Source organism: Tetrao urogallus (genome assembly GCF_951394365.1).
Source record: "Tetrao urogallus genome assembly, chromosome: 3".
Classification (NCBI taxonomy): Eukaryota; Metazoa; Chordata; class Aves; order Galliformes; family Phasianidae; genus Tetrao; species Tetrao urogallus.
The window spans coordinates 47,070,976-47,359,333 of NC_136815.1; the positions used below are offsets into that span (position 1 = coordinate 47,070,976).

Sequence of the window (288,358 nt, forward strand, 5' to 3'; positions counted from 1 at the left end):
AAATAATAAAATGGAGAGGAACATTTTTATTTTCAGAGCATAAAAGAAGGAGTTTCATTCAGGAAAGCTCTCCCAGATAACCTACCCCTATGGTTAATTTTATATTGTCTTCTGAAAACCTTGGCACTTAGTACAGGTAGGAAGGAGCCACTGGATTAAAGACTACTCACTCAGATCAGGCTGCTGGTTCCTATATTGCTGATATCTGTCTTTTTGTCTTTCTTGACAATTCATTCATCATCGTTGATGGTATTTCCATCCTTCTTTGTGGCTTTCAGCTTGTGGTAGCTGGACTCCTAGGGTTCACATACTGCTTCTGAAGGACCTCAGGAATTACACCCAGGAATAGGCTTATAGTTGTTATGTCTCCCAAGGAAAGTGCACAGAAGGCTGCAAATAATCAGAAAGATAAAAATTACTAAGTGAAATTAAGAGACGGCTATAATATGGTTTAAGAGCCCGTAGATCAGTTATAGGAATAGCATCTCCATTTTATAATCCATGAAGTAATAATGTTTTCACAGTTGTTAGGACATTAAATGTCCTTATTGTAATGAAATCTATTTCAGTGGAGTTAATTTTTTTAGATTTTATTCCCTATGCCTGCAGCATTCTTACAGATTTCTAGTAACACAGGTATTAACTGCACTTCAGCCAATTTAAGTTATGTACTTTTAAAAATATCTAGGAGAAATGTTGAAGGATGTTCTATGAGCAAGAAAAAAAGAACTGATGTCTCCTTGTTCTTTTTTCTTCCTTGTTGCCTTTTGATTTATTTATATTACTGCTGGAAGTATACACATTTGACTGCTTGACATATAGCAACCAATTCCAGAGCTGAGGAAGCCAGAAGGCTAAAAGCACTGTATTATTTCAGGAAATAATATAGTAACAAGAAGCTTGGCTGCCTTGGAATATTGTAACTTAGAGAAGAAGGCTCTGGACAGATTAAACTGGCCTAGGCAAGTACATTTAGTCTGGGGGGTGTTGGGGGAAGTCTTGTGCATTTGACTCTTGCCATTTACTGTGCCTATGAAATTCTGCCAGATTCTACAGTCCTTGGATGAAAGAACATAATTCATGTGAGGAAAACAAACAACTACTGTCAGTGAAGAATGGGCATAAATGGACTAGAAAGACACTGTGTCTGAATAATGACAGAATTGTAACTTCTATCCCATTCACATCAAAGACAGAGTGAATATTTATGTTGGCTGTATGAGGGGATACCCTCAGATAGCGGCTTTATCCCAGATTCAGAGCCTGTATTTTCTCCAGCACAGCCATCTTAATTTAAGCACCAATGGCAGTATAAAACTCAGAAAGAGGCACTCAACCAGAAAAGAAATGATACAGAAGATCAGACAAGCTGGACCACAGCTAAACTGCTAAAGGATTAAAAACAAACAAACAAGCAAACAAACAAGAAAACACCTTTTGCTTTTTTCAGTATTCTGAATTCACTGGATTTTCACCTTTTCTGTAATCTTCCTCTGGTTTCCCTAAGGATAAAAGTTTGTCAGTTTGTGAGCAATGCAGTTGTTAAAAAGTATAAATGTTTTTGCTGCTGCTTGAACTGGAGCAGGGCTATCACTTTGTCCCGTAAGCACATCAAGCTGACTTGCAACCCCTTTCCACATTACTCCCAGCATAACTAGTTGATATTTCAGATTTCTATCAGCAGGTGTGAAAATACAGTCACAGCCTACACGGTTCTGATATCCTAAGTTATTTCAGTGGATTTAATTTTCTTGTGAAAGATAATTACCATTCCAATTTAGGAAGTCAGAGCTTTACTTGGTGTAACTCAGCAAGGCTCAGATGAAGTCTAAGGTGAGGAACCTAAGCTGTGCCAGGGGAGTTTCAGGTTGGGTATTAGGAAACAATTATTCTTAGAAAGAGCAGTGATGCAGTGGCACAAGCTGCCCATGGAGGTGGTGCAGTCATCGTTCCTGGAGGTGTTCAAGAACTGTGTGGATGTGGCACTGAGTCAGAGGGCATGGTGGAGACGGGATGATGGTTGGACTATGTGATCCTAGTGGTCTTTTCCAACCTTAATGATTCTGTGATTCTATATGATACTAAGATACTGCAGCCACTGGATTTGGCAGCAAGAGTATAGTCATTATGTGCTAATGCAGTTTTCAGAGCTTTTCTTCTAATATGATCTTTATTCTGAACTGAATAAAGGAAAAAAAAATATATCTATACACAGATAAAATAACACTATGCACTGCACTCCTGCCACTCAAATGATTCTTTCTACTACCCTCAGCTGTGGACAGCCAGCTCCTCCAAAGTCAAGGAGTCAGCCTGGTGAAACTGTAAGCTTCAGGGTCTTTCTCCTTTACCAGCAGTAATGAGATACAGCACTGAAAATGAATGGCAATTAAATATATCCATCTCTCCAGACACTGAGGATGTTAGGAAGAGGAAAATGAGATTTTGCACAGCACTGTGAAGATAAGAGATTTATACATTTTGAAAGGAAACTGTATAGCAGAGTTGCCCTGGAAGACTGGATTTAACAAAGTAGCAAGAGAACCTTTGCTTTTCCAGAACACTCTCCTTTCCTAGGCAAAGAGTATCTACATAGGTTTTTGGCAGAGGTATGCATTAACTTGAAAAATGCTTGAGAGATACACTGGCCTCTACTTTCTTCATTTTGATGAACCTTCCATGGCTATAAAAAGAAGGAACTTCTTGTGATTTAACCTGGAAGGTAGGTAAACACCACAAAGTTGTTCACTCCCACTCAGCTTCCAGTGGGGTGGGAGAATCAGAAAAAAAAGAAAAGATAAAACTCACGAGTTGAAATTCAAACTATTTACTAAGACAAGAAAGGAAGAGAAAAGAAAGAAAGGTACTAGTAATGACAATTTTATGTATATGTATAATATACATATACATATGTATATACAAAATAAGTGGTGCACAAAGCAACTGCTCACCACCTGCCAGCTGATCCCCAGACAGTCTCTGAGCAGTGGCTGCTCCCCCAGCCAACTCCCCACCATTTTTTTTGCATGACATCATACAATACATAACATCCTTTGGTCAGTTGAGATCAGATGTCCTGTTGCTATCCCCTCCCAGCTTCTTGTTCCCCAAGACCAGGGCCCCTCAGTGGCAGGACAGTATGAGAAGCTGAGAAACTGAAATGTCCTTTGCTCTGTAGAGCACTGCTCAGCAACAACTAAGCACTGATGTGTTATCAATATTGTTTTTCTTCTCAAGCCAAAACACAGCATCATACCAGATGCTATGAAGGAAAAATCAGCTCTGTCCCAGCTGAAATCCGGATAGAATTGATGAATATATATGTATATAAACATAGGTTGAAAAAGTTAATTATATTACAGTCTCAGAAAAACTCATTATTCACTCTGCTGTCAAAAAGGGAATGGTAGCACAAGTATAAATATTTTATTCTTCTCCTTCATCTGTAATTAAAATACATAAAATGCAAAAATCTAGCATGCTTTAAATTACCATCATTATGAAAACATGAGCTGGGTTTTCTTTTCTTCCCCTCCCTCCCCCCCCCCCCCCCCCCCCCCCCCACCTTCTTTTTCTTTTTTCTTTTTTCTTTTTTCTTTTTTTCATGAATGCATTGGATTTGTTAGACTAGAAAGTAAGATATTAGATTGTTAAGCAAATGAGATACTTTCCAACCAGAATGTGATTCCAAGAGCAAGAGGAAAGGATCATGAAATCCCAGAAGCTTCTCATACAAGAAACAATCACTGGCAGGAAGGGGGAAAAAAAAAAAAAAAAAAAAAAAAAGGAAAAAGGAAAAAAGAGAGAATAAATACATAAGCTTAGAGATCTTGCTATGAGGTCATTCACTCACACTAAGCTGACAATGAGAGCCTCAGATTCAAGTGGCTGGTCTGAGTCAGGTCTAGTGATGCACTACATGCTTTACTTGAGAAGTCTTTTTTCACACAAAAGGATATGTCCAGATAATTTAGTGAACTTTACACTGGAATATACTGGTGGGCTTCAACCCACTGATGGTGAGGTCTTCTCAGCTAACATGAACACCTGCAGAGGGTCATGGAAACTACAGAAGTGTCTGGGCAGGGTGCCAGGAGCCATTACATGGGGATCTGCAGCAGAGATCCACAGGATTCATGCCTCATATTATGAGGACATACCATATTGTACACAAAACAGAAAATAACTGTGCCTACACTGTGCATTGTGGAGGACATGACATCTTTTTCCTCAAGATCTGTAGCTCCCTTTCCAGCCAGTTGTTCCTGGATACTCAAAAATATTATGTGAAATAAATGCCCCTGAGGTTTTATTCCTAAACTGCTCCAGTGGAAGATTTCTGAGGCACCCTGAGGAAATGGAGCTTAGGGCATGCATGTGCTAAAAGAGAACGTCAGCTGCCAAGCAGACAAATCCTCCACACAATGTGTTGGGAGGAGCAGCCTCAGCACCATCATCTCAATAGTGCTGGTGACCCTGCTTTGCTCATAGCTGCACAAGCGTGTCTCTTCCTGTCCTATAAAGCAAGAAATACTTTCATGGTATTCATGCTACAAGCCAAGTGAGAGCTCTGCAAGTCAGAGAAGAGCCAGAACACTTTGTATGTGTGAGCAGGAGCTGGATGACTTGATTTCTCCTTCCCTAACACCTAGCACAAGCAATCAGTGAGGCAAGTCATAGAACACAGAATCATAGCACTGTGGAAGTTGGAAAGGTCAATAACAGTACCCAGTCCAACCATCATTCCACCATGCCCACTATACCATGTCCCTTGGTGCCACATACACACACTTCTTGAAAACCTCCAGGGATGGTGGCTCAACCACCTCCTCAACCACCTCCTGGATAGCCTGTGCCAGTGCCTCACAGCTCTTTCTGAGAAGAAATTTTTCCTAATACATAAGCTGAACCTCCCCTGGAGCAACTTGGAGCCATTCTCTCTCATCCTATCACTGCTACCTGGGAGAAGAGGCCAACATCCTATTTGCAACAACCTCCTTTCAGGTAGTTGTAGAAAGCAATAAAGTCACCCCTGAGCCTCCTTTTCTCCAGACTGAACAATCCCTGTTCTTTCAGCCGCTTCCCATCAGACTTGTGCTCCAGACCCTTCATCAGCCTCATTGCCCTTCTCTGAACACATTTCAGGGCCTCAAATTCTTTCACGTAGTGAGGGGCTCAAAACGAAATTCTGTACTTGAAGTCCATCATAACTGTTCCAAGGAGAAAACAGGTGATAAGCATTCCAGAGAGTTGCCCTGGGCAGGGTTTGGTACACTTTCTCTGCTGGAAAGAACATTCAACATAAATCTTGGTCATGTGCATCTTCTGCTTATGTATCCTTGGGAGTTGCACAGTTTCTTCTTCCCACCTGAATCTAGAAAGTTCTATGTCTTAAACATCTAAAAGGAGGTAGTGAAAAAAATTTAAAAGCAAAAGGAAAATATATATCTTGAGTAGCATTTATATCACAAATATGACATGCTCATTCTTCCTTTCTCTATAAGAAGAAAGACATTGAGTTTCTTGTCTTACAGCAGAATAGGTATATAGAAAATGTTCAGAAATGCCACTTAGGCAGAGACCACTGAAGTCACAGCCTGATACAAGCCTAGGACTCAGTGTGAGTTCTCAGTGCTCACACATTTATCATCTTCTTGTCTTACGCAAGTGCCCAGACTGGCCTCTCCAGATGCACCAAGAATGACCCTTCAAAAATTCTGCATTTAGCCTTTCTGAAGTCGTTGTCTGCCTATAAAATGTTATAGCCTGATTCATTAATGCCTATGAGATGCATTTTGATGAAAGAGAAAATGGAAATACACAAGGGTTCTTTTCCTTTATTAGGAAATAATGCTCACACTCTCAGTATCCAGCAGCCCAGTGCTCCCCATAGCAAGCATTGTCAGAAGCTGGCCAATACATAATTTGCAGTGAGGACTTTTTCCCATCTGCCATCTCAGATGATATTAGAGTGGTCAGATAGTATTCTTTCTCACACTCTCAGTCTGCCTGCTTATTGGGTTCATAAGAAAAATTACTGTTACTATAGTTCATGGGAAAAATACAGGTCTGCAACGACAAGAAAACCTGTCACACATGTAAGATCGACCATATACTTGAAAGGACTGAGCAGCCCTACCAGCTTTGTCAGCTTGACTGAAGGACAGTCTGTCATTCATGCAGAATAGACATGCATTTCAGGTCCATCCAAGACCAGACAGTTTTTATCAGCTTGTGCTGATTAATAATATTTTATGGTGACTGCTATCCTGTCTGGAGGCCCACCGGCGGCACTTCCTTGTGGACATGCTGGAGACAATGCTGTAGCAGACATTAACTCTTGCCCAGCCCCGGCCTCTAGTTTAAATTAGCTGTGCTGAAGTAGTGGCTGTTGAGCTCATGAGTTAAATTGAGATTTTCCACCACATCACTCGTCTCAACAAAGAGGATGACCCCTGTCCTCACACAGTAATTATAAAAATTCACTGCATCTTCATAGGGCACTTGAACTCAGAGCTAAATTAGCAGGGCAAAAGCATGAACAAGAAGTGAGATCACAGTCATAATTCCTCCAAAATATAAGCCACCAGACTGTAGAGATTACTGGTCCCACTGAAGCAGCATCAAACATGGTGATGTTTCCAGGCATTCAGAAGTCCTGTGTCACGCAGAGAAATCTCCTGTGCATTATGACTTCCCTTTGAAGCATCCCAACAGAGTAGATCCTGAATAGGTGTCTCCATCCAGCTCTTTATTTCTTAGACGTCTCTGCCACCATAAGCATGCAGCCTAAGATGAAAAGAGGCTTGGTACTTTTCATGGAACTGGAGCTAATGCAAAGGAGGTGATGCACTGGAATAGGCTTCCCGGGGAGGTGGTCAAGTGACCATCAGTGGAAGTTTTTAAGAAAAGGGTGGATGTGGCACTGAGGGACATGGTTTAGTGGATATGTTGAAGGGTTGATGGTTGGACTTAGCGATCTTAGTGATCTTTTCCAGTCTTAATGATTCTCTGATTCTAAGTCATACTGTATCACACAAGTTATATTCCTTCACTTCCATGATTTCTACAGTATTTCAAGAAGGGGTAATAATCCTAGACCAGATCTTACTGAGAAGTCCCAGAAAGGAGTTCAAATGTGGCCTACCACAGAACCTCTCCAGTGGCTACCTGCACTGTTCATATCTAGTGAAACAATGCTGAACGCGACCTCCCACTGCAAGCACTGAATGCTTGTCATCTGAAACCTTGGCAAAGATCATTAAATTAATTCCAGCTGAATCACCAATCTCCTCTTCAGCCCTGTCAAAACTCAGCTCCTGCTTTGCCATGGATTGCAGGGGACACTGGAACAGGGCCAAAGGTTGGACTCTTCTGAATTAATAACTCAGCAGTAAAGCAAATCTCCAGAACAGCTTCCTTTTTTTTTTCTTTTTTTTTTTTTCTTTTTTTTTTTCCTTTTTTTTTAATGTCAGGTACCAAGAAATGCATTTTTCTCTGTTTTATATCTTGGTATTAAAGTCTTAGACTGATAACATCAAGAAAAAACTGTTAAGAAGCAGAAGAAAGTAATTTGAATGAGAGCAGCATAAAGAGGAAACAGTATCCAGAGAATAACACAAGACTGCTTTAATCCATTTCCTTGAGAGTTTTTATGAATCTATAATTTTATTATTTACCTAATATACCAGAGTGACATTTCATGCTGGTATATTGTGTCCTTTTAATGGCCTCAGTATGACTTGCTGTGACTTCTGCACTAAGATGTTGCTGTAAGGACTTTGTTATTCACACCTCAGCAATGGTGCCTTTAGTTATTTGCTATAACATTTTCTGATTCACAGCTAAGTGCTTATAAAAAGAAGACTACAACAGATGTACCTATACTGTAGTGGCACTTGAAACAGAGAGGTCAAAGAACTGCAGCAGCCCAAGCATGATGCTCCAGGCAGCAAAATCTGCTTGGAGAACATACATCATCAGCAGGCAAATGCCATACCATTCAGGTGCAGACCAGCATTTCTATGGGCTTCCACACCATTGTGGGGCACTACAAAGAGTAGGACTGGCCAAGACATAAGCATTATTATATGACCAAACTATTTCTGCTTCTACCTGTTGTACAAGCAGCTCCTAAACAGCATTTATTAACCAGTCACTTTTACCAGTGAGTGCACATCTGGTGGGACTGCTATGCTTTTTTAAGTTTTCTAAGTCTCCTAATACACTGACATTGGCTTGGACACTATCAAGATATGCTTGTTTCTTATTCCACCAAAAAAATTGAGCCACTCATAGAAACAGCATATACAGCTGTGCAGAAAAGAGTCTCCCAGCCTCTTCATAACACAAATCCAAGTTTCCCAGCAGCTGGTTCCTTGACTAGCATCACCTTTTTCTAGTGTATATTAGGAGCTGAGTCATTTAAGGATTAACTCTCCCAGGCTTGCCAGGAGTATCAGAGGAAATACTATTTTAATACTATTTTATACCACAGAATGATATGGATATGATGGGCGGACTGTTCAATGGACAAAAAACTGGTTGTGAAATTGTACTCAGAGAGTGATGGTCAATAGCTGAAGTCTGGATGGAGATCAGTGATGACTAGTATCCCCCAGAGGTCAGTACTGGGACTGATCCCGTTTAATATCTTCATCAGCGACACTGACAGTGGGATCAAATGCACCGTCAGCAAATTTGCAGTTGACATCAAGCTGTGTGGTATGGTCGACACATCCAGGGACCGGATGCCATTCAGAGAGACCTAGACTGGTTCAAACAGTGGACCCAGGTGAACCTCATGAGGTTCAATAAATCCAAGTGCTGGGTCGTGGCAATACCCACTATAGGTAAAAAAAAGGATGAAGCACAGCTCTGCTGAAAAGGACTTGGGGGTACTGATGGATGGGAAGCTGGACACAAGCCAGCAATGTGCCCTTACAGCCCAGAAAGCCAAATGTGTCCTGGATTGCCTCAAAAGAAGCATGGCCAACAGGTGGAGGGAGGTGGTCCTGCCCTTTTACTCCATGCTGATGTGACCTCACCTGGAGTACTGCCTCCAGATGTGGAGTATTCACTAAAGGAGAGACATGGACCTGTCGGAGCGCATCCAGAGGAGGGCCACAAAAATTATGCAAAGGATGCAACACCTCCCCTGTGAGGATAGGCTGAGAGAGCTGCGGCTGTTCAGCCTGCGTAAGAGAAGGCTTTGAGTTGATCTGCTAGTGGCCTTTCTGTATCTAAAGGGGAGCTATAGGAAAGAAGGGACCAAAGACTCCTCAGCGGGTTCTGTTGTGAAAGAACAAGGGACAATGATTTCAAACTAAGAGAGATTTAAATAGGATATAAGACATAAGTTGTTTTTTTTTTTTTTTATGATAAGGGTGGTGAGGCACTGGAACAGGTTGCCCAGAGATGTGGTGGATGCCCCATCCCTGGAGACATTCAGGCTCCAGATCGGATAGCACTCTGAGCAACCTGATTTAGCTGTAGATGTCCTTGTTCGTTGCAGAGGAGTTGCACTAGGGAGGTGGCCTGTAAGGCTTCCTTCAACCTCAAACGATTTTATGATTCTATGATTCTATGAATAGCCCTAGAAAGTTGAAACATGATATCCTTTTCTCCAGTCTTTCGTGTATACTTGGATGGATTAGATAAGAGTAAAATCTTCCTATCTCACCTTTCTTGCCTGTGGCTGACTGAATTCGGTACTATTTCATTGATGCAAAGTATATATTTTATGTGGGCAGATGATGGAAAGCATGGGATTTACAATATTTGTAGTCTGATTGCACACAGGCATCCAAACATGCATCATAAAGCACAGTTGCTCAAGGCAAGATCTTGTAACACTTGAACTCTTTCAGTTTCCATTTTTCTTTTTTTAATAGGACTAGCACACTTCTTTCCCAGGAAACTAGCTATGTCTCTGTCATTCTTTCAAAGTGGGATCCATGAAGATGCTTGAAAAAGTCCTGTGTTCAAAAAAGAATATTTTTTTTCCAGTCTGATTCTTTGTTCCACTCTACACACAGCAAATATGGAAGAGACAGTAAGTGAATTTCATTTGTCTCCAGTCTACTCAACCATATTTTTTGAGTCCATGGCACCATGTCATATTCCCCAGCATACACAGTATTAATGCAGGACAAATACCAGTCTTAAAACCTGTACATCAAAGGGATTTTGCACCATGCTTGATTCAAAGAACACAGATGTATGAAATATTCAGGTGCAAGCCCAGCCTTACGGGCAGGGGTAAAACTGAGCCAGAGCCAAGTTCAAACAATGCCAATGTTTGAATCACGCACTCCATACAAACCTGCTCTTAATCAGAGGCTTCCTGCCCTTATGTTTGTCCCCTTGTACTTAATAACAGAGCAGCAGGAATATTTTAAACAGCTGCAGCTCTCTCTTTATTTGCATTTTGGGGATCATTAAGTGCTACGGAACACAGAAACATGGTTGTCTCCCTAATTAACTCCTCAGGTGAGCAGTGCAAATAGAAAAGGCTTTTATAGAAACTTGGTCCAAGGCATGGAGCCAACCTACCTGCCCCTGGGCCGACTCATTAATGGCTCACCTTCGATTAGAGGCTGCCAGCAAGGCAAAACCACCTCCAAAGGTTTTCCTTCTTTTTTCCACATTTTCCTGCCCAGTAGAGACTTCAGCTTTCTGAGGTGGCACAAGGAGCTGTGACTCACATCTGCACACCAAAGGGAACACGTGTCCCCCCCTCAGGTGCTGCCACAAATGCCATGGCCATTGTCATGGCCACCACAGTCCCACTGATCCTGGGACTTGGTGCAGGGCTCACACACCGCTTATAACCTGTGCACATTTTCCACTGAAATTGCTTCCACAGAAGCTTTTCTTTTTCTGCAATATTGCACTTCCGTATTGAAGATGACCTGATAAAACTAACATGAAAAATTCTAAAACACAGAAGAAAAAAAATAAAATGGACCTCCTTACTTTGTCAGAGTTTTATTTGAATTTGTACAATAGGATCTATGAGGGTGCTTCCTCACAGCAATGAGAAACCCAAACAGTCAGACTAGTAAAAGATTGATTCATTAATTACAGGTTATTCCACCAATGAAGTCTTTTTTGTTTTTAACAAAATTGTTTCTTATCCAAAAAATTGTTATCCTTTATATTAGGATATGAAAAATATCTTATTACTATTTACTTGTACTTCCATCTGTAACTTTAGCATCAGCTATTACAAGGCAAAAATTTTGCTTTTGCAATTGTTTGGGGTTGTTTTGTTTGTGGCTGTGTGTGACTTTTTGGCTTTTTGCTGTTTGGATGTTTTTTTAACACCCTAAGAGCCTAAGAGTTTAGAAGAGCGAGATTATAAAAACACAAGAATGGCTGTGTAGCCCATGTTACAAGTAATATTTATATATTTTCCCTCAGAGAACTATAATTTTATAATTTGTCCAAAACTGAGCAATATTGGACGAACTCCTACTGAGATAAGTACTACTTTCTGGAGTCAGAGCATAGGCCTCTAGGATGCTACAGGAAACAAAGGATGATAAAAATCAAAGCAGAGAGAGGTGTTGGGTTTTTTGACTCATCTCTTTCTATCAGCAAAAAAAAAAAAAAAAAAAAAAAATCATAGCTGAAATTACCCAAAACAATATTGCTCCACATACAAAACCAGCAAAAAGAAGCTCAGACAGCTAAAGCTTAGCTAAGATGAAAAGAGCTGTATATATTGCCTGGTAATTGAAAGCACAGTAAATGCAAGTACAGGACCTGTGGTAACATGGTTGTGAAACAATTATACGAGAGGAAGGAAGAAAGCTCATTTTGCTGGTACCATTTGCTTCTCTTTAGATTAATGTTTGTGGTATAACTATTGTTTTAGGCTTTCCATACAAACTTAAATTTCAGCAACTCAATAGAAGTGCTTAATCCTGCAGGAAAACTGTACATCTCACTTTATGAGTAGCTAGTGACTTTAATAACCTCTTACAAAAGCCCTTGTCTGAGGATTTTTGAAAGGGAAATTCTTTATTCCTCCTTATTTTGTTGAGTAGACCAAGGTATTAAGGGGTTAAGCAATCATACATTTCTACCACAACAATCTTACTGACATCCCGAAGATATTTTGTTTTGTAGTTGTTTAATTCTCAATGATCACTTCTTATTTACTAAGTACTAACATAAGTTTCACCAACATATTATTCCTAGGATGTTTTGAAAGGAAATGTGACATTTGATTCCCTTGCCCTTTCTGCGAGTATTAGCTCATCTAATGACCATTTCCCTGGCCACTAAGACAGCTGCACAGTCTGACACAGGGCAACCTTCACAAAATAAATATTCCTTTGCATTTAAGTCAGAGTTTCAACTGTTGTTTGTTTTAGATTTAATTATTCCTTCAATTCCAGAAGCTAGGGAGATATTGTTCTATGTTTATTATATTTCATTAAAACTAATTACAGAAGCCTGTTTTCCCCTATCACCAAACTAACTCTTAGTCTGGACTTCCCTCTGTGCACTTTCAAAGCCATTTTCTTTTAGAGCCTCCCAGCTTAGGCACTGCAAAACCTACTGTCATCATTTTCATTACTGGAGTTTATTCCCCTCATATCTGGGGCCAATGTTTACAGCCTGATGTGGTTCCCACATCTTACGGTTCTCCAAACTGGAGCACAGGAAGTTCCATGTGAACGCCAGGAGCGCTTCTGTGCTGTGCAGATTGACGGAGCACTGGCACAGGTTACCCAAAGGCTGTGGGATCTCCTCCTTGTGGATCTCCAGAAACCACTTGAATGTGGGCCGCTGCACCCTGCTCTGGATGGTGCTGCTGAAGTGGAGGGTGGGCCGGAGGACCCTTCCAGCCTTAGCAATTCTGTAATTCAGTGATGAATAATGAACACTATTATGGTAGGCACTGATCCATCATAAATAGGCTTGTCCATCAAAAGGCTTGATGGACAGAGAACAAGCAAAAAGAAAAATACCGCCAGAGTGAGCTCCAGCTGAAATGGGTGATGAGTATTGCCTGCTGCCAGCACAGGGCACTCTTGAATGCAACTTGCTCTCATGGATCTCCCACCTCCTGCTGCTGGTTACAGCAGCTTCTGGAAGCTGTTCATCCATGGCTAACGCCTGAGTACTCACAGCTCAGTTCAGCTTAGGAAAGTTTAAACTGCTACTATCCTAATGCTAATGCTAATATCCTTCTCAATACTCACATCACAGCAGTACATCTGCTGTTCGGTCCTCTTAAAGGTTTTGTTTTTTAAATCTTGTTTACTGCATGTTGAACTGAGATGTTAGGAGCTCTGTTTTCATAGCTACATTACATTCTCCTTGTTGGTGCTCTTCAGATGTGCACCTTGAGCATACTTTTTTCTTTTTTCACAGAGATGCCTACAAATTAAAAATCAGACTGTTTCTTTCTCTTTCAAAAATGTACATATTCAGGGCAGTAAACTTGTTAGCTCCCTGCTTTTAGTGCAATATCTTCTAGCTCTGCTGAGAATATTGCTATGTTCTGTAAAGATGTTGAAAACTGTAAACAAACCATTTCCCTTAGATTTTCATTTCGCAATGAATGTTACCTAGATCATAATCGCTTTACTTCCTATGATCAGTCAGTTGAACAAACTGCTAAAAAATACTTCTATTAGTGTCTCAAAGGATAATAAAATCTATCACTATCAATTTACACTTCTAATGTGCATAGTTTTCTCCCTGATTTTATGCCACATTTCCACAGCCGCTTGATGAGGTGAAAAATGTGGTGATCACTGCTGAAGAGCAGCAACAACAGCCATCATTCATTTATCGGCAAAGCGAAACACACATTGTGTTGTTAAATGGAACAGAGCAGCACAAAAGGGTTGGGCCAGGCATCCAAGCCCAGGCAGATTATCCTGCTCTGTGTCTGCCAAAGGCTGCAATGGGAGCTTGATGGGGCACAAAACAGCCCTGAGAAGATCATCATGTACTGAGAGCCCCGTAGAGTCTCTGCTGGTTACGAAAACACTGGAGGATGAAAGCGACAACACTTCTACCTTTCCACACCTCTGTTTTGGCACAGAAGTTGCAGGCTCCAGGCAGCGTCAAAATTCTGATGGGTCCACATTTACAGAGATCTCCTAGTAAAATATATGGAATTAACGCCTACTTCTTTAGATAACTTTCAACATCAGAGACACTCACTTCCCTATCTGTAAAACACAAATGATCTTCGAGACAGGAGGAATCTTCTACTCAATGCAACACGGAGCAGTTTCATCAGCTGCAGCTATGTTCATAGACAATTTTAGGCAACTTGGGACAGAGTGGAGCTAATATCACTTTTCTGGACTTGGATGTGACGATCTATCAGCCTATCCGAGCAGCAATTTACCCCCAGGCTGCCCAGCTGTATGTGGCTTCACAAGGCAGGACAGAACAGAATCCTCTTGCTGTACCCACTGCCCATATTACAAGCAAACCTCTCCAGATGGATGGAAGTCAATACTGTCAAAGAAACAAGAGCCAGCAAAGTTTTTGGCTTGCCTTTCACTGCACTGTTGATTCAGAAGCACAACTGTGTTATAAAGTGGTAGGAACTGTGATGCTGTGAGTGACATAAATCACAAAGAGCACAGATAGCTGGGCTTCATTTGAAGCAATCTCATTTCTAGACATTTGGGTTATTGATTATAGCTGTGTCTGAAGCTGCTTGTTCTCTTTTCCCCAGATGCTTGGACATCCAAAACAATCATTTACTCTCGACTACATTTCAGTTACCAAATAAACACCACTCTGTTGTTGACTTTATGAGCAAAAATGTTGCAGGAGGTAAAGATACATTAAATAGAAATATAAAAATCAACAAGGTGTAATTTTCCAGATAACTAGTAGAGTTGCAGGAAAAAACTTGGATTGATAAGGCTTAAAATTCAGCTGCATTGGCTTGTCTGTCAGCACCCCTTCATAATGCTACACTACAAAAATTAACAGGATAGCTGATGTCTCTCATTTCATAACTAAAAAATATTTTTCCATTCTCTGTGTTCCGTATTTTCCAGTCTTTCAACAAGTTTCATAAAAAAACTCTGCAAGTCCTTGATAAGAATGAATAAATTAGATTATCTAAAAAGTTACAAAATTGTAGCTCTTTTCCTATAAAACACCCCACACATCCTCTAGCCAAGCCCTTAGCAAAACAGGCAATAATTATGAACAGACAAAAGTCAAAAGCTTCAGAAACATAGCAAAAGGAAAATTCCTCATGAATTCATGTGTTTGAAAGGGATACTTCAAGACAACAAAATTCAAAGGGTACATTGGGATTCCATCCTAACATTTGCATCTATGTCTTGAAAGTGGAAGTACTGGAAAACAGAGGAAGCTAAAATCTGTTACAGGCCTCAGGGTGTATGCTGTTCCATTTGCAGCTTGGCTCTGGGAGCTCCACTAGACAATAACCTTTCTCCAGCAAAATAAAAGGTTAAGATGAAAGCAGATCTTGTCATTTCTCAAATGACAATTCCTGATTTTAAACAAACCACGCTTCACAGAATCACAGAATCGCAGGGGTAGGAAAGGACCTCAAGAGATCATCGAGTGAGAGAAGAGAAAGCTCATTAGGCTCTTTTCCTCCCTGAGCAACTTTCTGATGCTAGATGTAGTGCGTCTACTTTCTCAGCACTACATGGAGCTGTAAATATCTGGCTTGACAAAAAGACGGCGAAAAAATGAAGACTAAAGTTTTAGAACAGAAATAGCATTTCAGACACTTTCTTCCAAAAGTTTCCCAAATCAGGACCAGACCAGGCCACCGTGAGGCTGAAAAGAACTTTGGGGGTTTTTTTCTTTCTTTTTTTTTTTTTTGTTCTATGTCTTAAGAACAAAAAGGAAGTGTTAGTAAATTACTTCATGATGTGGCCTGTGTGTCTGCTCTGACCTGCTCATCTTTCTCCCATTCAACACGCATTTTCCTTGTCTGACACCACTGTTACTTAAAACCATACACTCCTTTTGCTTTATTACTTTTGCTACAACCTAGCCTAAGCAGATCTTTCAAAACCTTTTTCTCTGGCGTTTACCCTTCCTTCTTTTACTTTCCTTTAGTATATTATCTTATTACTTTCAATCTTGTATTTTAAGAAAATTTCAACAGATTATTCAAATAGATTTGCCTCTCAAACCAAATAAGAAAATTCATTCTTAGGCAATACAGTGTCATTTTATCTGATGTGTAAACTTGCTCAGATTGATTTCCTGAGCTAAAATAATAGGCTTTCAGAAATGAATGATAGCAAGAACCTAGAGTTACCAAGGCCCAAGTGCAGCAGCACAGGTAGGCTAGCCAGGGGCCTCTTGGTGAGTGGAGTATCGGGGGATGCCCTCCAGAGAGAACAGAACTCCAGGCAGTGTCCTGTCCAAGTGTCTGGGCTGCCTGAAGAGAGAGCTCACTTCCCTCCTTTTATTGCCTTCAGCACCTAGAGACCGAAACACCCAGCCACCAAACTCAGGCATCAGGGCAAGAAGCTCAGGGTTAGTAGAGGCTTAGGTCCCCCAAACAACCACACCTCTATGGGTATATGAGGAGGTTCTGATGACCATTTTTTGTGGGCAATTCAGAAACGCCCATCTCTGAGGAGTCCCTGTCTTCTGCTTTCAGATTAATATTTACTGCATGGTTTCTTTGTCAGAAAGCTTTTACAATGTAGCATTCTCAATCTCATTTTAAACCATGCAAAATAAATGCAAAATAATGTACAAACACTGTTCTCCAGTGGCAGCTAAGTATGTAGATGGCTGCAACAGCTCTAGTAGCTCAATAGCTAATGGCAATAAGGTCACATGCATAATGGTAACAGAGTAAAACTAATTTAATTGAAAAATAAATAAATAAATAAATAAATAAATAAATAAATAAATAAATGAATCTGTCTATCTATTTATCTATCTATTTATCTATCTATCTATCTATCTATCTATCTATCTATCTCAGTTTTAAGCGATTTAGCCCTGCAGAAATGTGAGCAAAAAGCTGTAGAGGACATGGTGTTTGTTTTGTGGATTGATTTCTGTGTCCTTAAACACTCCCATCACAGAAGAAAAAATAAATATTTTATCTCTTTCATCTTTCTAAAAAAAACTTTCCTTCAGCAACCCTTTTGTTGTGCATGCGATTTTCTTTAAAACTTAAGGGCAGATAGTTCAGCTTTTTCTTGGTTCAATGCATGTTGAAGCTGCAACTTTTCTTCCAAAATAATATATTCTATTTTGAGTCAAATTTTATGATGAAGGATATTTTTTTCTGAAACCTTGTCAATAAAAAATGGCTTGTTTTAAAAGTCCATTTCAAATTATTCTTTCACTGAATACTTCAGAAGTATCTTCCTAATTTGGAGGGATTTTTTTGTAAACAAAAGTGTTTTCACTTCAGTCAAAGACAAGGGAAGTTCGGCATCTTTTTTCCCCCATTTTCTCTTGTAGTTTATAGGCTTTGCAAGGGAAGAAAATGAGAAGCAATCCTACTTTTACTCTGGCTTTCAGCAATATCTCCTTTTGTCTCAAAAATAGGAAATACATCTTGTTGGAAAATAAGCATGCACGAGACTGAAAGAAAAAAATAGCATGAGATTGTTCCCCTTAGCAGGAAAAAACAGAGATAAGAGAAAACAAGGAAAAAGTAAATTCTGCTTTCTTATTTTGTTATCTTCTTACCTGAACAGCTGCAGTAAATATGCCTCTTCATTCCCTTCTCATCCTCGGTGTTACATTTATTTGAGCTTGTACTGTTATTAATTCCCCTTCTGGAGAAAGCATTGCACAAGGAATTTCTAGACAATTTCACTTTGTCAACTTTGTCATAATGCTGCACTTCTGATTGACAAAGCTCACTGAGAAAAATGATGCTGCTTTAGATAAGTCAACAGGCTTTTCATCAGGCCCAAAATGTTTTTCTCTGAAAAATGACTGGAAGTAACCCCAAGAGACCCTATGTTTATTGCCTCTCAGTGACTTCCAAATTAAATATGTTCAACTTACAAGCCAAAAAAATATGACTCTTCCTTCCTTTCTGACTTGAAATCTCTGCCTGGAGTCTGAAATCACCTTATGTATTTTCTGTAGCTATTCTGAAATTTGTTTAAATTGGGTAATGACAGTAAAAACACAAAGCTTTGAAGGACAAAAGCATTCACTGCAGTCGCCTCTGTAGTCTGTTGCCATGAAGTTCCCACATAAATGACAGAACACAAAATTCTGCATGTCTTGCGCGCCAGGAAGAAATCAGAAGGGTGTGTATTCAGCAGAGCTGAGCAACTCTACAGTGGGTGCAGGGAAGAGTGCAAAAAACCCACACCCTGTATCCTGTTCTAGGAGCAATGTCATATGATATAAGATGGCACACTCCATCATCAAGTTTATGCTTGCAAAAAGACGACTCCACAAAATACATCAGGAGTCTGTGAGGCAAAGCGATCATACCCTTCAGCAGAGTTTTATTGGAATGCCACAAATCAAGTGAAGAAAAAATTAGGAGAGATGATGGTAATAGAAAATCAAAGTAAAGAAAGGAGATGGAAAGAAATATGATAAAAAAGAGGTGCAGTTGAAAGAAGAAACTAGTTTGTGTGAAATAAGTACGGCTGGCGTTAGTTATCTGGACATACTGCAAGCAAATCTCTCCTTAGCAAAGAATTATGAGCACGTTTAACTGGAGTAATGCTATCTTTGACAGACTGACAGCCTTGGTTCAGTGCTCCCCTAGGCAACAGCATATATTTTGAATATAGAAGAATTTGTCTTCGATGAATATTAAAGAATTTGTCTAAGAGAACCCTGAGTGATTTTTTTCCTCCATTTTATTCAGATACCACCAAAACCTTTTGCAGCATTGTAAGTTTTATCCTAGGAAAGCTATACACAGAGTTTACACCAGCCACTGCCACACATGACCAGCATTTGCTATCCAGAGGTTACACAGAAAACACCAGTGAAAGATCTTCATAAAGACAGTGGCAGTCACATTACCATTAGCAATTTTCACTTGTGCTTGATCCCATGTGTAAGTACTAACACTTTTTCACACTGATTTCTGTGGAAGAAAAGCCAAGTACTACTACTTTTGCCCCTGTGTGATTATTGCTATCCTAAATTGGATTTTGTAGGTAGTGTTACTAAAATTTCCCATTTGTCCAAACAGGGAACTGGTGTGCACCTCTCCCAGGGCTGAGTAGCAAGTTTCTAGCCTGCTGCTGATGAAGAATATATTGAATCAAAGTCAGTAAAGCAGATAACTCACCGGAAGAAACAAGAAATGATGTGTAACTAAGCACTGAACAGACAGCATTTTTGACACATCTCGTAAACCTTGATCTTTGATAAATGCAGATATTTTTAATCCTGGAGCTCAAAACAAGACCTAGACCTCCCATAGATTAAAGCATTCAATTGAAATGAATGTGCAGTATATAATATATTTCTCTTTGCCTCAGATGAAAGATCTCAGTCTATCCTTCATACAATGCTGCAGGTACACCAGGGTCTTTGAAAGCTCTCCATCAATCTTCTTTGACAGGTCCCATGGCTGCTGGTGAATCATCCCTGTTAGATAAGACCAGAATCTTTATACGAATTTTAATTACTGCTTTTGGCATTTAGGCACTGCACAAACACTTAAAGCAGGCATACAGACATGCTACCTACATATTGGAATACCAAACTCATTCTGTTAGGTCACAGACATTTTCATCTAACTTTCTTTTTTTTTTTTCATCTAAATTACATTTCCTTACCCTCTCTCCATATACTTCCTGAACCTTCACCCATCCCTTCCCTCTGGTATTTGCCTTGCTGCAGTTCTCCCAGGCAGTAACAGAATGGCAACTGCTATAGTGGTAGGAGAGGTAGTACAACAGTCCTTTACCCAGGGATCACTTACAGTGCTATAGTATAATCTGTGATAACTACAAGGCAATACATCTTCAGTGCAAACTAATGTACTGCTTTAGTTCAATATGTCTGTTTCTTTCTTTTATTATTTTTCTCTCTGCAGAAAAAGAGATTTTCAGTTTTTCATTTTGACGAATGTCCTTAGTGAAATTAAAAAAATTAAAAGTCTCACTTCGTACTATTTTAAGAGTAGTTTCCTACAAAAGGGAGGATTAAGCAGTCACACTTACTGACCATCTGCCCACTCATCTGTTGAGCAGTTTGTCAGTCCCTCCTCGTCAATAGCTTTTTGAGCTTACTAGCCACTTTCAGTCAAATTTGACAAATGGCATCACACAATTCACAGAGGGTAAGGCAGCAGCCAGCTTGCCAGTCAGCATGTGGACATGGCCAGGTCTCTCAGTGGCTTCAAACCAGCCAGGGAGCAGGACACCCATTGCATAGGCCAACCGGCAGGAGACATGCTGAGGACATGGCACTCATCCATGGCAGGGGATGAGTGAGGCATCTGTTTTACATCAGCATGGAGCTTGTGTGGCTGAAGTGACAGAGAGTTTGCAGGTTTGCTTCCTTGAGCATCACATTTTTGCTGCTGGACATCACATCGCATTTTGCTGGATGGACAGTGCCTGCTCTATGTTCTACACTCAGTTAAGTTTGGGAGAGTATTCACCCTGCATCTATTCTGCAAAAGCCCTGTGTGCAGCAGGGAAAGCTTCCTTTGCTTTGCCAAAGAGGGGAAATCCCTCTTTTCCTTGAAGCAACCAAGCTCTGTTCGTAGAGAACCTCCCAACTCTGAAGTAAGGATGAGGCAGTTCTCCTAATTCTATCCTGATTCAGTCTGAACTTTCTCTGGTTTAAAACACTCACTGTTCTGGCATGTGCTCCATTAAAAGCCTTCTCCTGATGTTGAAAGGTCAACTCATGCTACTTGCTGTAACTGGACTGTTTGAGTAGAATTGCCTTAAGGCTCTGGTAGGTGCTGGAGTTTATGACACTGGCCAACTTTTCCTGAAATTAGTTTCTACCTTCCACATGCATCACATGACATGCTGCTCAGGTTTTGAAATATCACATAAGGTCCTTGTTGGATATTGTATATAGTGGGAGATACTGAGAGAGCTATGAGCAGCAGGAAAAGCACTCAAGGATTGCTGATATTGATTTATCTTCAATTTTGGCATCATCTCCCTCTTTGCATCCCTCTCGAGTTGCCAACTGCCTTCTGAGTACAAAAACACAACTCAAAATGCTGGTCTGTACTATGATTTCAGCTGTTTCAACTTGATCATGAATGCTCCCAGGAATGTCTTGAAACATTTACATTTTTTCAGCAGAGAATCCTGTACCACACAGAATTTGGAAGATGGGGGAAAAAAAATGGAATTAAAATTTTAGGCAGAAATAACCTGATTACAAAACCACATATGAGTTTGTAGTTGTGGGGTTTTACTAATAGGCCAGCATAGTTCTACTTGGAGAAATGTTTCCTTGGTTTTGTTGCTGCTGTTTTTTTTCATGCGGTACATATTAATAAACTGACAAACAGCAGGCAGGATAGGAGGGGCTTGTTCTGTATCACAAGGCTAAATATGGGAAGTCAAAATAGGAAACTAAAGAAATGGGCTTCGAAATAAGCAGACTTTAATAGATGAATAAATACAAAAAGATACTAAAATAAAGTGAGAGATAAAACAGTTCGGGATAACAAATAACCAAAAAAATAAAGGCTTTGATACAAGTATAAATTATTCCAATGTTGAGAAAAGACAGAAATCATCATAGGAGACCAAACAGGCTACATTAGAAGCCTTCTAAACACCTTCAGTCCATAATGGACCCACACAAAGGAGGAAAGAAGAGTAAATAACTTGCTGGAAAGTTTGAAGAAACATAGATCATACCTTCTTTGCTTCTGTATTCACAATAAAGATAAATAGTGAACACTTTTGAGTTTCACAATTTTGATAAGCAATCAGCATTTGAGTTAAATAAGTTTTAAAATGCTTTTCAAAGTATTCAGAAAAAGAACAGATGTATTCAACTTGGTACAGGCTGTTCGAATTCACTCCAGTGCTATCCAGCTTGATGTTAGCAACTATCATTAGAAGCTTGATTAGAATAGGGACTAATCAAAGAACTGGTGACAGGCAAGTATAATATGCACATAAAAAGGGGAAAAGAAGTTAATATGCTCATCAGCTTACTAGATACATAATACTAGAAGCCACGAAGTCTGTAAGCCTTCACATGAAAATAAGGTTACTGAAATCTGCCAACTGTCAAAAATCAGTTGGGTTATGCTGACTTAGTTTCCTCCTTTTATTGGATATCTCGAATATTGATTGATGGAGAGAAATGTAATTTATCTTTATATGCAAGGGGCTTTTCACACTATCCTAAATGATAGTAGAATCATAGAATTGCAAGGTTGGAAACGATCTGCAAGATCATCTAGTCCAACCATCCTCCCACTACCATTGCTACCACAAGCCTCTAAACCATATCTCGTAGCTCCTCACCCAGACAAAGATAGATCACATGGAATGATACAGGTTTGATGAAATTATTTAAATAAGGGAGCCAACTGTTAAAAAAACACAGCACAGAGTAATACCAATAATTTATCATCAAAGTGAAAAGGCATTTTGCTAAGGAGTTTGACCTCTGCAAGAAACCAACCAGCCTGCTGATGTTCAAAAAATTTTAAGAACTTGGATCAGACAACTTTGATGGCTAGACTAGATGATCTTAGTGATATTTTCCAACCTTAAGGATTTAATGATTCTATAATCAACATTTTTTTTAAGAAACAATATTAACATAAGTTCAAAGTGTATGATTGCTTCCAAGCCAGAAGGATTTCAGAATTCAAAATAATGTTAATTGCACTGAGAAGCAGACACCAGCTGCCCAAGTACAGAGCATAGTATGGCATAGATCCACAGAATTGTGAGATCTGCAGTGAAGAATGGTTTTGTCTCTTCTTTCACCACATGACTGCTCTGTCAAAGTGAGAAATGCCCAGATATATTTAAAAGGGCTAGCATACAGACATAGCAGGAACAATTGTTTTACTGTAGTTGGAACTGACTGGGACCCATCTCTAGGGCGGGTTCTCTATGATAATGAATAGGATAATAACAAACTTGAAAAATACAGCCTAAGAGACAAGGCTCAGGGAGCTGAGTTGAATTTAAAGCAATGGAGATTTAAGTTTGCTGTTACAAAAGAGATTTAATGACAAATACAGTCATACACTGAAATGAATACATACATGCAAGAGGACTGAAGAATTTTCTCCTTCAGAGAAATTAAGAACAATTTGGTTGACATTTTTCAAGAATATTCTCAGTATTTTTTATAATCTTTTTATGGGGGCATGGTCTAGATGACTCCTTGAAGCCTTCCAGCCTCATGGGTTTTTTATTTTTCATTTCATGTACCAATTAGCACAAATTTTTTCCTGGTAAACAGTGACATTTTCATAGAGTGTTTAAGTGGGAATTGGTTTATATACTATAACAGACACACTTCAAAGACTGAAATGAAATTAAGCAGATTATTAAGTCTGCTTTTAGATGCTTTAGATTAGTAAAGTATCAACGTGAATTACTGAGATTTTGGTTTTTTAACAGAGATAAAGTCTCCATGGTCTTGAAATCTGCTGATACTCAATGGAAAAAAACAAACACTTTGAAAGAGAGTGGCTTTAAGGTGAAGTTCAATAACTGAGAAGTACTTTGTGCCTTGACTTAGTCATATGTCCCCTTGGAAATGAAACTTCAGACTCAATTCACAAGCTGCTGCAAATTTTATAAGAGTAGACTTACAGAGTTGTTATAGCATTACTATGACTGCTACTTCTCTCAGGAAGTTCATCTATTCATTATTCTTGAGTTGGCTATGCTAGCCAGGTGAGGATGATTGCCCCTCAGATCAAAAACAAACAAACAAAAAAAAAAAAAAAAAAAAACCAACAATGTATAAGGACAGTTATCCATAATGCTTCCTCTACTCAGTAAAATGGGTAACTCTTCTGTCAGACACAGGTCTCCTAACTCCCCAGGCTGCAGCACACCACATCTAATTGTATTAGTCATGAGACAGGAGATTCCCCATTAGAACATAAATTGATATGACTGCTGTTAGCAATTTTGATGTGCATACGCATTTCTTAAATGTGTCTCACTATTAAACACGTCAACCATTTCAGACCAAAGCTTCCTTCCATCCTACGCAGTCCTGGTATGATCTTCTGTTCAACACTATAAATTGAATTAGCAACTAACTGCTCAAGGCTCAGGTTCTCAGGTTACAATAATGCTTATACTCACAGAAAGAACAAGCCTCTCACTATACCAGAATTTCTCTTCTGCCACTTTCAGCCACATCTGGTGGATGACAGGTTGGCCATGAGCAATGTGGCACAGTGGCCAAGAAAGCCAATGGCCTAGGCTGCATTAAAAGAAGCATGGCCAGCAGGTCAAAGGAGGTGATCCTCCCCCTCTACTCTGCCCTGGTGAGCCCTCAACTGGAGAACTGTGTCTAGTTCTGGGCTCCCTAGTACAAAAAAGACAGGGATCTCCTGGAGAGAGCACAGCAGAAGACACAAAAATGATAAAGCACCCCTGTTATAAGGAGAGGCTGAGCGAACTGGATCTGTTCAAGTTTGAGTAAAGAAGACTCAGAGGGGATCTGATCAATATCTATAAATATCTAAGGTGCAGAAGGCAAAGGGATGAGTCAGACTCTTTTCAGCCGTGCATAGGGATAAGGCAAGGGGAAACAGCCACAAACTGAAGCATAGGAAGTTCTGCATAAACGTGTGTAAGAACTTTTCACAGTGTGATGGAGCACTGGAACAGGCGGCCCAGAGGCATTGCGGAGTCTTTGGAGGTATTCAAGACCTGTCTGGATGTCTGCCTTTTCAGAGGGGTTGGACTCAATGATCTCTAGAGGTCCCTTCCAGCCCCGACAACTCTGTGATTCTGTGATTCCTCTACAAAGTTTTTAAGTTTGTCATAGGTTGACAGTCACACAATACAGGCCATACCAGTGTCAGAAATAAACCTGCAGTGCAATGCCTAACTTTATTCCTCAGACAAGGAAAATGGGGAAATTTATTAAAAAACAAAAAAAATACAGGTGAACAGTACAGTAGGGATCTGAGCTTCCTGAAAGACTGGAGTGATTCTTAGATGTTCTAGGCCAAATTCCAAATGTCACAAAACACTGAAGAGCTCAGAGACAGATTAAATTAAAGAGATTACATTCTCAGAAACATACAGCTTATTCATTTCAATGTACCAGAAGAACCGTACTTTCTTGTGCATTTATTCACTGTCTTAAATTGCTTAATTTGTCATCTCCTCATATCTTGCTTTCATAGTACACTATGAATTAGAGTGGAAACATGCATTTTCTTCAACTTTACTTTTGGTACAACCAGTGCAACTCTTTCAATGTTTTCTAATCGTCATAGTTAAGTACAGTAAACCACGCACGGTAGTTCACAAACTATTGGGCTGCATTCTCAACAATGGTCTCTAAAATGATAGAAGCACTTCAAGCAAGAGCAAAGCAGTCCCTTTCAAAGCACAAATTGCATGCTGCAGTTGTGCAGAGAAAACTATGCAACATGCTTCTGTCATCAGTGTGGCTGGATTTTCAGTCAGCTTTGTCATTTGCGTTCAGTGCTCACTGTTCACTGAATATTTAAAAGTTATGCTAAAACATTTAATAAATAATGCACTAAACATCTGATGATCTGCCAACTCCAACTACACTGGAAAATGTTAAAAAAGAGGCAAGTGCTTTTATTGCACATTGTGCTCTCCACCAGTTTGTTATTTGCACTGCATGAATAATTTGTGATTCTAAAAGTAATATTAAAATCCATTTCCCAGTGGCATCTACATATATTGTGCTGTACTTCTAGGTCCTACAACATGAAATATTTAAATAATTTGAATTTTTTTTTTTTGTGCCACTAGAAGAAGCATTAACAGTGGAGAAGAGGAAATAGAGGATTTGTAAAATATTTCATAGAACAAGCTTTCTCAGATGGTAAGAAGTACAGTAAATAAACCCATGTAATATTAATAAGAGAGAGAAAGGAAACTTACTGAAAAGCCATTTCCTTGTGCTCTCAGTGGATTTTTTTTGTTTGTTTGTTTTTGTTTCTTTTTCAAGTTTTGTGATTTTTTTCCTCTGTATTCTTTCTACAGGTCAGGCCCTTTCAGATGATAGGCTGCACTTCTCAGGATGAAAATGCATACAGTTTACAGATGTTACCCTGTTTTCAGTGCAGGCACCATGTTCCACCTACTCTTACAACAATTTATTAGGCTAATTATCTTCCAGCAGCACTGATTTGCTCTAAACGGACAGCAGTAAGGAAGGGCACTGCTGCATGAAACAGGCTATGCTTAACTGCTTTGACTTTAAAGGCCCTGGTCTGTCAGAAGTTAGCAATGTCACAACATCAATTTAGCAATTTTGACCACTTCACACAGAAAACTCCATGCAAAGTGATGAGACTTTTAGGGGAACCAAACTCTGCACATTGAATTTGAACTGAGCATCAGTGGAAAAGATGCACGCTAGTTTGCATGAGCATCAGTACATCCATTCTCTACAACATTCAGTGAAAAGGAGCAATCACATTTTTTTGGCCACATAATATGTTTAGGTGAGGTTCACTGAGAACAGTGTTCATCCCAAGGACTTTCAGATGTTTGTGTTACATCCATTAGCCTCCTGATATTTTATGACAAAACTTATCAAATTATAAAATTTTACCACACACCATCTAGTTACATTTTTTCCAGGTGTTCCTAATACATCAAAATCAGGCTTAGTGCAGTGGAAGGCCTTGCATTCTAGTAACCAGAAGCAATGGTACTGATGTGTCTTTCCAAGCATTGCATGTCAGAAGTTCATCACATTGATGAAACACAATATCAGCTTACATTCGCAGAAGGACAATCTTCTTGAATTCTTCTGTAATACGAAAAAAACTGAGAAATTCATTTGAAACTCAGAAAAAAAGACTCTGCCTCAGTCTTTATTTTCCGCTTTTCTTTTTGAGCACTGCATTTCCCTTCTCCAAGCCTTTGTTTGGCTGCGTAGGCTATAAAGTCTTCATGGCAGAGCAGACATTGCCTTTTATGATACATATTTACAACACTTCACACAATGGGACCTCAATCTCCTAATAAATGACATTCCAAAGGTAAACCTGTCACCCTTCTAAAAGCATTTTTTTCATTAAAAATTATAGAAAAAGAAAATAATAACACATTGACAGCTGAATTGAGCTCCTGTCTGGGCTCTTTCCTAATATTTGCATGAGGTGATGATTCTTTTTCTCCCTTCTCTTCTTTCCCTCGTGAAAACAGACATACATCTGATTAAGGGCATTGTTTCCCGCCTAGGCCTACACTCAGTGCCTGATCACATGCTCCCTGGTGATTTTATGAATAGGCTGCTGAGGGATACTTACAGGTCCTGAATGTGTGCATGCATGCATAGGCGCAGCTCCCCATTAAAAGGGAAGCTCTGCCAAGTGATTTGTTCTGACAGCTGCACTGCCAGGCTGCTGCAGGAATAAGAAAGAAGGATGTAAGGTGCACTGAATGAATGAGATCTTGCTGTAAAACATCTCTTGCTGCTTTTATAGAACAATGCTGGCAGAACACATCAGAAGTTCTAATGAGTCAAAAGAGAAAGAGTGAAGCTATAGGAAGAAGCAGCAGTGTGCATGGATGAAGGCCTTCCTGAGGCACTTTTCACAGAGTTTGGACAGGAAACACTCAGTAATGCTGCTTTGTCTATGGTGCCATTTTTTAGAGCCAGATCTTCCAATCTTGCCATTCAAATTGCATCAACCTGGTAATCGCTTCTTACTCCATGCAAGATCATATATGGCGTTTGGGTTCCTCTTGTGTTTTTCTCCGTGCATAACTTTGCCAGTGACAGTGGTGATGAGGCAAAAGATACTTAAACTTAGAAAAAGCAGAGAATTGAAGTGCTGGTGCATCTCTCCTATGAAGAAAAGTTGAGGCAATTGGGCTTATTTAGCTTGGAGAGGAGAAGGCTCTGCGGAGACCTCACTGCAGCTTCCAGTACTTGAATGGAACTTATAAGCAGGAAGGTGAGTGACTTTGTACGTGGTCTGATAGCAGTAAGACAAGGGGGAATGGCTTTAAACTGAAAGAAGAGAAACTTAGATTAGGTGTTAGGAAAAAATTCTTCACTCAGAGAGCGATGAGGCACTGGCACAGCTGCCCAGAGAAGCCATGGTGCCCCATCCCTGGAGGCACTGAAGTCCAGGTTGGATGGGGCCCTGGGCAGCCTGATCTAGGGGGAAGGCAGCTCTTGCCCACAGCACAGGGATTGGAGCTCAATGACCTTCAAAGTCCCTTCCAACCTAAGCCACTCTATGATTTTATGAACTGTTCCTACATAGTTTAAGGTTTCAGACGAGCGTACAGCTACCTGCTTGTGACTGTCCCTCATTCTCACATAGGAAACAGAAGGGTTAAGTGGCTGGCAGCTGACAGCATAGAAGAATCCCATCAGCATCCTAAAGCTAACAGGACCCCAGGAGCTGCCTCTGCCCCATGAGAGAGGGAAGCGATAGGAGAGGCAGCTGAAGCACGGCGCTCATCACTGTCATTGACAGATGACCCCCCAGGGCCACTGTGACTGATGCCTGGCAGTTCATTTCCAATGCATATAACCTCTGCTCTGATCTCCAGCCCAGCCAATCTCTTTTCTGGAAGAGAGGCAGGAGCAGGAGCTTCACAGCTGAGATTGTAACAAATGGTCTCTGTGGAAGCAGCAACCCCAGTGCAACACTGACAGCAAAGGCATTTTGGGGGGAGTGACATTTCAGAGCAGCCAAGACATGGCGGCAGCAACAGCCAGCATAGGTAGACTATTAAAGGAACACTGTCAGATTAAATATCATACTTTCTAAGAAATTGGTTTGTCTGTGTTATAAACAGATTATTAAAATCGAAAGAGTTCAAAGAATCTAATTTACTCTCTCCTGTCTAAGGTGTTTACTTCCTGCATTGTTCCCAGCTTGCACTATTAAACTAGACTACTCCATTTCACTTTTATGGATAGTTTCTAGTTGATTTTATTTCTGGACTCTAATTCTATCTTATTACAAATTGCAAGAATGCCTTGAGGATTCCAACAGGTTGTGGCACTCTTGTGCACAGTCCTATACAAATGTGATAAATAACTTTTTATGGATGAAATAAAGGGATAAGAAAGATTAGGACTTCAATGGTGACAACATATATAGACAACATAATAAGACAATGGTGACAACATATATATATGACTATATACAATCTAATATGTTGCATTTAACACATTTTATCATATTTTTTAGAAATATTTGTTTAAAATACGTATATATCACAACCTACTACTAATTATGATATAGTCCACTATTTTCTTTATTCACCTATCACTAATGGTTTCAAACTAAAAGAAGGGAGATTTAGAATGAAAGAAAGCAGTTTTTTTTTACAGTAAGGGTGGAGAGGCACAGGAACACACTCCCCAGAGAGGTGGTGGATGCCCTGTCTTTGGAGACTCTCAAGGTCAGGATGGATGGTGCTGTGAGCAACCTGATGTAGCTGTAGGTGTCCCTGTTCACAGCAGGGGAGTTGGAATAGATGGTCTTTAAGGGTCTCTTCCAATTCAAATTATCTTATGATTTTGTCATAAAACTCTTCTATTCATTCAAACAAAAAGACAGGTTAGCTGTCCACTTAACTGAAAAGTATTATTGTATTTATGAATGTAAAATTCTGTTGTATTTGGAGCCATTTTCTGTACCTAACTTTTCAGTAATGATAGCTGTGCTTCAGTGAAATGTAAAACTCTCCTGTCAGTTTTGATGACTTCATGGCATTATTCATTATAGGAATAATCTTGACTGGAGTGTACATCAACCTACAGGTCAGAAATACATAACAGCAATACAAACCTAAACTAAAAATTTATATGTGGTTTATTACTAGCCCTTGCATAACCACGCATAACAGTAGTAACATCTTGGGTCTGTTGACCCCCAACTTCTACCTGCAAAGCATATTCTAAAATCATGTTTTCATAATATCAAAAACATGAATTAATTTAGAAAAATTAAGGCATGGAGAGTAATGTAAGGAGAAATGAATACTAGAGATGAATACTTAAGAAAATGGAAATAAGCCATACATGAATCATATTATGTATTTTGAATGATATAACTCAAGTTTCCAGTAATGCATGTAAAGCAGCACAAGAACTAGTTGAGCAATTACGTAGGAAGGTTTAAGGTTTTATGAAAAACTGCACAAGTTTCCATACACCAAGGGTTAAAGGCAAATGTTACAGAAAATATACATTAGCTGGATGCCTATACTGTAAAAACTGTCATAGTAATAAAGCAATAGCTAAAGTAACAAACAGGGTTGAATGCTCTAATCTTATAAAGAGAAGTGAGAAGTCCTTTGGCAGAACTCTGTTGAAGAACAAAGGTAGAAGAAAACAGAGAAAACAGACTTGGAAGAATTCACAGCTGTATAATTAATATAATTTCCAGCTTGCCATCAGCATAATAGAAGAATCAGCAATGTTGCTATGAGGAAGATAGCTCAGTATACATTGGCATATGCAGTAACAGGACAGGAAAAACTTCAGTGTACCACATCTCTAGGTGCAGTGGGTTTATCTAAATCTAAAATGAGAAGAAATGAGAAGAAAGAGTCAACGCATGACTCTTTCCAGTGCTGGGAAACACTGGAAAAGATTAGGTACTAATAGGACATTAGTAATTAGAAGCAAACGTTGCTGGCAACAGAAAAGTGAGTTATTCTCATAGTGACACATAGATCAGAGCAGGTTTGCTGGCTAGCAAGATCCACAAAGACTGGCATAATGTAAAAGCAATTATGTTACAGTTGTTCTCACAAGTAGATGCCATGTCGATGGTTTAAAATCAACACAAATAAGAAAGATTCCAATAAAAAGAAGTTATTGTCAGCCACCAGATTTTCAACAGATTAACATTCACTGCATTTATTCTGATTGCCAGTGTAAAAACCACCTATTACAATCTGTTAAACTATTTAGCTGCAGGTAAAATATCCTGGAATAAGGAATAGACCTGAAATGGCTGAAGCCACTTTGTAGTGAAGAAGTACACCCTCTCTCTCTTTCTCTCATTCCACCTCCTCAGCGTGAGGGGAGGAGGCAATAGAATGAGAAAGCTCATGGGTTGAGCTAGGGAGATTGCTTACAATTATTATCAGAGAAAAAACAGTCAACTCTAGAAAAAGATGAATTAAATTTATCACCGTGTACAATCAATGAATAGACAGATGTTATAATTACAAAATATACGGGAAAGTTAGGCTAAGTGAGATTATTGCAACTGGAAGATAATAAATGGAAAATGCTTAGTGATGTAGTAGGCTTGCAAGATTGTCCATGAGGAGTGATCTCTAGAAAGAGATCCTCAGTGGCAGTCAGCTCTTAAATGGGTCTAGGAGAAGTGGAGCCAGGCTTCCCCACTTCCAATCACACAGGTGAATTACCTTCACCTATGCTCCCGTGGCTGACTCATTGCTTGCCTCAGATGGTCAGTAACGGGTTCAGACCATGGTTCAGCAGTTCCCATACGCACCTATTTCTGCACCTATTTAAGCAGATTTGGTAGTGGGAAGGCAAACATTAAAACAGCATGTTACCTTTCTCTTTCCTAGGCTCAGTTTTGCACCTCTTCTTCTGAATTCCTGTTCCTTGCCAAGCAGTGCAGAGAGACAAAGAATGGAGTTGTGATCTATCCATAATACATCCTCTCCACTTCTTCTCTTGCTAATGCCATGCTCCACTGTGAGGCCTTCCACAGATGGCAACTTCCCACAGGGCATCTCCTTCTGCTCTGGAATGAAGGCTTCCATGTGCTGCAGTATGGATATCTGCTCTGGCATAGGCCTCTGTGGCATGCAGAGGGACAACCTGCATCACCATGGTCCTCACCAAAGACTGCAGGGGGATCTCTGAACCCTGAGGTGGATCAAGTGGAGCAGCTGGAACTTGTGTGTGCACAAGGGCAGATGCTGGCCCTTCCCAACAGAAGCAACCTCTACAGTCCCCCACTACTGAAACCTTGGGACATGTACTTGATATGCACTGGTACCACAATTTCTATAGAAAACACGTTTACAATCTCCAGTATTTAACCATCAGTAAAATCAAAGCTATAGCTAGTAACTTGATATTTTAAAAAAAAAAAAATCTTAATCATCTTGTATATATTCATTATTTTCTTTCAAATAAGTGTTACTTATTTAAAATGCATACAAAGTTCACAAAGCAGAATATCTCAGACCCACTGGTTGTTCCCAGCTCTTTGTCATTATAACACACGTCATTCCACAGCTCACACTTCTGCACCCCTGTTTAGTTCTCTTTCTGAATGCTGTGAGGAAGAGAAACAAAAAAAGGCAGTCAGAAGGAACAGTTTTGTTTTCCCAGCCATGCTTCTCCAAATGTGCAAAGGATAAGACAGTAATTACCTGAAAGTGATGGGAATAAAACCCATTTTCAAAAAATCACAAACCACTTGAAAGTGTCATTTAAGATGGATAACATATGTTGGCCTATAATATAATACAAGGCTATCTCCTGCTGCTCTTCAGCATTTTCTCTCTTTTTTTCTCTACCAGGGTTCACCTCTTCACATACTGATCATAGGATGTGGCAGCTATCATGAAGGCACTAGATGAGCTCTATTTTCGACATTGTTCCCACACATATACAACCAAGTCAGTGAAGGGCATGACTTCATTAATATTGATATATTGTCCTCGTTACTAATATGAAATGTATTGAGTAAAATCTGTCAACAATTGACAGGTTATATCCTGTAACTGCTAACATTTAAGATGAACAACTTTTATCTGTAGCAAGTATGCCTCTAGTGTATGAAACATATATACATACCAGTCATTATCATTTTGAAAACCTTATTGCACCAGGAAGACAACAGATTATATAACACAAACACTTCTTTCAATATAAAGATGATGACTTATTTTGGTAATGAAGCAGACATTAAAAAACAACAACAACAACAAACAAGCCAAGGAAACAGCAGGAAAACATGTCTTCTCTCTCCCATTGCACTGCTGCTTGCCCTTGATACCTGTAATATCTTTTCCAACTTCTGTGCATATCTAATAGCAGGAAGATGATTTGCTGTCTTTGCAACTGTTATGTTAAACATATCTGGCAGTAGGATGGACTAGATTCAGTGGCCAAAGTTTTTCCTCTTAACGTCATAAAATCATCTCATACTCCCATCCAGCAACTTAGGCAAATTCAACAGCTGCCCCAAGGAATCAATCCTTAATAGCCCAGACTCACTCTCAGGCACTGACTTTGCCTAGTACATGAGGCAAGCATTCAATATTAACAAGAGAGATGAATTCTGAAATCCATAGCAATGTTTTCTGTCCTCCATATTTAGCCACATACATACCCACATCATCATTCAAAGTAACTCTTCACCTTGCATTCATAGCTGAAAAATATTTTAAGTTGTGACTACTAACAGGCAGCAGATCATTGGATTATTGAGTGTTTGTGGGTAGGTAGATTAATGTCCAAAGCTGAAATTCTGCACCTTCAAACAGAAGTTTGATCATTGCTACTGAAACTGAGATGGGCTAATTTTACATTTTGGCAGCACCTGAACTAAAGAAATGTTTCACTCAAATCTTCTGGGCTTTTCCTCTCACTCTGTCTTCCAAATAGGACTCTGAGTTAAATCTCTTTATGTCTGCAGTCAATACTGAGATTGTAGGGTGGAAACAAAACCCCATGTTACCTGTTTCCCAGTACCACTTTATCCCAACACTCTGCCATCTGCCTTGGCTCCTCCTGATTTCCACTCTTCCCAGATCACCTTCAGCCCTATCTTTAAGCTCTGCGACTTCAGCAAAGATGGGAAACCCTCTGGGATGGTTTCAAGAGTATTAGAAGCCCTCAAGCATTAACACTGCCTACTCAACAAAAGAACCAACCCTTATTCACATATCCCTTTAACTTGCACAATGGTATCCAGTAATTACTTCAATCAGCTTTAGATCACACATCCACAGGATTTAGGAGACACAGGTGCTTGCACTCACTCTTCATCTTGTTTTCATCAGCACAAAGAGCATTTGCATTGCTTTTTCCACACCCAACCCATTAAATATCACAGATCATACAGAGAGCATAGAGAAGATGTTAAATTGCCTTAAGAGAAAAATAAAAAGAAAGAAAGAAGAAGAAAACAGATATGCTGATATCATCTTTGTAAGTATATATAAACATGCAAGCCTGACTGAAGCTAACCATAACCCTAGAATCCAGACTGTATAGATACAAACTAAAATATCCTGGCTGAACTGTTGGTAATTACAAGGCTAGAGAAAGCAAATGTATCCGGGGATTTCATTCTGGCCTGCTGCTGTTGTAGTGATGCATGTGGGGAAAGGAAGAAAGAAGATTAGCTCATTGGTGACCTCAGTGCCATTCAGCTACAAAGCGGGTTGAAAACTTACTCAACAAATGCTTTTTCTTTCAAGAAATATATATCTGTCAAGCCAAAATTGTTGGGGGGACCCATATCTTGAGATTCAAAAATGTTTTAAAATCATAGAATCGTAGAATGGCTTGGGCTGGAAGGGACCACAAGGATCATCAAGGTCCAACCCCCGTGCCGCATGCAGGGCTGCCAACCTCCATATCTAATACTAGACCAGGCTGCGCAGGGCCCCATCCAACCTGGCCTTGAACACCTCTAGGGATGGGGCATCCACAACCTCTCTGGGCAGCCTGTTCCAGCACCTCACCACTCTCATAGTAAAGAACTTTCCCTGACATCCAACCTAAATCTAAAATAACAAGACCTTTTGATTATTTGTTCTTTGAAAGGTGTAATTTGCATACTTAAAATGTCTGGGTTTTAAGTACAAGTTGAAATAGTTACTGATAATCAAATAAATTCTTTCTTATTAACTAACATAAACTTAGTTTTCTTTCTCTTTAGAAACAAGAAAATTGTTTTCTAGCTATTTTACTAAGCCGAAATATTCTTTATTCAAGATAAAGAAAGGGGAATTAGATTTTAAGGATTTGTCACGATTGTCATCCTGTGTTTCTCTTTTAATTTTCTAATTCGTAATGCTCTCACTAGCATAAAATGTAGACAGATTTTCAGTGCTTTTGCTTTCTTCTCCGTGGCTTGTTTGAAGAGCCTGTGTTCTTATTTCGAAGCTGGTATTCTAGTCTTCTGGTGGAGGAAGGGAGAGCAAAATAGAATTTATAACAGCATTCTCTTTGGGATGCTGTTCTCATAATGAACACAAATTGCTCTCATTTGTCATCTTGTGATGTAATCATATAAAATCCTTTCCCATCCTCATCCCTATAAGGTACTGTGTTCTTGTATTGGATTATAATGACAAATGACAAAATCTTTTGCATGGCTTTAACCATTACAATATTTTGAAGGGATTGTTACTCTATAATGCCCACCAACACTTTCTGTTGGAGCTATCCCATGCTGAAAGCTGCAGTTAGAAGCGCTCTACCAGTAACTTAACAAAAAAAATTTGGCTTTTAGAACAAAAAAAAAGATATGTTTTTTTCCTTTAAAGAAAAAAAAAAAAATCTGTCTTTAAGGCAACCCAAAACACCTGAGGGAATAAACTGTGATCATGTTACTGAGATCCAAGTGAGTAATAAATCCAAGGGTTCCACTTTTGGTATGTTTTATTCAATAAGCAGAACCCAGTTGGACTTTTCAATATATCAATGCTTGCTGGTTACAGGAAACAGGGAGTTTTCTGCAGGCTTCATTTGCTGTGTCTTTTGAAAGCTGATAAATCCATTCTGCCCACTTACGGCCACTGAAACATGCAGAGCTCCACTAAGATCTGATCAAAATAAAAGGTGCTTAGCAATGCAGAGAAGTGTTTACCACTTCTCAGGAACAGATTCTGTTGCTATTTTGAGTAGAAAAATACAGAAATGCTCCCCAGGATTCCAGGAGCAGACTTTAACATTTCATGTTTCCCTTGGAGTATCCTTGCAATTTAAAATTTGTCACGGACTATTTGCAAATAGGGAAGTATGTAAATAAGGCTCACATTGAACGCAAAACCCTGAGCACAGGGTTTGCCACATCAGTGAACTGCCCTTTGGGGAAAATTGTGTATCACCTTTTGCATAAGCTGGCAACTACCCACTTGAGTCCTTAAACGTCAGTAATCACCCCCATAGATGTTGAGGTCTGATTTTCATCTTCCACAAATCTTCCACTGGATATTTCCATCAAATTCCACTGCCCTGCATCCTTATACATCAGTGTAAAGGGAGTGAGTCAGCGTTCTGATGTCATTTTCTTCATTTATGCCCTCCTTTCTGTAAATGATGAGTTGTTCAAATGACTAAGACTTTGTATTGTTTTCCTTATTGAAATTAATTGTGATGCATTCAAAGCGTACCTAATCGACATCACACTGGAGCACATAGATCCTACTGAAATATACTGCAAAAAATATGCATTTCTACTCTGCATTTAAGAATTTTGCAGACTTGATCGGCTTTTAATATACAATTTTAATATACAATTATTTGAGCTCACAAGACTGAAATAAAATACTACATAATGCTGATTGTTGTCCCAGATCAGCCATTCACTCTATAAAGAGTTCAGTGGGAGTATTGTGAAATTGTTGATACTATTACATAAGAAGAAAAATACTTGATAGGTAAAAAGCTGATCCCTTATCACCCAAGCATGAAAACCTACGTTCCATAAATTCTTCCACCAAGTAAACACAGCAGCAAAAGTTGTCTATAAAATACATGGTTTTCTTTCTACCAAAATGGTGAAACAGTTTTTTTTCTCTCCCATATCTTAATGACCAGTGAAAGAAAGTTGCTGGTCTTCCATGAACTGTTTATTGTTTCTTCTGGCATTTTTCTTTACTGCCTTTAATACCATTGTAAACAGTATGTTGATGATGCTGACAACTGAAGAGATTAAGAAATAGAAACATGAGTACCATGATTCTTAAACATCTCCTGCTACTAGTGAGAGAGTTCTATCTTCACATTCTCTGAGTCCTTCAGGTCATTATGTGATATTGATAACACATAGCCATGCACTAAAGATCACACAGGAAAAGAGCTTAAATGTAGGGCCATGAGACCAAGGTGGCAACCTGTAACAAACCAAGAAATATTTTTCACATTCCTCCCCAAACGGGACAGACACAAACATCTGTATAGATGAGTATATGAATATCACCAACATTCATTTTTAACTTCTTGCAAATTAATAGCAAATATTTAGTTATCCACTCTTGTGAAAGAAATAGAAATGCATTTTGGCTCTTACTCAACGTTCTATTATTTGGAATTAAAGGCATTTTTATTTCATATTTACATTCATTATTTTGATTTTGCTACTTGAGTTATGAAGGTACACTTATCTATAGATAAATTACCCCTTTTCTTTAGTTGAAATCACTGTAAAGTGAATTATGTCAAAACTAATATGTTTTCTAAAAAAAAAAAATTAATTTTCAACATTTGGTTTTATGGCTGTCACACTTTTTCTATTAAGGGATTTTCTGACCTTTTTGTAGAGTTTTTCTTTTCTTGTAAGTAGTTTTTATGGTCAGTTTTATGATTACAAAGTATTCCCATCATGACACTCAAACAAATCATTGTCATTTTCTAGCACTAGTGCCCAGTATTGAAACTATCTGGAGGCTGACAAAATATGGTTATTTTAACACATCTGTCTATGACCTGTGCAAAGTATCCCCTCATCCTCAGGTGCTGGCCATCTTCCTTCTTGCTGCTGAAGGTGGACATACTGCTGCCAGACCGCAGTCTCTTTAACTTGAATGCTGGGGTTTGCAGCGATCATCACGAGATCTGACACTTAGCTCAGCCCTCATCACAGAATCACAGAATCACAGAACTGTAGGGGTTGGAAGGGACCTCCTGAGATCATCGAGTCCAACCCCCCTGCCAAAGCAGGTTCCCTATACCTCATCTATTCTTACAGTGCCAATTGCCATGTGGCCACCAGTCAAACCTGATTCAAAAGCAAGCACCAGTATTTTACAGAGAAAAAAAATCAGGAAGCCACATAACTGCTAGCTCATGTTTGTTCCCCTAGGAGATACTATAGTTAAAATCCTTACGTCTGCTGAGGTCAGATGCTCTGATTCCTTACAGCTTTAATCCCTTCTTGTCTGCTTAACTCTCTAAAGGTCAAAACAACCTGCATTGATATGATGCATGCAGAACTCATATCACCAAAGAGATGCTTGTAAAACTGATGTGGTAGGGTAATCTCAGCTTCTGTAGCACAAATCACATCTCAGTAGAGCAGTTTTTTAATTTTCCAGTGTGCTAGGACTACCGCAATAACATCTTCCATTTCAGGAAAACATTTAATTTGATGTTTGATTTATGTTGGTACTTCAAATAATTTTATTGTCATGATTCTTCATCAGTGCCTCATTTTCATCTACTTCTCTTAGCACCTTTCAATGTCAGTTTCTGTTTCTTCTGCTAAAACACACCTGAGTGCCTAGACTCATTTCTACAGCATCAGTTATGGGAGATCTATTCATGAAAGTCAGCACCCCTGCACTAAGAAATGGGAACAAAGGCTGTATGGCAACACGAGCCTTCACCAAGAAATAAAATTACAAAGTAAGTAACCACATGGCATGGCAATGGAAGTGAATAATATAAACTTACTGTCCAGAGCTTGTGATGGCCACTCTCTTGAAATTAGCTTCTTTGACCTTGCCTGTATAATAACTTGAAGATCTCATCTAAATTCTTTGTCTTACACCATGTACTGTGCATCTCTACCCACCAATATTTTTTATAAGATGAAAATGAACACTAGTGTTTGTGCTCCAGTATCATATTCAAGTGAACAACTGTTTTTCATTAGTATTTTGAAGTAGTCATCAGCAATTTGTTAAGCATAAGCATGGCCAGAAAAATAGATATAGATGGGGCTTAAATTGCTGTGCAGGATAACTCACCTATTTATGGAAGCCAAAGCAGGTAACCATATGTAAATGAAACTTCATTAAAATAGGGAGTGACGTTTCTTGAGGGACTTGTTTATTGTTGAGCTTTTATTTGATTTTTGTGGGAAAAGCCTAAATTAGAACATAGAACATGGCAGTGCAAAGTAGAAGATGTTGGTCTACCACTAGGGAGGATTTAGCATGCTCAGTGACCATACAGGTAGATGTGATGGTAGCTGGCGCAAAAGAGAAATAAGTGGAAGTCAGAATAATAATTTTCTGAACCACAGAGATCATATTATAAGAGCAGATTTGACTACATCTTAACTAAAGGTGGTGGCTAGAAGGAAACATAATCCACTAATCCAAGAAGGCACCTGCAGGTCAGGATATAGAGATTCTCCCTTTGTTACAAACTCATTTTGTGGTTTCATTCAGATAAAAAATCCACATCTAGTTTTGGCTTATCTACTGTCATCACAAAAGCAGATACTTCATCCTATAAAAGCTCTGAAAAGATATTGAAGCTACATGTGCCAAATGTATGGACAGTCGCAAAATGATGTGTTTGCACATGGCAATAAATGGCTGAATATATATCTGTGCATCTAAATATTACTTCTCTTGCTCAGTTTGAAATCATGTCTGCAATCTGCCATTTTGATACCTTTTGAGGTGGCATTCCATATAAGTGGCAGAAGTTTCAAGTTACTCTCCATTCTTCTCTTGGCATATTACGGAGGTTTAAAGTCATATGAAGACATCTCCCACCTTCAAAAGTTAAAGGCAGCATTAAGAAAACAAAATCTGAATTTAATTAAAAGCAATATTAAAAAAAAATAGTATTGCACATATTTTCCTAGAAAGTAATTCTGTGTAGAGGGGGATTATCAAATCATTTGGTCTTCATGCTCTAACTGGTTGACTGTTGTTGCTTAGAAAAATTATACTACAAGCACGTAAAAACTAAAATATATACTGAATGCCTTGTCCTCTGGTATGCTCCTACACTGCAGCCATCAGATCTTTAGGGAATTCCTGCAAAGCAGTTTACATCAGCGCCATTTTGATTAATAGGCATTTGCAGAAAATTATTCATCACAACTCTAAAGCTTTTCTTCCACTACCACTAAAAGGTGGTAGCATATCCATCTCTATGATAGCTCAGATTAATTCTCCTAGATGCATTACTTCTTGACTATCAGTTACAGTGTAGTCTTACAGCTTGTTGTTTGGTACTGTATTATCTTCATGGATTTAAAGGTGAAAATTGTTCTTTGCTTCTCCCTCTACACATACTACTGATCGGGAACCTACAAGTACAAAGAACTTTAAAACTGAAAAAAAAATTGAAAGGAGTTTTCTATAAAATATGTTAGCTGTGTAGATGAAACAGAATGGTCAGTTGCAGTTCCTAGGCAGCAGTACACAAATCTTGAATTTTTCATAATTTGCCTTAAGTGTAAGTTGATTGATAAATTATATGGTCTTAGAAACTATTGTGGTTTGTTTGTTTTTTATTATTTATTTTGAGATTTTTAATTGAGTGTATGTGAGAAATAAACAGTTGGCTGACTAATCTGGTACTACTTTGAAAAACTTGCCTTAGGTAAGAGAAAAATATTAAGAAGCAAAATTAGCATCACAACTTTTAGGATGATTACAATCTTTTGGAAGTATAATATTATAGAATCCTGTTTTTCAGACTTTTGAGAAATTTTGTTCAAGTTTTCTTTATTTTACTAACAAATGAAGGTTTTGAGATCTAATTCTAAATGCTGCTACTTAAGATTTCAAGAAAAAATAAATGTAAAAACAGGATGTTATTGACTATTAAGCTCCAGAGAATAATGAGCAAATCCCTTCTGATCCCTTTCTATCTATAACTTGACATAAGAAGAAATTTTTGCATGCATTCTTTTTATCGGTTAGTAGTTTTATCTGGATTTCCTGTTCACTGTGGAAGAATAGATCTCTATCACAACAAATTTTCATGGTAGGCAACAAATGTTGCCTGGAATTGATATCACTAGTAGTGTTTAAAAGAAAAAAAAAAAGAAAAAAAAAGCATTAACCTGATTCCTGCCTCCAAAATGTGGATGCCACCTCACTGCTCTTGCAATATGCTTCATTTCACAAATATTCTCATTGACTCTGAAGACCGTGATAGTGAAGTACAGTGTTCCTCTGAGAAAAAGATAGCACCTGGCCCTCCACATGCTGGAAACCCCCATTTTTATTCCCTGTTCAAAGCATTGAAGAGCTACTTCACAAAACAGTGCCACTAAAATGAATGGTACAGAAGAGATTAGCTAGTCACCAAAGAGAGGAAGTGAAGGGTTCACTAAATGATACGGAGGACTGGCCTGATACTGTAGATAAAATTGAAATAAGGGTTTTCCACTCATCAAAAGGACTTTTCACAGCACATCTTTAGCACCCTAGAGAAATCCTTATTGCAATTTATTGTATTTTAGTGATGTGATGGGAGCCCATTTTTACATTTGCCCAGTTGTTAAGAAAGGTCAAGTCTTGATTTTAGCCAACAACTGCTCACTTAGAGTTCCAAAGGGATGTAGGTAGCTGGGATGCTCTAAAGCTAATATGGCTGTGTACCATAACAGTTTATTCTAGTTGTATTACCTCACTGCATCTTTATTTGCACATCTGTGTGATTCTGTGTGATTTGTTTGATTCTACGGGTTTTTTATATCTTGTTAAATTCACTTATCATTCATATTCTTATTAAGTTTATCTTTCATTCAAGCCACAGTTCTTCAGCAGAGGCTGTGACAGTGCACTACAGGATGGAGTTACTTCATATATCTTAAGGGTAATGTGTTAGCTTATATATACCATTCTTTGCTTTACAACAACACCGTGACTCAGGTTCACTTGTGAGCTGTTGTAAACAGTAGCTTTTTCTGCGGTATTTCTACATAGCCATTGTTCTCCATTCTGCATTTGTAAATGGCTGTCCATACCTATGTTTGCATCTTTCCTTGTGACTGCATCCAGTTTTTCTCAAAATCATTCCTCCAATTTGTAAAACAAAAAATAAAAAAAATTAATCTTATCATTAGGAGCTGCAGATTTAATACAGACCTAAGTTCACGGAACAGTCCTGCAAAGATGAGCTTTTGCAGTTCTTTCAGACTTTAGAATCACCTTCAGTACAATCCTTTTCCTTAAAAAAAAAGCTCTAGGAACCATGCCAAACTGACAGTGCTGCATGTCTGCATAACGTGACGTTCATATGCCTACAAAATTACATATTCAGACATTCAGTTTGGAGAACTAACATAACACCAGAGCTATCTGGCTAAAGACTTAATTTGACCCCACAAATAATACAAAGAAAAGACTTTCCTGGTATTTTCCCATTAGATAGTTCCTTGAACCCAATGAGAATATAGTTATTTTCCAGCAATATATACGCTGATATAGTGGTTGTCTGACACTACAAGAGAAGAAAAATCTTCTATAATAAATATACATTGCAGATATTTTTTTCATTCATATGATGATTGGTCCCAGATTGTAAAAGTAGAATTTTCAGACACCATTCATGCATTTTAAGAGTAATGCAGAATTTAAGAGTGTAACAAATGAAGGTGGCCTCGCTTTTTAATTGGAAAAAAAAAGATAATTATCTGTGCAGAACAAAACATGATCCGCTTATTATCAAACACAATAAAATGCCTACTTTTCATTGAAAGGTACTGAAGAGATAGATAGGCAAGGCTTTCTGACATTTGAAAAGATCTCTCAGGTGCTTAGAAGCAATGATACATGGACGCTTGTCAGTAAATGGCCTAAGGCATAACTCAGCAAGACGGTAAGGGTGCTTGACAGCTATAGAAGACTAAATATTATTTCAAATCCCATCAGGAATAGCAAAACATTTTCTTAGACAAAAGACAGAAAGCAAATCATACACCACATTTTTTTCATAATTTAAGTATGTGGCTTCCATAACAGTGAGAAATGAATAAATTTGTCCTGGATTCCATTTCTGTTTTTTTCTACACAGTTCTACAGATGAGTCATGTTCGTGTTACTCCTCCACAATCCATTTTTCTGGTATTAATATCAGTGGAAAGGAGGAGTACTGAATTGAAACATTTGTTCCTCAGGCTGCAAGGACAGCAGTCCTGCATTCATTGCAGCCAAAACACGTAAACGCCTTCATTGTGAATGGAGTGTGCATAGAACAGACAACAACACCTCAAAAATAAACTCCAGAAGTATCCTAAGTGTGGTTAGTTTCTTTGAAGCTTCTACTCATGATTTCTCTTTAGCACAGTCTAGCTCACCCAAAGCAATTGATTTGCCTCCAAAAATAGCTGTTCAGTAATGGTGGGATAAGCCTGTTCAAACGAATGACTTATATCTGTTGAAGGCAACTGGACCTAAAAGAAGTGTATAGACAGAAATGTCTGCATATTTTACTTAACATGTTGGTAGTGACAGATATTAATCACATGTAAATATAATTCCTGCTCTCCTTCCATGACAAGTGATAAAAACTCTTCTTCTCTTGGAAAAAAAAGTCTGTCTGTGCACTCTTGCAGTGTCATTGGGACTTCTGGTGACAGCAGTCACATGAGCAGAGCAGCTGCACGTGTATATATCCCAGCAGGCTGGAGTGAGAAATGCACATTAGATCAGCTTTTCCCAGTAAGGATACCTAGGAGAGTCAGAAGGATCACTGAAGCGCGTTCCCTCCTGGACCTCTCAGAAGCATCCCAAAAAAGCAGCCACCTCAAGTTTAACTTAAATTTACTGTAGCAGCAATATCGTATGTGGGAATTCCAAATGTCCTTCCAGCACTTCAGCTTCAATTAATATTGCCAGTCAGAAGCAAAACTGATTAAAAAATAGAAAAGATAATCACAGAGGGGATGGAATAGGGAAAGTTGTTACTGGCTTAAATTATGCCCCATTCTAAAGCCTCTTTCTTAATTTTTTTAAAATATTCAAGAAAAACATACAGATGGTTCTGCACTTGTAAATACGTTGATATTTTCAAGGTATGTCTGCATGACAAAACACAGCAGCTGTAACTTTAAATCCTGACAATTTAATAGATGTTGCTCTGTCATTATTAAAACTCATAAAAAATGTATTGTTGCCATAACAACTATTTCATTACATGTGCAGCTGCCTGAAAAACTCAAGCTTTCTTTAATCAGTCAGATACACAGGGCTAAACATGGAAATAAACCACCAATATGGTCATGACACCTTTTCTTTTCCTGGTAAAATAAACTTACAGGCACATAATTCCTTTTAACAATCTTTAAAATAATAATTATTATAATCTATAATCAAAAGAGTGTAATGGATTCTCTTCTTTCTCTCAGGCAGTAGAAAATTTGTGTCTGGGAATGACTACATTTCATCAGATGGAATAGGGTCGATGAATGCATTTAATGTACATTCTCTTCACTGTCATTATTTTCCAGAGGCTTCACTGTGTATCATTTGAATAACAGCCAAGATAAATCCCAGAAGGTGACAGGATTTGCCAGTGATCTCATGGGTCATCCCCTGTATGCATGTAAGGGTTTGTTGAGGAGAACTGCATTTAACAGCAGTAGAAGGTGTGCCACATGGCACATGGTTACATTCAATTTGCAACTTCAGAAACATTGTTTGAAATTTACAAGTTGAAGTGTTTACCTCAAATCCCACAGTTATGTGGCTTTTTGTGCTTCTTTTGCTCTGTTTCCTGAATGACCTTGTATTCATACGCTTGCTGGTAGTAAGTGCCCAAACTAGCTTTGTAAGTGGAAGGAGTATTGTGTGCTATCCATTTTACAGCTTAGGCTTCAGCAGATATCCTATTTCATGCATTTATTTATGAGGTTGGAATGGCCCAGATATATGTTTCTCCTTCAATTGAAATGCTATTGTAATTCTGCTTCTGTATCTTTGTTTCCACACTTCTACAGGCTATGCAAAATCTACCTCTAAAAACAAGAAGAAAACAGGAAAACAGTATAGAAAACTTACTCTGTTCAGAGAATATACAGATGAGATCAGAGAATGTTGAATTAAAGTATCACAGCTCTGGTTCATTCTGGCAATTGCTGTATTTTCTCTATTCTCCAGCAGAAATGCAGAAGCAATTGGTAAAACATCAGCCGTTGGCACACAGATGCTAGAGCTGACAGCTTCCACCCACAGGGGAAGTGGGGATTAAAAAAGACTTTAGGAAATCTTTATGGAGAAGAAGAAGAGAAAAGAGGAAGATAGGACAAAACCATGAGTGAATTCAATGCAAAGGTTCAAGGAACAGAAGAACAAGCAGATTAGATAAAGAAGAAGGATTCTAGTTTATGTTGCAAATAGATCATTTCTCTCACAAGTCAATGCTAGAAAAATATACTGCTGATTCACAGGCACTACAATCAGCAATTTTAAGAAGGTGCAATTTTTTTTCTGTTTGAGGTGCTGTGGCTAACACTTTGTGAGAGATACCTCAAGACATTAATTTGCTTTCTGTTCAGGTCATCCAATAAATATAGAAGTCCTACGTAAAACTCACCTCTCACCATTTGTTTCTGTATCACAAAGAATTACCTGTTTATTTTCCCTATAATATTGTTTTAAGGATAGACATGAAACCATATACTAACGAGAGGAAAAATAATGGTGCCCAACCCCCAAACCCAAACAAATCCCTTCTTGAAACTTTGGGCATTACAAGTCTAGATCACTGTATAAATGTATTTCAAATTCACACACAAGCATACTGCGCTTATGTATTTAACAGTGTTTTCCTATACAAAACCTGCTTTCTGCCTTACAATCTGAATCACTAGCTGAAATGTACATTCTGGCCACATTTAAATTTTTTATTTTAATCATTGATGAAACAGGGAAGCAAACAATCTTTGTATTTAATCAGAATAAATTAAACTAATGAGCTTTCCTGGCAGGTTTATTACTTTTCTTAGGGATAAAATTCCACTGGCTGATCATAAGCTAGCCAAAACAAAATAAAATAAGATCTTATATAAGGGGTGGGTGCTGTAATTTTTTAATTGAAAATAATACATCTCAGATACATGCTAAAGAAAAACTGGGCAAGTACTTTTTTTCATGCTGGTATGAAGACCAGAAAGAAGAGTTCAAGGCAAAGTTCAGAGCTGACACTCAATAATGACGTAGAGAGCTGCAGAATAGTGCTGGGGCAGATGCAGCTAATAGCAGTGCTACCCAACAACAGGATATCTCCCATTTTAGTTCTTTGCCACTGTATTCACACAGTGCCAGAGATTGATTCTTTTGTCATCATCATAAAATATATTCCCCCAGAAGTTTTTTGCACACACATGTTTAGAGGTATACATACAAAAAGTATAATGGTTTCTATTTATTTAATATTTGGTATAACAACAGCAGGAGGATCCTAGAGGCTGAGACAACTCTTCTTTGTAGCACACTTAGCACACTACCTGAGCCCCTTTTCTATCTCTGTCCATGACCTTGTTTCCTAAGCCAAGATATAAAGAACAAAAACCGTGGTTTTCTGTGCCAGTTCTAAAAACAACAAAAAAAAACTACTTCTGGAATAAGCACAGGTGCTGAAGAATGATGTTCAATAGCAGCTCAGAGCTACCTGATAGCAGAACAGAAGAAGGCATTTCCCAGTGTGAGGGGCAGACAGTCCAGGAGTGTTTTGATCATGCATTAACTTTGATGGGCAGTAGTTAGCAATGGATGTGCCAGAGATAGAACTGCAGATGTTATAGCATTTAACTAAGTTCAAGTCATGAGAGGACATATAAACATACATATATCCATACATCTGAGAAATACTCATTCTGGATTACAATTTTTTCTGCTTTCCTCTTTCTCCTGCCAGTGAGGTAAAGAGTGGGAGGCCAGTTGTCTATAGGGGGAAAGCTCTGCAGTCCTCAAAAGGTCACAGTGTACAGAGAATCACAGGTCTGAGCGATTGCTGAAGGATTTATACACACTACACAGTTGGTTCTGTGTTCTGCCTGGGTTGGAAAGCATTTTGCAATGAGATTCTACAACTTTGCTTTCAGACTTCATTATCTTTTGGCTGTGCTTTTAACGAAACAGAAAAATGTTGCTGATGAATACTTCTGATATTTCAGTCACTGATACTCAGTCCAGCTTTACTGTCACGTTAGACCAAATAATGCAGGTGCAAGGACATGGATAAACTGCTGACATGCCTTTTACACGTACTTAGGGTTGAGGGCACCTCAACTTAAAAGATGTAACTTAAAAGAAAACTAATGTTTTCTGCTATTGCAGGTAGCATTTACTCCAGATGCTGTCCTCCAGAAGTGAACCTGGGCATCAAAGGATTTCTGACCCAGGGGAGGCCTTGTAAGCCTGACCAGTAAACCAACTGTGCACTGCCTGGTAGGGCACTATCTCTGTAATTATTTTCTTCTGACTTTCTTCTCACTTCATGAAGTACTCCTCTGATGACTACTCCTGGGTTCTCCTTAAGAAATACAAATGAAGGGGCTTTGAACACACTGTGCAAAGGCAAACCTAGTAGAAAAAGGAAGAGTAATGGTAATTCCACATCTTTCCTACTTTCCTTATACCCAGGTGTGCTCTTTCTGGGTAACTATGGTTTCAGTGTAACAAAAGCAGGAAATTTAGTTTTAAGAGGACCAAAGAGGACCAATTGTCCCCTGCCCAGGACATGTATTCTGATTTCAGTTTTAGAAGCTCATTTGTCTACTGCATGAAGCAGTTACACAGAAAAACAAAACTTGATTGTTCTTCATTCTCAGACCCTGTTTGATTACATCTGGTAAATATTGTGCCCTTAAGTCATTTAATCATTCATCTTTTCCATTTTGAACTAATATTACTGGTGTATGAAATGTTACCTGGAGGCCCTATTCTAATTACTGAATACATTCAGTATAAATGTTTGCCCACCAAAGCTTCCATAATGTTATTTTACAAGGGCAGTTTAACTGAGGTGCATCCATCTAGCTTCATTTATTTTTCTGGTTTGAATGCTAGGCAACTGTAGTGGTGGATTTCTGGATTTCCCCAAAACAGGTGGCTGTTAAACTATGTTCTGGTTGAGAGGATAGTATTAATCAATATATTGAAATTTGCAAGACACTTAAGGCTTGAATCTCCTATTAAATCCAAGTCTATCCTCACAAGACACTTATTATGGAAATGCATTCATATATTTCAGCATTACATCCAAATCTGCCTCAGACAGACAAATGATAAATTACATCTCAAAGTTAAACATACGAAGGTCGATGCCACAGTGCAGCCTGCCAGCTATGGCAACAGAATTGCATGTACATACTATGAAGACAGTGCACAGTTCAGCAAAGTCATCCGAGAGAGGCTCTTGTGAGTTTTGGGAATGACTGATCAGACTGTGACAAAAGCACTTCAGTCAAATATAAACAGAGCTCACATTCATTCTAATTTGGTACAGCATTGATGGTTTTAAAGATAGAGGTTTCTGTCTTATAAAACAACAACAACAACAAAAAGTATCTGCATTGAAAGTCTTAAAAACCCTTACTTTTAGACAGATCAAAATAGATTTTCACCACACTATTTGGTCAGACACCAGTAACCCTGTGCCTGGGCTCCTGACAAATTAATGTTTCTATTCCACATTACAGAAGCACTTCCCTGCTCGACTTGCTAGGGCTTCACTTTTAGCATTGCAATAATATAGGTGGATTGAACAGGAGATCATTTTCTTCACAGAAAAGATCTGCTGCTGCTCAAATCTCCTCTCAAAAAGTGACTTGACTGAAAACAAGCAGGGTTACAGCAGACTTAAATAGATCTTTCTGAATGAACATCATGTGCAGCCTTAATGTTGGCAGGAGTCTGCTGCAATAAATATATTTGCCCATTTCTTCAGTCTTCACAAGTGGGGCTGGCCCAGGGTACAGGAGCTGGTCTTAAGCTGAGCTGTCTGCCATCTAGAGGTGAGATCTGACTCATAGCTGAGTGTGAGCACTCTAAGACCCAAGATAACAAAGATAAAGTGGCCTCTAACAGAAATGTGCACAGAATGTGAAACTAACCTTACTTTTGCTGTGATTTTTAACAAAAGGCATTGTATGTGAGGACTGTGTGGTGTGTTCTGCCTGACCTCAACAGTACCACTGCAACAGAAGATCCTGTTCCTCTTTGTGAATATACTGTTAAACTGCACACACCTGGTTCAGTCTACTTGCTGACCTTAAAATGTGCTAGAGAAAATACTTGGTTTCCCACAGTTCACTGATGATCTCATCAGCTGAAGAAAATTTAAGCTCACATTTATAAGAAAGAGTAAGAAATAAGAGAGAGGGGAAAAAAATCTACACTTTTTGACTCTGAAATTAAATTTTCTAATGTGATTTAAGGTTGTTGAGCTTCCTGGTTAAAGGACAGACTTTCCCAGAGGTTTTTCTAGTGCCTATTCTGAGAATACTCAGAATACCCTCATACATGAGGTACTATGGGAAAGGCATTCTCTAAATACATTTCCGCAGAAGACCAAAATGACCAGCATGCAATCTGGAACGGCCACATACACTTCTTCTGAAACACAACTTCTCATATTGACCCTCCCCTAAGTAAGGGATAGTGAAGGAGAATCTTCTGCCATCAGGAACTTCATGTTGGAACAACCTTCTAGCTTTGCAGACATGAGAGAAGACAAACCCTGGGCCTTCTGAGGCCAATCATTTGAAAACTGCATTTTGAAGACATTTGAAATGTCTTCACTGCTTTAAGGCTTCACCTAGGGAAATCAAAAGTAGACAGGGGATGAGAGTGAATAGTGCACTTTAGTGCCTGGGCAGTTTTGGAAGAGATTCCAAACACTCCTTTGTATACCTGAGGTTTGCTGCTGGCACCAAAATCTTGTTTCACTATGATGATGGTTTGCACCTACGCAGGTGAACATTCAGCTTCAGGACATCTAACTGTCTGACTGGTGAAGTTCTTTTTCTTCCAAACAAAGCCTTAGCTTGTGCTTTGATTTTGGTTTCGCTTTTTTTTCCTGAAGAATTTCAGCATGATGAATGTTGGCAGTGGAGGGCACATTAAATAATGCATGAAGAGAGGGATGGACACAAGAAGAGTCGGTTTTCCTTTTTATGCCCTATTCTCCTCTAGCCTCTGGAGCATATTTTATGCAGTTGCTTTATAAGCCATACATATATATAAAGGCTAACCCTGCACATTAGGCTCTGATGAATATACTACATACATTCATATGCAAAGCAGATGTAGCCTTCCAGCTATTGGCATATGCCCAGCTGCAAAAGAGGTACATGCAACATTTTGTCGTTTCTGGCAATCCCCCTGAACTCAAGTCATGAATTAAACTAAATGGAACAAACAAAGGCAATATATTTTACACTCTATACGAAAAGCACAAGCACAGATCAGTATTTCCTCTCGCTGGATTTTTAGCTGTCTCCAAAGTAAATAAAGCTTCTGTTGCTATTGTTTCTTCTCTTCTAAAATATCCAAAGTTGTGTCGATTATTTGGAAGTAGCTATACAATAACACATTGTCTTAATAAGCCTCATTCCATACGGATAACAAATGACATTTATTACATATAACTTATATTACATATAATTAATACATATAATTACATATATCTTATATTACATTAACTTATATTACATATAACTTATGTACATTCGTATTTCTTGCTCAGAGCTGAACTACAAGAAAGTCTTCTTTCTATTAATATTCTTAGCATATACAAAGAAAATACATAAACATACTTAGAATCTGCTGTAATGCTAGTGTCAATTTGGAAGTTAAAAGAAGTGTTTTGAAAACATTTGTTATAGCATGATCCAAAGCAACTGCAATTGGAGACCTCCACAGTCTTTCCTGAACATAGTTCGCTAGTCCACTTAAGCAATTGCAGTCCATCCATCATTTGTTGGTACTCCCACCTAAATGAAGAAGCACTATTTGCACATCAGAAAACAATTAGTCTGAGAAAAGCAACAACAAAATAATTTTTTCAAAGAACAGTTTCTCCTAAAAATGTAATATTAATATTTTACCAGTAGGCTAAAACACCAGAGGAAACAGTATATTATAACCCTGAATGCTGACATAAGAAATCCATTACAATCCTAATTAAAGTGGATTCTGCATAACGGCAATATAAGTCATCTATGAAACACTATGAAATGCATTTGAGATTTTGAAGGAACATGTGCAATGCTTTGTTTTTAGGAAAGATATAATTTAATTCAAGAGATGAGGAAGATTCATAGCATTTGACTTGCCCAACATTTAAACTTTCTGGAAGATACCATTCATCATACAATCTGATCCTTATAAACATTATTGTTTATTCTACTACTATCAGGCTTGGGATCTCTATAGACTGATACTGTACAGACAAACCACAGCTATTTCCAGAAGAGTTTAACACTTGCAGCTCTAATCCCACAAATGCCTTCCACCATAATCTCTTTGGCATTAATAATTTATTATACTTAATGAGACTTCTAACATGCAGAAAATTAGACAAGTCATTATGTTATTCAAAAGACCATTTCCTGTCAGGATAAAGAAGGAAGCAGCAGACACAATGTGGAGAAATGACCATTCTGGCTCAGAAAAACAGATCATGAATTCTTTTTACGTCCCTATAGAATCACAGAATATCCCAAGTTAGCAGGGAACCCAAAGGATCATTGAGTCCAACCCCTCGGTTCCACATAGGACCGCCCAAAATGCAAACCCTAAGTCTGAGAGCATTATCCAAATGCCTGAACTCCAGCACTGTGCCCACAGCCCTGTGCAGCCCGTCCCTTGCCCACCGCCCTGTGGTGCAGCACCTGTCTCTCACCCCCAGCTGCCCTCCCCTGACGCAGCTCCATGCCCTCCTCCTCGGGTCCTATCGCTGTCACACACAGCAGAGCTCAGCGCTGCCCTCCGCTCCCTGCCATCAGGCCTCCCCTCAGCTCCTCTGCTCTGAGCAAACCCAGGGAATCGTGGAATGGTTTAGATTGGAAGGGACCTTTAAGATCACCTATTTCCAACCCCCCTGCTATAGGCAGGGACACCTCCCTCTAGACCAGGTTGCTCACAGCCACATCCAGCCTGGCCTTCAATGCTTCCAAGGATGGGGCATCCACAACCTCTCTGGGCAACCTGTTCCAGTGTCTCACCACTCTCATAGTAAAGAATTTCTTCATAATATCTACTCTAAATTTACCTTTTCCAGTTTAAAGCCATTTCCTGTTGCTACCTGCCATTATAAAAAGCCCCTCCCCAGCTTTCCTGTACTGGAACACTGCTATAAGGTCTCCCCAGAGCCTTCTCTTCTCCGAGCTGAAAAGCCCCAACTCTTCACCATCTTTGTTGCTCTCCTATAGACGCTCTATAATCGTTTTAATCTTCTATGAATATGCATTAATCACCTCCAGTTACCTCTTACAATAACACTGTGATTTGATTTTTAAATACAGTTTTACCTCTCAAATACTTCATCAAGTGTGGAACGCCTGTCAATTAGCATTAATGTAACACAATAGTGTTAAATGTTTGCTCAATAAATAGGCATTTCAAAAGCTGAAAGTAGTTAATTTAAATAGTTTAAATTAAAATAGTTGCTGCTTAGTACCAACCTAAACTCCTCTCTCTCTTAAAGCGTCTTTCATTCATCTCTTTGTCAGCAGTAATTCTATTCCTTTACACAAAACCTTCGTATTTCTTACCACCATGACAGCCAACTCCCACAACAGTAAAATTATGGCCCTTGTTCTCTTCCACTGCTTCTTCCCTATTTACTGATTACACAAGAAACAGACTGGAGGTAGACTTCAAGAATTTTCACCAGAAAAGTTTTCCCCAAATACATTTCCGGGATGAAGTTGACTGGTTTAGATTAAAACCTCATATTGAGGCATGCTCAGAAAACTTCTTTTACATGACCCAGCACGTCTTCGTCATGCATAATCAGAAAATGACATTGTTCTTTCCAAGCAATAAGGGCTATTTCACCATTGTGTAAGAACAAGGAAGTTGAAATGCATGACCAAAGTCAACACCTCTGTATATAACCATGAATATAAATTTTCTTCAGGCTCCAAAAGGAGATGTTCCTAAAGGCTGGCAGAGAAGCAAGGACATGAGCTGCAAAGCCCACTCTTGACTTCAGATCATTCTTCCTCTGAAAAACAGAGAACTGAAGACATTCACACTATGGATAAAGCTGAGCCACAAGAGCTTCCACAACATCTCTGTAATCAGTAGATTATCCTTGCAGGAGAGATCTGAAAGATATGCCATCAAAGGATTCTGGGGGTGCTAACTTTAATGGTTTTGTAAATATATTCCTAAACCCATCTCTGCAAAAAGTAAATCAGCCTATGCATTCATCATGTTGTCTGGTTTTGGTTTTAGTCTTAAGCTAGAGTGCAGCATACATGATAAAAATGGAAAGGTGCCAGAACTGAGGTCAGGAAAGTGCAGAGACAGATGTGTGGATGCCCCGTCCCTGCAGGTGTTCAAGGCCAGATTGGATGGGGCCCTGGGCAGCCTGGTCTAGTATAAAATGGGGATGTTGGTGGCCCTGCATGTGGCAGGGGGATTGGAGATTCATGATCCTTGAGGTCCCTTCCAACCCTGGCCATTCTGTGATTCTGTGATTCCGTAAGAGGGTAGACTAGTTCTGGAAATAACAGGATATGGATTAACACTAGGAAAATAGAGTACTGTGAGTTTAAATAAGGCAGACTGGTACAAGACTAAAGTGGATCTTAGATTTCTAGCCCTTTCTTACTCCCAAAAGTGTCTAATTTTCTGTTTTTTCATTCAAGTAGCACAGAACCCATATCCCACAGAATAGCATCTGACGTGTGCATGAAGCAAAGGTGTGTCAATGAATTCCTCCATGCAGAAAAAGTTGCACCCACTGACATTCACTGACTTCGGCTGGATGTTTCTAGAGACCAAACAGTGAATGTGAGCACAGTGAGGTGGTGGGTAGTGCGTTTCAGCAATAGCAACAGCGGGTCACTTCTGCTGGTGTAGATTGTTACACACACAGCATGCAGGCTCTTGTTTATTGCTGACAAAAATACATGGCTAATGGTGGTGACTATGCTGAAAAACAGTGTTTTGTAGCTGAGAATTTGCTCTATCAAATAGAGTTTTTGTATTCATTGTATCTGTTGTACTTTCTACAGAAAAAAAATAGGAAGCATTACTTTCAGAGCAACACACTTGTGCATGTGGGTGTATATACATATTTGGGAGTAGGTGTGTATTTAATATCTGTGAAGTTTCAATTGTGTTTTGGTTTTTTAACTGCCACATTTTCAATGTACCAAATAGAATGCAAATATCAGTGCTTCTTGGGATTTCTTCCACATTTACCTTTTCTCATTAGAATTTATCTTAATAATTATACATTGCTTTAAAGCAGCAAAAACGTGTCTTTGCTTCTGTTAGAAACATTGCTTTTAGTATGCAAAGTTGTTTTTAATCTTCAGATTGGTCTGCATACATATAGATAATGCCTTACAGCATTGTTTTGGCAGTCTTAATGGGGGAAATGTACGCACTGGGGCAAAGTAATTGGATTTCAGCTGGGAAGCAGCATTTGAATGAAATCAATAAAGATTCTGTCATCTAATATTTTAAGTTTTGTACAATATGTATACTGCAGGTCAGTGTAAATTCATTAAAAAGATCAATGCGGTGGAATTTGTCTTGGGTGCCTCAAAATATCCTAGGGTGACTCGAGAGGAGTTGCCTAGGAAACAAGAGATGCAACTCAGAGAAACAATTAGGTGTTTTAAGTTGATGGCTGAATTCTACCAAGTTTATAAGATATTACGGTATAGAAAGTTGTCATGGAAACAAAATCCAACAAATGGTTAATGAACAGCCAATCTGAGCAATTACTGCAGGTGCCAGTGTCGAAACAGTTTGGTCTAGAACACTTAAAGTTAACTCTTCACAGGCTCTTGGGTTTTGTTTCTGGTTTGTTTTTATTATTTTCCTCAAATAAAAAGAGTAAATAATTCTTTGGTACCAAAATGGCAGCTGCATTAGTGAAACTATTAGAAGAAAGACATCTTTAAATCTAGGTTCATTATGGATGTTATAAATCATCACTCCTTGAGTAGCGGCTATAAGCACTACTATAGATGATTAAACACCTCTGAATTTCAAATATGTTTCTTTGCATTATCGTTCACATTAAATGAAACATTTTAACTGGAAATACTTCTAAAACTCCATTTTTGCTTTGATTTGTATTTTTGCTATCTGTATTTTTTGCTTTGATTTTTATCTGTGGTGATGCATTGTTTTTTTTGTTTGTTTGTTTGTTTTTAATGGGTTTTATTCCCACATCTACTTTTCTTTAGTAATAAATCCTCAGTGAAGTTATTTTAATTTCTGTAACAGAACATAACAGTCATTTTCCAGGATCGTGCAGGCATCAATGTTTTTCTTCCCTCATCATTCTGTTTCAGCTTCTCAATTTCCTCTCTTTATTAGGAATGATGCATTTCTTTTTGTACAGTGCTTTAGGTTCTTAGCAATGATGTGAAAACTTTATAACTTTCAATCAAGCTGAAGAAAAAAAAAACAACCAACCTATGAATGTATATACTAATATGCAATACATTTTATTTTTTTAAGCATTGAAGTGATCCATTATAAGTGATCCATTGAAGTGATCCATTATTGGCACTCTGAGGGACATTACCTGACACAGACATTGTAACTGAAGATGCAAACATTGTGCTTTAATTCACTTATATATATAGAAAAACCACATCTAACAGAGAATAGAAACATAAGGTAACAAGAAAAGTGTAGATGTGGCAATGAGGGACATGGGTTAGTGGGTTGATGGACTAGATGATCCTAGTGGTCTTTTCCAACCTTAATGATTTTATGACTTCTACGTGGAAATTCCCTTCCCACAGCTACTCATATTTTACAACAAATTTACTTCCTCAATTAAATACTTTTTCTAACCTCAAATATGTGTTCATGGGAAATTTTCCTTTCCAGCAGCCCCCTGAAGAACATCATGCTGTTTAAGTTGCTTATAAGCTCCTGGCTATTACGATATAGGATCAGCCTGCTGCTTGTTAAAATAACAGTTTGCAGAATAAACATTTTTATCTGCCTTAAATAGCAAGGAATTGGGAAAGTAAATGCTGTTATACAGTAGTTATAACTTAAATCTATTGCCAAATACAATTACAAATTTCACACTGTCTTTTCCTCCAGCTTCCCCACATGCACAAATTGTGCACTTTTCAGTATCTATGCTTGCACAGAAATGGGGGTTAAAACATGTTCGTGCTGTTTGCTGGGCCAGTCAAGATGTTGTACATTGTTAATGAGATTTAGCAGTGTTTGCTTTTCAATGAACATGCAGAAACTTTCCTATTCATCCATCTACCCCTTCCTCACCATTGTACCCCCAAGAGTGTTGCCTACAGCACTACAGCAGCAGACAGGCTTTGCTCTGCACTAGAAGGTAGGGACTGGATACAGCACTTGTCTTCATTCCTAGCTCTCAGTACAAATTGGTGGAGCATCCACACACTGCAGTTCCTGTCTGACCTCTGTCTGCTTCCCTAGGATGCCCCTTATTCAGCACTGATAGCTGGAAAAAAACCAAAAAAAAAAACCAAAAAAAACAAAACAGGAAATTCAGTCCAAAAATATTAAACTTTCTAGCCAGTGAAGACCTCTCTGGTTTTGTGTATTTTCACAAGATAGAGTGCTACTTTCACATTTGTCACATTTTTCTTCATTTGTCAGCCTTGCACAGGATAGGTGGATGCTTGGGTAGAAGCTCTCAACATTTCATTAAAATTTCAGCATTTCCCCAAAACTTTGAGTAACATTTTCCAGAAGAATCTCAGCTTTTACATAAACACTAAGTTTTTAGACATCATCATCACAGGGAAAAGGTGTTTAAAAGGCTTAGCAAGAAAGAACAACAAAAAATCCCCGTAAAAGGGTTTCTGTGATATTAAAAACATCACCGCATTTTTGAGAGGCTTAAAGCATAAAATGTGAATGTTGGGACTGGTCAAGAAGCAGGGCTGTAAAATGCAGTCCATTTTTGCATGAACATGTGCCCTTGGAAAATACAATGTCCTTTCCTTCACTCCTCCTAGCAGATAAACTAAATACAATAAGGATTTTACTGAGCACCAGATGTTGTCCCTGAGATACAAAAGGTTCAGCAAGATAGAACCAAGCAAAAAAATTCATTGTCATTTGCAATGCTGTAGTTAAACCTACCTTGCCCTTAAATGTATTTTGCAACCAGTATGATTTAGTAATTGTACAGCTTTGTACTAAAGAGAATGCAATAGCCTTGAATTGTGCTTCATAGCAACAAAATTAACTGCTTACATGTGGACAAATACTTGAATATATTGTATTGCACCTGGATGCCGTGTCACACTTTGCTTGTATGCAGCATTCAATTAACTCAAGGCTGCTGCTAGTTCCTGAGCATTCTGTAGAAAAAAGCCCTTTAGAGAAAGGGCATTTATCTCTTGTACGTCAACATATTCAAACATTCAACTTGAATGAATCCTCTAAAAGTTTAATTTGAACATTAGAGCTAGAAATTATCTCTTTAAGGCTTGTTTGCAGTCTAAGGCAGCTGAGGAGACAGATCAGACCCTGTCTCTGTGCTCACTGCCCAGGGATGGTGTAGTCAGCTGGATAAAGGCAAAAATATGGGGTTTTTTCCATATTTGCTATGATGTTCTATGCCAGATGTTCTCTGCTTTTTTTCTTATAAATTCCAAAACCTATTAAGAATTCAATAAACGAACTAAAGAGGCATACGTTTTTTTTTCCTTCAGTTTCATACTGTTTTCTCAACTGTTTGTATAAAATAAGAAGCAACAAAAATACTAAAAGCTCAGCTGCCAAAGCCATGTTGGCTCAGCAGCTGATTTTACTAGATGTTATACAAACAGAAGTGGAAGAGATATTGATTCCCTGAGAATCGTGGGATACACAAAGTTACATGGCTGTAAGTTGTCTTTAAATACGCACACAGGTTATCACTGACTTACGCAAGAATTACTGGCATCAGTGGAGCTATTTGCATACATTGTGATCACCAGGGTGACTAGATTCACTCCAGGATTATAAATAGGGATCAGTATTTCAGATTTTGACAAGTCACAGAAGGCTATTTCATAGATTCATAGAATCCTTGGAGTTGGAAGGGACCTCTAAAGGCCATCTAGTCCACTCCCCTGCAATGAACAGGGACACCAAAGCTAGATCAGGTAGCCAGGGCCTGATTGCAGCCTCACCTTGAAAGTCTCCAGGGATGGAGCATCCACCACATCTCTGGATAACCTGTTCCAGTGCCTCACCACCCTCACAGTAGAAGACTTCTTCCTTATATCCACCCTAAATTTACCCTCTTTGAGCTTGAAACCATTTCCCCTTCTCCTATCACAACAGATCCTGCTGAAGAGTCTGTTCCCTTCTTTCCTCTAGCTCCCCTTTAGATACTGAAGGGCTCCTATGAGGTCACCCCAGGGTCTTCTCCAGGCAGAACAGCCCCAGCTCTCTCAGCCTGTCCTCATAGGAGAGGTTTTCCATCCCTTGCATCAATTTTGTGGCCCTCCTCTAGACACACTCCAACAGGTCCATGTCTCTCTTGTATTGAGGACTCCACGTCTATATGCAGTACTCCAGGTGAGCCTTCACCAGCATGAAGTAGAGGGACAGGATCACCTCCCTCAACCTGCTGACCATGCTTCTTTTGGTGCAGCCCAGGATACAGTTGGCTTTCTGAGCTGTGAGAGCACATTGCTGGCTCAGGGCCAGCTTCCCATCCACTGTACTGCCAGGTTTTTTTTGGCAGGGCTGCACTCAATCCTTTCATTCCCCCCAGCTTACATTTCTAACAAGGGTTGCCTCGACTTAGGTGCAAGATCTTGCATTTGGATTTGTTGAGATCATAAGATTCATCTGGGCTCACTGCTCGAGGATGTTGTGGGGTACTGTGTCAAAGACCTTACTGAAGTCCAGACAGACAACATTGGTGGCTTTTCCCTTGTCCAATGATGCAGGGAACCATCACAGAAGGCCACTACATTGGTCAAGCAGGATTTTCCCTTGGTGAAGCCATGCTGGTTCTCCTGTATCACTTCCCTGCCTTCCATGTGCTTCAGCACAGCTTCCAGGAGGATCTGCTCATGATCTTTCCTGGCACATAGATGACACTGACAGGTTGGTAATTCCCAGTGTCATCCTTTTTACCCTTCTTAAGAATGGGAGTGATGCTGCCTTTTTTCCAGTCACCAGAGATTTCACCTCATTGCCACGACTTTTCAAATGTCATAGAGAGTGGCTTGGTGACTACATCAGTCACTTCCCTCAGGATTCTGGGATGCATCTCATCAGGACTCACAGACTTGTGGATGTTCAGGTTCCTCAGGTGGTCACAAACCTGATCTTCACTAACAGTGGGAGGGACACTGCTTCCCCAGTCCTTTCCTACAAAACTATGCATTTGAGGGATGCGTGACAAGCAGTTAGCAGAGAAGACTGAGGCAAAAAAAGTTAAGTACTCTTTTCTGTTTGGCATCCCTCAAAACATATTCTTGTAGAAAAACTCGCAGAAGTTTTCATGAATGTATTGAGAAATTTCTAGCAGGTCTGTATAGGAAAAGGCAAAACTCCTGAAACAATCCCTTACAAATGATCTTTCAAACATTGAACATGGAATCTGAACCTTTAAAAAAAAAATCAGCAGACATATTTCCATTAATGTAACTTTAAAAATGAACAGGTTTGTAAGCTTTTTGTTCTTCAAAAACACAGCCAAACCAACTACAGGCCAGATCTCTCTTCCCTGGAGACATCCAATAAATAATAAATATAAAAACCAATATCATTCAGGCACTTCAAACCAGGCACAAAATACAGAAAACTCACAGTTGTTAGTCAGTCTATCAGAACCAGGGCTACAGGCCATTTTTTATTCACTTGTGCAACAGAGCAGTTTGTTTCTCACTGAAGTGCTGTTCAAACAAAGCATCCACCACAGAGATATACTTTCAATATCTTATGTAAGTAACTTCCCCTTAGGAAAAAGCAGTTTGCAATACAACAATTAAATAAAAAAGAAATTAAATCTGTAAATGACCCTCTCAAAGGAAGAGCAAAGTAAGTTTTGATCACTACTGTAGTCTTTCCAAAGCTTTGGGGAAATTTCTCCCATTGCGTACAGATCCTTTAGGCATTTTCTACACTTTTTTAACCTGTATGCCTTCTGGCATCCCCCTACTATGTACTAAAGTGCAAATTTAAGCCTATGGGCAAAAGCCCAAGGGCCCTTCAGTAGGGCATGGTTTGGGACAGAAAAACCCACTGTCCCTTGAATATCACCAAGGTCTTCTATTGCAGGAAGTAAGCATGTACAACCACCAGCTACATCCATGGTAACATTATCCTGCCTTGGCAACAAGCAGCCGTGGGGAGGGAGCATGGTGGTGCCCATCTAAGAAATGGCCTACCAGGAAATGGTCCACCTCCTTCTCTGCTTGGAAAACCAGAGCGCCTTGTCTGATGACTATTGACACTGCTAGTGCCATCCTTCACCTTGGCAGGAGAAATGGCAAGACACTGCAATTTGCAGTCACTCCCTAGCCCTGTGGTGAGTGGCACATCTGCATCACCTGACTGGATACTCAGAGACCGCCTTTCAGCAGCACCAAGGCTTTAACCTGTGGTTAGCAAATGCCTTTTCAAAGCTCAGATAAGCCTGGGTGAAAGGTTTAAGTGCGCTGCTGACACAGAGATTTGTACTAAAATGTTGGGCAGAATCTGCATTAAGCTTGCGGTGAAGACATGCTCTTAGTAGAGATGATCCATCACAGGAGTGGCAGATCAAACATGCATCAATGTGTATTTACTGTCCTAAATCATACTGTTCTGGGCATCAGGAAAGAAAAACATAAACAGCATAGAGAAGATACCAGGTAAGAGCAGAACATGATGACTGAAAATGCATACGTACATCCATAAGCAGACATGCACATGTATAGTGAAGCATTATTGCATTTCCTCTGATTACACTTCAGGGAGATGGTTCTATTTCAGGCATAAAACAAAGCTTAGCTTCCTGGCCACGTCATGGACTTCAAGACTAGTTTCTAACTAACAGTTGATAGTTTGGGGTTGAAAGAATCACCTTCATTCATTTCACTGAGTAATGGTGGTATGCGAAGCCACTAATTAAAGTGATATCCTAAAACAAGGCCAAAAGGGAGAAATAACCTCTCCACCCTCTCCTGTCTCTACTCACTTCCCACTCAAGAGTGCTAGATTCCTTAATCTTTGCCACAACTTGCTGTTAAATAGTCTGGGCTAAAATTAGGTATACGGCAAAAGGTAGGTGTTACCATCTGCTGTATGTTGTTAATTCTTGATGGCCTGATAACATCTATTTTTTATGTTCTTTATTAGCTTTCTGGGGAGGAGGATAGAGGGATAGGCCTCTAGTGCCACCATCAGTAGTTTTTAGTATTTGCTGCCTTTTTTTTTTTTTCTCCATTTGATTTGACAGCCAGCTTTGGCACAACAGAGGATTTTATAAGAGCATGCTGTGTAAGACAGGAGACTTATGTACATGTGTCTCAAGAACACAATAAGAGAACTAGATCTGGATCTGCATTGAATCAATAACCAGCATGTCTTGTTTCAATATAAACGTAGACTGTTCTCTCTGTTGTGATCTTCTTGTTGTACTTAATAGTCAAATTAAAACTGATCAACAGACTGACCATCCATCTTGGTTGTCTGGCAATACAGAACTTCCCCCAAGCACTGAGTACATTTGATACCACAAATATCTGCTTAGACCAGCAACAGGTCAAGCAAAGAAAATACCTCTGTTCTGTTAATTAGCTGAGGAAGTACCAACCATACCCACTGAGCATTTTTGTTGTTTAGAGCTAAATAAACACAACTCTTTTCCCTCTATGTGGACTTTCCAGAGTCAGATGACCATGTTAAGTGACATTGAAAATCATGTGAAAGCATAAATAAATCTCAAACAAATGTAGGGATAGCATGACATAAGATCTATAGCTGTGACCAGTGCTGTGTTCCTTTAAACGTTCTTTTAAATCATGTTATATCAGGCCAGCTTTCATTGCAGCACTTTGAAGTCATCTCCTCCTTCTCTCATCCTGTGTTTAAGCTTCTATTTTCTTTTTTTCTCCTACAAACATCCTAAACATAGATTAAGTAAAACAGAAAAGTGACTCTGAGCCACTTACTTGACAATGCACGTGTAAAAGATGGTTCTTCAGATACAAAACCTGAAGACCTGAGCTGTCTTCCTGATTTTTCTGTTAGAGAGGGCAGAGCATTTTACATCACACATGGCTAACCACACTGCCAACATAAACTAGGAGAAGAAAAAATTCAGAAATGAACTCAGATCTCACAGGTTAAATGCAACCTTCACCAGAGGCAAAGTCCTCAAGAAACAAGAGAGATTCACCAAATCATTACAAGATTAGTAGTAAAGACTTCCTTTCTTAACACATGCCTGGCACATCCTTACCACTTTCCACCACAAATCTTCATCTCTGACCTGCTGTTTTGGAATTTAGGCTCTGGATAGGCTTCATACTTCTCTCTTGGAGGTCCTGTTATGGTTTAACCTGGCGGTAGCTCAAAACCACACAGCATTCACTCACTCACTCCCAAGTGAGATGAGAGCAAGAACTGGAAACAAAGTAGAACTAAAATAGAACTTTTGAATTAAGATAAAAACTATTTACTAAGACAAAAAAAGGAAAATAAAAAACACAATAATAACCATAATATATATTGCAATCACTCACCACCTGATGTCCTACCAGCAATGCAAGGTCTCAGTACCTGCTGACCATTGCGCAACCAATCCTCAAGCAGAAGCTAACCTGTGGCCAACTCCCCCACAGCTTTATGGCATTTTGTATGGTGACGTGGAGTAACTCCTGGCCTAATTCAGGTCACCTATCTTGGCTCTGCCCTGCCCCTGCTGCTGCACCATACAGGCAGTGGCTCTTCCCTGGTGAGGAGCCTTCAGCACTGGGTGTACTCCTATCACTTAGCAACAATCAAAACTTCAGTGTGCTATTAACACTGACCATCTCAGCTGAAACCAGGACAGTCCTCATAAAAGCTCCTTCACTTCATGCGACCACTTGTCTCTACTTAGACTCCCCGTTTATTGTACTCAGCAATTCTTTTACTTCTGCTAGGTGCTGTATACTGTCTGACACCATCCGTGACCATTAGTTGGTTCCTCCTCTAATGAATCAGATGATGAAGCAGCCCAGCTCCTGCTCCCATTGAGCTGCCACCCTGACCTCTCTAAACCGCTTCCAAAAAGTCTTAATTTCACCCTTCCAGTGGCCTGAAATGGCTGAGCAACCAAGCACTGCAACAGGACTGCCAAATCCTGTTTGTTTTCAGCTTCTCTGTGGTGACTCAGTGAGACAGATGTACTCTTCAGGGCTGGCAAAGCTGCACTGCCTTTTTATGAATAGCTGAGGTATTTGAAACTGCAAAACAACTTCCCAGAGGAGACAAGCAAGCCTCAGCCTGAGACTGTTCAGACCCTCCTGGAAGACTCTGCCTGGAAACGTTAGAGGGTACGAAATGGCAACAGCAGCTGTAAATGTCAAAGAAGAAAACTTTTGAGCACCAGTGATACATTAAAGATATCCATCCAGAGGGAGAACTCCATATGATATTAAGCTCTCCCCAGGCACAGAGCTGTATTAGATAGAGCTGGAGTATTTTTAACCAAAGTAGATAAATGCTTTAGCTGCTTTTAGAAAGCCTCCTGAAATATTTGCTCTTTTTCAATCTAAATAGATTTATATCACAACATGAGCAAGTTATGTGAGGACAGGTAGATAAAAGGGAATGTCTGCTGGTGAAAGCATTACTGTAAAAGAGCATAGCTTCAACATGCTATGGGACTTAAGACATGAGAATTGTTAGCTACTTAGCTCAGCATTTCTAAATCTGTGGTTTGTAGTGTTGGTAAGGGTCAATAAAATATATAAAAGATGTTAAATGTTAGATAACAACAGCAGCTGTAGATCATTTCTACAGGCGATGGGATAGGACGACTCATTATAATGCCAGGCTGCAGCATTCACAAGACAGGGACCTGAAAATGTCTTTAGCTGCCAGCAGCATCTCAGCTCCTTCGAGGCAAAGGATTAGGCATAAACACATGCAGCCTCTAATTATGGTTTGGTGCCCCTGTGATCCATGGAAGGAGCTACTTCTGACGCAGAAAGCAAAAAGGCTGGGGTCACATGAAGAAAGACAAGTCAAAAAACAGTCACAGATGGTTTAGCAAATGCTATGCCTGCCTTATTGAAATCTGTTTGTTGTTTTTTGCAGCTTGAATAAGCTGAGAAATTCATAGGAGGGTTCAACAGTGGTGGTGAAAATGGGCACCAGTAATTGTCAGACAAAGGGCTATGGCTTTCCTCATGTAAAACAGCACAATTTCATCAATTTCAGCGAAACCTCCCATGTTCATACCAGCTGCAAACTGTCATTTGTATCTCCGGAACCTGCTATGCATAAAGGTGAGAAAGAAAGAAGGTATGGCAAAAATGAAGTCACGCAGTACGCACTTCAGTACGCACTGGGAGGAAGAAAACTAAGTACTTGTATCAGTATGTCTTACTCTCATAACCCCTTCTGTTTTTAGAACTCACAAATACAGACAGCGTGCAAAAGGATAAGCACTGGTTGCTAATCCCTGGATATTATAAAGTAACATAAGTAATCCTCTGTAATCAGATCTGTATGAGACTTCCATTTTTTCATAATAAAACATTAATGTTACAGATGCCCTGACAGATTTTACCATCTTGCCATTTTATTGATTCTTAAATAGGAAAGCTATCATACTTCTGACTGCTTCTCATGAGGAGACTAATTAGATTATTTCATCATCTGGTTCATCCAAGCAGGAAATACTTAAGTGTCACAGCTGGTCTCAGACTAAATATCTAGTACCAAGACTTAAAATGAAAACTATTGCATCTTCACAGGGTACGCATTCCATAAATGGCTAAACAGTAAGAAATGATGAAGAGAACATATTATTTCACATTTTGGGGCTGCGAAGGGAGTCTTAAGTCTATCAGTACATCTGGATTTATTTTCACTTGCTACCACTGCCATGCAAAGAGGCTTTGCATAATCATCAAATCTGCAAAACTCAAAGAGCTATTTAGATTTCCAGTGAAGATTTATAACAAAGAATTAAAAACTCAGAAGCAAGTTCATTTTAGATAAATTCCTTGTTCTCGATGCAATCATTCTGAGCAGAGTGCTCACCATTACAGAGGGAAGCGCCCTCCCCAGAGACGGTTGATCCCATCATCTGATCACTGTTCACCACCTGTCTTTCCTCTGCACATCTGTGGGATATCACAGAATCACAGAATCACCCGGGTTGGAAGGGACCTCAAGGATCATGTAGTTCCAACCCCCCTGCCTAGCAGGGCCACCAAACATACACATTTAGATCAGGTTGCCCAGGACCCCGTCCAACCTGGCCTTGAACACGTCCAAGGACGGGGCATCCACAACCTCCCTGGGCAGCCCGTTCCAGGGCCTAACCACTCTCCTTGTAAAGAACTTCCCCCTAACATCCAACCTAAATCTTCCCTCCTTCAACTTGGATCCATTTCCCCTAGTCCTGCTATTGTCAGCCCTTTTGAAGAGTTTACTCCCCTCCTGGGTGTAGGTTCCCTTCAGGTATTGATGGGCTGCAATGAGGTCGCCCCGCAGCCTTCTCTTCTCCAGGCTGAACAAGCCCAACTCCCTCAGCCTGTCCTCATAGGGGAGGTGCTCCAGCCCCCTGATCATCTTAGTCGCCCTCCTCTGGACCCTTTCCAAAATCTCCATGTCTTTCTTGTACTGAGGGCTCCACACCTGGACACAGTACTCCAGATGGGGCCTCACAAGAGCCGAGTAGAGAGGGACAATCACCTCCCTATCCCTGCTGACCACCCCTCTCCTGATGGAGCCCAGGATCCCATTTGCCTTTCAAGCTGCCAGAGCGCACTGCTGGCTCATGTTAAGATCGTTTGTTTGCACACATACCTGTGCACGAAAAGCAAATCCTCCAGAAAAACAAATATATGTGCCAAAGCCTCAAAGCCAGACATACACTCTTACTGTGCTTCACCTTCTCTTGTATGTGTGCAGGGACAAGAACAGACAAGCTATTCCTCTGGGAGGAGAGTTCACCATAGCAATTTGAAATGAAAATGACAACAATCACCAGAAGACAGTTATCAAAAGGCCTAAGCTTCTGAGGTCTACTTAAGATCACAAAACCAGCAGTGTGATAACAGATAAATCATTTCCTTTAAATAGCATTTTCATGAAAATTATATGTAAAAGCAGAGTCTTAGTATAAGTACAATGCCAATAGCTCGGTAACTTTGTTATGGAATAATATAATCCTGTTTCTCTTACAGACCTATAATGCTATTATGTAAATGGCTATACAAAACCATGATTATATCAACAAAATGAAATTGTTGGGTAAGACAGTCCCCAGCTTCCTTAAATGCAGCTCTTCAGCACTATAAAAATAGAAAATTTTGTTCTGCAACGTTATGTCTTGATAACGTTGATTCCTTCTGCGTTTTTTACTTTGAGGGTTGTGTAATAACACAACAAACCTTGGAGATCACTAGAAATATATATAATGTGTGTGTGCTCATGTGTAAGTTGCATCCTGTAGCAAGAATTCTATAAAGATTTACATTCCTTTTATGTTCTGCACTTCCTTGGACTTATTAGAAATTCTGAAATCCTTGCTAATCTGACTGCCCATTAGTTGGTAAAAATTGCTTTTCGTAATCTAAACCCTCTTGTTTTTGTTAATGAGTTAGGTTGTAGGCCTCATCAAATTTTTCGATGAAAACTTTGATGTGGGGAAATGTAATTTTTATGTCAGAACAGTCTCTTTGAAGTCCTATGAACCAATAGACAAACTGTGAACCTTGGAAAAGGACACCTGCTTTCTTTCAGAACCCAGCCTAACTTCTGAAGTGCACAAAGGCCACATAGATAAAATGACACATTGAACAGTTTGAGAAGAGAAATGGGGTCATAAAAATATTTCCAATGAGCTGCTTCCTGAATTAACATGTAACTGTTACACGACTATACTGTTAAGTAAAACACTAAAATTTAGCTACAGACTTCAGTTAATGGTACTGTAAAAATCAAGACCTATATTGCTTATTTTTAGCATATCACATTATTAGCAAGTCTTCCAATTTCTAGCATACGTATAATACTGTGCCTCTCCTGTGGGTATATGAGAAAACTATGCCACCTTTCTCTTTGCAAATCTTATCTTGCAATTTGCATGAAAAACACAAATGTTTATGTGGATCCCTCTTTGAGCAAAATCATCTTTTTTGATTAAGGAAAAAAGTATTACAGGAAAAAATATTGGGAATCAAGTTCAGATTTTGTACATTCTGCAACTGGCCTTTAACCAGCAGTATGTAACATCTATTGTGCAAATGATGCTAGCCATAGGAACTACGCTCAGACTTTTGTGTTGAAAATGCTACCATCTCTGAAAGCGCTGAAAGTTGGATCTGCACATCTTACAAAGACTCAGATTTCTTTATGATATGGTCAACAGCAGCGCCTTACAGAGACACAAGCAGTGCAGCGACACTAGCTGTAGAACCGAATCTAAAATTGTGCAATTAGCTCTCCATTATTTCACTGTGTTTTGGGTATCAGTTTCCACTTAACCAGCTGTTTTCTCCTTACATTCCCTCATTTTCTTACACACTAATTAGTGTCAATGCTCTTTCAAGAGGGAAAGAGAATGGGAAAAGGAGCAGTTCTATAACAGGCCAGGGTGGAGAACATCACACCAGGCCTGGGTGTGTACGGGACTGTCAGCTCCACAATGGTCAATATAAGATGGATAGAGGGGCACCGTTAAAGTCATAATCGGAATACTTGACCTCCCTATTCCCCCAGGAGATGTTCAGTTTTTATAAACAAAAAGGAAAACTGAATAAGGGTGCCCAAGATTCCAGCTGGAGATAAGCAATGATTGCGATAAGTATTTTATTTTAACAAAAAGTTACTGACTGGCTGTAGGAAAAAAGAAGACATAGGACTACATGCTATGTCCCATCCTGGAGGTGTTCAAGGCCAGGTTGTATAAGGCCCCGGGCAGCCTGCTCTGGTGCCAGATTTAGTGGTTAGCTACCATGCCTGAGGCATGGGGTTGAAACTAGATGATCCTCAAAGTCCCTTCCAACCCAAGTTATAATTCTATGACACTTAACATCAGAACAAAAATTCTCACTAAAATATTTGATTTCACAGCGTTGTGTTAATGTCTTAAACTAGGCTCTTGTCTCCCTAAGCTGAGCTGAAATAAGTCACCTACAGTCAGAGGTAGGCCTATCATTTTCTTTAGCATCATCAAATAAGGCCTCGTTCTGTTCTTCCACTATCAAGTACGTAGTGGAAAACAATCTGCTATGTTACTATTGTTCAATTTATCTTACTTGCTACTGATCCTTTTCTGTCCTCATCTCTACAAGTTAGGCAACATAAAGATTAACAGGGAATTAACAACCCTCTCTCACCTGTCTTGCACATTTTCATGTCCTTATGACAGCAGCCAGTTCTGCTATTGCCAAAATTGCATTTCCAACTGCAAATACCAATGTGTAGCCACATGGTACTTCAGATGCTCTAGGTATTCCAAGATGCCTTGGTACCCAATGCTGGCTGCCATTCAACATGCTGTGACACTGTTGCTCACATTTACTAAGCAGCCCCTCATTTTTCCCTTCATCTCAAACTTCTTTCACTCACATACTGCCCTCTGGTACATAGGACTGTTTGTGAGGACAGGTATAAAATCAACTCAAAAAAACTGATGTAGCTGAAAAATTACCTGCTGGAAAGAAAAGGCTTCTTTATTTGCGAGATCTGGATATAAAAGCAGCTTCAGCTCACACTGCTGTTGGAAAAATAAATAAATAGATAGACAGATAGATAGATAGATAGATAGATAGATAGATAGATAGATAGATAGAGGAAGGGAGGAAGGAAGGGAGGAAGGGAGGAAGGAAGGGAGGAAGAAAAGGAAGTGTGTAGATTGCAGCTTAAGAGTCTGCAATCAAAGGAATTCACACTGTAAGGCACTGACCCTGCAAAAGCACACGCACTTTTAACTACGGTGCCACAAACTGTCCCACGTGCAGGGTCAAATCTGTTACAACACCAGGAATTCTGGAGGTAAGCTTTTGAGGGCCACAGACAATCCACCTTTTGAAATTCTGTATTTCAGTAAATAAACTAGAAAACTTCCTTGGGTCTGTGCATGCAGAGAAATATATTGATAAAAAAGATGTATGGGTTTTCCCAAAGTGCACCACTTTATGGCCAAGCCTTCTAAACGGCTGCACAAGGACAGCTGAATAATGCCAGTGAGGTAACAAAACTAAGTTACTACTGTTTAAATCCAACAAGCTCCAGCACATGGTCAGACCATTCAGAAATTACCCACCAACAGGTACATCACAAGAATCCTTTCAGCAACTCAGACAAACCTGATCCCTTGGCTGTTCACTTAGCAACCCTTCCTTCACCTAATGTTATATTCAACCCAAAAGAAGCAGTAGGCAAATCTTGAATAGTATACAGAGATTAACGAACACAATTCTCAAGGCCTAGTAGCATTTCCCTCCTGTTATTTCATAATTGTCCATGGTTTAGAAATCACTTTTCAAAGACTACTCTTTACTGCTACTGACACCTACCTGAGCTGAACATGACAAAGAACAATTCACTTTCCTTTTTAATAATGCTTGCTTTTGCAAAAGCAACTCCTGTTTCTAGAGGAATTCACACGTAGCAATCGCTATTCCAAAAACATATCTTACTGGTATAATTCTTTTTACTTCAGAAAAGTTTAAAAATACAAGTAAAGGTCATATGCTAATTTGATATTTCAAAATTGTACTCCAAACCTGAAGCTTCATAAAAGAAAGTTTGATTATGACAACTGATGTATTCAACATCAACATTACTTACTATCCTTTTATGAACTGAGCTTTTTGCAATAAGACATAAGTGTAAAAGGCCTTGAGTAGAACACCTTGCCAAAGAACCTTTTCTATTATTGCCCTGCTAAAATAACAACAGATATACCAAATAAAGTACTTCCATGTATACTCTTGAGCAGTTACAGTTCTCATTTCACCGAACTGTCATAACAGAGAGAACTTAGACAGAAAGATACATTTTTTTCTGTTCTATGTCATAAGTCAAACACATAACACTTCACCTATTTTTCCTTGGAATGTGTGAAATTTAATGTACCAGGGTAGAATAGGCTTTATATATATTTTATTCTATTTTTAGAAGGTAGGAAACCTGTGATTTCATAGAAGTATTGAAGATGTGCATAATACCCGGGCCGCAACTTAGCAAATTCACTTCAGCACCTCATCACTACCTTGTATTCCTTTGTCCTTCTCTCTTGCTCTTTCATCATTTTTAACAAGTCTGTATCCCCTTTACAGAAGCAGGTTTCCTTTTTTATACAACGCTTGACACAAGAGAGGACAGATTTCAACTATGAAAGTAATATAAAGCCATTAATATGGATAACATCATTCTTTTATAAAAGAAATTGGATTTGGTCTTAAATTGTCCTTTTATATTAGCAGACTTCACTCTTCACTGATTCATCAGTGTGCTTTGTATTGTGCCTCAGAGGAACCATACCACCGACACTGAAAGATCTGATGTTTGACTGAGGACAGCTACGTTTTTTTTAAAACATCTAGAAACAAAGACTATTTCAGTTATGAATTAAGCACAACAGATCGATAATTATGTTTAAAAGATGACCTCAAAATTAATAGCTAATACTGTCATGAGATTTCTGAGCTGGCAACAAACCAACAAGATGTACTAAACTCTTAGAAGATTGCAAAGAAGATAGCAAAAGGGCCAGAAGTCTGCAACTTGTAAAGGGATACCACAAGAAAGACATTAAATAGGTCATCCATTCTTAACAGGCTTGAAGAAGGTCATTCCTTTAGAAGAGTTCTGCTGCTTGGCTCACAGGGGAAGAAAGGTAGCTTACTCATCTCCAAGACTGTTCAGCCAGTGTCTTTTATTTGCAATTAAAAGGTAGTCTGGAGCCATTCATAGTAGTGGTTGTAGAACAGACACTACTGCAATTTCTTGTGTAGCTTTACAGAGTACAATGGAAAAACAAAACATACAAACAAGATTTGTTCTGTATTTAAGGGTCATGCACTCATTTGATTCTTGATGAGACAAACCTTATGGTATGGGAGGGGAATTCTTTCCCGCCTGGAGTTTCTGAGCTCCCAGGTAATGTCTTATAAAATGGAAATCAAGTAAGGAACCTTCCTACCCCCTATAGTTTTAAAGTAAGGTGCTTATATACTGACAGCTTAAAATCAAAAAAGAAAATCATGCAGCAAGGAGTGCTCTTCCAGGCATCTAGCTTCACTGACACACTGTTTACTTAAACATAAGTAAACACAGAATCATAGAATCATAGAATCACAAGGTTGAAAACGACCTATAAGATCATCTAGTCCAACCGTCTCCTCATCACCATTGCCGCCACAAGCACTAAACCACATCACGCAGCACGTCGTCCAGATGCCTTTTGAACACTGCCAGGGACGGCGACTCCACCACCTCCCTGGGCAGCCATTCCAGTGCCTGACCACTTTCTGAGAGAAAAAGTTCTTCCTTATGTCTAATCTAAACCTCCTCTGATACAACTTGCAGCCATTTCCCCATGTCCTGCTCCTTGCCTGGGAGAAGAGGCGAATATATGTTTAAGTTAGTTACACACACACACACACACACACACACATATATATACACAAACAAATATATGTGTGTGTGTGTGTTTCTTGTTTTGTCAATTCTATTGATACAATAGTTTAAAAAGAAAACAAAAAAAGCAGTGGTAATACAGCAATTGGGCCTGCTAATAAGACACTGACAAGTTTTTATTTTAACTTTTATTATAAAATTAAAAAAAAAAAAAAAATCAACTGACATTTGAAGTTTAAATTTAAAACCGTAACAGCAAAGATTACAAAAAGTGTAATAAACGTAAAAATACAAAAAGAAGGGTGTAGTGCATTTTGCTCCCCATTATAAACAGAACACAGGAGTTTGCTGTCAGGAAAAGCAGATTGTCCAGCTGCTCTGCCTGTACAGCCACAAATGAGGAAAGAGACTTAATGAAGCTCTACTTTTTAATTTTTCCTTTTCAAAGCAAGTTGATGTGCAGCAAAGGACACAAGAATATACTATTACTAAGGAAATAAGATCTTTAGTTAAGCTTAAAAATGTAATGCATTTTTTACTCTTTCAAGAACGTAAGAAAAGAAAATTTATAACATACTTAAATTTTGTTAAAATTTCAGTTAAGTCATTTAAGTTAGTTTAGTTAAATCTAACAGCTTAGTATCTGAAAACTGTGAGATGGTTGAGACTTTATCATTTACAGCGTATTCAGAGAATTAACACTATCCACAGAAAGATGTAATTGTTGAATATTTTAGAAGAATGTGCCCATTTACAACTCATAGACTTACAAGGTAGACAGGCAGATGCAAATATGCAGGAGAAAACACTGTCTTCATAATTATTTCAGTTTCAAATCCACTGTTTTGCAAAGACCAATCGTCTTTCAGGAAATATTTGTAACGCGAACCTATTAGTTTGCTTCCATCTCTTTAAAAATAATATATGATCACGGTAAAAATAACTCATTACAAGTGTTATGATTGGAGTACTTATGATGCTTACATTCTTTTCCTGAAGTTTGTTTTTTTGTTTTGTTTTTTTTTTAAAGGAAAAAAAAAGAAACAGGGATGTACTTGCCCGCTAACATGAGTCTTTAACTATTCCAAGATCTTCAAAGAAGAGGAGCAGCTTGTATAGATACAGGTGCTATCAAACAGATATTCTGTCACTGCAAGAATTGCAACTGAAATGCAGTTGGTTTCATTTCTGAGTGCACCAACCAGAAGAAAAGCAAGCTCCAGAGCTTGCTAAGAAGGATGAATTTCAGAATTAAGCTACAAGAACAAAGTTAGTTTTCATTCCGCAGAAGAGTGAAATAATCAATGTGCTGAAACTTCAGAACCTCATTTCCCCAGCTGGTCCAGCCAGGCTGCAGGTTGCGAGCAAACAGCTCCAAACACTCCACATCTGGCTTGATAAACTCTGCCAGAACCGCTGTGCAAGATAAGAAAAACAAAAAAAAAAAGATGAGGATAACAATGACAAAGGTACAAACAACAACAGTAATAATAAACACAAAAATAAATAAAATCTCCCCAGTGCTGACAGCAAATGAGAGATGGAATGTTTCATTGAAAAAATAAAAGACAGAGTAAATTAATTCTAAGGGTTTAATCAAACAACTGGACCATTTGTAGCGAGAAAGTCATTTAAAATGAGTGCCCTTGAGATCCTAAACAATACTGTCAAGGCCTTTAACGGCCTTGATTTATTGGTTTTCATTTAGAGAAAGAGAATGAGGATTTATTCCATTATCTACATGGGAAAGTTCTAAATTTTTTGCAAATATCCACAAAACACTTCCTAAAGGCTCAATTGGCTCCTGCATCACGAGGGCAACATTTCTATAAATAAACAGACAGACACCTTCCTTGATTAAGATCATGCTCTTTTGCTCTGCATCTCAAAGGGGATAAAACCAATTTTTGAGGAAAATTGTTGTAAAAGAAACACCAGTTTAAATAAGCAGACATTAGAAGGGCTATAAAAATGGAGGGACTTCTTTTTCTCCCCGAATAGCAATTTATCAACAAAAGAAACCTGTATATAACTGCCTTCTTTCATTCAGTAATATAAATCTCAAATTCATTGTGTTTATTTGCTGCCTGTATCTAAACAGATGCCTGTCCCTAACATCAACTGTGTCAATGATTATGATTATTCTCCAAGTGGCAGAAAAAGACATTGGTTATAGCATTTCACTTGAGAAATTCTATTGCAAACACTTAATTACTAAATGTGTCACTTGTTATACAGAGCCATTTAGTTTGTGGATGGGTCAAAGAAATTCTTAACTAGGTTTCAGGAAATAAGCACAAAATAGTACATACAAAAATGTCCAAGGGAAAAGCAAAGGCTAAAGGAATGCAAAGGATACAAAGGAGGCAAAAAGACTGAAAAAAAGATTTATAATAAAACTACATCTTAAGTTTGCATTTTTGTGACTGAGGATGAAAGAACAAAAGCTAATAAACTATTTCTTTATCCAAAGTATATCTCGCTCACTCCTGTTCCTTCTTGAAGTTTCTGAATTTCCGTAGCTTAAAAGTACAGTTCATAAACTCTGTATTGTTTGATTTGATCTCTTCAGACATGATTCATATCAGAAAGCAGAAATGTATCCAAGTAGCATACATCAAAGCATGAGAGAGAATGCTTTTTTGGGTTCAAACCAAGTTCTGACTTTTTGTATCAAGTCTGCCAGTCACAGACTCCCTGTGTGAATCCTCGGATGCTCTTGTCATGGATTGGTCCTGCTGCAGAAAGATAAATATCCACCTCACATTCTAATCAGCGTTCATGAATCCCAAATGCATTCTCTACCTATACAATCCAAAGCTTCAATCCATTCAAAACTTCCTTACATATTTTGTAATGGGCATTTTCCAACATTCTTATATTTTGGTACAGCCTATAAATTTGTTTTCGTTCTTCCAATCTTTAACAAATGTGAAAAGAGTATTTCATATAGATTATCATCAAAGTAACTTTCAATCTAAAAAAAGACAGCTACCAGCAGGAATCCTAATCTAAAAGCCTGCTCCTTTTACAGGGAAGCTAAAATCCTTATACAAATTAACTTCTGCGGAGAAGAGTCTGAAAACATGTACATTCTGATAGAAAACTTCTTGCTCTGAATACTGCTGTTTAGTGTCACACCACTTCAGAGAAGCTGCTTTTGTATCATTTTGCAAAATTTTCTTTTAATTATGTGGTAAAACGTATTATTCTTTTTCCATGCTCTATTTCATTAAGGATTTCTTATGCACAATCTGCTGCCAACATTTTAACAAAGGTCTTCCAAAAATCTATTCTTCTCATCATCTAAGAAAGCCCATGGTGCAGGAGGATGTACTTTTTCCATAAAGAGAAGGGAGAGACTGTGGAATGCAAATCCGAAGCTTTTGGTAAGCTCTCTGGGAGCAAATCTAACAGCTGTAGGATATTATTATTTTGACCCAAACGTGCATAAGATCCTGCAGACCTTACTGCAGAGTCCAGGCATTATATGATTATTTTTTTCTTCTTCAGATAAAAATAAAATAGAACTGCTTTATGCTAAAAAGGCTTAAAAGGCACAGATTACAAACATCATCACAGCACTTAGTCCAGTAAGTCAGAAGCAGGTACCACTAAACACCAAAAACTTCCATGCCTGAGAGAAAAATTTGAAAAAAATACTTAGTTGATTCAGCCAAGACTCACAGCAGACTGGTTTGCCAGAAGCGGGAAAAAAAAAAAAAAAAAAAAAAGAGGCAGCCAAAAAATGGCCAGTTCCAAAGGATCCAGAAGACTGTGCCAATCTTTTGAACAACTTGGTCATACAATTTAAACTGGAAGTCCCAAGAATCTTCCTCACTCACATTCCCTGAGAGAAGGTCTTTCTGTACAAACTGTTTTTGAAAAAACAAATTACAGAGACAGATTACATATAATACAAGATTACATTATAGTATGATTCTTCATTGCTTGGATGTGGCATTTACATAATCACATCAAGCAGTAGTCTTCACTGCAAGGGAAATTAGCATATCAAGAGGGCAATAATATGGCTGTATTTTGTTGGCATAAGATCTTATTACACTGGTTCCCTTGAGCACCAAGTTTTCACATCTTCTGGTATGAATTATAACCTCTTTGTTAGCCTTTTACGGCCTTTATACCACCAAAAGACTAACTCAGCACATATGGATCTAACTTCCATCCCTTCAGCAAACTCAAGTTCTTCCTGAAAACAGATTAGAGGATCTACATCAGTAGAAAAACTAAATGTTCATTTTTCTACAGTAGGGACAGATACTTTTTAATTTTTAACAATTACTTCTCTGTGCTTATAGCTGACAAAAAGCAGCTTAAATAGACAATAAATAGATTATTCTTCATTATCTGCAGATGTCAAACACTGCAGGTGCAACTCAGGTATCTATACGTGGCCATCTAATGCCCACAAAGCTAGCACAAAGCCAGCTTGTAGGTATAACACTGGTTTTATTCTTGATGGCACACATTATCCAAGATGCATGCTGTAAAATCATTTACATGAGAAAAAGAAGGAACCATTTTTGAAACAAGCAACAGCTTCCCCTTCTCTTTTCAACTTCCATTACCTAAACAATAAATTCTGCACAGCAAATTGGATAAATAAGGTGAAAATGATTTTACTGGCTTTTTACTGTCTGATTTGTGAGCCATACACAGCACAGCCCACACATAATTGAACTCATTTCATCGTAAGCCTTCAAAATTTTGCAAAGCAGAGGCCCTTATTGCCTGATTTGTCTAGAAAAAGACCAGAAAAAAGGATGAGAAACTCAAGGCAAAGATGGCTTAATATCTCTGTATCTTTCCTAAACTGTCTGTTTAAGCTAGATTTTGATGTACCCATTGATTAGTCTACCAGAAGAGGGTAGAAGTAAATGCTGTCTGTTTCTATTTCCACTTTCCTAATAGCCTCACAAGTCATAGAGCTGCTACAGAAGAAGTAAGTTTCCAAGATTTTCCTCTGCGTGCTTCTGCTGAAGATCTGCAAAGCAGCTAGAACACAGCCAATAATTAATGCTAATGTTTTTAGGCATACTCCTATTTGGCAATAAAGTTTTTTAACAATAAATGTACATGCTACATACTAGAGGAGAAATGCCTATAACAAGAAGAATCTCTAAAACAGAAAAAGGAAAAAAGTCCAACCTTCTTTTATATCATCTCTATGCAAAGTATCATTTAAGTCTTAAAGAGCAGTAGCGAATAGAATTAGAAAGAAAACCCGCTGTTATTTGAATCAAAACCAAGAGTGATAAAATTTCATTTTAACACATTTGCATAAAGTTGTTTAAGTACACTTACAATTATATATGAAAGCTCTAAGAACTGAACACAGCACATGCATCACCCAAAACCCCTACAGTCACAATTTCATAGTTAAATGCACTGCAGGAACCCAAACATCTCTTTTTTGATGGCTTACTTTAATTTACATCTTCCTCTTCCCCTAGAGAGAGAAACTGTTATAATAAGTCATTAAGTGGCTACATATGTAGGAACGTACAGCCTTTACAGTAGTAACTAGAAATAAAGTGCCAGACAGCATCAGTAAATAATAATATTTTTGGCTTTCTAACTTTTTAAACAAAGCATAAAGAACGCGTGTGACTCATCAAGTGTCCTTCTCCCTTATTGCCAAATCTCTGCTTCTGCTTAAATTGCTTCTAAACTATTTTAGCATGTAGCTCAACTGCTCTCTACTGGCCACTTGAGAATACTGCCTGATCATGAAAGCAATACCCTTTAAGAATATTGAAGACAAATCAACAGCCACTAGTCTACCTTTTCATTCCATAAGCCTGTTCTGAATGAAGCTGCCAACACTGTACATACACACGTAGTTTTATAGGAACTGTATAAACCACTGATTTTGGTTGATAGCAAATTTATTCCTCAAATAGAAACATGAATACAGCACAATGGTATCAAAATCAATCATGTAAAGATTCAAGAAATACATAAAAATTGGTACAGACAATTTCTTTCAAAACCCATTCAGGATCATCAATTATAAAGACTTAATACAGTTTCTAGATTCTGCACCACAGAAAAGAAGAGCTCTGAGGACCATCTGATGCTAGAATTCTCTACAATGTGTACACAAACTGCTGCTTTTCAGCCCTGGATATATCAGACGTTTTCTGATCATGTCTGAGTGTGTTGCTGAAGTATTGGTTTTCTGAAAAGGTTTTCCCTAGGTGGCTGCCTCACAAATCACTGTTCTGCCACCCATTAGCTTAAATCAACACACATACTTCCTGCTGTAGTCATCATTTTTAAGGATGTAGCTTCAGAATTGCAAACAGATGCTTCCTAGAATTGCTCTTTTCAAGTAAAGCTAACCCAAATTACGTCAACTACTAATTTTTTAACATATATATATATATATATATATAATATATATATATATGTATATGCATGTTTTGATTTAATAACAAATACAATCCCCAAACATAAATTTCAAAGCCTTCCTGGAAGTGCAACCATCATTCAGATGAGCTTCCTAACTGAAGTAATTCTGTTCCTTGGGAACCAAGAAAAGAAAGCACGTCAGCACAATGGAGGGAACAGGCCAGTGATGCCTTTCCAATAGCAGCATGCATTTCTTCTGCCTGAGTTTTCTGATGTGATTACACTGAACCACGTTTACCAGTTATATCTATAGGTACATCGTGAGTTTTCTCCTCGGGAAGGATGAAACTATTTTTGCAAGAGGAAGTAAATAAGTTTCTTGCCATATAATAGTAAGGCACTCAAGTTCTATAATAATGAAAGAATCTATTGACAAAAGGAAGTTTTTCTCTGGAATAATGTGCAAAATCTGCACATGATGCAGAAGTCTTCTAATCTTTTGAACTAAATCTTGAAAAGTTTAAATGATTAATCCAAATGCTAACTGGCTAGCTGGGAGCTACTGCATCAATTTCAGCAAACTAATGCAGCCCCCTGGAAATAAACAGGGTATGCCTTCTTTGTTGCCTACTGTTAACAGTTTTTAAATGATTCACGTTATAGATTTAAAGGCAGAACTGCACTGCAGGTGTATAAGCATCTAATGCAGAAATAGAAACATTTTCTCTTTCTGTTTCTATTAAGTAAGTAGAAGATATTTCATCTTGTATGTTCCAGAAGTTCACAGCCACCACCACAGGAGCTTTACATCCTTTGGGATAACTTAATAAATACATCATTTATAATTTGTTCCTGCAGGATTTCAAAAGCAAGTGTAGAGAAATGTAGTTCAATTTCTTCATTTTTACTCAGAATATTCACACAATTATCCACAAAGTTCTATTTTTTACAGTGATTTTCTTTTTCAGACCTTAGGTGCCTAAAAGCATTTTTAGAAATGTTGAGGAATCACAGGTCCTGGTGGGCACAATTGCTTAGCATATGAGAAATTAAGATGCATCATTTATAAAGATATCTCCTTTTGGCTCAGATGCTTAACATCATCTCAGATGCCCAAACCAAACACCCCACAGAAACACAACAAATCAACAAAAACATACCAGTGAGGGGGGGCTTATGTGAATGTAGACTGCAGGGTATGCTGACAATTAACTTATGTTCTGGAACTGGAAGAACATCTTCAGATTTCCTGCTGTACAAACCAGAACAAGAAACAAAGTATGAGAATGAATAGCATCAGAATGGTACATACACAATTCTCTGATACTTGAGATAGGAGGTAAGAGTGTTTATTCACAATCAAACTTCACAAAAGCCTAAGGGAAATTGAGTGTTGCTCCCTGATGATGTGTAAAAGAGGGGTTCCAAAACAATTAAGAATTGAGACAAAACACAATTAACAATGGCCACACAAAGCCATCAAGAACAAACAACATAGTTGTTGTTTCCATCAGCAGCCAAAAATGGCTTCAGCTTATTCTAAAGACTTGGGATCAAACAGAACCTACCAGCAAAGGAAGCCCACACCTTTTACTTGAGCCAGTTCTCCAACACAGATAGACATAAGGAACAGACAAAAAGATTCCGCCCTTTCATCTTACTAAAGCACTCCCTAAAGCAAGTGAGGCCATTTTTAGGTCCAAAATCAGACAAAGATGATGCTAAAAGGAGATCTGGGAACACTATATTGTATCATGGACAGATGACACACCAGTAAGTAGAATCCTAGCAGCCTCAAATAAAAATTACCATAGCCTGGCATACCTTAGGGCTTCCTTTATGTTTCCTTGAACTCTCCCCAGTATAAGAACTTCATAGGGCTTTTTGTGGAAAGAATCCAAAGGCAATACAAATTCTCCGTATCTAGTAATCTGACACAGAGGAGTTAGAAATACACAGTGGAAGATTTTCAAATCCAATTTTCCCAGCAAGACACCATCTGATAAAAAGGAAGATATTGAGAACACCATACCTTTCAAATACAAAAGCACATCAAAATAGATAGACAATTTATAGAACTATAAAGTGCCATATTGAAAGACCCCTCAGTTGCTAAGAAAGCAATAATACAAAGAACTTACTTTTACCCAGTGCCACTCAGCAAGTGTTTTCACAGACCAATGTGGATAAAGTTCATCCTTAACAAAACGTAAGTGCTTCTGTCTGTTAGTCACCCATGTGACAACAAGACAATCTGGAGCAGCTAGCGCTGATACAGGAATCTGCTTGATTTGCCACGAAGACAAGTAGCTGTATCTGTATACCAATACAGTGAGAAAGCAAGTTAGCATACACCACATAATAAAATTGCAAAGCAACAAAAACAAGGAAATTACACAGCCAAAACGTTTAAAGAAATACCTTCTGTCAGCATAGAAAGTCATAAAAAAATAGGCCCAGAGTGACACCCAGTGGACAGATCCACTGGATTCTGATATGAAATCATTACTCCGTTTACTTAAGTTTTACTGAGCAGAACCTTTAACTACGTACCTTCTTTAGCCATCCACAAGATAATGAACTCAGCAACTAACAACAGCGTTGAAGCTGCCTTCTGGTTTTATTTTGCAAGGGAGAGAGCGTATAGTTGGCTAATTCATGTCTGTGAATTTCATGTCTAAAATTTTCCTAGGAGAAACTTATATTGGTAAAAAAAAAAAACAACAATGTATTTGAATGAGTTTAACTGACTCCCTAGAGGTTTCTGTAGGGCTTTTAAAGTAATATATATACTAACCAATCTCTATCTACAAATTAGATCTTCATAAGAAGCTTAAGAAGTTACAGTAGATATTATTCTAGAAAGTTACAAGGCTCTATTTTCTTTTCAGCCTCCTTTCACATGGATGCAATGCTGTGGTAATCAAGGGAGCTCCACTGGCAGAAACTTAATGTTACTCAGAGGAGAAAGAAGCCCATAAAACTCTAAGTTAATGACTTCATAAAGTACAGTACTCACAAAGTTCCTACTGCACTTGAGGATTTTACTGCTGCATTATCACTTTATTCTATTCATCAGAATAAAGCTCAAAAAAACCCCAAAAACCCTAAAACTTCTTAATTGGACCTCAGCCTTAGAAATATTTTATCTATCTTTATGTAGTATTAATAATAACTATTAATTTCAAATGAGCATCTGTCTGATCTGGGCCATACAAAACAGTTAGCTTCAAGCCTTCCTGAGAAGTACAGAAAAATAGCATTCTTTCATTAATGAGGTAATTTCATAGAATCATAGAATGACCTGGGTTGAAAAGGACCAGAATGATCATCCAGCTTCAACCCCATGCTTTGTGCAGGGTCACCAACCACCAGACCAGGCTGCCCAGAGCCACATCCAGCCTGGCCTTGAATGCCTCCAGGGATGGGGCATCCACAACCTCCTTGGGCAACCTGTTCCAGTGCATCACCACCCTCTGTGTGAAAAAATTCTTCCCAGTATCTAACTTAAATCTCCTTTGTCTCAATTCAGAACCATCCCCCTTTGTCCTATCACTATCCATCCTTGTAAACAGTCATTCTCCCTCCTGTTTATACCCCCTTTCAAATATTGGAAGGCCACAAAGAGGTCTCCCCAGAGCCTTCTCTTCTCAAATTTAATTTAAGATATAGCCTTGCAAATATTTTGTATTAAAAGTTTCCAAGTCATTTCACTGAAATTCCTGAGACAATTTTAGAGTTGAACTTTCAGACTTTGGCATGCATCAAAGTATTTGCTAGCTTAAGCTACAACTATGGTTACATCAGTCTTGAATTGCAACAGTAAATTAAAATGTAAATTATTGTAAACAGAGATGACAAGGTAATTTCACAGTAAAGTTTACCTGTTACTCCTTTTAACAGATTTGTTCTCCCATGGTGGATCGATCACAATTACATCATATTTTTTCTTGTCTGGGAAAAAAATTACACAAAACTAAATTAGTAAAGAAACCAGTAAATTCATTAATTTAAAAGTTAAAAGTTAAAATTAAAAGTACTAGTTAAAATTGATAAAGGTTTAGCTACCTAAATACAGACAATATTTGAAAAGCTAACGAGGCAGCAAAACTGCAAGTGTTCTTTTTTTCTTTTTTTCCCCAAATAATGAAACAAAAGTTTAAACACTTGAGATAATCATATGCTTCTCAGATTCCTAGGCTGATTACCCAAGAAAAGGATGTTTCTGTGACTTGTGCTGGATTCAATACCTCCAAGAAATGTCAAACCTCTTGGGGAATTTAAAACAAAAACCTCATACAGTGCCAGTCTCCAAGACATTAAAATTTCTCCAAGCTTCCTGAAAGAAGCTATGTAATAAGGCACCCAGCTGAGAGAACGGCTGCACCCTTGAATCCTTGAAGTTTTCCGTCCTGTGTGATCTTTCAGCAGGCCAATTTGTACATGCAGAGCTATGAACCAGTCCTGGAAAACTGTTTTACACTACTACATGTTAACAGACAGAGCCAGACCCAGAGTAAGAAATGGAAATTAGTGGGCAATAGGAAGGGAACTGAGGCAGTTTTCATAACAGAAGTTAAGTTTACGTTAATGGGAGAAGATACAGAACACATCTATGAAAAAGAAGGACTCTCTAATGTTATTTTTCCCAGGCAACATACTCCTTCCTTTATTGAGCCTGATACTAATTGTTTAAATAGCTAGTGAGAACAACAATTTAACATTTAATGTCCTTTACATGTTATTCCTTTATTAACATTGGAGGCGTTGTCCTCACAATGGACTGACCCTAGCCAGCAAGAAATACTTCTCATTTAGCAGCCGGATCGCCTCTCCTATGAAGAAAGGCCGAGGGAGCTGGGGTTATTTAGCATGGAGGAGAGAAGGCTTTGCAGCCTACCAGTACCTAAAGGTGGCCTAAAAGAAAGCTGAAGATGGAGATTAGATGAAGATTAGAGAGTGTAGTGGTAAGACACAGAAAAAATGGCTTTAAACTAAACAGGGGTGATTTAGATTACATATTAGGAAGAAACTCTTTACCCAGAGGGTGGTGAGGCACTGAACAGGCTAACAGAGAAGCTGTGGGTGCCCCATCCCTGGAAGCCAGGTTACATGGGGCCCTGGGCCCAGCTGAGCTGCTGGGTGGCAATCCTGCTCATAGTAGGGGGTTGGAAATGGATGGTCTCCAGTGTCTCCTCCAACCCAAACCATTATATATTATAGTTTATTTCCAATTCAATGCATTTACTTGACTTCTAGATCCACCGTGGCTCAGAATATGCTTAACAACTGCTGCATTCTGTGTTTCATGTAAAAATGCAATGGCTGAGATTTTTATTGGAGCCTCTTGGAGCCTCCCCATGACATGCATTCCTAACTCCACTGAGGATTCCTTTGAAAACCTTCACCTGTCTGCACAAAGTTACAAATGCCACTTTGAAAGCTTGCAGTAGCATTATCAGCATGATGCTCTATGTTAGAAAACAGTTCACTAAGTCCTTAGTTATTTTGACATTAACCAGCCTTCTAAGGCAGGAAAGAAGGGATAGATTCTTAAGATAGGGGGTAGTCTATCCCTATTCTAAAGAAGGAATAGACTAAAGATACTTACAGTTCAGCAGGGGTTGTAAACATGAAATATCAGATAAAAGGAAACTGCTCTTCGGTGGCACCAAGTACTTCTGTCCCATTAATACAACTATCTTTGCACAGTTTGAGTTGTTCTCTGTAACACATGAAAGCAGGTCATGCTCTGGAGTGGTGGTTTCATCATCTAGCACATTCACAGATTGATGGTCACCATCATTTACAGCTGGAAACTGCTTTGCCATTTCACATAATTCAGCCAACCCACAGTCAACAGGTCCAGGAACAACATTCTTCCCACAACTGGGTGCTGCAGCAGCACGATGAAGAAAACCACTTTTGAGTCCCTCTTGGACTAAATGCAAAGTGCCTTCCCAAATGAATTTTCGGATCTGTATGATCATAAAGAGGAGAAGAAAAACAAAACAAGACAAAAAGAGAGAGAAATAATCTTTTGAGTATACACATAGTAACATCAGGAAATGAAACAGAAATCAAAACATTTTCAATCTGCAGTGGGAGAAGAATCCTTGCCAAACCCCAAAACCATCACCTGAAGAGCTATTTGTGCATAATACTGAGGGCATGCTAACGTATGGTGGGGTTTTTTTTTGTTTGTTTTCTTTTGGCAAAGTGGCAATAGTCAGAAGTCTAGAGAAAGGCAGACTGCTGAATGAAAGTTTTCACAGATGATAGTAGCAGAATATTACTGATCTAAACAAACAAATTTCAAGGCAATGTCAACACTTAACTTGAAGTTTAACTTCGTCCACAAGTATAACTTTGATTGAGTATATACCCAGATTTAAAACCAGTATGTTTTAATTTGCTTTCAAAGTCAATATCACGTATGCATGTAAACCAAATTACATTATTAAAAACTGGTTCTGCAATTTTTTAAAATAACACGTTTTTCAAATAACAATGCCAAGATTCTTGGATCTGTACGCACGCTCACTTCTTCAGCAATACTCCCTATACAGAACACAGAGACCTACCTAATTCTCAAATTGCTGAGCATTTATGAGGTTTACCTATCAGTGAATTTTTGCTCATTTAGAACAGCTTTATTGCCAGATTCTGTAGTTTCTAACACAGGTTTCAAATACTTATCATTGTTTCTAAAGCTCCTGAAAAAGGAATGCTCAACAAGATGTCTGTTGTTGGTTGTTTTTAAACACTCTCTTACAAAATACCAGAAAACCCTGAATGTGTTCTTTTCTGTAGTAGTACAATCCTTGAGATATCTGAAGGAATAGTGTATTAACTTAAATATTTTCACTCATAAACCCGTGTTTGATGTTGAACTTCAAAGTTCTCTCATTTAAGTCATTGCTCCACATCCATAGCTTATTCAGAACAATACCTATGGGACTCCTACACTGCAACATAACAAACCGCACATTTACTACAAAATCATTATTGTGTAAAGGAAGAAAAAATATTTCTTTAAGCATAGTCTTAACAGGAATAGGGGAGCAAGCTACAAGAAGAGAACTTATTTACAGCTGTGTTTTGTACTCCATACATAGTTCAAAATTAAACATCACATACTTGCAAAATTATCTTCTATTCAAACTTACCTTGGTATGGTATTCTAAAGCATCCAGTTCACCTTGGTTGAACACACATTTTCTTTTACGCTTCTATAGCAGCAAACAGGGTAAGAACAAAAAAAATGGGAAACATTACTCCATAATAAAAACAAAAAAATAAATACTCAAACATACCTAAATTACAAATAAACTCTTTTAAAACTGGAAGAAATTTCCTATCTATTCCTTTCTATTACAAGTATAAATCCAGTAAGCAAAAATACGATCACAAAATACTTAGGCTGCTGGAGATGGCGTGGCAAAGCTATGTTATATTATTATTCATAGCACAGGGATCTAACATTACCTAGCATGTGCCTCTGTTCACATTCAGGCCTCCTTTAGGTCTATACTAGAAGGTGTTTGTTCAGCCACCAAGTGCAGTAGCAAGAGAAAAACAAGTAGGTCTTCAAAGGTTAGATTTGTTAGTTTAGACCTGTAACATTTTCCAGTTGTTTGTTGTTTTAGGACTGTAACAAACAGTACTGTATGGTCTATATATTGAAAGTAAACTTAAACTGTTCTTTCCATGTTAATCTGGACAACCACGACAGCTGTCACAGTTTAACTCAAGCCCAACGCCACCAAAAGATTTCACAAGAAACCAACTGTTTTTGAGTCATAGGATGCAAGTTGCTGACAGAAGAAACTCCAGAATAACATTATGAGTGCTTACATTTTCCATGCATTTTGAAATCTCTTGTGGAAAACCTGCTCTCCTATGTGCCTTCAGAAAGCAGAAATAGTGTTAATGGCAGGTTATTTACCTAAGGATGACCATAGGCTACTACACTGTGGAGAACATACCTTCTTAGCACCAGCAACAGAATCCTTGACACCACACTTGGTTCCTTCTTGGTGTTCTTCTGCTCTGCTGCTGGCCTTCATTTCTGTGAAACTCAACTCAAGGCTTCCCTGCAACAGCTGTTCCTCAGCAGCTGGAGCTATATGGGCCTTAGAAATGTGAAAGAACTCTTCCCGAAATACATATCTTGTCCTTGCTGTTTTACCTTCTGCTTCTACAGCACCACTGGGACCATCACTTGAAGAGGTGGTAGCAAATGTAGAAGTAGGATGATCGTTAGTAGAACTGACAGAAGTACTGGCAGTGACATCACCAGTGTATGCAAAGGAATCACAGATCTCATAGCCACACTGGTTGATGAAAGACAGATGGTCCAGGAGCCACCCTGCTGTCAGCCGATGTACCACAGACATCACAGGTCCCCTCTTCAGAGAGAAAAATCAACTCCCAGAAACTATAGCAGGTAATAACATAGGCTTCCTGAAGCAAATTACCCCTGTGGGAGTAACATACTTATTTAAGAATTACTTCTCACTACTGTTTCATAAAGTAACACCGTTCTGTGACAGACATTTCCCTGTGCCCATGGATACACCACAGAAAATTCTTGGCTTACACTGGTTTCACTATTAGGACCACTGAAACTTAACTCAGTTTTTTATGGTAGGTTTGTTGGGTTTTTTTGTTTGTTTGCTCATTTATTTTTTTAAAATAGCTTTCTATATAACATCATGTTGCACAGAATTACTTATTCTAAGAACCGTCTTTTTAAAAGTTAGCAATTATATACTGTAACACTCCATAACTCAGGATTCAGTAGCAAAAACATAAGTAGTCTTCATGCACTTCTGAAGAAAGCCATCACATTATCATGTATTTCTCGATCACATCCTAGTTTGTCACAGAAAATAAGTTGAGCAATCTGGCCTTCTGTGAAGTAAACTGAGACGTGGCAATCCCAGATATGCATTGGGGCAATCCCAGGTATGTGTACAGACTGGGAGAAGAATTCATTGAGAGCAGCCCTGCAGAGGAGGACTTGAGAGCCCTGGTGGATAAAAAGATGGATGTGAGCCAGCAGCATGCTCTTGCAGTCCAGAAGGCCAACTGTGTTCTGGGCTACATCAAAAGAGGGGTGGCAAGCAGGGAGGGGGAAGGGATTGTCCTCCTCTACTCTGCCCCTACTCTGCTCTGGAGTACTGTGTCAAAGTCCGGGCACCCAGCACAAGAAGGATGTTGAGCTGTTGGAGCAGGTCAGAGGAGGACCACAAAGATCATCAAGGGGCTGGAGCAGCTCTCTAATGTAGAAAGGTTGAGGAAATTGGGCTTATTCAGCTTGAAGTCTCCAGGGAGACCTCATTGTAGCCTTACAGTACTTGAAGGCAGGTTATAAACAGGAGAGCAACAGACTTTTTACACGGTCTGCTAGTGATAGGGCAAGGGGGAATGTTTTAAACTAAAGGAGAGGATATTTAGGTTAGATGTTAGGAGGAATTCTTCATTCAGAGGACAGTGATGCATCAGACTAGAGCAGGCTGCGCAGAGAAGCTATAGTGCCCCATCCCTGGAGGTGCTCAACGCCAGGGTGAGCTTTAAGATTTCTTCCAACTCAAGCCATTCTATTTCAGAGCCTTATAGTCTTCCAGCCACGTAAGATGATAGAATATCTTGAGTTGGAAGACACCCACAAGGATCATCGAGTCCTATGCCCAGCTCCATATAGGACCACACAAGAATTCAAAACTTGTGTCTGAAAGCATTGTCCGAATGCTCCTTGAATTTCAGAAACTCGGGGCCATGCCCACCGCCCTGTAGTGCAGCATCTGTCCTTAATCCCCAGCTGCCCTCTTCTGACGCAGTTCCATGCCGTCCCCTCGGGCCCTGTCACTGTCACACAGAGCAGCGCTCGGCGCTGCTCCTCTGCTCCCTGTGAGGAGCTGCAGTCGCCATCAGGCTTCCCGTCAGCTCCTCTACTGAACGAACCCAGGGAGCTCAGCCGCTCGTCACACTTACTGCCCTCCTCTGGGCGCTCGCTAACAGGAGAGAAACCCGTTGCAGGCAGGGAACAGCCTAGCACGATGAAGCACTCCTTGCGGGCCGCTCTCTCCCCACGCTCGCCCTCAGGAACCCTCTGCAAAGCCCCGAGACCGCGCATCTCTCGCTCCGCACGGTGCAGACCCCCCTGCGCTCCGCAGCGCAGAGGCTCTCTCACTCTTTCACTCACCGACGCCGCTCAGCCACCAGCGAGCGCCGCCATCTTGTTGTACGGCAGCAGGCCAGACAGAGCGCAACAGGCTGAGCGGGCGGAAGCGGCGACGCCCCCCAACTCCCACATCCCTCGGCTGCCGTCTCTCCGCTGTGACGTCGCACTCTTGCGGCGCCGCGCGTGACGTAACGGGCGGGCGGATTTGAAATCAGGAGGAAGGGATCGGCGCCGCTCACGGCAACGGACGGCTGCGGTTCCCCTAGGACGGTGAGGCGGCTGCAGGCGCAGCTGATAAGCAGGCTCGCAGGTAGTGGTAGAGAAAGGGATCGATGGGAGACCTGCTGGGCGCTTCGCCAGCGCGGCCTTCCTCTTCGCTGGTTGCTCTGTCTCTTCTGTCGCGTGATCGTTGGTCTGATGTACGACTTGTGTCTTTTCACCCCTCAGAAAGTCATCGCGTATTTCGCAAACACAAATATTCTCAGAGCCTGGATTTCCTAATACCGGCAGACTCCGATTTACAGCTCGGTCGCAATGAGGCGAAGCTCAACCACTTGTGGGAGTAGCGGGCGGCAGTCTACGATGGTGCTGAGAGTGCAGGACAGCAACAAGATGGGTCTTCAGACGCCTCAAATGTAAGTGGGGATGGTCACGTCGCTAATAACGTGTGCGCAAACCTCAGACTCGGTGGCTTTACTGCAGCGAGTAGCATCTGAAAAAGATGGGAGCAGTAAGAAGAAAACCCTCTGTAGCCAAAGGCTTCTGCACAAGTGCTCACGTTCTGCGCAAAATATAAAAATAATTAATTTAAAAAACCACCAAAAATCTCTAGCTTAACTTATTGGTTGAGTGAATATGAATTTAAAACTCAATAGTTCTCAAAAATACTATGTTGTTGTTGTTAGTTGGCTTGGGGTTTGTTTGTTTGCTTTTGTCTTTTTTTTTTTTTTTTTTTCTTTTTTAAAGACCTTTAAATGACCAATCTGCTCTCATCTATGTGTTTATGCAGTATGGTCAGCATATAATTTAAAACCCAGGCTGGTTGTGGCTCTGGGTAATCCGGTCTGGTGGTTGGCAACCCTGCACACAGTAGGGGGTTGAAACTAGATGATTGTTGCCCTTTTCAACCCTATGATATGATTCTATGAAATCTAAAATTTCACTTATGTGCCTGTGGCACATCTCACATTATAATGGTTTTTTTTCTTGCATATTTGCTAGGTGGTTGGGGGGTGGCTGGGTACTTGATGTATAAAATGTACACTAATAAAACTGGCAGAAATGGCCTTACTAGTGGATAAATAATGCATTAAAATCAGCTGATGCTTCTAAGATACTGCTGTCCTGAAGCTGGTTAGACTTTAATTAATGTGTTTATACCTTTCTTATGTAAGCAAAAGATGAAATGGTAGAAATAGTCATTTGAATCCTTCTCCCTATCTCTCAGGAAGGACAGAGGAACGTTTGGAAAGCTGAGCATGAGCAAAACTACGTCTGCAACTTCAGAAAGGAAAGTCAGCTTTTTTGGGAAGAGGTATTGATAGCTTCAGATCAATGTGCTATAAATTAAAACAATCTCATAGCATTTTACAGTTTTACTTTCTTGCTACATTTTCATTATGGGGAAAAATGGATCTGAGGCCCTTAGGTGTTCAGGTCTGTCTTCCTACACTCTGGTCACTAAATAACAATGCTGTGGAGCAGGATCTGCTTAAATAGTTGTTCTTCCTCTTGGGAATGCAAGAGGAGAAACATGCACTGCAACGCTTAAGAGCTGCCCAAGACATTGGCCTGTTTAAGGAAGAAAATGTCCCACTCAGTACAGACCTGGGAGATGTTTGCATTAGCAGATATTGATAAAGCTTTCTAACAATGCTAGTCTGACTTCCTACCTCTATTTTGTCTTTTCAATTCAGAGGAAAAAAAATGAGAAAAAACCAAAAAATGCTAGCTTAAGCTTAAATCAGGTAGTAATCTTGTGAAATTGGAATCAAATCAGCATTACTCTCTGCCTTAGTTTCTTTTTCCCTGTACAATGAAAACCTTACAAAATCATATCATCTTAGTTGACAGTTTTCTGTTTTAATGTCTGCAGGTAGCTTCTTTCATTCAGAGTTCTGCTTTTCTTCTAAATGTTCCTTGAGTATTTTAATCCTCAGTTTCAACAACTTACGTTGTTTGTTTCTTCACCTTTGGCTTATCTTTTTTTTTTTTTTCTGCTCTGTGAAACTTTATTTCAATAAACTGAAGAAAATATTCACCTGTGATGTAGTAATCCCTCTGTTTTATATGGGCATCATGACTTCTATGGCTGGATGTTGTTCTTTAATCTTTCTACTTAGAGGATTGCCTTCAGTTTAGCCCTTTGCATGACATATGCGAAAAATATATAAAACCAGCAAATGTAAGGATTTGTATATAACCAAGAACTCTGTATTTGTGTATTGTCACAAAGAAATGTATTTATTTCTTGTTCCTAGAACTAGTGGGGCTGGAGGTTCACGCAACAGTCAGTATGGTATGTTTGGTACAGAAAAGATCAAGGATCCCAGGCCACTTCATGACAAGGCATTCATCCAGCAGTGTATCAAACAGCTTTGTGAGGTAACTCATTAACTTATTTTACAAAATTGTTTATTAGGCATTAAAAGCACTACTCAAAATATTTGGTTTTCTGATGGTTTCAACTATAGATTTTGTTGACTAGCATGCCATTTAATATGTATATTTTTCTTCCCCAGTTTCTTGTTGAGAATGGTTACGCCCATAATGTCACTGTAAAATCACTACAGTCTCCATCTGTAAAAGACTTTGTAAAAATCTTCACTTTTATCTATGGATTTCTCTGCCCTTCTTATGAACTGCCTGACTCAAAATTCGAAGAGGAAATTCCCCGAGTTTTCAAAGAGCTTGGGTAAGATCCTTATTTATATATTGTGCTGAACAGCTGCAGTAAAGCCAGAAATGACTAATCTAAGGATTCTGTATGAAAACTAGGGAGAATGGGCTGACTTCTTTATTCAGATTTGACTGAAACTTTGATGTTCTGATTACTTTGCTTTACTTTTGTTTGAGTTTACTCACTTGTTTCTAGATATTTTTTTCTTTGAATTTGCAGAACTGCAGACTCTTGGAAGCTTGCTTTGTAACTTAAAACCTAAGTAATTATTTCTATTAGACTTTGAAAGGCCGCTTTACTAAATGGAAATTGCTTAACTTTATCTTAACTTGTTAGCTTTTGACAGCCTCTTCTGGCTCATTCTATTTAAATCCAAGCACCAAAAAGAATTCCAGATTGTTGCCTTCTGTTCATTTAAAGTCATTATTTTTCTGTAACTTCCTGCTTTAAATGGGAAGTGAGAGAAGCAGAAACAATAATGACTGCTGAGGTGAAAAATCCCGCTAAGTAGTGAGTGTTTTTTATCTAATCTTCTTTAGTGCTGTAAACATTTGGACTCATCAATGCTCCAACACTTTCCAAGAAAGGAAAAAAACACAACCTGTTAGTTGTGCATTTTCAGTCTTGTAGAACAGTATTCTGCTTCTGTAGATTTGAGCCCATGATTGTGTCAGAGCGTGAGGGTTCCTTACACGTATACATGTTCACTTCTCAGTATTTCAGTAAAATTCTGTTTAAACCTACAATATATGAAACTGCTGACCTCACTGAAATATTGAAAAGGAACTTGTTCTCAAGAGGCTTTACTCTGTCCCACAAAGACTGCAATCTAAATTTAAAGACCAATTCAAAAAAAAAAAAAAAAAAAAAAAAAAAGACATTTACTTTCAGATCTGACTTTAAGAAGTCTTCCGAAGCAAAAATATTCATATTCTAACTCTCATTTTTTAAAAATCCTCAAGTTGAGTGGTTTATGAGCAATGAAACTGTCATTACCAACTGTCATTCACCAGTACAGGTTGGGGGATGAGCTGCTGGAGGGGAGCTCTGCGGAGAGGGACCTGGGTGTCCTGGTGGACGACAGGTTGGCCATGAGCCAGCAGTGTGCCCTTGTGGCCAAAAAGGCCAATGGCTTACTGGGGTGCATTAAAAGGAGTGTGGCCAGCAGGTCAAAGGAGGTGATCCTCCCCCTCTGCTCTGCCCTGGTGAGGCCTCATCTGGAGCACTGCGTCCAGTTCTGGGCTACCCAGTACCAAAAAGACAGGGATCTCTTGGAAAGAGTCCAGCGGAGGGCCACGAAGATGGTGAAGGGCCTGGAGCATCTCCCCTATGAGGAAAGGCTGAGTGAACTGGGTCTGTTCAGCCTTGAGAAAAGGAGACTGAGAGGGGACCTGATCCAGGTCTATAAATATCTAAGGTGTGGGGGGCAGAATGGCGAGGCCGGACTCTTTTCAGTGGTGAGTGGAGACAGGACAAGGGGAAATGGCCAGAAACTGGAGCATAGGAAGTTCCGCACAAACATGCGCAAGAACTTCTTTACAGTGAGGGTGACGGAGCACTGGAACAGGCTGCCCAGGGAGGTGGTGGAGTCTCCTTCTCTGGAGATGTTCAAGACCTGCCTGGATGCCTACCTGTGCGACCTGGTGTAGGGAACCTGCTTTGGCAGGGGGGTTGGACTTGATGATCTCAGGAGGTCCCTTCCAACCCCTACAGTTCTGTGATTCTGTGATTACGTCTGGATTCTTATTCTGTGCTATTTTAATAACTTGGTACAGCTGCCAGTCTAAAGATGCAATAAAAAATGCACTTCTATTCTTTGGTTTGTAGAGACTGTCAATATGTCTTTAGTTAGAAGTATAGATATGTGATCCATATTTAGAATATTAATACTTCTATGCAGTTTTTATAAAGATTGCCTATACTAAAACTGCATGACTCTAAGCTGCTTGTCAACCACTTTTCTGTGTTCAATGTGCATTTGACCCAAGAAGGAAACTTGCTCTATAAGAACAGGACTTCTGCCTCTCAGTTTCTGTTGTCATGATAGAAATCTGTCATGGTTGACCGTCTACTGGAGTAAGCATCCAGTGGACTATTAATGCCTCCTTTGTATTTGCTGACTTCTTTGAGGTCTTTGTATCATCGTGAATCACCCCATGCTCACAGACTACCCGCTTCTTTTCCCTAATACTGCATTGCCTATCTTTCCTTGTGTAGATCTTTCAGAAGAAAAATAATCTGACCTGAAGTGACTTGCTACCAAGACCCAAAGCAAGGTTGAAAGTTGAGTAGGAAAGGACTAAGGAGTACATAAAGTAATAATTCATGCTTTTTTGTAAGAGTCCTTAATTGTTCCTAATCTCTGCATATGCAAAAAAAAGAAAGCCAGTTTCGTGAATTACATAATGGGAAACCTATGATAATGGAATAAAGTCCTGTGGTATGAGAACTCTCCTTTTCTTCTCTCAACATACAGTGTAAAGCACAATTTAATTTGTTCTTCCTTGTTTGGCTTGATCTTAATGTAAAACCTTGCTCATTCTGCACAGCATTTAAAAATGTTTTCTCTTGTAGGTACCCTTTTCCTTTGTCAAAAAGCTCCATGTACACAGTGGGAGCACCACACACCTGGCCTCAGATTGTGGCAGCTTTGATTTGGTTAACTGACTGTTTCAAGGTAGCATCTGAGTTCTTTAAACCAAATATTTCCACATTTCAAACTGGAATTTTAATTGCAGGTGTCTTAGTAGTGTTTTTACAGTTTCCTTTATTTTATATGTGAAGGAAAAGGTAGGTATTCTTACTTGCCTCTTGGGAGCTAGCTCATACTTTTAGTGAATTTAAATTGATTTTTTAATGTTATATTATGGCATTATTTTTTTAATTTTTTTATTTTTACTGGATAAATTTCTGTAAGAGGAGAAAAGCTGAGTGGTGCTGTTGACACACTAGAAGGATGGGATGCCATTTAGGGGGACCTGGACAGGCTTGAGAGGTGGGCCCATGCCAGTCTTATGAAGTTCAACAAGGCCAAATGCAAGATCTTGCACCTGGGTTGGGGCAATGCCAAGCACAGATGCAGGTTGAGTAGAAAATGGCTTGAGAGCAGCCCTGAGGAGAAGAATTTGGAGTTATTGGTTGATGAAAGATTCAAAACAAGTTGGCAACGTGCGCTTTCAGCCGAGAAGGCCAACCATATCCTGTGCTGAGAATCTTGACCAGCAGGATGAATGGAGGTCTTCATGCTTGTTCTATGTATGTACACTTGTGCCTTTCAGTTGTATGCTGCCATGAGGGAAAATCCATCTTCATTTGACGATGGGCAGAACTGGGGAGGAGAAACTGATGATGGAATTGTACATAACAAGGTACTATGAAAAAGTGAATATTGTCAGAACTGTTCAACTGAATTTTGCCATATGCTGTAAGAAAACAGTATGATCTAAATATGGTAGAATAAATTGAATTGGACTATGGTTGTATATTCTGTTCAGTTTCATATTTTCAGAGTTCTCTAGGAAATACAGCATTATATAAAATGCTTTATCAACTAGTTTCCTGACAGACATCCTGACCAGTTGAGGCTGGGTGTTAAACTCAAATGCCGCCTTCTCCTAGTTGCTATTATTATTGTGGCAGCTTTGATTTGGTTAACTGACTGTTTCAAGGTAGCATCTGAGTTCTTTTTTGCGGAGAAAGGACTCTTTGTGCTGTTTGTTTATAGTCTTAGCAGGACCTCAGGTATATCTCCATTTAGTACTTGAGTATCCTACAGTTAACAGCAGTACAGTGTAAAGGTTGTAAAATAAATTATAAATATGACTCCCATTCATACTTATTCAGTTTAAAATTGGTGTTAATATTTAAATTTTTAAGATGCATCTCAAGCACCTTGCTTGCTTTCTGTTTTATTATCTATTACTAGTATTATTTGAGTTTTATTTATGTTTTGGAAGGGATATTCTGCCAGTACACTTCAGGTTTGTTTGTTTGTTTCTTACTTAAGAAAGAAAAAATAAAATAAAATTTGAAAGAATATCTGCAGCAAATTATTTTTGAGTAACCTTCATCTAATTGTAGAAGTAATTCTCTAAAATATCTGGAGTATAAAGTTCATGTTTACTTAAAAAGCATGTTAAACAGAGCTACTGTTTATATTATGTAGCTTCAGAGTATCATATGTTTCAAGGCAATTATTAAATATTCTATCTACTATCTTTTATCAGTGTCCCAGAAAAATGTATGCAGTGTCTGTAGAAGTTTGTTAATTATATGAATTCTAGATACCTTCTTCTGCCCTGATACTATCTTCTGACTTTGTTTAATGAAATAAAAAAAAAAAAGTAGTACAGCCAAACCAGAGATATGTATTGTATCAGTTGTTTAATTCCAATAGTTGAGTATGTTTAGATGAGCTATTTACAACTCTTTGAGCCTTCATGGAATCTATTGAAATTGTTCTCAGCTTTTCATGGACTACATTGTAAAGTGCTATGAGCACTTCATGAAAGGGGGAGATACTTACGAAGAATTGGATGCAGAAGTGCAGTCAAAATTAAGTAAGTTTTTGTGTTTTAATGAAGTATTTGGTTTTGTTATTAGGCTATTTTCTCCTAGCATTAGTTTTCCTCAATTTTCAAGCAAAAGTGATCTAAGATAAAGAAATGTGGAATTCCCAAGCACCTCAACTGTACTGACTTAATTCTCTTTTCATTCGCTGTTAACAATACAGACAGATGGGTCATGTTCTGCTGTCAGATGTATGTGTGAAACTATTGTTTTCAATGGTTTTGTAACAGAAAAGCAGCTCCTCAGGTGCAAATTCCATCTGCACCCTTGTTTCTGGCAAAGTATTTGTAAAAAGTAAATAAATAGACAACAGACAGCTCATCTGAAGAGTAAGAAAGTTCAGCTGCTGTTCAGGTTGGATATTAGGAAAACACTCGTCTCAGAAAGAGCAGTGAGGCCGTGGCACAGGCTGCCCAGGGAGAGGTGGTGGAATCACCATCCCTGGAGGTGTTCAAGAAACAGAGAGATGTGACACTGAGGGACATGGTCAGTGGGCGTGATGGTGATGGGCTGACAATTGGACTAGATGACTTCAGTGTCTTTCTTCCACCTTTTATAATTCTAAGAAAAGTTCTGAAAACAGTAGAAGTTCCAAACTCTGTTGTGAGGATTTCCATACATGCTTCAGCATGCATCTGTTTAGCTTCAGTGAGCTGGAAAATTTTTCATGTTTCATCACTTAAGGAAACATAAGTAGCATATAAGAACAAGCAGGGAAAAATAATTCCTGCTTTCAAAGCTCTTCTGTGAAAACAGACTAAGAACACACTCATTGCCAGCAGGATCCATCAACTGGAAAAAAAACATATATTATGAGACAGTTACCACATATTTGTAGGAAAAAAATTATTTATACCATTGTTTGGAAAAGACTGAGGGGAAGTAAGCAAAATTTCAACATGCAAGAAAGCTCGTGATGAGGAAAGGAGTATTCAAATAAGACAACTTATGAAGCTTAAACAGAGGAAACTTGTCTAACAACTATCCTGTTGTGTGGGTCTTACGAGACTCTGGAATCTAACATTACGGGAATTATTTTTCTTGTGTGACAGCAGAACTGTTTGTTTTGTCCTGTTTTTTGCCTATTTATTTTGTAATGATAGCTTTTAGGTAGGTTTGTTTTTGTTTTCAGATTAAGACAATCTGTTTGGTAACAGGTATTCACTATGCCAATGGTAAGGCAATTACTCAGATTTTCTGAATAGGTGGTGACAAACAGTGGAGATTGATTTATAACCTCATTCTTTCTTCTTTCCCACGCTAGAGGATATATTTAATGTAGATGAGTTCAAAATAGAAGGCTTAGCAGCAGAAAACAAAAGACTTCATGAAGAAATTGCAAGACTAGAAAAAGAAAGGGAAAGTGAGCCGGTTAGTAAAGTCTGTCTGTCCTTGTGTGTATGAGGGGTTTGAATTTTCAGTTGTTGAATTTTCATCTCTTTAATGATTTTACAGTATTCTAATTAGACTTGGTTATTACAGACTATGCTGTTGTAGTAGAATGCTTTTACTATGGAGTCACTATTTGTTTAATATTGAGCAGATATTTTTCAGCTAAGATCTTGCACTGACTGAAATATTAATAATATACTTCAGACAGTTTATCTGAACTTCAGTGCTATCTTTTCAAAAGATGTTGCTATGAGAACTTTTCAGTGGATGAGAGCACAGAATTCAGTGGTAGCAAACAGTAAAAATACATTTCTGGAGAAGCATTTTGTTTCAGAAAGTGGCTTCTGTTTTTAATACAGCATAGACCAAAAGTAGTACTGTAGGTGTACAGCTAGCAAACTGAAAGTTCTGTCTACTGTGCAAAATTTGTGTGTTGTATTCCTACTTTCCTCACCCTTTTGTCTCGTCTGCCTTTTGTATACTGTATACATGTATAATGTATACTTAAGCAGTGAATTACCTGCAGTAAGAACATTTTATGCAGTGCTTAATGCAAATCAAAAGTTTGAAATACTGAAATACAACAACTAAGTTACGAACCATCTTTTCAGCCTCTTTTGCTATTCTGAAGTCTAACTTGCGTCAGCTGTTACAGAGAATTATGAACTTTTTTTTGTATATTTATACTATTGATACTGACTGTAATCTACCATTCTGTCTGGAGAGGAGGATGATTATTTTAGATTAATACTGCAGTGATTGTTCTTTGCATTCATTTACTAGGATCGTTTAGTATCGCTACGAAAGCTGAGATCTTCTTTTCAAGCAGATGTTCAGAAATACCAGGCTTATTTGGCTAATCTGGAATCTCACACAACCATCCTTGATCAGAAAATGAAAGGGGTTAATGAAGAAGTTGAGGCAGCAGGTAAGGTGGCCTTGGTCACAAATATTTAGTGAAGGCAGAAATAGATTTTAAAAATAGTTTTTAATTCTTAGCTTCAGGGATGACTTTGTGTATGATGGTGCTACAAATAAACTCCAAGATTAATTGCTAATGGGGAAAATTTTTTGCAGATAACTGCTTATATTCTAGAGAAAGGAAATTTACTTATTAAAAAAAATACTGGGAGGTGAGCCTTAACTGTACAGTTTGATATTTTTACATTCATTTTTACAAATGTTTTGTGAAAACAGAAATGGAAGTAGAAGCAATGAAGCAGGAGAATGCACGGCTCCAGCATATCTTTGATAACCAAAAGTACTCAGTTGCGGATATTGAGAGAATAAATCACGAGAGAAATGAGTTGCAGCAAACCATTAATAAGCTAACTAAGGAACTCGAAGCAGAAGAACATCAACTGTGGAATGAAGAGCTAAAATATGCTAGAAATAAAGAGGCGGTATGTGAAAACCCTACCTACCCTACCACAATGAGAGATGGCTATCAGTATTCATGATGTGTCTTTAAGCTTGGGACTTGAGCTATTACTAACTTTTTCTAAATGATTTAACAACAACATGGGTGTATCTTGATAGTGAAAAGAATGGCTAGAATATGCACCACTGTAAGCTCTGACTCCTACAGCATCGAGAGCTTCAGTAACGTTAGACTGAAAGATAGATATGTTGGGACTTTAGAGCAAAGAAGTAATGCAAAACTAGTGCTTTGAGTTAATGTCTGCATGTGTTTAGAGACAGATTGGTGCCTTACATGTAAATTATAAGAGTTTAAGAGGCACTTATATAGAATGAAGAAATGTGGCCCTGTAGGTGGTGGGATTTAAAAACTGCTGCTCTGCTAGATATTTGAAATAAACAAAAACACATTTATTTCTTTTTCATTTAGCAGAGCTGTGCTTTCTCTTGCTCTTGGTATTAAATTCCTCATACCATACAAATATAAGCACATATCAAGCAATATTTTTCTAGTTACATTTGCATATAGATAGTTCTTGTGTCAGAAAACAGAGATTTAATAAGCTGTGTCTAGAGCTACACTCAAGTTCAAGTATGTTATTAGAACATGTGACTATGTGATACTTCCCGCCAAAAACAATCATCAACATGATGACTAATTACTGTTTTGGCAACTTGCTTAGAAGTAGTACATGTTCATTCTCCACTGTCAATCCTCAAAATGCTGATGCAGGAAATAATGCAGCAGGAGAGAAAACCACAGGAGGAAACCATTTAGTCTTACCCATACACTTCAAGTAATCTTGCAGAGTAAGCTCTGAAAGAATCAGAAAACATCCATTACTGTGGAACATACAGAACAACTCAGAAACCTATTTGAAGTACTATATGAATACTTTTCGCAAAGCTTTTCAGTTGTATTTTTTCCATGACTGTTGCCCTTTTAATCTCTGAACAGATTGAAACACAACTGGCAGAGTATCATAAACTGGCTCGAAAGCTGAAATTAATTCCAATAAGTGCTGAGAATTCTAAAGGGCATGACTTTGAGATTCATTTTAATCCCGAGGCAGGACCAAATTGCCTAGTCAAATACAGAACTCAGATTAAGGTAAGTAAAATCAACACTGAGTGTCTATTACCACTCATAATAAAATTTCAGTGTTTTCGGGGAATGTTGGGAACTCCTCATTAAACTTCATTGAGAACTTCTGTGATTGTTATAATTACGTTTGTGGTACAGGGAGAAAATTTGATATTGGTGGGTACAGCAGCCTAAGTTAAAAAGTGTAGAAGAAAAAAAATCTTTAGTTTAAGCTGACAAACTGCATTATCTAGATTTTCTTCTATGTGTATAACAGGCTCCTCTTATGGAGATTGTAAACCAAACGGAGGAAGAAATTAGGAAAGCCGTTCAGCGGAAAATGAGTTTAGAGGACACTTTGGAACAGGTATGTTTTTTGCTTAAAGAAGACAAGTACTAAGATCCTGTAATGTTACCTGCTGGACTCACCTGACCATTTTACACAGGCTATTTGTGTGGTTTTTTTTGGAGGGGGAAGTAGTGAGAAGATTGATTTAATTGTGTTGGAATGTAAAAGCTTTTGTGTGACTTAAGATCTCCTTCTGTTGGATGGAATAATGTATATTCCCTGTGCTGAAGATTATGCAGTTACATATATTTGATGATAAACATTGGAAAGACTTGTTTAATAAGTTGTCTATTGCAATCAGTGGATTACCACTGATAAGAAGTAATTGGGGAAATTTTTAGCAATATTGGGTTCAGGATGGATTGGAAGAATTTCATGTTGTATAGCATGCTGACATACACATTTCCATGTCAATAGCTTAGAGCACACACACAAAAAAAAAAAAATCCTACAACAGATTATCAGCAAGTGTTTAATGGTCTAATTTTTATGCTGAACTTAATACAGGGATTCTCAAAAACCCTGTATTTTTTTTTTTCTTATTTAGACAAAGTCAGTATGTTTTGGTTGAAATTAACCTGAAGTTTGAAGTACTAAAATATGGTTTAGGAAAGTACTAATATAAATAACTTGCATATTCAGAGCTGCATATTCAAAACCCACTGTTGCAGAATTTTCATTTCCAGTGCAAGATCTTTTACACATAGTGCAAAAACTTTTATTGGCACTGTGTGCACCAGATATGGTGTAAGCCTCCCCCCTTTCTCCCCCCCATAGGCAGACCAATGCACTGCCAGTCTCTGAACAGCTGCTACCTTGGAAGCTTAAAAAAGATGAAATTGTTCTTCTCCTACCTCAGTTTTTCTTACAAAGCATTATAGCATGTAGGATGGAATACTCTTTTGGCTAGTCATGGTCAGCTGTCATGGCTGCGTGCCTTCCCAAACTCACGCCTACTCCCTAAAAACAAAATGCAATACAGCCTGCTATGATGAAAGCTAATGTCACCTTGGCCAGACCTGGATTAACAAAGTGTTTCAGGGCTGCCATACGTTGTCTGTGATGGCATGGAGTTACAGGTAGGAATTCCTTTGGAATTATATCTGAAGTCACATTTTCAGGTGAATGCAATGGTAACGGAGAAGAAAAGCAGTGTGAAAACACTGAAAGAAGAAGCAGAAAAGCTGGATGATCTTTACCATCAGAAGCTTAAGGTAGAACTTTTCTATACTTTTAATAACAGTTTATTGTTGATAACATTATCTTTAAGGCTTGTATTTATATGTAAGAATTTGTTTTGCTTGTTTGCTTGAAACTTTGCTCTCAGCTCTTGCAGAAAATGAAATCTTCTCTTATTCAGAAATATTTGAGTGCTATCTTAAGAGTCAGCTTCCACTTAACATAATCTGGTATCATACTTTCTCAGAGCCTGTAAATAAATCATAAACTACTACAACCAGTTATGAAAGTCGCCATGTCCATCTCCTGACTTCAGGATGTCTCAATGCATGTGTTTTAAACAGATTCTACAGTATCTGCCATGTTTATGCCCTGTATGTAACAAATGCACTAACCGTTTGTAATGAACCTGTTACCACATTTAAAAATTAAGGAAAGCATTATTTAACTAATAGCATATAAAATACATTATTGATGTAAAGTTGTTTACATTTTTTTTTCCTCTAGAATGTGCTTCCACTCAGCAGTTACACTGCTTAGGTGGATTGATTTAAATGAAAGCTTTCAAAAATACCTGAAATTTACCTTTTGATCTAAGTAATTGCAAACATATTTTCTGAAGACAAGTTCATAAAATACTCAATAGCAACTAGATATTTAAAATAGAATACAATCATTAATTTCTCCTGTAATTTTTCAAGTAATATGCATTAGACTTTATTATTGCATAGTTATTTTTTAAGGTTTCAGAAATTCACCAGAATTAAGTGTTTAATGAAGGTGGAATTTGGTTTCATTCTGCTAAATATACTGTTATCAATGATATTTGCATTGGATAGATCACAGAATGGCTTAGGTTGAAAGGGACCTTAAACTCCTATCCAGTTCTGACCCCCTGAAATGAGCAGGGTTAGATCAAGCTGCCCAGGCCGTATCCAGCCTGGCCTTGAATGCTATCAAGGGATGGGGCATCTAAAGCTTTTCTGGGCAGTTTTTTCCAGAACCACATCATGCTACAAGTAACGAACTTCCTCCAAACATTGAACCTCAATCTCCCCTCTTTTATATTAAAACCATTCCCCTGTTACTATTAGACTGTGTAAAAAGTCAGTTCCCCTCCTGGTTATAAGCTCTCTTCAAGTACAGGAAGGCCACAATGAAGTCTCCCTGGAGTCTTTGCTTTTGCAAGCTAAAAAAGCCAAGCTCCCTCAGCCTTTCTGTGTAAGAGAGGTGCTCCCTGTGCTTTGATCATCTTTCTGATCCTTCTCTAGTCCTACTCCAACAGCTCAGATAGATGATAGCTCTAATAGATGATTGCTTGCATTTTCTAAACACATTTCAAAATAAAAAGTGAAGTCTTTTCCTTTTTTTAGTCAAAAATTATTTTGTTGTTTCTGATGTTTCATTTATAAAATATTTAGAAAGTCTGTAAGTAATCTCTTTTTAGATTAATTTTGAGGGAAAATAGCTTAACACGCTGACCTAGAAATATTGTAAGAGAAATAAGGGAAGATTAGGTTGACTTTGAGTAGAGGAAAATGAAAAACAAAACAAAAAAAACTTGAGAAAACTTCAAAGTTGAATTGGGGAGAGAGGAGGTAGACGTCTATTGTGGTTTCCCATTTGTTTTTCTGAAGGGAATTTGAGTTCTGTGTGTGAAGCTGCTTGTGTGGTAAATTCCTAATTCAAGTATTGGGATGAATAACATATAGGGGAAAAAATAATACACTATTTCTTTCCTAAAATGTGATCTGTTATGTGATATTTTGTTTTCTCCCTGACATTTACAGGAAGCAGAAGAAGAGGAGCAAAAATGTGCAAATGAGCTGGAATTGTTAGAGAAGCATAAACAATTACTTGAGAGCGGTGTCAATGAGGGTCTCAGTGAAGCCACAAATGATCTGCATGATATTCAGAGACAGTAAGATCCATAATTTCTGTTTGTGTAGATTTTTTGGGGGGAGGGGGGGAGGGAGATCATTGGATATACTTAGTTTAGCAAGACTGTCTACTATATCAGCACTTCTGTTCTTTCATGTAATTTTTGTTTTTATGTCCATATGATGGAGCCAGGCTTTTTTCAGTGGTGCCCAGTGCCAGGACAAGAGGCAGTGGGCACAGACTCTAGCAGAGGAGGTTGTTGTGATGTTTTTCTTTTTCTCCAATGCACCAGGAAGCATTTCTTTGCTGTCTACATGATGGAGCACTAGAACACACTGTGCAGAGAAGTTGTGCTCAATGAAATAGCTGTAACTTGAGTTGGCACGGCACTATGCTGCACCCTCCCTGTGTCCTGGTTTCAGCACAGACCGTGCCGCACCAATGTTTGGTTGTTGCTGAGCAATGGGAGTATGCTTGGGGCCAGACTAGGCTGCTTGGCAGGGCAGAACCTCCACCGTGATGACACGGGGCAGAGGTGGCTGCATTATGAGATCTGCCAGGGCACGTGTGGGCTGCAGCTTGGATGTGTCTGTTCTAAGGTCCAGGCAAGTTAGTACAATATGGTCCTTTTTTCTTCTAGGTCAGATGTATTAAAAAATATGTTAAATAAATCTAGCTTGGTTTGCATTAATACTAATAGGAAAAATGATGGCTAAAGATAACAATATATGTAACTTGATAAAGAAATTATTGTAGATGTCAGGAAGTTTAGAATTAGGGGCTTGACTTTCAGAATGTCTTTATTTTTCAGATATCAAATTGTTATGCAAACAACAACAGAAGAGAGCAGGAAAGCAGGTGATAACTTGAATCGTCTCTTGGAAGTGATTACTACTCATGTAGTATCTATAGAGGTAAGATGAAGTTCAATACCCAGAATTACATCTTTCTAAAGATATTTATAATTGCAGTTAAGGACATGGACGTAAGAACTTTTCCTGTCCAGTAAAGTATCTGTTAATTAAATGTGGTAGTAAAAAAAAAAAAACAGATCTATGTTCAAGTAGTAGGGCTTGTCATAGGTGGTGTGCCACAGGGGTCAGTCTTGAGACCAATGCTATTGAATTTCTTTATTAATGACACAGTGATATTGATTATAGAGTAGACGCCTAGCAAGCTTGTTGATCACACTAAGCTCAGTGGTGCAACTAATACAATAGAAGAAAAGGATGTGATCCAGAGGCATCTGGACAGGCTTGGGGTGTAGAACTGTGGGAAACCAATAAGATTCATCAAGGCCAAGTGAAAGATACTGCACTTGAGTTGGTACCATACCAGATGTGTGTACAGACCTGGGAGAAGAACTCATTGTGAGCAGCCCTGTGGAGAAAGGCTTTGGGGGCCCTGGTGAACAAAAAGCTGGACAGGAGTCAGCAGTGTGCTCTTGCAGCCTGGAAGGCTGACTGTATCCTGGGCTGTGTTTAATTTTTAAAAAAAAAAAAAAAGGTAACCAGCAGGGCGATGGGGGCTACTGTCCTCCTTCACTCACTTTGTGAGCAAGTACTTCATCCAGGCCTGGGGCCCTGTCACGGAGTTGATCAGATCAATCTATGTCCGTGACAGGGGCGACAGGCCTCTGCCCTCCCCCCCCACCCCAGTCCCACAAAAAATGGGAAGGAAGGAAGGGAGGAAAAGAGCAGCGGCAACAATCTATGGAGGAAAACTTATTTTACTATAATATCGGAATACAAGATAACACAATATATACAATTTAATTGAAATTGAGATTAATAAATCAGACAAGATGAGAGAGAGAGTTCCCGGGACCGATTCAAACCTGAAAAGCTTGGAACGGCTAGGAAAGCACCCTCCAGCACCCACTGCAAGGCAGCAAGAGAGCGCCCCCCCCACCCGGAAGGGCCAGATCCCGTGACTGCTGTAATGTACAGGGATAGGTACTTGGAATTGGGGCAGTGACACTTTAATGCCCTGTACACTACATGATGTTTTGATGTGGAATACTGAAACCCAAAAATAAAAAAAATAAAAAAAAAAAAACAGAAAAACATAGAACCATGACATTCCACCCCTTATTCTACATCATTACATCATGCTTAAAATATATACACATATATATACAAACAAACAAAAAATGATTAAAATGCATTACTCACACATGGCTATATATATATATATGTATATATATATATATACACATAGAATTAGTAACTGCACTCCCCCAGCATCAAGTTTCCTTGTGGTACACATTGAACATCCCCATTCTTCTGCATTACCCACCAAGTGGATCCTGGTCCCTGGGCAAAAACTGTACCACGGAGAGGTTTGCCCTTTCCAGAAGCTGGAAGAACCCAAACTACCTTTCCTAACATGTTCTTTACATGTACAACAGGGACTTTATCTCCTTCTACGGTATGTAGGGAACTGGATTGGTTAGGACCATCACGATTGATAGATCCTCTGGTATTGACTAACCAGGTAGCTTCTGCCAAATGCTTCTCCCAGTGCTTAAATGTTCCGCCACCCAGTGCTTTTAGCATCGTTTTTAACAACCCATTGTATCGTTCAATTTTACCAGAGGCTGGTGCATGGTAGGGAATATGGTAAATCCACTCAATGCCATGATCTTTGGCCCAAGTATTTACAAGAGAATTTTTGAAATGAGTCCCATTATCTGACTCAATTCTTTCCGGGGTGCCATGTCGCCACAGGACTTGTTTCTCGAGACCCAGTATGGTGTTTCGGGCGGTAGCATGGGGTACTGCATATGTTTCAAGCCACCCAGTGGTTGCCTCCACCATGGTAAGCACATAATGCTTACCATTGCGAGATCGTGGCAAGGTGATATAATCAACCTGCCATGCCTCCCCATATTTGTACTTTTGCCATCGCCCTTCCTCCCAGAGAGGTTTCATCCTCTTGGCTTGTTTGATGATGGCACATGTTTCACAGTTATGAATAACCTGTGCAATGGCATCCATAGTTAAGTCCACCCCTCGGTCTCTAGCCCATTTGTATGTTGCATCTCTCCCTTGATGACCTGAGGTCTCATGGGCCCACCGAGCTAGAAATAATTCACCCTTGTTCTGCCAGTCCAGGTCTATTTGAGCCACCTCAATTTTGGCAGCTCGGTCTACCTGATGGTTGTTTTGCTGTTCTTCAGTAGCCCGACTCTTGGGCACATGAGCATCTACATGGCGCACTTTTACAACCATATTCTTTGTTCGGGCAGCAATGTCTTTCCACAGTTCAGCAGCCCAAATAGGTTTACCCCTTTTTTGCCAGTTATTTTGCTCCCACTGCTGTAACCACCCCCATAAGGCATTTGCCACCATCCATGAGTCAGTGTAAAGATAGAGCATTGGCCACCTCTCCCGTTCAGCGACATCTAAGGCCAGTTGGACAGCCTTTACCTCTGCAAATTGGCTTGATTCGCCTTTCCCTTCAGTGGCCTCTGCAACTTGTCGTGTGGGGCTCCACACAGCAGATTTCCATCTGCGATGCTTCCCCACAATACGACACGATCCATCTGTGAACAGGGCATATTTCTTTTCATTCTCTGATAGTTCATTGTATGGTGGGGCCTCTTTAGCACGAGCTACCTCTTCTCCTGGTGGTGTTCCAAACTTTTTACCTTCAGGCCAGTCCATGATGACCTCTAGGATTCCTGGACGGCTGAGGTTCCCCATCCGTGCTCGTTGTGTAATCAGTGCAATCCACTTACTCCAAGTGGCATCAGTAGCATGATGGGTGGAGGGAACCTTTCCCTTGAACATCCAGTTCAGCACTGGCAGTCGAGGTGCCAGAAGGAGCTGTGTGTCAGTACCGACTACTTCAGAAGCAGCCCGAACCCCCTCATATGCAGCTAAGATCTCCTTTTCAGTTGGAGTGTAGTGCTCTTCAGACCCTCTGTACGCCCGACTCCAGAATCCCAGGGGTCGGCCTCGGGTCTCTCCTGAGGCTCTTTGCCACAAACTCCAAGTGGGACCGTTCTCTCCAGCAGCAGTATAGAGGATGTTCTTTATACCCTGTCCCGTCCGTACTGGCCCTAGGGCCACGGCACGGGCTATCTCCTGTTTAATTTGTTCAAAAGCCTGCTGCTGCTCAGGGCCCCATGTAAACTCATTTCTCATTCGCGTCACATGATAAAGGGGGCTTACAATGAGGCTGTAGTTTGGAACGTGCATTCTCCAAAAACCCACTGCACCCAGAAAAGATTGTGTCTCTCTTTTGCTAGTGGGTGGAGACATAGCAGTGATTTTGTCGATCACATCTGTCGGGATGTGACGACGGCCGTCTTGCCACTTTATACCTAGGAACTGAATCTCCTGGGCAGGTCCTTTCACTTTGCTTCGCTTAATAGCAAAACCAGCACTCAGAAGAATTTGGATCATTTGCTCTCCTTTTGTGAAGACTTCTTCTGCTGTATCACCCCACACAATGATGTCATCAATGTACTGCAGGTGCTCAGGAGCACTGCCCTGTTCCAATACAGTTTGGACCAACCCATGGCAAATGGTTGGGCTGTGTTTCCACCCCTGGGGCAAACGGTTCCAGGTATACTGAATGCCCCTCCATGTGAAAGCAAATTGTGGCTTACATTCTTTGGCCAAAGGAATGGAAAAGAAGGCATTAGCAATGTCAATGGTGGCATACCATTTGGCCGCTTTTGACTCCAGTTCATACTGGAGTTCTAACATGTCCGGCACAGCAGCACTCAGTGGGGGTGTGACTTCATTCAGGCCACGGTAGTCCACCGTCAGCCTCCATTCTCCACTGGCTTTACGCACTGGCCATATGGGGCTGTTAAAAGGCGAGTGAGTTTTGCTGATCACTCCCTGGCTCTCTAGCTGACGAATTAGCTTATGAATGGGGAGCAAGGAATCCCTGTTGGTGCGGTACTGCCGCCTGTGCACCGTTTTTGTGGCAATCGGTACCTGTTGCTCTTTTACTTGCAGCAGCCCCACAACAGACGGATCTTCTGACAGGCCAGGCAAAACAGACAGCTGCTTAATGTTGTCTGTGTCCACAGCAGCTATTCCAAAGGCCCATCGATACCCCTTAGGATCCTTGAAATGCCCCCTTCTGAGATAATCAATACCTAGTATACATGGAGCCCCTGGGCCCGTCACAATAGGATGTTTCTGCCAGTCCTTACCAGTGAGGCTTATCTCAGCCTCCAACACAGTCAATTCTTGAGAGCCCCCGGTCACTCCAGAAATATGGATTGATTCTGTCCCTTGGTGACTCGAGGGCATCAGAGTGCACTGTGCACCAGTGTCCACCAGTGCCTTATATTTCAGTGGTTCTGATGTGCCAGGCCATCGAATCCACACAGTCCAATATACTCTATTATCCCTTTCCCCCCCCGACTGAGGGCAGGGCCCCTCTATTCATTACCTGTGGTAACTGGAGCAACTGCACTGGTGGTTGATCTGCCTTGTAATTCTTTCATCCGGGCTCGTAGTACAGGAGTAGGTTGACCGTGCCACTTCCTCATGTCTTCTCCATGGTCACGTAAGTAATACCATAAGGCAATTCGTGGTGTATTATCCCTTACTTGAGCCGGAGAGCGTCTGCCTCTAACAGCTGAGATTTTTGATGGTGCACGTGAGAAGGAAGGTTCATCATCTCTAGTTAGGTGGGCTCGCAAAAATTTCATCATCTCCTTCACCTCCTTCGCTAGACTAATTTGATTATCCTGATCTTCATCCAGCGTCTCTGATACTGCTACAGGTTTGTCACGGTTAATCAGTTGAGACACTTGTTCCGTCATTTTTGATATAGCAGCCACGGCAGCATGAATTGGGGACAGCAATTGTTCGTAGTTTTGGAGCGTAACAATTAATTCATAAACTAAGGGCGTTCTCTGCTGTTCGTTGAATCTGTCACATGCTGATGTTAGTGTAGAGGCATATTTGTCCGGCGCTGTTGTCACGATTTTCTGCCATATCTCAGGCGTTGTCCTCACTCTTTCAGGGTCGCGGTTTTGTTGTGGGTGGTTAGGAACAAAGTTAGGGTCATACAGCATTTCCACCACGCCTATTTCCCTCAAATACTGGATCCCCTTTTCAACTGTATCCCATTTTTTCATCGCAATCTTCAAGCCATTTTTGAAGGGATATTTTTCCTTCACGGCTATTAACACTCGTTCCCAGAGGGAGGCAGCCTCATCCGAACATCGACTAATTCCTCTATCAATAGCTGGATCTCTGGCAATGGCACCTAGTTGGCGAGCTTCATTACCATCCAGAGACAAGCTATGGGCCCCACTGTCCCAACAGCGAACTAACCAGGAAACAAGAGTTTCATTCGGTCGCCGTGTAAACTCCTTTCTTGAACCTTGGATTTCAGTCATCTTTAGAGGCCGGCGAGTAGTAATAGAGACTTCCTCTTCATCACTCTCTTCTGCATGTCTCTTAGTTTTCCCTTTTGCCTTTCACGATGGTGGTGGTTCTGAGGAGGGCCCCTCGCCTGGATCTTCCTCCTCCTCCTCCTCTTCTCTTTTACGTTCAAGACGCGAAGACACTCGTTTCCATTTCTTGCCCTCCACAGGAGCAACCGGTATTGTTACTGGTGTCTCCTGTGATTGATTAGATTTGACTTGGGGATTTTCCCCTTTGGCTTGAACCTCAGCTCGGAAACTGTCTCTCTCCAGAATGGTATTATATAAGGCACGGTAAGCACAAGCCAAACCCCAAATAAGTTGTACCTCCTTAGATTTATGTAAGCCGCATAGTCCCTGACTCAAAAACTGGCTTAGTTTCTCAGGGTCCCACAGGTGTTCAAGAGTAAAATCCCATGACACTGCGGGTCCCCATGCTTCTAAGACCTTTCCTAAACCTCTCCATATTCCCTGCCAGTCATCATTCTCTAGTTTTGGAGGAGACTCCTTATTACGAATGCGTTGGAGTGCATTCAGGAGAATTGATGACGCAAACAACAACATGAGTATTAATTCAAGATTCGTAAAACGTTTGACAAACCGAGAAGAAAACCCGGAGACTGGTCTGAACATTGTGTTGTTTGTAAAATTAGCTATTCCATTTGGGATGTAGCTGTTTGTGAAATTAGCCATTCCTTCTGGGATGTAGTTGTTTGTGAAATTAGCCATTCCTTCTGGGATGTAAATGTCAAAATTCAAATCATACCACATTGCAAGTAGGTAAAACATAGGTGTCTCCATCAGTGTCATTAGGTACCTATATATGGTTGCAATTCCACAACACATAATTATGAGCTGGATTATTGGCCAGTAGGTTGTGAGTAACACCATTGCTTTAAATCCTTTACACAGCGCCCCCACGATAACGAGTGGGTTCATCAGTGGTGCCTGCTAAAAAGGGGTTAATGAATTGAAGCTAACAAGAGGAGGAAAAAAAAAAGAAAAAAAGGCACTACCCAGACTAAGTAGTGCTCAAAGTTTACAAATATCCCAGAACACTGGCAGTACGCCTAATCTTTCAAGGTCAGGTTTTCCAGCACAGAAACCTGAACTACTGATAGTGCTCCCTAACGCAGCTCTCTAAGAGCAGAGAGAAAAAAAGATTCGTTCTAAAAGCTAAAAAACAGTCGTGCCCCACGTTGGGCGCCAAAAATCTGTCACGGAGTTGATCAGATCAATCTATGTCCGTGACAGGGGCGACAGGCCTCTGCCCTCCCCCCCCACCCCAGTCCCACAAAAAATGGGAAGGAAGGAAGGGAGGAAAAGAGCAGCGGCAACAATCTATGGAGGAAAACTTATTTTACTATAATATCGGAATACAAGATAACACAATATATACAATTTAATTGAAATTGAGATTAATAAATCAGACAAGATGAGAGAGAGAGTTCCCGGGACCGATTCAAACCTGAAAAGCTTGGAACGGCTAGGAAAGCACCCTCCAGCACCCACTGCAAGGCAGCAAGAGAGCGCCCCCCCCACCCGGAAGGGCCAGATCCCGTGACTGCTGTAATGTACAGGGATAGGTACTTGGAATTGGGGCAGTGACACTTTAATGCCCTGTACTCTACATGATGGTTTGATGTGGAATACTGAAACCCAAAAATAAAAAAAATAAAAAAAAAACCAGAAAAACATAGAACCATGACATTCCACCCCTTATTCTACATCATTACATCATGCTTAAAATATATACACATATATATACAAACAAACAAAAAATGATTAAAATGCATTACTCACACATGGCTATATATATATATATGTATATATATATATACACATAGAATTAGTAACTGCACTCCCCCAGCATCAAGTTTCCTTGTGGTACACATTGAACATCCCCATTCTTCTGCATTACCCACCAAGTGGATCCTGGTCCCTGGGCAAAAACTGTACCACGGAGAGGTTTGCCCTTTCCAGAAGCTGGAAGAACCCAAACTGCCTTTCCTAACATGTTCTTTACATGTACAACAGGGACTTTATCTCTTTCTACGGTATGTAGGGAACTGGATTGGTTAGGACCATCACGATTGATAGATCCTCTGGTATTGACTAACCAGGTAGCTTCTGCCAAATGCTTCTCCCAGTGCTTAAATGTTCCGCCACCCAGTGCTTTTAGCATCGTTTTTAACAACCCATTGTATCGTTCAATTTTACCAGAGGCTGGTGCATGGTAGGGAATATGGTAAATCCACTCAATGCCATGATCTTTGGCCCAAGTATTTACAAGAGAATTTTTGAAATGAGTCCCATTATCTGACTCAATTCTTTCCGGGGTGCCATGTCGCCACAGGACTTGTTTCTCGAGACCCAGTATGGTGTTTCGGGCGGTAGCATGGGGTACTGCATATGTTTCAAGCCACCCAGTGGTTGCCTCCACCATGGTAAGCACATAATGCTTACCATTGCGAGATCGTGGCAAGGTGATATAATCAACCTGCCATGCCTCCCCATATTTGTACTTTTGCCATCGCCCTTCCTCCCAGAGAGGTTTCATCCTCTTGGCTTGTTTGATGATGGCACATGTTTCACAGTTATGAATAACCTGTGCAATGGCATCCATAGTTAAGTCCACCCCTCGGTCTCTAGCCCATTTGTATGTTGCATCTCTCCCTTGATGACCTGAGGTCTCATGGGCCCACCGAGCTAGAAATAATTCACCCTTGTTCTGCCAGTCCAGGTCTATTTGAGCCACCTCAATTTTGGCAGCTCGGTCTACCTGATGGTTGTTTTGCTGTTCTTCAGTAGCCCGACTCTTGGGCACATGAGCATCTACATGGCGCACTTTTACAACCATATTCTTTGTTCGGGCAGCAATGTCTTTCCACAGTTCAGCAGCCCAAATAGGTTTACCCCTTTTTTGCCAGTTATTTTGCTCCCACTGCTGTAACCACCCCCATAAGGCATTTGCCACCATCCATGAGTCAGTGTAAAGATAGAGCATTGGCCACCTCTCCCGTTCAGCGACATCTAAGGCCAGTTGGACAGCCTTTACCTCTGCAAATTGGCTTGATTCGCCTTTCCCTTCAGTGGCCTCTGCAACTTGTCGTGTGGGGCTCCACACAGCAGATTTCCATCTGCGATGCTTCCCCACAATACGACACGATCCATCTGTGAACAGGGCATATTTCTTTTCATTCTCTGATAGTTCATTGTATGGTGGGGCCTCTTTAGCACGAGCTACCTCTTCTCCTGGTGGTGTTCCAAACTTTTTACCTTCAGGCCAGTCCATGATGACCTCTAGGATTCCTGGACGGCTGAGGTTCCCCATCCGTGCTCGTTGTGTAATCAGTGCAATCCACTTACTCCAAGTGGCATCAGTAGCATGATGGGTGGAGGGAACCTTTCCCTTGAACATCCAGTTCAGCACTGGCAGTCGAGGTGCCAGAAGGAGCTGTGTGTCAGTACCGACTACTTCAGAAGCAGCCCGAACCCCCTCATATGCAGCTAAGATCTCCTTTTCAGTTGGGGTGTAGTGCTCTTCAGACCCTCTGTACGCCCGACTCCAGAATCCCAGGGGTCGGCCTCGGGTCTCTCCTGAGGCTCTTTGCCACAAACTCCAAGTGGGACCGTTCTCTCCAGCAGCAGTATAGAGGATGTTCTTTATACCCTGTCCCGTCCATACTGGCCCTAGGGCCACGGCACGGGCTATCTCCTGTTTAATTTGTTCAAAAGCCTGCTGCTGCTCAGGGCCCCATGTAAACTCATTTCTCATTCGCGTCACATGATAAAGGGGGCTTACAATGAGGCTGTAGTTTGGAACGTGCATTCTCCAAAAACCCACTGCACCCAGAAAAGATTGTGTCTCTCTTTTGCTAGTGGGTGGAGACATAGCAGTGATTTTGTCGATCACATCTGTCGGGATGTGACGACGGCCGTCTTGCCACTTTATACCTAGGAACTGAATCTCCTGGGCAGGTCCTTTCACTTTGCTTCGCTTAATAGCAAAACCAGCACTCAGAAGAATTTGGATCATTTGCTCTCCTTTTGTGAAGACTTCTTCTGCTGTATCACCCCACACAATGATGTCATCAATGTACTGCAGGTGCTCAGGAGCACTGCCCTGTTCCAATACAGTTTGGACCAACCCATGGCAAATGGTTGGGCTGTGTTTCCACCCCTGGGGCAAACGGTTCCAGGTATACTGAATGCCCCTCCATGTGAAAGCAAATTGTGGCTTACATTCTTTGGCCAAAGGAATGGAAAAGAAGGCATTAGCAATGTCAATGGTGGCATACCATTTGGCCGCTTTTGACTCCAGTTCATACTGGAGTTCTAACATGTCCGGCACAGCAGCACTCAGTGGGGGTGTGACTTCATTCAGGCCACGGTAGTCCACCGTCAGCCTCCATTCTCCACTGGCTTTACGCACTGGCCATATGGGGCTGTTAAAAGGCGAGTGAGTTTTGCTGATCACTCCCTGGCTCTCTAGCTGACGAATTAGCTTATGAATGGGGAGCAAGGAATCCCTGTTGGTGCGGTACTGCCGCCTGTGCACCGTTTTTGTGGCAATCGGTACCTGTTGCTCTTTTACTTGCAGCAGCCCCACAACAGACGGATCTTCTGACAGGCCAGGCAAAACAGACAGCTGCTTAATGTTGTCTGTGTCCACAGCAGCTATTCCAAAGGCCCATCGATACCCCTTAGGATCCTTGAAATGCCCCCTTCTGAGATAATCAATACCTAGTATACATGGAGCCCCTGGGCCCGTCACAATAGGATGTTTCTGCCAGTCCTTACCAGTGAGGCTTATCTCAGCCTCCAACACAGTCAATTCTTGAGAGCCCCCGGTCACTCCAGAAATATGGATTGATTCTGTCCCTTGGTGACTCGAGGGCATCAGAGTGCACTGTGCACCAGTGTCCACCAGTGCCTTATATTTCAGTGGTTCTGATGTGCCAGGCCATCGAATCCACACAGTCCAATATACTCTATTATCCCTTTCCCCCCCCGACTGAGGGCAGGGCCCCTCTATTCATTACCTGTGGTAACTGGAGCAACTGCACTGGTGGTTGATCTGCCTTGTAATTCTTTCATCCGGGCTCGTAGTACAGGAGTAGGTTGACCGTGCCACTTCCTCATGTCTTCTCCATGGTCACGTAAGTAATACCATAAGGCAATTCGTGGTGTATTATCCCTTACTTGAGCCGGAGAGCGTCTGCCTCTAACAGCTGAGATTTTTGATGGTGCACGTGAGAAGGAAGGTTCATCATCTCTAGTTAGGTGGGCTCGCAAAAATTTCATCATCTCCTTCACCTCCTTCGCTAGACTAATTTGATTATCCTGATCTTCATCCAGCGTCTCTGATACTGCTACAGGTTTGTCACGGTTAATCAGTTGAGACACTTGTTCCGTCATTTTTGATATAGCAGCCACGGCAGCATGAATTGGGGACAGCAATTGTTCGTAGTTTTGGAGCGTAACAATTAATTCATAAACTAAGGGCGTTCTCTGCTGTTCGTTGAATCTGTCACATGCTGATGTTAGTGTAGAGGCATATTTGTCCGGCGCTGTTGTCACGATTTTCTGCCATATCTCAGGCGTTGTCCTCACTCTTTCAGGGTCGCGGTTTTGTTGTGGGTGGTTAGGAACAAAGTTAGGGTCATACAGCATTTCCACCACGCCTATTTCCCTCAAATACTGGATCCCCTTTTCAACTGTATCCCATTTTTTCATCGCAATCTTCAAGCCATTTTTGAAGGGATATTTTTCCTTCACGGCTATTAACACTCGTTCCCAGAGGGAGGCAGCCTCATCCGAACATCGACTAATTCCTCTATCAATAGCTGGATCTCTGGCAATGGCACCTAGTTGGCGAGCTTCATTACCATCCAGAGACAAGCTATGGGCCCCACTGTCCCAACAGCGAACTAACCAGGAAACAAGAGTTTCATTCGGTCGCCGTGTAAACTCCTTTCTTGAACCTTGGATTTCAGTCATCTTTAGAGGCCGGCGAGTAGTAATAGAGACTTCCTCTTCATCACTCTCTTCTGCATGTCTCTTAGTTTTCCCTTTTGCCTTTCACGATGGTGGTGGTTCTGAGGAGGGCCCCTCGCCTGGATCTTCCTCCTCCTCCTCCTCTTCTCTTTTACGTTCAAGACGCGAAGACACTCGTTTCCATTTCTTGCCCTCCACAGGAGCAACCGGTATTGTTACTGGTGTCTCCTGTGATTGATTAGATTTGACTTGGGGATTTTCCCCTTTGGCTTGAACCTCAGCTCGGAAACTGTCTCTCTCCAGAATGGTATTATATAAGGCACGGTAAGCACAAGCCAAACCCCAAATAAGTTGTACCTCCTTAGATTTATGTAAGCCGCATAGTCCCTGACTCAAAAACTGGCTTAGTTTCTCAGGGTCCCACAGGTGTTCAAGAGTAAAATCCCATGACACTGCGGGTCCCCATGCTTCTAAGACCTTTCCTAAACCTCTCCATATTCCCTGCCAGTCATCATTCTCTAGTTTTGGAGGAGACTCCTTATTACGAATGCGTTGGAGTGCATTCAGGAGAATTGATGACGCAAACAACAACATGAGTATTAATTCAAGATTCGTAAAACGTTTGACAAACCGAGAAGAAAACCCGGAGACTGGTCTGAACATTGTGTTGTTTGTAAAATTAGCTATTCCATTTGGGATGTAGCTGTTTGTGAAATTAGCCATTCCTTCTGGGATGTAGTTGTTTGTGAAATTAGCCATTCCTTCTGGGATGTAAATGTCAAAATTCAAATCATACCACATTGCAAGTAGGTAAAACATAGGTGTCTCCATCAGTGTCATTAGGTACCTATATATGGTTGCAATTCCACAACACATAATTATGAGCTGGATTATTGGCCAGTAGGTTGTGAGTAACACCATTGCTTTAAATCCTTTACACAGCGCCCCCACGATAACGAGTGGGTTCATCAGTGGTGCCTGCTAAAAAGGGGTTAATGAATTGAAGCTAACAAGAGGAGGAAAAAAAAAAGAAAAAAAGGCACTACCCAGACTAAGTAGTGCTCAAAGTTTACAAATATCCCAGAACACTGGCAGTACGCCTAATCTTTCAAGGTCAGGTTTTCCAGCACAGAAACCTGAACTACTGATAGTGCTCCCTAACGCAGCTCTCTAAGAGCAGAGAGAAAAAAAGATTCGTTCTAAAAGCTAAAAAACAGTCGTGCCCCACGTTGGGCGCCAAAAATCTGTCACGGAGTTGATCAGATCAATCTATGTCCGTGACAGGGGCGACAGGCCTCTGCCCTCCCCCCCCACCCCAGTCCCACAAAAAATGGGAAGGAAGGAAGGGAGGAAAAGAGCAGCGGCAACAATCTATGGAGGAAAACTTATTTTACTATAATATCGGAATACAAGATAACACAATATATACAATTTAATTGAAATTGAGATTAATAAATCAGACAAGATGAGAGAGAGAGTTCCCGGGACCGATTCAAACCTGAAAAGCTTGGAACGGCTAGGAAAGCACCCTCCAGCACCCACTGCAAGGCAGCAAGAGAGCGCCCCCCCCACCCGGAAGGGCCAGATCCCGTGACTGCTGTAATGTACAGGGATAGGTACTTGGAAGTGGGGCAGTGACACTTTAATGCCCTGTACACTACATGATGTTTTGATGTGGAATACTGAAACCCAAAAATAAAAAAAATTAAAAAAAAAACAGAAAAACATAGAACCATGACAGGCCCCAGCACAATAAAGATGTGGAGCTGTTGGAGCAGGTCTAGAGGAGAGCTACAAAGATTATCAGGCTGCTTTGTGTTTATGGGGTAAGATGACTGAATTATAGTCATGCAACTTAGAACTGGTTCTATTGACCAGGTGTCTGAGCGCTCAGTTTGAGACAGCATGGTGGTGGTTAACTGTCTCTGGTAAAACCTTGATTGTTATTAGTCCCAAGGACAAGGTCTTCTGTACCTCATGGTATGACCTTGGGCATAAAAGCCAGGCTGGGTAGGAGGCAGAGACTGCACCATCACACCCATCCCTGGAAGCATTCAAGGGCAGACTGGATGGTGCCCTGGGCAACCCAATCCAGTGGGTAGCAACCCTGCTCAAGGCAGTGATTGTGATCTTAAAAGTTCTTTCCAAACTCAGGTGTTCCATGATTATGGCTGCTGTACTGAGTTTGTTGGTTTCTAGCATGTTTGCTGACAAAACATTTGGTATAAATAATCAGATGATTAAATGTTACTAGTAAATTCCTTCATCTGCTGTTTACATTCAGATAAGTGTTTAATAGAAATGATATAACCCATACAATCGCTGCTATGAATGCTTTAGCAGAAACAGTACAATATGGACCACAGCTCTAATAAGGTTTTTGTAACTCTTCTAGAAATATCTTGATGAACAGAATTCAAAAATTGACAGAGATTACGAAGAATTCATGTCTGAAGATCTACTCTCAACCTTGACCGGAATTCTAGACAGTTATAAAAAGAAGGCTGAAAGTATATAATTATCAAAAAGCTGAAGATGAAAATTCTGCGCTTATGAAGCTCCAGTGTGGTATCTCCTAAAAGGATGGCTAATTCCTGCTTTTAGCAGCTAACTTGGTTTTAATGATATGATATTGAACTTCCTTTGCTTTACTGACACAAATATAGTAAAGGATTAAAATATTTGTAACTGAAAAAACAAAAGCTTTGCTTACTCTTCCTACTGCCAAAGTATTTCTACAGAATTACGTCATCTGTGACAAGGCAATTGTGGAACAACTGAATTTCTCTTTTTTTTGTAAATAGGCACCTGTGCTCTCCAAGAACATTCAGAAAGATGAGCATTGCCAGCCTTTAGTTAACAGTGGACTTAGAGATGTCACAACTGTCAATACAGTTTGTGCATTCTTTAATATTTATATGTACTTAACATGAGTCATGACAGTGTGTGTCCTTCCATAGGCCTTCAGTTTATCAGCAAGACCAAATGTAAATGTCTTCCAGTCTCCTGCCTGTTATCTATGAAACTGCCCAGAGACCCCTCTGGTGTGTAAGATTTTTGTTATTTTTATTTTAGCAAAGTCTCTTTAGAAAGATCAGTAGTAGTTATGCAGTAATCCTGTAAATTTAGAAAATGAAAGATAGTTTGAAAGCAAAGTTCTGTGTCTAAATGCCTACAGTACCAGATGAAAACTTACTGTACTTCTTAAGTACGTTTATTAAATGAGCTTTAAGTATGACAATGTGATTTCTGACAATACAGCTAATTAGTTGAAGGTATAACTAGTCTTGTGTGCATTTAAATGGTCTGAAACATCTGTGTTCTACTAGATCAGTAAAGCAGACCATACTGGATTTTTCTTCCTTAGGAAGATAAAGTTGGCGTATGGGGAGTTCCAGTCCAAATACATTAAAGAAAATGAATCCCCATCTGGTCAGTGATAAATGTCACATTTAAGTACACAACAGAGGAACTCCACTGTCTTCAAAAATGTTTAGTGGTTGATAGCTAATTAAAATAGCTCCTCAATTTGCTTATTAAAGTATTTGAATGCAACACAGATCCTTTGGGTACAAATTAGAATTTAAGTTTAAATTCTCTGAACACAAACTGCAAATAAAACTAAATTGTGTTTAATTTTTGGCTGTTTTTTACAGAGCATACATAAAAATTCTGTTGTCCTTGATGAAGTATGTGAATTTTCTGGCTCTGTTCTGAGTTTTGTTTTGTTTTCAGATACTATAACAATGGCGGTATTTAAATTTCTTTTTGCTCCTTTGTTATACACTGAAAGCTTACTTTCACAACTATAAAATCTTGCTGACAAGAAGGTAGCATTTCTTCTTTCTTCTTTTGTTCTCTCACCTTTACAAACTTACTTTTTTTCTTACAACAGCCTTATTCCTTTCCAATCTCAATTACTTCTTATGAGCCTTTTTTTTTTGTGTGTGTGTGATCTTTCTAATGTATTTATTATGTAAAGCAATGCTCTCCTAATTAAGCAAAGCTATGGGAAATCCAAAACAATCACGTTCCTTTAAAATAATTGCTTATTTAGAGACTACAGTCTTCCTTGGCTTCCTGATACTTGTTTGTCCCTACTTCTGTAACTGTTCCCGTGTCTATTAGTATCTGCAGCCTCACTGCATGTGGAGTAGTCAGTTGACTTAGTAAACACAATTTCAAAGGACTAATGCTAACCCAGTAGTAATGGGTTAAACAATCAAGGTCAGAACGACCTTCCTTTGTATTCTGGATTGTGGCTTTTATATAGAATATAATTACTGCTTGGATTGGTTTTTGGTGTTTTGTTTTGGTTTGGTTTTTTTTTCAGTTTGGTTGGATTTTTTCAACCAGAATGTAAAGTCTTAATCAAAATGTACCACTGCCACTTGCATATTTCAGTAGTATGAGTAGTTTGTAATTCTGGGGGATATTGTAGGGGTACAGTTCTCTCATCTATTACTAATGTATCTTTTGTATAGCTTGCTTAATAAGTCTCAAGGCTATGTATTTTTAAACTCAATAAAATTACTTAAACATGTTTCTTTGAATCATGGAGTCTTTATGGACAGAAAATCATCATGAAAAACAATAGATTTGTATCTCCTAGAGAAACTAGGTAGGTTCATGATTCTCTATCAGCAGCTCAGTTTCCTGTTAATCTTCTACTGTGGGGGGGGGGGGGGGGGGGAAGTTTCTTGCAAATTGCAAAAGAAAAGGAATATAAATTCATCTCAACTTTTTAGAAATAGGCTTTCTTAAAGCTTTAAGGAACAGAGTTATTACTTACTTTGATAACTTCTTTACACACCTAGGCAACCCTGTGGTATCAGTTTTCCCAAACAGCCTTCTGTTACCTCAGACATTGAAAGGTCAGATTGTCCTTTACTTTTCCTTCTTTTTAGCCTAGTTACTGGAAAATAATGTGATACTGGAGACGTATGACAGTGCTTGGCCCATAACTTTGTTCTCTTCCCTGAACTGTTATTTTTCAGATTTTTCATAAAAGAACTCACATCACTACCAAGAATTGGGTAGTTCTTCAAGGTGGTTCTTAAACGCATTGTAAGAGCCTGATGAGGCATAAGAACTTTGCATCACCTGTTCAGCTAACGTATGAGACTACTCAGGCCCTTCTTACTGTCTGTCCAAATGTGCAGCACTGAGCCCCAAAAAAATCTCTTTCCAAGCAGGATATTGTCCTGTGCTGGTTTTCTAATTCTTGTACTACTCTGTACTTGGGTCCTTAATGGCAATTCTCATCCCTGCTATGCTTTAGACAGTAGAACTCAAAAAAATCTGTTTTTATCTTGTTTTTTGTTGGTTTTTTTTTTTAACGATTATTTTTGATAATGAAAAGCAGAAAGAGTGAACAGCAGAAGAGTTATTCCTTCTTCAATAATAAACCAAACTCCCTGCAGCTCTGTACTTCTACTCTGTAGCAAAAAGTATTCTTAATGTTAAGTGGCTGCAGAGGCAGAGAGATTTTTGTGGACAATGACTGCTACTTAGGTTTACTCCAGGTTGACACAAAAGTGTCAGACTAAATACTGTATTTTTCTACTCTGCTCTGGGGAGCGTGCACTTATTTTAATCCTGGAAACCTCAGTATCTCCTTTTGAGCCACTTAATCTTGCTCATTCAACAGTGGTATAGAACAGGGAATCAACTTTTTTTCCCAATGCTTGCTCTCTCTAGATTTTTAACTGTGAAAGGGTGTCTGCTTTATGAAAACATGCATTCCACAGGTCTCCAACCATGTAGGAGTATTAGGTCTTCCTTGGAGTTTTATGTATTCTATGCTTGTTTCAAGTTTTTTATAGCATCCGTTCCTTTCTAAGCAGTGGCATGATTGAAAAACTCATACAGTCCTTAGTATCCTCACTGGATAACAGACCTGATGCCCCAAAGGGAAATGTACCAACATCGTGAATACTATCTTATGAGGCTGGCAGGGACTGTGCCATCAGCCTGAGAAAGGTCTTGAATATTGAATAATTGTGCAGGTTTATTCTTTAGAACTCAATCTGCTGGTTTGTGAAACTTTTCTGGAAGGCATCCATTTGCATTAACATGAGCTGACAGAGTAGAATCTACATAACATTTTTCAGCCTGTTATTCAGATTTACAGATTAAAAATTTACCAGAGGAATAAAAGGCACTTGTTAAGGCACTATCACAGGTCAGGCACCAGCAACAACTGCAATTAGAGAAATCACACGAGGTTATTGGTTTTTTTAATTCTGCAGTTAACGTCAGGGCAATGCTGTTATGCTGGCATCTGATGCCTAGAAAAACCTGAATAGCCTGATTATAAAATGTTAACAGAACCACAACTTACAAAGTCTGTAAAAATGATAGGACAAGTTCCAGTCTCAGCTACATGGAAACTGTTACAAGACATTCTTAAATTTGTCTGCTTTAGAAAAGAAAGAATATTCCCTCACAGGCAGTATTCTTTGACTGACTTATTGGAATTTGAAGGCTAATCTTGCTCTACTGACCCTAAACAACGTAATTCTGCATAATCAGTGATAACTGAGAATGTATCTCTGTACTATACTTCCTACCTGTTCAAAAACTCATTTCTTGGGTAAGTAGCTTAGATGTTTATTGTTTCACTCTGGGATTTGCAGAGCGGGTTGCTTTGTTAAATATAGAAAAAAGTTAAAATCTTTTTCCCAGTTGTTTCTTTATATATCTGGGAAAGTTGACTGCCTTGGCATAAACATAACACATTTTACAAACAGTAACATCATTGCTCCACTAGAAGCTCACAGGCTTTAGACTGCCTGTGTCACTGGTCTGACCTTAGAGTACTGCAGAAACTACAGCAAACGCTATGTCAGTTGAGCTCTGTTCCCTTCTAGAGACTGGGCACTTTGGGAATCTCTGTTAGCAAGTACCTACCTGTCCCAGTGTTCCTCTGATGTGGATGCCCACTTGCAGAATGTTTGTGTCTGTCCCTCCATTCTAAAAGTCCTTATCAGGATCTTTGTGGTAACGTGTTTTTGTGCTGTGGTCTACATGGTGTTCTCCCTAATTCATGCATGAGGTCACAACTTCTAGTGGCAGTGTGTATTTGATCAGCATTTTAGTCTAAGAAACACTTTGAGTTAAGCTAAGATTTAAAAACACATTAAACTGACTATTATCCAATTTTCACCTGTTAAAAAAGGCATCAGTTTAGCAAGACTCCAAAGCAGAAAAGACAGATGTATAAACATTTTGAAATGAGCAAGATGATGTCCCCAATTTTGTTTTACTTCTCATACCAAGATTCACAATAATTATGGGTAGAAGTTGCACATTTTGAGACAGCCATCAAAAAGTTTTTTAAGAAGAAAAACACCAATTTGAAAGAGTAAATTGTAAGAAGAATAAACAAGGAATCAGAGAATGGCAATTCAGCATCACTGAGGACCTGTTCCAGCAGAGACCAACTTTTCCCACCTAACTGACTACTCAGAAGATATTCCATAGGTATTTTATCATATGTACTGAACATACAAGAGCTTAGCCTACATGCTCTTTAAATGCTTCTTATCTTTTGTGTGTGCTACAGAATAGCACATACAGTCCCGGGCTGGGTCACATACAGTCACACATACAGTCATACAAACAGGTTCTCTGCCTGGCAAGAAAAGCTCCAAATAGCAAGAGAGGGGCAATGGTTTCTGCGTCCTAATCTCAAAATCCAGAACATCAAGGAATGTAAAGCAGGAAAATCTGAATGATTAGATAGTCATTCACCAGCTTGGACTCCGTGCTGACCTTCCTACTGGAGCTGGTGATGAAGGCACTCCTCAACAGGTCAGGAGAAAGCAGTGCTTAGTTCAGAAGAAAAGGGAAGAGTGAGAAAACAATGCCAAAAGCTAGGACTGTAGGAGGAGTCAAAAGGGGAAGCAGTCTTCAGGAAGAAAAGCCAACAGCAGCCACCTTCAGCTACGGAAAAGAAAAAGCTACTAATCAGACCAGCAGCTGCATCAAATTGAAGTGAAAAGCAAGATGTCCCACACCTTCTCTGTGGCAATGTATTTATGAAATTTTGCTGTTTGTTACACATCTTGCCAGAGAAAATGACAGATTTGATCCCAGACTTTTTGATCTGTAACAGTGTGGCTGATAGGACTACTTCAGATGTGGTCTTAAAAAAAAAAAATCATGGGAAATCATTAAGATATTAATGCTTGAAGATATTAATCTTCCTTATACTTCAACAATCTTTCCACAAACTAAAACCCATCTTTTCTCCCTGTGAGTATGTCTGACAGAGTAAGAAAGCTTTTAAGATTCAGTCCACCCAGTCCCTTTTCATATAAGAGGTGATTTTGGTATTCACGAGATGCAATGGATTATAATCAAACTTTTCTTACTAACACTGCATTTCTGACTGCAGTCATTTGCCTCTGGCAGGTGAATGGTAAGAGCTTATTGCACAGGTTCCCTGGCAATGGCACGAATTCCCTTACAGAGTTTCACGACAGTTGCAGGTACTGAGCCTTCAAGTATTTGTCTCGTTTGATGTCCTCCACCCAAACATAGCTTTGAAAGAAGACACAAAAGCTCTACAATGTTAAGATACGGGATGATCGTCTTCCAACTTAAACTCCACCTACTAAGGAATATTTGGTTAGTCTATCCTTGGACCAAAATACATTATTTGTTTGTCTCCCATGAATCATTCCACAATTCATTGTTTTGTATTTCTTGATCTCCTTGCTATTTATATGTATATTTAATCATTAAATCATTAATTCTAATCATGTGACAACATATTTCACAGTTTTGTGAAATGCTTTGTGAAAAATATATCTTCCTATCATTTCCACATAAAACTCCACATTCCTTTAGCTTGCTTTACAAAGTGGACTGGAAGTTCCTGACCACCATTTGTATTTTTACACTAATTATTCAATTCACTTAATTCTGAAGTGAACAATTCAACTCTTATCAGAAAAATATTTGACAACTAATTACACCCTGTAGCCTGTAGCCATTAAAGCCATTATATTTATTTACCACTGAATTTTCAAATGAGTGTGTCATAGATGATAGGATTGTTTTGGGCCACAGAAGAATGAACAAACAGTTCACTGACCCATTCTCCACTCTCTATCACCACCTGTGTTGCCTCCAATTTTTCAAAAGATAATTTCTTCTGTTTTCACATTGATCAGATATCTCAGAGCCGTGGACCATCTTCATAGTCTTCTTGACCAACTGGATTGCGTTTCACAAATGACACTGCAGTTGTTCTCTTTTCAAGATATTGAGAAGTAAATAGAAAATACCAGATAGCACTTCTGTAACTGACTTCATCAAATTCACCTTAACTCACTTGTTATGATGACAATTCACTGTTTACTTTTATTATTTGTGCCTGCAGTATGTTATTTCCACACCTCAGGGGTTTTCACTAAAATGCTTTCTGTACTGGAAAATGTCAAACATCTACACAGTTTCTTGTCTTAAGATATAAAACCTTTGTTACCTTCAGGAATAGTGGTGCCTTTTGTTTGAGAGTTTAGAATTTGTAGTTTTCTACTCATAAACCATACACTGGCAGTTCAGTATCACTTAATGGACTGTGCCACAGCAACAAGCACTGCTAACAGGGCCACGCTCTTTATTCTAGCAAAGATGTAGCAATTTTCATAACATTTACAAGATATTTGATAAGTAAAAATATCCAGCGCTAGAACCTAATTCATGTTCTCTCTTAATATAAAGAAGTTAGATACTTAATTTACATGAAAAAAAATTACATTCTATATTCAGAGAGGAAGTAACAGCAATTGCATTCTCACACACACAAAAATAATAGAATTCTTGAGCATCACCTGAAATATCACTTGACAACATAGAAAAGCAATTGATTACTGCAGCACTACTATTAATTTTGACAATTAACATCTGATCTTTGACTTTAAAATCCAGTACACTGATGTAAGCATCATTCCTTTATCCAGCAGAGGAAGTTATCTTCCATAGGGATTGATCATGATTACTTTATTAATCGTTAAATAAACAAAATACTTCACACTGCAGAATTGAAAGATTTGCAGATGCAGGTATTCCTTAAACCAATTGTCAGATAGGCAAAATAACAAGTACCTTTTTTTTCACACAAGTGAAGTGCCTGCATTTCTGCTACAACAGTTCTTCCCCCAGCATATTTATTTTGAGGTTAGATGGAAGTATTTGACAGTTTGCTTTTTTTCCCCCCCTCTGTCCAAAGTAATTAACATTCCAAAATATAAATGCTGTCTTAAGTACAGAAAAACTCTCTAAAAAATTTTGAAAAACAAAATTTTGTTTGAGGAACTTGAAAAAGAAGTGCAACAAAGCTTGCGAAGGGCTTGGAGAATACGCCCTATGAGGAGCAACTAAAGGAACTGGGGATGTTCAGTCTGGGGAAAAGGAGGCTGAGGGGAGACCATATTGCTCTCTTCAAATACCTCAAAGGTGATTGCAGCGAGAGCGGGGCTGGTCTCTTCTCACTGATGATAGGTGACAGGACAAGGGGAAACAGCCTCAAGCTGCACCAGGAGAGGTTTAGTTTGGATATCAGGAAAAATTTATTTACAGAAAGGGTGGTTAAGCATTGGAACAGGCTCACCAAGGAGGAGGTTGAGTCACCATCTCTGGATGTGTGTTTGGATGTGGTGTTCAGAGACACGATTTAGTGGAGGGTTGTTAGAGTTAGGGTAGTATGGTTAGGTTGTGGTTGGACTCAATGATCTTTAAGGTCTTTTCCAACCTGAGCGATTCTATGATTCTATGAAAAGTAACAGCGTTTCATTAAGTCATGATTTAGAAGCACTCAGAATCATACTCTACCTTTTTTACAAAACTGTAAGAGACCTTTCTCTTTTTAATTGTGTAATGGACATGCTTTTTATTCTCACAAAACTCTACCATGCTGAGTTTCTCTATGCAATAATATGTGGGGAAAAAAATCTGTATTTTAAACCTTCCTCGCCCCAGTGTAACTGCATGAAACTCAGTGCTTGCATGATGTTTTCCCTTAAGTCATTCATTATTACATTTCAGAGTTTCATAGACTTTCTCTCTATGCTTTCACAAGCATTTCCTTTCCAAGCTGGAAATACTAGTTTACTTAGCAGTTGCCTTCTTCCAATCACAGCTGTTTGTACCTATTCAAAACAAGGAGGACAGAGCACACAAAAGGAAGTCTGTGTTCCTTTAGACCATGGATGACCAAACTGGGCCACACTGAGTGAGGAGGAATTGTCCTGGGACACATACAAAACAGGTAATATAGATAATGTATATAAGTAACAAAACATTTCATTTTAAATATTTTATTAAAATGTTAATTAAACAAAAAGAGAGCAGCAGAAGCGTAAAAGTAATGTGATACTACACCTCATTTTTGTGAAACTAATGCCTCACTCTGGTTCTATGTTAGTGGCTGCAATTCCTTGTGAGATGTTGAGGTGTTCAGAGATCCTTGATGAAATTTTACTCTTCCTGTATTTCATCCTTGATGATAGTTGTTTCAGCTGAAACAGTGCCAGTTACTCACTGATATTTGGCTGTTGCCAGGCTGGGCCACTCAGCAGGGCAGTGCAGCGACCGTGATGGCACAGGCCACAGTATGGGCTGTGTTACCTTATGTCATAGATCAAATAGCCCAGCCACGTATGTCTCCTTGTCTCTGCATCAGTACAAGCAGTAGTACCAGACAATGAAAATGTCACCTTCATATAAAAGAAGAATACAAATAAATAAGTTTCTGCTTACTACTCTTACATATCCTTTGCCTAGACATCTTTCCAAAATTACTGCAAATGAGGAAACTCTTAAAATTGCAATGCTCAATTACAGTACTGAAAGGCCAAACTCGGAATATATGAACAACATCCAGCATGACAAAATGAACTGTAGGTGCAGTAATAACACACAAAACTCAGAACATGCTCAGTTTCTCTGAATTAACCACATTGGAAGCACAGGATGCACTTTCCAGAAATATGGATGCATAAATTCTGATCACTGAATTTCTTTCACTAAGTCACTTTATAAAGTGCATCCACAACAATGACCCTATCATTTATGATAGGAGGAAAAGCTATTAGCATAGGCTAGAATAAATCACAAATCACAGAATCATAGGAGTAGGAAAGGAATTTATCCAGTCTAATGCACCACTAAAGCAGGTTCCTTACACAGGAAAGCATTCAAGTGGGGCTTGAATTCCTCCAGAGAAGGAGACTCCACAGGCTTTCTGGGCAGCCTGTTCTAGTGCTCTGTCACTCTCAAAGTAAAGAAGCTTTTCCTCATGTTCGTATACAACTTCCTGCACTCCAATTTGTGCCCATTGCCCCTTTTCCTGTTGCTGGGCACCATTGAAAAGAGCCTGACCCCCTCCTCTTGACACTCACCCATTTGATATTTGTAAGTATTGATGAGATCTGCCCGTCAGTCTTCTCCAGGCTGAACTGCCCCAAATCTCTCAGCCTTTTCTCATTAGAAAGACCCTTCATCATCTCTGTAGCCCTTCACAGGGCTCTCTACAAATTCCCTCCTTCTCGAACCAAGGACCTCAGAACTGGACACAGCAATCCAGATGTAGCCTCAGCAGGGCAATGTAGAGGGGTAGGATTACCTCCCTTGACCTGCTGGCCACATTCTTGTTATGACACCTCAGGATCCCATTGGCCTTCTTGTTCACAAGGGTATACTGCTGGCTCATGGCCAACCATTTGTCCACCAACATACTCAAGTCCTTCTCTGTAGAGCTCCTTTTCAGCAGGTCAGCACCCAGCCAGCAATGATGCATGCAGTTGTGCCTCACCAGGTACAGAATTCTACATTTGCTGAATACATTTTCTGAAGCTCATCAGGTTCCTCTCTGCCCAACTTTCCAGTCTGCCCAGGTCTTTCTGAATGGCAAAAGGAGTTGACAGGTTCCTGACAAGTATGTTTTGCTAGTTCCTGAAAGACTATTTATTTTTTGAAATATTATTTCAATGACAGATTTTCAGTTACTATGGTATTCAAAAATGGTGTACATGCAGAAGCCATTAGTGTTGCATATTCAACAATGCAAAGACTTTCAATGCATTCAACATGAAGAAGAATTAAAAGCAGTTGTGGACCTTAAAACAGAAGTGAACATGAAATCCTTAATTATTTATATAATTCCTTCAATGTACCCTACTCAGTGGAAACATGTAAAAAATAAAAACAACATTACTCTTCTCCCTAAGGAAAAAAAAGTAAGAAAACAGTAATATTTATTCAAAACAAATCTGAAGAGTTGCTTGCCAAGGGGAAATTGTCACTTCCATCTTCAACAGAAAGGCTGTTTATAAATGGGATTCTAGGGTATTACGCTGCAGTCTCAACATCTGTTATTACTGCTGATAAAATGTAGAGCGCAGAGAGGGGTGGGTACAGTGTATAACACAGTTCTCCCTATTCCAGATGAAGTCCATCCCAACTCGATGAGGTTGAGAAAAGCCAGGGGCAGCCAGACAGCAAGCATCCTGAGATCTGATCCTACCTGGTGCAAAGAGGAGTACTTCTGAGAAAGCAGGAGTGCTGAGTGGATGGAGGGTATCTGGAGAAAAAAAAGAAAAAAGAAAAAAAAAATGCTTTGTAGGTACTATGATGTCTGATCCAAGGATACAAATATATAAAGCAGAATAGAGTACTGTGTGCACGTCTGGGTCCCCAACACAGGAAAGATGCAGAGCTCTTGGAGAAAGTCCAGAGGAGGGCCACAAAGATGGCTGTAGCACCTCTTCTATGAAGAAAGGCTGAGGATGTTGGGCTTGTCTAGTTCGGAGAGGAGAAGGCTTTGGGAAAACCTCATTGCAGCCTTCCTGTACTTGAAGGGTGCTTTCAAGCAGGAAGGGGGAGAAAGTTTTTACACAGTCTGATGGTGATAGGACAAGGGAGAACAGTGTTAAACTAAATGAGGGGAAATTTAGATAAGATGTCAATGAAATTTTTCACTCAAGAGTGGTGAGGTGCTGGCACAGCTGCTCAGAAAAGCTATGGTGCCCCATCCCTGGAGGTGCTCAAGGTCAGGTTGGATGGGGCCCTGGGCAGCTGAGCTGCTGGGGGGCAGCCCTGCCCAAGGCACGGGGTGGGACTGGGTGGGCTTTGAGGTTCCTTCTAGCTAAAGTGAGTCTGTAATTCTGTGATAGTATTTTTGTAAGTATTTCTATACTACCTTGGCAGTTCCCAAGGCACACTAGAAGCTAATTCACTTGAGCACGTGGCAGTGACAAGCTGACACCTCAGCGTCCATACAGCAGACAGAAAGAAACTGGATGGGCAGCGAGGGACAAGCTACAGCTGCCACGCCATGGGGACCATCACAGGTCTGACTGTTCATGACAAGGAAGGCGAGCAGCCCTTTGCACCTCAGTGCTTAAGCCCGAGTGAGGACAACGGTCGCGGCTCGCTGAGCCCTGCCCCGACGAGGCGGCGGCGGCGCCCGCAGCCTCAACGGCTGGCGAGGCGAACGGCACGCGGTGCCGGCGCCAGCACGCATGCGCGTCCAGGGGGCGGTGCCGGCCCTTCGCCTCCCGTCCCGCCCCGGAAGTGGCGCAGCGCGGTCTCGTTCCGAGGTCGCGGCGCCAAGACGCGCGGTTTCGATTCTCGGCCGCAGCGCGCTCTCGAGCCGCGCGCTCTGCTCCCTTCCGGCTCCTCGTCTTCTTCCGCTCGGCAGGAACGCAGCGCCAGACGGGGGAGCTCGCGGGTAGGCGCCAAACGCCGCCGTTGCCGCCATCGCTGCCAGACGTTTTCCGTCTCCTCGGCTTCCCAACATGGCAGCGGCGGGCGGCAGCCGTGGGGCCCGCAAGCTGATGCATTTGTCTCCACGCGGAGGCGGGGATCGCACCGTCTTTCTCTTCGACCGGCGCCGGGAGCAGGCGGATCAGGACGAGAAAGTGCTCAGCTACGGCAAGAACAACTACCGCGGCTTCCGCAGCGCCGTGTGCCAGGTGCAGGGCGGCGGGGGGAGGGGGGTAACGGAACGCGTCGTAACACGTCGCCCCGCGCGCGGCAGGGACAGGTGCGGGCGCCCCGGCCGCCGTCGCCGTTATCGCCACGGGGAGGGCCGAGGAGAGCCGGGAGGGAGCCCGTGCCGCGGTCCCGCGCGCAACCCCCAGGCCCGCTCCGCCCGGCGTCGAGCGGAGGGGCGGCCTCGCCGTTGGGTGGCGGCGGTGGCAACCGCACGGCGGCGCCCCCGCGCGGGGAACCGTTGAGCGGCAGCTCCGAGCGCCGCGGCGGGTGGGAGCGTGGCTCGTTGTGCTGTCCAAGGTGGCGGCGGCGAGCGCCCCCTGCTGGCTGCGCGGGACTCTGCGTCGCGCTGCGTTCGGCCCTCTTTCGTTTTGCGAAGCAGCGGCTCGCTCTGCCTTCCGGCTCCGCCTAGGTGGAGATCTGCGTCCGCGCGTTGAGTTTGGAGTGCCGGCAGCGGCTGCTGCTGCTGCTGCTGCTGCTGCCGCCCGTTTTCTGTCTCCGTGCTCTTTGCTGAGGGTGCTATCGCGGCTGCTCCGAAAGTAATGCCTCCTATTTCACGATGTTGGCAGTAGAGGCTGAACCTTCCCACCAGTATTCCGTTGCATGTTGTTGCCGAGTGACAGATGGCAGCAGAGGGGCAGTCTGACGGAATAGCAACTTGCATGAAAGCACGTGTGGAGCAAAGGCGTGTCAGTGAATTTTCTCCGTGTGGAAAAAGGGGCAGCCATTGACATTCATTGACACTTGCTGAACGTAGAGACCAGCCAGTGGCTGTGAGCACTGGGAAGCAATGGGTGGTACGTTTTAGTAGTGGCAGCAGCAGTGACAGTGGATCACCTGCACTGGTGCAGATAACTGCAAACGTGGCGTGCAGGCTTTTCTTCAAATTTTCTGAAAATGCATAACTAATGGTGGTGACTGTGTTGAAAAACAGTGGTTTGTAGCTGGCAATATGCTCTGTCTTCTGTAATAATGTTATTGTGCTCTTTGTGTCTATTGTATTTTCCATGGAAGTAAATGGGAGGTATTATTTTTGGAGTGACCTCTGTGTGTGCCATAAACTTATTGAACAGTGCTTTACACTGTGAAGCAAAACAGATGCATCAGCTGTAAATTTTGCACTGCTTTGTTCTACTGAAATACTCGAGTTTAGTTCCTTTATGCAGCGCAATTAGCACCTTATTCCTTACGCTGTATATTTCTGAAGAAAATTGCGTGGTTTGTCCTGCATCTGGGCAGCACTTTGGCTGGAACTGTGGTTGCTTAGAGCCAGCAAAAGTTCCTTCCCACACCGGCCTCTCTTTGGGTGGCTCTAGTAGTAAGTCTTGTTTTGAGATGCTAATTCTTCACAATAGTAGAGCTGATGCTTTGAAATATCTTGTGCGTTGTTGCCTTAGGGAAAGGGCTTCTGTAGCAGTGCCCCTGGGAATTGTGTCCGAGCTGCCTCCATTGCAGCTAATTTCTCTGTGGTGACCCTGATTTCTCTGTGGTGACCCTTTATACCTCGGAGCTTTCATTGTGCGCCTTGTGGACGTCTGACTTCGAATGCACCTCAATGTGTCTGGGTGGATTGTTTGATGGAGCTGATAGGAGGGAAGCTGCCAGACTTGATGTGTCCAGGAAGACTGAGATGTGATGTGTAGCGCATTGACAATGGGCAGGTCTCTTGTTAGGCTTCTGGAAGAGCGCTCTGGCATCTCAGTGCCTCTGGTGGTTTTGCATGTTGTGTTTTTCCATGTGTACTACTCAAAAGTGAAGCATTTCTGGCATCTTGAAAGTAACAAGCTCAAGAAGAGACATCCTTTTGATAAACTTTGAATTTAGATAAGAAAAAGAGTGTTGTGTTTGTTTTATTCCAACTAAAGCTAGTAGAGACCATCTGAGTGCAAAATTAGTCGTATGCAGTGTATCTAGCAATGTTCACTCATATGTTTATCCTGTCTGATGGCTCAGGCTTAGTGCAGACTTGTCTGTGGGTATACTTTCATATGCAGTTTGTCATGAGACTGAGTTGCTGTGCTGTCACAGTTGCAGCAAGGGTGGCCATGCATCTGCAAACTGGCTGTGAGAATGGTAGTGCTTGGCAAAGATGCTGTATATAAGTTAAGCTGTTGGAACTAATTCTGCTGGAAAAATCTTTATACAGCATGAGAAAATAGATATCAGGTCACGTGGGAGTTGAAGGAGATGGTAAATATTGAAAGGGGTATTAAGTATGATTGCTATCTTTGAGCCCAAATTCTGTAGCTAAGTAACTGGTGGTTCAGACAGAAGAATCAGCTGCTAAGAGATGGGTTTAGGCATGTATTCATTTCCTCAGATTATTGTCATGGAAAGTATTGTTTATTATTAAAATATTTGTTATTCAGTTTTGAAGCTAATATTTGTTTTTGTTTTGAATCAGATTTTTGTCACCAAAGGAATTTTGTTATTGCCCCCTAACAATATCTTAATGCATGACAATGTGGTTGGATGTGGCTTTATATGCATACAAATTCATCTTTCCTTCTGGGGGAGGAGTGTATATAGTATTCATTATTCTTCCTTCCAGTGATCCTAAAGCCGAATTTCACTAATTTAAAATTTTCTGTAAGCTTGACTCTTGAGTTCAGTACTGTTGAATATATGTGGAGAATTCCATATAATTTCAGTCCCCAGAATAACAAAAGTTTGAGATAAGTGAATGAAATAGGAAATCTTCACTTCTTTGCACACCAGCATTGCTTGCACACTTTCTTGTATTTTGTTATAACTATCCTTCACCATTTATCCTGACATTTAGAGGAATGGAGTCAGGAAAGCCAAGGCCCAGCTTGAAATAAACTTGGCAAGGAATACCAGCAAGAACAAGAAAGGTTTTTACAGGTACCTCAACCAGAAAACGAAGATCCAGTAGGACTCACAGCCCCTAGTGAGTGACATAGGCAAACTGGTAACAACAGAAAAGGAGAAGACTGAGGTACTTCTTTGCCTTGGTCTTTTCTGTTAACTGCTAATTGCACAGCCCTCAAGTGTTCAGTTTGGTAGGAGGGAATAGATGAAGAAGCATCCTTCGCACTGTAAGCATGGATGAGGTTTGTGACTGCCCAAGGAACTTGAGCATCCACAAGTCTACAGGTCTCAATAAGATGCATCCCAGAGTCCTGAGGGAATTGCCTGGTGTGGTTGCCAAGGCACACTCAGTGATATTTGAAAGGTCACAGCAATGAGGTGAAGTCCCTGGTGATGGAAAAAAGGCAACGTCACTTCCATTTTTAAGGAGGGCAAAGAGGAACTACGCTGGGAACTGACAACCTGTCAGGGTCACCTCTGTGCCAGGAAAGATGATTAAGCAGATGCTCCAGGAAACTATGCTGAGGCACGTAGAAGGCACGATGGAAATATTGGAGAACAAGCGTGGCTTCACCAAGGGCAAATCCAGCTTGATCAATTTATTGACCTTCTGTGATGGTGTCACTGCATCGTTGGACAAGGGAAGAGCTACCAGTGTCGTTTAATTGGACTGCAATAATGCAGAGAGAGATGTGGAGAGATGTGGATTTGATGTGTGGAATGTACGATGGATGAAGAACTGGCTGCAGAATCTAGTCCAGAGAGTGGTGGTCAATGGCTCGATATCTCGATATCTGGAAATCAGTGACGAGTGGCATCTCCCAGGAGTTGGTGGTGGGACCAACTCCAACTTTAATATCTTCATCGGTGGTGACACCGAGGTATGTAGTGCAGTTGACATACCAGAGGGATGGGATGCGATCCGGAGCGTCCTTGACAGGCTTGAGTAGTGGGCCCAGGTGAACCTCCTGAGATTCAATAAATCCAAATCTTGCACTTGGTTTGGAGCAACATCCACTACCAATACAAACTGGGGGATGAAAGGATTGAGTGCAGCCCTGCCGTGAAAGACCTCTTGGTACTGGTGAATGAAAAGCTGGACAGGAATGATCCCTCGCAGACCAGAAGGCCAACCACGTCCTGGGCTGTATCAAAAGAAGTGTGGCCAGCAGTGTGAGGGAGATGATCCTGCCCCTCTGCTCTGTGCTGATGAGCCCTCAGTTGGGGTACTGCATCCAGACACGGAGTCCTCAGTACGTGAGAGACATGAACCTGTTGGTGTGTGTCCAGAGGAGGGCCACAAAAATGGTGCAATGGAAGGAATGCCTTTGCTATGAGGACAGGCTGAGAGAGCTGTGGCTGTTCTGCCTGGAGAAGAGAAGGCTGTGGTGATGTGATTGGGACCTGTGAATATCTTAAGGGGAGCTACAGGAATGAAGGGGATGCTTTAGCAGGGTCTGTAGTGATAGAGCAAGGGAAAATGGTTTCAAGCTCAAAGAGGGTAATTTAGGTTAGATATAAGAAAGAAGGTTTTTTTACAATAAGGGTGGTGAGGCACTGGAACAGTTTACCCAGGTGTGTGTTTGGTGCTTCATCCCTGGAGCCTTTCAAGGCAAGGCTGGACCAGACTGTGGGCAACCTTGTCTAACTGTGGTGTCCCTGTTCATTGCAGGGGAGTTGGACTATATGACCTTTAAAGGGCCCTTCTAACTCTAAGAATTCTGGGATTCTATCATTGGAAGATACTTACCTCTACTGAGGGGGTTGGATTGTTGTATGTCTCTTTTCAGCTGAAGTTCTCTGGCTCGAATTGCTAGGAGCACCTTGTTTTAATGCTGAGCTAGTAGGGATCCTTCCAGGTTCTTTTCAAGATCACACTGCTTTTTTTTTTAAGTAGAGAGACCTGCGTTGAAAACTCCATAAAAGTTTTGCATCATACTAAACGATGTTTGAAATGAAGTATGAGACTGAAGAGAACTATTGGCACTGAATTTAGTGTTAGCACTTAGATATGGATGGAAGGCGTTTATAATTGAGTCTTTAATTCTTTTGACACTTTTCATTGCTATTGAGATCTTGTGGTTTGAAGAAATGTGTATGTGCGTAGAAGGTAAATATCTGTAATTTAAGGAAATACTTAAAATTCAGTCATCCCAATAAAACAAAATAATTTTGTTTTAAATTTTTGTTAAGTCTTTTGTTGAGCTTCTCATTGTATCCTTCCATTCTGCCTTTTTCCAGTTAACTAAGACAAATTCCAGTGTGTCGGTATGCTGGTCGGCAAAAATGATGTTCATTGAAAGGGAGAAACACAGCTGTAGTATGGGGAACTCAAGAAAGAAATGTAATTTTTTTTGTGAATACTTGCTTGCCAGTGCCTAATGGCTAATGTTTAATGACATAATTTGTGATGAATGAATGCGTATCACTAGAGGGCAACTCTTACATCTTTTAAAGTGCTGTTTTGGTACCATACTAAAATGCTGTTTTGATAAATTTGCACAGTATGAGTGCTGAATTCTTAATAATGAGATCAATCCACCTTGCAATTATTGTAATTTTGTATTATAAAGCCTATGTTGTGTTATTTATCAAGGAACTAAAACACACTGTTTAAGCTTGCCATACATACACAAAACCTAAGGCAGGTGCCTAAGTCTGGGTAGTATTTAAGTTTTTCCAAGAGAATTGCCATATTGTATCTCAGGCTTTGCTGAAGTGCTTATGTGTAGCATCTTTGGTTTTGTTGCGGACTTTGCAGTAGGAAGAGGATACAATTTGCATAACCGTGCACTTGGGTACTATGTTATTATATGTACTACATTAGTAAATGAGTGAGTGCATTGACTGATTTTTAATGGCATGTGGTTTTTAAGTTCCTGTTCAGATTTGAACAGTGATGATACTTGGATCTTCATTCCCTGAGTATTATTTATCCAGGTGCAGCTTTCTGCATGCCCACAAGTACTTTCAGTTTTGAAGAGTGGCTTCCAAATTCTTGCTTGTTATCTCTAACAAATGATGAGATACCGTATGTTTTCATGACAGTAGCTGTACAGAGTCAATGGCAAAACTGTGGTATCTCTGTTCTTCAGCATTTGTGGTTTTGGTTTTAGACAGAATGACTTGTTGATTTCCAGTGAAAGTTTGTACAGATACTGAACAAGTCTACTGACAGCATGTTCTTTGCATGAACTTTAGAGCCCTAGGCTTAGATCCTACAAATCTTGGAAAGATCTACAGGTAAACTTCCTCTTATGGACAAGATTTCATACAACTACATGTGTGGTTTCTATAGAACGCTTCTGCTATGAAGTCACCTTCTGTTGTTTTCTTGTTGTGATAGTATTTTTTTCCAATATAATTCTGATGATAATTTAATTGAAGATATTGCATAAAAAAGTTATATTTCATCATTGAATTTTATTATATAATGAGATAATGTTTCTCTTGCACCACCTTTTTGTAAATATTTGTGTCAACTGAACTTCTGGAAGTAGAGAAATGTAAAAGTGATGCAGAGGATGAGACACACCAAGTTCTCCTGTTTTATCTTGTTCAATTTAGTCTTCAGTTTGAGGTGATTGTCAGTAAAGAATGGTTGGAGAATGTTTCAGAACAAAGATGTTCACTACTGTCTGTTTTTTTGTTTGTTTTTGTTTTGTAAATAGATTGCCTATAGGGTATCTGTGCAGTGGCTACTGGATATTCCTCTGTAATGTACAATTCTCTGAGCTTTGAGAAATGCTGATAAATTATTTCCATCTGTTTCAGATGCGTGTGTTTTTGTAGAGACTGTTGGTATCAAAAGATATTCTTTATTTTTGTTGTGACATTAATCGTATCCAGATGAGCTTGCCTTAAAGTGCTTATTATATGTGCTCTGCTACCATGAGTGCTAAATTCTAGATCCGTCCGTGCAAACAGATCCCTAGCAGACTATTGTTAGGCATCAACTGAGTGATCCAACAGAGGAATGGAAGTATTTATCTGATTAGCACTCTTTGGAGCTATGATTTATGGTTGTTCCCAATCACTTCTAGCAAGATCTTAGTTTCTATATCAGCTGTTTATATCTTGCTATGAATGACCTCAATATTTTTCAGTCATAAGAATAATAGAAAGATGTAATACAAAAATCTCAAGATCCAGTAGGTAATAGTGAAAAATAGTTGTTGTTTTTGTTTCGTTTTGTTGAAAATCTGTGATTTGAGAATAAAATCCTTTGTAGTTTCGTCCGCTTGTTGATCTAACAGATTTCTTTCAATTTGGACTGATAATTCTTTTTAATAAAGCAGGATGACTAAGTGATAAATGCATTCTGAGAATGTTTGCTGTAGGAGGAGAGAGAACATTTTAAAGGTGTTGAAGTTGTTTATTAGAAACAACAGTTTGAGATGGAAAGTCTGGGTTGTAAGGGGTTAAATATCTTCTGTAAAGATACTGTACTCTATGGTTTGCTATTTTGTGTCTGTGTATGCATAGGGTTGGGCTAACCAGAAGTTAAGGCGTGTTATTGAGTGTATTGTCCAAGTGCCTTGAACATTAACAGGCATGGGCGTGCACCAACCACCTCTCTAGGAAGCTCCCTAGGGAGCCTCTTCAGGGCCTGACCCGTCTTGGGATAAAGAAACATTTCCCAGTGCCCAGTCTGACCCTCTCCTGGCAGCTCTGTGCCATTCCCTGTCCTGCCATTGGCTCCCAGGAGCAGAGCCCAGCACCTCCCTCTGCCTCCCCTCCGCTGGGAGTTGTAGAGAGCAGTGTGGTTGCCTCGTGACTTCTCCAGACAAGGCAGCTCGATATCCTTTACCATCTGTTTTGTTGCCTTCCTCTGGGTACTTTCACAAGGACTTTATTATCTATCTTATACTGAGCACAGTATTCAAGGTGAGACCGCACCATCACTAAATACAGCAGGAGAATCACTCTTCTGACCAGCTGGCTGTGCTGCAGCCCATAATGTATTTCACCCTATTAGCTGTTGGGCACACTTCTGCTCACACTGAGCTGCAGACACGGAACACCCCCAGGTCACTTCTTGCTGAGCTGTTCTTTAGTGAGACAGTTTGAAAAGATGACACTCAGTATTCTATACTTCTTCCAGCGTTAGATATAACTGCTAGAAGCAGATCAATGATTGTTATGTGCTGTTTCTCCTTCAGTGATCAAGTCTATCCGTGTTACTCCAAGATATGATGCTATACACACAAAATTGAACATTTCATTGTTTAGCATCATTTCCAAAGCAAACAGCAAATACAGAGGCAAAATCTGTAACAGTGTTCTGGAAGGTTGGGACTACATTCATTAGGGTTTTTCTCTGCTGCTTATCCATGTTCCTTATTGGTTTTCTTCTGCTCTTGTACAGGTCTAGCCCTGGGAGGCTGGGAGGGAGAAGTTCCCTACTCTGACATGGGTGCTTTGTGAGTCACTTGAAAATGGCTAAGCACCCTAACAGTACTGACAGTAACCAGCTAGTATATTTGAAGTTTAATAGATGTGGTTGGGTTGCGTCAGAAAAGCAGAAAGTCAGAAAGTCTTGTCCAACTTTATAGGTACATTAATCACAGTGTGGTCCCCACAGTGACACAAAGAATAACTAAATAAAATATATGGTTAAAGTCCAAGGGCTGTTCCAAAGGTAGTGCCTCCTATTTTATGATGTTGGTGATATGGCAGTAGAGATTGAGCCTTCCCACTAGTCCGTTACCTGTTGTGTGACAGATGGCAGCAGAGGGGCAGTCTGACAGAATGGCATCCGACATGGAAGCGTATATGAAGCAAAGGTGTGTCACTGAATTCCTCTATGCAGAAAAAATTACACCCATTGACATTCATTGACACTTGCTGAACGTTTATGGAGACCAAATAGTGACTGTGAGCACTGTGAGGCAGTGGGTGGTGTGTTTCAGCAGTGGTGATAGCGATATGGAAGAGATGCTGCGTTCCAGATGGCCATGCACAGCTGTCATGGAACGAAGAGTCATCTTAGCTCACCTTTGTGAATCAGCAGATTACAATCAGGGAACTGTGACAGAGCTGAAGATTGGTTTCAGTACATTGCAAACAATGGTGGCAGTGTTGGAAAATAGCAAAGTTTGTGCTAGGTGGTTCCCATGCCTATTCACACAGGAACAGAAAGAGCGCTGTATGCAAGTTTGTCAGGTTGTATTGAACCGGTATAACACTGAAGGTGACAGTTTCTTGGATTGCATCATTACTGGTGACAAGACCTGGTGTCATCACTGCAAGCTGAAGTGAAAACAGCAATCCATGGAGTGGTGTCATGTCAATTCCCTGTTGGCGAAAAAGCTCAAGACACAGCTCTCAGTGGGTACAGTGATGTGCACTGTCTTTTGGGATGGGAAAGGAGGTGATCCTTCTGAATTTCCTGTAACCCAGGCAAACAGTCAATTCTGACTGCTCCACTGTGACGCTAATTAAGCTGAATGCTCAAATTTCCAGAGTCAGTCCACAGAAGAAGACACCCTTTCTTTTGCAACGTGATAATGCCAGGCTCCATACCAGTTTGAAGAATGTGGAACATGTTGCCAGTCTTGACTGGACAGTCCTTCCACACCCACTGTATAGTCCAGATTTGGCTCCTTCTGACTTCCATCTCTTCAGACTAATGAGAGATGGACTATGTGGGCAACATTTACACAGCAATGACACCATCATAGCAACTGTGAAGCAGTGGGTCACCTCCACGGGTGCAGATTTTTTTACAAGCATGTGTTTTGCTCTTATCATTGGAGGAAGTGGTTTGACATATGTATACCCTTATGAAGATTCAGATGGCAAATGAGGCTAAATGCTGTCTGATGATTTATTATAAATTCTAAGCAACTAATGATTGCAGGGAAGATGGGAAAGTTAGCAGTAGTAAAGAGAGAAATCCTGGAGTGCAGTTTACAAAGCTGGAATAGTTACCACCAGGAATGCAGAGATGTCTCGTTCCATAGGGAAGCAAGTTGGTCAGTGATGTCTCATTGACCTGCTTGACTGCAGTTCAGTGGAGGGGTTATCCTCCTCTACCTTGGAATTCTTTGGGTTTTTATCCTCTTTGTAGTGTCCTGTTGGTTACTAGGGGCAGCAGTTGATTGTCAGGGGCACTTCTGTTTGATTTGTCAGGGCTTCCTTTAGTTGTCAGGGGCATTTATGTTTTGTTTGTCGGGGCAACAGCATGTTCATAGTACATGACCCTCCATTGGGTAATCGGCAGTTGAAGCGATTGTGGCGTGGTGGGCTCCTAGATATGCCCATTGACTGCATGGTGGTTCTCTCCTCCAAGACAGTTCCTGTAAGTAAACTTGAATGGCCAAAAGGAGCAACAGCCAAAAATGGTTTCTCCTGGTCGCGCAGCCTTGTATGCTTCTCTTACTACTGTGCTTGTGGTAAGTATTGACCCCAAAAGCTTGTTGAGCAGGCTGTGTCTCAGATGGGTAGATATTAGGACAGTTTGACCAAGGACCACAGTGAAGTATTTTGGTAACTTTGCTGATGGATGCTAACTGTATTTTTAATCACATGGTTAACAACTCGAGAGAAGATAAAAAAGCAAACCTACGTGATGCAGCTTTAAGCAGCAGTTTGGGCACTGAGGGTAGGGAAAAAGAGCAGTAGGAAATGGTGATAGTAAATTGCCACATGTAATGCGAGAACTTCAGAGAATGATCAAGCTAAGAGAAAGCTCTTGTAGGTATTGTGACCACTGTATTTGGAGGTTGATAGAGTTAAACAAGAAGAGTTGGCTTTCACCAGAGCTTGATTCTCAAGGATTTGGAAAGGCAGTAAAAATACAGATATTTGATATCTTATTTTTATAGAGAGATTAATGCCAAGATGCAGAGATTAGGGCATGTAGAGCCATGTGTGTAGAGGTATGCGGAAAACAGAATAAAAAGTACAGAGCAACAGAAACATAGTCACAAGTTGGAGACTGCAGAGGCAAATTAGTTAGCTTTAGAAAAACATACTGGAATGTTTTAATGGTAAATAATTTTCTAAAAGCAATCTTAGATTTTCACATGTGATAAAATTGGAGAACAATATTTTCATGTGTTACTGAGTATAGTAAGTGTTTGGTTTAATACCTTAAGAGTACAGTTAAATGTGGGCCATCTGGATATTTAATATTGCTGTTTTAGTTGCTCAGTCTGAAGCAGCATTAACTCTTTAACTCTGAGTGCACATGATGTTATAATGTGAAATACCAATAAGAAATCATAGAACCATGACATTCCACACCTCATTCTATATCACTACATCATGCTTAATATATATAAACAAACAATAATTAACATGCATTAAACACACACGCAAATATAATATACATGGAAATACTGACTGCACTCCATCAAATTCCTTTGTACACATTGAACATTCCCGTTTTTCTGCATTAACCAGCAAGTGGACCCATGTCCCTGAGCAAAAAGAGTTCCATGGAGAGGTCTGGCCTTTCCAGAAGCTGGAAGGACCCAAACTGCTTTTCCCAACATGCTCTTTACTTGCGCTACAGGGACCTTATCTCCATCTACAGTATGTAGGGAGCTGGGCTGGGCAGGACTATCTCCATTGATAGATTCTTAAGTATTGACTGACCAAATGGCTTCTGCCAAATGCTTCTTCCAGTGTATAAACGTTCTGCTATCCATTGCTTTCAGTGTAGATTTTAACAACCCATTGTATCATTGAGTTTTACAAGAAACTGGTGCATGATAGGGGATATGATAAATCCACTCAGTGCCCAAGTGTTTACACGAGAATTTTGATATGAGTCCCATTCTCTGACTCAGCTCTTTCTGGAGTGCCATGTCACCACAGGACTTGTTTCTCCAGACCTAATATGGTGTTTCGGGCAAGTAGTATGGGGTACTGCATATGTTTCAAGGCACCCAGTGGTTACCTCCACCATGGTAGGCATGTAATGCTTACCATAACGGGTTCATGATAAGGTGACATAATCAACCTGCCATCCCTCTATATTTTTGCCATCACCCTTTCCTGTAGAGAGGTTTCATCCTCTTGGCTTGTTTAATTGTCGTGCATATGTCACAGTAATGAATAACTTGTACAATAGCATCCATAGTTAAGTTCACCCCTTAGTCTCTAGCCTGCTTATATTTTGCATCTCCTCCTTGATGGCCCGAGGTCTCCTGAGCCCACCAAGTTAGAAATAATTCAGCCTTGCATTGCCAGTCCAAATGTGTTTGAGCCACTTCAGTTTTGGCGGCTCGAGCTACCTGATGGTTATTCTGTTGTTCTTCAGTAGCCCTACTCTTGGACACATGACCGTCTATGTGACGCACCTTTATAACCATATTTTTTGTTCGGGCAGCAATGTCTTTCCACAGTTCAGCAGCCCAAATAGGTTTACCCCTTTGTTGCCAGTTATTTTGTTCCCACTGCTGTAACCCCCATAGGGCATTTGCCACCATCCATCAGTGTAAAGATTAAGTATTGGCCATCTCTCCTATTCACCAAAATCTGAGGCCAGTTGGACAGCGTTTACCTCTGCAAATTGGCTTGATTATCCTTTCCTTTCAGTGGCCTCTGCAACTTGTGTAGGAATGCACGCAGTAGATTTCCATCTGTGATGCTTCCCCACAATACGGCATGATACATCTGTGGTCAAGGTATATTTTTTTTCATTTTCTGGTAGTTCATTGTATGGTGGGGCCTCTGTAGCACGTGATACTTCTTCTGCTGGTGATGTTCCAAACTTTTTGCCTTCAGGCCAATCCATGATCACATCTAAGATTCCCAAATGACTGAGGTTCCCCACCTGAGCTCATCGTGTAATCAGTGCAATCCGCTTACTCTAAGTAGCATCAGTAGCGTGATGGGTGGAAGGAGACTTTCTTTTAAACATCCAGTTGAGCACCAGCAGCTGAGGTGCTAAAAGGAGCTGCATTTCTTTACTTTGCAAGCAGCCCGAACCCCTTCATACACAGCATAGATCTCCTTTTCAGTTGGAGTGTAGCACTCTTCGGATCCCCTGTATGCTCTACTCCAAAATCCCAGGGGTTGGCCTTGGGTCTCTCCTAAGGGTCTTTGCCACAAACTCCACAAGTGGGACCTTTCTCTCCAGCAGCAGTATAGAGAATGTTCTTTACATGCTGTCCCGTCCATACTGGCCCCAGGGCAATGACTTGGGCTATCTCCTGCTCAATCTGCTCAAAAGCCTGCTGCTGCTGCTCAGGACCCTGTGTAAAATTATTCTTCTTCCTTGTCACCTGATAAAGGGGGCTTGCAATGAGGATATAGTTTGAAACATGCGTTTTCCAAAAGCCCACTAAATTCAAAGAAGATTGTTTCTCTTTCTTATTAGTGGGTGGAGACACAGCAGTAATTTTGTTGACCACATCCTTGGGATGTGACAATATGCCCATCTTGCCCATCTAGGAACTGAATCTCCTGGGCAGGTCCTTTCACTTTGCCTCGTTTAATAGTGAAACCAGCATGTGGAAGGATCTGAATTATTTACTCTCCTTTTTTGAGAACTTCCTCTGCTATGTTGCCCTACACAACATCATCAGTATACTGCAGGTGCTCAGGAGCACTGCCCTGTTCCAGTTCATTTTGGATCAACCCATGGCAAATGGTTGGGCTGGGCTTCCACCCCTTGGACAAATGGTTCCAGGTATACTTAACACCTCTCCAGTTAAAAGCTGGAACTACATTCTGTGGCCAAAGGAGTGGAGAAAAAGACATTAGCAATGTCAGTGGTGGCATACCATTTGGCTGCATTTGACTCCCATTCATTCTGGAGCTCTAACATGTCCGGCACAGCAGCACTCAGTGGGGGTATGACTTCATTCAGGCCACGGTAGTCCACTGTCAGCCTCCATTCTCCACTGGCTTACACACTACTGACCATATGGGGCTGTTAAAAGGTGAGTGAGTTTTGCTGACTCTCAGCTTACATGTAGGGAACAAGGAATCCGTGTTAGTGCAGTACTGCTGTCTGTGCATCATTTTTGCAGCAGTTCGTACCTGTTGCTCTTTTACTTGTAGCAACCCCACCACAGATGAATTTTCTGACAGGCCGGGCAAAACAAACAACTGCTTAACATCTTCTCTGTCTGCAGCAGCTATTCCAAAGATGCACCAATACCCCTTGATATCTTTAAAATGCCCTCTTCTGAGATAGTCAATACCAAGTATACGGGGAGCCCCTGGGCCAGTCACAATAGGATGCTTTTGCTAGTCTTTACCAGTGATGCTTATTTTGACCTCCAGCACAGTCAACTCTTTGGAACCCACATTGGCTCTAGAAATATAAATTCTGTCCATTTGTGACTTAAGGGTGTTAGAGTGCACTGCACTGCACACCAGCATCTAGCAGTGCTTCATATTTCTGTGGTTCTGATGTGCCATACCGTTGAATCCACACAGTCCTATACACTCTGTCATCCCTTCCACCCTCCCTTCCCCCCTTCCATCTGAGGGCAGGGCCTCTGATTATCTGATGACGGAGACCAGCTCAAGACGCCTGGGGCAGACGGGCTTAGGCTCTGGTGGCGCAAGAAGCAAAGTTTATTGTTGTTACAGGGTTTTTATATCTTTTAGCTACAGGAGTATACAATACTTATTTCAGATAACATTCATGCAGCTGACAGCAATACGTCATTACTTAATTAGCTCTTTTCGTATTATGATCAGTACAGTGATCAAAAGGCGTTCTCTTCACAGAACATGTTCTGCTCTTGGTCACGAAACGAAGAAGCTGTAGCTTATGCTTGCCAGTTTCACATGGCAGTCCTTCCCTTTCAGGAGGGGCCGCAGTTTCACATGGCAGTCCTTCCCTTTCAGGAGGGGCCGCATTTTCCCTGTTTGACCCTTTCAGGCCAGCCAGGTCTGTTTTGCTTAACAGTCTTCCTCATATTACCTCTATTGTTCCCTCCCCTGAGTCATGATCAGGGCACTTAGAGCTTTTGCCCTGTCCAGCGGCAACTGGAGCAGTCACCTTCTTAGAGGAGTTTGCCTTGGTGGTTGATCTGTCTTGTAATTCTTTTACCCACGCTTGAAATGTAGAAGTGGGTTCTTTATGCCACTTCATATCTTCTCCATGCTCACGTAGGTATTTTCAAAAGGCAGTACGCGATGTAGTCTTACTGTTGTCAGTTGCTCAAGCAGAAGGTTGTCTACTTCTAATAGCTGAGATACTGGATGATGCAGGTGGGGAGGAAATCAATTTGGTCAGCCTCTTAGGTACACTGTTCTAGTATCCTGACCCTCATTAGGTGTCTCTGATGCCACCACAGGTTCATCATGATGAAGCATGTAGACAGTTCCTCCATCGTATCTTCTTGTTTACACTCCATTCTATGCAGTCTTTCAGTTACTTTTGAAATGGCTGAAATATATGTTTGTGGAGGGGTTAAATATAGCTCAAAATCGTAAAGTCTAATTATCGGTTCAAATAAAAGGGTCTTCTTTGCCCTCTGTCATACATCCCTGCTAGTGCAAAGATGTACTTTTCTGATGCAGTTCTTACGAATTTTTGCCACATACTTGGCTTGGTGTATACCTGACTCTCTCAGGATCATGCTCTTGGTGTAGATTTTCAGGAATTAACGTGGGGTCGTGTAACATTTTAATCATGGCAAATTCTCTCAAATAATGGATGCCTTTTTCTCTAATAGTCCATTTCTTTAACTCAGGCAACAGATCTTCTTTGAGGGGATATTTTTCCTTTAGAGCTAATAGCATTTGCTTTCAGAGGGTGAAGGCCCCATCCAGACCTCTGTCTGGATGAGTTCTTAGCAGTGCTTCCCAGTTGGAGATCTTCCATTTATCTGAATATTGGCCCCACTGTCCCAACATTGAAGTAACCAGGTGTCAATGGGTTCGTTCTGGTGCCATGAAAAATCTTTTCTTGAACCTCAAATTTCAATCATTTTCAGAGGCGGAGTAGTAAATTAGTTAGCTGTAGAAGAATGGAGTGTTTTAATGATAAATAATTTTCTGAAATTTGCTCAGATTTTTTCAGATAAAATTAGAGAACAATATTTTCACATGTAACCAGTTATAATAAGCATTTGGTTTGATGCCTTAAGAGTGCAGTTAAATATGGATCATTAGATATTTACTATTGATGTTTTAGTTAGTCTGAAGTAGAATTGTTCAGTCTTATTCTTCAGCCTCCAAGGTGGTTGCCCATAAGAGAGTTCCTCTTTAAAAATTCTATTTGTTTCCTTGAATGTTTAAGTAGCTAAGAAAGCAAAGAACTCCAGCTAAGTTGAGGAAGCAAATTATGGAATTCAAGTGTGTTTTACTTCTGAATTAATGTGGAAAAAATGTCAGAACACTTTTTAGTAATTTTCTGGCAAAGTTAGTGGAAAGACCATTGTTATTTCCATTTATCTGAATATTTAGTGGACTAACTGATCGTAACTAGATTTTCTCCAATTTTGTAGGCATTTGACATATCTTCTGATGAAAACTTTGTTATCACCACAACAAACAGAAAAGAGATTACAGAAGACAACTTCAGTAAGTATCTTAGATAGCAAAATAAATACAGGCACCTCTTACATTGATTGTAAAGATCACATGGTGACTACACAATTACATGCGTTAATTAACTGGAAATAGAAATTGTGAAATAATTTGCCAAGAATTTTACAAAATTGGATTTTACAAAAAGTTTTTAACAAGTGCTAGTTAGTATGATAAAAGCTATATAAAGTGAATTTTCTACTTCCATTATGATTTCTGTAAATAATTGGGAAAGGAATGGCTCATAAATAGCTGTTACCAAAGAAAACCTGCATTATTTAGCTTGGAAATATGCAAAGATTTTTTAATCAGGACCTCTTGCCAGAAGGCTGAGTTGTCAGTACTTAAGCAAATACGGAGATTATCTGTGGCTAAACATGTACTGTTTTAGATAAACTGGATAGTACACTGAACACTCTCCAAAACACTTTATATTTTGTCTTCATTGCAGAAGAACTTGTTCAGGATGGAGTTACTCTTTATCTACTACAGTCAGTTGACCAAACCCTGCTTTCAGCAACAAAGGAGAGAATTGACTTCCTGCCCCACTATGATACACTTGTCAAAAGTGGCATGTATGAATACTATGCCAGTGAAGGGCAAAATCCTTTGCGTAAGTATAAATAATATTGCATTAATGATGTTTATATGACTGTGGTGGTTAAGAACAATGCAATTTCAGTAGTAGCTGGTAAAAAAAATGTAGTCTTAGCTGTAAAAGGAAACTTAGCTAAGCTTTTTAAATAAATTGCTCTCTTAGAAATGACTTAATCTGGTTTCATATGCGGCCATTTTTACAGAGGTATACCTAAATACATCTGTAAGAAGTTTGGGTATTTTAGATGTAAAATGGCTTTAATCTTGATGATAATCTTGCAAATGTCATCAGTTTAGATCATCATTGTTATCATCAAGCTTTGTCTCTTGTATTTAAAATGCAACTTGTTTGAATTTGATGACTTTTAATGCAAGTTACTATAGAATTTTTTTCTACTGTTCCATCTCTGGTTTTACAGGGCTTAGCTTTTACCAATGAGAACAAGTATTACTTAAATTATATATTCTTCAGTTTTTATCTAACTCACCCATTAAATATGTAACTTAAAGCATTTTGTATTCCTCTACTGTAAAAAAAGAAAAATCTTTCTGTTTATGGTTTCTCTAAAAATTTTGTTTGTAGCTATGATTACTTTTTAAATATATACTTCTATGTATACATGCTATGGTTAAGTATCATGGAGGGATAGTGAGACAGGTAAAGAGCAAAATTAGGAAGCTCAACTTCAGGAAAGCTAAATTCCAGCTCTTCAGGGAGTTGATCAATGGAAGACCCTGGAAAACTTTCCTGATAGGCAAGGGTACAGAGCAGAGCTGGCAGATCATTAAGGAGACTTTCCTCAGGGTGCAAGAGCTCTGCATCTCCAGGTGTATCAAGTCAGGAAAGGAGTGCAAGAGACTGGCATGGCTGAACTGAGACCGGCTGGTCAAACTGAGGAGTGAAAAGAAAATACACAGGCAGTGGGCACAGAGACAGGTACTGTGGGAAGAGTATAAGGAAGCTGCTAGGCTGTGTCAAGATGGGGTCAGGAAAGCCAAGGCCCAGCTTGAACTGAATTTGGCTAAAGATGCCAGAAGGAGCAAGGCTTCTATAGATACCTTAAACAGAAAATGAAAGTCCAGGAGGGCATGCAGCCCCTAGTGAGTGGTAGTCACAAGCAGGCTGGTGACAACAGACGATAAGAAGGCTAAAGTAGTTAATAACTTTTTGCCTTGGTCTTCTCTGATACCTTGCTCATCACGCAGCACTCAAATGTTTGATTTGGTCAGAGAGGATTGGGGGAGCAACATCTCTCCCACTGAAAGCATTGATCAGGTTCACAATTATCAGAGGAACTTGAACATTCACAAGTCTACAAATCCCAATGAGAGGCATCCCAGAGTCCTGAGAGAATTGGCTGGTGTGGTTGCCAAGGCATGCTCAGTGATATTTGAAAGGTCACAGCAATGAGGTGAGGTCCCTGGTGATGGAAAAAATGTAACATCACATCCATTTTTAAGAAGGGCAAAAATGAACTACCCTGGGAACTACCAACCTGTCAGTGTCACCTCTGTGCCAGGAAAAATCGTGAAGCAGGTCATGCAGGAATATGCTGAGGCACGTGGAAGGCAGGATGGAGATATGGGAGAAGGAGCATGGCTTCACCAAGAGCAAATCCAGCTTGATCAACTTATTGGCCTTCTATGATGGTGTCACTGCATCGTTGGACAAGGGAAGAGCCAGCAGTGTCATTTATCTGGACATTTGACACTGTACCCCATAACATTCTTGTCTCCAAATTGGAGAGATGTGGATTTGATGTGTGGAATGTACGATGGATGCAGAATCTAGTCCAGAGAGTGGTGGTCAATGGCTCGATATCTCGATATCTGGAAATCAGTGACGAGTGGCATCTCCCAGGAGTTGGTGGTGGGACCAATGCTCTTTAATATCTTCATCAGTGACATCAACAGTGGGCTCACGTGCCTCCATAGCAAGTTTGCCGATGACACCGAGGTGTGTAGTGCAGTTGACACACCAGAGGGATGGGATGCGATCCGGAGTGTCCTTGACAGGTTTGAGTAGTGGGCCCAGATGAACATCTTGAGTTTCAACAAATCCAAATGCACAGTCTTGCACCGGTTTGAGGCAACATCCACTACCAATACAAGCTGGGGAATGAAAGGATTGAGCGCAGCCCTGCCAAGAAACAACTGTTGGTACTGGTGGATGAAAAGCTGAACAGGGGCCAGGAATGTGCTCTTGCATCCCAGAGAGCCATCGGTATCCTGTGCTGCATCAAAAACAGCATGACCAGCAGGGTGAGGGAGATGATCCTGCCCCTCTGCTCTGTGCTGATGAGCCCTCAGTTGGGGTACTGCATCCAGATATGGAGTCCTTAGTACACGAGAGACATGAACCTGTTGGTGTGTGTCCAGAGGAGGGCCACAAAAATGATGCAATGGATGGAACACCTCTCCTGAGAACAGGCTGAGGGAGCTGGGGCTAAAGGCTCTGTGGTGACCTGATAGACCTTCAGTACCTAAGGGGAACTGCAGAAGAGAAGGGAATGAATTCTTTAGCAGGGTGTGTTGTGATAGAGCAAGTGGAAATGGTTTCAAACTCAAAGAGGGTAGATTTAGATCAGGTATAAGGAAAATATCTTTTTCAGAGTGGATGGTGAGGCACTGGAACAGTTTACCCAGCGTTGTGGTGAATGCTCCATCTCTGGAGATCTTCAAGGTGAGGCTGGATCAGGCCCTGGGCAACCTGGTCTAGTTGTAAATGTCCCTATTCATTTCAGGGGAGTTGGACTAGATGATCTTTAAAAGTCCCTTCCAACTCTTAAGGATTCTGTGATTCTATGATTTAGGTCCAGCCCAGCATGCTCAAAATTGTCTAGAAAAATACATGAATATCAATACTTAAGCACAGAACTTCCCACATCTATTTCTTTTTCAGAAGAATCTCATCAGTATCTGTAAACACCAACTGTACTTTTAAGTACTATTCTTTTTGTCGCCCCCCTTTCTTTCTGCCCTGCATTTACTACCTTCCATCCATCTCCCCAAAATACACTTTTTTGGTTCAGTGTCTGCCTAGTTCATTTTGTTCCTAACAGCAGCTGGTGTCAGATAACTGGGATTTAGTATGAAAACAGAAAGGCAAGGATATAACAGAAGTGATAGAGAGACTTCTGAGTTTATGCCTGGAAGAGGCATAAACAGTCTACTGTTTTCTGTAAGTGTATCCAGTTACCTTCTGAACCATGTACATTTCTATTATTCACAGTATTTTCTAGTTTTGATCCCCCCACTTAATTGCTCCTTATGTGAAATACTGTGGGGTTTTTTGTATACATTGATATAACTACTTAAATGTGAGAAAAGCACTTCTAGGTGAATTTGTACGTTGCAAAAGTTACAGGTAGAAATACTGTCCTCACTTCTCCCACTTATAGAATTTATTAAGATTCAGATGAGCAGACAGTCCAACTCATTCTGTTCTCACTTGAATAAACAGTACTACAATCAGTACTACAATGAACTACACTTGTTTTCATAGAAGGAATTGTTAAATCTCATAAATTCTTTAAGAATGTGGAATAATTCAGTCTTGCACTTTATATACGCAGTCATGCATTTTGCTGCTACCAGTTCTCTCCCCTGAAATGCATTCCTTGGCAGGAAAACCTTATTGCTCATCTTGATAAGACTCACAATGCTGCTATGAAATCACGAAGGATGATACATGCACACATACAGTTTTCCTTTTGTTACTGGTGCAGTTTGTTTGTTTCCCATTTCCTCTCTGTTTACCGTAAAAGGCACTTTCCAGATCTGTCACTTCACATTATGATCACTTTTGTGCTAGAGAGGTTCTGCCAATCTTTGCATCATGTAGAAAATGTCTGTAGTGTTTACAAATACCATGTTCATTGTCATCAATTTCAAAAGGACAACGTTAAAAGTCGTTGTCATACTGTTTTAAAAGTACATAACTTCGCTATTAGAAGGCATCTGAATAACAGAAGAAAATAGCAACATGTATAAAAGCATCCCATTTTACAGTATGTTTTGAATGTAGAATATCGTGGCATCTTTGTCAGATTGATTTGTTCCATAAATATTGAAGAAAGAAAATATATCTCCAGAAGAGAAGTAGGTCCCCTTTATTATTGAAAGTATTGAAAGGCCCCTATAAAGTTTTCCCAGAGTTGTCTTCAGGCTAAAAAGTACCACCAACAACAAAAACTCCCAGAATACCATCATGGGAGAGTTGCTCCAGACCTGTGGTCATTTTCCTCTATTGACAGCTCCACATCTTTCTGGTGCTCCTAGAGCTCAACATAGTACTCCCACTAGAGTCTTAGGGGAGCAAAGCAGAGTGGGAGAAACACTTTTCTCATCTGGCTGGCCTTGTTCTTTTTGATGTAGCCTAGGATGTGATTGGCTTCCTGTATTGAAAGCACGTATTACTAGTTCATTTCTCATTCACCAGTATCTCCAAGTCCTCCATAGGGCTGTTTTCAATCCATTCATGCCCCAGTCTGTACTGATGTTTGGAATTAGCCCAACTCAGGTGCAGGATTTTGCACTTGGCTCTGTTGAACCTTCATCCCTCTGGATGGCTCTTCTCAAAGAGCCCACCCGTGCAGTGCACCTTCCCCCTCCACCACACTCAGCGCCTTGCCACATAAATCCAATACAGGCTGAATATATTATCCTAATAACCCAGAAGAAACTACTGAAAGCATGCATCTGTTTTTGAAGTGTTATCTTTTAAGAAAATGATTTTAATGGGGTGATTTTTTTTTTTTTCTTTAATTTCTTCAGCATTTGCTCTTGCTGAGTTGATTGATAATTCTCTATCAGCTACGGCTCGAAATACTGGTATTCGAAGCATACAGATTAAATTGGTAAGTCAGAAATACACATTTTTAGTAGTTCCCCCTTTTTTTTGTGATGTTTTCCAAGCTGCTCCTTGTTTTTTGTGGTTCTTTTTCCCCCAACAGTTATTTGATGACTCCAATGGAAAACCAGCTGTTGCTGTGATCGATAATGGAAGAGGAATGACTTCTAAACAGCTTAACAACTGGGCAGTATATAGATTATCAAAGTTTACAAGACAAGGTGACTTTGAGAGGTTAGAAAGTTTTAATTATATTTATGTACTGGATTCATAATTACATAATCATATTTACAACTGGAAAATTGCAGGTGCTAGTAGAATATCATTCTAAGACGTATCTCTATAACAACACTTAGCTGAAGTCTGTCATTCTATGATTACATAACAATGGATATGTATTTCCTGTAAGTAGAAAATTGAGAAACTTCTGCTAATTTTGTGATACTGGGAAAATATTTTTCTCTACTGGTTTCCCAGAGGAGTAATGAATACAGGGTTTTGGTTTAGGTTTGTTTTTTTTTTTACTTAATTGTAAGACATAATGCAAAATTATACCTGAAGATGTCTGTATTTATTGAAGAGGGCTAGAGGCAAAATGAATGCAGATTTTTTTTTTTTTTTTTTTTTTTTTTTTTTTTTTTTTTTTTTTTTAAGACGAAAGAAGTTTTAAAGAGAAAATAGAGAATCTGTTCCCAGATAATTTTGTGCCTGTACAACCTGGCTTAATGCTTCTGTAAGAAAAATTCAAGCCAAGAATCATGTACAGTTCTTGAGCTTTAGTCACTTCTTAAATGCATTAAAAGCCTAGGACGGGATTCTCTGAAGGTCAACACCATGACTACAATCAGAAATAACTGGTCCTATGAGAAATTAGTGAAAAACAGTATGGGAGCACTTAAAAGTGATAATAGAGATGGAAAGGCTTGGAGTTTTGATTTCTTTGGTTTTTAATCTGATATGTATAATTTCTGGACTATCTGATCCAGTAATTTATAAATAAACACTGCTTTCTGAAATTTCTCCAGGTGAATTCAGTAACAGTAGAAATTTATAGTATTTTTATGTCACAGGTTTAAATTGTGAGTTGATAACGTGATGAGGGCATAGCTGTAAATTACACTTGTTACTTACCTACACCTTTTCATTTGTTATTGTTATAATATAAAGAACAGATGTTTGTCCTATTGCTTGCTTAAACTGGGTAAGATTTAAATGTGTGACTGACTTAAGGTTGGTTTGCTACAATGGGCTGAAATGTCTTATAAGGTAACTTAAAGAGGAAAGGAGAATGTGTCTACATCTTTTACCTTAAAAAAAGAAGTAAATCGATTTTAGGCACATAAATTGTAATCTTTGAAATGAAGGATATTTGAACAGAGTAAATGCAGGAAGAATTTAATGCAAGCTATTAACATCAATTATTTACTTTTTTTTTTTTTAATGACAGTTGGCTTGAAAATTTATTAAATCTACTTTCACTTTCAGCGATCATTCAGGATATGTTCGCCCTTTGCCAGTGCCTCGTAGTTTAAATAGTGATATCTCATATTTTGGAGTTGGAGGTAAACAAGCAGTGTTCTTCGTAGGGCAGTCTGCCAGAGTAAGTAGATATCAGTCTTTAAAACTTATTTTAAAACATATTTACATGATAAGATTGTTATTATTTTAGCTTTTTATTGTGCCCTTATACTACTTTATTGTTCATTTTTAACCCTTGTTTTGATCTTAAATGCTTTTTCTTAATGCAAACAGATGATAAGCAAACCTGCAGATTCTCAGGATGTACATGAACTTGTCCTTTCCAAAGAGGATTTTGAAAAGAAAGAGAGAAACAAAGAAGCAATATATTGTGGATTCATTCGAAACAGAAAGGTAAGTAGCTGTAATGCTTTCTCAATTTTAAAGGAAAGCATTTTCCTGGCTAACATGACTTTTTGTTACATCAATCTGGGGGGGTGTGCTTTTATCATTTGCACCACCTGCAGGTTGTAATGTAGAAGGAAGTAATGAGAAATTTGTTTGACAATTTATGGTAGACATGTTTTTGTATGTTCTTTTTTCTCTTTCCATTATGATTTTAAGGACAAAAATTCTGTACAGTTTGACATCGCGTCTTACAGAAATATTTAAATATATCTGAAAGCTTGTTTGTTTTGTCATGTGTGAAACATAAAGAAAAATGTCAGCTCTCTGATTTATTATAAAGTAAATTAGGGAAACACTACTTAATACTTCACGTTGTATAGAAATAAGTAGAACTACTGTGCATATGGGGGAAAAACTCCAACTAGTCCAACAAAACCCAGCACTGTCACAGATCTTTGCTAATTTTGTAAAAGAAATTATCTATTTAGTTGAAAATGGAAATGAAAAGTCCTCATGGCCTACATGAAGAAGTAAAGCTTAAGTAAAAAGTAAGAGAAGGAGGAGAAGAAGTTGTAAGGATTTGCTGCCTTTAAAGAATAATTGCATATTTGAAGCATTGTATTATTAAAGGAAGTTACTTTTGCAAAGAAATTGAGATGAAATTAATATCGTGCTGAAGGTATTCTAGAAAAAAAGGTACAAATCCTAAGAGAGATAGTATTGATGGAACACCAGCTGATCATTTTTTGATGTATACCAGGCACCTTTCTTAACTACTTATTCTTCCTTCAAGTAAATATGTCTTTTTATCTGAAAGTGATCTTATGAACATAGGGGAATATGCCGTGGTAGTTTGGTGAAAGCTATTCAAATAATCCTATATGTTAAGGAGATCTCTTTAGTTCCATGGAGAAAGCAAGCCTTAACAGAGCACCCTTGACTAACATATTTTGCTACCTACAGTTAGCTCAGAGTTGTATCCTTCCACCTGCTCAGTGACATGTTACTGTTACTCTTGCTTTCCTGGAAAATAAGATACAAAGCTGCATTTACTACAGTGTGAAAAAACTATCAGTTTTCATTTGAAATCGCTACAAAGATCTCAGTTGTATTCAAAGTATCTTCTTTTCTGGATGAAGCAAATGCAAAAGATTATCTCCTGGTGCTGCACAAAACATTGTATCAACCACTTCATTTCTGTGCAGCTATGAGTAAAGTGCATCCATCCAGGAAAAGACAATCAGAACTTCATTTGTCTGTGATATTTCAGCTGGAACTGATGCTGTGCTTTACATTTCATAGCCATAGAGTGTTTCTTCCACTTCAAGTTCTGTTTCAAGAAGGAGACTATCCATTTAAAAACTAAGATTTTTTTTTTAATGTCATGATGTGCTTTAAAAATACATTTTGTGCATGATTATTCCATTTGAATTTGATTGAGAACTCACATCTCAGAAGGCTACATTAAGCATGAATGCAATTGTTCAGTTTACAAATAAAACACTGTGATGAGTGCATTGAAAATGAACCGGATCAAGGATGTTGGATTCTGAGTTCATTGAATTTAACTTAGGAGCTTTTGTTTTAAGCATTAATCCTTGGTGATTCTTAGCATCGTGTGTTCTGCATTCTCTTTCTGTTCTGTTTTCTTTAATCCTTTCAGATGTGAGTTCAGAAATTCAGTTTACATTTCTCTTCTTATTTTACTCTTTTTTTTTTTTTTTTTTTGTAGCCATCTGACTCTACTCACATCACAAACGATGATGAAAGATTTCTTCATAATCTAATATTAGAAGAGAGGGATAAAGAGAGTTTCACAGCAGTTATCATTACAGGTGTTCAACCAGATCATATGCAATACTTGAAAAACTACTTTCATCTTTGGACAAGGCAGCTGGCGTAAGTTGGTGTTTTATGTTTGATTTAAAATAAAGCTACTAATAAAATCAGAGAATTATGAGTTACTTTTTGTATTTACTCATTCCATTTTTTGTGTTAAGACTGTTGATGGATATTTTGTCAATGCCCCAATTAGTCTTACCTGTTTCTTTCTGAAACTAGCACAACTGAGAAAGTTGTCAATCCAAACAGATATTTATAAACATCAGTACCAGTGTGACTTGATAGTTTTTAAATAGTTATCCATCTAATTATTAGTCTGTTCAGTGCGATTATTACAGTATTAGTGCAAGTATTAGTTGTTTAGTTGTGAATAACTTTATAGCTGTCAGAATAGCAACTTAATCTCATAACCTGACTATCTGACCTCCCGCAAAACTGTGATGTTTCAAGGCCATGAGAGCACCTTTTAAATTGTGGAAGGGGTGCAGAGAAACTGCTAAGCAGTGTGGGCACACCAGTGGGCACACTGCTCTGAAGTCCTGAGCAGTGAGAGTACAAGGAGCTTTGGTCTGAAAGCCAAGATCTCTTCTGGGGATGCATTTAGTGGGGTGGATGTCAGAAGCAGGGAGATGTAACAAGATGTAACACTTGCAGGTGCATTTATTTTCCTTGATGCATTCAGTCTGTACCAAGTATACTTGTTCATTGAGTTGAATAGAGTCAATAATAAAACAATAAAAAGAAGCAGAATGTTTTAATCTGTTATGTTCAATTTTTCTAATTTCAATTTTTTTTAACATATATTTTCATTGAAAATGTATTTCAGTCATATCTATCACTATTATATTCATGGACCAAAAGGAAATGAAACTAAAGCTGTGACAAAAGGTGTAAGCCCTTTCAACAACATTGACATTGAGGTAAGAAATTTCATATCTGTCTTTAAAAATTCTTCTTTTGTGACAACTTGTTAAATATTGTGCCTGTTTCTCTTTATTTTGAACTATAGCAATCTTTCAAGATACACGTGCAATATAATTCTTTTGAATTATTTTGCTAATGTAGTTAACACAAGTGTCAGAAATTGTGATTACTGTGGGTGTTTGGTTTAAGGAAAATTTACTTGCTTTGTTTTTTTTTTTCTAGATTTCTATGTTTGAAAAAGGAAAAGTACCAAAAATTATCAATCTTAGAGAGATAAAAGATGATATGCAAACACTGTATATAAATACTGCAGCAGATAGTTTTGAGTTTAAAGCACTTGTTGATGGAGATGGTATAGTGGAAGGAATAATCCGATACCATCCTTTCCTGTATGATAAAGAAACATTCCCTGACGATCCATGTTTTCCAAGTGAGTATAATGCTTATTGATGACAAGGTTATCTACTGCAGACAATCCTACTACGCTGAGTGTTTTAATGAAACAGAAACATTTAAATTGAAGCATCAATTCTGTGATAGAACAGAAAACTGTACCTGCCATCGTTGGCTGTTGTGGTAACTTGTACATGTAAATATTGATCTTTCATGTAGCTCCCTCCGCTGTTAAATTACAAACAGAAAATGAAATCTGATTGAAACATTTCCACTTTCCTAACTATTAGATCTTTGCTATGAGCACGCCGATTCAGGACACATTAGTACCAGAATACTGCAGTGAACAACATATAAAACAAGTCCTAAATATAAGATTTGTTTTATCCAGTCTTGATTTCAGATACTAAGTGTTGAAAAAAAAAAAAAATCACCGCCATGTGAAATTATTTTAACAAAATAAATTATGAGTTTTAATAGTGATGAGATTTTACAATACTAGAAAAACAAGACTTTACAGTAAGTGGTGGTAAAGTATTATTTATTCAAATTATACTTGAAATTTTGAACTATCCATCCCCTCTTTAAAATTTTCCTTACACTTTCTATTTGGTATTTCTTAAAGAAAAATCTGACATCCAACTTGGTATCATGCGCTGCTATGTGTCTAATGTAAAAAGTGTAGATAATCCTTAACTGCTGTGTTGTTTGATATTATAATGGTTTTCTAAGGATGTTATTCATATGTATTCTTCTAAATCAAGGATTAAATGATGATGATGATGATGACGATGACTGCCTAATAATTGAAAAGGGTGCCAGAGGAAAAAGGCCTATTTTCGAATGTTTTTGGAATGGAAGATTAATTCCTTACACGACTGTGGAAGAGTAAGTGGTAATCAGTTTCTTCAGTGTAGACTAATCTTTTTCGAGAATGTAAACACCTTTATTTGTATAGAAAAGGATTTTAATGTCCATCTTTTTTTCTTTTTAAGTTTTGACTGGTGTGCTCCTCCAAAGAAGAGAGGATTGGCACCAATTGAATGCTACAACAGGATATCTGGTACATTGTTTACCAATGATAAGTTTCAAGTCAGCACAAACAAACTCACTTTCATGGATCTAGAGCTGAAGTTAAAAGACAAGAATACACTGTTTACAAGAATTTTCAATGGACAGGTGATTATTTGAATCTATATTATTGCTTGTCACAATCTATATTGTGACAGTCTGTTCATGTCACTGATTATTTTCCTGTTTCTAAAGAACTTTAGCCTTAGACACTCCTGCAGAACTTTGTGGCAGATGCTTTTCTCAGTTACAGTGTGTAGCGAAGCTGACTCTTTAAATTTGAAAACATAAGATTTAGTCTTTTATTTCTTTATCAACGATGTTATTTAGTTACTATAAGTTTTTGTGGGAAGACTGTCATAGAAGGTATATAAGCACTAAGGAAACACCTTCTCTGTCATAGAAGTGATAAAAGCATAGCTGCCCAGAAGTATTGTAGCATTAACAGGCTGAAGAATCTAGTTTTTTGAGTAGAATCTAGTTTTTTGAGTACAGTATCACTGTACTCCTCAAGTTGTTCATACTTTGGAGTTTGTCAGATTTAAATGTAAGAATATATCAATTATATATATTTCTTTTGTAATCTGTTTATAGGAGCAACGAATGAAAATTGATAGAGAATTTGCTTTGTGGCTCAAAGATTGTCATGAGAAATATGACAAACAGATAAAATTCACAGTCTTTAAAGGAATAACTACACGTACTGATTTGCCATCCAAAAGAATGCAGAGCCCTTGGGCCATGTATTCCTCAATAGAGTGGGATGGGAAAACATTCAAAACTGGGCAGCTGGTAAGTTATTTGCTCACTCATGTAATTTTTTTGTTTGTTTGAACCCTATAGAAGGCAGATACAATACTCTTGATGCAGAATAAATGTATTGAATGTAGTTGTTATCTTCCCTTTGCAGGTGAAAACCATTAAGACTCTTCCAATATTCTATGGAAGTATTGAGAAATTTTTTTTGTATGGAGACCATGATGGGGATATATTTGCCACTGGTGGAGAGGTTCAGATTGCTTTGGTAAGACAGCTGTGTAAAGGATTCTCATGTCTGGTATACTTATGGAGTTTGTAGTCTTAATCGTAGATCAGACTTCCTTTTAAGATTTGTTTTTTGTTTGTTATTTTTTTTTCCAAAAACTTTTGAAAATTCTAAATTTTAACACAGTGGTCAGTGGAGTCATCAAGAAGTATTTGATAGTGTTTTGTATTATGTTTATGTTTATCTCTCTGGTCCCTTGATAAATTTTTCTCTCCAACGTATTATAATCTGTTTTTAACTGGATGTTTTTTTTTTTTTTTTTCCAGGAACCTCAGGCATTGTATGCTGAAATGAAAACTGTTCCAATCTCAAAACTAGACAGAACTGTGTCTGACAAAGCTGTTAAAAAATATATAGAGGATGAAATGGCGAGGTAAGCTTTGAACTGTGTTGACTTGCTTGTGCAGTTCATACTAAGGGTTTTAGTATTTTTTAAGCATCACAAAAATACAGTTAGATTTATTCCAAGTGAGAGGACACTATCAAACTTTTTTTTCCCCAAAACAGAGCTTCATATATATTCTTTTCTTTCTGTCTTTCACTAGACTTCCAGACAAATTGTCAGTAACTTGGCCTGAAGGAGATGAATTATTGCCAAATGAAACAAGGTTGGCTGGTACACCAATAGGTATAGTTGTTTTCCTTTCTGAATACTAAAAACATCCATTTAATTTGTGTTAGAAACAAACGTACAGAAAATTCCAGTCACTTGTAGGGGGAGCATGCTTTAAAAATCCTTCATTTGTTCCTTTTAAATATAGGGGCATTAAGAATAGAAATTCTGAACAAAAAAGGAGAAGCAATGCAAAAGCTTCCAGGTACCAGCCATGGAGGTTCAAAGAAACTTCTTGTTGAACTCAAAGTTATTTTACATTGTAAGTACTTGAGCCTATTTTAATTAGCCTTTATTGTTTAAAAGTGCATGAAGTATATTTGCTTGTGTATATACATATAATACATATTGGAGTTTGGTAGACAAACACAGCTTTTAATTTGAAGGACGGTATCCCATCAGAGATTCATGTAGCAATCCAAAGCCACGTTGCACAGAATGACCATTGCCTCAAAGCCAGGTATTTAATGTCTGAATGTTGCATAGAAGTAGAGACCAGGCTTGTTTAGTGCATAACAATGTTAACTTGAACGTCACTTGCAAATTTGAAGTATAAAAAACTTAGAGTTGTTTCCTCTTTCAGAGCAAATCAGAATATAGCACTCCTGCCTTAAAAGCTCAGGTCTTCTCACTAGCTCTCTTTCAAGAACCCATCATTTTTGTTGTCATCTTTTGTGCATCGGTATGCACAGAATATTATACTTCTTCACAGTAGAAGTGAAGAAATTTACCCTGTATGTAAATTTGCCCCTTGGATTATGGATCTACAGTGGGACAGTACAAGAAGAAAGGTGAGCATCTTCAAAGTGTGCATCTTGCATAATGCATAAACACTTTGTTTAGCTTGATGGCAGCTGACACTGCAGTATGAAATCTGCACTTGAGAAATTCTCTTTTTTCAGTGTTAATGACTGCCACAGTTGAAAATCTGTACAAATATTGTTACAAATCTTAAATATATGTAAAAAAACCCTCTAAATTCTCTTACTGAAAAAAAAAAAATCAGAGCTTTTTCTAAAAACCTAATCTTCCAGAATTACACATTCAGAGAAAGACATCTAAGAGAGCAGGTAGCTGTTGCTTTGTTTTATGTATACAAACTGATAGAAGAACAGGATGTGAAACAGTTATTTGCACTTACCTACAGAATTGAATATACCTTTTAGCTACATTTCTTTTTATTCTGTATAGTCTTGTTGTAGTTGCCTTCTATATTTATTCTAAATTATATTTGAAAAGCAAATACATTATTGCTTCTTGAGAAGTTTTTAACGTTACTCCTGCATATCTTTGAGGCTCTAGCACCAGTTGTTAAGTTTTGCCTCTGAGTTTCATTATTTTAATTCTTGGCTGTGCATTCATGCTGCAGATATGTCTATAAACTAGATAAAATAATTTGGTGCAAAAAAACAAATGTTTTTATTTTCCTCAAATATACTTCCAGTCAACTTATTTTTAGCATTACTCCCATTTGAGGTACTTAATCATTTGTAAAGTTGATCAGTTGTTAGTATGGATGATGGCACAGCCTTCAAGTACTTAACAGGGAGCGTATAACGAAAGAGTTAATAAAATGCAAGTTTACAAACCTGTTACTTCCATTTAATGTGTCTGAAGTTTCGAATTAAAATAGGATTAGATGTGGAATTAGATTTTCTAATTATTTTTTTTTAAGATGTGATTAATGTGATTTATTGTGAAGCTGAATTTATGTTTCTTAGATTTAATAGTGACGTGTTTTTAAGTGATGGAGAATTATGTGTAGTCTGCAAATGTGTGTAGCTAAGTGTTTATTTTTCAGCACCTGCTGGGAATAAAGAAATAATTTCTCATATAAGTCAGCATGGAGGAAAATGGCCATACTGGTTTAAAAAAATGGGTGAGTTAATAGTTGCAATATTTTCAGCTTATTTATAATTCTCCTTTTTTTTTTTCTTTATAAACTTATTTTAATTTTCCTTTAGAGAATCTTCAGAAACTTGGGAACTATACTTTGAAGCTGCAGGTAGTCTTAAACGAAAGTAATGCAGACACTTACGCAGGAAGGCCTCTGCCATCTAAAACATTTAAATTTACTATTGTAGGTAAGAAATTTCAGCCAGTTTTCTTTTACTTTTGGTGTTTGTTTAGTATGTTATGTATCCAAGTTATTTATGTTTTAGTTGAGAGAGATAATTGCTTTAAGGTTCTAACTTCTCTCCAGAAATTAAAATAAATAAATAAATAAATAAAATCATAAAGGAGTATACTACCTCTAACTAACATTTCATAGGATTTAAAGCAATTTTCTGTACTTTTGGTTCCTTGAATTCATCTTAAGTATCATCTTCTGTTATTTTCTTGCTGTATTAAATTTAATTTGCAAAAAATCATTAACTCTGTATTGTTCATCCCCTGTTTAATCCTATCATGAAGACCTATTCTGTTTTATATAAATGTGTGTGTGTGTGTGTGTGTGTGTATGCGTATATGTACACACAGTGCTCACATACAGTAATCAAAACATCAGCAATATACATACATGAAAAAGAGATCTTCCCTTGGCTTGGGCTCTCCAATTTGAAAGGAAAAATTTTCCTCAATTCTTTTGCCATGCAGCAATTTTGTTTCCTTTTTCTGAGGTGGTAAAAACCAATGTGAATTTAAACTTAGGAAAGAGCTGGGGGGGAGAGAGTTAACAGTATCCCTGTGAGGAGCTGTTAAACAGGATTGACAAGCAAAGGGCCTGGAACAATATGACAAAAAAGGAATCACAGGGTCTACAAAATGGAGCTTAAGCAGGCTGTGACCTCCCTCATATGCATGTAAGCTCCTATGGAGTACACTAGTGGACAAATCCCCAAATGCTTTCTGGGAAATCAGCATCCTGAGGTGCCAAGAAAAAGGAAAAACTTTCTCTAAATGAATACAGAACCTTCTTAATCGCTATTTATTAAAACAAAAAGCAAATAGTAAAAGTTGCAGAACTACATTCTTATTTTAAAAAATATTTTTCGATGGTATTGTGGCTTCCCACAGCACAGCAGCCTGTGGTTAATGGTAACTTCAGTCTTAAAAAAAAAATTAAATGAACAGATCTCATTGGAAACAAATATAAACTCTAAAAATCTGAAAACTTAATAAGTTGGTACTACTTATATAAGAGATATAAAAAGCAGCTATTGTCTATCTGAATTTAGTTTTTTAACTTGTTATTGAGATTACTTGAACTTTTTCATATCTTCTATCTTGAGAAGCGACTATTTGAAGTCATTATTTTTGGCCTTGTTTTCTGTTGTTTCAAAGCAACCATAAATTCTCCAAATACTTATTTGAAAAACTAATTTTTATGTAACCTCATGTGTGTGTAGCTTCTGAAAATTCAGACCAGAAGAATTAAAATGTGAATAGAAATCACCAGCTCTTTGAAAGTATTTTATGTAACAGTAAGGTGTTTTTCATTGATTACATTTCTTCCTGCTAGGCTTAAAAGCTAAAAGTAGTCAAAAATACTCTTAAAACTGAACTACTTAAGTTATTCTGTAGGTTTTGCTTTCTTAATTCAGCATATGTTCTTTTGCTAATTAATCACACCGACAATACAGAAGTTCTTTTACTGTTTTTCTGTCAAAGCATTTTATGGTTTTATCATATGGTTCTAAATATTATTGAAATTCTAAATAATATTGAAATGTTGAAGTCTCTTAGTTATTGTTACTGTTCAAGTAGCTTTGGCCAATACGTATTTTCCCTTCCCTTGTGATTTTTCTCTTATCTGATGCGAAATACATTTGCTGATAACTTAATCTGTAGGTAGTGATAGTTATGTATTTGACAGGATATTAATCAGCAATCTAGCACTGCACTGTATTGCTTCTTTTTTCAGAAGCCAAGAAAGTTTGGTTCCACAAAACATTCCTGATTCCCAGGCTCCCTTTTGTACTACTCAGTGCAAATGATGTCAGAAACTTCAAAATGCAACTATTAAACGTGCATGTTTGGTCTTGGAGTGCTTAATCATAGACAATATCACAGTGCCATATTTCGCAGAAAAGGTGCTTAGGATTCTTTTTCAAATAATGCTGACTCATCTTCATCTCTCAAATTTGGTGTAGCTGTAGGACAAAATTTTTTTTTTTGCATAAATGAGTTTTACAACTAATGGAAAACTATAAACTATGATCTTATTTCTAAATAGCTTATTTACTTTGAGGCTGAAAACCACATGTTTTAACTGCAGCATTAATTAAGAAAAAGCCCATGAACATACATAATTACTTCTAAAAATGTATTGTTATTTTCTCTTAGAGGGCAAAGCAGAGAAATTTTCAGTGGGTCTTTTGGAGCTTCCTTTTCGGGTTGGAGTACCTTTTAATATTCCTTTGGAATTGCAGGATGAGTTTGGTCATGCAACGCAGTTGACAAATGAGATAAAACCAATTCTTGAAGCTAGGTAATTCAATTATCTCATCATCCTTTTTTGATGGTTTGGGTTTGGAATTTTTTTAGGGGTGGGGAGCGTTTTATATTTTTGTTGTACTTCTTGTAAACATAGCAATTTTTTGTGTTTTGTCTAAGTGATGTATACTTGTAACATTAGTTGGCTGTTATTTTTGTTGTTATTGCCATAGGGATGTCTGCAAGTATCTAGTATATATCTTAGTGGAAAATCTTATTGAAGAATTCAAACACTATTCATTTTTTAAATTGGTTCTGCTTTTTTCTGTTTTTTTTGTTTGGTTTTTTATTTCTTTTTGTCGTTATTGTTGTTTCTTTTTTTAGTGGATTGACTTTGCAATATGAAGAGTTAACTGCAGGAGCAAATTGCATCATTAAGGGTGTCACTGCTAAAGGCTGTGTAAATAGTTGCCAGGGCAAGGTATGCTAATGAATTCAAACTTGAAGTATTATTTTTAAGAAACAAGTTGCAATTGCTCTTTCTTTGGATATTTTCTCATGATTTCTTATGGCTGTACCCACAGCTTTGCTCTACTGGTGGCACTGCCTTAGGGGTGGGCAGTCACACTGCATTTGTGGTAGCGTGTACTCAAAATACTAATTCAACTGTCTTAGTTCAAACTTATACTGAAATTGATTTAAAATATTGCTGCAAGGAATCAGCCTCGGCCTCCTTTTGCTTCTCTTCCTTGGCAGGCCAAAAAAAGTTGCCCAATCGCTTTCTTTCGAGCGACAGGCTGTTAATGTTACAAATTGTTACTAGGCATATGAAAGACATAGACCAGGTTTATGAAACTAAAACCGTACAGCAACAGTATTTCTGAACTTGAAAGAATGGTGCTTCATGAGTTGCAACAAAATGTTCTCAAATTTATAATACATGAAAATCTTGTATTTGCAGTGCAACCAGTTTTAAATGAGTGCTTTCAAGACTGTTGAGCAGACCGTTTCATTTTCTAGCTGTCTTGTGAATGTGAATTTTAGGGATGGAATTCTGCAGCAGCAGTTGTATTTCTAATGGTCTTATTCAAATGTGAGATGGATTCCAAATGTGGTGCCTTTCTACTGGCAATCAGCTAAAGAATAGTGAACGCAGAGCTTGCAGACCTTTTCTTTAAGCCTACTTTTTTTTTTTTTTTTTTAATGCTTTTATCTACCACAACGTGGTATGTAGACAAAATGCTTTTGTCTTCCAACAACAAAAACCACAACGTATGGTAGCTTCAGAACCTTGTAGTTTATCTTGCAAACCCTGGATTTCACATCTCTGGGAGTAATAATGTGACAAAACAGATTCTAGTGCAATGGATAAGTCTTGACTTATGTAACAGTGCAAAAAAATTTGTGTAGGTCTCTGAAATTAACGTTTATATGGATTAACATCATTTTATGAAATAATTTATGATCTGATTTTGTTTATGGTTAATACTAAAAATATTCTTTTCATTAGAACTTTAATCTGAAGGTTACTCTTCCTGGATTGAAAGAAGACACACAAATTTTTAAAATAAGATTGCAGCCTGGTAAGAATCCTTTACATATTTGGTGAATTTGTGTTGAACTTTGTTCTGAAACTATTAATAAAATGTTTCTTCTCACAAGGACAAGTATTTAATAAGGCATTCAATGAGAATATTTTGACTCATTGAAGTGATTGCTGAAATTAAATAAAGCTAAGAGCATATTAATCTTGGCAGCCCAGTTTTGTCCATTATTCCGGTAGCTGAAATTTACCTGCTTGAGATTAACTTTTTTAATATGTTTTTATAACCTAGCCCCTCTGAATGAATAAAATTATATTTTTTTCTTCTCAATCTTATTCATCGTTCACAAGTTCACAAGCCTGTTAAATTGTGCTAACTTGTACTGACCTGCTGTCACTGTAGAAGTCATGTTGTGAATTAGTAAATTCTCATGCAGTTTCTTACCCCAACAAAGGAAGGGGATGCTTTTGCAGTCGGGATTTAGTTCGAGATCTTTCGTGTTACGCATCGACTTTATTGTAACACAGGAGAGGAATATTGAGCTCTGTAGCTCCACCACCCTTACCAGATTTATTGTTCTGTGGATGGCTTTGATACTGAAGATTTCTGTACGTCATTACAGTTATCTGTTTTAACCTGCTTTTGTGGCTGTTGATTTTTTTTTACTGTTAGTTTTTGCTTTTTAATTCATATACAGTAGTTTGAAGGTTCATTTTTGACCTTTCTATTTATTTCTTATTTTTTATTTTTCTTATTACCTTTCTTATTTTGTTGAGAATATGTGTATTTCAAGCTTTGTTAGACCAACAAGGCACAATTTATTCCATTATTCATTATTACTTGGGCCGTTAAGGCTTCATGTAGAAACAGTCACTTGGAGCAAACTGGCTTGAGATAGATTGTATTGCTTAATTGTTTACGTTAGGCTGAAGGCACCTTCATTCCTTATGAGAAGCTTCTGCTTTTGTCAGTCTAGACATACAAAAATCTATGACCTCTTTCTCTTATTTTAAAATTGATAAGACTAATTGTATGTTCATGGGATAGATCTCTTTTAATAGCTTCACTTTACTATTGAAGTAATGCCATAAAAGTCTGCTATGCTTTTCTTTGCATGTAAGTTGTAGCTCTGATGGCTTTCGTAATGAAAGTGCTGCGTGTTATGATTGTTCACGTAGCTCAACACGAATATCTTTGTTTTTCACGTCAGGAGAAAGTTTCAAGTTCTTTTTAAGAATGTGGTTTGGTATAGTATGTAGACAGCACTGCATTATCTTTACACCTTGCATGTGTTGAAGCTCATCTTTTCCCAAAGAGTGGCAGGTGATACGTATTAATGGACAGTCAGCATCAAGAAACTTTCTGGCTTGTTATCATAGATATCTTGGTATCTTTTGGTATCTTGGCTTTAAAATGCTTTTCAAAATAGCAAAAACTGAGTCTAGTGGGTTATCTAAAGTATAACCACTGTTCTACCAATGTTCTTTTTACAGGCCCTCCGTATCAATTGAAAGTAAAACCAGATTCTGAAATTCTTAAGATTGAAAATGGTACAGCCTTCCCCTTTCAGGTTGAAGTGTTGGATGAATCAGGCAATATAACAGCACAGCCAAAACTGATAGTTCATTGCAAGGTAAATTGTATTTTATAGTATTTCATAAGGATTTGATACTTTAAAAGGACTAGGAAAGGAACCTACTTTGACATATGGACAGAATTAACATCTTGAATAGTGCTTTTGGAATGTCTATAGCCTTATGGCCCCACCTGTGACTTCCTTGCATCGTCCATTTTGATTCATTCAGCAAGTTTCAAGATTATAGGAACCTGGACATAAAAATGGAAGAGAAAAATGATGTGATGATATATCTATGATTTTAAGATGCTTTAGATCATGTTTTTCATATACAATGCTCAAATACATTTTGGGAGGAAAAAAAAACTTCAGACAATATACTTCTAATTTGCTTAAATATGAAAATGCAAGTTTGCTACTAATGCAAGTGTGCTGCCTAAGGAATAGTGATAACATAATAATTGTAAACATTTAAACTAGTAAGGAAATGTGCATGGTGCTGTGCTTTTATAGGTCTAAGTGTTTTGGACAGAAGAGTTTTTATTGTTTGTTTGATTTTTAGCTCAGGAAAGTAACTTTTTTAATTACAGTGAAATCAGTCGTCCAGCATGGACAGATAAACCATAAAAATGGTTTTCACAGAGTACAGTCTTCTTTCCTTTTCTACTTTATAAGCATACATGCTGTTTCTTTAAAGTGAGTCTGCAGTAGTGTGGTGACAGATTAAACAGACTTGTAAGTATCACATCTAACACTTGGGTGGTTTGTGTTTTTTCTTTTTAGAAAACTTATCAACTTTATTAACTAAATGGAACGTTTTGCCTGAATGCATAAAGAGGCTAGTGTGTATTTGTATAAAGTATAAAGGAATGGTGTAGATAGTAAATTTTTCTTTTGTTCCTTTCTCTCATACACCTCTTATCACACAGGAAAAAAAAAAAAAAAACACTTTCTCTTTTTCATTACTTTTTGTGATTTGATGAAAACTTAAAAAAAAAAACCTGCAAATAATCATATGTAGCTCTGGAGTTGCACAAACAATCATTTTCTGGAATAATTCTTCTAGTTCTGCAAAAGGAACCTGAAGTTTAATTGTATGTTTTAAATAGTTTTTAGGTGCTTCAAACCTACCTGTGTATTCTGTGGACTGCAGTAATGCAGGAACAAACATTTTAACTGGTCCAGTCATACACGTACTGAATATAAAGAAAGACCAGATGCTCAAAGCAAGGATTGAAATACCTGTAAGTATTGATCAGGACATTTGGATGAGCAAAAGACTGGAAAGTATTTACTATATTGTCTTGCTTTTAAACCAAAGTTTTATAAACTAACTTAGCTTCTAAAAGCCACTATTTTAATTCCATAAGCCTGAGAATCATGTCTGTCCTTTTTCATCTCTAGTAAGCCATAAAAAGGCAAAGAAATTCCATTTTTCTTCATCTCTCACATTTAGTATTTCAGAACTAAGCATTATTTCTGGGAGTTTAATCGCTGATTCCTTCTGTGAAATTACCTTTGTTGCATGAACATTTAGAGCCAGATGAAGCACAAAAAAATGTTTCCCAAACCTTAGAGAAAATAATATTGCATATTTTTTTTCTAAAGGTTAGAAATGAATATGTCACTCTTTAAGCTTGTTGGTCTAGATGTTGTTTGTTTTTTGTTTTTATTTTTTTATGTTATTGAATATCCCAGCTCTCTGGTAATCAGGAGAGCCGCACAGCAGAAGAAAATAAGACTTTCAGCATTTTACGTTGAAAATGGTGTAAACAAATAGTAATGTGGTAAGATAATGTACATGGCATGTTTTTTTGGATTAGTCTTAAATAAATATTTTGTAAATTGTTCAAAAAATACTGTAATATATATATAAAGCATTTTCTAAGCAGCATCAGTTCCAGTTCTGGCATATTCTTTTTATTCGCTTTTGACAAGTTAAGCTAGCTTTGTATTTGGACAGCTGTTCTCACTTAATAATCTAGAGTAATGCCATAGATTTATTATGAAGGAAATATTTATTAATTTATATATATTTTATATCTTCATGATATTTGTCTCTTTTTCCCTTCCATCCCATGTTTAGAGTTGTAAAGATGTGCCACCAGTGGAAAAGATGATTAAACTTCTTCCAAGCAGTCATGTTGCAAGACTGCAGGTCTTAAGTATGAATGGACAAAAAGCTATTCAAATTAAACATCAGGATGAAATCAACTGGGTTGCTGGAGATATTATGCACAACCTTATATTTCAGATGTATGACGAAGGAGAAAGGGAGATACATATAACTTCAGCTATGGCAGAAAAAATTAAGGCAGGTATTTTTGAAGAAACAGTATATAACGCGGGAATTATCTAGTGCTTCTCTAAAATCCATGGGAATCAGAGTATCATTCCAAATAATATTCCTCAAGACTGTATTATTGGGAACTTTAATATCTGCTTAATGAATTCATGAAAAAATGATTTTATTAATATTGTGTTGTTAACGAGATCAAGACATTTAATGTAGTGCAGAATAATGCTGTAGGATAGCACTATGAAAAAAAGGTGGTTTCCAGCTCTCAGTCTGGAAAGAAAGTAAGTCAGTAATAAAATTCTAACTTTAAGATCTGAGGTTTTCCCAGCTTTAGGAATATTGAATAGACACTCTTTTCGTGAAGATTTTGTTTGTCTGTCTGTGCATGTACATGGACCCTAATATAAAGATAGAGCTTCACCATATATGTGACTTTTTGGTAAGGTTTTTCTGAATCAGATCTTTCTTAACTCAGGAAGGTGCAGTGAGAGAAGCTTATTTTATATTGAGAGTAATTTGCATCTTTGGCCAGAGAGCTCTGGCTTATCTTTTAAAAGGCATTACCTCTATTTTGCTTCAGCATGTTTAGAATGACTTCAGTTGTAATAATTTGCTGGTCATTAATAATTTAATTTCTGATTCATTTAAACAATTATAATTTTAGGTTAACTGGACACCCAAAATTAACAGAGAACAGTTGATGCAGGGATTGTTACCTGATGTGAAAGTACCAACATCAGTGAAAGATGTACGGTACTGTCTAATAAGTTATCTTGATGGCCATGTGTCTTTGGAGAGTGCGTTTACAATCAGGTTTGTATGTCAAAATGCATTTTGTGAATTATTATGTCAGGAAAGGGTTATAGATGTGCTCTATTGGATATAAAAATCTTTCATTGGAAGCTGAAGTAATGAAATCTGGTATCAGGAGAGTGTTAAAGCAAAAATGTTCACAAATGAGAACATATGAACAATGAGAATTATGTGAAGGTTTCCACTGCAATCTGTTTATGCCAGTCCTGATCACTTTTTAAAGTATTTGTATTTATACTGAAGGAGATAAAAGTTTTTGAAGACACCAACAATCAAGTGCTAGCTTATAGGATTTTTTCAGAGTCATGTTGCTGTTAACTAAATCACTGTAGAGCGCATTGTTACCATTGCTGTTTTGTATCCAAAGATTTATCTAGCCTAGCAGTAGATACCTGTATCTGGTATCTTGGTCAAAAGTGACAAACTGTAAGTCAAACTTTAAAATCACCTGCTTATCACTTACTGAGTCTCAACAGCTAGCTTTGCTTACCGTATAGTTTGTTGAGATGGATCTGATTTTTTTAAGAATTCAGAGCTTAAAGCTTGTAAACTGATGTCTTTGGTGCTTCACTGTTAGAAGCAGATAAAGTTTCATTAAAGTTATACTTTTTGCTTTCTTAAATGAAGAACAGAAAAGCAGTCTGAATTGATACTTTTCTTGCAAGGAAGTAGAGCAGTGGATTGTTTAATTTTTTTATACATTTTTGGTTGTTGGGGGAAGGCAATCTCAGATTAGGGAACTCTTCTTCAGGGCTTATTCTCTTGTAGTTGTACAAATTAATGGGGGGTAATTCTAGTATGATTTTTGAATGTCTCAAATTTTGTAAAAAACATTATGTTATTGTTTGAATAAGTTAATTCTCACATAATTTAGTTGTTGGGTGACGCTAATTCTGAGGGAGCCAGCTCATAACTTATGTTAACCGTCATTAAATAAACCAACAAAAAGGCTAGGACTGTTTAAAAAGCACCCCAGAAAGTATTTTGAAGAGACTATTTTATAATGTGCTCTGGCTAAAAAATTTAAAACTATGTTAGCTGTAATCAAATCCTGAAGAAATTCTGCATGTGTTTTCATAGCAAGACTTTGATACCTTTGCAAGTACGTGTATATGATGTACATGTGTATGTATGTGTATGTAATAATGTGTATTAACATTCATATGTATATTAAAATATACATATATATACATATGAATGTTAATATATAGACAATTGTATGTTACTTTGGGGATGTGCTTTACTTGTGGTAAAATCTTACTTGTGGTAAAATGCTGGTAGGCAAGCTATTACAAATAAGATGCTGTCTTTTGTTTTGTTAGGAGTCTTTTGTAGCCTGCACCTGATAAACTTGAGGTAAAAGCTGCCATGTAAGCTTTATGCGCATCAGATATGGTGCTCTAATACATGGAAGGGTAAATTTAAAAAAGCCCTCCAATCACAAGTGGATGGTTACTGCTGCATTCTTTGTTCTGTGTTCTAGTGTGATTAGCTTGATGAAAATGATTGTAAATACATTTTCTTGTGCTAACTTAGGCCACTTCCTGATGAACCCAAACACATTAAATGCAAATTAGAAGGGTCAAACACACTCCAGTTGGGGGAAGATCTACAGGGTGAAATTGGTGAGTATTTACATATTCTTCACTTTACTGTAAAATGCATTTCTATTTCCTTGCCAAGTGCAAGATCCTGAACCTGGGCCATGGCAATCCCAAGCACAAATACAGACTGGGCAGAGAATGGCTTGAGAGCAGTCCCAAGAAGAAGGATTTGGGGGTTGGTGAGAGACTTGACTCAAGCCAGCAATGTGCACTTGCAGCCCAGAAGGCCAACCTTATCCTGGCCTGCATCAAGAGAAGCATGACCGACAAGCAGGTCAAGGGAGGTGATTGTGCCCCTCTGCTTTGCTCTTGTGAGATCCCACCTGAAGTCCAGTTCTGTGGCCCGCAACACACGAAGGACATGGAGCTGTTGGTGTGGGTCCAGAGGAGGGCCATGGAGATGATCAGAGGGCTGGAGCACCTTCATGGGGACTGGCTGAGAGAGCTGGGGCTGTTCAGCCTGGAGAAGGGAAGGCTCTAGGGTCAGTCTTTCAGTACTTGAAGGAGGCCTACAGGAAAGCTGGGAAGGGACTTTCTATAAGGTCATGCATCAACAGGATGAGGAGAAATGGCTTTAAACTGAAACTGGGTATATTTGGACTAGATATTAGGATGAAATTCTTTACTGAGAACTGATGAGGTGCTAGAACAGATTGCCTGGAGCAGCTGTGGATGCCCCCTCCCTGGAAGCATTCAAGGTCAGGCTGGATGGAGCTGTGAGCAATCTGATCTAGAGGGATGTGTCCCTCCCTATAGCAGGGGGGTTGGAACCAGATGATCTTAAAGGTCCCTTCCAACCCAAATCATTCTACGATTCTAAAACCTTGAAGGCTAAAATAGCAGTCAGATTATTTCAAAGGCATGGCCTTCAAAATGAAGTATTTTAAAGTTAACAGCTTAACCTAAGAAAAGTACGATGTTAAGGGATCAGTCTTATTGTTCTTTGGTTTTTGCACATGGCTACTCCAGACTTTGTGAACATAAGAAACGTTTAGATGCTTCAATACTGGCTTTTTATTTTGTTGGTTTTTACTTTTATTTATTTTGGTGCTTGTGCTGTTGGTGAAAAATGACTCGTATCTTTTTTCTTCTTCAAGTAGTGTGCAGTGCTTTAACAATGTGTCAATTACTTCTAATAAACATAAGACATTTTAAATAACTTCTAGAGATTAAGAATTAGTATATTTTTGTAGGACATTAAAAGGTTGTTTTTGAGCACATATAAGCACATAGAACAAACTCTCAACAGGCTAAAAATTGATTTTCAATTTAAAGAATTTTTTTTAACTTTATGGTGAGAAGCAAACTTGCTCAAAAAGGAAGTGGGAAGCACAAATATTTGTGTAGCATGACTAGGTAGATCTATTTTTTTGTACTGAACTTTGATGTGAAGAGTGGAGGCATTATCAGCATACATATGTAAGATGTCAGCATTGCCCAGTGACAGGACAAGAAGGAATGTGCACAGCTGCCCAGAAACTGTGGCATCTCCACCTTGAAAATCTTCAGAAGCCACCTGGCCATGGGCCTGAGCACTCTGCTCTGGGTGGCCCTACTAGGGCACAGGTTGGGCCAGAGGGCCCTGCCCACCTCTGCCGTTCTGTGAGTCTGTGATAGTCATGTAAGTTTTCTATGTATCACATGTGTGCATTGTGTACATTTACATTCTGTATGTTGCATAGTGTTTCATTAAAGCAGCTGCCAAAGTTGTAATAAATTATGCTCTTTTTAATAGATGTAATGATCACAGATCAGTATGGAAATCAGGTTCAAACAGTGACGTCTGCATGTACAGGTTACCTAGGAGTTGCAGGGCCTGGACTTGATAAATCAAATTTGCAAATAACTTGGCAGGTAAGTAAGATACTACATAATTTATTTCTGTACAGCCTATGTGAGGTAATTTCTCTTAATTCTTTCTGTCAGAATTGCACCAAAATTGTGTAAAGACAGTGAAATTAAATGCTATGTGGTAAGCATTATAAAGATAATATTAAATTTTTATGATCCCATTCTAAGGAACAGAGTGGCATGTGTTAAAAACCTTATCACTCTTGCAGCTATACAACATGATAGTCAGGTCACTTAAAGCTGGAGTTAGGTTTGCTTTTGTTTCCAGTCCATTGTTTTATACCTTTTCTTCTTGGTAGTCTTTTGTGGCTTTTTTTGTTGGTGGTTATGTAAGTTTTGTTGTTTGGTATTTTTGTTGTTGCTGTTTTGTTGTTTTTCTTCTTTAAATGGTGGCTTAATTGATTTTACGATCCTTTGAAGAATTAATTATATTCTCTGCCATAGCTGAATTTAAAATGTTCTCTGTACCTTTTATAATGCTAAATATAACTGAATTATACATAATTTTTGCGTTGAAAAGCAGGCCCCTGAGAAATGCTTGAGTTTGAAAATTTTAATTTCTGACCTAAGAAGTCCACTTAAATACAAATTTTACTCTAATTTAATTTTTAGTTAGAAACAGCAAATAGTGTCTAGTATGCATAAATATTAAAATACAGTAGTAAAAGGAATGAAAAAAATATACTTCCCTTTTTTTGTTCTTGATAAAATTTTATTTTTATTTCTCAATAGGAAAGTACATTTACAATGAGAGTCAAAGGCATTCGATTTAAACCTTGTGCACTTGGAAGCAAGGAACTGTGCTTTGCTTGGCGTGAATTTTCTGATTTTCTCAGAGTAAATGTAACTGCAGGATCACCTGCTAAATTGCAAATTGTGGATTGGCCAGAGTTAGAAAAGGTAAATCAAACAGTTTTTGTCTTCGTGGGGAGAGGGGTTAAAGACGTGACTGATAAGCAAGTCTTATTTACAGATGCAAAGATGAAAACACTGACTTGTTGATATGATACTTCTGAAAACTGTCAGAATATGACAGCTGTAGAGATACTTTTTGTATTTTGTTCATGACTGTCTAACACAAGCAAAATTATTTTGCAAGCCAGTTGTGTAAGCATGTCTTAATGGGACAGTAAATACAAAGAATTTATCAAACAATAGCCAATTAAACACATTAACTTTTAAAATTACATTTACTTTAGGGTGAACTAACTAACGTATCTGTTCATAACACTGTATTCCTTAATTATGTCTTATATTGTTTTTCCTGTCCTGTTCACCTTTCTATGTAATGTTTTCTTTGGTGCAGCAGTTTTGCTGCAGGCTGGATCTACTGTTTGCCAAAGATGCTGTCTTTAATACTGGTTGACAGCTCATCTTCCTTTACTTGTTACTATTAGATGTAGGACAACAACCTCAAATTTACTTAGAATTTTTTTGTGTTTACAGTCAGAAAGTGGAGTACTGTACTTTGTCAGATGGGAATTTTTTGAACTACCCTTTATTTGTTTATTTAAGTTATAATGCTGAAGTTGCAGCAGGAAGTAAAATAGGTGAGCAGCAGCAGGCGCAAAAGTTGAAGTGTTGGGAAAATGGAGAAGGAAACTACTGAAGAAAATGGAAAACCAAAGGGAATGCTGTAACTATTTTTACTCTAAGAAGCTGCCGAGGTCAATCAAAATACGAGAAGTTATAGGCCATTTGCTCCTTTTGCAAGTAGGAAAGTGTGCATAAGCCTCTTCAGAAGCATGTCTTTCCTTTGAGTTGTGTCAACGTGAGTGACATCTAGAAAGGGCTTCAAGAAGTTCTACAATTGTGACATGACCTATCTGTTACAGGAGGCAGTGAGTATGAAAAAGGCACACGCTATTGTTTTGGGTGTTCTTGATATGCTGTGAATGTCTGATATATCTGAAACAGAACAGAATAATGCCTTTGTCTATCTTCCAGCCTGTTGCAGTGATTAATGGTAGAGAGTTGCTGAAGCCCCTTATTGTGCAACTGTGTGATCAGTGGGGAAATCCATCTCCTGAACCTAATGTCAAAATCAGCCTTACAAAGAGTAGCAACCTCAAGGTAAGCATAGGTCTTACTTTGTGAAATTTTGTTCATGTAACACAGATTGGTATTTTCTACAATTTCTTCTTCATTGTTAAGACATTTTTGAAAAAAACAAAAAACATATTGTAAGGATGCAAAAGAATAATTAATCTCATGTGATAGTAATTTCAGTGAATAATGTAAATAGCTCCCAGGACAGATTCCTCAGCTCCCTTTTATCGTAACAATCACAAACATAACAAAATTGCTGTAGTCTGGTATCCAGGTGTCATTAGTGTACTTTCTTATTCTTCTGTTCAACCTTTCTGCAAATTCTGTGTGCATCCCCCACTTTATCTGAGGTGACTTAATGAATAAAAATCATGACGTCTTTCGAAGTGGCAACCAAATCATTCTTATCTGGTGGTTCTTTTGATTGTGGTTCCTGAATGCATGGCTGGTGGTCTCTGCATAAACTAATTAGCTGGTCTGCTTCTCACTTGATTATCCGTGAGAAGAGCATTGGCAGTATAAACCAATCTAAAACAGTGAGAGTGCAATATCTAACCCAGAATGAAGCAGTTACTCCCCTTTCTGTGAGCATCAGGCGGCATGCATATTGGCCTATACCAAGAAAGGAGTTTGATAGAATTCATAATTCATGAACATTTTCCTCAGTTCAGCTATATTACTATTACTCGTCTTAAATGTTTTCTTTTTTCTAATTATATTGCTTATTATTATTCAGGACACTTCTTTACATCTCGGTTTTCATTCTGTCTCTTACCCTAGAATCTTTGCTTATAGTTTAGAGGTTTTTTTAGCTTGCCCCCCGCAAGTATGTTTATGAAGGCAGCTGCAGCTCTGTGAAGCTTCTGATTACATTGTTCTTGAGAGGGCATACAAACTTGACAGTAATGCTCTGTGATGGCAGTGCCCAATCAAAGAGACTTTGTGGTGGTATGCTGTATTTTCAAACGTTATGCCCTCTTCCAAGGAAGACTGGCAACACGCCTTCAAAAGTCTGCATGCCCTTCATCTACACTCCTTGAGTTCAGCAACAGTGGAATGATTTCTGAGTGATACTGTCATACGTTAGTGGAACAACTACCTGCTTATTTGCTAAACAAACATTAGATCAGTATTCATGATTATCTTGACGAATGTCTTTAGAGAGACACGGAATTGTAGGTGTTGGAAGGGACCTCTGGGAATCATAAAATCTAATGCCCCTGCAAAAGCAGATGCCCTACCGTATGTTGCAGGAGAACTCTCTTGCCTTGGCATTTCAAAGAGTGTATATGCACAGTTTCCCAAAGGTTATGAAAAGCTTCTGGGAACTTAAATTCTCAGATAAGTTGTCCTCTTACATTTCATGACTTGTCCTCTGAGTCTTGTAAACTTGGTAATGTGTGGTTGCAGCATGCATTTTCTGTACTCCATTCTTTGTGCTATGGGTATGAAACTAAATGAGTGTGGATCAGCAGTAAAATCTCTGAACTCCTGTGTGCAACCCAGTAGTGGAAATGTGCAAAGCACTTGTTTCTGTGATGTGCAGTAATGTCAAATATAAAATGATTTTGCTAAACTGAGTATAGTCTTCAAAAGAGTATATGAAATGACTGACAATTTTCTTAGTGTCTCTAGGAAATAGAACTATATTTACAGTTTTACCTTCCATTTGAACCATTAAGTACACGTTTTTTGCCATTGCATTTCTGTGATGACGCGGTGGGAAAAATTCATGCTTCCATAGCTGATCCATTATCAATCAACACTTACTTCACTTACTTTTTTTTTTTTTTTTTTTTTTTTTTCCTTTAGTAATTTCGTTCATGTAAATTACTGGTGTGAGATTTAGGAAAGAAAACAATTTTGCAAGAGGATTGCCCACTTCACCTATTCCAAGTATTTTATTTTCATGCATACAACTAGACACTTAGTCTTCCAAAGTTTATGCTGAAATAGCAAAGGGAAGACAATTTAATGCCAAATACTGTTCAACGACAAACTTTTGCATGATTTTGTTGTGTTATGTCATCAATGTAAAAAAATTGATTTCCCTCTTTAGAGAGGAATTCATTACACAAGAGCTCAGAGTGTGTCCATGGCTTCCTATGCAGTCCTCTAAACTTTAAAGCTGCTATCTGAGGTTCTTCTGATACACTGACAAGGCATTTCTTAGGTAAGGCTAAGACAGTGCACATGCCCATTTTCAGAAGAAATAGCTTCTCCATACTGTTAGGAATGTGTTAATACTATCTAAAATTTACCACCTGTTTCTCTGAGAGGATAGATTTTATGAATCTGCAATCCTGGCATCCATAGTTTCCAGATTCTCTGGTTCATAGGAAAGTACAGTGATAGCTTCTCTGCTGTTAAATTTGCAAGGACAAGTGTGACTTAGTGGTACTGTCAATCATAAGATTTCACTTTCAGTGCGAGGGGAGTGAGTGTGGCAAAGACAGGGAGCATGCTGATCATGCATCTTGAAGAACACCAGTGAGTAATGGGGAGTTATTTTATAACCATGAGATTCAGACAGAACTCCTGTAAGTCAGTGGCAGAATTTCCATTGACTTCAAAGAAATTAGAGCCAAACCTGATGAAAGTACTAGGCAAACAGGAAATGTGTAAGGCATTTGTGTTGTGCTAAAACAGTGCTGACAAAAAGTCACTTATTAGTGTTTGGTTAAATGCCATTTGTTTTGGTGTAGAGATTAGCTTTTGTTTGTCGTAGAATATTGATTAGTGAGGTATCATAATTCATAACTTGTAACACTTGTAAGTTGCCTAGCAATCTTACTTCTTTTGACAGTTTGACTAGAATGGGGAAAAGGGAGGAGAGCTAGAGATGCTTTCATTGTTTTTACTGAAGTTTAATCATTCTTTAATTTTTGCTACCCAGGAACCTCCGTGCAGACTGGAAAAACACTGAAAGGAAGTAAACAATTAGTAGAAGGTTTTAGAATCTGAAAACATACTCATATTAATATGTATTATGGATGACATGATAGTATCAATAGTAGTTAAAGAAATAACATCTATTAAATATTTAAACCTATTAATGAACAAAAATATCCTCGTTCAGGTAAAGTGAATGTCTTCAAAAACTGACAGAGAAAATTCTGGAGCATCTTAATGCCATATTCATGACAGTGTATCTTTCCCTAATTTAGAGTGCAAAAATTCAAAGCAACCTTTATTCGCACGGAAAGATAGTACGTAGGCAAATGAGATATACACTTTATTCTAAGACTTGATAGTACTTCTGTGTCACTGAAAGAATAAAAAATATTTTTTTTGACAGATTGTTCCTTCAAACCACCAACATAGAACAGATGACAATGGTAGGGCTAACCTGGGAGTTATTAGTATTCATGCACCTAGGTAAGTAGTGAAAATTATGTGAAAAAACTGAATTCTGAAATGTCGCTTGCTAGATATATTTAAGCTGCGCATTTCATAATGCACCTACCAGGAAATGGTCTAGAGATAAGGGCAGGCATTTATTATTTAGATGCTGGTTAAAAGCCACTTAGTGAGCTTTAAGAAATTAAATGCTTAGCTAAGTAAAAATGGATGGCATCTTCTTTCTTCTTCTGAGAAGCTGCTGCTCTAATCTTCTGAAGTCTAGGTTTTCTCGGTGTGAGCAGTACCTAGTGTATGTGTAAATCCTTTAAAACATTTCAAGTTTACAGCCTTTGAGTGACCAGAACTAAACATCATGCTTTTAAAATAGGAACATGTTTTAGGAGTATTGAAACTCCATTTCTAGGTGCTAACCAGTGTTTAAAAAATTAGGTAAATTGTGTGAAAGAATTACAGTGAGGAAAAACAGAAAACCAAAAATATTTTCGTTTCAGTAGAAATAATGAAGTCTCATTTCCTGCAGGTTTGTGTCCTGTATCTTTTGCTTCTTCATGTCTGTCTGGATGCACATTACACGCACATGTCCTGTCTGACTTTTCAAATTCTTTATTCCTTTATTCCCCTCATGCTTATAGATCTGCTACTCACCTTCTGGAACCCTGAGGCTTGCTTGATAACACTAGAGGGTTTTTTTCCTGCATCTTACTTAAGCAACTTAAGCTGCTTTAGCATGATTCAACACAACCTATGGCTAGTTTGGGGCTTATATGTAATTTTTATTTTTTTGTGGAGTGGATAGTAAACCCATATAGTGAACAGAAACATTGTTCTTCCCATAAAGAAGAAAATGACTAGGGACTCTTTCTTCTACCCACTTACTATTTTCTAGAAAGCTGTAGGTGAATGATTTGTGTTCTGCATTTCCATTTCCTCAATTGTAGTAATTCAGCTTTTTTACATACTCCTGGCCTTTTAAGATTTCGGTCTCTCTTTTAACTTTTGAATCAACTGGCCTGTCTCAACTGGAAATACATTTAGATGGAACAGCCTAAACTTTGTTTTCTTTGGAAAATGAGTTGAAAGCTATTTTTTTGTTTACTTGTTTCCTTTTTTCTTAGTGAATGCTAAAGATCAGAAATTAGTAGGCATAGAATCATAGAATATTCCATGTTGGAAACGACCCATAAGGATCATCAAGTGCAACTCTACAGAAAGGACTACCCAAAAATCATACTGTATGACTGAGAGAGTTGTTCAGGTGTTTCTTGAATTCTGGCAGACTCAATGGCGTGATCACTTTCCTGGGGAGACATGCTTGTATAAGACACGCTTATATAAGACTTCTCATGCTTATATAAGATCTAAATAATTTTGAGTAATTTTAGACAATATTTCCATTTAAAAAATGTAAAATATCACCAGTAAAAGATTGGAAGATTCCTTACTGGCTGACAGGGACCAGGAAGAAGTTAACTGAGTGCCTACTGTAGAAAGGTTTTATGGGAAAGGTCTGTTGAGTGTTTTGTTACAAGTATTTAATTTCCTGAAGAGAAATACTGATTAAAAGTTGGTCATGCTTAGCTCATAAGAGCTTTACTTACAAGACCAGATTGGCTTTCGATAGCTTAAAGCTAGCACTAAGTGCTTTTTCTTCTGAAGTATTTTATGCTAATTAATATTTTTGCATTCGTACCTACAGGAGTTAATCCGTAACAATATTACAAACTGTGTTTGTAAAGTTCAGAACTTGGTGGATGGTAAATTAGTTATCAGTATATTACTGGCTGCTAGAAACCACTGTGTTCATTGACGGCATCCTACCTTTTTAGCACAACCAAAAGTGGCTGGGGAATACAGCCAGCATGCAGTTATTATATAGCAGCGAAGTCATTATGTGCTAGCAGTGCTAGATGTGTGTTTAACACATTCTCTCTTTGGAAACTGTCAAAGCAGATTGTTCCTTAGACAGCATTTTAATTAGTTTAGCTTGCTTTCTATTATACTGTCTTTCACAACTTACAGCAGCTGCACTTGCTAACATCTTACAGATAGACAATGAAAGGATCAAGCTAATGAAATATTAAAAATTAAATTCAATAAGCTATCATAAGAGTATCTTAAAACTATGATTTTACTTCATTCATATGTTTCTAATTGCATCTTAACCCTTCTGTTTTTTCTCCCCTTTACTACTGATATCTTGAAGTTCTCTTAAGATTTTGTTTCTTATGCTTTCATGTACGTGATTCAGATTTGAGGTATGTTGATAGTTGTCTTTTCAAAAGAGATTTTACAACTGTTTTTATGATTTCTTTATATTTCAGGGGAGAGCACACTTTACAGCTTAGAGCTTCATACAACAAGATTGCATTAGAGTGTCCTGTTATTACATTTAATGTCCTTCCTGATCCTGACAAGCCTATCCGCTTGAATGTAAAATATGACAAAAATGCTTCTTTTCTAGCAGGAGGCACCTTTCCCGGTAAGTATAAGGATTCTTTGATAGAAGCCAGTCTTCCAAGGATATCAGGTCTCTAGCTACCACTATTTTTCCATGTAAGCAGATGTCGCATTGCCTTCCACATTACTGACCCTGACCAGGTCAGGGCCAAAGAACTATTACAGACGGATACTCGTATGCTAGTTCTGCTCACTGTAGAGGTATTCTTATGTGCAATTTTATAAATAAAGCCAGTACTTCCATTCTACACAGTTAAAGGAATGGAAGACTAAGTTGGCTGCTTTCATGAGACAGCTAAAAGATGAGAAGCATGGGAATAAAAGCAGCTGTCATACTTCTTCATGTCTTCCATTGGTACAGTGGAAATGGAAGCTAACTTGAGAGAGGCTTCCATCTCATGGACAACATGGAAGAGTGTGCTTTTTCAGACATCACTGAGTTTGTAGTACTTAAAGGTTTAAGAATAATAGAGAAGTAACTAATACATATTCAGGTGTAGTATGTGCAGTTTAAGTCAACCATGTTTTGAGAGAAGAAGACGAATAGACGACTTCTTCAGCAGTTAAAATTGTAAACATGATATTAAATTTTGGTTAAAAAAACAGATTAAATTCCTTATTAACAATCTCATATTTAATTAGCATTCTAATTATTGAATTTACTGTTGAACTCAGGTACAGCTGTAATCATGCTTGATTTGTTCGTACACATCAAAGCACAATCCTTCTTCAATCTGCAAAGTTTAATCAGTGCAGCTTCAATTGTATGCTTGAAAGCTACCTGTAGTTCTCGTGTCAAAGTGCTCAGCATTTACAACTAGAATGGTTGCTTTCTTCTGTCTTACACTGCTCTTCTTTTAGGCCACTTAACTTTCTGTGGAGTTTATAGGAAAAGCTAAATTATTTTGATTGGGATTTTAAAAGACCATTATTTTGACTGTAGAATCAGTCAGTAGCAAATGGGGGAGTTAAATATGTCTGTATATTCTACTACTAAATATGTCATATTAGTTATAAGAATAACCAAACCGATTAAGGCTCTTATTCTGAGTCCTTTTTATTACAATGTGGCTGGTAGATGGGGAAAAAGTAGTAGTGGTTTGTGCCTTTTTTATCCAGTAGTTCAGTGTCTAAAACACTTCTGAAAAAAGAGGGAGATATGAATTTGCAGTTGTGAAGAAAGAAATCAACTACTTAACCAGCTGGTGATTGTTCTTTTGTAAGAGCAAGAAGAAACCTGGCTTGCTTTTAATAAGGGTGATAGCCTGGGAAAAGCAGACTTGAATTTAGAGGGGGTTTTTAAGAACTTGTTGAATAAAGCAGGTGCTTTGTTATTTTTTTCCCTAAGTAAGGATTATCTAATTGCAGGAGAAGGAGCAGACTGATTTCCATGCCATTTCAATTTTTTGTTGCTTGGGTTTCAATTGAAATGTGGGTTTTGTTTATTTTCTCCCCTAGGTAGAAACGAGATCTAGAAATGCATCAAGTTTAGTCATTTTAATTTTGAATAAAAATAATCCTAAATAGTTATCTTCTTTCATTCTGCAGATTTTATGGTTAGTGTTCTTTCTGAAGATGAAAATATTATCAGAAATATTAGTCCAGCACGTATTTCTATGAAAATGTGGAAAGGACAGGGCAGCGGAAATAGGATACCAACTGATGTAAGTCATCAAAACATTTTCAAATTGGATATCAAAATGTTAACATAGGACAAAGATTTTTATAGTGGACATATTCACATAATTTACTTAGATCAGTATCCTGTTCTAGATTTTAAATAATAAGAATTATTTATCAGTCATAACTGTTTAACAGTCTACTGTATTACAAGTTGTCACACTATTCAAGTATCACTATAGTAATACAGAAAGTACAGAAATGCTCCTACTCCGCAGAAGCTGAGTAGTAGTAGAGAGCTTATTAAAAGTTGAGACGCTGAGTTTGCAAAAAAGAGTTCTGAGATTAGGAATATGAAAGTAGCATCTAAATTATAGGTAGTCTCATTGATTTATTGTGTGCTATCAGTGCAGTGAGAGCTGCTCCAAAAAAGTGCTTCGTATTTTACTATGGTGGCCCATGTCATCAGAGGCAGATGGTGGTGGTATGGAAGTAGAGGCTGAACCTTCCCACCACTATTCCATTACATTTTATTGCTGTGCAACAAATGGCAGCAGAGGGGCAGTCTGACAAAAACAGCATCTGACATGGAAGTGCATATGAAGCAAAGGAGTGTCATTGAATTCCTCCACGCAGAAAAAATTGCATCCGTTGTCATTTATCGATGCTTGCTGAACATTTGCAGAGACCAAACAAGTGAATGTGAGCACAGTGAGGTAGTGAGTGCTGCATTTCAGCAGTGGCAACAGTGAGAGTGGATTACCACCTACTGGTGCAGATTTTTACCAGTTTACCAGCATGCAGGCTCATAACTGGCAAAAACATGTAGCTAATAGTGGTGACTGTTGAAAAATCGTGTTTTGTAGCTGAGAGTTTGCTGTATCAAACAGTGTTATTGTGGTTTTTATGTCTGTTGTAGTTTCAGTGGAAATAAGTAGGAGGTATTACTTTCAATGTGACCTACATTCAAATCATAAAGACTTGACAGCATATTACAAGCAAAGTACTTTCAAGTATGTAATGTCATTTATTCATTTATTCATTTTTGCACACTTTCAGGTTACAGCATTTAGCTGTAGTAAAATAAAGGATGACAAGGAAGATGGCTTCTTTTATTTCAGGTATAGCAGCACTTAATTTGTAATTACTGATGCAGCTTATTGTGCAAAATATGTAGTTTTTGATAATAACTTTGTTAAAGATTTAGTGTGATGCAGCGCTATGAAATGTATTAGCATGTTGTGATGAGTATGAGAATTGTATTCTTCCCAAGATATGTTTGACACTTGTTTTAATGGGAGGAGAATGAAAGGGTATCTAAGGTAATACATTACATGAGAAATGCTAGCAATGCAGGTAACCTTCCTTAATTCTCTTCAGCACAATGTTCAACTGCTGTAGAATTGCAGGTTAGGCAAAACAGATTGGTTTAACACATTCTGTAGCTGTTAGTCTTGAACCATGAGTTAGCCAGAGATAGTGTCTTAAATGACAGGCAGTAGAACTGGAGTTCATGATATGCTGGCATCTGGTTGCCACATTCCTTATACATCGGTGTCTGGCAAGCATGCTATGGGTGGTTGGGATAAGTTGAATAGTTGTAGTCTTGGTTGCTGCTTCACGCTATTGTATCCAGATTTTAGATTTCCCTTCTGTTTTTAGAATGTAGTCTTTAGGATCGCGTGTATGCAGCAGATATCAGTGTTTCACAGCTAATCCTGGCTCTTCCATAAAAAAAAAAAGCAGAGGAACTTTGTTTTCCTGGGAAGCAGGTTAGACAGAGCTCAGATCCAAAGTTCTGGCTCAGCATGATGCACAATGTAGGTTTACCACCATCTTTATTTCCTTTGTTATATTCAGCCAATAATCTACTGTTTGGGAAAGCAATTTATATAACCTTCATTTATTCAGTCTTTTAGCTTCTCAGGTGGTGTTCACCATTGTAATTTATTTGTATATGAAGACTTCCATGTAAGAGTTTACAACTAACACAAACTGCGGTACGTGTCAGTAGGAGTTGTAGCTGTTCAGGCATGGCATTTGGTGTTATTACTAAGATCTCAGTCTTTAAGACAAAGGCATACAAGATTTCACAGCCTTTTAAGGCTGTGTTTGATAGCTGTAGCAAAAGAAGAGTCCAGAATAAGGGTACAGTATTGCTTTTAAGAGAGCAGAGCTTTCTCTGTGGCTAGTAGAAAGTTACAAAATGAACTTTTCCAGAAACCAAGGATCAGTGCAGATTTCTACCAAGTGTAAGATGCATTTCTGTGACATTGCTTATTCTGAGACACGCTTGGTAATGGATGTAGCTAAAACATAAGAAACCACTAAAGCATTATTAAGACACGTTGTATAGCGTATTTGTACCTTCAGGAAAATAAGTACATATCACGTTCACCTACATAGTGCTTCTCACAAGGGAAGCACATAAAAGGTGAACGTGATAGAAATTAACTTGCAGAGTTGAATTTTGGAATTAAAAAAATCTTGACATCACTCTTTTATTTCCTAGTAGGCTGCAGATGTCTAAAAGTAAAACTCTCTAACTTTCTGAGAGATTTGAAAGAACTAACAGTCGATAGAAACTAATCATTAAGCAGTACATTTAGGAAAGTATGTGTTACTCATTGCTGGTAGTGTCTGCAATGACATCACTATCTACCAGCTGGTTTCTCTCTTGTTTGTGTGTCCTTGACATAGTCACTGATAGTTATCATCTACTTAATGCTAGATTAGTAGCATGGATGCACCTAATGCAGTCTTACAGTTTTTATAACAAAATTGCAATTTCTTCTTTTTTTAAAGCTTATGTCTGGTTAGATGTTCAGCCACACCAAGAACTGTAGCAGATTATTTACAACTCAGTAATGCAGTTAATGCGTCTTGACAAGGCAGATGCTACTTTAAGACTTAACCTGGATAAAATGTAGAAAAGAAAGTAGAACCGTGCTTGCTCTTTATGATGTACAAAAAAACCATGCCCTAATCTGCAGATAGGTTAAAACTTTTAGATTATTTATTATTTTAGATTAAACATTTCTGGGAATCTTGAACCTTATTCTTTTTCAAAAAAATATCAGAGGAAACAAATTGCTTGCTGTTACTGACGAAACAGATAAAATATATCTTGAAAGGAAGAGTCCAATTCTGAGCCAATTCAACGTTGTCACAAGTCATAATCTCAGAACATTGTCTGAATCTTGTTTAGAAGCTGTTTGCATCTCATCAAGGGTTTATAAGTATTTATAAGTCACTGATGTCCATTGTGTTCATTGGAAGACTTGAGCAGTCATCCAGGTTACTACCTGTGGCTGTCCTTGGTGAAGTTGTGTTTCTGTCCACAGAAATGCAGGCATCTGTCTTTCCTTCATATTTTGATGTTAGGGATTCTCACTCGATATGCTCCACGTTGCCCATTGGTGATGACCCAACTTCGTATGATTTCTGTGTAGCAGAAGGAATCATCTGCTCAGATATTGTATAAACTCATAGCTTTCATAGCGTTCAGTAGCTTTATGAGAATTCATCGGATTCATTATGAAAACAGAATAGACTTCTAAATAATGGGGCCACAACAAACATCCTGTCAGTTGATTGAGGTAAACTCATGGGGGCAACTTTCCTCATCTAGTTTTCCAAAAAACCTTATTCTAGAAGAGTTCTTGAGAAATTTTTGTGGCCTTCTTGTTGAAAGTTATTATGGAGGAGTATTACTTATTAACATATTGCATGTATAATACGTATATTACATATATTAATAGAATTCTGCCCAGTTAAGAAGACTACTCAAAATTTGAATTATTTACTTGTCACTTCAACTTTTGTTTGTGTTTTTTTTTTTAATTACTTTAGGGATAAGGTGATTCCAGAGAGAGTGGGCACTTACAGTATCCAGTTTACTTTTGCAATGGATAAGACAAACATGCTCAGCAGTGACCAGGTTTGAAAGTATAATTAATTACATGTAGCCAAGATCATGTAACATAGAACCATCAAATACTGTGGTACTGTGCAAAAAAATTATATTTCTGTAACTAAGCAGATATTCAGGAGAGTAACAGAACTTGATAATTTGTAACCTAGTACAACTGCTTTATGGTCATCTTAAATATACTTCAAGACTGTCACTACATTTCGCATGCATTTGTTTCAGTATTTTTTGAGCAACTGCTGTGTGCAGGTGAATTGCCATGAATTCTATTAGACTTCATTTTGGTTTGTTTTATTTTAATCCTCTTTCTTTTCTGATAGATTGTAGTTGAAGTTGTACCTAATGACCCAGTCCGCTTGTTACCTGATTCTTTACCAGCTACTCCAGCAGTTTCCAATGTGCGAACAGTCACAAGCCGTACACTGGTCAAGAATTTATGCCTCCACATAATGGTAACTATACTTTCATAGAAAATCATTATTAGGGAAATATGACCACTAAAAATGAGTTGATTTTTGCTGCAGAGCATTGCTACTGTCTTCTGTTTTAAGATATTAATAAGTATGGCTAAATCCATTAAATGTTTATTTTATTTTAAATCATAGAATCACTGGTGTTGGAAAAGATCTGTTTAGAACATCTAATTCAACCACCAACCCATCACCACTGTGCCTATTAAACCATGTCCCTAAATGCCACATCTACGTGTTGTAATAATTGAAAACAAACCTAAAAAAAAGCTTCAAAGATTTAAATTAAATTATATTAAAGATTCTTAAACTGATGGCAGTGACATGAAGAAAGCTTCTTTTGATTTCTGTGTTTGATTTTTGCCTCAGTCTTCACTGGCAGTCACTCTTCCCACTCCTCTCAAGTCTATTTAGTCCCTTTAACCTCAAGGCAGGGACTGAGACAGCAAATTCCACTGTGAATGAGTATTGGATTCAAGACCTTTGGGTCAACCTGTATATACTTAAGTCTGAGGGACCCTCTGAGATGCATTCCAGGATCCTGAGGGAACTGGCTGATGTAGTTGTCAAACCACTATCAAGCATATTTGAAAAGCATGGTAGTCGGGTGAAGTCCCCAGTGGCTGGGAAAAAAGAAACATAGCTCCCATGTTTTAAAAGAGTAGAAAGAAAGACCCTGGAAACTAGTCAGTCTCACCTCTATGCCTGTGAAAATCTTAGAACAGATCTTCCCTGAAGCTGTGTTAAGACATACAGTGGACAGGGAGATTATTTGAGATAGCTAGCATGGCTTCACAAAGAGCAAATTGCACCTGGCCAATCTGGTGGCCTTCTGTGTTGGAAGACACAGTGGACATCAGAAAAGCAACTGATGTCATCTGCCTGGACTTCCATAGGGCTTTTGGTGTGTTTCCACACATCCTTGTCTCTAAACTGGAGAGAGATGGATTTTGAAGGTGGGCTATTTGGTGGGTAAGAAATTGGTGAATAGCTGCATCCGAAGAGTTTTGGTTATAAGGCTCAGTGTTCAGGTGGAGATTAGTATGATCATAGTGGGACTAGTAGTATTCATCATATTTAATAATGACGGAGGGATTGAATCCCTGAAAGTGTTCAAGGTCAGGCTGGATAGGACTTTGGGCATTCTGATCTGGTGGAAGCTGTCCTTGACCATGGTAGGAAGGTTGGACTATGTAATCTTCAAAGGTTCCTTCCATCCCAAATCATTCTGTGCTTCTACTTCATTATCTAATGCTCTTATTAAGCATTAAGTATTTGATAAGAGACCTGCTCTGGAAAGTTACAGTTCCAGGTTAATGTGGTATGTGTGTGCAAATTTAGGAATAACCTGCCTTTCACAATGACCTCTTTAATCTATAGCAACCCAAAAGAGAATTACCTGTTTTCATTTTATTCTCCATTTCCCTTAGGAATAAAAGACAGCCCCAGCCCATAGTTGGACCCATGGAATGAGAGGTGTGTGTGTGTGTATGCACACAGAGACAACAAAGCAGTTTTTGACTTTTGGGAAGCTTAGTTGTCCAAGCAGATTTGAATGGAGAGACTATCAGCCAGTCAAGTATTTGCTGTGTGAATCAGATATAAATATAAACATACTGACTGATCAATCAAGATTTCCCCATGTGGGGCATACTTTCACAGAATCACGGAATTGTAGGGGTTGGAAAGGACCTCTTAGAGATCATCGAGACCAACCCCCCTGCCAAAGCAGGTTCCCTACACCAGGTCGCACAGATAGGCGTCCAGGTGAGACTTGAATATCTCCAGAGAAGGAGACTGCACAACTCCCCTGGGCAGCCTGTTCCAGTGCTCCGTCACCCTCACCGTAAAGTTCTTACGCACATTCATTCGAAATTCCTATGCTGCAGCTTGTGTCCGTTTCCCCTTGTCCTGTCTCCATGTACCACTGAAAATTATGGCCCCCACACCTCAGATATTTATAAACCTGGATCAGGTCCCCTCTTAGTTGTCTTTTCTCAAGGCTGAACAGACCCAATTCACTCAGCCTTTCTTCATAGGAGAGGTGCTCCAGGCCCTTCACCATATTTGTGGCCCTCCGCTGGACTCTTTCCAAGAGATCCTTGTCTTTTTTGTACTGGGGAGCCCAGAACTGGACGCAGTACTCCAGATGAGGCCTCACCAGGGCAGAGTAGAGGGGGAGGATCACCTCCCTCGACCTGCTGGACACGCTCTTTTTAACGCATCCCTGTATGCCATTGGCCCTCTTGGGCACACAAGGGCACACTGCTGGCTCATGGCCAACCTGTCATCCACCAGGACACCCAGGTCCTTCTCCGCAGAGTTCCCCTCCAGCAGGTCATCCCCCAACCTGTATTGGTGCATGCGATTATTCCTCCATAGATGCAAGACTCTACACTTGCTTTTGTTGAACCTCATCCGTTCTGCCCAGCTCTCCAGCCTGTCCAGGTCTCACCGAACGGCAGCACAGCCTTCAGGCGTGTCAGCCAATCCTCCCAACTTCGTATCATCAGCAAACTTGCTGAGGGTGGCCACTATCCCCTCATCAAGGTCATTGATGGAGATGTTGAACAAGACTGGACCGAGCTTATAGAGTCAAAGATAAAAGTATTATATGATTATATATCTTTCATTAAAACTTTTTATGGATTTGGTGTTAGTGGAACTTTTTGCAAGAGAAATTTCAGTTATACTGAGCCTTCTCTATAACCTACAAATCCAGAAATGCTGTAGAAGAGCAAGTCTCAGATTCCTCTTTTCTGTGCTCTCCTGCATGTACAGCTAAATGTCACTTCTAATGGCATCCAGTGACTGGTAGGCAAGGCTGCAGAAATAATTTACTTTTATATTGTAGATGTGTTGCTGCTCTCTGACATTGGAGTTCTCTTGGCCTTGTTACACAACTTTGCGGGTTAGCTTGACAAAAAAATATGTAAATCTGTAATTTGTAGTATGTGACAGGTGAGGCTTGTTCTTCTTTACATACAGATAACCAAAACATAAATGTGCAGTCCTTGCTTTCAGATATCTCAATTAAAATCCATTTCTTATTGCTACAAGAAAACGTGTTTCCAGATTCTAGTGGGAAAACACAGAGAGAAACTTCTGCTGTATATATAATTTTTTTTCCAGAAGTCAGTTTCTTATGACATCTTCCTTAACAAAACATCAGGTTTCCTGAACTTTAAACATTCACATGATATAGGGAAATTGCTTACCAGCTACCACCATGGGCATAGCCTGGAGAAAATTAATTTGTTGTGTGTTAGAATAAATTTGGGTAGTGAGAAACAAAGGCAGTATAACCCTAAAACACACTGTCATCTACCCTTTGCTCAGTTTCGCTCCTGCCTGTTCCGTCTCCCTTCCCAGAGGAGCAGGGAGGATAAGGAATGAGGTTCATAGTCAGTCCATAACAGCTCCTCTCTGCCACTCCTTCCTCCTCACTCTGTTGCCCTTCTCCAGCGTGGGTCCTCTGCATAGGCTACAGCCCTTCAGGAAGAATCTATTCCCTTGTAGGCTCTCCACAGGCCGTGATTCTTTTAGGGCCTAGATGTCTGCTCTTTTTTAGGGTCCTGAAGTGTCAGCAGTGTGGATGCCTGCACCACCATGATCATCTCCACAGGCTGCAGTCCAATGGACTGCACTTCCCGCATTGTGGTCTCACAAGGGGCTTCAAGGGGAATTTCTACTCTAGCACCTGGAGCAGCTCATCAGAAGGCTCTCTGCCTGCCGCGGGCCATTGGAGCCAGCCAGAACTAGCTGTATCTTGCATGGGGTAACCCTGGCATCTCCTCACAGAAGCCACCCCACAGTACCTCCACTGTCAGAACCTATGTACACCCAATTCATAGGGAAACTGGAAGTTTTAGTTAAGTCTCTGTGCTATGATATCATTGTTCTCAGCAAGATGTGATGGGACAGTTTGCTTGCCTGGAGTGCTGTGTCAGATGGCTGCAGCCTCTAGGAGAGATGTGTAGATGCCAGGAGAAAGGCCAATAAAGTTGTTGTTATAGTGGATATCTATTAATGATGCTACTCAACCAGGACAAAAAGGTAGGTGAATTACTCTCCGGGCAATTAGGAGAGGTCATACAATTGCTAGTCCTTTTTCTCATAGGAGACCTCAGCTTCTGAGATATCTGCTGAAAATACAGTACAGCAGAGATAAAACAATCCTGGCCTGCATTGGAAATAATGTGGCCAGCAAGACTTGGGAACTGATTGTCCCCTTGTAGGTGGCACAGGTGAGACTGTGCCTTTGGTCTGTGTGCAGAGAAGAACAGTGAAGCTGGTAAAGGGACTAGAAAAAAATACATTCGAGGAGCACCTGAGGCAATTTAGGCTGTTTAGTCTGGAGAAAATGATGCTGAAGGGAAACATTATCACTCTCTACAGCTATCTGCAATGAGAAGGTTATAGTTTTCTTAGGACACGAGGAAACAGTGTCAGTTTGCACCAGGGATGTTTGGATTGGACACTAGGGAGAATTTCTGCACTGAGAGGGTGGTTAAGCATTGAAGCAAGCTGCTCAGGGAGGTGGTGGAGTCCCCATCCCTGGGGATATTTGAGAGAGGTGTGGATGTGGCACTAGGAACGTGGTTTAGTATCAGGGCTTGATAGGTCAGGTTGATTGTTGGACTTTGATGATTTTGTATGAATAAAGGTCTTTTCCAACTTAGATTTTTCTGTGATTTTATAAATGAATTACTTATTTTGGTTCCTGTTCATCCTCCAAGCTAACTTCTCTGTCTTTTTACTTACAGGATGAATACAACAATCACACTGGAGCTGACTTAATTGGAAGAGTAATAGCAAAAATTAAGAGCCCCAATGAAGATGATACAGAGATCCCACAGTTTCAAGGGAAGATCAGTACAATGGAGTTCCCCTTTGACAGAGGATCAGCTGAAATTGTAAGTGTGACTGAAATGCACAGTTCCATGAGCTGTAAGTCTATTGAAGCCTATTTTCCTACCATTTCAAACCTCATCTTAAACGCTTAGCCGTGGTCTGTGGAGGGTTAGCATTTATTGTAGGCTGCCTTCTTGATATGAAGATAAATTATTTCTTCTCTATTTGGTTGCTGATTTTCAGAAAGTGTGGAGGAAAGTCATTCTTAAAACTGATGATTCTTGCAAACTGAGGGAAGCTTATATTCAAGAACTTGATTAGAGATTAGGATTTTCAGGATGATCCAGACAGTTCTTCTCATTTAAATTTCATATGTAGATAACACTTTACTAATTTGGAGTTAAATTTTTAATGTGTTTTACATTATTATTTGGAATACTCTCTAGCTTTAATATCTTGTAGTCATTTAGTCTAACTTCCTCACATATATTTAATTCAATTTTATCTTACTCTCTTTTATCAAGCTAATTGAGCTTATATATATACTGTACAGAAAGGTATCTTGTTCTTATTTGAAGAATTAAAGAAAAAAAAATTATCACTTGCCTTTACATATTGTTTTAGGAATTAGTCATCTAGACTGTTAAAAATGCTTTGCCATAGTTCAGTATGTTCTGTTGCATACTTTTTGCTGAAGAGCTCTTACATGCCTCTGAAAATACTGTGTGTGTAGTCATACCATCTCAATCCCTTTTTTCAGCCAGTGTAGACTGAACTTTTAAAACGTATGAATTCCATTTGTAACAGTTATTATAAAATGTATTATAAATGATGAAGTTTAAAACACACGAGCACAGAATCAGAAACTGTTCAAAGCTTATTGGAAAAAACAACTTGGGATAGAGCCAGCCATTTGTTCTATGTAGAATGTTCACAAAGTCTCTCCTAACAGCCTACAGAGAATTTTAGTCAACAGGACTATTCCCATGCTAAAATAGATTTATTTATTTGTTTATGTATCAACTTACTGAAGTATCACAGAAGTATTTTATAGGAAAAACATACCTTTGCTTCATTTAGTTCCTCTGTCTGTCACGTGTTTTATCAGCCTGTTGTCTATGGAAATCCTCAAGCAGAGAGTGTGCTGAAGGGAAAACAAACTTTTCAAAGAAATTTTCTCAGCTACCTTTTCTAACTTGTTCACTGGATGCAGCTTCCCAGTAGACCAGCATCAGTATGCACCAGCTGGAAGTAGATTCTCCTTAGCAACAATCAGAAAATCTGTCTTGGAAATCGCCACAGCAAAACCCCAGAAGAATCACTAAAATATACAAATCCTGCATACAGATGTCTCTGTGCTGCACCCAGTACATCGACTACTTTCATGGAACTACACAGATGAAACTTCATGACGTAGCGTAGTCACTTGTCTGTCCATAATAATCAAGGACAGCAGAATACAGATAGTGTGAGCAAGTGCTTTTTGCTGAACAATCTGTTGAGCTCTGTTCTACTCTGATCTGTGACAAAAGTAACTGAATGTAGGCAGTCGGATAAAATCACAGTACTAACTGTGCACTCTGAGTTTCTCTTGTTCCCCAAGAATCTTTCAAGAGTAATACATTTCCTACTCCCTGCATCCATAGGGATCTTTTATTTCTCTGACAAAAGCTTCCACGTTCTCAGCCAAGTTCCAGTTACCTTCTTCGCTATGATCTGAATAAGATATCTAATTAAACTCAAAGCAGTTCTATTATCGTCTGTATCTTTGAGAATTCCTGTGCATGTTTCAGAGACAGAAGTTTTGTGAACACATTTTTCTGCTGCAAGTGGGATGGAAAAAATGCAAAAGGTCTACTGTAGATCTGCTGTAACCAGTAGTCGAATAAAATAGCACTTTTCTCCACTAACCTTGCATCTACACCTGTGGTAGAAATTTAAACTTTACATATATATATAACTTCATATTGTTGAGGTGAATAACAGCCTCAGACACTGGACTCTGCGTAGTCAGATAAAATTACAGAATAATTTTTCAGACTCCTCACTGATGTAGGAATCAGGAATTTCTTCATATACTAGGAACCTCTATGGAGTCATTGTGACATAATTACTCCAGTCTCGCTTCGGTGTCCAATCTAACAACCTGTGTAATCTGAGGGGGCAGAAGAGGCAGGAGAGTTGTTTGGTTTTGGTCATTTATTAGTTGCCTTTTTTTTTTTTTTTCGGAAGCAGATGTTTTTTCTTCCTACCTGCGTTTTGCTGGGCTGGTTTGGTTTTTGTCAGCTGTTTTTCTGCTGCCTCTTTACTGTGATCTGGTGAAATAGTAATGCTTTTGATAGTAGTTTCTGTTCCTCACTCTTCCATTAGCAGCAATTCCACTTCAATGAATCCCTTTTTCAGGCAGTTTATGGTTGTGTTCTTTGCAGTGAGTTCTCTGACTTCAGGCAACTCACAGAACTCACGCAGAAAGGATTTGTTGGTTATGTTTTAAAACACTTTTTATATGGTTAGTAATTGAAGGGGGATGGGAAAAAATTGTGTTTTTTGAAGTACCTTGAAGTTGCTGCATCGTGTTAAGAACTATAATCATGTATAACTAGCATCAACATAATGCAGGTGATAATCTTGACATGTTTACCTCTGTGTTGAGGTTCAGGAGTGCTAAATTTGTTTAATGAAGGAAAATGTTTAGATATTTATTAGCATAAATGTTCAAAGGAAAAGGAATTTCTGTTGCAGACTTATCCTGATTAAATACATAGCTGCAATATTTTTTGAAAGTCATGAAGACTATCAAAGAAGACTCATGAAGACTAAAGGTTTTATATATGTCTCTTCTTTTAGGTTGCAACCACCTCTCTCTCAATTAGGTCAGCTGAGTAGCAATTTCTATACATTAAAGGTGGAATAAACATTATGAGTTTTATTATAAACATTATTCATTTTATGCATGATACCTTTCCCAAAGTAACAGCACACTTGGATATTACTTACATTAAGTTTACTTCTAATTACCATTCTATATGGTTTAATAATATTTCCTGTGTTTGTGAAGAAAGGAGAGGGGTTTGGGTTTGTTTGTTTTAATATACTTAAGAAATTTCTGAGAAACTGGATGTTCTTGTCAGTGTTTAGATATATATTTTTCATTCCTTTTGGATATGCTGTCTAATTCCGTGCTAACAGCAGTAAGTTTAATTCAGCACTGGGAATAGATGGTTCTTCCACCCCTGTGTTTGTGCATCTGGTTCTCAATTTGGCTCTGTTTACATTTGTTCACAATGCTGTATGAAGTACATCTGAGGAAATCTTGCCTATGGAATGATGCAGAAAATATTTTTTCTGACCATATGTCTCTGCAATAAAATATGTAACTGAAAATAATAAGACTCCTTAAGCAGGTAAAACAACCTCAATTCTTAAATAATAAAATACTTACTGCTAAATCTTCATATTTTACTTATTTTTATTATGAAATTGAATGGATGGGGAATGAAAGCTATTTTCAAGCCAATATTTAAATCTGTAATAGTATCATATATAAGTTATGTGTTAGGAAATTTTATAAATTTTATTATTTGAACATTGTTAATTTTTTTGTGTGTGTTACCCTCAACTTACGTTTCTTTCTTTATTTTTGAATTAGACCCTAGTGCTGGCTGAAAACAGTCCTGGAAGAGATAGTACTGAATATATTCTTGTATTTGAGCCAGACCTGCCAGCTTTGAAAAAGCCTTTGGAACCATACCGTCTGTCATTTATGTTTTATAATGGTATGTTTCACTTACTCTAAAATGCTTGTTTGTCCCTAGAACAGACTGTTTAGTTCCCTAATATTGCTTGAAAACTGTGTAACAGCCCAATAGATTTTTGCTAATGTTTGAATTAACTGTGTTACTGTAATTTCTTCTAATTATATCTATGTATTTTTTCATGTAGATTTCAAGAAGCAGCAACAGATGGCAACACTTACAAGGGAGAGAGACCAATTATCTCAGTCCATAGGTGTTTATAGAAATTGGTTCGATACTACTAATCAGCTTGTAAATGAAATGAGATGTAAGTGCAACCAAGTATATACATAAATTTCCTGGCACTATTTTTTTTCCTTTAAGGGGAAAAATCAGCATTGAAGTCCTGAGATTAATTAGAGAGGAGCCAGAAATGCTTTGCATTAGCAGGAAATTTTAGGGAATTAACTGTATAGATAATTCTCTTTCAATAAGTTATTCATACATATGTATGAATAAAGTTACTTTTCTTTTGTGCATTTGACCCTGTGTACTTTATTCAAAACTTATCTAACTATGCATTGTTTATCTGTACATTCTTCAGCAAATGTAATACTTAATGAAGTTTGTTAAAAGCAGTGTGAAAGCAGTTGTTTGCAAAAAAGGGAGAGAAGAAGGAGGAAACATTTTTTTGCATTATTTCTTCTTTGAATCATTCTGCCTGTTGATCAAGTTTATGTTTCTGTAACTTGCCCATTGCGTATTCCCATTATGAAAGCAAATTCCAGAATTCCAGTATAAAAGGCAAAAAGTTTTTCTTCATATTTTCAGAATTTTGCATGTTTCTAGAGAGTAAGTTAGGGTACAACCTTATGCTTTGTGCTTTAAAATATTTTCAAATATGGATAAACCTATTTGAATAGAGAAAGTAGGAAACTCGGTATTTTCAGAATTGCTTCAGCTGAGATATAAGTTGAGGAGCCAGTGTCCCAGAACTGGCCTTTCATATAGGAAACAGAGGGTAATGCTACTACCACTCTTCCTTTCCCTCATGCCTTTTTCTTTGTTGGAGAACTTGGAAAGATAAGTGAGGATGGAAGGAAAGAAGAGCTTATATTCTCAGACTCACCTGAATGCTAGCTCCATCGCTTCATGAAACTGAAGGAGATGACTTCTGCTGAAGTTACTTATGAAATGGACGAAGCATAAGATTTTTTTGACAAATCCTGATATTCTGTGATGGAACTGAGAAATACAGATATCATCAGCTGTGGGTGGCATAAGTCCGAAAATAATGAACAGTTGTAAGAAAATCTGCAATAAGTGCTCCCTTCATTTCTGATGTATCCTAATTATCTGTTGATTTTATTGGTTTCAGGTCAGGTTAAAGAAGCTGAAACAAGAGAAATTCACCTGAGAAATGAACTGAGGAAACACCAAATTGAATTACCACAGACAAACACAGTATGGCTTATTCCTTACTAAACTTCATACCATCTTAAAAATAAATCTAAATCTTAATACAATCTCTGCACCATTACTGAATCATACCTAGTAATTACACAAACACCTGCTAACAAAACTGAAAATTTAAACCATAAGAAAAATGTATAGATCATTGCCAATGTTTTTTTAACTGTTCTGCTAGTCTCACTGTCTCACCACTATATATTTTTGTATCCTGATCTTGTTTTTGCCTTTCTGCTAAGGTTAGCAATGGTTTGCTGGTAATACTGTTTTTAATAATGGATTTTTAAAAGCTGATCGATACATGCTAGGTGTATTTTGGCATAAATAGACCAAACAAAAATAGTTTTCAGAGAATACAGCATTTCATATGCTGCTGCAAAAGCTGACTTGAAAGATTCAAGACAATGTATCCCACCACCAGTTTTTCATAAAGATCCAATTAAAGTTTAAGGAAGTCTTTTAAGGAAATTTTCAAACTACTGGTGTTTTGAAAAAATACTTGTGTAAATTATTCCTTATCTTTAGATCAAATAAAAACGAGCTACAGTTATAAAGCACAAATCAATAGATTATACAACAATGAAACCTAAGTTCCCCAGACCTGGGCATATTCCCTTTCTAAAATAGTTTCTTGTTCTACATTCATAGTTACTAATTCCTGATATTTTCTTCAGTTTTGGCTGTAATTAAGATCCAGTAACTTTTTGAAAAGATTCCTGAAATCTTAAAAAAAGTATAGTAATAAAAAAGCTTATAGCTGCAATGCAGCGTGGTCCCCTTTACATTTACAGATTATTGAATTATTTTATTTAGAATGTGATTCACAGCAAATAAATAAGTGCTTCTGCAAGTTGGCCCTGTGATAAGTGCTCACTAACTCTAATTTTCAATTGTCAGCTTCAGTATGTGGATTCTCTTATAAAACAAAAGATGTTGGATCAAGATGGACTAATGAAACAGCCAAGGAGGACTTGTACCCTCCCAAACTATCCAAAAGGCAACCAAGATATTTTAGGGAAGGTGAGTTTTCTCCCAAAGAGCCTTCAGATGAGTTTTGTTAGTTCTAGGAAGTGGTAGTGATGGAAAAATTAGCCAGCTGAATATCTCAGTAATTCTTGAGGAGTAGTAAGGGAAAGATAACATTCGCATCCCATCCAATGACCGGCTGTCTTTACAAAGCCATCAATGGAGGAGTTATATGTCTGATTGTAGTTGCAGGAGTATTGTGATTGGTATGGAAAGGGGACATGGTCTTGACTTCTGTTTTGACTGTTCTAACTTCTGTGGTACAGATTGCACATTTAGCACAAATTGAGGACAATGAAGCAGCAAAAGTTATCTCTTGGCATCTCGCCAGTGACATGGACTGTGTGGTCACATTGACTACTGAAGCTGCTCGTTCTATTTTTGATGAAACACAAGGTCGGCAGCAAGTGTTACCTCTTGATTCTATTTACAAGAAGACACTCCCTGATTGGAACAGGTAGGGGAAGAAACAGTGAAATTTCTGCATTTGTATTACATAGTTATTTAATATTCTTCTCATATTTCTTAAAATTGCGTTGAAGATTGAGAGTGTAAAATTTCTGGCTTTGTAAAACTCTGAATGTCCTTTGAAATTTTAGCTGTAAACCTAGCTTTACATATTTAACTAAATACTCTATTTATTTAATAAGATGTTGCTCCTGAAAAGATAAATTTCCATTTGCTTTATTCACCTCTACGTGTTTACTAGAGCACTAGAGCATTAACTGTTCTTTTGTTTAATAAAATTCTAGCGCTTCCAATCATATTCTAACTTCTTAAGAAATCTAATTTTAATTACAGTCCCTAAAATTTATTGTTGATAAATTGATAACTTATCCTATGATGTGGAAATGCTAAAATGCATTCAGTTCAGCTTTAGATTTCTGAGTAGGTGATTAGAAGCAATAATGAAATAAGGATAAACCACTTTTTTCTTTTTCTTCCTCACTCTCTCTTTTCTTTAACCAGGCCTTTACCTCACTTAAGAAATGGAAAAATCTGCTTCAGACCTGTAGGAAATCCTGTATTTGCCAGAGATTTGTTAACATTTCCAGATAATGTAGAGCATTGTCAAACAGGTGAATGATATTAAAAAAAATTGGTAGTAATATTTTTACTTTTTTAATAAAGTAGAGAAACAACACAAAAGAAAACTCATTCAGTAATCTTCATTAGGACATGTGATTTGCAAATACCAGTGTACGTTCCTTATGAGGCTTGCAGGTATAAGGAGTGTGACATTACTGTTAAGTACTTGCAGACAGCAGCTGTGAAAATACCAGCAATGACCAAAATCTAATTTAATACATTATCCAATTCCCCAGTACATCCAAACAGAACCTGACCACCATGGTATTATCTTTGTATTAACTACTGCAGAAGTCACCACTTCTGTCAATTTTCTTCTCTCAGAAGTATGTAATGCATGGTTTAAAACAGATTCTGACCAAACTGTATGTGACTGTATCTTTCATGCTTAAATATTTACAATAAGAATAATCTTCCAGTTTTTATGTAGATTCCAGTTTAGGGAACTGCATTCCCCTGCTCTTTCTAACAGTGTGGCAATACCTACATTTTCCTAAATTCCTTTGCTTAAATTAATTTAAATTAATTTAAATTAAATTAGATCCTTATATCAAAAGTTAGAATCTATAGTTAGTTCAATAAGTTTTCATCATACGTATAAACTTCCCAGTGTTAAAATGTTCCTGTCCATTGTTAATAAAAATACATTATAAAAAATTGGTCCAGTTAATTTTCACAGAATCACAGAATGGCCAGGGTTGGAAGGGACCTCAAGGGTCACAAATCTCTAACCTCCTGCCACATGCAGGGTCACCAGCCTCCACATTTAATACTAGACCAGGCTGCCCAGGGCCCCATCCAACCTGGCCTTAATTTTCAGAATGTTAGATACTGTGCCAGAGACTTTAATTATAAATTCTTTTTGTATTCCATTTTAGCACATAAGCTGATACTTTTGTGGAGAAATTTAGGAACACGTAGCTTGACACATCTTAAGCAAGGCTACTTAAAATTTGTATAGAATGATCTTCTGTTACAAGATGATCTTAAGATCAGTTGGATCAATCTGTTAATGTTTTCTTTTTTTCTTTGATTATCCATTGAATACTAAGAAATATATGAAGAATCCAAGAACACCATTCAAAGATGACTCAAAATGCAATTTATATAATTTCCTAAAGCTTGGCTTTGTTTTTATATGCATCTTTATCAATGTAAATATTGGATACCAAAAGAGTACTACAGTGGGAAATAGTTGTGCCACAAGGCAATGAAACATACTAAATTTTAATGAATTCTCTACTTTGTACAGAAGGTTGCGTGATTAATATCACCTCAGCATAAAATTGAATGAAAAATACATATGCTTTTTCCCTTTCACATATCTGAAAAGTCACAACAGTGACGCCCCAGAGTTAATTTTTCAAAACTTACTTAGTTTGTTGCAGAGAAATTTCAGTTCTATTTTTCTTTAAATTTTCCAGTGTTTGGGATGCTTTTGGGTGACACTATCATCATAGATAACTTGGACGCTGCAAACCATTACAGAAAAGAGGTATGTTTCAGTTATTCTTGATATTTTTTTAAAAAACAAATGTATTACTGGGTCTACATATTAAATATATTGCAACTTGAGTAGTTAATTTTAAAGTAGTTAATTGCAAAGTTTAGTGCTGCATTACTTATAACAGTGTGCTTATTGTTCATAAGTATATTATGTTGTCCAGCGGAGGATAGAATCCTTATTATTGGCACTGACAAAATTACATCCATTAAAGAAATTCCACTATGTGAATGTTGACATGAAGCATGGGAGCATATTATTAGAGGCCAACATTTGTAGTTTTCCTGTTAATATTAAACACAAGTTCTTGAGTACTTTCCTAGTCCCTGTAATAACACAGGAGTCTGAGGCACATCATGAAATTTCACATATGCTACAATGTTTAAGAACTTCATGTGAAACTTATTAGACCTTTTTCTGACCAAATTTACCAAGGTTTAAGCAGACAAATTAAAGACAAGAGTCTCTGAGGAAGTCCTGTACTATGGGTGAAATCAGCTCTTCTGTTCTGTGGTTCTCTTTTTACTGGCTATTGCTTACTAATAACAAAGAATGTCTTAAATGTTTCCACAGAGCATCTCAGAAATATGGTGATAGTCATAGTAAAAAACAGCTGAATGACTTTATGAGTTTTCATCATGTGTATACATCTCCTTGTTATCAGAAAACACATCTACCACTTTTTAGCTGAGAATACCCTATATGATTTTTTTTATCTTTTTTTTTTTTTTTTTTTTTTTAACTGCAAAGTCAAAGAGGAGAGACAAGGGAGTCAGATGTAGATGCTCATCAGTGTTAGGGGACTGATCATCTGGGTCTGTCTGGGAAAAAGAGTTTTAACAACTAAAAGTAAATTTGACAAACTTTGTGGGAAGTTGTATTGAACACATTACAAGAAATAAATCCCTTAGATTTCAGATGCTTTGAATCTTATGCATTACTTGAAAGCAAAAGTCAAGAAACATAATTTCATAAAATACTACTATTAAAGAAGTAGCAACTTTGTTGTTGAAAGATGCTTAGCTTCACAGCAGCATTTCTGAAAACTTAGTTTTCAATGAAGTTACTAATTTTTAATACCACTTTTTGTACCTATGCAGGTAGTAAAAATTACACATTGCCCTACATTGCTGACTAGGGAAGGAGACAGGATTCGCAGCAATGGAAAATTTGGAGGCCTTCAGAACAAAGCGCCTCCAATGGACAAACTGAGAGGAATGGTATTTGGAGCACCTGTGCCAAAACTTTACTCTGCTTTCACTGGGCAGATAGGTGGGTTAATAAAAGGAAACCTTTAAATTAGCATAAAGTTATTTTAAGAATATGACCTTTAAAATGTCCTCTTTGTTAATTTTCCTTTATATTTCCCGATTAAAAAAAAAAAAAAAAAATCATGATACATTGTCTCACTTTATTAATTTCATTAATGGAAGAGTTGAAGCATTGGTAAACATCCAAACAGCAGGCATGAGGAGCTTGAGGTCAGTGAATTGTAGCATCTTTGAAAGCAGGAGTATCACGCCTTTCTCTTCCAGAAATGCTATACTTTAATTTAAAATTCATTACTGTGCAAGTAATCTCTATTAGGAGAAATTACTGTTCCTGTCATTCATACACAACATCATCTATATTATTTCCCTAACAAGAATAGGCACTGTATTTCCCAAAGGATCACTTATTATTTATGTTACATGCTTCTTTTCTGAATAAATGTTACAAATGGGGTTAAAAGACAGTTGCTTTTGACATATAAAAACTGACCTGACTGACTTACAAAACAATGAAAAGACTTATTCACAAATTACAGTTGATATTTAGTATTTAATTTTCAAAATTAAGGATATGAAGATTTTCTGTAACAAAATGTGCAGTATGGTTAAGGTGGATTGGGGGAAAGAGAGAAAGCACATGCACCTTCTGGATTTGTCTTATATTTGAGCAAACAACATTGACCATTTCAGTGATATATAAAAAGAAAGAAAAGACTGAAAAGATCTTTCCTAGGCCTTTCAGTAAAAAAAATAGGATCATAGAGTCATAGAATTGCTCAGGTTGGAAAAGACCTTAAGGATCGTCAAGTCCAACCACGACCTAACCATACTACCCTAACAGCCCTCTGCTAAATCATGTCCCTGAGCACCACATCCAAATGGTTTTTAGATACATCCAGGGATGTTGACTCAACCACCTCCCTGGGGAGCCTATTCCAGTGCTTAACATCCCTTTCTGTAAAGAAGTGTTTTCTGCTGTCCAACCTAAACTTCCTCTAGTGCAAATTGAGGCCATTTCCCCTCGTCCTGTCATCAGTGAGAAGAGACCAGCGTACTTTGAAACATATTGCATCTAGGAATAGTAAGCATTTGAGGTACAAAATTAAAATATTCTGGATTTAGTACATTTTATATTTCTTTATGAACACATTTTCAGCTGTCAAATTCCATTACCAAGTGTGAATTAAATCTGATTTTTTTGTGTCAGATAATCTAGTGTTCAGTTAACCTTTGTTAGTTAAGCAAGCTTCCTCATGCAGTGAAGTAAAACAAATGAGCTTGGCCTAACATGCTTGAACTCTTTTTTCTTGACATTTATTCAATGCTTGGACAAAGAAAAATTATTTGCCTCTTTCTTTAACAAAAGTAACATATTTTGTCAGCAGAAGAAACCATTATTAACTGTACTGCTCTTGCCTCATTTAAATGTCCCCATAAATGTAACAAAATGAAACTCAGTAAATTTTCTCTTGTTCCACAAGGTGGACTAGAATTCAACGCATTAGCAGAAGCTTTGACTCTGTGACTCAAAACAAAACAATACTAAAGTACACTCAGTGGCACTGGAGGCAGAGAGTCCGGTGAGGAGCAAGCAAGCAACAGGCTGTGCAAAGAACTGTTTGCCACAAAAATGTTCAGTTTCCTGGTACTTCATTGTGATCTAAATAACTGCTTGAAGAAAAAACAAAAAACAGAATATTGTATACGATTTTTTTCCAGCATTTCTTTACAGTAATATTAACAACAGCTGATCCGTTGTGAGTTTGGGTGGGGCTTTAAATAGTGCTTTGGTTTTTTGTGACTCTTACGTTTTCCTACAGATCATACACAAAATAACTGTGTATTTAATGCTTTGTTTTAATATTTTATTCTTCAATTAGATCTTCTACAGCAGTACCGTGCAGCAGTTGTGAAACTTGACGATGTGAATAAAGACCTTGATTTACATTTGAGATCGCTTAACACTCCAGAAATGCTGAAAAAAAAACAAGAGCTTGCCGAACAAGAGAAAAGCCTCATGCTTATAGAACAAAAATTGGGTATGTTACTGTATTAGATTTTGTTAACACCAATTGTTGTGGTAAAGGAGGAGAACTGTTAACTACATCCAGATGTGTTCTACATTTGTAAGCTAGTAAGTACAAGCTATGAAAGAAAATTCTTAAAGTTACTTAAGGGCTTAGAGGTATTGAATTTTTATTAAAGGATGTAAAAATTCTGTGTAGTATGATGTGGGTAGTGCCTAGATGAGCGCTGCCCTGTGAAATATTCACGTAATGTGATCAGTCAGTGACTTTTAAACATCAGACCATGATCTCACTGAGATTATGTAACTGTACATCTAACTTGCCCAGTTGTAGAGAACACTGAAATTCTTTTTGATATGACTAGGCAAAGTGCTGAATTGCTTTTGCTAAGGAGACACAACCAAAACACTGTACTTCAAAAAGAAACACCCCTAATTCTGCGCAGATAGTATTTCGTAGTTAGAAATATTTTTTTATGTCAGTATCAAATAAACTATGCATCTTCAAAATATACTTCAAAAGTCATCATATACTCTGTTGCAACTGTAATTAAAGCAAAATGTGTTTTTTTTTTTTTAATTTGTTCTCACCTGCAATTTCTTAATAGGTATGACTCCCTCAGATAAAGTCTCTGAATTGTTAGTTCAGCCTACAATCCTTGATATGCCTGACACCCCCATCCCTCCCAAAAGAATGCGAAAAGAAAGTGTAAAAAAATTGTATAGGTGAGTATTTCAAATATAGTCACTGTTTTTCCATAGCCTGAGTTCAACGCAAAAAATGTTTTGGGGAGCTTTTTTTCTTTGCTTGAGAGATTTTTTATAAATTAATATTTATATACAACAACCAACAATAAATAGAGTTGGCATGTGTCTGACTTTCAAAGTTTTGGGTTTTTTTTCCTTTAGGACTTCTGCTGTTGTTTTAGTTTGTTTTAAACATTTGCTTACTAATTTTGTTTCCCCTTATAAAGTGAATGAGTGGCATTTTTATGTATTCGCATATTTTCAGTATTTTCAACTCCTAATGTGTAGAAGCATTCAAGATGGCTTGGCCTGTAAATTCTTTTAAGGTTCAGTTACAAATATTGGGCAGATGACTAGAGAGAGTCATTCTTATGTAGCTTTTTCTAGCTAACTGTCCAAAATAAGATGGTGCTATTTAACACAGTTATCTCTATGTATCTCATTCTGCATTGCCTGTGTTATTGATGAACATCTGTATGCAAAAAAAAAAAAAAGTGAAATATGTAAGATAATATCCTTAAAATTATGTGGAACTGAATTTTCCATTTTTGTATCTCTTCTTTGCTGAATTTCAGTCATATTTTTCAAATTATTTAAATCTTACTGAGTTGTGTTCTGTAAGTCTCAGTTTGACTTTTCACAATATTATGTATCATACACATATGTTGCTTTTTTATGTACATTCAGAACTTAAGTTTTTATGTACTTGAATTATCTACTATTTAACCTGATTCTATCAATATTTTCTTCAAAATGATGAGAATAAGAAGCTTTGCATAAAAATGGGGTTTGTAATATTTGTATTAGTTGGTGCTCTGTGTATTTTGTATTCAGTTGTAGCAGAAATGTATATAAAATTGAAGATCTTGGTTTACAAGCTACTGTGCCATGATGTTTATTTTGTTGTTCTTTTAGCTCAGAAGAATGGGTTTCCTCTGCTGCTAAGAAGCAGCTACAGCAACAGCAACCACAGCAGATACCACCTTCAGAATTTAATGGAACTACACGAAAGAGAAAGGCATAGACTGATGACTCTTGCTGGAAACATCTATATATTGAAAATGTGAATAAATGCAGTTAAAGGAAATATTCATGTTGTATTACCTGTTACTACAAAGATTTTTATACTGATAAAAGATATAAATGTATTTCAGTTAGTAGTAAGAAAAATTTAAGTGTCTAACATTGATAGCCTAATTTTTGTATAGTTAATTTTCATTTCCAAAAGCTTTCAGAGTTCATATGTTCATGTGTGGAAAAAAGAAATTTAAGATATATCGTTTTTTATTTATGAAAAAAATTCAAACTTTTCAATAAAATTGCTGCAATACAACACACTGTCAATGTAATTGTAACAACTGAGTCAGCAGACTGAAACTTTTTGTTTAGAAAGACAGGCTGGCTAGGGAAAGAGAACTTTCAGGGCTGCTCTTCTTTGATTGATGGATTGTCAAGGGATTGTAATATCAATTAACAAGAGAGGGTCGGAGACTCAGCGTAATGAAATCTAACTACAGCCATTTGTAGTTTTCAATATAGTTAACAGAAAGCCATTATTTAAGGTGATGTCCAAGATGTTGACATAGAAATTTATATCTCCCTCAGAAATTTCTCCTTAATGGAGAAAGAAAGTAATAACTTGTGAGTACAAAAAGCTTAACAGCTTTACTAGGAAGCTGTTCTATGGACAAGGAAAGTAGCTAAGGATTACATTTCATGGATGCAGTTGAGATGTATTATTATCCCAGTGCTAACCTTAATATCTCTATTACAGCAACATTCACAGAACAGCCTTACTGCTAAGCAGATAAAAATCAGTCCATGACACCAAAAGTGTAACTGGGACATAAGGATTTCAGTAGGAAATGGTGAGATCACAAAGGGAAAAAGAAAAATGATTAGTCTGTGTATGCGTTTTAAGAGTTAGAAATAGAGACTAAAACAGGAGGTAGAATAATCATGAGGAAAGTGTAGATATCTGAACACAATTTTGTTTTGTAAGGATTTCTCTTGTTTTAAGACTTACATCAGTAGATTTTGTTGGCTTCCTTAAATGCCTAAAGCAAATTAAATTTTTTTGAGGTTTAAAAAATAGTCTTAAAATACTAGAGAAAATATTCCAACAGGTAAATGAGACTACAAAAAAGTGAGAGGGAGAATCAAAGGTAAACTGTAGTCTTCTGAATGCATTGCGAGGATGTTATCAATTTATCCAGTAAAAAAAAAATATATAAGTTTTCTGAAAAGGGTCTTCAAACTTAAAAAAAAGACATCGTGCCATCCTGCTGTAAGTCTCATACTGCTGATCCCTTTATGACATTTCTAGTTAAACTTCTCCAATTTATGTATACAACACATAGTAGGTTAGGAGGGTGTATGGGAACTGCTGAATCACAGCCTGAACCTCTGATTGACCACCTGAGGCAAGCAATGAGTCAGCCACAGGAACATAGGTGAAGGTAATTCATCTGTGCTACCGGAAGGAGTGAAGCTTGGCTCTACTAGATCCCATTTAAGTGCTGACTGCCACTGAGGAAGGATCTCTTCCTGGAGATCACTCTGTGTGGCGAATATTGCAAGCCTACAACGTTGGTAAGCATTTTCCACTTGTCATCTGTCTATTGCGATAATCTTACTCAGCCTAAAACTCAGTACGCCAATTGATTTTACAGCTCTGTAAGCTTATTGAGAGAGAGGTTCTACAAACCTCATGTCTTAATGATAATTGAATTATTTAGACATCAAATTGTACTGTTTTCAAGGAAAATATATATATACTTGAATATAGCATGTAACATCAGCAAAGGCACAGTTATTTTCCTGTTTTTCAACTCAAGAGTTGAACCAAGCAGCTGTAATGGAGAGTTTGCTGTCCTGCCACACCATACTCATTAACTACAACTACTTAGTACTTCTTGTAAATGCTTTTATTTTCTTACTGACATCTACCTCACCTCAGCCTCTGGATGATCTTGAAGTTTATTAGATTAAATGCCTACGCTAACAGAAGTGCTTACTTTTGAAATTTATCTCTGGACTTCAGTGGTCAGAACTACTGTTAAGTGAAGCATCTCCCTCGTGGAAGAAGCAAACAGGAAATTAAGAATGATTTCCAGAGTTGTGCAACAGTCATCAAAGATTTCGGGGAATTTCACCAGTGGAATCTTCAGGAGTTTTCATCAGAATTATTGAAAATTAATCACAGCAGAAGTTCTGCTTTGAATAGCTATTTAGGACCATCCATCTGGTCCTGAAAGAGCCTTCAAGCTCTTAAGGTAAGTGTCATTTTTTTCCTTACTGATTCTTTACTCTAAAACTACGGTATGTATGATTTGTTCTCTGATTTCACCAGGGACTGAGGGAGAGCTGTGCAGGAAACAAGAGGAAGTGGTTCTTGCTGAGGCCTGAGCCAGCTCATGGGAACAAGGAAGTGGTTTCTGATTCACCCCAGAAGCATCCTTGGGTGTGGGGATGGATCTTCTTTTTTATAGGCAGACTCCTCAAGTTTACTTACTTTTTAATTACTTTTTTTCCATGTGATAGCAGAAAAAGAGCATTGTTTTTAGAAGTATCTTTTCATCTCTTTTCTTAACCCATAGGACAGGCTTCCTTAATAGAAGCCTTGTTATTATAGTACTTATAGTGTATATGATCAGAGCATTTGGTTGAGGTGGTGGTGGTGTCATTTTGTGGACATTTAAGAAAGCGTTGGCAAGGAATTGTCATGAAAACACTGTTTGCCTTCATGCATCAAATTTTCTCCCAAATAATTCTGCTTCCTGTCACAGTTTCGTCTGGGACAGAATGGTTTTCTTCAATACAGTGGTACAATGCTATGTTTTGATTCTAGGAGAAAAACAATCTTGAAAAAGTACCAGTGTTTATTTATAGTTGCTGCTAAGCAGTGTTGTACAGAGCCAAGGCCTTTGGCAGCAAAGAGCCCGAGGAGTTAGGAGGGAACAGAATTAGGACAACTGACTTAAACTGGCCAAGGGGTATTCCATACCATGTGATGTCGAGCAGAAGCTTTGAAGGGTGTGGGAGTTAGTCTTTCTTCTGCTGCTCAGGGGCTAGCTGGGCATTGGGGGTCATAGTCATGGAATTGCTCAGGTTGGAAAAGACCTTAAAGATCATCAAGTCCAACTGCAACGTAATCAAACTGCCCTAACTCTAACAACCCTCTGCTAAATCATGTCCTTGAGCACCACATCCAAACGGTTTTTAAACATATTCAGGGATGGTGACTCAACCACCTCCTTGGGAACCTATTCCAGTGCTTAACAACCCTTTCAGTAAGGAGGTTTTCCCTGATGGCGAGCCCATCATGAGCCCATCCCGTCATGGGATGGTGACCAACTGCTTGTGCATCAATTATTATATGCATGTATATAATATTTGTCTTAATTATTACCCTTTTATCTGTCCCTAAATAGTTTTATATCAACCCACAAATTCTACTGTGTTGGTCTTTTTTTTTTTTTTTTTTTTTTTTCTGATTCTCTTCCCCATCCCACTGGAAAGTGGAGAGACTGAATAAACAACTGTGTGGTGCTCAGGCACCTGCAGGGTTAAACCACAACAGGTTTTTTTCAATATTTAGGAAGAAAAGGCTAGGCAAGATTTCATGTCATTAGTACTGCAAGTATAATTGCTTTCACCGAGTCAACCAGCATTGAACAGATCTGCAGTTGATCCATCTTCACCTGCTTGGATGCAGTGAAGAAGCAGTATAGAAGCTCAAATTAGTTCTAGTATTTTCCTTTTTAAAAATCTGTTTGCTTATCTAGGAATCACAAACACATTACTGATGGGAACAGTAGTGATATCTTTCAGCATGAGGTAAGCATTAGCCTCCTTTTCTGCCTGTTCCTGCAGTGGGTGTATCCCGTGATTTTGACATTCCTGTCACACCAGATCATCTCCCCAGGCTGCAGCAAACAGCGATCATTTGTTTCATAAGAGGTATATACATGTGTATGTGCATTCGAATAGATATGTTTATATGCACGTATATTTATAGTTTTTATATATATATAGTTACTTTGTTACGTATTTCTGTGAACAGGCTCTTCCACACCCACTGCTGTTATGAAAATGCACAGAATTGCAATGGAGCTGTACTAGATGTGCTTGAACTGCACAGCCACTCTATTCTCTTCATGTAGTATGTCTTCTCTACTGTGAAATAGTTCAAGGGACAGCAGGCTCCATTTGAGTAAACAAAACTGATGTATGAGTGTGTGCACATACACTAATTAAAAGCAATTTTATTTTAAGATAGCCTATACATAAAACCGGGGCAAGTGTTCAGATGTTACCGGCAAGCCTTTGGTTTGCAAATATATCAATTCCATAATTTTTACTGGATGTGTGGGTTCCCACAGTTCTCACCAGTTTTTATAGGACTGAATTTATGAGAGCTCTAAAGAAATCCCATTCACTGGTGTTTTGGACTGAGTTGGAAAAGACCCACAAAGATCATGCAGTCTAACCTCTGGCTCCACACAGACCACCCAAAATCCAACCCCTATGGCTGACAGCGCTGTCCAAACGCTCCTTGAACTCCAGCACTCAGGGCTGTGCCCGCAGCCCTGTGCAGCCCGTCCCGTGCCCACTGCCCTGTGGTGCAGCACCTGTCCCTCACCCCCAGCTGCCCTCCCCTCACACAGCTCCATGCCGTTCCCTCGGGCCCTGTCGCTGTCACACAGAGCAGAGCTCAGTGCTGCCCCTCCGCTCCCTGAGGAGCTGCAGCCACTATCAGGCCTCCCCTCAGCTCCTCTGCTCTGTGCTGAGTACAGCCAGGGACCTCAGCTGCTCCTCATCCTTAGTGCCCTCTGAACCATTCTCCATCTTCGCGGCTCTCCTTTGGACACTCTCAACAGTTTTATCTTTATACACAAGAACAGATTTTGTAAGGGTTTTTGTTTTTTCCGTTCTTACATCCAATAATATAATCTAAGAATGTTTGCCTTAACTATGTCATGTTAACTTTTTAGCAAAGGAATGCTATGTTCTTGTAGCTTGATGGAGATCTAGCAGGCTCTACTTTCCACTATCCACTCCTTTATCCATCACTCTATAACTCAGTCAAACCAACTAAAACACATTGTGCAGGAAATACACAAATTGTCACACTGAAGCCTAATTTCTATTACAGGAAAATGACTATTTATTTATCCCCACCCAGTTTACTTAAATGTTTGGAAGAATGGGGAACCAATTAACTTCTCATTCAGCATTTTTTACTTGCATTTTTTACTCATTCAGTATTTTTTAACTTGCTATGTTTAAAAATTGCTGAATAAAAGGGTTATTAAATTAAAAGCTGCTGATAGTTTAATGAAAATGATCCCCAAAGCTGTTAATCTTAGCTTTCTCCAGTAATCAGCTGAAAGGAGGCTGGTGAAAACAGGTATTTCCTCTTATGTATATACCTTGCTTGTATTGTTTTCTTATGATTGGATTCAAAATATGTTAAAGAAATGAAACAGCAATATCATAAAATCAGTAATTAAAGGCACATAATAGGCAAGGTGGACTGGTACGTTTCTACTACGCTTCTACCTGTCTTCTTAACTGAGGATCTTTTAGCACATTGTGTGTAGTGTAATAGCCACTGAATTTAGCAACTGCTCTCTTGGAAGACACAGATTGCAGGTTCAGCTCTGCTCAGGCTGGAAAAGCTGGTTATGCAAGAGAAAAATTCATGACAGCCTGAGGAATGCAGTGAAAAAGAATTCTTCAGAAACAATGGAAGAAGCTATTCTACAAGTTGCTCAAGAGCTGCTGTTCTTTAACAGAGTCCTGGGGCGATTCTAGTGCAGAGAGTGTCCTGTGAAAAGTGAGAAGGGATGGTTAGAAGTCCTTGTAATGTTGGGGACTTTTGGCCAGAGCAATCAAAAGAGCAGTCAAGAGAGTTGTAGCAGTACCTAACAGAGCTTGTTCAGTGAGGGAAACCAAAGTACAGCTGCTGAAATGGAAGCATGCTCAAGACTGTACACATGCAAGAAGCCTCACATAGTGAAATGACCCTGCTTTTGTGGCAAATGGTAGTTTTGACAGATAAACCAACTACAGAAAGCTGTCTTTAGCACAGCTTTCTTAGCTTTGGTCATCCACCACTGTCCACCCCTGAACTAACCTGAAGGTGTGCAGCAAGGCTGGTTGAGTCCAGCTGCTATAAGACTGGTAAAAATGGGAATAGGATAAATCCCGTGTTGCTGTTGCAGTGTGCTATTATGCAGACATGTGGAAGCTTGCAAGTAATCATTTCCTTTATTGGCATTTTAATCACCATTTTGACGTTTGTAATTACATTCTGAGTGGAGAGCCTCCAGACGCCAAAGGCAGTTTATTGTCATGCAAAACTTGGAAGAAAAAAGGCTCTCTGAAAGTGGGTGGTCAGACCAAAACTTTGACTTATTCCATTGGACTCTGGAGGAGTATTTTGTCTCCCTGCAGAACTGAGCCAGTCTAGGAATCTGCACCGGAGCATCGAACCTGTGTAAGCTGTGACCATTTTTGTCCTCCTACTCAGCAAATGCTTTGAGGCAATGGGAGTGCTGGAAGAGGGATGCATACTTGTCCAACACAAAACAAAGCCGAAAGAATGCTTGCTCTTTCCACTTAAATATCACCTGTGTGTTTGGGCATAAACTTGTGATGCTGTCAGAGCCTCTTCTAACAAACTCTGTGTCCCACATGTCCCCAGGTATAACCAAGAGCTCTCAGGGAACTCTGAATGAGAGCACGTGTACCGGGGATAGGGGAAGCTGTGTGAGGAATGGTGATGGCAAGGAATCGGCTATTTTTGACTTGGAAATTTGATTCTGAGATTTCACATCTGCAATTTGACATTTGTAATTTGACATTTGTAATTTGACATTTGTAATTTGACATTTGTAGGCCTCTGTTTCTGGATGCTTCCAAAATCTAAACAGCCTGGGCTACAGGTTTGGCTCACCATGGAGGCTACTGACAGGTGACTTCAAGTATGCTCAAGAGGCTCACTTCTGTGGTAGGAATTTCTTAGAATTAGAAGATGAAAACACAGAGAAGACAAGCAGATAAGCAAAGACTCCTGGAGACAATAAAATCCCTGATAAGTATGCAAGAAATAATGTGGAAACTGAATGAGAGATGGACACGTCTATTAATACTACACAGAATTACTGTGGTGAGACTCCTAACAACTTAATTCTGTTTCCAGGTTTACAGACAGGCTCAGACTCAGGATTCCAGTGATTATACATTTCAAAAAAATCCACTCTATACAGTAGATTTTCTAATAAATCATTCATGCTAAATGCCGTATGCCTTATGGACAACTTTTCCTCCCATTTGTGGTCATACGACTTCCTTGGGTCTCCAAATGATCACAGGGACAGAATCAATTTTAAATAAGGTTTGCTGGTGCAAGCAGCCATTTTTTAAAAGAGAAAGAAAACACTCTTTTTAAAAATTTCATATTCTACTTTTTACTTTTCGTTCTGTATGTGTGTGACTCTCAGATCCAGAGCCTCAGTTATTCCACTAGTCTTCTGTGAATCACGGCGTGGGAATGTGTGTTCTAGGTCACACAACTATGAGTCATTTCTATATTTATATTTCAGAAATGTAAGTAGTAAATTCTAGAAAATGTTAAGTGGGCTTGGAAAAAGATAACCTTGTGTATATATATATATATACATATATATGTACATATATATATACATGTCATACAAATGTGGTGTACGTATGATTTATTTCATGTACTTTACATTAAAAAATGTCAGGTATTCTGGAGAAGAGTTGCTTTTTAGATACTGACACACTGATTCCTAAATGCAGAGATATACTTTAAAATTTCTTTTTTCTGAAGTGGCTCTGTGTGCTCTTCTCTTTGAATGGCAATGTATGTGACATGATGTAAAGAAGGACTGGAAAGGTTACTTTAGCAAAATGTGTTGAAGTGCAAACAGCGAGTGAACTCTTGAACTCTTTGCATTCTCAGAGGATCTGGAGGGGTCTCTGCCAGGTTCAGAGAAAGAGCAGAACATGGATACTTTTGTTAGAATGCTGGCAATTGGAATTATCTGGAATCAGCATGATTTACTCAGATTTGTTTGTACTCCAGCTTTTGCACTAGGGACACAACTAAGGAAATTCAAAGCTCATTTGTGCCTCATGATGCAAAACCAAATGATCTTTTCTTTCACCATTTTTTTCCTTTTTCATTTTCAGATCTCAGTAGCAAGATCACACTTTCAAGCAGTCTGTCCGATTTTTTTCATGTTTTAGACCCTCTTGCCATAAGAAAACTAGCATAGCCATAAAACAAAGGATATTTATGACTTTTTTTTTAGAGCCCAGCTTATAATTTCAAATTGGATTTCTCATGAATAAGTGTTACTCAGTTTCTCTTCAGGAAGTTTCCTTTATAGGAGTGAGTAACAATCAAATCCCATGTCAAATGCATGATAACATTATCGAAACACGGGAATTTGGGATCAAAGAGTGTGCTGGTTAGCTTTGTTGCCAAGACTGTTTCAGATCCTTATAAAGACGTGCTGACACATCGACGCAGTGTGTGAAGGAGCTATGTAGAACATTTTCCACAGTGCTACTTGAAATGTAAGCCATTCCTTTGTTGGAATCTCTCTCCTGCATCTGCAGAGATTGCATACAAAAAAAGTAGTAATGAAAAAAATACACCATCTTCCTGGGGGGTAAGAACTGGAAAGAAATCTCTGCTCTTTTTTCTGGGTTGGCAAAGCAGAAAGTTCAGTGCTCTGCATTAAAACGATCTTTTGAGAAACATTTACAATACACTTAAAACTTTGGAAATCACAAGTTTATTAATTGTCACTTCATTATGCTGTCCTCAGCCTTCAGAATGTTCCAAAACATTCCAAAATCAGAGCTCTCACTTTTAAGTCTACTCAGTTTTTGGAGCCTATTTGCTGCATCTCATGTGCACACTGTGCTGATGGTGCATCTCTCTTCCCTCCTTTACACAGTGCTCCAGATTACTGGAAGAGAAGAAAAACTTGTGAGAACATTCCTGAGTTTTAGGCAATGCCCGTTACTGGTCTTGGAATACTTTGACACAGCAACAGAGACAGAGAGAGAAGGAGAGAGATTCAGCAGTATTCAAGCCTAGTTAACATTCACTTGAGTTAAAAAGAAACAATACCATCTTAGAATCCATAACATCTAGAATTTTTATTTGCATAATTGCCTCTGTTGGCAGACCTTGTAAAAAAAAAAAAGAGCTTTTGTAATTCTTGCTGTTTTTCTGTATATGTATTTATTTAATAAAAACTGAGAAAGAGCTTTGTGAATGGTAAATGTAAATTGTTCATTAAAAGGTAATAGGAAAGCCAGAGTCTTTAGGATGAAAAAGAACTATCAGATTATCTCTACCAAAGGGTCAGAAAGGCTTTGAAGATGAAGTGCTGGATGTCACTTCACTCTTTTTCTTTTTTTTTTTCCAAACTTCAGTTTAGGAATCTGGATGTTCTTTCCAACCAGGTTGGAAAGTAAAGATGATTAAATAAGATTCATTCCTGTAGGTAGTAATGCTTTGGGCTCAAGTGGGAGTTGCTGGCTGTTCTGTACTTCTGAAAATCAACCCATTGGATTTCCACCCTAAGAGAACAATAAGCTGGCTCTGTAAGTAAGTACCCATTTGTTAATATGACTGTGATGATATGTAGACTGTGGCTACAGCCACAAAATCCAGCTGTTTGGGATGGCTTAACTGCTCATTAGTAACCTACATTCAAAGTAAGGGTTTTAAAATCTAATGGATTTTTCTTCCTTTTTCTTAATTTAAAATATTAGAAAAGAACCAAGGCCCTAATAATTGCTGGAGAGCAGTGCAGGATGGGTCTTATTTTTTCATCAATTTGGACCTCTACTGCATTGCATAAATGTCTCAGCCAGGCATAGAAGCTATCATTCATCTATGAGTTCACAATTCCAAATGTTCCAAAAGTCTTTGTTTTCTCCAGCACCAAGAACATGCTGCCATATCAGATGCTAACAGTTGAAAGCACAGGAACGGGAGGCCATACTTAAGATTTCCCATCTGAAACAGCAGTCTGAATCTACCAACAAATGTTTGTGAATGCTAACGTGCATTTTTTGTGTGACCTTATTCCCTGTATAACACACCAGTTAAACACACTGTCTAGTAAGAAAAGCAAGTAAAAAAAATTGTTGGCTATTTATTTTGTTGGTGTTCTGCATAGATTCACAGCAACTACCCACTTTTCTCATACCTCCCTACCAGTTTGCTCATGATCTAGGACCACAAATGGATAAACTGCCTTACTAATAGTCCCAGTTACAATGTCAACTGCAAACACAGCAAGCAACTTTATACATATTGCTCTTGTTCATTTTCACAGACAGTGTGTGCTTTGCACAGAGACTGAAAGCTGAAGCTGTAGCTCCTATAACCTCCAAAAGGCCCAAGATAACCCTGTCTTTAACAGCAGTTGAGTTGGTTGTCAGTGTAATATCTTTTATAACAGCTTTTTCTTGCCAATTGCAAAACAGGACCAGGCCCTAGAGACAGTCTGTAGAAAAGGATTGTTTTGTTCCCACCCCTGGATGTGTGTCCAGCCTATGTTGCAATGCTTGGCAATGGGGGCATGTGTCTTTTTTTTTTTTTTTTTCTTTTTGCTAACTACCTAGGGGGAAAAAGAAAAAGAAAAAGAAAAAGAAAAAGAAAAAGAAAAAGAAAAAGAAAAGAAAAAAGAAAAAAGAGTATATCCCTGCAAAGAATCTAGGCTTGAGTTTTAAGCTGAGCTCCTGACACTAAAGCCTGGAAGCAATTACGAAGTCTGAACACTCAGAAAAGTTTTGCAAGTCACTAAGAAATGACTCAGGCAAGAAGTGCTGTCTGTAGATTAAGGGACATGTTGAAATATCAATAACCAGTCACCACAAACTGAACTGATGGAAAAGAAGGGAAAGCGTCTTTTATTCTATGTTACAATAGCATTATTCTGTAAGTTTCAAGTTAATAACTTGACCTAGATAAGCAATGTTTAGTAGAGAAAGCTGGCACTACAAACATGGGATAAAACAATTGTTTTATTTGAAGGCTGAACTGTAAGACAGCAGAATGAAGAACTGTGATTCTGAGACTGGTTAGAGAAGTTAAAATCTTTGCTGCCTTCTAGTATGCCACATAGAAAATACTTCTTTAAAACAATCTGCATCGCCAACTCTGGAACAACAACGCAAAAGGACTGCTCAAGATCAGAGGCAGTTGAATTAAGACATTGCAACTGCAAAGACCTAGCAATAAAAAGAACTGGGAGATTAGCTTAAAAGTTAGGAGATTTTAAAAGCATATAATTCTTAGTACTTGCTTTTTTGTTTCTGAGTCTGTAGGATGGTTGTGAGTCAGGTTTTCAAATCACTCTCTGCAAGGGAATGCCAGAACTAACTTTCTTGCAACACAATCTGAAGTGCTCAAATTATGCTGGAATTCCAGGAACTGGAGCTTGAATGAAAAACCAAAATGCATGAGATTCTGTAATACTAAAAAAAAATAAAAAATAAATTAAAAAAATTAAAAATACAAAGGAAGAACAGTGATTGCAAAAACTATTTTTCTGCCTCATTTTTTTAATAGAAGATTGATATAACAAACGTATCCCATAATCTAACAATGATAAGACTTTCCTCCTCTCAGGATTTCACTGTTGTATCTTATTGAGTTTGTTGAACTGATCAGACCTCTCTAGGAATAAAGGCCTTGGGAGCATTCCCACTTTTTCAGAGCAGAAAGAACAGCTCATCCGAGAGGCAGTGAAGGTTTGGCAGTCTGAGGATGCAGTCAGTGAAATGGCTTTTTCAAATTATCTAAAACTGCTCTAAGCATTTTCAATTGTTCATAATTGGTGTTTCTAGAAATTTGGCATACTTGAAAGGCTGTACATACAGATGTCTTCTCTGTGTGAAAGATAACCATTCCTATAATCTCCTAATCTGCAGTATACTATTTGCAGTAAAAGTACACTGCAATTATTTGCAGTGAATTCCTTGACCTTTGATTAGGAAATATCCTCCCATATACTTCACTTTATTCTCCCCGAGTTTAAAAAATATTTCTATAATTACAGCATCTGCAGTACTATTTCTTCATTAATAATTGTTAATGACAAATGACAAGGAAATGACAGGAATGAGATGGTGTGGTTTATTAATTAATGTTGCCTTCAAGTGTTCTGTTGGCAGAGATGTATGAAAGCCTCAAAAGGAATTGATGTCATACAGACTTTTTGGTTTCAGGTGAGAAAAATGAAACTCAAAACTAAGCTGTACCTGTGTCTCAGATAACTCACAGATTCTACTGAAGTCTGAAATATTCTAAAATGTGTTGACATTTATCAGCGTTAATAAATGCTTACTTAGCTAAAGGATATTAAGATGCAGAACTGAAACTTCAGTGGTTAGAGATGAGGCATTTTAAGCGTATATTCATGTATTCCTCACCTTCCACTACTTGTAATTAATTACCTACATGGCTTGTTAGGAGACGTATTTAAACCTACCTACCCACTCACTGGAAAAAAGCCATCAGCATGGCTATTGTAATGTTTCTGTATATCCCTGTTCTCAGTGTGCTTTGCTGACCAATGCATGGTTCTGCTTCAACCTACCATGCCTGCACAGAAGAATTGCAAGAATCATAGTATCATAAAGGTTAGCAAAGACCTCCAAGATCATCAAGTCCATCACTACCCAAAGAACATGCCCAAAGCACTTGAGTCATGACTGCTCTCCCAGTGGGATGGCAGCATGAGTTGGTGCCCTTGGCCCGCCACACTTGAACAAAGCAAGAACCAACCAAGTTGAGGGAACATTACATTGAAGAGGAGAAAAATTAATTACTTACTAGATCTCACCACCACAAGATTCTCTGAGGCCGACTACTAGGATGTATTTGAGGAATATCATCTCTCAAATAAGACAAATTCCAAGGGCTTCGACACAGGGTGGCAGTAAGGCACACAATGCCTTTTCCCACAGACAAAATGAATGCAGCTGGTGATGTTATCTACCAAAGATTTGATTGAAACAAATCCTGGGTAGTTAATCTCTAATTCCTGTGGAGATGTAAGCTTTTAACCCCCACCAAATTGATGGGAATGAAGTAATTACCTGCTTCAAGATGTTGCCCTTGGCTGATTTGGAATTTTTAATGATCAAAACAGAGCACTGTTATCATGAGCTTATGTAATTGCAACCTTGAGAAATTAAATACAAATAGGTGTGATTAAGACACAATTAGGCATGTAATTTTGACACAATGAGAAACATTTCTCAAGAATAATTTTTAGAATAATCTCTCGAATAAACGTATTTTCTTTTTTGTAAACTCTGAACTAAATAAGAGAAAACGTTTCCTTTTTTTCCCCCAGTTTAGTATGCTTCTTAATATGTTTGTCTTTGCAAGTACACATCTCTTCATAAGACATTTAGGATCGAATAGGGCAACAGCCCTCCTTGCAGCCCTCCCCAGCAGGCAGAGGGCTGAGGAACAGTTTTCTCTCAGCCCAAACCAATAGAAACTTGCATTGGGAAGAAAGTACAGTACATTAAGACAAATGTGAGAACAACATTTCACAGTGTTTGAGCTATAAACAGAGCGAGACCCTGCCCATTCTTACACTGCTGCACTTGACACCTCCTCTTTCCACACCTTCCTATCTCCAGTACCTTTCTGTGTCATATCCCACGTTACTCTGTTGGTGCAACCTCTCACATTTTACTGCATCTCCTTCTTTCCCTTTTTTTAACTTCTCTCTCATTTTTTGAATCGCCATTTCCTTTGAAACTCTCAAATGATAACAAGAGAATCACAAACTGCAAAAACTCATCAGATGCTTTCCTTTGCACGTCATGTGACATTAAAACAGTCACTTCAATACAGTACTGGAGCCTGCAGATGTGTTGACAGTCAGTATGTTTGCTGCCTGAGTCTGATCTGGCTGCAAACTTTTTTTTTGTAGAAGCCATGTGTCTATTTTTATGAATTGGGCTTATGTGTCTATTTTTATGAATAGCCTTATACTATAGTGGAGGAAGTTGTGCTCATTTTGTAGATCTGTTTGCACATCAAAGTGTTACAGCCTCATTCTGTGTTTGTAGGAGGTTGCTGCTGTCACCCCATAAGAAAGCACCTTCAAGGACTGAGCAGGGTGAGTGACTCAGAAGGCAATCGCCTTGGGGAAGGATGATGAGGGTGATCCCCAAGAGAGATTCTCCTCTCCATAGTTTTATGTTTGTTTTATGTTTTGTTGTGTATCACTGGCTGCAGGCACTGGAGGCCTGGAGCTGTCATTTTGTTCACCAGAGGCTGTCTGCAGATAGTTTGAACAGCAGCTTTTGAGATTAAAGACAGCCACATACCATCAGCATGTAGAGAAAATGTATGACTAGATAAGGCGGAAATAAAAATAGGTTTTTGGTTTTGTTCTTTCCTTTATTTTGCTTTTTCCTGTAACCTCAATGAGATTTCACGGGACATGGACAGCATGTTGTACCACGCTGGGGAACAGCTGGGAGAAAATAGAGAAGCTGAAGTAAATTGCTCAGTGTCTAAATGGCTGAATCAGAAAAATGAGTTAGCCTATATAAATCCTCTTTTAAAAACACAATGTGACTACAGAGAGTCATCAAGTATTTGCAGTCATGGTCTTTACCTAATGAGGTCTTACATAAAATATTCCTGGCATTTTTGTGTTTGGTTAGATCATTTTGAAACCCAAACTTCCTTTATAACCTTAAATCATCTCCACAGTGTGCAAGTTCAAAAGGAGTTACATTTCATTTTGAATGGGGGAAAAGGAAAAAAAAAAAAAAAGATAAGAATCAGAAGAAACATACAGAGTGCCTCCTTAAAACTATCAGTCTTTATTTATTTTTAATTGGATAATTATTAGGCTTGGGGTTCTTTTCTCCATGAAAGGAAGGAAGACATTGGGAATTACAACTTTAGGTTTCCTGCCTCTTGTTTTCAGAAAGACCTTTATTCTGAAATACTGCGCCACCACCAGAGGTGAGATACCCAGACCAGAGAGTAATACGTGTAGCTGTAGCCAAATGTGATGATTATTGATTTCATGGCAAACAAGACTGGAAGAAACTTTACAGCTAAAGTGAACAGTGCATGCTGTTTTGGACTCTGTCTTTAAGTATGTTTCAGTTATTTGTAGGGTTTTTGAAGGGTCTGTGTGCAGGCAGCAGGAGTAGCATTGTAGGAACCAACTCTCCCCTTTGCACTTGTAGGTTGCAGTGGCCATAGCCATGGAAAGAACCAAAAAGCACTGTGCATCATTTTCATTGAAGTCACATGGCGATTTCATTAAATCAAAAGTAAGCAAATACAGAGGGAAAAGAAATCTCTTACCCATATCTGCTCTATTCTCCTACCATCATCTGCCAAGAAATGCTGATCTCCTCTGATCTTCTTTCCAGCACGCGTTGACTTCTTCCACCTTTGTGCATGTCAGCCACCCAGAAGGCTCTTCACTGAAAGATCTTGTGGAACGTTAAAAAATTTCCTTATGATCACCTCTTCTGCTCTACTGCCTTCTCCATTGGCTCCAGCCTTGCTGTGGCAAGAAACCAGTGGCAACAATGGCTTCAGCCTCTCACACTATATGCTGAGAGTACAGGAGAGCATTTATCTTTCCTAAGGAAGCAGTGTAGACCTTAGACACTATGTCTCCTCATATTTAGTAGTTATGTGTATTTAGTACAAAGCGGATACATTTCTCAAGCATAAAAAACTTGTGGCTTACGACTCACTCACACTATTCCTAATGCAGAACAATGGATATTGATCTCTGCTGTCCTGGGCTTGAAGCCTTGAGCAGATTGTAACAGTGTGCTGAGGGTCTGCTCAGATAGCTGTTCCCAGGGACCCAGCAGTTGTTTATCTTATTCTTTAGACAAAACCATAACTATGACCACAGCACCAGTTTTAATACAAACACTTAATGCATGCCACAACTGGGCAATGTTTGTGCTGCAGTTGTAAATCACTGATTTGTTTTTCTGTCTAAGCAAGTAAACCTAGCACAAACATTTATTTTTACTTTTTTTTTTTTTTTTTCTCAAAAAGGAAATAACTCGAAGAAGAAGAGATGGAATTGCCAGGTTGCCCACTTGTGTGGTGTGACACCTTCCAGCCTGTTCCATGAAGCCCACACAGTACCACTCCACCAGAGCCTAGGGAGGGAAACACGGCACTGCAGATGTGGCATAAGCACCGGCCAGGATGGCATTGGCTGTTCCTCTACATGCTCCACAGCTGCAAGAGTGCACAGAAGAGTTCTGCTTCAGGACTCTTCTGTGAATTGACATCTTCATAGCCACAGAACTGTTACGGCCCTCCAAGGTGGCTCTTCAATAAAAAGTAAACCAATATGTTCTGTTCTCTCTCTTTATTTGTTCACCCTGGCTAGGGCTTGATTTTTTTTTTAACATCTCTGCAAATAGTCATTTAATTAGCGACTGACATTTGCTTTTCATTTTCTCATTAATTTTCATTAAACATTCAGAGGTAGAGGTGTGTCTGTCTGATTTCAGAGACGACTGTACCTAGAAAACAATGAAGCCTGCTTCTTGCAGCGGGGAATAATTTTTTTAAAGATATCACAATGAACAAAAGTAACTCACAATATGAGATAAACCGAAGGACACCAACCCTGGACTTGAATTATAAATGTTGATGTTAGGATTAATCTGTAGCAACAGGGAGAGCAGGCATCGTACTATTAAAGGCACATTTCTCTTCTGGAGCTCTGCAGTAAATACCCTGGTAATGTTTTTGCTGTTTGCTCTGCCCGCCCACTCTGTGCACTTTCCTCTCTTTGGCAGGCACTTGCACGTGGCCCTCGTTGTTTTCCCAACATCATCCCGTTGCGAAGCATTAAAGTGCAGTCGATCCTGGTGCTGAAAACACAGCCTCACAGCACAGTCAAGGGAGATATACTTCAGAATAATGTAAAAAGACTCACGTCTGTGATGTCTGTTTTCCAGCAGCCCGTGCTGCTGACCCCTCTGGTCACCATAGCCTTCTCTGTGCACTTGTAGATGACATGCTCCATTTGGAGGGAGGAGTGCAGGATGCTTTCCATGTACTTTAAGAACTGTCTGTCTTGGGATTTCTGTGAATTTCAGAGATGAGAGGATGTAGCACAGCAAATTAAAGTCTCAGCATAGCTGTCTCCTTGAGAGCAATATTAACCTTAATACTTATACTCTGAAATAAAACTTGTTACACCCATAGAAAAAATGCAGCCATTAGCAGAGCTTGAAGCACATGCTTGCTGTGCACCTGAGTTGAAAATTCTCCAGTCAAAGCCAAATTTTTCTTCTAGATATTGTTGAATCCACTGATATCATAGGTCCAGTGTGAATATCATAGGCGCTGAGGTGAATTCCAAACATCTGTCCCAATTCATCCACTTTTATTCAGCTCAATACTTCTCAGCACAAATCATCCTCTGCCTTACCGAGCCACGACAAAACTTCACTCTCAGCCTTGGTGTTTGCATTCAGGCTCCCACAGGGCTCTTGTGTCAGTGAGGAGAGGTGAATGTTGCTGCAAGATTTTGTTCTTCACTGTTATGGTTTATTTTAAATTCAACAAATTCAAAGACACATCATGCTTTGTAGTGGAATCATCCTATTACAGTAATGGCAAAGCAAAGACAGCAAGTACTATCCGGGTTCTCTTTCACAATATTTACAAAGTAATTGATCCAGACAGCAAAGGGACAACTCCTCTCCATCAGAAAACAGGAGAGAGATGTTCTTGCACAGTTCTCAAGTAAACAAATATTTTTCTGAGGACAGAATCCTGAAGTCACAGGCAACTCTTGGCTCATTACTTGCCACAACCAAGAGGGGGGAAGGCTATAGGGGCCTATAATAGTGCCGTATAACACTGATCCTTTGATCAATCAAGCAGTGGAGTCATCATCCCTGGAGGTGTTCAGAGCCATGTAGATGTGGCACTGAGGGACATGGGTTAGTGGGCATGGTGCTGATGGGTCCATGGTAGGACCAGATGAACTTAGTAGTCCTTCTGACCTTAATGATTCTATGATTCCATGATTCCATGATTATTCAATTTGCATTTCAGAAATGAACACTCTTGGCAAATCAGGTCATAGCTGCCTCATCTTCCCTCACCAAGATATAAGCTCTGTGCTTTGTGTATGGCAACACATTTGTTTCATGTTCATTTTGGTTAAATTAGCCTTTTAATTTTTGTGCCGTGCAGTCATTCTCAAGATGGGCATGACCTCAGTCTTTCATTATTTAATCCCTTTGTGGGATGATGTACAGCTCTTGCACGCTGATCATCACTTTTGGAAAAGGATCAACTTCAGGAGTTCCCTGACTGGATGAGGGGGAAAAGGAAGGAAGAACTGTTGTTATTACTTTTTAGGGACTGAATTGTAGCTTTGCTTTATTCAGATTGGAGAAACTCCAAATAATTTCTGCCAGCACAAATAATGATGCCTGAATGTCATGCTGTTGCAAATGCAAACAGCAGAATGGTAAATTACTTACTAGTTGCCTAAGGTGTAATTTCTTACATAGTGAGGTGTTGCCCTCTTCAAAGAGGGCGGAAGGATGACATTTTTTCAGGTGAAACAGGTTGGATTCAAATGATTGCAATACTCTCAGCTTGCCCCATCACTGTTTATCACTGGTGAAGTGATGCTGTGCATGTGTGAGCTGTTGTGTTTCTCTTCGGGGCTGTGGACAGAAAGTGCTAGTGTAGGTTCCCAATGAAACCATGTCTAAAAAGCAGTCTGAAAGCATAATTTTGACCCCTGTGTTTAAAGCTTATTTTCCTGTCAGAGTTGGAAGCCGAGAAAGTGAAGTAACGAAGGCAACAGAAGATGCTGGATAAGGCTGGAAAGTGAAGTAACGAAGGCAACAGAAGATGCTGGATAAGGCTGACAACGGCCAGCAGACAAAAGCTGCCTGTTGGGGCAGGCCTGACTTGACAACCCAGCCTACAACTCAGAGCAGGCCACTGCCTAGAGCAGAAGAAAGGGCCCAGCCCTGCTGCCTGCTCTGCCTGCGTGTGAGACCTAGAAAGCCAGGGCTTGGCTGTAGCCAAGGGAGGCTCTGGAGCACAAGGACTGGGTTGGGACCAATCACGCTCTGCAGCAGTCATCACTGCTCCCAGATCTCCCATGGGCCTCATGGTAGCTGCCCAGCTCCTGACTCTCCACCCAAGTACTGTTCCCTCCTTCTCTTCCACATCCCGGGTGGGGGCAGCCTTGCAGCTTTATTCAGCTGTGCTAAGTCCAATCATGGCAGCTTTAAATACTTTACTCATTGTCAAAGATGTTATGAAAGCTTAAGGGACTCCTGAGTCCCTGCCCTCCACCCTTCACATAGTCCTACAGACCTGCTGGAGCTTGGGGTGAGGAGCTGGCCCAAGGTTCAACAGCAGTGCAAAACAAACAGTTGCTGACTGCATAGTCTCAATGGCTGTGTCTGAGTGACGGAGGCAGAAGCCATCAGGCTGCTGCTGAAGGTAACACTGGACAAGCATGGCCTGCAGCAAGGTAGGAGCTCCCGTCACCTGTGCAGCCTGATGAAGGCACCAGGCCTCCTGCACGCTGCTCAAGCACAGCACAGAATCACAGAATCACAGAACTGTAGGGGTCAGAAGGGACCTCTAGAGATCATTGAGACCAACCCCCCTGCCAAAGCAGGTTCCCTACACCAGGTCACACAGGTAGGTGTCCAGGCAGGTCTTGAACATCTCCAATGGGCTCTGCCTCTAAACCTCAAAGGACAATGTTGAAAGGATCACTTCAGAAAGAAACAGGATCTGGTGAGGACAGAGGGCCTCACTGTGATCTGCAGAGCAAGGAACCTGCCACTGGCTGCCTGGAAGGGGCACATGGTCTAGTCAGGGTGCCTGGAGTGCACTGAAATGCAAGTGAATTCCAATAACCATCACTACCTGCTCAGCAAATAATTTATCTTATGGCTGTCACTTGTCTAAAAAGAGAATTTCTGAAGCAGCTTTTAAATGTGTGTTATTTTTTACCCATATAGGTTAGTTTAGAAGATGTGTTATTGGTGTTGTGATGCTTGCTGCAGGATGAAGGGCAGAAACTGTCTTACAGACACAAGCTCCCTGACACCAAAAGATCAACCGGGTTCAAAAAGAATTTAGACTTCACTGGCTCTTACGGCATTCTGAGCTTAATAAAACTGGGCACATGAGGAAAAAAAAAAAAGACCCTTGGGAAGTTACTGCTTTTCTGCTTGCTCCTTGAGCTCTTGCCATCTTTTCTGAAGTAGCCAGGGCAGAAGATGCAGCGCTGGATGAGCTTATTCAGCTTATTCCTGCTCATTCAAGACAAAACCTGGAAATCAGGAGAAATCAAAGCAGCTCATGGCATAGGCAGATGGCAAGGAGAGGGTACCTGCACTGGGCCAGTCTGGATGAGCCACTGGGCTGCACATAGGACTGCCCGTGGCATCACCACAGTCACCTCGAGCGGGACAGCAGGGCCACGCATGGAAGCAGAGCCCCACACCTCCCAGGTACGCACCGCCAACTTCCCACGCCTGCGTTTGCCCCACTCGAACTGGAGCCCCGCGCCCAAGGTTCCGGGGCAGCCATCCCCACGGGGCCCCTCTCCCAGCCGGTCCCCGGGGCTCCCCCTCGGGAAGGGGGAGCGGGGCCCCCGCTGACGGCGACCGGCGCCACGCGGGGCCGGCGTCCATCCCTCCGCCTCGGCGCTGCCGCGCTCCCCCTCGGCCGGGGAGAGGGGAACGGCGGGGGGCGGGCGGCGAGCGGGGCCGGCTGGGTCCGATCGGGCGGGGGTGGAGGGAGCGGCGCCGGGGCCGGAGGGGCGCGGAGCCACCGCGGAGGGCGGAAACAGGGTGGGGGGGATTTGCGTCAGTGAGGGAGCGGGCAGAGCGGCGGGGCAGGCGGACAGACGGACGGAGGGAGACGGCGAAGAGGGACTCGCCCCATGGAGCTGAGCCCCGGGCCCGCTGTGCCCTCGGGCTGGGCGCTGCCGCTGCTCCTGGCCTTGGGCGCCGGGCTCAGCCACGCCACCCCGCACCTGCGCTACTCCCGCCCGGGCTCCCGCAGCAAGTGAGTACCCGCGGGGCAGCGCCGTGCTCGGGCGGGGTGGTCGCACGGCTTGGGGGGCCGTTGCCGGCAGCGGGGTGAGCCGAGGCGGGCTGGGCTGCGGTGCCGGGACGTGCGGGGCCCCTCGCGCCTCTACCGCTGCCCGGCGCTGACGCCTCGTGTCTCTTCTGCCCTCAGGAACTGGTGCGCGTACATCGTGAACAAGAACGTCAGCTGCTCGGTGCTGGACGGGACCGAGAGCTACGTCCAGGCCCAGTACAAGTGCGCCTGGAACGAGTTTCCCTGCCGACCGACCCCGGTGTAAGTAGCCGAGGAGGAGGCGGTGTTAGGAGGGGAAGCACTCAGTTGTACGAAGTCTTCCTGAAGCCTAAGCACGATCCCGGCGGCACGGAGCTGCGATAGCCGTGCTCGGGCTGCACCCCAAAGCGAGCACAGCCCGGGCGAGACGGCCGTCCTTCTCCAGCCTGCGGTCCCCGAGCACGCCCCGAAGCCAGCGCTCTCTTTTATTGCAAACATAAGGCCGCTGGAACTAATTAGAGCCACATTGAATCTGTTGATGCGTTCACTGTGCGAACTGACCGGGATGGGGGAGCTGTGCTGGCACACCGCGCCGTGCTGCCTGCCCGGGCCCGCGGGCCGCTGCCACGGGCGTCTGGAGCCCAGCACCTGCTGGCTGCACACCTGTGTGCTGCTCCGGGTTGTACCGGGCTGTGTGCTGAGCACGGCAGGTCTGGGGCTGCTCTGCTCAGCCGGATCAGCGAGTAACAGCAAGGGAGAGCCAGGAATGTGAGCCAGTGTGTTTGCAGCTCCTCCATCAGTTGCCCGTCCAGCAAGGAGCACAGCCAATGCAGAGATTTGTGCAGAGCATGATGCAAAGTTGCTTGTTTGGTTTAGCTTCACGTGATTATTAAAAAGGGCAACAAAGCTGTGAAGGGTGTGGAGCGTTATGGGAAGCAGCTGAGGGGGCTGGGGTGGTTCAGTCAGGTGAAGAGGAGGCTTAGCAGTGACATTATTGCTCTCCACAGCTGCCTCAAAGGAGGTTGTGGCAGGGTGGAAGTTGACCTCTTCTCCCAGGTAACAGCAATAGGACGAGAGGGTATGGGAGTTGCACTGGGGGAGGGCCAGGTTGGACATTAGGGAAAATTTCTTCTCAGGAATAGTGATCAGGCAGAGGTTGCCCAGGGAGGTGGTGCAGTCACTGCCACTGGAGATGTTCATGAAGGAGGTAGATGTGGCCCTCAGGGATGTAGATGGTGAGTATGGTGAGAATGGGCTGATGGTTGGACATGATCTGAGAGGTCTTTTTCAAACTTCATGATTCTGTTATTAACCGTGAGCACACAGCAGCCTGCAGAGTGAGCATCACTTAGAGCTCAGCCTGCTGTGTTGAGGCTGTGTTGTCTCGCAGGTGGAGCAGGAAGTGGGGACAGCTGCACTGCTCTGTGGCTAATCTCTACCAAATTCCTTTCCTCAGTTTCCCCAGTGGAAGAGCAGCAGTATTTGCGTTCTTTTATTGGAAAATTGTACGTGATGAGTGCACTGTGAAAGTATCTCACCTTCTCCAGAAGTCATTGGGAAGACTCCCAAATTTTGGGGGGCTCAGGCTTACACTTGGACTGAGCTGATGGCAAGGATTCTTTTAGGACAAATAACTGTTTTTGATTTTGACATGTGGGTAACTGGTTTTAATCTGACATGAGAAAGTGAGGCCATGGCTGATACTGCTTGGTGCCTGGTGCTACTGGAGTGAACTGTGTATGATGATGGCACTGCCTTCCCGGGGCCTGGGACAATAGATGTTGGGCATTTGGCATTTGAATGCACTGCTTTTTGTTTGTTTGTTTGTTTAGAAAAATAGCTTTTCTCTTTTGGGATATACAAATACAGGAATTTGAGGCAAATAACAAAGGCAGCAGGCAGCCAAGTCACACTGCCTTGTGTAATTTCCCTTGTTTCTCTCTGGAGTATTGAACTGGCCACTTTGGACTTTTGATTGAGGCTGTGTAATGGAGCGTACACTCCATTGCACAGTCTCAGTAGTGGAGCTGTGGAGGAGTGAGGAAGGGTTACAGCTGAGCTCTGTGGACACATAAATCAGCAATCATGTAAGTAAGGAATTTCAGAGGTGGTAAATTAGCATTTTCTTAGACCATCTGCTAGTAGATGATGAAGAAAGCGCAAAGGCATCGCTTTTGGCTTGGGAAGTTCCTGAGCCACGAAGTGGTTGAACTGGTGGCAATTTTGGCGGGAGTCAGAAGGGGAAGCCCGGCTCCAGTTGGGGACCAAACTGGATGACCTTCAGAAGTCACATCCCCTTCCAGATTACACTGTAGTTCTAAGAAATTGCACTGCCTGTCCTTCAGCTTTTCCTACATGTCTGGAGATGGCTGCTGTCGGAGATGCAATATGTGGCTAAACAGACGTTTGTGCTTGCCTGCTGTGGCCAATCTCATGGAACTTTTCTGTTCTTTGAGAATGGAACTAAATACTTAATGTAAGCCTTTGTTTCCTGAATTTGACTTTCTGGTGAATGTAAATGTAGTTTTATTCATACCCCGAGTGGCAACTGCTACCTAATTCCTCATTCTTAACATAAAATGTTCTAAGTACCTGTTGTAGCAGCAGCCAGTGAACACGGAAAGCAGCTGGAATGTCCTTTAAGCAGATCCTATCAAAGTCTTGAAATCTTATTGTGTACAAAACGATCTTCTCATAGACAGTGACTTATTTTTCTGTCTGTTGCTGGTATGCTTGTTTTCTTAGCAGCAGAGTAAGAAAATAACTAATCCAATATGTTTGAAATACATTGTTCAAATCCTGCACACCACTGTGCCCAGGAATAACTTCCTTCAGGTGGAAAGTATTGTTTAACTGAGAAGGAATAGTGGTTTGAATAACAAAATGTATTTATATGTTTGCTAGCTCAGTGCCTAACTAGCAAATAGAATAGAACAGGAAAGAGCTATAAAAGAAACAAAGAAATGGCTGTGAGGATTTTTCTGGAGTTGTTCTCTTTTTTTTCCTTTATATGTGGGCATAGAGAAGTTAAAAATTAACTGAATAGTAGAGATTCATTAGAATAAACAACAGTCCCTGTGTAGTCTCCTTCAGATACTCTTGATTTATCTGAGACCTCATTCTGTTACAGATATGGGGTGCAGGGAGATCTGAATCAAACAAAGAATTTGACTGTATCAAAGATGTATGGGTTTTATTAGTACTTGAGCTGGGTTGGTTTTTGATCGGTCAGTGGATGAGTTGAAGAGCCCTTCTGGTGTTTCACTACAGCCTAGCTTTTGCATAGCAAGTACTTAAGTAGTTCTGTGCATTTAATGCGCTGTGAGTATTTCACTGCCTTAAGCATACAGTGTGCTCCTGAGTTCCAAGTGTTTTTCATGTATGGGAGTGTTAGGTGTTGCAGATATGAATTACAGTCATCAAACTTTTTGTTTCAGTACAAATAGAAAGCTCTTGTGATTAAGCCTAAAAATTATATACATGCATGAGCCCATTATGTCCATTCAAATATCATTCTACTCCTAAAATGTTAAGTGGAAACTCAGGAAATAATTAAATTTCATTGTTCAAATGTTTTATAGATATTTGGACTAAGTAATGTTTCCTTACTGAACAGTTAGGGGATGATTAAGGCGTCAGGGATAAATGTGAGTTAGTGTGGCTGCCTAAGAGATAGGAAGAGAGGGAGTATACAAAGAAGCAGCAGAAGTGCCCTTTGAAGTATGTTCCCTTTGAAGTTCGGGGACTCCTGATTTATTTTATTTAGAAGTGTGACTGGTGAAGGAGAGAGAACCTTTGTTATTAATGGGTCACAGGCTTGAAGGATACTAATATGAAAATATTAGTCTTGTTACGCACCAAAGAGAACTTTTATATTTGAAATTTAGCATTGTTTCATAAATAACTGATCTCTCCCCACTTACTGTGCTGCAAATTTCCTTTCCTGGCTTTCTTGTGAGTAGTTTAGAAACTTAATTAGCTTAAAAGCAAATTGTACAATCTCCTTGACTAGATTCTGTAAACTCTTGAGGGCTGTGAATCTGCTGTAATGCCCCATGGTAGAGGGGCTGGAGGAGCAGGGAGCCTGGGCAAGACTTTCAGGGACATGATTAGTGGGCAGTATCAGTGGTAGGTGGACAGTTGGGCTAGATGATCTTAGAGGTCTTTTCCAACCTTAATGATTCTCTGATTCTGTGTTGGACATTTCTCTGGTCAATGTAGATGCTTTGGCGTGATAGCCCAGCATTCTGGGGCAATTTTGCTTTCACTAGTAAAGTTAAATTGATAATAAGCCAGCCTGTGAGGTGAAAAAGGGGAGTACTTTCTGGTTTTTCATTGTTGCTCCAGAACTGGCAAGCAGGATGTCCCTGCCCGTGGAGAGCTGGAGAGTATGAGGCAGTAAATCAAACAGAAAAACTTAGACTGGGAGGAACCACTGGAGGTCACGTAATTGCCCCCGTGGCCCCCAGCTAACAGCAGAGCTAGCTTTAAAGTTGTCATGTTCCCAGGGACTTGAAGAAAGGATGTTTATCAGATCCCCCAATTCAGATAACAGTCCCCATTAATTCTGTGCATGTGCATGTAGATAAGTGTGTGCTCAAGTGAATAATGAGTCAGGTCACCTGTCTGTAGCTTGTGGGGAGTGGATTTCGTGATTTAGTGTGAGCATCTTATCTTAACGCTAACGATCAACATGTAATAAGCAACCCAATTACTGCAGTAGGTTGCACATGCTTATAAAACTGCCAAGAAAGTTATAAATGAATCAATAGCTAAATTAGCAAACCTTTCCAAATCTCTCGTTGAGCAATATTTTCCAACTTCTTGTATTAAATAACCTTAAACAAGCCTGCTCCCAAAGCAAAGTTCAGTCATTGCCAAGGGGAAGACTTAAGGCAAAAAGACCGAAGTAACTTTAGAGGCTGTTGCTGCTGGTTTTCTGTAACCATAAATGTCAGGATAGATGACTATACTGATTAGTTACACTCGGCTTTAAATAACCAATATACAACACTTATTAATAAAAATATTTTGAGAAGTGGAAATTTTCCTGCTGGCACACAGGATGTCAGACTTCCAGTTCAGTTCGGATGGCTGTGTTGATTTATCATTCTCTGGCAACCTCAGAGCGTCCTGGGTGGAGCACACCAGCCCTCGTCTAGGAACATATAGTAAATCCACATGTAGTTTTCAGTTCTTGAACAGTCCCAGTGTTGTTTTCTCTGAGAATGCTCACTTGATGAAAATGGAGCGGCATCAGAGCGCTCAGCACCGGGCAAATCAGACCTGAGACATACAAGTCAGTACAGGATCAGACGCTGTGCTTGCCTCTGGCTTCTAGCAGTGCATATCTCATCAGAAAAACTTTCAGGATGCACAAAAAGTTGAGGGCTATTTCATGTTTCCCCTTGAAATATCTAGAAAAGTCTTTAGGGATTTATTTTTTATTCCTCCTTAGGTATTTTGTATGCAGCAGAATTTCTTTGTACAGTCTCCAGCTAGCTGTCTGCATAGGGAGTTTAGCCTAAGGGATTCTGCATTGAAAACAGTAAGGAAACTTAAACAACTTCAGAGCATACTTCAGTTTCCTGGAGTGCTTGTTTGATAATCTTTGAGAGACTGCTGAGCATGGTGAACTTTCCTGGCAATCTCCCTGAGCTTGAAACTGTGCATCTCTACACACTCAGCGCAACAATGATTTTCTTCTCTGTGAATTGCACAGGGGATTTTAATTTCATGCATCATTCATAGTTTGTTGCTGTAATTCAGAAAGCCACACACTGTTCCTCAATTCACATTAATGTAAATAATTATACTCCTTTGTGTTCTTCTGGTTTGAGAAGTATATGACTTACAGGTCTGGGGCCTCTTCTGTTTCCAAAAATAACAGATTGTTAATTTTTGGGAGCTGCAGACCCACTTAAGGTCTATTTTGTCATAAATCACCCCCTGGAAAACAAAAACAAAAGAAAAAAAAAAAAAAGTAAGAAATATTTTGCATCATTAGAAAGTGAGCAGTTCGTGTTTTAGACATTGCTGATTATTCCTCCCCTCTTCCCACAGTTCTAAGGACATTTGACCTCCTTGCTTTCAGTTCTCATCTTTCCTCTCCCCTCCAGGTCATTTTGACCACTTTACTTGGTAAAGTATTAGCTCTCAAAGCAGGGCTGTGCTTTGTTCTGAAGGTTGTGATTTCAGCTAATCCCACAGGCTGGCTCTTGTGTTTATAACAACGTTGGTTATCCATTCTGTATATTCAATTTGTATGTTTTCTACTATTAGCAGTAGCTCACACTTAGAAATAAGCTTGTGTCTTGGACAGTGGAAGCAAAAGGGACACTGCTGGAGCTGTTGTTTCTCAGGGAGCTTTGTCAGAAGCAGTACTCCGCATTTTCACTTGGCCTTTGCACTGGTGTAAGGTGAGAAGCTTGGTCCCCACTGCAGGCAGGAGCAGGTGAAGGTGTTGTAAGCATGGGAGCTGTTGCTGCATCCCTTTCTGTTCTGTCACTATTGAACTTCTGCACAGTGCTGTTCTACAAAACTCTTTTGGGTTCTTGGGCTTTAATATCCCATTTTAGTTTGTTTTTCTTTTGTTTTGTTTTTGTAGAGTCGAAGAATCATTAGATTTGGAAGGGACCCTTAAAGGCCATCTTGTCCAACTCCCCTGCAATGAACAGGGGCCTCTGCAGCTGCATCAGGTTTTTAGTAGCTTATTGTTTGTCTATCAGCATGTGGTTGACTGGCATATGTTTATCTTGTGACAAAATAGAAGGAAGTAATCATGTAAGAAGTACAAATCTCAAGAACAAAGCTGTGCTTTAAGCAATACCTACAAGTTCCTTAAATGCATCTTATATATTTGTTTCTCTGTTCGTAGATGATGCCTGCCTAGCTTTCAGAGGTAATAATTCAGTAACATTAAGAATATTAAAATCTACACCTGAAACTTAGTTTTTCATCATTTTTTACTAGAGTTTAGTGGTCAGCATATTAAAAATAAAATCCTTGATGACTGACATATATTCCAATCTCTGTCTCTCCATGTATATATACATGCATACCTCACTGTGAGACCTATCTCACTGAAAGACCTCTTTTGCCCCTCTTATGTTTAAAAAACAAAAAAATAAAAAATAAAAAAAATCTGGTAAAATTGTAAAATTATTTTGGATACATTGAATCAATGCTCAGCACAAAAGAGAACCATGTGAAAGATTAGGTTGTAGTGAGCTGATTTTGGTAGGGTGGTTCTGTGATCCTTTGCTGTCACCAATAGATGATGGGACAGTATTCTTTAGAGGTAAAAGAAAGCAACTTTTGTCTATTTGTCCTAAAGTGCTGATGTGCTGGGAATAGAATGGGAAGGAGGGATCTTGGAAAGCAAAACTGACCGCTAAAGTAAAAAAGCAAGGGTAAAGATGAGACTTTCATAAATCTGTAAGAAATAACTTAGTGTCTCTAAATGCCAGATCAAAATCAATAACCATTTTTGGGTTTATTAGGATTCTTTTTAAATAGATTTTTAGCACCTTGACTTTTAAGTTAATCTGCTCCTGTCAGAACGTCTTTCCACCAGTTGCTCTAAATGCCTTAGGACAAATTCCAAGTAAAGACATATTCTTCTTGAATTAAGCTCATCTGTGGGCTAGGGCTGAAGATAGCTGCCACTGCTGCTGTGTAGATTAGCAGCTGCCAGTGCTGCAAGATTATAAATGAGCAAAATGCAGAGATGGGATTCAGCTTATCCTAACTTCACTTCTTTGCCCTACAGAGATATACATATGAGTATGGAAATTTAGATATCTACAGTTACAGTGACTCAAGTGCAGGTCAGTAGTGTCCAGCATGCTTTTTGGTTAATCATATGAAAATAGGACTTAGGATGGGATGCTGTCCTGTTTAGACTCAGCTGGCTGTTCTGTTCCCTTAGTGGCACATGTGGTTCGTGCCAATCCATACACTGTAGGCAGCTGAAGTTAGGCGTCCTGAATCTCACTGTTAGTGACAATGACAAAACGTCTGCTTGGTTTCACTGGAGCTGGAATTTCTGCCACCTTTTGTAGGGGCTACAAGTAGGTCTAGACAGTTGGGAAATAGAAGACGCTGGGCTAACTACTACTAGCTCAGTAGCTGTGTGGGAGGAATGGACAACTTAGGTATATTTTCAGCCGAAGCCCCTTCAGCCTGCGAAATAAAAAAAAGTACTTTTCCAAAATGAGATTGCATTTCACTTTATCTTATAGGTAAGTGATGTGTGAGGAGGAGTTGTATGCTACTCCATTGAAGTATATTGGAGATTTGGATGACTGGGATGAGCCAGAGCATACTAGATCATTTAGAAAAAGTGGATCTACATTCAGTGAAAGCATTAAGTAATGAAGATTAGCTATCTTATATTCAATAAGACCACGATTTGCAGGCCTCTGAAGTTATGGGACCTGTTCCAATGGCTACAGAATTCTGGACTGACCTTGAAGTTTTGTGCTCAGAATAAACATTTTATACACTGCTTATGTAGAAACATGCTGATTCTACAGTCCCTTGCTCACAGTGAGGATGTGGTGGCAGTTATCTCCTTGCATTTCCCTAAAGATTGAATGTTAATATCTAGTTACAGAACTGAGCCATATGTTTTCCCACCAGTTCCGTCCAAATGTTTCTGATTTGTTTTATCGCTTTTAGGTGACATTCCAAATATCAGTGCTAACTGCTTCCTTCTGTGGTTTAGCACCATGAGAAAATTATAGCTCATTCCATAGTCAAAACGTCTAGCTTTTGAAGCAAACATGTATTTTTAATTAAAGCGTTTTCCTAAGAAAATACTTTCCTCTCAAAGAGGAAGAGACACTGAACATTACTGCTGCACTGTACTACTTCAGTTCAGCTATGAGATATTTAGTTATTAAAAATGGAGACATACATTACTGTTCTGAATGTGTTGTCTCATTTGATCAACGTGTTGAATTCATGGTGAAGGTAGTAGGCACTAGTTGCTAAAACTCTGTCATGGAAAGAGTCCTAAAAACCCAGCTGTTCTTATTTTCTTTCTTACAGGGAAAAATGAGACTGTTGAAATCACTCTGTTCATGCTTTCTAAAAGAATGACCTCATTAATATTATTTGACTTAATTCAACAAAAGGATATGATCGTCGTCTTTAGCTGAGGGTCCTCATGGGTGGGTTACTGAGGTACAATAAATGCTGGTGGTACAAGTTTTAATCATATAATAAAAACATTGCCATCTGTGAGACACTTGTAAAAATAATTGTGACTATTAATGCTTACTTGAATAGCAGAAATCAACTGGAGGAAGACTTAATGTGTTATTAAGTCTTATTAAGTTGTGTTCCAATATTTGCAGGCATTAAAGTGAGGCCAGAGTTCTTTAACAGACTTGAGGAACTTTTCTGAATCTGTTTGACTAAACTGCTTCCTTATGTAACTGTGTAGAGATTCACATCTATGAGATAAAATATGGGTATAAAATATTGTTAAAAGCTGTCCAGTTGTGTAGAGAAGCAACATTATATTGACGTTGTCTCTTTTCCTGTTCCGAGTATGTTTCGTATGCCCTGATATGAATATAAGTGAGCAATTTGATTGAAAGTACTGCAAATATAAATACAGACTTATTCAGTAGCTCCCGATCCTATGTCATTAAGTATGTAGAACTGCAAATTACTTTTTGGATGTTCTCTCTACCAGAAAGTTATGTTTTGCTTTTGTTCTGTCAGAACCGTTTCCAAGAATATAATTGTGTTTGGTGCTATTACACTGTTAAATGCTGGCACAGCCCTGGAAGTCTGTGGCTCCCCAACTGAAATCCACTCTGTGGGCAAAGTTCTGGCTTTAAAAACCTCTTTTAAAAAGTTGTATAATTTGCCCATATGAAAAATATTAAGCATGATTCCTTTAGATTTTTTTCTGTGTTGTTCTTTTGTATGTGATAGTGTCTTGTAATTTACTTTTAGCTGAATATTGAGGTCATCTGAAGGTGGCTGCATTGATGAACATGACAGTAGAGGAAGTATGCATAAACTTGTCTGAGCTCTGATTGAAGTGACAGAAATGGTACAAGGAAAATTGTATAATTTGAGTAATCAAATACGTATTTTGCACTACAGTTGTTCTTATTCCTTTTACAGAATTGTTTTTAGCTATAAAACATTATATATATATTATATATATATAAAACATATAGTGTAAACATTCTCTACGGAAAGAAATAGGGAAATGCAACTTGGTGGTGTCTGAAGACGGTCAAAATAGTTGGATTTACAGGAGGGATTTTGGACCTGAAAGTGTGGGAAGGAACACACACAGAGCTGTGAGCAGTTAAGTGCTTTATGGAAATAAGAGCAAAGTATGTACTACCATTTCCGGCATAGGAAAATTGATCTGGATTTTGAGTTTGTACTTCAGTAATGTGGTGCTTGTGTGAGAGATGGTAATGGCTCTTCAACCACTTCAAACCCCTAAAGCGTCTAGCTAATCCTGACACTTCTCTGCCTCTAGCAGCTGGTTCAAAGGGAGGGAGTTGTACCCAAACTCCCCAAGTGAGATGTGGTTTAACATTCAGATAAGCAAGAAGGAAAAGGAAGTTCATGGGTGGCTGGGATGTTGTCCTTTCCAGTGGTGCCCTCTACGCTGCATTCATCTATTTAATTTTTAAGCACTTGACCTTGAGATGTCTGCACTTTACATCTGTAAACAGCATTCAGCAGACGTTTTCATGAATGCAGTAAAAGAAACTATGAGCTTGAAACCAGCCCACAGCTGTTTCATGTATGCTATTGCAAAGGTAAAGAAAAAAAGAAAAAAAAAGACTGGAAACTCACTTGGAGTTAATGTTCACCAAGTCAGAATCAGAAAACCTGATAACCACAGCAGACCACCGTAGCTGGGAGTGGCTGACAGATTTACAGCCAGACCCACCCTTGCCTTTCTGTTAAGAGAAAAGAGAATCCAGTATGGCTTGTCAGACTGACTACTGTTTGGCCCCAAAACAGTTGTGAAAAGAGGACAATGTCTTTGGTCAAAGTAACTTTTTGCCCTTTAATAAAAGGTTAAAGGGTAGATAATGGCAGAACAAGGGGAAATGTTTTTAAGTTGAAGGTGGGAAGATGAAGGTTGGATATCATGGGGAATCTCTTTACCAAGAGAGTGGTGAGGTGCTGGAACAGGTTGCCCAGAGAGGCTGTGGATACCCCATCCATGGAGGTGTGCAAAGCCAGGTTGGATGGGGCCCTGGGCAGCCTGGTCTAGTATTAAATGGGGAGGTTGGCGGCCCTGCATGTGGCAGGAGGGTTGAAGATTCATGATCTTTGAGGTCCCTGGCCATTCCATGATGCTGTGATTATAGATGAAGTGGTAACGCAAAAGAGCACCAAGTATTTCCTCTGTGCAAAAATCAGAATATATTGTTGCAGAACTGGAGAAGAAACAAATTAGTATTTAACACTTTGAACTCCCCCACCCCAAATTTGTGAAGCAGCTCACCAAAAAGCACACAGCAAATGGCTATCAGATGTAGGACATATTAAAATTACGTCTGTGAAGTGGGAGATGTTGCATAAAAATATATATATATATATATATATATATATATATTTCTTTAATTATATACAAATGTGGCAGGAAAAGTCATGGAGATTGACAGTTAAACTCTGTTACGTTCAATACAAACTGCTTCATAGTTGGCGCAATACTTTCCATCTGATAGCTAGCAACTGATTACTTTGAGACAAAAAGGGAGTTTGCATACTAATACAAGAAAACATTTAATGAAACATGGAGTCCATTCTTTGTGATAACACAGCTGTTTCTGGTTTGCACTGTATTCTCTGTGTCCTAAAAGACATCCTGTATGAATGAAATCTGTTGGAGAGCTCTTGTTGAGCCCTTTGCTGCTGCCTTTTGTTTCTTGTATAGCATTACTACTCTAAGGGCACCTCAGTTGGGAAGCATGTCTGTCTTTAATGGAAGCAAACTGAAATAGTCTTCAAAAAACAAGACCTAAAAACTGTAGGCACTATACAATTAGTTTTATTCACAGAAAGGAATTGGTATGAGGAACTGGGACAACTTTTCGTTTATGTTGAAGAATGTGTTCCTGGTATACCACTCCTGTTGTATTTATTTTCCTCATTTAGTCCGTATTTATTCCATATTCTTTCTTTATTACATATTTACTTTTATCAATCCAAATAAGCTATTCCTTAAGTTGATGCAGTTTTTATAAAAGAAAACGGCTTCTGAAATTTGGCTTGGGGGGATTCTATATTATACGTGCATAAGGAAAACTATGAAAATAGTCTTGGTTAAAGAAAGTTGTACAGTTAGAAGCAGTTTGCTATTTAATAACTTTTGAGCAAATAATTAGGGATCCTTGAAGTTGTGTGCACGTAACGTGCAGAGGTTTGTCTGCAAGACCCTCTTGAGCTTAACTGGAACAATGAAGTGAGGAAGAGTTGCTTCCTTCACTGGCCCTTGCCTTTCTTCCAGCTCCTTCTTTCATGTCCTTATCTGACTCATGCTTTCAGTGTTTTGTCTTTTCCTGGAATAGTTCTTCCTGACTTTAACTGCTCTGTACACACAGATTATGAGGAATGTTTAAGTGGTGACTATGGAGAGACAAAGCTGGCAGAAACATTTTGTGATATCATGTTACTGCTGGAGGAGCCTCATGGGTTGGTTTGTGATGACAAGTAGTTAGAGGAGAAAAGTTTTGAATTTATAGAGTAATCCATACTCTGGCAGTCACTGTTACTCTCAGCAGTGTCTGGTGGATGACCCTTCCCCCAGCACATTATCCCACTTGCTCTGGCCATGCTTGCTCTCCCTGAACTGGCCTTGGTTAAGTGCAGGTAACTTTAAAACCTGGACAAAAACATTTGTTCGTTTGGTGTTCCAAGAAGAAAATGAAGTACATATGAAATGATTTTAAAGGGAAAACAGTCTTGATTTTAGGTTTGATCTGGATAACAGATGAGATTACAAATAATTTAAAATACTCTCTGTTTTGGCAGATACCGAACAAGTTTCAGACCTCGCTACACGGTTGCATATAAGACTGTGACAGAGCTAGAATGGAGATGCTGTCCTGGGTACAAAGGAGAAGACTGCAGAGAAGGGCCATCGGAACAGCCTAGGGCAGCTCGTCGGCCCACAACACCAGCAAAAGCTATTGTGAAGAAAGGCTTGGGTAACTTTTTCTTTCAGTTTTGGTATGCATGATCATGTCTGGTTTCTTGCTTTTGTCCTCTTAATAATCATGATGGTTTTGATTAAACCCAACTGCTGGCAGGTACAGGATCCGTATGGAAGATACTGTGTGGCGGGAAAATAATAGCCAGGCAACAGTAATCTTAATACAGAGAATTTCCTGAAGAACAACGGAGGGATGGGTGTGGAACACTGGCCAATAAATGCCAGCTGTCTGCTCATGATTCAGGGAAATATTAAGGTCTTTTTCTTTTTTTTTTTTCTTTCTAGTAGTATGAAGAGATTTTGTGTTTGTTTGTTTCTTCAGTCTTTGGAAAGAAAGATATATTTGAGAGGAGCTGCTATTAAAACAAAAAAGAACGTACTAATTTTAATACTAGGAAATTCTTCCTAGCAGTTTCACAGTGCTTCGTTTGTTCAAGGGTTTGAGCAGATTTTACAGATTAATACTAGATGACTTACCTTAAGTAATGGTAAGGGAATAATAAGCCTCAAATGCTGAAAAAACACCTTAAAGAATGAATGATGTTCGTATGAGATACTGTATTCTTAAAGGGTAAGAGGAGTGTTCTTACTGTAGTATTATGACTTTTACCATTAAGAAAAGATGATGATGTTTCCTTCCAAAGGGCTTTTTCACAGCATCACAGGAGATTAATGTCACATATAGCACTTAGTCAGATTTCCAGTGGCTTTTTTAATGCAGTTGAATGAAGTGGTTTGAATACATGGCTTTAAATTATTCCTATCGATTATATACATTCTTTAAAAATAAGGCTTTTAAATATTTTAGTAGCCCACCTAAAATATTACTTCCAAAGGTGTTGCACAAAGGTTGATAATAAAACACAGCAATCTCTTTAGTAACTTGTATGCTGCTTATATAGAGAGATTTTCTTTCTGCTCCTACAAAAAATCCCCAAAAAACTGTTTCCATGAAAACATGGACCAATGTATATGTAGTAGCTACACTCCATATGTTCATACTTCTTCAGTATTAAATTGGCCACCATGCCAGTCTTGAATATCCTTTGTGCTGTCTTTAAGCTGAAATCCAGCTTAAAACTAAGAATAATTCCAATCTTGTGGCTTTCAGCACCTATCTTAATGTTGTCTTACCTTGTAGCTTGGAACCAGTGCTAGGATTCTTTAGTCTGAAAATTAAACTGTTAACAATTCCTGAGCACAACATAGACACAATTTGACAGGAGACTTTTCTTGTTCTTAGCTGTTTACTTGTCATCTGAAAGAACTCTTCTGATGCTAAGAATTCGTGTATCTGTTTTCCATAATAAAGTATATTTTCTCCTTCACTTCTGCTTCTTAACTTCATTTTACTTGTACTTGTTCCTGTAACGGAATGCCTTAACTGTGCAAAGGTCTTTGAATTTTGAATTATAGGAAGGATATAGTGCAAAATCAGAATTGGGACTATGGATGCTGTTGTTATAGAGTTTGCTTCTTAGTGCATAATGGCAAAGGGGTATGTAAATAATAGTCTGCTTGTACTTTTTTATTGAAAGTGCGTAGTGCTAGTGTTAGTTTAGTTTTGGATACGCAGAGATTATGCGTTGTTTACTATTTAAATATGTATCAAGTTAGGGTTAGGGTTGCATAATTTTGCAATGAGTGTGATAACAAGAGTGAAGAACTCTATCCAGTAATATGCATTTGAACTCAAACTCAGCAAAATACTGGAGCACAAAGCCTCTTCATGCACATAGGTTGTTGCTACTCAAATCTTCAATGGAAATTTAAGAGTGGCACACGCTAAGTTATTGCTACAGAGAATACCATTGTTCTAAGAGAATTGTGTCTTCACATATAAAAATCTGTAATGTTTTATTAGTGATTTTCTGCTTGCTAATTTATTTAACAATTAGTATCATGGCAGGAATTGGTCAATGTTATAAAACTTCTAGTTTGAAAATATTTGTTAGGATTTTAATACTAAACTACTGAAAGAACTGACAGGAAAAGGAACTAACCTTGTGCATTCTAGAACATTATTTGGATTTCAGCAAAAGTACAATCGTTTTCCGTTGACTGAAACAGACACAGCTAGGAATACTTATGTAAAGACTTTGTCTGCTATTTCTTTGAAACAGATGCTGAACCAACAGAAGTGCCAGAACCTCCACCACATGAGAAGAAAATGCAGTTTTTTGAGGAAGAATTATTTAGACTTACGCGATCGGTGATAGAACTTCAGTCCTCCTTGGCACGTGTGAACGAAAATCTGAAGCTGACTGTTCAAGAAGATGCCAGTAAGATGTTGGTCACTTGGCTGAACAACCTTTATGATCGCCCCGAGCCTGATAGTGCAGTTAGTGGTGAAACAGATAGTATTCATCTGCCTGGACTCAGCAGTAAAGATCAGAAGGACCCTTTTCTTGATTTTGAAGTGGAAGATCTGAAGTCTGAGCTAGCTGAGGTCAAAGAGGCCTTGAAGAACAGGAATGATAAGCTGGAAGAACTGAATGGTAAAGTAAAAGGCTATGAAGGACAGTTAAAACAACTGCAGGAGGCAGCACAGGGACCCACAATAACAATGCCTAGTGACAATATATATCGGGAATATATAGACTCAAGATTTGAGTCCCTCAGACAGGAATTGCTGGAAGGATTTGAAAAGAAAATGGCAGATCTGAAGAACTCTTGTGAATACAAACTACAGGATATCCAGCAGCAGTGTGATGATAATGAAAATAACTGTTTAGGTATAATAGATGTTATAAAAGGCAAAGAAAATGACTTGAAGAAGGAGATAAATTCTCTCCGTACTCAGATTCCATCAAACCATTCCAGTTGCTGCAAGGAGAGTGAGAGAAATGACTTGGACCAGCAGATAAAAGATTTAGATAAGAAGCTTGACAGAGTTGTGGAAGCACACAGGATCTTGAACGTGAGAATAGATAATGAAATCAGTCGATTGTCAACTCCAGATTTGGAAGACATGTTTGGTGAGAGGCTGGAGGAGCTAGATGCAAGGATGAACATCACTGAACGAAATGCTGAAGAGCACTGCTTTTACGTTGAGGAAACTCTCAGAAACACTATAGCTGTTGAGGCAGATGAGCTGAGAGACTTGTTTGACCAAAAACTACGGGCACTAGAAGATAGGCTGGGTGGCACTATTTTAGAGATGGCTAATACCACAGACCCAGATGGAATGTACATGAATCCTGTGCCTATCATGCCCAGTGACACTGGGTTTGCAAATGAGCAATTTACAGCAGAGATGAATCTCATGAAAAACAAACTGCTGTCCCTTGAACGCATCTGTGGGCAGAAGTGTCAGTCTGCACCACAAGGTATGGAGAACCTTCAGAAAGAGCTAGAAAATTGTAATAACAATTACAGTCACTTGCTTATGAAAACAGAGAACAACTCTGCTCTTCTGCAATTTTTAAATAGCTCTCTTAATGAGAAAATTAAGGGCAACCAGCGTGACAACCAGAAAATACAGAGAGATTTACGAGTACTCCGGTATAGTCTAAATGTCATGGATAAAGATGTGAAGAATATTCAAGATGGCTTGAATAATTGCAAGGAGCAACTTCTGGGAGTCAACTCAACCTGTAGAAAGACACAAAGAGGTGTCTACCGAAAAATTGATCAAATGCAGAAGACATTTGCAAATCAAACCATTCATCCTAGTGATAATTGCTGCAGTGAAGTGAGAGAGAGACTAGAACAATTAAATGACCAAATCCTGAATGATCATAGCAAGTGTAAAGAAAAGACCCATGGTATGCAGGATGGCGTTGCAGATGTTGAGAGCAGAGTCTCACGTGTTGAAAAGGTTTGTGGCAAGCTGGACTCTGTTTCGGGTAGCTTGCAGAAGATAAAAGAAGGTCTAGATAAGCACGTGAGCAGCTTATGGAACTGCATACGTGAAATGAATGGAACTATATCATCTCATTCCAAAGATATTTCTGGCCTCAAAAATTCTGTCCAGCGGTTTTATAGTCAGGTCTCTAAAATTACCACAGACATGGAAGGCATGCTGAAATCACAGTCTGACACAAGTAAGTTTTCCTGTCTTTTTAATGCCGTTTTATTTGCTTTTAACAGGCCTTCTTTTCTGAATCATATATAGATTAACTGAACAAAGGAGGAAAAAAATAATTTTACACTATTACTGCTTTGTTTTTACAACTGCAATTTTGACTCTTTGCTTTAGAACACTATCGAGAACTTTGACTGCTTTTTAAAAGCATTCTTAAAAAAAAAAAAAAAGTACCATGTACTTTCATGCTTACTTTAAGCCAGAATAAGTAATATTTTTAGATAGTGTATTTAAATGAGTTATAGTTAATAGTTATCTGTGGGTGTTATTCCACTTAATTTTATTCAGCTTTATTTTTCGTATGTGTGTATATGTGAAATTATGTGTGAGAAGCCCCCAGCTGATTTCTCCAGGGGAATTTAAGGGTAAGTTGAGAAAACTAAAGACAAAGGAATTTGAATTTATGATAAGAAGGTTCCCTGTAAGTTTTTTCCACAGCATGTGTTAATAATTATAACTCAGCATCAACTCTTTCATGTGCAGCTTTCACAAACAAGCTCTGGCATATTTTGATGTGTCAGTTTAACACTTCATAGCCCTGCCAGAAGTTTGCATTCCCACAGTGTAGTTGGCAAGTTGACAATGTACTTACGTCACCACTGGTGTTGTTTTCACGTCTCGGCCATTTCTGTTAGTCATCCAACTGGTTAGCTCAATGTGCCTTCCTGGTGAGTTTCAAGTTTGTGTCAGAGTGGTTGAGAAGCAGAGGCATATCCTCTTTGGCTCACAATACCATGAAATGGTGACTTCTGCATGTCAGTGAATCTGGCTATGATGGTTTTAGAGACCTTGCCAAATGCCAGTCACCCCCCTCTGCAGTTCTTGCCTAAAATTTCAGCAATGTTTTTTGAAAGAGTCCAAGTTTTCTGAAGCAAGTTGGTTTCCTGTTTCTGTTTCCATGAGGAAAAAAAAAAACATAGGAAGTTCAGACTGTTCTGAAATGTCACTTTTCAGTTGGTTGCGTAGTGCAGGAGATGCTTCTCGTTTTAATTCTGTGTATATCTGAGGTAAATTTGACACAAGGCAAATTACTGTGTCAAAAATCGAGATAGAGGTGCCATGTTTGGATCTGTCCAGTCCTGCTGGAATATTAATTCTTGGATGAAGTTGGTGTCTTCAGAGGGAAGAATGCATTCGGGTGGTGAGAGAGCAGTACGAAAGAGGCCAATTTCTGTGTCTGGCCCTAAATCTGAAGAAAAGGTGCTAAAAGAAAACCTCATAGGTTGTTGGAGTTGGTGTTGTTTGGGAAAAATCTGATGCATAACTGAGAGTCTGCTTGTGTGCATGGAAAAGTTTCTTCAGGAAAGATCCAAAGTAATTTCTGTTGGGAAGAATGCTTCTCCCATCCCCAGGCAAAGACTTGAAAGCTTGTGCTAGATGTGTTTGTTTTGAGTGTTTGATTAAGACCAAATGTATTGCAGTACTTAACACATAATTCCTTCTGAGGTGAGAAGCTCTTGTATTAAGTACTAATTAATTATTTTTAATTCTCTTCCATTAAAGGCAGAAGTGAGGAGGAATAGAAGAGGTCCAAAATTCTTGGATATTCATAGTAAAATCTTCTCTCAACAACTATTACAGCATTATAAGGCATTAAAAAGCCTAAGCTTACCTGGGCTGCCATAGCATAATTCAGTTTCATAGCAGAGCTGTTCTCTGCATCCACCACTGGGTTTTAAGGCACCCAGGGAGAAGCCCAGCTGTTAGAGCTGGGAAGTGGAGTAACCTGGGCGGCTGGTTCTGCTTCAAGCTGCTTCTGGCCCCTCAAGGGTTCATGTGTTGATCCTCGAATGTTTCCAATTAAAATAATACTGTCTAGCACAGCAGTCTGGTAAACTTTGATAATTGGAGGTCCAGAAAGATTTTGGCAAAAGAGCCGCTTTGGAAAGCAGTTTGGGAGCCCCGTTACGGGAGCTGGGCACGGCTGTAATGGTTTTTACTTTCATGTGTGACTGCGGGATCCTCTCTGATACCTATGCTGATTGGAAAGGTTTTCAGTTCTGGCTGTAGATCAGTGCTAAATTTCTTCTGTGCTATTTGCCAGCATATCATAGCATTCAAGTGATATCATTTGACTTCAGAAGGACTAGAACTGGAACAACTCATTACTAATATATGGTTGTTGGGGGTGGTAAAGCAAGGATACTTCAGAAGGAATACAACTTCAACTCTTATCACTTAATCTAGGAGCGTTGCTGTATTTTCTTCCGAATTTTTTTATTCAGATGTTTTGAATTCAGAGTCCAAACTAAGACACTGCATTAGAGAATGGCTGCACATGACAGCACATAGAGACCCAGAGGCCAGAAGCATGTGGTATTAGTTTGGATTTCTGGTGAAGATTGCATAACATTGTTCTGTTAGCATTAAACAAGGTGATGGCAGGTGGTGGTCTGCTCCAAGCACATAAATGACTGCATATGATGTATTTGCCAAGGTAATGCAATCCAGCCATATTTTGTCCAAAATAAAATGATCGCTGCCCCCAGCTCTTCATCTTATACTATAAGTCCTTGCAGAAGAGCTTCTCATTGCAGTCTGTTCCTCTCTGCAGACACAATTGTTCTTCAAATGTTGTGAAACTAAGTGGTGTTAAAGTCAGAGATTTCTTTTTTGCTGCTGGCTTTTCATACGAATTCATGAAGCTTTTTGGTGGATGGAAGTATAGTCTTAAAGCCAGCTGCTTGTAGTTTGCTTTGGTTACCGTTATTTGACCTGAGCTGCAATTCCTCTGGTGATTGTAGAAGAGTTTGAAAAATAACAGCTTAATATCATCTGCTGGACTTACAATGTAAGAAACAGACTGTACACTCTGCATTACGTCAGTGAGAGATAACATTAACTGTTAGCATTGTATCACAAATTAGGGTCATAGAATTGCAGAAAGGTTTGGGTTGAAAGGAACCTCAAAGCCCACCCAGTCCCACCCCATGCTATGGGTAGCACTGCCCCCAGCAGCTCAGCTGCCCAGAGCCCCATTCAACCTGGCCTTGAGTGCAGCCAGGGAAGGGGCACCACAGCTTACATGGGCAGCTGTGCCAGCGCCTCACTGCCCTCTTAGTAAAGCATTTTTTCCTAACATCTAACCTAAATCTCCCCTTTTTTAGTTTAAATCCAGGGCAAAGAGCTCATTAAGTACCTCAGCTTTCTTCATGTCTAAAGAAGCCAGTTCTCCTCATTTCCCAGAGGGTGCACTCTCCTTTGCTTGTCTCTTAGAACTGATGTAAAATCAGCCAGCAAAACTCAGGAAGACTTTTTTAGAGGGCATATATAGCAAATGAATGCAGGTGTTACGAGACTGTAACTTTGGATAGCCTTATAGTGATTTGGAAAGCTTATGTGAAGTTCTTATGAGAGGTATGGAGGGCCTGGGTCCTGTTGCAGACTCTGGTGGAGTGTATGGCATGACAAGTTGAATTGGGTAGTTTGCAAGGGGACGTTTGTCCATTTCTCACTCCCATCCCTTTGCCTAAAGTCATGTTTAAGTCTTAAATTTCAACAAATATATCCAGTGCTAATGTACAATATCAATATAGTTAGAAATTTTTTACTATGCTGAAATGTGCATTTAGGCAGGAACTTTTTTTTGTTAATACCATTCTTGATGTAGACATAATTCAGCTTCACACTTTAGAAGATGTTGTATCCTTAAATTTAATCTGGGACTTGATTTATATGAATACATCATAATTCCTATAAGGAATTTAGAACTGGAACAGATCTCAAGTGTAACTGTGTCAGCCCTGATGTCATATGCATTGGCTGCCCTGCTGGAAAACTCTCTTAATGGTATCTCTTCTTTTTAAACAATAAAGGCACTTTGGGTAAATTATATCCTGGGGTTCTGTCTTTGTTGTTAGAAAATATTAGTAATGGGAGCACTTAGAATTATGAATTCATTGCTTTTCAAAGGAGAGGAAAATCCCTAAGCCAGTGTCCACTTACTCTTTTTCTTCTGTGGATTTATTTTTTTTCAAGCTCAAGGCTTGGATATGAACAAGTCTGCTCTGTGCTGGGTGTTGAGGGCAGAGTAGAAGGAAGAGATGTCAGCAGGAGGGATTGACGTGAAGGAAGGAGGGAGAGCATGAAGCAGGGATGAAAGCACTGGTGGGAGGCAGCTGTAAAATACAGGCTGGCTTGGTGCAGAAAGCCCAGGCTGGACTAATCGAGGGAGTGTTCACAGGTTGCTTTGACTGTTGCTCATCCCATCCCTGTGGCACAGGCTGAGGGAGTGGGCAGTCTGTAGTATTTCAAGTGCAATGTGGAGTTTTGTCCACGTGGCTCAGTGTCTGAGTGGTAAGATGGTCTTGAATTGAGTCCCATTTAATTCTGAAATACTTTCATCAATGTGCATGCAGCAATTCTGTGTTAGGCAAATAATTCTCGGTTATTTTCTTCTTCAAATGTTCCAAAGGGCGACCAGAAGCACCGCGGCAGGCAGTGCCACCGAGACCTGCGCTGCAGCCCCAGCCTGGCGCACCGTTGCTGCCCTCCAGGCCCAGGATCCAGCCCCCACGGCAGCGGCCCCTGCTGCAGCCGCCGCAGCCCAGGCCTGCACGCCCGGGGCTGCCTGGCTCAGCCCTGACTCCATTCCTGCCTGGCACGACCGGGATCATCCTGGAAACCGGAGAGGCCGGACCTCCTGGCACAGTGCTGATGTCAGGCAGAGGCCGGCTGAGAAGCGTCGATGGTCAGGCTGGTCAGAGCACCATGCCCATTGCGGAGGGGTACGCTGGAGCACCAGGTGAGAGTCAAACGAATAGTGAACTCTTCAGTAAGACCCATGGACATGCCAGGTCTTTTCTAGGGGGGCCTTCCTGTTCACCCGTTACAGCTATTTGGAGCAGGCTTATGGCAGAGGTGATTTGTAATGGAGCTTGGCAGCCTCCAGCTGGCGATGGAAGCAGGGAAACATGCTCAGTACCAGTTTTGTTACCTTTGCCAGGGCTGTGCAGAGCATGATGTCAGTGGGGCTGATGTAAAATTCTTGGTGAGTACAGCAGCATTTGCCACTAGGGAGAACTAACTTTTTCTTCCTGTAGTGCTTATAGTGTATTAGAATAAGAATTTAGTTTTCTTTGCCACAACCACCACAGCTTAACGATAATCTGAGCATTTTGTTGGAGATGCTGTTTGTTAACTATTTCAGTAGGCTATTTTATGCTAACAGAGGATATTTTTCTAGAAGAATGCAATGATTCTTTGTCATAATGTGCTCAATTACATACCATGCAACACATATTACTTTTCCTTTTCAGGATATCCAAAGTTATCACCTCCAAACATAGACTCACAAGGTAAGATCATTGTTTCCTAGAAATTCTTTGCACAGGTGCTTTATTTCAGATTCTGGAGAGTGCTGGCTGGGAGAACAAAGTGATGCTGAGGAAAATCTGATGCGTTTTTTGTTCTACCCAAGCATTAAATCTGCATCCTTTGAAAATTTGATCTTAAAATTTGGGGCTCTTGTTGCTTATTTTGTGAGGTTGTTTTTTTATTTTTTATTATAGTTTCTGTTTCCTAGCAAATGTCAGGACTGACTTTGTTCCTTTTAAGTGAAAAAATAGATAATTCTTTCCAATGAATTTAATATTTCTTTAGTAAGAGATTAATTAGGCTGATTCTAAGGTCTTGAAGCACTGTTAGTAACTGAGATAGCACGTGAGTTAGTCCTCCTCACGGGGGACTTTCTGCCTTTGTTGAAAAGATGACAACATGTTTCTGACTACAGTGAAAGTAGGAGTGTTTCCCACTGTCCACCACCATTTAGAAAAATGTAAAATGCAGTTTTCTATGTTAGGTGTGGCTTTATCATAATTGTCCATATAATAACTCACTCATGGATTTGTATGATAAACAGGTATATTACCTTTGTGTGGGAGACACTAGTTGGCCTCAATAACTATGTTGATGGGGTGCTGCTAGCCCTGCAGCCTCACACCCTGTATATTATCAAAGTCTTGTGAATGATATCCTGTGAATATTCCCACCCTTTCTTCACAAAGAATGATTTCATCTAAATTTGTTTAAGGAAGTATCATAAGTAGATACAAAATCAGGGCTTGATGGCATCCAAAATCCCAACCTTGGGTTTTAGTTTAGTAGCCTTAAAAAAATCACAGGTGCTCTTTCTGAAGGCTGATCTGAGGACTGACAAGAAGATTCGATGTCATAATTGTGATGCCTATACTTTCCAATTAAAAATCTATCAGAGCCTTGAAGCAATCTTGAGGATTGCATGGCAAGAACAAGCAGCAATAGATAAGGCTTCTGGAAAAGGATGTGAAGTAAAGAGAAGCTCATTTATCTTGATGCCAGCAAAGTCAATATAAATGCCTAGATTTCTGTGATAAATGGATATCCTGGGGGTTTATTCTTCTCTATACAAACTTCTGCAGTTATAGGCAGCAGTATTTTAATAGGTTGATGCTAAAAATGTATGAACTTGTGCATGTTAAAAATGTTGGAAGGGCAGGGTGTGGTAGCTGATGTGCATGATTGCTGCTTGGTGGGACATGTTGCAACGAAGGGTATCACCCTGAGATCTACAGAGAGACAGGCTCAACCAAGGAGCTATTTTTCCTATCTATGCCTCTGAAGGCTATCTCATTATAAGACAGACCTGCTGATCTGTCACACTTCACCCAAAATCCCCTGCACACCCTGAGGTCAGACAAGGTCGTAGAAAGCAGTTAGTATGGTGTGGTACAAATGTGATGTGGCACAAATAGCTATTTTACTTATTGGAGTTGGGGCATTTACACCCACTGACCCTAATCATACGAGTGGGGACTGCTTATAAATAGCAGTGACAGAGAGCTATTTGGGGCAGAACACAGCAGCTGAAAAAGTTATAGAAATTAACAGCTGAGGAAGGGAAGATTTGGAGTTTATTGGAGGAAGGACTTAGGTAAGATGTTGAGGAATCTTTCATACCTAATTCTAGTTAATGATGTCTTTGTCAGTCTTCCACATTTTACGGTACTGAAATGGTAATTTGAAAGATCAAGCCTTGTACTGTAGAACCATAGAATCATGGAATCATGGAATCACTCAGGTTGGAAAAGACCTTAAAGATCACTGAGTCCAACCACAACCTAACCAAACTACCCTAAATCTGACAACCCCCCGCTAAATCATGTCCCTGAGCAAAGTCCTATAATTCCTAAAGCAGAAAGCATGTATTATTAAATTTGCCTTCTAAGTACTCCCTTTTGTTTCTGATTCCCTTTCATTTCTGTTTCTGAGCAACAAGTTTATGATAAAGGTGAGCTAAATACCAGGACCAAAGTTCATCTGCTTAATCTCTTTTACTACAAAAAGCGTTGAATCAACTGTTATTGAAAAAAAGCATCATGAGCACATATTGAAGCATGACAATTTTAGAGCCATGAGAACTTTTCTTTACTGACAGTTGCAGAGGCAGAGGTCATAGATTGGCTGATGAACTGGTCTGGGAGCCAATAAAAAAGTGCTTGAAGATCCCCAGTCACACAGATGGGCAAAGACAGAGCCAAGAAGAGGATTTGGACACTCTGATCAGCATACAGAGGATCACAGTGAAAACATTTCACTGAAAGCACAGCCTGCCTTCCCCACTCTCTGGTTTGCATTGTTGGTAGTGCCCTCAACCCTGCAGCTCTGATGAGGGGTGATGGCTTCTCTCAGAGAGGCTTTATAGGAGATTTGCGTTGGATGTTAAGAAAAGTTTCATCTCAGAGCGGTAAGGCAGTGGCACAGGCTGCCCTGGAGGTGTTCAAGAAAAGTGTGAATGTGGCACTGAGGGACATATTAATGGGCAATATTGGTGGTTGGTGGATAGTTGGACTACATGACCTTAGAGATCTTTTCCAGCCTTGATGATTCTCTGATTATTGTGCTGTGTAGTACCAAAAACTGCTGAGCCAATGAACCCTACTGCTGTATGAACACTGCTGAATATATGCAGATGAGTGTTGGTCTGGGCTTTTTAATTCTTCTCGCTTGTCTGATATTGAGCCATTTCCAGTAAAGCTATGGAAATGTTTCAAATATAAAACCATGAGGTTTATTGTGATGTAAGATTTGTGTTGCTGCAGGTGCTCCTTGATTTGAAGAAAAAGTTTATTGAATACATAAATTCTCCTGCTGTGCTTGCAATGGATTCTCTTGCTTATTTAGCCCTTCCTTTTGATTGTTTGACTGGGAACAATATTCTGGTTATTACGCGTTACTGATTCGGTGCAGTGGAAGGCATTGCACCAGTGGTTGTGTTTTGCCACTGTTTGTATGAAAATACAGCATAATTCACAGAAGCAGACTTGAAGGCCTGGGTAAAGGACAGATATTTGTGCAAGGGACAGTAGGTCAGCCACAGGGCAAACCTTTTCTGGCTGAGATTTGTAAATTAGGAGCATTAAGACCAGAAAGGGCTGTTATGGACAGACTTTTAGGCAAAGTAGCTAAGTCTTCATAGCACACTGAATGAATTATAGAATCATTAAGGTTGGAAAAGACCACTAAGATCATCATGTCCAACCATCAGCCCATCCTCACCATGACCACTGACCACGTCCCTCAGTGCCACATCTGCACGGTTCTTGAACACCTTCAGGGATGGTGACTGCAACACCTCTGTGGGCAGCCTGTGCCACTGCATCCTTCTGGGAAGAAATTTTTCCTATTGTGAGTTATGATCCATTTCAGAAGCTGACTTTAGCACAGCTCACAGGGCCTGTGAATCTTTTGTGAAGCTTTTTCTCTGTCAAGCTGTGTCTTCATGAGGATGGTGTATGTGATTCCTAGCTTTTAAATGCTTTGAAGCTTTTCTTCCTGATTTTTTTGCTTAGCTTTTTAGCTTAAGTGAGACGTTCCAAGCCCAGACCTTGCCTGGAGAAACTGATCTCTCTGTGAGGAAAAGCATTTGCAGGTGGGGATATGTGTGGGATGTTGGTTAGCTTCTCTGTAAGGTTCTGCAAAAGCATTGCTGAGAGCTATTGGTAGGACTTGTGAAAGCTTCAAACAGGCACAGGTGCAGCTGGAAATCATAGAACCATAGAATGGCCTGGGAAAAGGACCACAATGATAATGTAGTTTCAACCCCCCTGCTATGTGCAGGGTCACCAATCACTAGACCTGGCTGTCCAGAGACTCAGCCAGCCTGGCCTTGAATGCCTGCAGGGATGGGGCATCCACAACCTCTTTTAAACTAATCTACCAAATATTTAGAGGCATTTAAGATTCCTTCTTTAGACCAGTACTCATAAGACTGAGCTGATGGCTCAAAAGAACAAGGCTGCAGATCTGGAGCAACTTCAGCAGCAGAATCTAAAGTCTATTCAAACAATTATTGTCAGTGCAGGAAAACCTAAGGGAAGCTGTGGTGAGCCAGGACAGGAGTCACTTCCCCATCCGGATGGTATGTAGCTGCTGTGAGTTCCAGCACAGCGATTATGGGCAAGCTGCAGAGTTTGTGCCATCTGTACTGTGTGGCTGTAGGTGAGAAGAACCTGTCTGAGTCAACCAGTGAGAAGTTAGTTGATGTGCACTAACTGTTGGTTTCAGTCTCAGAGTAAGCTGAGAGTAGAAAGTGGTGTTAAAGTGCTGGAACTTTGCAGGAGCTCCTTAAGTAGACTTCCTGCAATTCATTTGGGCCCTTTGAACAACTTCATCTCAGTTCAAAGGAGCTCCTGCACGTGCATTGGCAGCTAAAAGGGCTTCTGTCTCACAAAGCAGGCTAAGTACTGAATGAGGAGATTTCCAAAGATACATGAGACATCTGGTTAATAGCCCCGAAGGGAACTGCTGGTGGTTATTTGCATCTCCTTCCCCTAAGTTCCCCTGTGTTCATGCCAAGTTACTCAGGGGAAAAAAAAAAAGAAAAAAAAGTCTAGTACAGCATTGGTGTATTCTCATTGTGGACAAAGATTTGTCACCTTCTCTGTATTGAAATGAATTGAATGGTTGTATCATTGGTTGCTGATGGACACTGTCAAATTGAGAGAAAGAGGAAACAAATGTTTATTTTAAGGAAAGCAGAGCAAGAAGCAAGGACTGGCACAGCACAGAGATGACATGGATCCTAATCTGAATAGGGAAGAAGAGAAAGAGCAGCCAAGGGGAACTTTAAGTGTATTCATTACTTACTAGTAATTGAGCATAGAAACAAGAGCTGACCACTGCTGGCAGTGTTCTGCTTAGGGGAAATGTGTAGAGGAAAGCGAACTAAAGCAGGATGAACAGGTGGGTGGTCACTTAAGTCTTGTCTTTAAGTTTGTCTGCTTAAAAGCAAAATTTTGTCCTAATCGTCCAAAGGACATTTCATCAATCACCAGTGTAACTGCACTGTTTAGCTGGTAAACAAATGATAGTCATTGTGAAATACTCATGTGTCTGTCTGATTGGTTTAGAAAAGAGTAAAGATATAGAGTGAAAAATTCCCCAAAAGAAAAGGAGAAGAGCCCCAGGGATGGTTCTCTTTGTTGGAATACCTGTTGCTTTTGTAGATATTTTCACGGCTCTTTAGCAGAGGAAATCAGAGCTGTATGCTCTGATTCTCAACTTAAGTAGGAAAGCTGGCATGAACTATAGACCTTCAGCACTTCTGTTGCCACTGTGATGGTGACATAGAGCAGAGATGTCCAGGGGCAGCCTGAATCCCATGGAAATTTTATGGCAGAGACTTGCTAAATTCAGATACGGCATGATTTCCGCTTGCAGTATTTATGAGCCACGTTTCTTTTCCTTAGAAGGAAAAACAACTTGTAGGCAATGCCTGTTTTCTGACTGGGAGGCTGTGGCCAAAGGGGAAGTGTTGCAGTACTCAATGTCTTTTTAATGGTGAGACACCTGGGGCTTGGGCCAACAGTATGTAGTCTGCTAATTCTGGCATCCCTCAAGGGCTAGGCTGAGTGATGTACCTGCGGGAACAGAGACACTGGGTTATAAACCATTACAGGGAAGGGCTGTGTTGTCCTGAAGTGACCCTAAGTCATGTTCTTACCCATTTTAGGACCTGCTGCTGCTGCGGCCTCTCTGGTGTCCTTTTCAGCTGGGCTCACGCAGAAGCCTTTCTCCAGTGACGTTGGCGTCGTTCACTTTAACAAAGTGCTCGTGAATGATGGGGATTTTTACAACCCCAATACAGGTAACAGCCAAAGAATGGACCCACGGAGGTGCCAGATGGCAGTAACACGTTACCAGGGTATGATGCCATCCCTGGCCTTGTGGTGCATTGAACAAAACAAAATACATGAGTCCACCCAAACCAGATCCACCATGGTAGGAGCTTCCCATGGATTTAGCAGGCACACTCTTGCAATATTTGGTTTTCCACACCACCCCAATCATGCTGAGGCACAGCTCATCACCAGCACTGCAGGTCTGTGTTCCTACCCCACCTCAAGCAGCTGCATCCAGTTAGAGCTGAGAAGCACTTGCTGACCCACCTCACTGTGGCCTGGACAGAGGAAGGAATGAGGTAATGTATTTTACCTCCCCAGTGATGGTTACCATGGCCACCTCCTTCTCAAGTGTCATATCTCTTGAGGGTGTTAGGCGTGCCTCAGCCTACTGGACACTTGCACAGCACGTGGCTGCCTTTTGCTTCCTCACCCAGCTATGAGTTGTGGCAACTCCTTAGGACAGGTGGCTTCTGAGTGTGAACAAGACATGCTAGTTAAAGTCCTGAAGGACTGGTGGGCTCTGACACAAAAGAAGTAGTAGGATTATATGTGTATCTCTGCAACAGGACTTAAGTGTACATTCCTGTGGTGTTGGTACTTTCTACAAGCCGAGCCTGAAGTTCTAAAATGAATGGCAATGGAAGAGTCCTGTAGCGCACCACTCTCCTTTGCCTTCATAACTGCTTCCAGTTGGTCAGCTGCCTGAGCTGATCTTGTCGCAATTATCTATGTGAGCAGAGGATTAACCCATGTTGCTTCGTGTTTCTCACTGTGCATAGGGTGCTTGGGCCTGTCTGTGTTGACCAACTCGGACAAGCTCAGCCTGTCTCTCTCCTGCAGGCATATTCACATCACCATATGAAGGGCGCTACCTGATCACGGCTGTGCTGGCTCCGGAGAGGGATGAGTATGTTGAAGCAGTACTGTCCGTCTCCAATGCAAGTGTTGCTCAGCTGCACACGGCTGGGTACAGAAGGGAACTGCTGGAGTACCACAAACCCTACTCGGGGAAACGGACCTGTGGTGGTCCTGGAACATTCCACCTTGTTCTTCACCTCAAAGCAGGAGATGAAGTAAATGTCGTCGTAACAGGAGGCAAGCTGGCCTACACAGACTCTGATGAAATGTACTCCACGTTTAGTGGGGTTCTCCTTTATCCTTCTATTTCCCATGTTTAGGCCCACCATCAAACAGGAGAGAAGGGTAAGATATTCTGAAGAAATTAAGAGTAATAAAATTCAAAGCTTTAATATATTCAGTTTATATATTTGATTTCAGTGATGATTTGTCTGTAATGAAACCTTTTTCTTGTCCTGTTACCAGAGATAGCTACAGCAGACCTGGTTCTGTAGCCAAACTACTCTTTCTCCAAGTCCTTGTTTACCTGTACAGACAGAACAGCTGTTAAGCAACAGTTGCATTCTGAGTTGATACTTCTCCACTGCGCTCTTATCCCCTATATTAAATATCCTTTTCAGTTTTATCCCCAGTTTATCTCTGCCAGCATCCCAAGTGTATCAGAGTTTACATCTTAGCTGAAGTTTACAGCTGCAGTCAGCTATTTTTGCGCTTTCAGTAAAGCAGGGACAAGAAAGTGAGATTGTACAGGACACCATTGATGACTTCCTCGTCCTTCTGTTCTTTAATAACATGTTGTCAGTACATTCTCACAAACCAAAAAGCAATTGCTAACCATGGTGGTGCAAGGCAGAAAATAATGTTTGCATCAGGTTTTTTTCTCGCCTTTAAGGACCAAGTGCAGTACTCAGAGAGGGGGTGAGTGACTCCAGCACTGTGCAAGGAGGAGCATCCCTTGCCCCAGCTTTTCTTGGGTGATTGAGAACTCTAAGACTTTTGACAGTGCTGTTCTCTGGAACTCTTACAGTATTTGCATTAAGAAGGTATTTTTCTTCTTTGTTGCATTGTAAAAGATAGACCAGAGGAAAAACAGATGATGTGGGAAAACAGTCTTTTTAAACAGTATTGTCCAATGTACAAACAACGCACCAGAGGCACTGTGACTTTGTTTTAGCAGCCTCCTGCTTCAAGTGAGCTTTGTTTTACTTGTTTCACCACTCAGCATCAGTTGCTATGGATGGGACAACTTGCCTCTTAGCTTAAGCTGCAACAATTTTCTGTTTCTCCTGTCAGCCACTTCTCAGTGAAGGTGAGAAAAATGTTTTTTTGTCTCTTTTGAGTTAGCATTTTGAGCTCCTCTATGGCTGGAAAAAAAATCTTAACCATGCTTTGATATGGGCAGAACTATTCACTGCCATCTATATGTTATACAAGTGGATCATCTTTTCATAGTCTGTTGATCCTGCATAGAGCTGTATTTATTATCACAGTAGTTTGTATAGTACGTTTTCCTTCTTATGAATCCAGAATGGCTTTTTGTAGCACAGACCAGATAATTCCTTTACGTGAAGGAAGAACTCCTTGTGCTGTAAGCCTTCAGCTGAAGCCTTTCCCATCTGAGGAGGTCAGATGAACACTTGCCTTTGTTACATAGTTTTGGAATAGATACTCCCCAATAACTTTGTTTCCAGGCGATGAGATGAGACCGTCCCACAACAAATGATCACATCCTGGAAGTTGAGCTGCCTTTGAGAAAAGCAGACAGAAAAAGCTCTATCCCCCCAGGAGCTCTTCGTCAGTGCCTGTGCAGATATAGGAAGGAGCAGAGGAAGGAAATGGCCAGCAGATTTTTAAAGCGTGTGAATGAAGGAGGTCTCCTGGCACCTGATTTTCTGCAGTTGGGGTTTTGCTGCCAAGCAGGAGGTAGCACTGGATGTATTCTGCTGCAGGAGCAGCTTTAGGCAGCAGCTGAAGGTACCTGGCACACTTGGCAGCCTGGGAAATGGAGGCAGTCCCTCTCCCTTCCCTGAGTTTGTCCTGATCTGTGCCGGAGCCATTAGCATGCAGTTAGCAACCGTGTGCTCATTCAGGAGTATCCTTTCTTATGTCCTAAATCAACAGCCCACTGCTCTCTCACTCCTTCTAGGTCTCAGAATTGAAGGGACAGACTGGAAAGATTTCTTTTTAGTCTTTCTGAAAGCCAGTTACATCAACCGTATATATATATATATATATATATATATCTGAATCAATTTCTCATTATGTATGAAAGCTGTAGAGGCATTTTTCCTTTTAGGATATTTTCTACTCTCCTCAAGAAAGATGTGTGCTCTAAGAAGCTGGCTGCCGTCTCTGTGTGACTCAGTATTGTTGCATTTTGGTGCCTGTTCTAAAAATGACTCATGGAAACAAACAAAGCAAGCTGAGTGCCTGGGGAGTCCCAGCTGGCAAACACCACTTCTTCATTTTCATTTTTTTTCCCCTTCCAAGTGAGACATATATTTTTAAGAATCAGTGGTGCAAGTTTAGCACTGGAGTTGTGTAGCTTTCATCACCTGATTCTCACCTAACTGCTCCTCCAGGCTTCTACCTCCAGCACACACATTCTCCTGAGCACAGTGCCCCCATGGCACAACGCTGTCTTTTGCCAGGAACCCTCCTTGCACCTGGGATCTGAATGATCCCATACAGTGCAACAAAACCAGTATTCACATGCAGCTAAAATTTTCTAAACTATATCACAGCAGGAGTGGTTCTCCTGTTTTGAGAACACCTTGTAGGGCTTTCAGGGATAGTTTCCCATTCACTATCTCTAGTGATAGCTAAAGCTATGAACTATGAGCATTCACGAGGAACCTCTGCGTTACACTCCTGCTTCACTTGAGAAAAATGAACCTTAATTACCACTGTCTCAGTAATTGCTGTAATCGGGCAAGTGGCTCAGATCTTCTCAGAGCTTTCAGGGCATAATATCTGCCCAGCTGGGATGATTGAAATGCTGTAATATAGGAAAGGAGGATCAGAGATCCAGTTGTCCTTCAGTCAGAACTTCGTTAAAACATTAAAACAAAATTCTTTGGCAAATCAAGCAAAATTATCTTGTCCCCTGTGCTTCTGTTTCCTATCAGAACAGGACAGACCAGCAAGCTGACAGCCAGGGAACGTACCTCTGCTCTGGCCAAACAGATTGCATCCTGGAGCAGTTGGGAAAGGCAGCAGAGAGCCAAACAATAATTGCAGGAAATTATAGGCAAGCTTGGAGCAAAGCAAGAAGGCAAATTTTCACCACAAAACATATGAAACTACCTCATTAATTTAATTTGCTGTTAAGACTTAGGAGACATTACTATACTGACCATTCAAAGCAATGAAGATTTTCTACAGCACCCCACCCTACAGCCATTCAGTGTACCCCAGGTTACTTGCAGCAGTTTTACACAGTTCTTCTGACAGAGCATCTGATCAGCTTGGTGAGGATAACCAGCCATTTCAGAACCACTACAAACAGCCAAAGATGAACAGCTGTAAGTAAAAGGCATGGAAGGCAATTTGAAACAAAAAGTGCACGCAAGTCCTCACTAGAGCATGAAAAGGCCCAAAGGCACAGGGAACACACAAAGGGCTCCTCAGCTACAAGCTAGAGATTTGTATCAGGAGCAAATTTCTTCCTGAGGAGTTGGACTCAATGATCCTAATGGGTCCCTTCCAACTCTGGCTATTCTATAATTCAGGAGCATTGTATTTGCTAATTAAGTCCTTATGGTACAGTGCGGTAGTGGATATGAATATGTTCCACCAAAACCACAAACACTGTCACACTGTCAGCTTGCAGATGGAAGGAACATCTGCTTCCTTGAGCTTTGACCAGCAGCTAGGCTTTGGTTCCAAGTTGCTCCAAGATAATGGTGCAGACTGTCCTGGATCAAGGATGTGCCGAGGCTGATCATCAGCACGAGGCGGATTTGCAGTCAAGCCAGCCCTCCTGCAATGTATCCTGCAGACTTCAGACAAGGTGCAAAATAACAGCTCTGCCAGTCTTTTGTACAAGGGAGACTTCAAAGAACACCTTAGAACATGTTCATACGTAAGCAGGTTTTGGCATTTATGCATTTTGCTATCTTGATTGTATCAGAAAAGTATTTTTTTTTTCCAGCAAAGAGCAGCTCATTTGAGTGTGTGCTTTGTGTGCATATGTAGACCTACAAAAATGGATGTACAGAAACTGATACCCAGGAACAAGAAAAAAATTGTTCAGTGGAAACCAACTGCTGCCATGTCCAAATAAAACCTGCCTGTTTTGTGATCTTGGTGCTCCTTTGCTTTCCAGTGAACGTAGTACTATCTTAAGCTGAAATTTTTGCTCTCTCCTCCACCACCTTTAGAACTTCAGGTTCTAGTTTCTTAGTCAAGTTTTCCTGTGTATATTTACTTCAGTGTCAGACACTGGTACAGGTTTTGTGGTAGTACAGAAGTTCCACCAACACAGTTCTTAGCTGCCCTTGTTTCTGGCTATTTCAATTAATCTCCAAATTTGGATTGCGGAGAGTAAATTTTATAAGAAGTCAGGACAAAATATGGACAGGTAGGAAGGAGAAATAGTAAGGAAAGGGGTGGGAGAGAATAAGTAACTAGGAAAAAACAGTGAAGAAGAGCCTCAGATCTCAGTGCTGGCTAAGCAATACCTGCAGATGACAGCTGCTGAAAGTGGGCTTCAACAGCACAAAGTGATGTTTGAGTCAGGTTAGGGCTGCACGGCTCCCTCCAGCACTCCTTCAGCATGCCTGCCCACCTCTTCATTGTGTGACTGTGGGAAAAGTGGAGGTTAACTCACACGCAGGAGCCCAGCTGGGAAGGAAGAAAGGACCAGACTATACGTAACAACACGGAGTCCTCACATGCTGGATGCAGGCACTGGAAGACACAGGAACAGTCATGGAATTCTAGACAGCCCTGCCGTGGCCTCCCCTCCTCACCACCTCTCCCTCTCACAGGGAGGCCAGGCCTGCCACCTCGCAGGCCATGCAACCACCTTCCTTTGGGACTCCGGCAAGCCTCTGGTGAGGCTCCTTGCCAGCCCCTAATGCCCTCAAAGCACAGTGACCAGTTGCCCACCACTCTGTAGGAGCTTACAGCAGAGGCCTCTAATTCTCTACGTGTCTAAAACCGTTCTCACACACAGATCAACCCACCCACCCACCGAAAACAGGCTTACTTACTGTCAGCTACAGAAAAACAATACAAGACCAGACAATACTTCTGCAACAAATCTGAACATTGGGCATACACAGGACATGCCCACCTTTGCACTGCTTGCAGTTGCATTGTTGCTCACTGCACACAATGCATGAGCACTGAAACCTACGTGTGAAAGATGGGCAGTGTTGGGAAGCACCCAGATGCAAAAAGAAGGTTTCTGTGCGTGAGCAGAATCACAGAGCACTCCAAATACCAGTGGAAATTCTGGCACTGGGGTAGGAGATAAAACTAGCACTAAGCTGTGTCTGGGCAGAGGAAAGCTAGTGTGCACTGGTGACAGCAATGCAAGAGATAAGAGTTAAACTGCAGAAGGATCAAAAGGCACAACGTGATTTACACTTTGATGTAGATTTGCCATACATTTAATTGTGATTGAAATGGTTGGATGTTCTGTTAGACTTCTAGTCAGTTGCATTTGTCCATAGCAGTAAGAGGCCAAGAAGGGTAAGTTTCTACCAAAAGCTTGAGATCCCTTTTCCAAGATGATCTCACAATAATTACCTCAAGCAAATTAAACAGCTGTCTTGGAAGACAATACTTTGCCTTGAAAGGAAAAAGTTAGCTTGGACAGAATTAGGATAAAACTCCACATTAGGGCAGATTTGCAAGTGCTTACGCTACATCGTTGCTGGATTTTCTTCAAGGCAGCTAGTGTGTTCCCAAGATGTATCTACGATTACAGTGCATCTGTTACCTGACATCAATAACGCACATTTAGTTTCATTATAGATATAAGCAAATATTGATATTGGCAGACAGTGCAAGTCTGATTACAGCAATCATTTGTCAGCTGTATAAATACTCTACAAGTAAACCAAGCGCAAGAGAAAGCAAATGTATCGTTGTCCTTAATAGAGCAACTCTAAATGTAAATATAAATGCAATTTAAATAAGCCAACATTCACCAAATTAGCAATACAAAAATAGAATTCCTAAGTACAAATTGAAGAAAAAAAGTGAGTTTAAGTTTGTTTATTGTGATAACATTGTTCTCAACATCAATATGCATTGCACTGAAGTGTGGGTTACTGCACCCAAGATAGTCCAGTCTTAACAAAAACCACTATTGGTACAGTCACAGATTTGACAGCTTTAAACACACTACCTTATTAGTGATTGGGTTGCCTGAATAGTCAGATATTCCACTTCTTCACTGTAAAAATGAAACAAACTATTAAAGAGAGTTTTCCTATCCTCAAAACAAACCCAGATGTAACTTTCATCTGGAAATAATTAACACTGTAAAAAAAAAAAAAAAATCCCAAACAATTCCATTCTATTCAACAGGATTCAACTCTGGAAACTAAAACTACTTTAGGCAAAAGTGACAGCTTAAAGGCTTCTCAAATCCATCGTATATTTTTGACATTTCATTATGAATTTGCATTAAAGCCATTTAAACAACTCTTATTTATATGACAGTATTTTCTGGAAGACTTGCATGGGATATTAACACAAAATCTCATTTATTTTAGTCTTTACCCTAAGCAGATTCAGTGTTTGTTTCAGAAGTTCCGTAAGTAAGATGACACAAGCATTAAAACCTTTCCAGTTGAAATATTAAATAAAAAAAGGACAGGAAGCTGAGGATACACGAGCCATATTGCACATGCAGTAGGACACTGTCAGGGGTTAAGTCACAAGCATGCTTTGAACAGTAAAAAGTAAATTAATCCAGAAATGTGAAACCACTTAAAAGTTACTGATCTTTAAACCATCACAGAAATGGGTAATGTCCAAGTCACTAACAAGTTCTGAATTGCAGTGCTCCTTTGTATGTTCCTGGATAGGTATCATTGACACAGCTTTTGAGATGGTTCCAACGCTAAGTGGATCTGCATCTTCAACAACACAGTCTTAACTGGGAGGTGTATGTGCTGACACACACACACACACACTTAGAAAGTTCCTCTTTCATAGAAAGAATATGTTACCTGTGCTAGTTTTAAGCACAGCACAACTTGTTTTCAAACATGATTTCAGGCCACTTCTCTCAACTAAGGTAACAAAGGACAGACTAATGCAGACTCTGTATCTTCCCCCTTCATATGAATACTGCAGTACAAGCCTATGGTAGCAACAAGATGTCTTTCCTTGTCAGTGAAGTGTCCAGTACTCCAAACTACGTAGGTACGCAATGGCAGGTACAGTAACCAATATTCTGTACCTAAGGAGGGTTAGAAAAAGCTGAACAAAGCTTTGCATATGAGTCAAATTAAAAACAAAACAAAAACCAAACCAATCAACCTTACTTGTACCAGAAATTCTCAAGAACACTTTTACATATCACCAAAAACCAAATAGAGCAGCTGTTACAGAGATTGAAAAGCAAAATTTTTAAGTAAGCAAATTTTTGAACATCCCTATACTGCAAAACAACAGATCAGCAGAATGAGGAGCTCACTGCAGCCACATCCATATTCATATCATCTGGAATCGCATGCATTTGGAAATACTCTTGATTCATTAATTCTCATTAATTCTCACTGCTGATCCAAGTCCCCAACTGAAAATCCAGTTTCTCTTCTTAGCAACCCAGAAAGATGAATAGAATTTCAGATTAACAAACAAACAAACAAAACAATCACCAACAAAGTAAGAATGAACAAAGATACAGCCAAGCCTTGGTAACAATCTGCACAGACTGGAATCCCACTGCAGACAAATCATATTTTTCTCAAAGCGTTCCCCCTTCCTCAAACCTATGTAACATCAAGGCCGCCAAGAATAAGTCAGGGATGGTATGTAAGATTTTGACTTCCACAAAGGACTGCTTTAGCAGAAGCAGTTTCATCACCTTCCTGAAAAATGGAATCTTCACACAGACTATTACATCTCGTAATTAAAATATTATGTGGATTCTTACATATCTTAAGGTATTTAAGTGGCTTAAAAGCTCAAATCCTGTTGATTTTCAAAGCACTTAGTGATCATGAAAATGTAAATTTCTACAGAAATCGAGGGAGTAAAAGTTTAAAAAAGAAAGGAAAAGATACGTGGAATGACATTTGCAAGCTTCTGACATAGTGCAAATAAAATAATGCAGTAGAGCAAAATATGCTTTCAGTTGAATCCTGTGAAAACCACTTAAACACTCAGTAGATTGATGACAAGAGCAAAAATGTGCTGAAACAGTCACTGAATGCACTGTTCTCATTGTTTGAGGATGCCCTTCAAGTCAGTTAACATGCATGGCACACAATGACAGACAGGTGTATTTTCCTTTCGATCCTCATAATGTCATTCTGAATGAGAGCTTCCACATTTACCCTGGCCCCACCCCCCTTTCTTTCCTAATGCTTTATAAAATTCCAGTATATTCCTGTGACTATAAGAAAATAAAAGGTAATTTAATTTATATAGCAATCTGAAAATTACTGCCCCATGCAGTTCACCAGTTGTCTAGTATTAGGCTGGTGTTACATGAGAATGCTAGGTTAAGACTACTCAGCTTGATAAAGGAAACAGTCTTGTGGGTGGGGTAAAATTCCCTAAATGCACTCAGCTGCATTTAGCATAACAGAGATCTTCTACTACACCCAGGCCAAGTAAGTTAGAGCAGAAGGGCTTGGCCAAGCCACATTTCATTCAGAAGCAGCCCTAGGTATGCACTGCAGCAGTAGCCATACAAGTACCTTCTAAAGATCACTTACTGTGCCACTGGGAGTTGTGTAAAGGTGAGAGCTCAGCTCCAGAGCCTGGCAAGATCCTTGGTACACAGCTTCAGGAACTTCTTGCTTAAAAAGTGTCACCTCACCCACATAAAGTTTGGGACTGAAGTTTAAATGGCTGAAGGCATTAAGCCCTAAGGGCTACAAGCATATAATTCTCACCACAGACTTGTCCTAAGGAGGTTAAATGTACTAGCTCAACTTAAAAAGCAGAACTACTCTCTTACTTTCAAGTATTTCTGGAAAGAGAAATTAATTAGCGGCTTTCACAGCTGATAAACACTAGACTTGGAATGCAGTTTGTTCTCAGGCTCTGATCTGAACCTGAGGAATGACCAGCACAATGTTTATGAATAAAACAAAAGAAAAAAGAAGAAGAAAAGAAGAAAAGGAGAAAAGGAGAAAAGGAGAAAAGGAGAAAAGAAGAAAAGAAGAAAAGAAGAAAAGAAGAAAAGAAGAAAAGAAGAAAAGAAGAAAAGAAGAAAAGAAGAAAAGAAGAAAAGAAGAAAAGAAGAAAAGAAGAAAAGAAGAAAAGAAGAAAAGAAGAAAAGAAGAAAAGAAGAAAAGAAGAAAAAAAGAAAAAAAGAAAAAAAGAAAAAAAGAAAAAAAGAAAAAAAGAAAAAAAGAAAAAAGAAAGATTTTATTCTGCTCTGCAGCATTTAACCATTCTTATACCTGGAATCTCATATTGAGCCACAGTTCCTTCCAGCTAGTGAAAATCTGCAATACAGAATTCTGGAAAGACCTGCAGTAGGTAATTTAAAAAATTAAATACTTTTTTTTTTTTTTTTTCTTTTTTTTTAGTATAACAATTCCCTGAATATAATCTGAACATACTTTTTACTGGCCTCCATAGCATACACGCATACACACCTCCATGATGAAAAGTGAAATCAAAATGCCAGCTCCCTAGCTCTTACAGAAACATTCAAGATTTCTCTTGATGGAAATTTAACATGAAATAGTGCAGCCTGAAAGCAACAAAAGCCATACTAATATCTGACAACAGCTTTCATTTTAACAAGCTTATGATATAGTTTAAGCATTGCATATTAAAAAAAAAAAAAAAAAAGCAGCAGAGTTAGTTTGAGCACAGACTGTACAAGAGCAGTGTTGCACATGTGACAGAAGGCATATTTACATTTGAAGATGAATTTTGTGTTTTCACACTGTCAGCCTAGTAATGGCCACATATTTTCTGTGTTTTAGTGGAGAAAGAGCACACTGTCTTCAGTTCTGGATCCTCTGCAAAAAAGGTCTAATTGCCCATCTGAACATTAGGCCGTGTTTTTTATTAATAGGTCTGACATTCTATTTGGCAGTTTCCGTATACTTTTTGGCTTTGTTTTAGAAAATATACTATTAAGACTAATACAAAATAATCTACGCTTACAATAAGGTCTGACTGATGAAAATGCAAAGTCACTCAGCATTTAGTTGCCATGAACCTCTTGGGTACCGTGGCCATCAATGACAGACCAATCTCAAGTGCCTTAGAACAAGTATACAAAGACAGGCAATAAAGAAACAGACAAAAAAAATCAAAAGCCCACAAAAAATTGGACAGCAGCTTTGCATTTTCTTCGTCTTACACCAACGGAGTTAAAGTGATCTCTTTAGTAAGACTTATGGTACCAGTATATAAATTAGAATCTTCATTAAGAAAGTTCTTCACATTTAAACTGAAGTCGAGTAGCTGAAAATGAAATTCCATTTCTAGATGAGAAGTATTTTTCAGGCCAGGTCTTCCATGTTAAGGTCAGGAAGAGGATCTCTCCAATAGCAAAAGGAGCTAAATTCTGGGCATGGAAATGCAGAACTCTGTTCTTTATTAAGCAATGGGAACACATGTTCCACAAGCTCACTTAGTCTGTAATACCTACATTGAAAAAAAAAGAAGAAAAAAAAAAAGAAAAAAACCATTATTTAACAGTCTAGTCACTGCTCAAGTGTAGCCAAAAGAGCTTTAGAAGTCTAGACCAGAAAACTAAGTACTAACTAAGCACTGCTACTTCAGGAGCAATTTCCAATTTTATTTTGCCAGTTTACTTCCCTTTTTGAGGAGTTTCGGTTAAGTAACCAAAGCTGCAAAGTCTCTGGCAAACAAAACTTGTCTTGTATGTAACAGGAGATCATAAGGAATCATCATGGCCACAACTGCAATTATTTTGTAATCTCATTCCCAAGTACCTTTTCTAACTGAAATAATAAAAATGATCTTACGAAGATTTGTTTCCCTTAGTCCTTTCTTGGATCAGTTCACCCTTTGGATTCACAGTAAATATTCTACAGTCTGGAACTCCCACTTGCATGTAGGCATATACATCCTGCAAGAAGCACGAACAAATGCACGTACTTTGTTATTTCTTTCTGTGATATACTGGAAAGCATACAGTAAAACTGTCTCTGAAAAGAAACAAACAAGAAAACCTCCCAAAAGTAGACCATAACAAAACACTTCTCTCTCAACCCCATAAGCCTTGTTCTCAAGCCTCAGAACACAAATATGCACCACCAAATCTATATCACACAATGCTACTTCTCATGACACTGTTCCTCTTTGGAATACCTATCTCCCTTGCTCAGTTACAATAACTGTAGAGAAAGTGCAGGAATTGTATTGATAGAAAAAAGATTTTCAAGACTGAGGAAAATCAAATACCCTTAGTTATAATGCAAAAATGCTGATAAAGAATTTGGAAAGCTGTTATATCCTGAGAATATTAATACATCTGTGTAACAGTTCTCCTAGTAGTCCTGGCAGCCTTCATTTAAGGTATCTATCTGCATTTGGACTTTCACGACCAAACTCAGAGAAAGACCAGTGTCCTGTTGTCATATTCAAACTTAAATAGACACAACAATAAAAGCCTATTTCCTTTCCTTCCCAAATATTTCATGCATTTTAACCCTTCAATTAGAAAAGCTCAGACTTACATTGGGCCTGTTTCCAAAAGCAGCATAGAAAGGTTGTTTACTGGGAGCAAACAAATTCTTGATATCATTTAAACATTCAATTTTGAACTTTTCAGGCTTCTTTTCTATTACTTCCCTAGAATAAAATTTGAATAGTCAATCTTTAAATCATGAGCAAATAGAGGGTACCCTGCACCCATTTATCTGATGATTGTGTTCTCACTGATTCCTGTTTCTGCTGTGGCTGGTTACACAGACATTGGTAAATACTTTTCCAGGGATGATTCAAGAGATAATAAAAGAATAAAAGATTGTTTTCCAACATCTACAGTAGAAATAGGTGAATAAACTGTACCTAGATTAGGTAAATGTAATGAAATTCACAGCTTATGAATGCAGTTTGGGAAGTTTGGTCCAGTATCTGGACCAAAAAACTGAAGGAGGCCTGCCAAGTGACTACAGTGGACGTGGCTGTCATTGTTAGCCGTAACTTAATGGTTTGGTTTTAATTAAAAAAAAAAAAAAGAACTAACAAAAAGCCTTTTACATTATGAGCACTTCTTATCAAGAACAAGAAGACTGCAGTTCAAAAGATTGGTTGAATCAAGTGATAGCTAAATATTCTTCTGCAGGCAGTCCTGTATAGCATGCTCCTCATACTGCAAGATCAGCAAATTGCACTGATGAGAGTGGAACCTAACAGTAATCAGTCACAGAATTGAGGAACAAAGAAAGTAGAAAATAAGATGCTGTGTGACTGATGTTTTGTGCTTTGCAGCCACATCTAACACACCCATAGAAACAAAAGTGAAATTCAGATAAATAGCTTATTGCTGGAGGAACACCCAAGTCTCAGTAGCATATCTAGCACAGAGCAGAATGTTTGGTTACAACTATAATGATTAGCATCAGAAATCTTTTAAATTTGCTTCTTTCTCTGAGATGGGGAGCAAATAGATGTATGAAATCCCACACGCTTACCTATGAAAGGCAGAAAATAAACTGCTCGGGGACAACATGAGAGGTCCCCTGGGAAGAATTGTTCCCTTGTCGTTCACCCAGTGCAGGTATCCTCTAGTCATATCCGCCATTCCAATGGCACGAGCAGAACAGTACAGAAACTTGTAGCCATTTCTAGAAAAGAAATACCAACTTTGTTCATTTTACTGTTGAAGACATTCTTTGTAAACACAAATATCCTGTTGCAACAATGTCACTAGATTAGGTACAGACTTGTGGTAAGCTGCACCAACTCCCAGGAAAAGACTGTTCCAGTGTTCTGGTATCTGAAAAGTACATTATAGTTTAAAAACATGGCTCTGTCAAAATTAAGAAGTGCAAAAAAGAAAAAGAATAGTAAGATTATGTATCTAGACAGACTAGACTGCACTTAGATAAACACCACATTAGTACCTCCCAGTTTCTTGCAGCCCAGATATAGATGTTAGCAATTATTTATTTGCATTGCATAATATCAGATACCAGATCTCCTGTCTTGTTGGTTGGTATTTTTCAGATCGTTACTAGAATTTGCAGCTCAGAGTGAAGGAAGCACAAAAAGTACTCATCAAGCCCCATTTTTTTTTTCCTGAGGACTTCATAGCCATCTCTTAAATAGATTTGTAGACAATTACAGCATACACAAGAGACTCAACTTTTTAATGCAGATTTTCACAGATCTGATTCTATTTGGCAAATAATTTCCAAACTACTTTTCTATTATACATTGAACACAAAACAAAGTTCAAGTTTTCTGCCAAGGGGCCTCAGATGAAACACAGCAAAAGTCAACAAAGGATTTCCAAGGCCTCAAAATTATTTGGGGGGCGTGGGGAGGAAGAAACTTTAAACTAAGCTTTGAACTAAAAAACAAAAATAAAATTTGATTATTTGAAGGGGACTATGGGATGGTTTAACAGCTGACTCTGTGATCTTCAGTAGCAAGTATTATTTCTGGCAGCTCTATTTTTTAATTGTTAAACAAAGGACCTAATCTAAATGAGAAGATACAAAGTAGGTTTATTTTGCACAAAGTTATTGGACATAAATATTACAAGGCTATATACCTCTTAAAAGAGCAGTACATTTACAAGGGTATGACTCACCACACTTCTAAACTAAGCATACATCTCACCACTGCTGCAACAAGAAGGCTATCTTCCCTCTCCCTCCTCCCCTCTTCTAGTCACATAAGCTGCCTAGGCAGGTCCTGCAGATTACAAGGTGAGCGTGCACAGTTGACTAATCCAGACAGCAGATGGGGAAACTGCTGTTTTGCTGGGTTGTGTCAGTTTACGTCAGAAGCATAACAAAGTGAGTAGCACAAAACTTGATCCAGGCCACCAACCTTTGTGTCCATGCCAGTTTTTAATTAGGATTGTTTCAGAACATGGAATCAAATCCCAAGGAAAGTTCACTTGAGTTTGGTAGTGAATGTGTTAAAACAAAAAGTATCTAGATATTGGGATGACACTGTTTAGGTCTCAATTCACACAGGGCCATGTTAGTAAAGGCTTTGTGATTAACCTGAGTTACTGGAAACAAACATACACATGAGTGTTTGAGAAGCTGTTACTATTAGTACACTCTTGTAGTCACAAAAACGTTACATAGCTTTAAAAAAAACTCAAATGCAGAATCAGGAATTTGAGAAGAGAACTAGCAAAACTGGTGGCTTCCATTCCTGTAAAAGGGTACACCTGAGGGACAAACCTGGCTTTGTCTGCTTTTGACAGAAGTGATTACTTTCCATCACTTAGGCCAACATGCGAAACTATTAACATCAATTCAACTACCTGCCCATTAATTCCTAAATTCTAGAAAGGGCCTATGTGCTTCATAGATTACATACTCACTCATTTATGGAATGATAGAGTTTTGCAATGCCCTGATGAGTCCAGTCCTTGCCAAGCTGAGGGAGTATCTGTCCCAAAGCATCAGACCTAAAAGCAAAATTGGAGATAGCTGAAACTAAGCGTATGAGTCTTGTTAAAGACAGCTATTAATGAATAGACAGTTTGCAAAGAGTATTTACAGAAACACCTCTGCAAAAGGTCTTAGCCACTTTGAAAGAGAGTTAGTACCTATTCCACACTGAGCCATTAGTGGCAGCCATACAACACAAGTCAGTTCCCAAGCTTGCACTGTATGCTTGCTAAACCTAGACAAGTCTGACTGTAAGGGCAGTAGTCACATGATGAACATTTTAAAGAATAATGCAAGAATGCTAAAGACATTTTCTAGTTTGCTGTAAACACAAGTGTAAATTTAAACCAAAGCAAGAAACATTTCTCATAACTGTTAATAAATGTTCTTCAGTAGTCATCTTAAATCAGGCTTCTTTGTCTTACTTTGAAAAGACAGCATCAATAAAGCAAAATAATGTATCAAATACAAAGAAAAGAAAGGAAAAACAGTATTTACTTGGTTATCGTTCCATCAATGTCTGATATGATGATTTTGTCATCCCAGTTCCAGAGATATATTGTTCCTGCACAACGGCAAGTCCCCTGATACTGGGTTGTGATACTGAACACAACATCATTAGGGCCATCTCTGAGCTTCAACTTTGCCTTTAGGATAAACCAAAATAATTTAAAATATAAATTAGTGTCACTACAGAATTTTTAGAGTCATAAATAAGCTAACAGAAGAAAGTTGGAGGTTCTTCCTCATCTGTTCTGATCAGCTCATCAAAACGTGAACCACGGTTTAGTTTAACACCAGCACTGTTCTGCTGGTTAAGTCTCCTTTTTTACTGGGTACACATCTGTCCATAGGTTCTACATTTGCTTACAGCAGCACTGGCCATAGTAATATCAAAAGATGTTATTTAATTCTTGCTAGTACAGTATATTTACAGTATTAACAACTAAGTATATTTGATATTATACTATCATATAAATAAATTATCTGCTTACTACGTTTGTACACAACTGATCACACAACACTATTTCCTACCTAGCAGGTGCTTTTTTCAAAATGCTTACTTGATGAGGGCCATATATTTGGATAATAGTAGACTGTAGTATAATAACTTGTAAATTAATTTGAAATGAGTAAACTGCCCATCATCCTTGATGTATGTTATTTGGCTGTTCAGATTCCAGAATACCCAAACTGCAGAAAGCAATAACGTCACTTGTTTGGAAACATCTTAATATGAATGTTTGCTTATAGAACTTTATAAGAAATAATTATTTTTAAAATTAAAACCCAGAATCATGATTATTAATTAAAAAAAAGAAAGAAAGAAAGAAAGAAGTTGCCCAATGGAAAATATTATGTTTCTTTTAAAATTCAACTGTTACTGCTACATTTCAGGTGTCCCCATTCCTTTTTTTTTCCTACTGTTAGAAAAGTAATCCCAGTATCACTCCTGATTCTGTGAAATGTTTCTATGCTTAGCTTCTAAAGAGCAGAGAAAGCCCAACTTTTAGAATCAGAACAAAGAGTACAAGAGGACTATGATGCATTAACAGTGCAAGGAAGGCGCGCCACTTACGATTTGGTCAGAAGACAGTCGAAGTGACTTCTTGTAAGATGGAACGTTCCCATGAGTTGGATGTTCTACTGGAGCAGAATCTAATTTCAAGGATTCCTTTAATTCTTGTGATGCTTCATCACTAGATGAATCATCTTCTGGGGGTCTAATATGACACCAAGAAGAAGAAATTTAAGCTGCAGAAAAATCCTTCTTTAATGGTACAAGATTCTTACTCCAGATTAATTTCTGCTTATATCAAAGATTTACTACTAGCATGATAGCAAAGATTAACAAAGTCCAAAGACTAGCCCATGCCCAGATGAAGTCAGTATATGCCAATTAGCAAATAAGACTTGTAATGCATGCTGCTATTGGTGGAGCTCTAAATATTAGAGCATAGTGCATAGTCTAGCTGGCTCCACAAGAGTTTAGTAGAGACAGTGTCAAGTGGTCACTAAAGGTAGACTGCAGATGGAAAGGGATACTGAGTGAGTAATGGCTTTGTTTTCAAGAAAAGCTGCTACACTTACTACATATTTTAAACTGTGTGTGATAAATTAGTGGAGTAGCTCACCTTTTAAAGTCATAGATTTATTTTTCTGCTAATTAGAGATTTCAAGATTAAAAGCAGCATTTAATCTCTCTGAATCTTACAGCATACTCAGTTTCTTAAATTTTTAAGACATCAACAACATTTACAAATATCTTAATAAAATCAAAGGCGAACATGAGTATACACAGTGGGTTATTTAGTCTGACAGTTCTGTGCTAAATACTGCTTGTTTTCAACTACAATCTTGGGCAACTTGTGTACTGTAGTTAATGCTATTTTATTGTTTCAAATATTTCACGTTACAAAAAACGGCAGATGTTTTAAGTTATTCAAGCAACATTAGGATTATACAAAAAAGAATGACAAAAAATATCTCAGAAACAATCCTACTATACTTAATAAGTTGCAGAGCAGTGGCCCCTTGCTAAAGGTTACCATATATGTCTTTGTTATTCTGTCAGTTACATCAGGATTTGAGAAGTAAAAACAATAGGATTTAGGAAATAATTGTAGTGTATTTCTAGTTCCTACAATGTCTAATGCCATATAATTCTGCTGAGTTGTTTGCCAAGCATATTTGGCTTCTCTTCAGTAGCTTAAAAGAAAAAGTTTCTTCCCACAGTAGTAATGAATTCTTCACTCAAAAAAACACAAAAAACCCAACAGCAACAAAACCACCAACATGAGAAAAGAGGAAAAAAACCATCATTCAGTCCACAAAATAGTCTTCAGACAGGAACACACCTACTATTAACTTGCTCTTTTATAGTTGCTGGCAATTCATTTGCTCTTTGCGTCTCAGACTTCCCCTCTTTTGCCTCTGGTATCTAAAACAAGATGATAATAAAGAACAGATCAACATTTTAAGCATTTTAAACCAATCCAAGTGAATTCATAATCCATACATAAGCTAATTGCTATCAATGCAGTATATAAGCTATACCATGACTCAGAATCGCTCTTTAATTTGATGAGTTCTGCATGAAAGGAGCAGTGAAGGAGCAGTGAACTTCTAAGCTTACAAATTTACTTCTTAAAAAAATATCTATTTAAGACATTTCCAATGTTTAGAAAGATTAATTTAGTCTAAAATGTGGGTGTCTCAGCATGACATTTATTATGTGTCTACTTACCTATTTGTGTATACATTCCTAAAATATATCGCAGTGACTGAAGAGTAACTGACAAGTGCCTATGGTTTAGAAGAGTTGAGAATACTGTGCATCAGCTAAATAGAATAAATGATTGAAGGAATGGTGAAAAAAGATGGTAGTATTTGAGACTAAATATTCAGAAGTAGCTACACTACAATGAACAACTACCAGCTGACAATCAGTGACAGTTACACGTGCAGTGTTCTGAGGCACATCTGACAAATTAGTTTTATTATCTTTTAGTAGTTACGGAAAATAAAAGATCCAAATCAAGTCTCAGTTACCTGTTTAGTCATACTTTCTCTCTTGCGCCAGAACCACCACCTTCCAGACTTCTTTGGCATCTTTTCTTTGACCCAAGATTCAACGGTAGCCTGAAAAAATTTGCAAGTTATTAATTTTGTGTAGAAAAACAGAATAAAGATAACATGCATTATTATCTGCAAAATCTTCAAAGAAGTAAACATCTCTATTTACCTTAGGCAAACTTTTCTGAAATACTTGCAAACTCAAAATCATTGGAGCAGCCAATGCCCAGTTATAATACCTGTTTTAAAACATGTTGGGAAGTTATTACAAAACCTGAATAGAAGTAAACAGTGTGCAAACTGCTCTCTCCTCAAAGAAAATACATCCATTTGCAAGCAACAACTAATATTAAAGCTGGTTACAAACAGAGTTACTTTAATGTACACAATTCAGCAGAGCTGAAAAGAAATATTACTTTTGTTAAATTTAATCCAAAAGTTTAATTCAAAAACACACTGGAAGCTGAAAAGTGCATTCACTTTATGTGGTAGGTTTAAAATAAGCTTTTCTGTGAACTAATTGTATGATACAGATAATTTACCTGTTATAAATCCTTATTACCAAATTAGGATTGTCTATGAGTCCAGGGTTTTCAGCAAATTCATGATAAGTAATAATATGTTCCATGAACTTTTCTGCAATCGAAGCAAATTTAAACTAAAATTAGAAATACGAAATCCTAAAAGGTCTGTTTAGTTTGCATCTAGAAAAATGTTTTCTGTCATTTCAGAACCTTTGCTGATTTTGCAGTATCAAGCCATTCTAATATGGCCTACATGTCAAGAGTCTTGTGGCTGCTTGTCTTCTCAGTAGCATGTAAAGCTTTGTACCACTTATTTACACACTATCACAGGAAGGAGAAATAAGAAATGAAGATGTATTTATTCTGAGCCCTAATAGTAAGCTCATAAAATTTCACTTGATGCCTTGAGGTGGGATGACCATTAAATAAGTAATATTAAAAATAATCATGAAATTACATGCTCCTAGAAGTTCCCTCAAAAATGTACAAAACTTTAAAGATAAGCAGAACTTTAAGAGAGAGGATTTAAATGGTTAGAAAGGTAAGTGTTAACAAACATTTAAGAAGGGAAAGGCAAAGCAGGAGAGAAGATAGCACTAAATAACAATATATTCATCTCCCAGAGGCTTAAAAAACACTGAAAAGAAGTTATCAGGCAATTGGAAAGAATGTAATTTGTGAAGTTTTACATCAGATTAAGCAAGAAATTTCAGCCAGAAATAAGAGTGGTCAGAGATGCAATTAGCAGTATGAAAAAGGAGTAAGAAAGTTTCTCAAGATACAGTGTGCTCTTGAATAATTTGAGGCTAAATTTCACAATCTCTGCTTGGCAAACGCCAATGAAGTTTTCTAAAATTCTCCATTTTCTTTTCTTAATGTAAGCCTAATTAAAGGCAAAGGCTTCAAAAAAATCAGAGCATTCAAGGCCCCTCGTTTAGCCGCCTGAGCTTTACAAGCACTTACGTTTTCTCTTCTCACATACCTTTAGAAATCTCGCCGTTTTCATTGAGACCTCCACAAAGCGAGAGCGTGACGTCAGGCAAATCCATAGCAGAATCAGACATGCATTCTGTTCCACTATCAGCAGCAGCACTTCCTACTGATTGGGGTGACTGGGAACCAGAAAGGTTGTCTGACTCCGTCCATTGTCGGAAGCCTGGATCAGAATCGCTACAGAAAAGATGATCACATTTTCCATAAAGACTTAAACACAAATCAGACACCACCAGGACCACCTTCAACCCTTTATTATACTGGAATATCCTAACTATCACCTGCAACAAAATTGGATTTAAAGAAAGAAGAGTTCCTCAACATTCTGTTGTCACAGAGCAATATCATGCTCCTCAGTATTTACCAGAATGTTGTAGAATAAGATTAGGACTGTTTTTTCCACAAAAGCTTAGTTCCATTATCTAATAAGAACTGGGGCTCACGGTCACTTAAATCATCTACACATTAATTCATGTAGTTTAACTGCAGAATAAGCCTAGGTCCATGGAATCTTAATTCAAAGCTACCTTTTGGGAAAGTAGAGTGCTGCAACTTCAGGTTCCAAAGCCTTTAGGTCCTCCAAGTAAATATCATCAGGGCCCTGGTGATGACTTCGCTTGTGCACCCCTGTTAATTTTAACAGTCAAGTTATTGAGATGAAGCTATCCAGACACATTAAATACAAACATAACTGTGGATGATTCAGAATTAAAGCATTCATAAACTGAAGTTTAATCACAGTTAAAACTTTAATAACGATTAAAACTTTAAATAGGAAAAACTGAAAAAGTACATTTTGTACTTTTTCCACTATTGCCTCAAATTTGGTATTTCACCTGAAGGAGACAATCAGCAGTTTTATTACACACCTTTCTTTTTTGAAGGAGAGTCAACTTTTGCTGTTGGCTTTGTTTCAGGTAAAGAGTCCACCAACAGTCTGGAATGATGGTCAGAATCTAACGGTAAGGAATCTTGTGGTTCTATAATTGCAGAAGCAACAGAATCTTTAACATCCATCTGCTTAAGCATAGGATGAGTTCTTGGCTCAGGTTTCAGGACTGTACAGACAGAATCTTTCACAACATCATCATCTTCAACTTCATCAGAGCTGAGGATGACTCTAAAATGAGTCTTCTCTGATGGAGTAATGGTAGCTGTTCTGGGATGTTCCAGTTTCTCTTTCTTGCTTATCTGAAAGACAAAACTCCACTCAATCCTTTCACTTCACAGACTGATTTTACTCCGCTTTTAATATTAAACTTGTACCCAAAGGTAATTTTGCCAGTAAACGGGGAGTCTGGTCACAAGTACACTGATAAGAATTTCAAGATTTATTTTAGCAAGAAAGAATCATAAAGATCTAGTCCAACCATCAATCCATCACCACTGTGCCCACTAAACCACATTCCTAAGAGTCACATGTACATATTTCTTGAACAACTGCAGGGATGGTGATTCCACCACTTCTCTGGGCAGCCTATTCCAGTGCCTCACCACTCTTTCAAAGAAGAAATATTTCCTAACATAAAACAGGTTCCATCTTACTAGTGAAGCTGCCTGCAACAAAAGCTTTTTACAAGCTTGTTGAACAAGTTCAGTAAAGAAAATGGCACGGAGGAGGTTTTGACATGACCAACCATGGCAAGGAGAAAAAAAAAAAAAAAAAAAAAAAAAAGAAAGAGCATGATGTATCAGGACAAATGCCATCAGTTGTCCCAAGAGTTAAAAAATTTATTAAGGCTACCATGCCTCTAGAATGAGCTATAATTTAGCCTAAAATAAAGAACAATGATTTCCAGAATTGTTTTATTCAGTTTCTAGCTAAAAATTAGAAAACTTTTACATTGCCACTGTAAGGTTTTCCACAACTACTTCAGTCAACAGACTGAACAAAGCAGACTATCAACCAGCCACAAGAGGGTGCTACTTCCCTATTTCAGCAAAGAATTCTACAGAACAACAGCAGATTTCCAACTCATTTGTAGTGCATGATGTTAAATATGCCAAATCTCAGTATACAAAGTTCAAGATACCTTGGTTGATTCCGGGAATCCTCCCCATGTCCATTCCATGTGAGATTCAGATCTGAGCAAGCTCTCAGCAGGTTTAACTTCTAGTTCTGAATCACTTTTAGGACAGACTGGCTCAGAGTAAGGGCTAGCAAACCAAAAGAACGAAAAAAAAAAAAAAAAAGGAAGAAAGCTACAGTGTTTAAAATGCATTTGTTGTTCACAGTTACTCTTGGTTGAGTTTTCTAGAGCTTAACAGAGCTTCAATTATTCTGTAACATGGCAAGAAGCCCAGCAGGGTTTTCAGACAGAAATTAGGTTAAAACCAAAATCACATTAAAGGACTTGCACAGCAATCACCCTAAACAAGTTCCTCCAATGTATCTGCAGTGCAGGTACAGCTCTTTCCTAAGCCCACCTTCTGCTAAAAAACACACAAGCCATAAATAAATAAATAAACAAACAAACATAACAGGAAGAAAAAAGTGTAATCTGAAAGTAAGGCAGAAAACAGCTTTTAGATCCTTGGCTCTGTAACGATTTAGTATTTAAGCTTCCTAGGACAAGACCTGAGTAACAGAAGTCTTGCAAAACTAACTCATGAATGTACAAAGTAACACCAAATCACACCTACAGCTGGGGAAAAAAATATTAGCAAGTTACAGTCAGAGAGGCAAGAGAGATCACTTCAACACATCCTTCAGACTACCCAACTTATTAAAGCTCCATCCAAATTTTCCTACAGTGGTTACTATGTATGCATCAGAATACATTCATTGACATTTACTTCTAATAACTTTTAAGTCAAAGGAACTCACTCTCAAAAAAGGGGAGAAAAGTGTAATTTAAAAACTGTTTTGCTCTTGTTGTCTTAGGGAAGAAAAAAAGCAAAAGTTTGTTTTGCTGTAGCATTTATGGATGGGAAAAGCCCAAATCCATCCCTTCTTAAATAGGGGTTTTATATCTGGGAAATTCTCAAAGTTCCACATATGTAGCACACACTGCATTCTTATCACAAAAGCTAGGCATGTTGCATAGTTTCACAGATCAAGAAAAAAACTGAGTAAAAGGCACATCAACTTCATTATAATTATTCATCTTCATAAGCACAATGACATAACAAAATGACTCACTTATCCAGAGGGGACCAGTCTCCATCAGATAATGGGTAATGATCCTTCGAGTGATAAATCAAAGATTCTTTTTGTTCTTCACCTTTTGGTGAAGAATTTGAGGATCCTCTGTTGGAAAAAGAGACATTTAGTAAGTCAACAATAAGAAATTTGCATTACTAATTCAGTTAGAAATGTGACCTGTATGTTATTAAAAATCCAATATCAAAAGAAAGAAGTGTACAGGTTGGAGAATCCACTGATCGCAGCACACCTGCATACAACTTAAAAAGGAAATAGTAACTAATACTTGAAAATATTATCAGCTTAAACAAACCTACTCCTCTGGCATCTTATAAGTTAATATTGAACTAGGAAGTCACAAGACCTGAAGTGATATCATTGTCTAGGGACAGCTAATACTACCAAACCCCATAACCCTTCATTAGATAAACAGTGGAATCACTGAAAGTTAAATAGAAAAGGCAGTTTTGACACCACATTTTACAATTGCCTATTTCACAAATTAAAATATTAAGAAAACAAGAGCAGCTACTGGCTACATGATTCACCCACAAGTTTGTAAATAACACACACTACAGTGAGTAACTAGATGTACTGCACTGAACAGCAAGGTTTTTTGGAACCGAGAACACTACTCAGTATCTGTAACAAAAAAAACCAAGAACCACTGAATAGGAATGCATTGTATTCTACACAGAAATCTCTTAACTATTTCCCTCATAATTACTTCAGATCTTTTTAAAGCCTTGTGAATTCACTTGAATAATTAACTATTCTTAGGATATGACTAGAGGTTAGAGGAAGGGCATAATGGCTACACAGCACAAATAATACAAGGAAGATGAGCACGGAATTTGAGTAAAACACAAAATAAATTATTTTAAGACACTACTATGGAAAAAAGTAAGATAGAAATGTTTCATACTATATACTGAGTACTGCAAGAGGCAAAAGGTGTTGCCAAACAATTAAGAACGCATACTAGAAAATAATTTTAGTCAGGTCCCTCAGTATTTCAACTTTGGAGGGGGACAAGATGACAAGTAGGTCGTAGTAAACAAATAAAACTCCAAATGCAGTCGAACACCACTGAAAAGAAAATGGGAGAATTGATATTAGACCACTGCACTCCTGTTCATAAAATATGGTTTTACTAATAATTCTGAACCACCTATTTTGCAACATTCCGTAAGACAGCTACCCACTTCCTCTCATTCAGTTTTCAATTTTATACATTATCTAAACAGGTAAGACTTCAGAGGCAGATAACTTCTTTCAGACTGATGCACTGTGCTGCTATAAGAAACCAATGAAAGTTATTTAACATTAGATTGGAGTGCTAATGTGAAAGTTAACGTCCAGTGAATGCGTTTCTGAAAACACAGGTAAATTGCGTGGACTGAAATGGAAAATCCTTACCATTTTGCAGGGTGAGAGAACAGACACAACACAATACCCTTAGTGCCTGAGAAATAATGCCCTCCTATTCCTTTCTGAGCATACACACTAATATTAGTCATCCTGGTACTATTTTAGGTAAGCCAAACACTAGTAGCATAACTAAATTAGTGGCACATACCGTCATAGTTAGAAAAGACAAAGGATATTATAAAAAAGGCTGTATAAACATTTGGAAAGAGATTTTGGATTTCCCCAAGAAACAGGAAACAGCTTGTCTTTCACACTGTAAGAAAAGAACTAGATAAGACATGATGTACTAGTATCTGTGGCTGAATTTTTGACCTTCCTGTCAGAACACCGCTCTTCCCTTTTCCTTTCTTGGTTTCACTCTGAAATCCACCATAATGTTTAGTAACAAATAAGGTTTTATTTCTGTATTATTTTTTTCCCCAAAAACAGGGTTTTTATAATAATAGCAATAATACTAATAATAATAACTTAAAAACTGCTGATATCACCTTCCATCCTCGCAGGATGTGAGAAGATAGCTTTACATTTATTTATTTTTCTCCACACAGCTGCATCTTCATCTGGGAAATAAATGGCCTTGCCATAGGCATATGCATTTCAATTCCTGTGTTGGTATTGGAATGACTGTATATGAACTCCCCTAACAAATACATAGCCATGAACTCATCTTAGCATCTCTGGGCTTGCGTTGCTACAATTTAATTGTTGTTCAGTCCTCCAAATACCTGTCACTCGCATAACAGCATTCTTTTAACAAAAAATTCTTCCTTTCACATCACAACTCTCAGCTCCAAGAAAGAACTACTGGTGTTTTTGTTTATTTAAAAATAAACAAATAAAAAGCCTGTTTGATTCTTCATTCTTTAAGATCATCCAGTTCCAAACCCCCTGCCAAGGGCAGGCGGCAGGCTTGCCACTCACGTGATCCAGATACTGCTGTCTCAGTGCTCCTGCACTGAAGACTGAACACAGATCTATGCCGTGTCCTAACAGTCCCCATACACACGCTAAAAGGAAGGTTTCTCAGTTCATTTTCTTAAAGCAAATTATTCTTGTATTTTCCAGATCAGATATTGAATTTACTCAGACAGTATATTAAGTATTAAAGCTGTTAATAAACCAGTAAGTTTTGCCTAAAAATCAACTCTGCTTCTTTCATTCAATGGCCTAAGAAACTTCCATGGAAAACTGATGATTAGGTTTTTCCTCGAGTTTATGTATTTAAATGTTTGATAGTTTTCATCTATTACTACAATTATTCCTATTACTCAGGCAAGCTCCTTTGGTTTCTTAGTATGCATGACAAATTTACTACAGGCTCCAATTTACTAATAGTATCCACTAGGAAATACAGGACAATTCCTTGCTTTAACTACACCTATGTAAAGGGTTTTCTCTATTAAACTGAAGGATCGTGTATTTCTGTAGTTTTCAGTTATCAAAGTAAACTTTAAGTTACAAGAGAAGTCCAATTCAGATGTGGTGTACTACAAAACATTCTGCACTGCAGTTTGTGTAGATGTTTTCAAACACCTTACTGCACCAATCTACCTCAGAAAAGTTACACTGAGCTTTTTAATTGCTAGCCACAAGCAAGACCAGGACAACACTTCTTCACATGTTACTTCTACAAGCAGCGCATGCTTGCAGCCTGGAAGGCCAACTATATCCCAGGCTGCATTAAAACAGGAGTGGCCAGCAGGGAGAGAGAGGTGACTGTTCCCCTATACTCAGCTCTTGTGAAGCCCAATCTGGAACCCCATCCAGGCCTGGGGCTCCCAGCCCAAGAAAGATGCAGAGCTCTTGGAATGGGTCCAGAGCAGGCCCATTAAGATGATCAGAGGGCTGGAGCACCTCCCCTATGAGAAAGGTTGAGGGAACTGGGCTTGTTTAGCCTGGAGAAAAAAAGGTTACAGGGATACCTCATTGTGGCCTTCCAGTAATTGAAAGGAGCATATAAATTGGAGGGAGAATGACTGTTTACAAGGGTGGATAGTGATAGGACAAGGGGGAATGATTTTAAACTGAGACAGGGAAAATTTAGATTAGATATTAGGAGGAAGTTTTCCATACAGAGGGTGGTGATGCACTGGAACAGGTTGCCCAAGGAGATTGTGGATTCCCCATCCCTGGAGGCATGCAAGGCCAGGCTGGATGTGGCTCTGGGCAGCCTGGTCTGGTGGTTGGTGACCCTGCACATAGCAGGGGGTTGAAGCTGGATGATCATTGTGGTCCTTTTCAACCCAGGCCATTCTACGATTCTATGATTTACAAGAAAGGGCTTAAGTGGATCTCATAATGAAACTGACAAACTTGAATGATTCTGTAAGGATACAGAAGATCATGATTTTGTATTTTGTTTAAGGAAAAACCTACCTAATGCCTATTGAAAGTTATGGATTACTTGCGCAGAAAAAAAAAGTACCAGTTACTCTTTAAAGGCCCAAAAATGCCTAGTAACAGCAGTTAGCCAATACATAATAGTTTACCTTAGGGGCTGAACACTTTTCTCGTCATCTGAGCTTATTTCCATTTCAAAAATCTCTTCTGTCCCAGTAGAAGAAATTTGATCTTCTTTCCTGACATCTTGTTTGTATTTCTTTCTTCTTCTTTTTTTCTTTTTCACTGATCCTGGGGTGAATACAGTCTCCGTTTCCATAGCATGTGGAATTTCTGAGTTTGTACACGTCCTCTCACTTTCACCTGATATCAAATGATTGTCAGTGTCTTTAAAAAACTGATCTTCAGTAGGTATTGGAGATGTGGCCAAATATGCAGGAACTTTTTCCTAAATAAAAAAAGAAATAAATAGATTCTCAGTCAATGGAATGGTATTTAAATTCTTTGCTTTGGAGCACATGGTTCTATCCATAAGAGATGATGAAGATGATTAACAAAACTAGGCTAATTAAGCCCACTGCTGTCTATTTATTTTGAAACAGATTCACAGAAAGGTGTAGGTTGGAAGGGACATCTAGAAATCATGTAGAGAGGGGTTTGGAATTAGGTGATCTTTGAGGTACCTTCTGATCCAGGCCATTCTATGGTTTACTCGGGTGAGAAAAAAACATATCTCCTACACATCAAAACAAAACCAGCACCAACGCTGTTAACAGTTTAGTTAAAACTGACTGCCCACTGAAGAAACTATCCAAATGAAATCTTTATGAATCAACCAGGTGTTTATTGACATCGTAACAAGAAAATAAAATATATCAAGACCTACACCAAAAGAAACACAATGAGAAATAATAAATATGAAGTGGGGCAAAAGGGGAGGATAAAGAAAGTGCATAGTTAGTGGTTACCATTCTTATTTTCTGAAAAGAATCTTAAGACTGATCTATTCACATCAACAGCTAACACAACAGCAGCTAGAAGAACTGCTTTCAGTTTTGATTTTACTCACGGTGTCTGCTGAAACAGAACTCAAGTTTTCTTTCTCATAAATATTATGACTTCCTGCCCTAACTTAACATTTAGTACACTACTCTAAATGCTTATTTACTCCTTCCACTTAAAGTAATATTTAACCCTTTTCAAAATGAGCGCTTCCTCTCCTTCCCATGCAGTAAACACGGAGTGTCATAAACCAGTAAGCAGATCAAGTTCATTTCCTTGAAAGACACTGATTCCTGACAGTGAATTCACAGCTTCACCTTTCACTTCACTAAGACAGACCTTTTCCTCTAAATCTTTTACATTTTTATATTTAAAATTCCTTTCCCTTTATCTTGCTGAAAAAAATGCAAACATCCAAAAGTGAACCAATATGTATGACTGAAAAATTCTGCAATTACACAAGTTCCATATCCTTAGGAACTAGGCTAAAGTTTATCCCCTTTTTTTTTTTTTTTTTTTTTTTTTCCCCCAAAGGCTTGTTATTTTCCCATTGGAAAAGGTCTTAGGCCATTAATTACTATATTCCAATACAACATGGACTTCAAGTCAAAGAAGCTATTATCAATTGGCGACAGTTCCATAAATAAATTATAAAAAACTGTGCTAAAAAGCATAAGAAGAATATATGCCAAAATAATCAACCTTCATTAGCACAGAGGTCACTAACACAAGCTATGAGAATGTATGCCAAAAAATAAGGCACAGCAATCTGTATAACTGCAGGCTTTTAGAAGTAGTAATATTGACAGTACTATGTCAAGAGCTTTTAACACAGCACTCTTAACACAGTATTGTAGCCATCACGAAGCACAAATCCCTTACATTTTCCTCTTCGGTTTCTTGTACAAAGAATGCTTCTCCATTGTCACCCAGTTTCATATGAAGATCAACAGCATCGCCATTAATTTCTATATCAATCTGTGAAGAGATAATTTAATGTGATTAATTCATCACAGGTGAAAGCATTGACCTAAAGTCTTGCTAATCTCTGATAAACTTTATTCCATTGTATGATCATCACTCTTTCTCTCTCCTTCACTTTTTGAAAGAAATTTGTTACAATGATCTCTATCTTAACTCAAAACACACCAGGCTGTTAGTAGAGATCCTAAAAGCTACAAGAAAAAAGTGGAGAAATGTGGAAAGCATCTGATGGTAAAACATAGCTCACCTAATTTAGAGCTGTAGAACCATAAACCGTTGATTTAGTCTTTCTTTCCTAGACTAACGCTGAATGACTGAAACTATTCATGTTTATCTGCTTAAAGTTCAACCTCAATTGGAGTCTCATACAAATCAGAGTCTCAAAGAGCAAAAGGTAAAGATGACAAGGTAGAAGCCTCCTGAAAGCAGGTTTTGTTTTGAGAAATAATGTTCAACCTATATTTCAATAGGATAGACATTTCCCACAATTCTTTTTGCAACTCAGACATTGGTTCAGATTTTCTTTCTCAAGAGTTTATGGGGACATGACACGGCACCACAAACCTTCTGCAACCTTCTGCAACAACCTTTTGCTTTTGCAAATGGAAAATATTTCTAAGCTCATAAACAGGCTCTTTAACTTACATTAATTGCACAGAATAGAGATTACTCTTCCCTATGCACATAAAATATAGGAAAAACAATGTATTTAAAAAAAAAACACAACTATTTTAATTCCTCTTCCCAATGAAATATTGGACAGCCAGTTAAGATCCATTTCAAATTTTTCTAAACAGAATGTTTGAAGTTCAGATAAAATTACCTTATTTTTCAGTAAATTTATTTAACTAATGGTATCTGTCTACATGTATTAAGCCTAAATAATGCAAAATCTAATATTTGTCAGGTAAAAACATGATGGACTTGCCTTAAGGTATAAAATGCCACTGGCATTTCAAGTTATATATAGTTTAGACACTTTGGTCAAAATGAGATCAAGTGAAATATTGTAATTGCTGTGGGACATTCAGTATGTACATTACTCAAGATCCAGTTTCCTGCCAATGCAAGAACAAAAATTACCTTTCAAGCCATAGCTAATATGATAAGAATACACACATTCATAGTGACAGTACCATGACGTGAAATGGCCAGTCCAATAGGAATGGGAACTACTTCTAACATTAGCACATGGAAAGCCAAGAATAATTAAAAAATAAAACACACTACAATGCTAAAAAAAAAAAAAAAAGAAATTATCCTTGTATTCAAATTCAGCTTTTTATGTGAACAAAACCACAAGCCAAAGAATACCAATCACAGGTGATGATAAATTACTCTTGTACCTTGCTGAAAATATACTCAATTACATGATTTGTTGCAGAACTGTTAAGAAAAAATATTCAACTTTTTGTCAACAGTGTGCTCATTCAGAAAATACTAGCAAGTGGGAAAGCAAAACAAAAGAATCATTCAGGAAAACTGCTGATAGGCTGTGCTGTGACAAACTCACGACCTTAATGCATACAACTCCTAGTATGACCACTAGCAACCAAAACAAAAGCCCAAAACATAAGTGTTTTTTTTTCTAGCAGGATTTTCTTCTCCTTTTACAAGAAAAATATAAAGATGGGGGTAGTTTCCTTCAGTGCTGTTGCCTTTCTTAGAAAAACAGTATCTAATCCTGAAGTGTTATGACCTGTTTAAGTCAATTGGTCCTTCAGTTCATTTTACATCAAATTTCAATCCAACTCACTCCTTAAGCACATAATTACTGAAGTCTATGCAAAGGGAATGACAGGATGATCTACACTCTGGTAGCACCACTGTCTCAGGCTATTGGGTTGGGGATTGTACCAGGTTCTCTTTCAAATAAGCCCACAAATGGATGAAGTTTCATTCCCAATTTTATTTGCTTGTGGATAGTATTAACTGCATTTCCTACTGCATATCAATATTAAACAGAGTTATGACAGATGATGACAGGTCATCAGCATTCATGATGAACTCTATTTGTCCCCCAGACATTCCGAAAACAGTTCCTTCAATATCAGGGATCAGTTAAATGTTATTAAGCCTTTATTTCCTTGCAAACTTGTATAGGT

At 39.1% G+C, this 288,358-nt stretch overlaps 5 protein-coding genes across 5 annotated transcripts in view; 3 read left to right on the forward strand and 2 right to left on the reverse strand.

Moving 5' to 3' along the window:
- Positions 1 to 73,308: 73,308 nt before the first annotated feature.
- On the reverse strand, positions 73,309 to 86,812 carry METTL4 (methyltransferase 4, N6-adenosine; the record flags this gene model as incomplete). The annotated part of the gene is made up of 8 exons (XM_079533427.1): positions 73,309 to 73,454; positions 79,574 to 79,662; positions 80,238 to 80,344; positions 80,555 to 80,729; positions 82,298 to 82,367; positions 84,025 to 84,391; positions 85,583 to 85,645; positions 86,402 to 86,812. The coding sequence occupies 8 exons, from the start codon at positions 86,810 to 86,812 to the stop codon at positions 73,309 to 73,311; spliced, it is 1,428 nt and encodes a 475-aa protein (XP_079389553.1).
- Positions 86,813 to 89,136: 2,324 nt separating this feature from the next.
- On the forward strand, positions 89,137 to 118,295 carry NDC80 (NDC80 kinetochore complex component; the record flags this gene model as incomplete). Its single annotated transcript, XM_079533413.1, has 16 exons — positions 89,137 to 89,237; positions 90,050 to 90,136; positions 91,083 to 91,206; positions 91,344 to 91,516; positions 94,076 to 94,178; positions 94,780 to 94,869; positions 95,967 to 96,060; positions 97,335 to 97,441; positions 98,246 to 98,390; positions 98,660 to 98,865; positions 99,840 to 99,992; positions 100,243 to 100,332; positions 101,436 to 101,528; positions 103,284 to 103,414; positions 104,186 to 104,288; positions 118,173 to 118,295. 16 exons carry the CDS (start codon positions 89,137 to 89,139, stop codon positions 118,293 to 118,295), a joined length of 1,923 nt encoding a protein of 640 aa, XP_079389539.1.
- Positions 118,296 to 130,587: 12,292 nt separating this feature from the next.
- SMCHD1 (structural maintenance of chromosomes flexible hinge domain containing 1) lies at positions 130,588 to 207,023 on the forward strand (the record flags this gene model as incomplete). The annotated part of the gene is made up of 48 exons (XM_079533444.1): positions 130,588 to 130,764; positions 147,040 to 147,115; positions 147,573 to 147,734; positions 152,495 to 152,577; positions 152,674 to 152,804; positions 154,056 to 154,170; positions 154,323 to 154,442; positions 156,169 to 156,335; positions 157,105 to 157,198; positions 157,425 to 157,632; positions 158,360 to 158,483; positions 158,591 to 158,774; positions 159,261 to 159,458; positions 159,577 to 159,690; positions 159,978 to 160,084; positions 160,257 to 160,339; positions 160,473 to 160,586; positions 162,126 to 162,203; positions 162,289 to 162,408; positions 164,612 to 164,756; positions 165,086 to 165,182; positions 166,212 to 166,284; positions 167,739 to 167,878; positions 168,931 to 169,065; positions 169,908 to 170,135; positions 170,785 to 170,933; positions 172,470 to 172,558; positions 174,273 to 174,391; positions 175,121 to 175,288; positions 176,336 to 176,461; positions 179,736 to 179,815; positions 182,122 to 182,279; positions 183,806 to 183,921; positions 184,937 to 184,998; positions 187,730 to 187,817; positions 188,129 to 188,260; positions 193,045 to 193,194; positions 196,782 to 196,908; positions 197,075 to 197,194; positions 198,245 to 198,330; positions 199,234 to 199,356; positions 199,629 to 199,819; positions 200,332 to 200,441; positions 201,876 to 201,946; positions 203,056 to 203,227; positions 205,107 to 205,265; positions 205,861 to 205,978; positions 206,915 to 207,023. 48 exons carry the CDS (start codon positions 130,588 to 130,590, stop codon positions 207,021 to 207,023), a joined length of 6,096 nt encoding a protein of 2,031 aa, XP_079389570.1.
- A 21,010-nt stretch (positions 207,024 to 228,033) lies between these two features.
- On the forward strand, positions 228,034 to 257,810 carry EMILIN2 (elastin microfibril interfacer 2; the record flags this gene model as incomplete). Its single annotated transcript, XM_079533497.1, has 8 exons — positions 228,034 to 228,158; positions 228,333 to 228,455; positions 241,203 to 241,378; positions 243,507 to 245,429; positions 249,885 to 250,214; positions 250,729 to 250,767; positions 256,461 to 256,595; positions 257,473 to 257,810. 8 exons carry the CDS (start codon positions 228,034 to 228,036, stop codon positions 257,808 to 257,810), a joined length of 3,189 nt encoding a protein of 1,062 aa, XP_079389623.1.
- Positions 257,811 to 268,151: 10,341 nt separating this feature from the next.
- LPIN2 (lipin 2) overlaps positions 268,152 to 288,358 on the reverse strand; it is a gene marked incomplete at both ends in the record, with an annotated part of 20,701 nt that continues 494 nt past the window's right edge. The window contains 17 exons of the mRNA XM_079533620.1: positions 268,152 to 268,296; positions 268,641 to 268,744; positions 269,355 to 269,469; positions 270,315 to 270,467; positions 272,189 to 272,275; positions 272,757 to 272,905; positions 273,838 to 273,982; positions 275,117 to 275,199; positions 275,811 to 275,900; positions 276,004 to 276,073; positions 276,377 to 276,470; positions 277,341 to 277,528; positions 277,879 to 277,978; positions 278,221 to 278,542; positions 279,385 to 279,508; positions 284,417 to 284,715; positions 286,152 to 286,247. Of these exons, the coding sequence (XP_079389746.1) occupies positions 268,152 to 268,296; positions 268,641 to 268,744; positions 269,355 to 269,469; positions 270,315 to 270,467; positions 272,189 to 272,275; positions 272,757 to 272,905; positions 273,838 to 273,982; positions 275,117 to 275,199; positions 275,811 to 275,900; positions 276,004 to 276,073; positions 276,377 to 276,470; positions 277,341 to 277,528; positions 277,879 to 277,978; positions 278,221 to 278,542; positions 279,385 to 279,508; positions 284,417 to 284,715; positions 286,152 to 286,247 (2,364 nt within the window). The remainder of the gene's footprint in view (positions 268,297 to 268,640; positions 268,745 to 269,354; positions 269,470 to 270,314; positions 270,468 to 272,188; positions 272,276 to 272,756; positions 272,906 to 273,837; positions 273,983 to 275,116; positions 275,200 to 275,810; positions 275,901 to 276,003; positions 276,074 to 276,376; positions 276,471 to 277,340; positions 277,529 to 277,878; positions 277,979 to 278,220; positions 278,543 to 279,384; positions 279,509 to 284,416; positions 284,716 to 286,151; positions 286,248 to 288,358) is intronic.